Here is a 264,398-nt window from a genome sequence, read left to right on the forward strand (position 1 = left end):
AACCCACGGGCTTTTTCGGTTGATCTTTTTTTCGCTTTTTAGGAACGTATTTTTTGATGCATTCGTGCACGGTGCTCTTAAAGTGCAGCCACAGCTTATTGACGCCTAGGAAAGCTTGTCTTTGTTTTGATATCGTAAAGTTGCATTTGAAGAGAATTATCTTGTGCTCGGATATTCCCGGTAAAACATCCACAGAAGGGCCCTTTTCATGAATGGCTTGAGAAACAAAAGCAAGGTCAGGTGTGGTGCTGGAACTGGAAGTGACACGTGTTGGTATCTGCGCAAGCTGTGTGAGATTAAAGCAGTACGCAATTTCAAGCAACATTTCAGACTGCGCGCAAGGCGGTAGTGAGCACAGTTGTTCCCAGTTTATTGTAGGTAGATTGAAGTCGCCGCACACGATAATCTTGTTGTAGCGTTTGGTGTTAATTTGAAGAAATTCATGCAGTGACTGAAGCATCGAAACGTCAGCTATGGGAAGCCTTTAGACTACACCGACTAGTAGGCTGCATTCACACAAATTAACAAGAATCCCTACCATTTCAACACTCATCTCATGAGGAATATTAGTGAAGTCAATTCCCGTCTTTAAGATAGCTGCTACGCCACCCCCTCTTGAGCCACGATCCCTCCTGACCATTATATGAGAGCTTGGTAGTATGTCTGCATCCGCGATGTTTTCTCTTAGCCACGTTTCAGTTAGGAGTGTTACATCCGGACGAAAGGCCAAGAGTAAACTTTCTAGTTCTACTGTTTTGTTCGTTATACTCCGAGCATTAACACATAGCATAGTGAGCTCTCATAGAGGCAGGAGCATACCCAATGATTTCTTGTTCTCTTTTCGCTTTGATATGTTGCTAGTTGTGTTTACGGTGCCTGGTCACTTGCCATTCAAGGGGACTGCCTTGTTGAGTCTGTCATCCCACCTGAGTAGCTTGTCGTTAATTTTTACCTTATCATAAGTTAACACCACTTTGTCGTGATTGTTCCTGTTTTGCTTTGTGTATTCCTACAACTTTTTTCTCAAGAACTGGACACGAGGCCAAAAATCCTCAGAAATACTGAAAGGGGTCCCTTTCAGACTGCCACAGTTATTGAGAATCTTTATCTTGTCCCTCCCTTCAACTAATTTAAATGTGACTGGGCGGCACTTGCTTTCGCATGGCTTCCCAAGCCTATGTATACGCTCTATAATAACATTTGGAACTTTTAGTACATCCTCAAGGATTTTCTTAGAAACTTCCTGTTCTAGAGCCTGGTGTTGTTCACCCTTCTTTTCTTGTAGCCCATAAAGAATGAAATTGTTCCGTCTGCTGTTTTCTAACTCGTCCGCTTTAAGACTCAGATGATCGACGGTTGTTTGTAGTTTATCAACTTTACACGTGTATTCGGCGACAGTGACTGCGATATCGCCCACTTTCTTACGAATAGAATTCAATTTATCTTCGAGTCAATGACTTGAGCTCATGGTTACCTTGATCTCGCGTATTTCATGCATTATGTTCTTAAGCATTTCATCCTGTGGCGGCCCCGGATTAGATTCAATATCCACGCCACTTGAGATAAGATCTACAAAACATAAATACACATTTGTCATGGGTTGTTACTACGGTAGCCGTGAATCAGGCGATAGTCGCTCACCTGGGTGAAAAAATAGAACGGATTGTTCAGATGCTTGGTGTCCATTCTGTAACCCCAATGGTCCACCGGTTATCTATCCTACACATTACATGGCCTGCCCAGCTGCATTCCTTTCGCTTAATGTCAACTAGAATATCGGCTATCCCCGTTTTTTCTTTGGTCCACACCGCTATCTTCCTGTCTTTTAACGCGACTCCTAAGATTTTTCGTTCCATCGCTTTTTGTACGGTCCTTAACTTGTTCTCGAGCTTCTTTGTTAGCCTCCACGTTTCTGCCCCATAGGTTAGCACCGGTGGAATGCAATTATTGTAAACTTTTCTTTTCAGCGACAGTGGTAAGCTCCCAGTCAGGATTTGGCAATGCCTGCCGTATGCACTCCAACCCAATTTTATTCTTCTGTAAATTTCTTTCTCGTGATCAGAGTCCCCTGTGAGTAATTGACCTAGGTAAACGTACTCCTTTACAGACTCTAGAGGCTGACTGGCGATCCTGAATTCTTGTTCCCTTGCCAGGCTATTGAACATTATCTTTGTCCTCTGCATATTAATCTTCAGCCCCACTCTTACATTTTCTCGGTTAATGTCCTCAATCATTTGTTTTAATTCCTCTCCATTGTTGCTGAATAGGACAATGTCATCTGCAAACCACAGGTTGCTGAGATATTCGCCGGTGATCCTCACTCCTAAGCCTTCCAGTCTAAGCGCTTGAATACTTCTTCTAAGCATGTAGTGAATAGCATTGGAGAGATTGTATCTCCTTGCCAGACACCTTTCTTGATAGGTATCTTTCTACTTTTCTTGTGGACAACCAAGGTTGCTGTGCAATTCTTATAGATATTTGCCAATATTTTCACGTATGCCTCCTCTACTCCTTGACTACGCTATGACTCTATGACAACTGGTATCTCTACTGAATCAAATGTTTTCTCATAAACTATGAAAGTCATATAGAGAGGTTGATTGTATTATGCAGATTTCTCTATTACCTGATTGATGACATGGAAATGATCCATTGTAGAAGATCCCTTCCTGAAGCCAGCCTGGTCTCTTGGTTGGCTGAAGTCAAGTGTTGCGCTGATTCTATTGGAAATTGGTGAATATTTTATACAATGCTGAAAGCAAGCTAATGGGTCTATAGCTCTTCGATTCTTGAACGTCTCCCTGCTTATGGATGTGTATAAAGTTGGCATTCTTCCAGCTCTCTGATACACTTGAAGTTGTGAGGCATTCCTTATAAAGGAACGCTAGCTTTTCAAGCATATCTCCTCCATCATTGTTTAAATCGACTATTATATGAACTATTATTTTATATGATATGAACATCCAATGTTGAGCTTCTCACCAAATTGTGAGGTGCCATCGAGGTGAAGCGCAGAGGAAAGCTCTCGGCAGGCGTCTGTCTGTTTATGGCAATACACCGGCTCACTCAGCACAGGTGACAGTGACACATTGAGCGTTCTTAGGCCACGAAATGATGCCTCAACCAACATTTTCACCTGACTTTCAACCAAGCGACTTCTTCCTCTTCTCTCGCACGAAGAGCACACTGAGCGGGAAATATTTACCGGAGGACGAGGAAACCATCGCTCGAGTTGAGCTCTTCCTGAACTCTCAAAATGATGAGTTCTACTGGTATAGCCTGCGGCAGCTCATCCCACGTTGGCAGAAGTGCGCGACGTTCGGAAGATATTATGCAGGGAAAGAGTGCACTTCAACTCATATTTCATTTCTTTCCTCTGTTCCTTCATGTCTATAATACGAGCTTTACGAACGCCCCTCTCAAATCCACTGCGCTTTTCTTGCATCTCTGGAGACCTTCTTTTCCTTCACGTTCGAGTGCGCATGCCCCGAGCATTGCGACACGTTGGGACCCTCTGAACGTTCCGAGGGTCCAAGCGTTCTCAAACACCTTTCGGAGATGTTTCGAGTCAACCGTTCTCAAAAAGCGTTGTCGGAGATCCCTTCTCTTTGAGCCAACGAGCATATTTTGCCACGTGTCACCAAATACATGACAAATTGCGCTCGTCGCAAAGCGAACAGGGAAGTATGGAATCACTACTGGTGAGGAATGTTATTAAGGCGAATGCCTTATGTGTCTCATTGTTCATTCGACCTTGAATGTCCTTGAGCGAAAACTGTGTTGTCCAAGCGAAATCGTACACGATGCCGAGTTGGTGTAGTAACTTACTACACCAGAACGGCATCGTGTCTCACCCATAGGCAAACGCTCACACAGCAATTTTGATGGTGTGTAGGTCACCGTCAAGACCACCTTCTATTCTTAAGCAAGCAACGCTCACACAACAAAGAGGATGGTGCGCTGGTCCACGTCGTCATCGTCTTTTATAAGCAGATTGCAACGCGGCGTTCTACTGAGTAGTGCGTCATGTCTGATGCTACGCCAGAGCCTAATAGTATCTCTAGTCGACCAAAGAAGTACGCAAGGGCGGATGAAGCTCGAGAAGCAAGGTATACAGCTCGGCGGGCCAAATCGCGACAACAAAGCGTGCATCCTTGGATTCCAACGTTGCCGACACGAAGGGAGCAGAAAGCCCAATCCAAGCCGAGAACGTGAGTGTCATGCTTATTTTCGCGCTATACAACGTGAAAGAAAGCATGTCATGTGTCTTTCTTTAATGCATGTGTACTTGCGCTTTCGCCTTCAAGTAGTTTTAGGGTAACATAAGAGACCCTGTGACATTTAGGTTGTTGGGTGGCTGTTATATCACTTGGCCAAAAGGAAGCTTTGCCATGCTTCTCCAACATATCGGCGGTGATAGCTACTACGCTTGCAGCTTGATATTTTTATTAAATATTATTAAAGGAAGCTTGCTGCAAGGCCTAATGAATCGCCTTAAGTTGGGCAAAGGCAGTAAATGTACGAATTTCATTAGCGGCAATAGTGCTTAAACGCATTTAGTTCGTCCTTACTGGAATCTATGGATGACTGAATATTGCGAATACTCATTCTGATGTGATGTCACCCTGCGGTCACTGTAAAGTCATTGCGATAGCAACTACTTGATGGATAATAGACTGAAATAGACTGAGTTAGGTGAGCATTTCATTCCCCGGACAAGAAGCAAATTAATTTTTTTCTTCACAAGAAATGCTTTATATGGCGTTTAAATTTCTCGCTTCAGTGTGAGCACTACTTAAAGCGTGAAATATTTATGGGAACCAACTGACCCCTAGTGTTTGACAAACTATTTATGGCGTTGGCATTTCGACCCTCGAAGCGTGTCCCCACTGCCACCTTGAATACTTATCAGGGTAGCAAACCGGACGTGCGTCTTGTTAACCTCCCTGCCTTTCCTCTCTTCTATTTCTCTCTCTCTCTCTCTCTCTACTCGAACTGTATTATTAGATGGTCCCCAGAGATGCAAAAGACGCATGGTGCATTTGCCTCTGCAAATGGCGATGCCTTGCAGACGCGCACTAGCGCTACACTCAATCAGCTATGCAGCTGAGCGAGGGCAGTGTTCTGTCTTGTTATGTTGCTATAAGAATGATAGCTTGACCAACAAGTTTACGTTTCTCTTTCACTACGATCATCCCTTCTTATCAGCAATATGGCTGAAATGGCAAGAGGAGGGTCGATAGAGTAGGAGCATTTAAATTCCCATATCACGCAGAATATTGAATTAAAATCACCCATTTCGGAGGGTCGCTTTGTGAAAAGCGACAACATAGGCACCGCTCGTGCGACTCTAATAATTGCCATAGTGAATCATGAGCCTGGATATCTTTTCCTGTTTGTGGCTTGCGAAATTCTCTCTCTGTTAAGATTTGATATTTCTTGCTCATTTCGATAAGGTCAGTTCTGTGACGCTCGGCTTGCATTTTCGCCGTAGTTGGCTGAATTGCAGATGTCACATTATAGATATTTCACACCACGTTATCATGAGTCACATATGTTTGCCTTGGGACTACAATTAGCTGTCCTATTAGGGTGTATTCGATAGCCTTGTGTTCACGCTTTTGACTTTTCCAATAAAAGTATTGCTAAGTTGTTTGTATTTCTAATTTAAGAAAGAAGATCCTTCGCATTTCGTCGCTCTTCGCTTTTGTTCTCCTTGCTCTAGAACCCAAGAAAAGTACGATGCCAAATTATGATTGCAACTAATACGCGGCTCCACACCGAGAAATTTTCTAAAGTGAATGTGTTTTCTTTGGAAAAGAATGCATGAAAATTGAATATGCGATATATGATAACCACGAATATGCCACACTAAGCCGAGGAATAGCTTTCTTCTTGAAATCTCGCAGAATGTTCGGGCGTTATTGATATTAAAATAATGTACCTATGTTGACACCTTATTTAATTTCTACCGGGTCGTATCAAGTCTGCTTTACAGAATTCATATATTTCATGTCTTGAAACACAAGTGTCTTAAGCTAATAAATAACCTTACCCCATCGTTTGGGAAGGCGCACATTTCGTAATATCAACTTTCGTATTGCGCGTTGTAAAATGCACCGCACCGTAGTGGCTACGCACGCAAAATTTGGATAAGTGATTTATGCGCGTGATTCTCCATTTCAGTGCTGAGATAAGAAAATATTTGCAGAAAGTATTTGTTTAACTGAATGGGCTTCATTCTGCAACTGTGCTTGAGCTGCATGTCTCTAAGATGCTAGCTTACCTATGTGGCAGACCATCTATCAAATTATTTGACATTCAATGAGCACTCGGGTCTTCTGTATCCTGGTGTTATGCATGGAGCAGTTTACAGCAGTAGTTCATATTGCTCTGTTTTTTTGTAAATTTTCCCTCAGAAGCTCAGATATAAGGTGCCAGGAAGAAGTATATTTCATTTAAAATTCTACGAAATACTTTTTGCAGAAAAGCTCTTGTGGGCCAGACGTTCTTTAGTTTTCGCGAAAAAAATATTCAACCATTCAAATGCATATTCTCCGTAATAATGTACGTCAGAGCAAGCAGTCGATGTGGCGTGAATAGTTCACTTTAACCTTTGACGTTCTTGGGGTTGGCTTTGCTGATTTGTTTATTCAGCAACCGTGCTCGCGTGCTTCGCACTTTCGCAATGCTAGGTACCCATTTTTGTACGAAGGTCTCTACCCCCGTACATCCAATCATTCGCCGTTTTCGTTGCACTCTCTGTGAAGATTTGCTGTGTATAGGCTTGAAAAACGAAAAGATCATGTTGTCACAGTCTTCAAGCCAGCTTTTAAATAAAGTATTTAATATGCGCATTAAAAAAGCGTTGCTTAGAAATGCCTTTTACGTATCTTTCCCAGGCGGGTTATCGCGTTAGGCTGAGAAATCGTAAATTTTCTGCAACATCTGTAAGGCAAAGGAGAATGACTGCTCTCTAAACTTCATACCTCGACGCTACTTGTGAAGACATTGTGAGCATATATCAGACTGTTTATCTTTTCGGCACAAGCTATTGAATAGCTGAATCACCAAAGACTATGTATCCCTATTTGCTTGATAGGTGACACGTAGTATTTTTTTATCTTCTAACCGAACATTCAACATTAAAATTGAAATTAGCTCAGTCACAACCATGCACCTTTATGTAACGAATGACAGCTTCTTTATCTGACAGCTAGTATTCTATGTGTAGCTTTTGGAAGGGTAATATTTTGTGTAAAAAGTGTAACTTTTTGGAGGGCAAAAATGCCTAGCTATTAGGAACAACCGAAAGCCTCAACTACGAACAGATAATGCATATACGAACATTATACAACTTTTCATTTTCAACTAGCAATCACAGCAGTGATTCTCTTTCATAGTATTTGTTATGGAAATTTAGCCAAATTCTATTGTTTACTCCACCACATTACGCATTGCTAAATTACGATATTGTTACAGCCAGAGGGTGAAAAAATGGCATCTATTAAAAGACGCGATTCGACATTTTCCTTGCTAAGAAATCACCGAAAAACAATTGCTCAGTTCATGGCGTTTTTAACGGTATCAACTCGCGAAGATACCAAAGCATAGCTGAAAAATTCAATGCATGCAGAATAATAATTTTTCAGTGTAATGCCATCGACAGGAAAATGCATTTATATTCAACAACTATCTAATTCTTTCGTACATTGCGGATATGGGCGAATGTACTTTGTAATTACATTTAGAGAAAGTTCTTTATGAATCGTATTAACCTGCCCATCGAGTGTTTTAACCTCTGAAGTGCCCATTCAAAATAGAGCCTTTCTCTGCCTCAACTAATCTGTTTTGACATTCATCTCTTGTCTTTGCTATTATTCGTGGCAATGATCTACCAAGAAACATTAGTTTTCACCCACCATGAGAAGTGTACTCACAAATGAGAGTCATCCTGGGTTTGGAACGCTTATGTGTACATGTCTAATTTTATGCGCACTTACTTTAATTACTATATGAAAAGTCGTTTATCCCTTGCATTGCTTATGGTGTTCACTCTGTATTCTTTTATTTACATGAATGTTCTGCCCACGTATCTGATTGAGCATTTCTCTTTTACATATTGTGAGTGTTTTTTTGACGGAATATATTATTTCGTGCTTGAAATTTTTCTTTCCGTTGTCCGTGCATTATGTATTGATTGCATATGTGGAAACTACTTTACCCCACTGTATTGTTCTCTGTTCTCGGGTAGCTAGGGCACATGAAAAATAAAAATAATTATTTCATAAATTCCAGAGCATCCAGCCTGATGGAAAATATTGCATGCTCCTCGAGATGACTGCGATTAAATCAAATGATCGGCGCCATGAACATCACAAGTAGACAGCGCCGACCACATCCCATACCATACCATACGATACAGCAATTATGCCATTGAAACCAAAACTTCAAGAACAGGGTAATTGTGTCCTCGTTGCCTGAGATTCAAAACCAAGCACACATCGTAGCTCAAGATAATCAGTTAATCGTGAAAGTCATCGCTGATTTAATTATGTGGCGAGTGTACAGCTACTAAACTAGCAGCATAGGGGAACTAAAAACACTCTCAATACTCCGGCAGAGCGTAAATTCTGCTGGGGGCGTGAGGATCCAGGCATTTTAGAGCACGACGCTTCCACGAGCTCCATGCTTGCATGTAGAAAAAGGGACCATGATACTCAGCGCCTGTCCTGTGTATTTCTTTGTTTTGTGTTGCCGTTATTTTCGCACTCCTGTTAACATGATGATACTCAACTAATAAAATAGGTATAGTTAAATCCTCCGTCATATTCAACTCTGTGAAGGCGTACTCGTCCACCATTCTATTGTCCATGCATAGAATTAGAAATGCATCGCGTTGTGCACGTTACCTCTGATTATCACATGCGTTCCTCTGAACCTGCCCTCATGCATTGCTATGAGAGTGCTGCTCAAACTAAGAAAGTTCCTAACGTAAGAAGATCCTGGCTCTCCCTTAATCCAGACTAGAAGTAACCATGAATTGACAGTCGGCAAAGCTGACTGGTGCCGCTACGCAGGCGTGGAAGCTTGCTGAACCTAAATGAACCAGTTTTGAACTGAACCTCAGTTGCAAGTCTTGTCTCGGCCAAACAGCCATCCGCGGCGCACCGGACGCTGCCGGCATGGTCACGCAGCGTGGCGCCATCTTTCCATGAAGGCGGTGCAAAACACCTGCCGCGGAGCGCATGGACTGCTGGCGCTGAAAAGAGCATCGGCAACCATGTCTCAGTCCCAAAATATGACAATCAAGTGAATGGATCCCTCTATCGGCCTTTTGAACGTCGCTATTAGAAATGACAAATTAGACTTTAGCGTACTAGAAGTTGCAGCTTGAGAGATACTGTGAACCAGCATTAGGAAGAGCTCGGAAGCAATATTTCTTCTGTAGTTTGTTTCGGGCAGTAACTAGCGTATGTAATGTAGTCAGTGCACAAGGGGCTGGGGACCAGAGACCGCATTTCTTAAGTTTTGACTGGTTGCCCGGATGATCTGGTTTTGCTCTCGCAACAATACCCGAATTCTCTCGTGTCGTTCTCGCCCCACTCTATTCTTGAGTGCCCAGATAATGGCTCTGGATATTGGCTAAGGTTTCTTGAAGGTCGTGGACAGCGGGAGCTATAAACATTTCATGCTTAAAAACGTATTGCAGCTAGGAAAAGAGTACAAAGATGACAGCGCTTGCTTCGATGAACTTGAATCACGTAGGACCAGAAGTTCTATTCAGAAGTTCTGAGATATGCATTGCACCTGTTCACCCTTACTTTTACAAAAATATATGCGGTAGCGGTTCACCGAAGCAAGCTCCACACTTTTCTTTTATTTCGTCCTAGCACTTAAGGAAAGATTCCATTCATTGCGTCAAGATTATGGCGGCACAAACGGCAGAGCACTGCCCTGGCTCAGCTTCATAGGTCGAACCCAAGGCCGTTCCTACTTGGCGCTTTTGTTTTTACAGATGAATGCATTGAGCGTCTCTTGCATCTCTGGGGATCTTATAATCCTCCAGTTCGAGTGCGCATCCACCGTGCATAAGGAGACTGCACGGCGACGACGGGGAACGTTTCGAAGATTCCTGCGTTCCCAAACGCATTTCTGACGCTGTTCGAGTCAAGCGTTCTCAAAAAACATAGTTGGGTATGATTTCTTTTTGGAGCCAACGAGCGTATTCGGCCACGTGTCGCTAAATTCATAAGGAATTACACGCGTCGCAAAGCGAAGTAAAATGGAAGGAACTTATCACTGTTTATGAAGGTTTTTACTAGGTCGTTGGGCGACTGTTATCTCACTTGTTCAGAAGGAAAATCAAAAAAAAGGGATGGCTGACTAATGGAGTAGCACACGAGGAATAAGGATTATAAACAGGGATAAGGTGCCTCAGAAAGGCTGGCCAACGTTTCGATAGGAGGACCTATCTTCGTCAAAGGCGGCCTCGTCATCCTCGGCGGGTTAGTTTTAAAGGGTTAGTGGAGTGACGTCACGTCGATGTCCGCTGTGGCTGTCTGTAAAGGGAGAGACTGAAAAGAAAATGAGCGCCGGCGCTTGACTGGCTAGGCGCGGTTTCTAAGACGAGGGGACAAGAGCGGGAGAGCGAGAAAGTGGCAAAAAAATTATATATAAAAAAAAAAACCATCAGAGGGGGTTGGGGGAGCGAGAGGCGAGTGAGCGTTCGGAGGAGTCGTGGTCGGCGTGCGTTTGGGGTCCCTGAAGAGCCGGTCAGTGTGCAGGTCACAATACGAGTTGAAAGCATGACTTGAGTAGCGTAGCACCAAGGCATCGGGTAATTTTGTGGTTGACAGGGAGCAGCTTGGCCCGTCAAGGGACGTTAGCTTCACTAGTTCGCCCTAGGCGTCGTCGCGGCGGTATACAGAATTGGCGAGACCTAGTGTGGTCAAGGCGCCGAAAAAGGTATCCTGGCGTCTGGGATTTTGGACTGTCTCGGTGTGGATCTCGTGTGGAGAAAAAAAAAAAGAAAAAAAAAGAAAACGCGCGTTTGAGGGAAAAAAAAAACCCCAGCGCAGGAGGGTGACAGTGTAGAAAAAATATAATTAGAAATTTAAACCTGGGGGGGAGACAGGTGTACCTGGAAAACGCTCGTATGGTTGATCAATGCGTAAAAGCATGGAGAACGATAATCAATTGAGTGGTAGGGGAGATGCAGGGAAGAACTGGAAATGGAAGAATAGGTGAGGTTGAGGGGAAAAAAAAACCGGCACAGGTGAGTGACTGCGGAAGAAATATAACTTGAAACATGAACACTGAGGGGACAGGTGTACCTGGAAAAGCGTTCGTATGGTTTATCAATGAGTAAAAGCATGGAGGAGGATAATAAATTGAGTGGTAGGGGAGATACAGTGAAGAACTGGAAATGGAAGAATAGGTGAGGTTGAGCATCGAGATTAGCTGGAGGTTTAACTTGTTTTGCGCCTTTGTTAATGGTATAACAATTTAAGGTTTATGTTACTGCTTTTAGCGATTCTAAGTTGCCACGCGATAAATTCATCCCCGTGGGGTGCAGGCATTTAAACTTGTGTATGAGGTATGATTCTGTATATTTTCTCTCGCGAGGTGAACGAAAATTTGTTTGTAGTATATAGAGTCTTGCTTCATCAAATATATGGCCGTGCTCATTGAAGTGGCTGGCTACTGCTTTAGGTCAAATTGTGATTTGTATCTGCGCGATGGCCGTTGAGTCTCGTGTGCATTTCTTGTCCAGTCTCACCTATGTATTGCTTGTTACAAGTGGCACATTCTAGACAGTAGACTACGTTGCTTGACGTGCAGGTGAAATTCGCAGTTACCTTGTGAATGTAATCTGACGCTGTACTTTTTACTGTAGTAGTAGATTGAATATGTTTGCATGTGGAACACCTGGAGCGGCCACAGGGACCGGATTTTGGCTTCGTCTTTGTCCTTAGTTTGGCGTGTACAAGAATGTCCTTGAAATTACTGTTCCGTCTGTAGGCTACTCTGGGCGGGTCGGGAAAGATCTTATTAAGTTTCTGGTTGCTGGTGAGAATTGGGTGGTATTTCCTGAGGATATTGTTCACGTTGGGGAGTGCGTTTGAGAATTTAGTAGTAAGAAGAGGCGTTGTTGTCCTTGTGATCTTAGGGCGGGGTTTGAGGACCTTGGCTCGATCAAGCTTGGCTGCAGCGGTGTAGGCTTTCTGAAGGGCAGTGTTCGGGTAGTTCCTGCTTGATAGGGTTTCCTTAAGGTGATCGAGTCTGTCTATGTAGTCATGGTTTTCAACGCAAATGCGACGAAGTCGTGTGGCTTGGCCTTTAAAGATACCTTGTTTGCAATGTCTGGGATGGTGGCTTGTATAGTCTAGGTACTGTTGTTTATCAAAAGGTTTTCTATACAGCGTTGTCTTTAGTGTCCCATTATCAATATATATTGTAGTGTCCAGAAAGTTTATGCGCTCATTTGAAGATTCCGATGTGAATTTTATTGTTGTGTGAAAAGAATTTAGGAAAGTTACAAATTTATCTAAACTTTCCTGACCATGTTCCCATATTATGAATATATCGTCTATGTATCGTAGGTATGTGTGGGGCTTGTGCGTGCAACGAGATAGGAAATCCGTTTCTAGAGTACCCATAAATATGTTGGCGTAGGTTGGTGCAAAAGGTGTGCCCATACTTGTCCCATGTATTTGTAGATAGTAATTTTCCTCAAATTCGAAGTAATTATATGTCAGAACTAGTTCAAGAAGAGACAAGTATACTTCAATAGAGTGTTGTGCATTGTGTTTGGACAGCGTTTCTTTTATCGAGTTTAAACCATCAGGGATTGGAATGTTGGTGTACAGGGCCGTGACGTCTAGTGTTGCGAGAATTATGTTTTGCGGTAGTGTGCCTTTTGTATTAATGTCCTCTATAATTCTGAGTAGATGGGGGGTATCTTGTACAAATGACGCAAGTGTTTTCGGAAAGTCACCAAGGAAGTGGTTAAGAAATGTGGAGAGGCTTTCTGTCGGGGTGTTGTTGTTCGATACTATCGGACGCCCTGGGATATTAGCGGTGTGAAGTTCAGTGGGTGGAATTTTATGAATTTTCGGAAGGAGGTAGAAGCGTCCTGCAGCTTTGTTGCTTGGTTTAAGAAATTGGAATTCTGACGGTGTTATCAATTCATCATCCAAAAGTGATTTCAGCCTGTTGGTAATTTTCAGTGTGTATGGTAACGTCGGATCATTGTCTAGCTTACGGTAATGTTCAGGGTTGTTTAGCTGTCTGTAAGCCTCGTGCTTGTACTTATCTATCGGCCAAATAACTATACTTCCACCCTTATCTGCTTCCTTAATGACAATGTCGTTCCGGCAACTAAGATTTGAAATGATACGATTCTCTGATGAAGTTATGTTTTTAGGTCGCTTAGCTGTCTTGGATTGGCCTATAATTTCTTTAGTAACAGTTTTGAGGTATAGGTCGAGTTCTATGGCTTGTTCTGGTTCAGGAGTCCAAGTAGATTGGGCTCTAAGTGGGGTCGTCCCGGTGTCTGGTGCGTTGTTGTCGGCGAAAAAATGTCTTATCCGCATTCGTCGGGAAAATTCCGAAAGATCCTTGTGAAGCTCAAATTCATTTATTGTGTTGTTCGTGGGACAAAAGTTTAGGCCCTTGCTAAGTACGTCTATTTCTTCCCTACTTAATGTTTTTGAAATATCTACAACATTAGACTGATTTAATTTTGGGGAGCCTTCAGCCACGTCTGCTATTTGTAGATTCGAGCTCCCTTTTGTTGGCGTGAGGTAGCCGTTTGCCTGGAAGGAAGAGTCGCTATGCTTCTCCACTCAACGGCGGTGATAGCTACTACGCTTTCTGCTTAATATTGAATAATTTTGGGGGGAACATGCCGAAAGGCAAAACGAATGACCTTAATTTTGGGATAGGCAATGAATTTACAAATTTTATTAGCGGCAATAGTGCTTAAACTTATTTAGTTTTACTGGAAACTATGAATAACCGAATCCCGTGAATACCCCTTCTGAATTGATGTCACCCTGTAGCCCCTGTAAAATCACTGGGGTAGCAAGTACCTCATGAACAATAGACTGTGCCAGGCGAGAATTTCATTTCTTGGAGAAGCAGTAAATGCATTTTTTTTCTCAAAGGAACGCCTTTATATGGACGCTCCAATTTCTCAGTTCAGTGTAAGCAGTTCTTCACGGATGAAATAATCTTTGGAATCAACTGACTGCTTTTGTTTGTCAAAGTATTTATGGCGTCGGCATTTATATGTGCCCTCGAATCGTGTCCCCGCAGTCACCATGTAGTCTCGGTATACATGGTACATGGGTACTCAAAGTGGATGAGTAGAAGGTCTCCGGAGATGCAAGAAAAGCGCAGTGCATTTGCCTGTAAAAAACGATGCCAAGCAGACATGCCTTTGCGCTTTACATAGTCACCTATGCAGCTCCGCAAGGGCAGCAGTTTCGCTTCTTATACAGCTATAAGCTTGATTGCTTGCCAAACATCTTTATTTTCTCATTTTCTTGTTGGAGGCAATCATCCATGCGTATTGCCCACATAGGTGAAGTGAGTCGTAAAGAATACGAGTCTTTAGATTGCCATATCATGCAGCATTTTCAAATAAAAACAGTTATTTAAAGACTGGCGCTTTGAAAAAAAAAAAACAAGCGGGAACGCCGCACCGACCGCACCACTCGGGCAACTGTAATAATTACCATAGTGATTCATGACTATATTTTGTTGTCTGGGGCTGTGACGCTGTGCTGACCTTTTCTCCGACGTTTGCTGCCTTGCAGGTGTCAACTTACAGATATTTCAACATCACAGCATCATGAGTCAGATATATCTGTATTAGTCGCAGAATTAGCTGTCCCATTAGGCTGTGTCCGAGGTCCTTGTGTAGTCACCCTTGACTTTTCCGGCAAAAAATATTTCTAAGCTGCTTTTAACAGCGGAGCTGTTTAGGCTTGGCAAAATTGAGGTGTGCAACTCTAAAACTGGCTGAGCGGCGTGCACTCCTCCTTTCTTGTGGGCGTGGCGTGCGCATGGCGAGCATAGTGCACGCCATGCGTTGTGCTCGCGAGAATGGAACCTGGACATTGACGTCATAGCTGCGCCGAGCACGTGTTCAGCTGAGTCATGGGACTGCGCTAATGAAAGCGTGTACGCGACGGCGCCCGGGCATTGCTCCGCTCTACCGATATATGGCTCTACCCATAGAGTTTCTCACTATAACACCTACAGGGTAAACTGGCGCCACCGTCTATGCGAGTTTCTTAAAGGGCTGCCGTGCCCTCATGGGAATGACGGGATGTGTGTCTGCGAGGCTTGTGTTGGCTGGTGTTGTACGAGGCTTCGTCTAAAAGTTTGATATGGCGACACAAATAGCGCGTTCTTAAAATAAAATCTACATAAAAGGCTTTCATTCATCCATATTACATCTCTCAATAAATTTCACTCACCTACAATGCAGCATCAAGCGAAGAAAAGCAAGAACAGAAGACAAGTTGTCCCAAGCGAGCGAGAATCTTGTCGCCTGCCCTCTAATTTTAGCGGCCAGCTGATACTTTTTACGTTTCATAGAATTGTGCATCGAATAGTATGTCCTTAAAATTAAACAAAACATGTTTTTGTGCCATAATAAAACTAAAGCAGTTTTTTACGTCCTGTTTTAGCAGGAAATGAATCATTGTGAGAGACGGACCGGTGCTAGCCAGGCGCGTCTTCAAGGCGTTCTGGCTCTCCAAGACTGATGCCAATCCGACTCCACAATATACCGGCATTCCCTTGCATACCACAGCGCAGCAGCGCCATATTTCCCTCTAGGTTTTATAGCGTGAAACTCTATGGCTCTACCTAAGCGCACCTTGATGCCGGAAGAAGACGCTGTCAGAAGAGAAGGGAAATGAACGGCGCGTCACTCGCACCTCTGGAGGCCTTATAATACACCAAGTGCGAGTACGCATGCGCCGTGCATACCGAGACTGCACGGTGAGGACACGGGTACGTCTCGATAGCCTCAGCAGTCTCAGACACATATCGGATGCGTTTCGAGTCAAGCGTTCTAAAAAAATGTGTTAGTTTCACCCGATAGGCGAAGCATCGAGTGCGATAGCAAATTAGTGGGCAGCTATACAAAGTAAGGATAGTAGTTTTATCGGCCCTATAATCTTTTAAACATTCGTTTACCTGGTGTCACGCGCGCTCAAGCAAACATGAACACATCTCACTCGACGACCACGGAAACTCGCTGTCAAAACGCTAGACTGACGAAGTGCGGCAGCAGCAGCGAGCGAATAGACCATCGTGCTGCGTCTCGCATCAACGCGAACTAAGCCGCGAAAGCACAGTGCACGGCGGACTATGTCCCCGTCGCAGATGGCTTTCAAGATATAGCGGCCCGGGCGGCCGCGCGTACCCGCTCTGGCCGTACGGAGTAGAACGAAGTAAGTAACATGGAAGAAACTTATCACTGCTTGGGAGGGCTTTTATTAGATCGCTGATCGGTTGTTCTGTGATTTGGTCTGAAGGACGCTATGTCATGCTTCTCTACTACAACGGCGGTGATGTCGACTGTGTTTTCAGCCTAATATATAATATTAGTGGCACTGCGCAAGGCATAATGAATCGCCCTAAGTTCGGGAAAGACTGTGAATTTGCAAATTTGATTAGCGGCACTATTGTTCAAACTCGTTTAGTTCTTACTGGAGACAATGAATGACCGAATCTTGGAATACTTATTCTGATGTGACGTGACCCGGGGCCCCTGTAAAGTCATTCAGGTAGCAACTACTTCATGAACAATAGGCAAAGCTTGGGGAGAATTGCGTTTGTCGGACAAGAAGTGAATACTTTTTTTTTTACAAGGAAGGCTTTATATAGGCGTTTAAAACTGGCCGCTTTTTTTCGTCAAGCTATTTATGGCATCGGCATTTATATGGAACCTCGAATCGTGTATGCGCCGTCGTAGTGTTGTATCGCTATACACGGTGCATGCTTACTCCCACGTTCGTCTCTCCCTCCAACGTGAAAGAGGCGCAGTGAATTTGCTTGCAATAATAACGATGCCAAGCGGACGCGCACTAGCGCTCCGCTAAATCATATACTGCAGCTGAGCCAGAGCCTCGGTCTGCATTCTTATAGGCCGCTATATGCTTGATTGCTTGCCTGACATATTTAATGGTTTCTCTTTGGAGACGATCCCCCTTGGTATTGGTCATCTGGATGAAACGGCAATATGGTTGTTCCAAAAGAATTGGAGTTTTTAGATTCCTAATGTCACGCAGATATTGAAATAAAAACAGCTATTTAATAGTGGTGCTTTGTACAAAGCGACTACGCAGCACCTAGCGCACCACTTCTGCGACTGTAATAATTGCTATAGTGATTCACGAACATGGCTATTCTCTGCTGTCTTTGGCTTGCTAAATTTCACCTCTGTTACCATTTGATATTTCCTGCTCATTTCCATAAGAGCAGTTCAGTGACGCTCTGCTGACGTTTTCATTAAGTTTGCTGCATTGAAGACGTCAACTTATAGAAATTTTCACACATCATCATGAGTCAGACATGTTTGTATTCGGCGTTCATGAGGCTGCCCTATGTGGCTCGGTTTGACGCACTTCTGTTGTCATTCTCGAGCTGTTCTGAGCAAAAAAAACTTATTTCGAAGTTGCTTTTTATTTATATGTTATGAATGAAAGCTTTTCGCATTTAGTCACTTTCCGATGCTGTTGTCCAAGCTATCGAATCCAAGAAACCTACGATACCATATGGATGGTCACAAGTAGTACGTGGCACCACACCGCGGTATGTTCTGCCATGGAGGTGTTTATTTAAAACAATATTAGTTATATGAAAGATATATATTATAAGTATCATATACAAGATATGATAACCAGAACTACGCCACACTAACCCGAGGAATAGATTTTGCGCGAAAGCTTGATCAATATACCGCCAATTTGATATTTAGGTAATGTAGATACGTTAACAGCTCATTCACTTTCGAACACGTGGTATCCAATCTGCTCATCAAGATTCTTATTTTTTATATCTTCGAGCGCATGTCCTTTAATCTAATAAATATTCTAACCACAACGTTTGGCAAAGCGCGCTTTTTTACTGTCGAATTTCCTTGTACGCGTTGTAAAATGCACGTCACCATGGTGAGTAATCATGCAAACTTCGGATAAGTGATTTATACGCATGATTCTCCATTTCAGTGCTGATAGAAAATTTGCAGAAATCATTTGTATAACGCAATGGGCTCGTTCTGCAATTGTGCTTGTGCTGTCTTTCTCTGGGATACTAGCATTCTTAACTGGCGTTTATGATATTATTTGGGGCTCAATGAGCCCTCGGGTCTTTTGTATCCTGCTGTTACTCCCGAAACATTTAACAGCAGTAGTTCACATTAGTCTCACCTCCTGTAAAACTTGCGTCTGAAGTTAAGGCCTACAGTGCTAGGGAACTGTCTGTGTTATTTAAAATTCTACGAAATCCTTTTTGCAGAAAAGCTTATTTGTGTGTCAGACGTCCTTTAGTTCTCGCGAAAAAAAATATTCGACCATTCAAATGCATATTATCCCTAATAATTTGCGTCAGAGAAAGCAGTCGATGTGGCGTGAATTGTTCACTTTAACCTTTGACGTTGTTGGGGTTGCCTTTGCCGATTTGTTTATTCAGCAACCATGCTCGTGTGCTCCGCACTTTCGCAATGCTAGGTACCCACTTTTGGGCGAAGATCTCTACCACCGTACATCATATCATTCGCCGTTTGTCGTTGCTCACTCATTGAAATTGTGCTCTGTGTAGCATCCAAAAACGAAAAGTTCATGTTACAATTTGCATGCCAGGTTAAAAAAATGCATTTATTTAGCTTATCTAAAGAACAATTGTTCAGGACCACTTGACGTATCTTTACTATGCGGGTTGCGGTCTTAGGTTCAGAAATCTCCCATTTTCTGGAAGGTCTCTGAACCATGGAAGAAGTGATTGCCCTCTAAACCTCAGACCTCGGAGCTGCTTGTGAAGATATGACGAATACTTCAGAGAATTTTCCTCATTTCGGCACAAACTGCAGAATACGTGAATCACTAAAAATTATCCATTCATATTTGCTTCATTCGCGACACGCAGTAATATTGATATGGTATGCCAAGCAATCAATAATAAAATTTAAATTAGCTGAATCACAATCACGCAACTTGATGTAACTAATGAGAGTGTCTTGCTCTGCAAGCCAGTTCTCACTGTTGTGTTATGTAACTTCTGGAGGGCAAGCATGCTGAACTACCACGCAAACCCGAAAGCCTGAACTACGAACAGATAATGCGCATACGCGCACTATACAATTCTGCCAGCTATGCCTTGGTTGATTTTTCAATTTCATCACGCAATTCCAGCAGGGGATCTCTTTCATAGCCTCTGTAGCAGAAATTTAGGCATTTATATGGATTACTCGACCACACGATGCGTTCATTAACCACGATATTGATACGGAACGGCCGACACAGTGTAGCTGTACTGAAGAGGACGAAGACGACGTGTTCCCGCTTGATATAGCGTCGCCATCTTAGCCTCCGTTGGCTTCCCTGCAAATAAATTTTAAAGAGCGTTGGACGTCAGCTACACCTAACATTATTTGGTGGAGGTGGTCGTTCCCCGTACACGCCATGGAGCTTCGCCGCGGTCGCAAGGCCGACAATGCAACTTCGGCGCCTGCTGGCGGCACTTTATCTGCGCAAGCAGCTACGCCTGCAGCCCCGACCTACATCACCATTTCCCCCACTCGGGATTCTGGTGTTTGTACTGGAGTCGGAAGCCTTAATTTTGACGACTGCCTCCGCTCTTACGAACCTGTCAGTACCAGTCACAGGTGGGATCCGACTATAATGCTTACAAACGTTCTTTTCTACCTCGATGGCGCTCCACGGGCGTGGTTCCAGACTCACGAAGAGGAGTTTTCGAGCTGGTATATCTTGAAAGGGCAGCCCCGCGACCTGTTTGGCAACCCGTTTGGTCGCCAACTCAATGTCACGAAGGCCCTTGCCACACGCGTACAGACGTCGACCGAGTCCTACGTGTCGTACATTCTCGATGTCTTGTCCCTTTGTACTAAGGCCGACCCGAACACGTCAAAGGGCGCTAAGATTAATGACATCTTCAAGGGCAGTGCTGACGACGTCTTCAATTTGCTGGTGTTTACCGACGGCACCACCATCGCTACGATCCTCAATAAGTGCCGCCATCTCAAGCATGCTAAATACCGCCAGGTAAACAAACCATCACGCGACTTCCCACCACAGCTGCTACGTCAACTTGTGACGACGTCTTCCACCAGCCTTCGCGATGTGACAACTTAACCCGCATCATTCGTAGTGAGGTCGAAGCAGCACAAGCCGCAAACCCTTCCTTCCTGTCATCTGATCAATCTTCGGCGACGATCTCCTTGATACAGGTCCTCCTCCATCACGAGTTTTCAAACGTCGGCCTGTACTCCCTTCGCCTCGTGTGCTCGGAATCTTTTTGTCCACGCACGTTCCCACTTCACTCCTCTTCCTCCTCTTATGGATAGCGCGACCAGTCCGAATGGCGCACCTTGGACGACAAGCCGATCTATTTTAATTGACGATGCACTGCGCATATCGCTCGCCACTGCCGCAGCCGCTGGACTTCTCCGACACGCTATTCTTCTGACTACCACCTTCGTCCCTATCTTTCGCTCTTTTCATTCGCAGGTGTCGCAGGGGCAGATGATAGGTCATTCCGACCATCATCTACCCCTGCGATACCTCTGACACGAACCCGGTACTCGCGCTCACTTTCTCCCTCCCGCCGTCAATCTCGTTCGCCCCCGTCACACCGTGCTCCTTCTCCGACGTATTCGCAGCACCCCCGACCGGAAAGCTAGACAGTGCAGCTTCTGGAGGTGGAGCTGCATTGACGACATTGGCACAAAATCCTCGCTTGACCTTACCCATGAAACAGAATGTTTTGGGCGTTCTTGTTTCCAGATTTATACCCTGAGGCCAAATGTAAGTTATGTAATGATTGAGTAGCCACCCTAGAACACATACTCTGGGATTGTGAAATAGTTCAGAGGAGAATTGCAGTCCCCCCGGATGAACTAAGGGCACGTTCGAGAACCGCACTGACTAGCTCTGATCTTCAGGACCAACATTGGGCCATCCAGCAAGCCCGGGAAGCTACCGAGAGACAGGGTCTCTCTGCTGCCCCCGGCGAGGCCTAGACCCAGGCCATCAATTTGCCGGATATTTATTAAAGTTGACTCACTCACTCACTCACTCTTGTTGACAATGTTCCGGTGTGCGCGTTGATTGACACCGGGGCGCATGTGTCCATTTTGATTGCAACTCTATGCCATCGGCTCAAGAAAGTTCTAAAGGCTGCCACGAACCGAACTGTACGAGTCGCCGACGGATGGACTGTCGCTATTGTTGGCATGTGCTCTGAGCTACTCACCATCGCTGAGAGACACACCGTCATTCTCTTCACCGTCATCGACCATTGCCCTCACGAACGAATTCTCCGTCTGATTTTTTCGCCATTCATTCTGCCCTCATTGACTGTCGGCTGGCTCCGCCTTGATTTGCCTCTTCTTGCCGACCATGTGGACCTGCCTCCAAGCCATTTGAGCTGCATGGATTTTATTCGCCTACTATCTAACTCTGTAACACATGTCGACTTGTTTTCCTCACCAGCTGTACCTCAAGGCACTTACGGGGTCGCACAAATTCCGGCCATTACACTTACACATGGTGTTACCGTGCCGCACACTGTGCTGAAAATTACTGGCAACCGCACCTGCCTTCCCCTTGTCACTTTCGCGCTAACCACGCAAGTCCTGCCTCAGGGGATTTGATTGGCTATAATTAGCGCTCTGCAGGATGATGAGGTCAAGCCATTCACAGTTAAAGATAGCTTCAGCTCAGCCCATACAGAGCCGTCATCTCACGGCAGTAACGTCGACATTGAGAAGATGGTTTCCTCTGACCTTACCCCTGCTCAACCTGATGCCATCTGCGGCGTTCTTGAAGGCAATCGCGGCATTTTTTTTTTACTTTGACAATCGACCCTTAGGTCAAACGCCCGTCGTGGCCCATTGCGTAAATACTGGCGATGCGAACCCTATTCACCGACGTCCATATGGCGTTTCTGCGTCGGAACGAGAAGTTATTCAACAGAAGGTAAAGCAAGGTGCTTGAAATGAACATCGAGCCTTCTTGTAGTCCCTCGGCTTCTCCTGTCGTACTTGTCAAAAAGATGAGTGGAACGTGGCACTTTTGTGTAGATTATCGCCACCTGAACTAAATAACAAAAAAGGAAGTTTACCCTTTGCCACGTATTGATGACACTATAGACTGCCTCTACGGTGCACCTTTTTCCTTCTATCAAATGACAGTTCAGGCTACTGGCAGATATCCCTCGACGACATCGACGGAGATAAGACTGCATTTGTTACCTCTGACGGTCTTTATCAGCTCAAGGTGATGCCTTTCGGTCTCTGTAACGCGCCGGCCTCCAGGGGTTCAAGTAGTCCACCTGTTTGTGCTGTCTGGGTGATGTCATCATTTTATCGCCCACATTTGACCCACATCTCGGTCGTCTTTCAGCAATTCTTGACGTGTTTCGCCGGGCCGGTCTCCAGTTGAACTCTTCAAAATGTCATTTTTTTTGTGGCACAGCAGCTAACACTGTATTGAAACCTTTTGTGTTCTAGCAATGCGTTTTGTTCATATTAATAACTACGTTTTGTTTGCTTCCGATGTACGACATTTGCTTTTGTACCGCTCCCCTCTGTAATGCCTTTGGCCCTGAGGGTACTATAAATGATTAAAGATGAAAAAATTCGCTTGCTGCCAAATTCCGTCCTCGGACACCTACTGGATGCCAGAGGCGTGCGAGCTGATCCGGACAAAATTCGCACCGCTACAAACTTTCTTGTCCCGAAGCCTACAAAGGACGTTCGTACTTTCGTAGGGGTGTGCTCCCTATTTGCGGTGCTTTGTGCAGGATTTTGCGGCCATTGCACATCCCCTTACCGACATCTTGAAGAAAGACAGCCCGTTTTCCTGGAGTCCTGATCATGCCGCAGCATTTTCTTATTTAAATTAATCTCCAACTCAGAAACTTCCTCACGCAAAAAACATTTGCAGTTATGAACGATTACAACGATGACAACACTTGCTTCCATGAACTTCAAGCATGTAGGACCAGGTGTCCGATTCGCATGCTCTGAGAATGCAGTGCACCTCGTTCACCTTTATCTTTGGAAAAGTATATGCCGGTGGCGCTTCACCGAAGCAAGCTCTACACTTCTTGTTTTTTCGTCCTAGCACTTCAGAATATTTTTGTTTCGTGCAATCAAGGTTATGGTGGCATAAAAGGCAGACGATTGACCTAGCTCTTCATAGGGGGAGCGCAAGGGCGCTTTTACTTGAGGCTTCTACTTGGCATTGTCGTTTTTATAGGGAAATGAAGGGTGCGTCACTCGCACCTCTGGAGACCTTCTTATCCTCCATGTGCGATTACGCATGCGCCGTGCATACCGAGACTGCATGGCGACGACACGGACACGTCTGGATGGTCCCAGCGTTCTCAGACAAGTTTCAGACACGTTTCGAGTCAATCGTTGTACAAAAAAAAGCAAGACCAGTCTTAGTTTCGCCCGAGAGGCGAAGCATGATGTGCGATAGCAAATTAGTGGACAGCAATACGAAGTAAGGACAGTAGTTTTATCGGACGTATAACCTTGCAAACGCAGGCATACGAACTAAATTAACAAGTATGGTGTGACGCGCGCACAAGCAAACTATGAACACATCTGACTCGATGACCGCGAAAACTCACTGTCAAAACGCTGGAGTGAGGAAGCGTGCCAGCAGCAGCGAGCGAATTGACCTTCGTGCTGAGTCTCGCTATCAACTAAGCCGCGAAAATACAGCGCACGGCGGACTGCGTCCCCATCGCAGATGGCTTTAAAGATACAGTGGCCGTGGCAGGAGCGCGCGGCCGCCCAGGCCAACTGGAGTAGTACGCTCCCGCTATTTATGAGTACCTATTTATGACGTCATTGGAATCATCTTATGGCGAAATTGGAATCAGCTAGCGCAAGACAGGGGTCACTGGAGATCGCAGGCAGAGGTCTTCGTCCTGCAGTGGACATAAAAATAGGCTGCTGCTGATGATGATGATTTATGGCGTGGGCATTTATATGGGCCCTCGAAGCGTTGGCGCGCCGTTGCCGTGCTCTTTCGGCATCAACGGTACATGCGCACTCATACGTGGAGGATTATAACGTATCTCGAGATGCAAGAGACGCATAATGCATTTGTCTGTAATAATAACCATGCCAAGATGACGCGCCTTTGCGTTCCACTCAATCAGCTATGCAGGTGAGCCAGGGCAGCGGTCTGTTTTGTTATGCAGATATAGGCTTGATTGCTTGTATAAATGTTTATTTTTTGCGTTGGATACAATCATCCACTTGTATTCGCCATAAGAATGAAACGGCGAGGCGGTGGGTGATCAACGATAGATTTCAGACATCGTGAACTAAGCCGCTCATGTCGTCATAAGTATCGTGCGCAAGAACACTAGCGTTCCTGCTTAACAGTTGTGTGCAGACCACACCTTGCTTGCTACAGCGATCGGAGTGCAACAGACGTGACACTTCGTGCTACAAACGTGGACCGTTTTCCTGCTTTCTCTTCCCGTAGTCCATTAGGTGCGACGCCTGCAGCACCTGAGGTGGCGCTCCTCATCACGCTAGTGCTGTGAGTCGCCTAATAGCTGCCATGGTGCTGTTTCTGTTGCGCAGCGGAAGTTTCCTCACGGACTCTTGTGTGTTAACATCAACGCGTGTTCACAAACCACCGTGAGGAGATTGCTGCGCAACACTATCACTTTTGATGCATTGCCTTTCAGTCTAAACTACCATTATTTTAATGCGAATAGCATTCTTTGTCTACTTAAGCCGTTTAGCGTCTATCTATCTATCCTCTTACGCCGACCCAGTATCCAAATTTGTCTAACTGCTTGGGCTCCAAGGTGTGTGCTCCGGGAGCCGTATTCTGCAACGAATCAGTTTGCGAAGAATTCAGTTTGGCGGTGGCGTAACATTTGGGCGCTCTGGTGACGTAAGAAGAACGAGGGGAAGGACAGAGGCCAATCGGTACACAGTTTTTTTTTTGCGTGTGTTTGGAAGTGAAGGTCAAAAACCGAGGGAGAATATAGCAATATATGAACGCGTTTTTGTAAATAAAAAATAATTACCACCTGAATTCTCCGTCTGCTATCTCAAACGCGTCTTTTCGATGTCGAGGTCGTCGTTGCCACTCACGGATATTCGCTAACAGCACTAACGCAGGCACCACAGGAATCACCGTGGCCGTTATTTCGCTAGGAACTCCGATCTCGCCCGTTAACACGGAACGCAAGGGCTCGGCACACAGCACACGGCGCCTTCGAATCACACCGAAGCATCTCGGGCCAATTCGCTTCGTTGCAGACGACAATTCGGTGTCCGCTTGATTGACATTGTGCGTGACGTCTTCATAATATGCGAGTGCGCGCCGAGGCGTTGACGTCACCCAGGTGGTGACCAATCGCTGCTGGCAAAGCGAATTCTTCGAAAACCGAAGCGTTACACAATACGGCTTCTGGTAATGATTCCGTCGTTGTCAATCCATTGCCGTCATTCCAGCCTTGTACGCGTACTCTCGCAATGCTGTCATCACCCCTTCAACCCGGACTCAGTCGCCCGAGTTGTCAAACAGCTTGGGCCCGTAGGTATGGGCTCGTGGTCGTGATGGCGTCATGGTCGGCGTCGCCGTCATTTCAACTTTGTCATCCGGCACTCGTCATGCCGCTGTCGCCTCCCCATATTTATCATGCAGTCATCACGCATTCGTTGTCACACCATCATGTGATGTCGTCGTAGCAGGTCAATCGTCGTCACTACAGCTTCGTGATCTGACTCATCATGCTGTCGTCTTCACTCCATCGTCGTCACAGTGTCGTCGTCGTCGTCATCGTCACGCTATAGATTTATCGAGGCCACACAACCCTTCGTGATCTGACTCATCATGCTGTCGTCTTCACTCCATCGTCGTCACAGTGTCGTCGTCGTCGTCACGCTATAGATTTATCGAGGCCACACAACCCGAACCTACAGTGAAAAGCAAAAAAAATTATCTCTAATGCAGCGAAATAACTGTCGCCATGAAGGCACACAATATTCTTAACGCACAGCAATGATGTCATTATCCAATACACCAAGGCAGGACAGCATAATTTTTGATACCACCAACGAAAAACTATATGGCATGGCAGCATGTTTACATGAACTCTTTGCACAAAAATAGCGTAATGCCTTAGGAACGCCCCCAGCACTCCTTTAGATAAAAATGCTAATGTGTTAAAGCAAACAGCGTTATTGCATTTCACCAGGTTCATTACTCTAAATCTAGTCGACTATTTTCAGCTTAACTTTTGTCCTTTAGTTAAAACCATTTTCTTGATTCAGAAGATGTTTAGAAAGACTTTGTTCACTGCATTAGGTGGCACCCAAGAAAGACCACTAAGCAACACCCACCAAAACGGTATTGAACAGAAACACTTTTCTTGTTCTTCCTTCTGGGGTTTCACATGCTAAAGCAAATTCTGATTATGAGGCACGCCGTAGTGGAGCCCTCCGGATTAATTTTGAACACCTGGGATTCTTTAACGTGCACTACAATGCAAGCACACGGGCGCTTTTGCATTTCGCATCCATCCAAATGCGGCCGCCGCGGCTGGGATTCGATCCCGCGATCTCGCGCTCAGCAGCGCAATGCCTTAGCTGACTGAGCCAGCGCGGCGAGTACCGAAATACTTAAGCGACTCCTTAAGTGATCCTCATTTAGGTGCACAGAAATGTAAATGATTGACTTTTCTATGTGATGCGCAGTCTTCACGTTTCGGTTTATTTCAGAAAATGGCATGCTGGATTTTTATTCAAGCAAGCCACTTATTTAACGCCTATATAGTTTTTTTTACTCTGTTCTAGTATTTTTATATCTAATGTGTGTCCTACACGCTCTGCTCTCTCTGTAAAGACTAATCTTTGTGGACTCGAAGCACCTTCGCTATCATCATCAGTAGGGACGCTGCTAGCAACGAACGACATAAATGCTAGCTTTTTATATCACACGCCTCTTCTCAATTATCAAGAAAAGAGGGCTGAATTCGAAAATTCTGACGCTTTCAGCTGATTTTGAGTCAACGCGAGCACAATAAAAAACACGACTAGAAGGTTACTTAGTGCCACATTGTTATTCCTCTTTAAAAGCCAACCGAAACGAAATTTTAGTTTGGCCAAATTGGTTTTGTATAGCCAATGCTTTTGAACAATCTTGGCAATGCTCCATGGAGGGCTGATATTTGTAAAATTTTGTTATATGCAATCTTAATTCAGCATCTAACCCCAAAAATTGTGTGCACATTACTTTTTACGGACATCACGTAAGTCATCCCCGAAATTTCTTATCGCGCCGCAAGCAGCCACAGGTGATGCATAATTTCTAACGTGATGCTGAGAAGCAGCGCGCTCTTGCTCGTGCATCGAATCTGGTGAGCCTGATTGGGGGCGTTTTTTTTTCTATTTCGATGTGTAAAACGACTATTTTTGAGAGATCTTCCTTACGCACTGTCACAAATTTCAGCGCTCCAGAAATGGACAGAGACAGAAAGCAAATACGTAGAACATTTAATCTAAAAAAATGATATTGAAGAAAAGCAAACAGCAAACTACCCTGACACACTATAAACACTATACATACACAAACACTCCAAAAAGTAGCTATACATATAAAAACAAACAAGCCCTCAAATACATATTGTTCCTCCGCTCGACTAAACAACGCAAAGTCACGAACAAACGAACGTTCTGACCGTCGCCAGTCGTGCTGTCGGACTCCGGCCCAGCGTGGCAAAGGACGTTGGCCTGCGTGGTTCCGACGCAGCGTGGGCGTCGGCCTCCGTCGAGAGCGATGAGGTTGTGGTCTTCCACAGGGACCCCCGTGACAGAGGACGCGGTCTGGGCCAGTCGGCCGTTGTGCCGCTGACGTGGCGTTGGCGATTGCCTTCGTGGCAAAGGACAGCAACTGGTTACGGCAGCGTGGGGCTGGACCGGGGCCGCGGAACACAGCCACGGCGACGCAGTCGGGGCTCAGGAGCTGGAGTTGTTGCTGGCCAACCCGCGAACGTCCCCTCTTCGGTCCATGGTCCCTGAAGCTGCTGCCTCCCGTCTCCAGAGCACAGCTGGAGATGCAACTGCTTGGCGACCACGTCAGGAATGCCCACTCATCATCCTCTGCGTCCACTTTTGCTTCATTTATTGTTTTTTTTCTCGCGCTTCACGCGCTTCACATGCTTCTCGCCTGTGGGTACCTTGGCTGTTTCTTCGGCCAGCGTCTTCGTATTTTTTCGCGTTATCATACGTCTTGCCGGTGACTCATGACACGCACTCAATCGTAGTTCACACATAAAAGATTGCTCAAAGGATTGTTTATCTGCAATATTCGAAACTAGGCTGTCTGCATGGTCTAAAATTACATTGCAGTTGACCTTTAAGTCTTTCTTTGCTTTTCCGGTTAGTATTCTAGCAGCAGAAATTAACCCTGCAGCATGAGCGTAACACACAGCGTGAGGCGTGCACCCTCATTTGCGCGAGTGCAATGTTGAGGCCATACGTCAGCCGACCTTTAGTTCAGAGCAAACGAAGCGGAACGCTTCGACAGCGTCGTCATGCCACAAGCATTTCCTCGACAGGGTAAAGGTTCTGAATTTTTTTCACACAATCACTTGCTTCTCACCGCAATGACATTGTTTACTTCGCACCACCATTTGCTTCTCATCGCATCACTGCTTATTTTTTTCTTTATGTGGATTGATCCGACTTTTATCACTCTTAAAGTTTTTTCGTGCTCCAATACATCATTGTCTTCAACCCTACTTTATACAATTCTTTGTTGTACATATTGCTCTGTTTGACTTTCTACGACAATTTATGGACGACACAATGTCTCTAGAGACTGCAAAGTCTCTTGTACGCTTACGCAGACCCACTTTGAGCACTCATTTCTAAAGCATCCATCACAGGCGTCTCATGAGCGAACGCGCGCTCCGGCTGTACCTACCGCTCACGTCTTCGCTCCGCACTGCCCACTAGCGGCCTCCGCGAGCAACGAAAGCAATGGAATCGTCTTTCAACGACGCATGCCGATGCATTGGTACAGCTGCGCTGCCTTTGGCAAAAAAGCGATGGCCACGCGGCGGGCTCCGCTTTGCTCAAGGGCGAATGATGAAGACAACGATCACGGTGCCCCTTCGTGGCCTCTGCGAGAAGCGGAAACATTCCACTCCTCCAGCTGCAATAGACCTAATAGCAGCAAGTGTCGGCCTGTTAGACGGCCTCTCCATGGCTTTGTACTTTTGAAACGCTTGTCTACGGAAGGTGATGACGCTCTCAAAAACACCACATGTGCAAGTATCGAACATAATACGTGAATCGCAAACCACATAGTAAAGTCAAAGTATTATCTGACAAACCGACAGGGCTAATCGAGCATTTAGGATGATACTTTAATGTTTCCCTAGAAATACAGCCCACATTTCAACGTGCATTTAATCATGCATTATCGATCACAAACGACCAACCGCTATTGATCACCAATCACTAATCACCTCTTGGATCATCATCATCAGCAGCCTTGAATATCAATCACGAATTATTGCTACAGTCGTCGTTGTGAGAGGATAATGCATACTGAATAATGGGAGGCGCTTTTGTATATGCACAATCACATCAATTAAAATTAAATGATGCATCGAAACACACACACATAACTGTAATGAACTAATTAATTACCATACGCCCTCATTAACGATACTAAATACTCAGACCACAACCTCCTCATCGATACATCACACATGCACATGCATCCAGTCGTTTAGGTTCAATGAACCACCAAACTCAATTCCTTCAGTTAAATTATCTCCTTCATAATTAGCATACTCGCAGTTACCATCAACGCGTCAGTACGTTTCTCTAAGACACTTTACCAAGGACAGAACCTGCTTATCCATATATCACACATACAGACACATTAATTTGTTTAGGTACAATGACTTACCCCAACATTTGCATTGACTTCAGTCTAATTAGCACAACCTTAAGTACTGCAAACATAATCACTTTGCATGCAACAGTACATTTCTCAAAGACGCCTCACCACAAAGCCTTCATTACGACCCCCTCTAACGCGCTTGAACGTCAGTGCGTGCCTCTACATTTCACATGCTGCCTTTATGGCAGTTTCTCATACCGAATGTCCTGGGTTCGATTTTCCCCTAAACTACAATTTTCTTTTCATATCAATTGCTTTCTTCTGGTTACAGGAACCTCCCTGACAAATTCAGCGTCAATTGGAACATTCTTTTGCCTCTTAACGAATTTTAGAAATTATTTGCTTCCATCGGGAGTTCTCGCTCATGTCTAATGCACAGCTGGGTTTCCTGCGTAACGGGACACTTAAATCCTTTACTTTAAAACTTGCTACCATAATTTCTTGTTTAGTCTTATGCGTTATCTTCTTTGATTTGTTTTTCAAAAGCTTGAAAGAGTGAGGATAGGGATTATAAAAAAGCAAGTCTTCATCTTGGCATATTTTACCGATCCGTAATATATTCATATTCTTGCGAATCACTAAAGCCACTCAAAAACTGACATTATTTTTCTATCTCGTACCAGCCGTGGTGACGCAGTGGGTATAACGCTCTGGTACCGAACCTGATATAGTGGTTCTATTCCTGGTAGCAGCAAACGCAACTTGATGTCATCAAAATGCCCAAGCGTTTGTGAATTCAGACTAACTGCACGTTACAAAAACACAAGGTGGTCAAAATTGTTCCAAACGCACCCACCACGGCACGCCTCAAAACCCACATTCTTGTTTGAGATGGTGAACCTCACAATTTATTTTAATCTTCTTTCTAGAGCCAAGCAAGCGGTGGATCTTGACATATAGAAATTCTACTTTTCTTGCGAAGAACGGTACTTATAACTTCTCCACAGCATTTGAGAGGCGACGTCATCGGAGCTGAAGGTGATTCATTCCCTTCCGCACGACCCATGTCGCAACTTTATCTCTGCTTTGATGGACCTAGATACTTGCCCCTCCTCCCCCTACCTCCCTCAAACCATAATCTGTACTTTTCCAACCATACAAGCGCGATGCTGCCGCACGCTTCGGCATGCCGAGCTTGGCTAGAATGTGATGTTCATAACTGATCGCTAAAAACGTGAAAAGAGGTCCTGAAATACTAATTGTATTCTTCACAACACAGGCGTGAGAGCACCGTAATCATGCGTTATGCCTCCCACTTACTGCCAATCGAAAAAATAGAGCAATTTGAACTGCATCACAAGTTTGTTTATAATACTAGCACAAGGCCGGGGAATAAATTAGGAGCAGAAAACGTTTTGTAGTGTATTAGCATACATCGTTTAAAACATTAAAACGGTCGCAATTATAAAATAATAATAAATTATTAGTGGAAGAAATGCAGATGCCGTAAGAAGCATGGCCGATCATTAGGCTGACACTTGTAGTGTGAGGTTCGTTGTTTGAACTTTGCAGATGAAAAATAAGGCTAAAATGACAACGCCATCTTTAGATGTCAGTCTTAACTTATATGAATGACGTTCACGCGTTTTCGCGAGTATATTTCGACGTTGTGAGCTGAGCTAGCCAGAAACGGCTTTTGTCGAGTTTCTCTCTCTGAACCCGCGTGTTGCCTTCTCTGGTAAGCAGAAAAAAATTGTGCGTGTCTTCGTGGTGTTAAAATGCTAATATCAGTTCGGTTCTACCAGGTTTATTTGTAGCATGAGTGTTGTAATCAACTGAGTGTAGGTAATGTCATTTTTCGAATAATTTGTATTCGAACAATGCTAATCTTGTATCGGCAATCGTACCTAAGTGGCTACGGCACTTCGCAGCTAAGCACAAGGTCGCGGGTTCAGTTTTGGCTGTGGCGGCCACCGGCCACATTCTAATGGAGGTATGCCCGCAAAGATTCTCTTGTAGCCGGCAATGGATGTATGTTAAATAACCACTGGAGGTCAAAATAGTCGGGAGGTGGAGGAGAACAACTTTATTGACCCATAGATCAGAGTGGTGCATATGGGTGGGGCCCCTATTCGAGATCCCCGCTGGCTTCTGCGGCTCGCCGGGCCTGATCGAAGGTCGACTATTCGCTTCCCAAGTCTAGTTCGGTGGGTCACGCTCCCCATGACCCCTTAGCGAGTGAGTCCGTGATTAGCGACGAGACGGCGCCTGCCGGGTGCCTCGGGCATACGTATGTGATGTGCTGGAGTGTCGGTGTGTCTTCACACCAAGGACATTAGCCTTTGTGTCTGTCGGGGTACATCTTGTGTAGCCTGTGCAGTTGGAGAAAGGTGTTCGTCTGGCGATAGTCCCTTGCCTTCTCCCTGTTGAGCTTGGGTTAGGGAGGAGCCTTTGTTCGCTGGCCGAGTTTGCATCTCCAGTACGTATTTCTCGTGGCGTGCCCATTGTAGGGGAGTCTGTTGGTGCGAAGTGATACGCGGCTCGGCCTGCCATATGTACAGAATAGCGGTCTACCCGTTCGTTGCCGTCCACTTAGGCGTGTGCCGTGCACCAGTTAATCCCATGGTCTTGTGTGAGTCTTGGCCCCCGGGAAGCGCAGGACGCTCGCCGGTAAAACTCCCCGCAGATATAGTCGACATGTGTCCTGAGAGCCGTTAGTACTTGTGCCGATTGTCCCTCTGCTTCAGCGGCTCGTACCGCTAGGGTGATGGCCGTGGCCTCCACTGTTGCGCTATACAAGGTGTGCAAGGACACAGCCACGACCGCGCGTGCCCTATATGTCGCGACCGCCACGAAAAGGGGGTACGTGTTGTTGGACGAGGGTAGAGAATTGCGTTCACGAAATACGTGACCGGGTGGTACTGGCTCTGCAGCAAGGCTGTCGCCCTGGTTCGCCTTCGCCTTGCGTAGTATGTCGGGTGCATGTTGCGTAGAATGGAATCCATGTGTAGCCGTGTTCGAAGTGCAAGTGGTATTGATTGACCCTCGTTTCCGATAAATTGCGGCGCAGGTAGGTTGTGCAGGCGTTTTAATAGACAACTGCCCTGGGACATTGCGTTAAGGCGCTCTCGCTCGGCCATGAGCATGGCGGAGGCCAGCTGTTCATATGCGTTGCTCAGCCCTAGCTCCCGGAGAAGCCAGAAAGTGATTTTGTCATGTAAGAAACCGGAATTTAAATTTAAAGAGCTAGAAATAATTTGCCAACTTTGTTGCAATACCTCGTAAATTTCGGGCGACTTGCTTGTATATTTGCTGCAGGATAACGACAAGGGTTCCTACCCTGAGACAGACTAGCACCTACCACTTTGCCGCTCGCTTATCAGCCAAAGCTGCACTCCCACGGCAAGTGGGGTTTGAATTTGGGCATACAAAATAAATCTGTAAACATCTTCTTATGCCTAAATCTTGTTTTTTCTGCAAATTAGTAGTGAACCGGACGCTGGTTTCAAAGCCCCAAAGACTAGTCGATGCAATGGATTGGCAGTGCATATCCTCTCATGTATTTCCTAATCATCCCCGTCCGAAGTTTTTTGTTCAATGTGAAAGTCGTGCCACATTTCTTTACATTGTTGCGTCGTTTTAGAACTAAACGCGCCATGCGGCAACCGGGCTCCTGTCTAGCGCTTATTTGTAGACACGCTGCGCCCTCTAGTGGCACCGCCAAGAAGTCCTTGCGTGGCCTCCAAAGCGAGGAACATGGCCCACCGGCGCCTACAAACGTTCAGAATTGTTCCCTCGCTTGCCGCACACCCAGTGTCACATACACAGGGATCGAAGTGTGTTGGCGTAAAAGCGTTGGCGTCACATTCATGGCGCAGTTAGCTAAAGCGCTGGCGTCAAGGAAGGAAGGAAGGAAAATAAGAGGCGAAAGGCAGAGAGGTTAACAACGTTAAGTGTCCGGTTGGCTACTCTGCACGGGGGGATGGGGTAAGGGCAGAAAAGATTAGAAAACAAGAGAAGATTAAAAAGAAGAAAAAAATAAAGAAAGAACAAAAAAACACATCTGTCCGCACAATTCTATAGTTTTTCATGAAGTCCTGTTTCTTTTAAATAGCGTACTAGCGCTTTTAAAGCAGTTCGTTCCGACGTTGGCTGGGACCAGGGACCAAGAATTCTGGCTTCCGTAAGGGCACGGCTGTCTATCTTGCCGAGCGTGGTTCTAAGGACTTTCCTTTGTGCACTAAAACGACGACAATCACACAGAAGATGTGCTATAGTCTCTTTGCACCCGCAAGTTTCACAATCTCGACTTGTGGCCATTACCATCAGGTAGGAGTACGCGTTGGTGAAAGCTACTCCAAGTCTTAGGCGACAAATGAGAGTTACTTCCCGTCGTGGTAAGCCATGTCGAAGGCGGAGCTTCAGATTAGGATCCAGGGAACAGAGGCGCTGGTTTTTAAAGTCCGTTGAATTCCAGTGGGCTGGCGTCAAAGATGGTCATACAAAAGTGGCACGTACCCAGGGCACTTTTGGCGTAGACTGCTAAAGCGTCGGGTTGCTGTTTTTGAGGAACCCGTGTGACGTGGGTTCGATACCGCTCAGCATCGCAAACACGTAAAGAATCTTCGCCTGTCATTCTAGAGCGGCACACATCTACTAGCATATACCCAGCCACACAAACTGTCATCAAGGAGGTTCATTGAAGAGAGAGAGAGAATAAACATCTTTAATGTCTAAATGCAGCTTTAGAGAGGCGTCCTCATTCCAGAATGCCTTGAGCTCGGGCCGCGTCCTGAGCCCTCGCAATCAGCCGTTGCTGATCTTCGAGGTCGGAGCTGGCCAAGGCTCTCTCCCAAAGCTCGTTGGTGTGGTAAGGGTTCGGAGGATTGAGTGGTGCCTCTCTGCAGCCCCCTACTATGTGCCTGAGGGACCCGGGCTCTGCGCAGAAGCGGCATTGCGGAGAGAATTGTGTAGGGGCTATGAGGTGGTTTCTGGTTGGGTGGGGGAATGTGTTAACCTGTAGAGCTCGCAGGAATCGCTCCTGCACTCTAGGTAGCGACTTGTGTGGCGGTGCATATGTTCTGCGGGTTAGCTTGTAGTGTTGTGTGATGTCTTGGTATGAGACTAGAGGGTGCATGCGCTCCGGTTCAGATTCCTCGGCGTCGGCTCGGTGGGTCAAATCTCGAGTCACGTGGTTGGCGACTTCGTTGCCAGGAATGCCGTAATGAGCTGGCGCCCAGATGATTATGACTGATCTGGTTGGCGGCTTTTGATTTATTATCTTGAGCGTAGTGGCATGAATTCTGCCGCTAGCGAAGTTGCGGCACGCCTGTTGGGAGTCGGTAACTATGACTTCAACCTGTGTTTGGGAGAGCGCGAGGGCTATGGCCGCTCCCTCGGCTTGGAGGGGATTGTATCGGGTGAGCGAAATGCTGCTCCGATGTTTTTTGTTGACGATTACGGTGGCGCGTCTGGGGTAAGACCCCGCATCCGTGTAGGCTGTAGAGGGCAAAGTCCCTTATCGCTTGTGTATGGCCCGAGCCCGGGCCTCCCTTCGCTGTGCGTGGTGCACTGGGTGCATGTTGCGAGGTAGAGGAGGTACGGTGATGTTGCTCCGGATGGCATGGGGTAAGCTAAGAGTCTGAGGTGGCGGATGGCTGAGAGGAGCAGATAGCCCCAGGCGTAAGAGAATGGACCTCCCCGCTTCCGTAACCGCCAACCTTGTTCGCTGGCTGGATAAATGTGCCTCGATCAGCTCCTCGGCCGTGTTGTGCACGCCTAGTCGTAGTAGGCGTTCTGTGGACGTACTGACCGGCAGGCCCATCGCCTGCTTATATGCCTTTCTGATCATTGTGTTGATTTTTGTGAATTCCGTTACGTTCAGTAGTGCGTATGGAATAGCGTAAGTTATTCGAGAAACGACGAAGGCTTGGACAAGCCGAAGCGTGTCCGCCTCCCCCATGCCTCTTGTCTTGGTTGTTATTCGCCGGATCATGTGGGTAACTTGGGCGGTAGTATTCTTAAGCTTGTTAATTACTATTGTGTTGGTGCGATCCGACTGGAAAACCATTCCCAATATCTTTACGCTCTGAGACGGAACGATGGTGTGTCCCTCCACTTGTATGTTGATAGTGGGCGAGTCGGATGCATGCTTCTTTAGCGGTGAGACCAGGAGTAGCTCTGACTTTTGGGGGGCGCAGCTGAGGCCGCAAGACTTAGCATAGTCGCTCGCCACGTCTGCCGCTTCCTGCAAGCGGCTCTCCATTGCCCCGATGGACCCCGTGAACGACCAGATGGTAATGTCGTCGGCATAGGTTCATTGAAGATAAACAGAAACCGAGTGGCACATACTCAGTGCCCCAAGTTGGGTGAGTGAGTGACATAACTTTATTCGAAATCCGGCGATCGGGAGGCCCGGGCCTGGGGCCGCCTAGATGGCCACTGGGAGCTGTTGCTCCCGCACGGCATCCATGGCTCGCTGGACGGCCCAAAGTTGGTCTAGGAGTTCTGAGCTGAGTAGCGTGGCCGACCACCGCGCCCGTAGATTTTCCGGGGAGACTGCCATTTTTACTTTACATCCCCACAACATGTGTTGAAGGGTGGCTCTAGCAGACTTGCATAGCTTGCATATATCGCTGGCGTATATCTCGGGGTAGAAAGTCTTTAACTGCATGGGATTCACATAGGTTTCTGTTTGTAATCGCCTCCAAGCAACGGACTCAGTTCTGTTCAGTTTAGTGTGAGGCGGTGGTAATATTCGCCTCTGATTTTGATAGAATTTTGTAATATCGCTAAATCTTGTTAATCTGTCTTTTTCTCTCCAGATATCCTCCTCCGCGTTCCCCTGACCGATAGAAGTCACTTCTTGCTCAGCTCGGCGAGTAAGACCTCGAGCTTCGCGGTGTGCTACCTCGTTGGGGTTGATCGCGTGAATGCCTGGAGTCGTATGTGCTGGGAACCAGAGCAATTGCCTGCCCTTCTTGTCTGCGTTAGAGAATTTTGCTTTGTTGACTATGATGATGCGCCACGCCTCAAGTTGGCATCAAAGATTTTCATTGAAAATCAGTACCTACACAGTCCCACATCTACATTGCCCCATGTGGCGTGAAAGAGTCTCGTTGAATAGCGGCCCATGTGTAATTGCCAGATACTCAGTGCCGAGGTTAGGTTCGACTAGAGTGTATTAGATTGGGAAAGTGGGTGCAACGAGGGCTCTGTGCTGAGGCATTTGATATTGAAAATCCAGGTGGTGCCACCGTCGCTTTCTCCCGAAAGAGTGACCCCGCTTGCCGGCCGGATGCTTGTCGCGTCGGATACTCGGGGGCGGTAACTCTGAGATTATTCCCCACCAATTTATTGCAAATAAAATGGAAAAATAGCGGCGGAAAAACGCAAACGACGCAACAAAGACGGTGCGTCGAGCAGACGACACCTACCCAGCCCGCGAGCTCGCCTCAGCCAATGAGCGCTGCCGAAACAGCCAGAGCCAAGGTTTATTTTCCAGAGAATAAGAATAAGGCGACGGCAGCGCCGCCACATTATCCGCGTTTTTTGCTTCACAATCGGCGCTTGCTAAGGCGTCCGCTGGACCCACTCCCCCATTCTAGTACACTCTAGTAAGACGGTTGGTTTTTAACCCTGTTCCTTCAGCACAGCAGTCTGATGCCCTACCCATTCAACCATACACTACCCGGTAGGCGGCGGAATGCGTTAGAGGCATTCGTATAGAGATAGACAGTTAGCCCTCGGAAATTGCGTGAAGTACCCTAAGAATACGAGGGCAATAAAATCAAGGAATATATATAGCCACAAAGCCGAATCTAAACACAAATGAAAACACGTACACCCCAATTCAAATAGTGCGGCTTACTGTTGGGTTTATGCAGTCCACAAGTGAAATTTCATTTTCGCTTGCGCAGTAGGGGAAGTGCTGACGCACCAGCCGAATGCACCGGACAACATGCTGTAAGCGTCGACTACCTTACTTGTTAGGTTCACTAGCGAGCACTGTTGTCTGGTCAAACATTGACGGGCAACCGCATCTATGGCAATATCTTCTAAGGTTCCGGAGTTACCGCAATTGATTACACAGATATTTGTGCCCCCATAAGCGCTCATTGACAGCCATTTTATCTGTTGTACTAAGCCTCGCACAGAAAGAAAATATAGCAGAGAACGCATTCTTCACAGTCCACTAATTTACGTACGTGTTTAAAGTGCAAAACGTTTTCTTCCACTTGTGAATAAGGCCTACCGCGAGTGCCCTTTTTCATATACAGAAAAAAAATTATGGAGCTGGAAACGCCACCCGAACAAAGCGACTACTTCCACTATTTAATCTTTGTGAAAGGCTACGTATGTAAGGAACCACCAATATTGATGTGTCGCTGATTTCTTTCATTACTTCTTCCCGTTTATCTGGCACTATCTTCACAGAGACACCGTAGTTTTCAAACCGCAAGCAACCATGATTGGCGTCAACATACCGGAAACAATACGTTTCCGGTATGTTGACGCCAACCATAATTGCTTCCGGTTTGAAAATGACAGTGTCTCTGCGAAGAGTATTGATATTCCAAAAGAAGGCAGTCGCGTTGCGAACATGCGGTTGCAGAAACCTCACAAAGCATGTGGGACCACTGAACCTATGCACATAGCTTTCTTTTGACCATATATACATAATTCATGCTGCGTCAGAATAAAATCAAGTGATTTTGCAGAAGTTCGAGAAAATCCTTAACGGGGCTTGGTCTTGGTTCCGAAACATAACAGCACCAAACTTACTCATGCACCACTCTACTTCCTTAGGCATCTCATGCTATGAGGCTGGCAACGTGCACAACACTCAGAAAAATCTGCATTATTGCGGCTATCTAATGTATTGTTGCACATTATACAGGGTGTTTCAGCGAACACTTTCAAAATTTATTTAAGGTTGCCTGTTGCAGATAGCGCAATGCGAGTTAATGAGCTGGTCTACTCGAAGAGGCGGACATTACTTGCACAAGAAATTGCAATGCACAATCGAATAATTAAAAACATGCACTGATTCAGTTTTCAACTAATTACGTCATGGCCCATATTGCAATTTACAAATTGTAGCCGTAGAGTTCGCAAGGCGGATCCACTTGGAAATATTTCTCTGGATGACACCAGTTTCGAGATATTAATTCCCGAACTTTGCGGAGAAATGCATTGGCATTCCAGTTAATTTTGTGCTTGAATGCAAAAAGCGACGTTTTATTAAGAACCTAACTGGAACGCGAATGCATTTCTCCGCAAAGTTCGGGAGTAATTATCTCGAAACTGGTGTCATCCCGAGAATTCGTTCCAAGTGGATCCGCCTTGCGAACTGCACGGCTACAATTTGTAAATTGCAATATGGGCCATCGGGTAATTAGTTAAAAGCTTAATTAGTGAGTTTCTGTTAATTATTAAATTATGCATTTTAATTTCTTGTGTAATGTCCGCATCTTCGAGTACCAGCTCATGAACAAGAATTGTGCTATCTGCCACAGGCAACCTTTAAAATTTTTGAAAGTGTTCGCTGAAACACCCTGTATATAAAGCATATTCTATGATTATATTTGGGATGGTAAGTAAGCGAATTATATAGCAGTACAAAAGCTAACACAACCATTGCCTCCTTGACACATAAAGTACTGTCTATGTAAAGCATAGAGTTAGTATACTCACTCTACAGAAAAAGCTGGGCGAAGAAAGTGCTAACAACAATGGTGTTGCAGCCTTTCTTTTATGTAACGCTAAAAAGACTGAAAATACGATGCAAAATCAAGCATTTACACGAATCACGTACTTATGAAAAATCTGTAGAGTTTATCCCGTATAATTTTCATTACTACTCGATAGTTATTTCTGAAATTTCATGTACAATTTCCGATGCTTAAAATGGTGCGTTTGCAGGCATCCGAAACAAATGGCGTCATCATAGTGAGGAACAGTCCATATCGCACTTCAGTGCGCGTCTCGTCTGAAACGTGTCGGTGTCTGCGCTTGTTCGCCTGCACAACGTGGCAACATGGCGTCGTCCTTGCAGTTACTGGCTTCAGTGAATGGGGTCAATGGGGAGCTTTTGCTCTAGAGTTGGCTTTATTTTAGCTGTATGATGTTATGACGTGGAAACCGTTATTATCATTCAAATATATTAAGATATATAAATGCATGTATCTGACTAGTGACATTCGTAATAACTGGGCTTGCTTGCGCAACAAAGGCAACTATTTATGCCTTCTCTGAAAATGAGCTTTCCTCAAAGGCCCCAAAGGCCATGATTTAAACACAATGATTCACCTTCACAAGTAATTAGCAATTATATTTCCCTCATCTTGATCTAATTTAAGCTCAATTAACCACTTTTGTAAAGGAATGTTTTAATGTTTTGAAGTGAATAAAAAATGGGGAGACGCTTAAGCTTCGCCTTTAAGCATAGAACGCGACCGCATTAAAGGATCCCTGACGGCTTCTCATGTTCTCGGTTGTCACCCTGACGTGCGTCTCACGCTCTAGACGCAGACAACAACTTGCTTCGCATCCCACATAAATTTCTTTATTTCCCGCAATCACTTGCTTCTCACCGCAATAACATAGTTTACTTCATATCATCGTTTGCTTCTGATCGCATAGCTGTTTACTTCATATTCTTCGATCGGACGTTTTGCTCTCACAATGTTTTGCTTCGATACTTGTCTTTGACATCCTACGCTACTTTATACGATTTTTCATTGTATGCATTGCTGCGTTTTACTTTCTACGTACGACACTTTATGGACGACACAATGTATCTGCACACAACAAAGTATCTTGTTCGCTTACAAAAACACACTTTGAGTCGTCATCTAGATGCTTGGCTTGCACACGTACACAAACACACACACTTTGAGCACACATTTCTGAGGCATGCAACATGCGCGTCTCAAGAGTGGGCGCGCGCTCCGGCTGTACCTATCTCTGACCTCATCAATACGAACTGCCCACTATCGGCCCTGCGAGCAACGAAAGCAATGAACTCATCTTTCAAGGACGCATGCATATGATGATGATTTAATGCGCGTAAATCCCTTGCAACCGGCAGGCCTGTCAATTGCATGCCCTATAGCCATGAAGAAAAAATACATAAACACGAAAGCAAGCATACACAACCCACAAGTAAGGGAGGGGGCGGGGGGAGGGGAACAAAGGCCCACAGTGGTGCACGCAACTATCAACATTTCATCGTTGCTCTTCTCTAACACTCAAGGTACCGCTTGGTCAGCGTTGCAGCATTGCTGTCGACTGGGGCTGCCTATTTGATTGTAGTTTAAAACCACGTGTTCAGTCGTTTCGTCTGCCCTTTTGCATGCGTGGCACAACACACTGGTCACAACACTGTCGTACGTTTTCATGCGCAAAAGTTTCCGAAGGGCTCGCGCGCCCTCGCCTCGAACAGTAGCGGGCTACCCAAGCTATTGTCACACTGCGCACGGCGGCAATGTTGCCTTTGTGTTGACGGTATAGGGCGAGTGTTGACTTGTCTCCTTGTCGTTGTCGCCATAGTAGCTTCCGTTGCCACTAGTGCTGCAGCTGCTGCTGTAACCGCTGCCGTATGCATTGGCTGCTTCCTCTTCTCGTCTTTTTCGCTCAAGTTGGCGGCGCTTGACTATGTATGGGGTCTTATATCTCGCTTTGCACCTGCGGTCACCCGTGAGGTGACCCTCGCCGCACAGTTGACACCGCTGCTCGCACCAATCATCAGACAACGGATTGTTGCGTCCGCATCCACGGCAAATCTGGTCGTTGGGGTTGGGGCGCACATCGGCGCGGTGTCCCAGCCTCCCGCACTCTAACACACGTCGATCTGCTTCCTGTAGAGGGAGCATTCGACGAGCATAGGTACGTGTATACGTATCTCGGTACGTGGAATCTGTCGAAAAAAAAGTTGCAGTGGCTTAGCTCGGCTATGCCAGGATATACGTAGCGTTAGCAAAAGTTCAGCTGATTATTCTTAGCTTTCCTGGTTGTCTCCTACGCTCAACCGCTAATTGCCAGGCAACTACTTCGGGATACGATGAGTCAAGCTTCTCCGTTCTTCTGCGCTGTTGAGCAGCATTTGCGCTCTCCTTCTCCATGGCTATACCACACTGGCAAACGCCAGTCAGAAGCGCAGCGGCTCCAGCGCAGTGTCAGACGGCAACTGCACAGCGAGCACGCGCCGGCGCCAGTGCGTCTACCACGGCTACGACGTCACTCCTCCGGAATGCGCAGACCGGCGGCGGTGAGTCGCGCGCGGCGGCGGCGGAGTGCGCGAGAGGTGCCGGCTCCGGTGCGCAAGCCGCGTGACATCACTGATCCTTGCACATGCGCAGCACGGCTCTTGATGTGCCGCGCGAAACGGGCTTGGCTAGGCCAGTGTAGCTAACGCTACAAAAACGGTTATGTTGTCCGTGGAGCCCATGAACTTGGGGTGCAACACGCCGGTGTTGCGCTGCGTCACAAGGTTACTGACGATGTCCGCCGGGCTCTTGTTCTTGTAAATGTTCCTAATCAGGCCCTTGGAAGTGTTGTCCTGTGCGGCTCGATAGGCGTTCGCCTCGAAATCTCGGTCTCCGATGCGAAGCGTGCTATATTGAATATTTACTCTTCTTCGAAGAGCTAGAGAAAAAGAAGAGGCCAACTGCATGGCACGCGGGAGCACGGAGGCACAAAGACGACAAAGTGGAAAAAAAGACAGCGTCCGCCATGGACTGCATTCGATCCAATTACTCTAAATAATGTAAATACAGTTGTGTTTCAGCATATGCTATGATCATTTGTTCTATATTCTGGTGCCGAAACCCGGGAGTGCTCGCTGGGAGTCTACACGCCTGGAGTGCTCATCGGGAACTTTGAAAGCGAAGACAGCATGTCGTAATGACAGCGGAAAGCTCCTCCGAAAGGCAGTCGGTACGATTTGACCGGACCATCCGCCGTTACCCTTCGCCGTGATAAGACACCTACTCAGCATTCATCTGAGAAGGTGAGCGAGGTCACACATTGTTGAAACACAAGATGAACCGCCTTAAGGTCCTCAAAGAAAAGCGAACGGCGCCACGACAGATGAATACGCAGCTCATCAATGAAGCGAAAGCCGTGATTGAAAGCGCTCACAGTGCAAATATGTCGTCTTTGATCGAACGACTACATGCAAATAATGAGGACTTGGACAAGCTTAACGCCGATCTAGAAGAACCTATACCTGAGGACGAGTTCGCGATAGAATTTGAAACTGTGTTGACTTATCAAGATGCTGCGTGAGGAATGTTGGGGGAGCTGAAGGCTCGGGAGTGGCTACTCCGTAAAAATCAGTGTTCTACGACTGCCCCTTCCACAGCTGCAGGTTCATCACACGCACTCGATGATCGCGCCCATCGCAAATCAATCAAGCTTCCAATTCTACATTTGCAGACGGACAGCTTTGTCACTGGCCTGCTTTTTTGGGAGCAATTCAAGGCGTCTGTGCATGAAAACGAAAAGCTGACGAAAGAACGATTTCAATACCTGAATAGTCTTCTTAGCGGTGCAGCAGCAGCTTCAATTTCTGGTCTACAAGCGACAGGCGAGTGCTTCGACGACGCCATAGAAATTTTAAAGAGTCGTTTTGACGATAAGTGTCGCATTGTGCAGGCACATCTACGCCGTCTGCGCACACTACCAGCAGTTGCTTCCTCAGAAGATGTATACAGTCTTCGAAGGCTATTGGATTAAGTGCAATGCCATATCAGATGCCTGAAAGGTCGAAACGTCAGTTCTGCCATGTATGCAACTATGATGGACAGTCTGTTGAAGGCATTGCCAGCAGACATCGCCGTTGGCTATTACCGAAAAGAAGCCAGTTCAAGGTCATCACCGTCTGCTATCGACAGTTCAGGCTCCGTACAGCAGCAAGACTCAACGACCGCGACAGCCGATGATCAGTTGCAAGAACTCTTCACCTATCTTCGCGTGGAAGTTTAAAGCCGAGAAAGAAGCGGAATTTATGACTTTAAAGGAAAGAAATGCGCTAAACCACCTAAGGAGAAAACTTGCACTCTATCTTACCAACAGCAGCTGTCCTGCAATCTGCCTCGAAAGTTAAAGACAAGGACTGTCTCTTCTGTAAGTCTTCAAGCAACATCGCCTTGTCGAACTATATCTTCGCAGTCAGTATGAGACTCGGGAAAACCTGGTACATGCCATTTAAGTGCCGTTCGCCTGCAAGGATGTTGTTGAAGTGCCACTCGAGCATGACTTTATTAGAACCATTGAAAGCGACGGACACCTCCTTGCATATAAGCTGTTGTTAACAGGCATGGCTGCTGTTCCTGGTATTAGCCTTTTAATTGGTGCTGACCAGCTATGGCAATTCATGTCCGGAGAAATGAAACGATGCCATGGCCAGGCCGACTTGGTGGCGCTGGGTTATGCATTTGGCTGGATGTTACAAGCACCACTTTCGCTTAACACCTCTTTGGAAGCAGCACTCAACACATGCGTATTTCGAATAAGTGCATCTACCGACTCTATCGACGATTTACTTCGGAAGTTCTGGGAATTAGAGAGCATCGGGATTATGCCAGTCTACAACACTCCAAATAATGAATCTAATATGGTGCTAGAAAAATTCGAGCACGATATCGCCTTCCTCAACAGTGGCTCCCAATTAGGCCTTCCGTTGAAAGAAAGCTGTGGACAACTAGGAGATAACCGATTGCAAGCACGGAAGCGACTGATGTGTCTCGGGAAAAAAATGAAGAACATTCAAGAGTTTGCCGTGGAATATGATAGCACCATCAGGAAGTATATAAAGATGGGTCACCCCGAGAGAGTACCTAGCCAAATTGAGGCGCAACCCTCTAAGCTCTACTACATGCCACATCACGCCGTTGTGCGAAGCGAGTCTGCAACAACTCGAGTACGAGTAGTTTTTGACGCATCCTCTCATCATCCTGATTCATGGTCCCTCAATGACCATCTCGAGAGAGGACCAAAACTACTAGCCGACTTGGTTGCTCTTCTGATACGTTTTCGTATGAACCGTATTGCTCTGACGGCTGACATAGAAAAAGCCTTTCTCCAGATTAGCGTAAAAATGAAAGACAGAGATGCGTTGAGATTCCTATCGTTCAAGGATATAGCCTCTAAGAGAAAACCCGATCCTAAAACAGAGGAATGGCGCATGACAAGGGTGCATTTGGAACAGTACAAGCCCATTCCGACTCAACGCCACACTCCAACACCACCTGAAGGAAGTAAATAATCAAACAGAAGAAACGGCCAAGTTGCTTGCTGCTTCTTTCTACGTTGATGACCTTCTTATAGGAGCAGATAGTGAGGATTCAGCTCAAAAAGTATACAGAGACGCAAATTCTAATATGGAAGACGTTGTAATGCGACTAAGAAAATGGTCATCAAATTCTAAACTGCTGAGAGATCTTATTGTCATGGCTGAAGGAGATAGCGCACTCTCGGAAGCTGTCAAGATATTGGGACTATTGTGGGATCCTCTAACAGACAAGATGACAGTAGCCGCAAAATCTGCGTTATGTTTCTTGGGAAAATATCAAAAGCCGTGCAAGAGATATGTTCTGCAAGCGGTGTCAAGGATATTTGATCCGCTTGGAATGGTTGCACCCTTCAGCATTCAAGCCAAGATATTGTTTCAGGAGTTGTGGCGGATACAGACAGATGGGGACGCAGATTTGCCTTCGGACCTTGCTTTACAGTGGCAAAATTGGTGCTCAAATCTGCAGCACCGTATTTCGATGACTATCCCACGTTGGGTCAAGACTGGGCTTGAAAGTCACTGCATGCAGCTTCATATATTTTGTGATGCAAGTCAGAGGGCATATGGAATTTGTGCATATTTAAAATTTCTTGACCAAGAGAACTGTGCTCATAGCCACCTTCTTCTTATTCTTCTTCTTGCTGGGGTTTTACGTGCCAAAACCAGTTCTGATTATGAGGCACGCCGTGGCGGAGGGCTCCGGATTAATTTTGACCACCTGGGGTTCTTTAACGTGCACTAGAACGCAAGCACACGGGCGTTTTTGCATTTCTCCTCTATCAACTCGTAATGGCGAAGTCACGAGTGGCGCCTATGCAGAAAGTGACTTTGCCAAGACTGGAGCTTCTTGGTGCTTTGTTTGGAGCAACGCTGGCGAAATTTATGAAGACTGCCCTTGAAACATTTGTTAGAAACATTCCTTTGGACGGATTCCAAGGTCGCACTGCATTGGATAAAAGGGTCTTCGGAGAAATGGAAGCCATTCGTCGAGAATAGGGTGGCTGAAATTCAAGGCTGTTCCGACAAGAGCAAATGGCGACATTGTCCTGGGACTGATAATCCTGCGAATTACCTTACACGTGGAGTTCTGATGCAGTTTTTCAAGACAAACACAGTGTGGTGGAAAGGACCACCATGGCTGACAGAACTGGAAGATGCATAGCCCATGCACGCCCTGGAGGCAGATTTACATAGTAATGATATAGACTTAACTGAAGCAAAAGTCGTCGTTCAAGTTTTACATGTGAGAACGTTGTTACCTATTTTGGACCTTGAACGCTACTCAAGCCTCACAAGAGTATTACGAATAACAGCGTGGGTATTTCGTTTCATCAAAAGCTGCAAAAATAAATGCATCGGGGGCCAACCACAGCTCACAGCCGAAGACATTAGCTGCGCTGAAAATTACTGGATCAAGGTGGCTCAAGAGGATATTTATGCAAAAGAAATCAATCAGCGTGAAAAGGAACTACAGCTGAATCGCAATTGAGACCTGAGAATGCTTCATCCTTTTCTGTACATGGCAGGAAGGTTGCGTGTAAGGTGACGACTGCAATTCTCACAGGAAGCAGAAGAAGTTAAACATCCTATTTTGTGGCCTCCGCTTCACCAACTGACAAAACTTGTCATAAGAGACTGCTATACGCGTACACTCCACGGCGGTCTGCTTGCCGAGCTACCTTTGCCGAGCTTAGAGAGAAATTTTGGGTACCCCGCAGAAAACAAATTGTAAAGGAAGTCATCAGAGGATGCAGCGCTTGCATCACGACACGCTTAAAGCCCAGTAGCGCACCTGTTTCACCATTACCAAGTGAACTAGTACGCCGATCTGATCCCTTTCAAGCGGTTGGAATTGATTTTGCTGGACCTCTATATATGAAAGACACTACGTCGAAGGTCTATATAGTGTTATTTACTTGTGCCGTCACAAGAGCAGTCCACCTTGAATTAACCACCGGACTGTCAGAAGAAAGTTTCCTGCTCAAGTTTCGGCGATTTTTATCGCGTCGCGGATTGCCTGACGTAATATACACAGATAACGCGCAGGCTTTCAAAAAAGCGTCAAAGAAAATCGCCACCCTGGCAAGAGTATTGTTCAGTGGAGAGCTACAAGGCTATTGCTCTCAAAGTAGAATATAAGGGAAGTTCATCGCAGAAAGAGCTGCATGGTGGGGCGGCTTCTGGGAGAGATTGATGAGAACTGTAAAAACCAGCCTCCGGAAGTCCTTGACAAGGCAAAGCTTACGCCATAAGAATTAACGACCGTATTGATGGAAATACTTACTCCGGCTCATTTCTTAACCGGTAAACGACTAACAAGCCTTCCTTAGCACAACGAAGATATCGATACTTCAGGGCCAAGATCTACGGTCACAAGAAAGTGGCTTCTTCGCAAGCAGTTACTGGAGCACTTTTGGAGAAGATGCAGGAGAGAATATCTTCTTAGCCTGCGCTATGCCAATGTTCAATCTTCGAACAATCTGAAAGCTGGTTATCTTGTGCTTCTTTACGAAGAAATGCACCACGGCAACTATGGAAGAGGGGACGAATCAAAGAAGTACATCGAGAACATGATGAAAATATCAGAACTTGTTCGGTGAAGCTTCCAAATGGCTCTCTTATACGCCGACCCGTCTAACTTCTGTACCCAATTGAACTTTCTTCGCTGTAACAGACTCGAACTGCGCGCCTTTCCGAGGTGTGGAGGATATTGAATATTTACCCTTCTTCGAAGAGCTAGAGAAAAAGAAGAAAGCAACTGCACGGCACGCGGGAGCACGGACGCACAAAGACGACAAAGTGGAAAAAAAGACAGCGTCCGCCATGGACTGCATTCGATCCAATTGCTGTAAATAATGTAAATACAGTTGTGTTTCAGCATATGCTAGGACTATTAATTGTATACGCTAATGGCTTCGTAACATGTGGCTCTGTCTTCGGACGGGGTGCTGATGACCACGACGTTTTGTTTAACGTTGAGGCAGATACCTATACCCTCCGCGTTACGAAGGCAGCAGTAAGCGCGATTCGTTTCGTAACCGGTCATTTTGAAATCGCCTCGGGGGCGTACAACGGTTTTGTAATCGTTAGACGGTAACTCTGGCATTCGGCTCGCCATGGCTAGCTGCTGCACTTGATAGGCATACTTCCTTTTGTACTGCGCAGTCCCCGTAGTCGACGTGGCTGCCGTCTGGCGTAGTCGACGAGGCTGCCGTCGACGACTCGGTCGCGCCATCGGCATTTCTCATCCTCTTGACATTGCACCATCCCGCTCCCTCGCTGAAATCTTCCAGCCGAATCGCCTCTCCTACTACCTGTATCACGTCTATTTAACGGTCGGAAAAGCCTGCCACGTTGGCGTCGGTTATCGGGAGCTCCGAGGAGGTCCGCCGACAAGTTAGGTTTGGCGCGCCTCGCCGCCACAGTGGCCGGGCAATGGTGGCATACGTCGAGGCGCTAGGCTTAGCTTTTCCCATCTGCGTGGTGGAACAAGGCGCACTGACAACAACAATTTCAACAATACTTCAACAAAAAACTGAGTTCTCTTGGCAGTATATTTAATGTAACCCCCTTTTCTATGAACTGTGACCTCCATGACCCAGTTATCCTACGACAATGCAAACATTCTAGAAGATGATCCTTCCCGTCCTGGAGGACGCGGTTAAGAATGTTCTTAGAAACGCTGTAATTTATCAACATATTTTAAAGCGCAGCTCTTAGGCGACAGTTCCTGCGTTGAGCGTCGGTGTCCTCGTCCCTCGTCGTAACCGAGCAAAGGAGCACAGCGAAGGATGAAAGAGCGAACGCGGAGCTCAGTGCGGGGTGATAGACGGCGATAGCGAAAAGAACGTGAGGAGGAAAGCGGAGGAGCAGAGTGCAGCGGAACCATCAGGTGGAAAGTGGAGTAGGAGGTTACGGCGAAGGCGTGAGAAGAAAAGCATAGTGCCACGCAAGACGTGCTCTGTGGTGACGATCGCTACAAGATGGCGCCACAGTAGCGTGCGTAGTCTGTTCACCGATGACGCCATCGATAAATCATGCGGCGAGCGCGACCACTGATAGCATATGGGCTCTTTCCGCAGTGATGCCGTAGATGCTGCCATGTTGGATCATGGGGTGACTCGTCCATGGCTTGTCTTAAAGGGATACGGACACAAAAGTTGGCGGGTGGTTTTTTGCGTCGGAACAAAAGTTGAACTGTTGAAAATGACGAATATAAGAATCTGCTTTGAAAAAAAGAACGAGAAACATCTTTTCTGCACTTTTCTGTTGCACCTTGCCTCCAGGCGGCCGCCGGCAGAAGCTGAAATTTGAAGTCATAACACCCACCTGCGCGCGCGCGCGTGCGGCGAAGGTCGGCCACAGCCGTCGCAGTGTTTCCGGGGGTGTCGGTCCCTTGCAGCGTTTGTTGAACGCCTTTCGGGGATACTCGCACGTGGTCAGTCATAAACATTATCCCCATCGGCGCTCCACGCTGGTGCTGCGTCTTACATGCGCCTTCCCGCGGTCGTCGCTCCGTATTGACGCCTTCGTCGCGGCGGAAGGAAATGCCCAGATATCGCTGCTATAACAGCATCTTCGGTCGTGACACGCCGTCGCACACGTTTCCCAGAGGCGAGATAGTGCGTAAACTTTGGATACCGGCCAGTGAGCCATCACGCACAGCCTGTAGACCTCTAAAAATGACTTCATTTGTGCGGACCACTTCGTCGACGATGATTATGTGACCAGCCCGGCTGAAAAGCATCGGCATGCCGCTCAAGAAGCAATGCTTAAAGCCTGACGCTGTGAAATCGGTCAACTCACGAAAACGCAAGGCAGAAATGATCAGTGGCGCGTTTGAAAAGAGGAGGTGAAAAGATGGTCGTTACTGTTTTCGTTCACTTGGAGCCTTCTTGAGCAGTGTGGGGGCGAGGCTTGGGCGAGATGCCCGAGGCTGCGCAGGAAGGCAGTAATGTCTTTAAAAATGTTGGCAAAGCATAGTAAAACAATACAAGGCTAGCTAGCGCGACTCACGAGATCAGACACACACGCAGCTCTACTTCTCCACATGCTAAAAGCAGAAAAAACTGGGCAGAACGCCAGACAGGTGCTGCCATCTGTCGGTCGGCTGGAGAAGTGGACGTGAGAGTCTCGTAGGTACTGGTACCTCCCAGCAGTTGCTCACGCCGACGGCATAAACTACTATTCAGACATCCACGCAGTGCTGAAGTACCCCGCAGCTGCCTTGCCTGCGTGTGCTCTTGAAAAAGCAAGTTTACAGACGAAATATGACAAATAATTCTTGCAGAAGTGTCTGGTGCAGAGCAGAATCTTCGTGCTACGGTTCTCGAAAACCTGACCGGTACTTCCACGGCCGCGTGCTCTTCTTCGTCGCTTGACGCGGAAGGCTCGTAACCGTAAGCGGCAATATTTCTTGCCAAGAAGGAATGGTCCTTGTCTTCATACGTGTTCTCATCGCTCGTAGAGGCACCTGAACTCGATCCATGCTCGCGATGGCGGCGTCGGCGCGATTCGAATGACCGCGGATGTGCGGCTGGCTATCCGACGAGGGTGTCGTGACGTCACGCCTTCCAACTCCCGCGGGTCGGGCGGCGAGACGCGCGCTCACAAAATCGCCAAAAATAAAGTCATCGGCTCAAAAATGAGCTAAGTGACTACTTCTTGTCGGTGTAATCACATACTGAGGATTCATTTTCAGCATATTCGTAAAATTTTAAGATTTTGTGTCCGTATCTCTTTAACTGCCTCCGTTGCCTCCGTGTTTACAACGTATGTGTATGACGCCGGTCTGTCTTAGCAAACATCTTTTTCAGGAGGTTTGCAAAAGCTTGGTGTTCTTCGGTGGAACTCACATGCTAAGTTGTGAAGCACTGTCGAATATTTCCTTTGCTATTTCTCTTGGGAACCAAATAACGCTAAATATCGCCCTGTTGCAGAAAGCTAATTAAGCTAATTTAGGTGCTAATTTCGTGTGATTTTTCTTTACAATAGTGAATAGGGTGGTCAATAAGGATTGTGTTAATGTCAAGATGGAGCGCTGCTCACAATAAAGGGACTTCAGTCGCACAATCATTTGCATGACATACAATTGGTGATGCGAGGCTTCCAGTCGGTCTACATCGTATGCTTTGTCTTTTGCAGGTGTATTATAAATAGTGTTCATCATCATCGTCATTTATTTGCCCTTAAGGGCCCCGATGGGGCATTGACAAATGATAATCACGGGTCTAAAAGATCATGCACGTGAATACAGATTGCATAAAGAGGTAAACAGGGTAAACACATGAAAAATAATCTGTCCATATTCCATAAATGTGTTCTATAGTCTATATATCTAAATTTTGTTCTATTAATAGTGTTATATTGCAATTTCCTTGCAGAGAAGATGCATCCTGCAGCAATCGGTTTAGTGATTATAATCTCCACCTATAGCTGTCTATGCACGTTGGTGCAAGCATCAGCTGATGGTTCAGGTAAGACGCATCCTACTCCGTAAAAAATAAATTTATCAGATTGGCGAATTTGTTCTTGTCGGTTTCTTGTTGTAACAACGTCTTTCTGAGCTGTGTTTCTGTTCTGATCGCTTGATCTTGCCGGACGGGTGCAATACTTGTTAGGGTACACCATCTGCATTTGACAACATTTGCCATGTTTTCTGAGAACCAAACATTTAGACGTTCTCATTTCGTTAATGCTGAAGAGCACCGGATATTCAAATGAGCCCTGATGTTATTTTTTTATATCTTTGTACACTGACTATCGACTTTCCTCGTGACAGTGTTCCAATGACCTAACTAGTTGACGAAATTAGTGCATATTTTTCGGGCAAATTACGCTGAATACTAGCAATACGATGAGGAGACAGGACGCGCTGCACTGACTTTTAGCTGAAATGTTTGTTATATAGATGTATGTAAATATTGTGAAGTTGTGAAGACGACAAAGAAAAAAAATGTGGACAGCTTGCACAAGTTGTGCAAGGCTGGAGTAAACAGTGGAGCTTGTGATCGACCTAGCTTCTTCCAGGTTTTACTAGGCTTGGCTAAGTTTTGGTAGGAAATGCTAGGTGCTGCTAGGCATCGTATTCCGAATCAGCTCGGCGCCAACACATAGATTCTCGCTTGGCCGCGCGACGCGCTTCAAGATGAGCAGCTTCTTTTATTGCGATAGCAATTATATGGACACTTCAACCGGATTTCTGCCGTCGGCGTCGCCGTCGTCGTCGTCGCCGTGAGGTTCCCTATAGATAAAATCTTCGCCGCGCGCCGTATGCCCGAGCGGAAGCGTGCGGGGACGCGCGCTATCACGGAGAGCGAACGCACTCAATCTACCACGCGCAAGCAAGGAAGCAGGAAGCCAGCGCCGGAGGGGGCGGGGGGGGGGGGCGCACTTCTACTCTGCCAACAACCGCGCTCGTCGCTCGTCCGCACCGTCTCTTATCTCCACACGGCTCTGACCTTTATGCGCCGTGAATTCGCCGCTCAGTTTCCGTTGAAGCGATAGAGCGCACGTACCTTCGCCTGCTGCGGCGTAAGCTTGCTGCCAGCGTTTTATTGCGATAGCAATTATATGGACACTTCAACCGGATTTCTGCCGTTGGCGTCGCCGTCGCCGTGAGGTTCCCTATAGATAAAATCTTCGCCGCACCATATGCCCGAGCGGAAGCGTGCGGGGACGCGCGCTATCACGGAGAGCGAACGCACTCATCTCCCACGCGCAAGCAACGAAGCAGGAAGCCAGCGCCCAAGGGAGCGGGGGGGGGGGGGGGGCGCACTTCTATTCTACCAACAACCGCGCTCGTCCGCACCGTCTCTAATCTCCACACGGCTCTGACCTTTATGCGCCGTGCATTCGCCGCTCAGTTTCCGTTGAAGCGATAGACCGCACGTACCTTCGCCCGCTGCGGCGTATGCTTGCTGCCAGCGTTTTGACAGTCGTTGTCTGCAGTCATTCAGTGTGATCTATTCGTGTGTGTTTGTGCGCGCTCACACCACGCTTGTTCATTCAGTTGGTAATAGCCGGGCCACATTTTCCAACGCACGCTACACATGCAATGCTGCCCGGATCGGCAGTGCAGCGCTACAGGTGTGTCCCTTCGCACGCGCTGCCCACGGGAAGCGCTTCTCATCAACACCACCGTTTCACACGTGCCTTCTCGTGGTCATCGAGTCTCTCTTCATGTCGGTCTACTTACGCCGCAGCACACCTGCTTACTTAATCAGCTCATGTTTACTACAATTCATATTGCTACCAAAGCCGCTCACCTTACTTCGTATGACATTGCTGTGTTGCTATCGCATTCATTGCTTCGCCCTTCAGGCGAAACTGTGACATTTTTTTCCCGGTGTCCGGTTTTTTTAAATGCAGAGAATTTCTTTAACTCACATGTAGCGTGCGCCGTCCGTCCGCAACAGCTCAAGCACAGGTGCGCCCTCTCCCCACTCCTCCTCTCCCGCATCACGCTTGCAGCACATGTGCAGCGCGCGAAGCGTCGTAGTTGAGTCGCGCTCCGCGCTGCAAGCGCCGTAGCAACAGCAGGTGCAGGCGTGATAGCGCGCCCCCTCTCCACCCCCTCTCCCTCTAACGCGCGCGCTAGGAATACAAAGCGGGTTGGCGCGGGCTCCACTCGTCAACTCCTGCGCTCTCTTCTCTTGCGTTCGTCGGCGGTCGCAGTTGATAAGCAATGGAAGCAAGACCTTCAACTAGTTACCTCGACGCAATCCAACATCAGCGCCGAACCACTAGTTCAAGACATCGTACCATCGTCTTCGTCGATGGCGGCAGAAGACAAGGCGGCGAGGCAGCGCGCCGCCGACGCCGAACGCAAGCGTCGTAAGTGTGCTGCCGACGCCGAACTTCGTGAAGGAGAAACCGCGGCCAGGCGTCAACGTCGACAAGCGGATCCCGAGCAGCGTGCACGAGAAGTCGCGGGCGTCAGCGTCGGGCCGCGGACCCTTCGAGTCGAGAACGACATGCGGCTGCGACACGTCAGCGTCGAGCCGCGGACCCCGGCGTGCGGGAACGAGAGGCTGCGGCGAGCAAGCGTCGTCGTCTGGAGGCCGCCGCCGCCGCCGCGGAGCCCGTCGCCCCGGAGGGCGCTGGCGCGGAAGCCGTCGGGCAACGTCAACGGGACTTTGGGGGTGCCGACGCGCGCTTCAAACGCGATTTCCTGGACCGGAGCTTCGGGCACAGCTGCGACGTGTACGACCGGCTGTGGTTCGACAACAACTTAATATAATATAATATAATCATAAGAATCGCAGTGATGCCAATAAAATAATAACAACTTTACGTTACCTACTTACGATTCTCTCTTCTCTCACAACCCAGACCACCACCACCACACCATCACCACCACTACCACACCAATAACACTAACACCACGGAACCCCACTATGCTCTGCATTTACACGTGTCCCTCGCGCGGGGGCATGCGACGGAGCTTTTTTGGTCGTCCCATGTCAAGGCTACATGTACTCGCCACAGAGTCAACGAGAGTTCTGCCGCCGTCGCGGCGGCTCTGAGTCTTATCTCCCCGGTGACGTCACGGCCAAGCTGCACCTCCACACTTGCCGGTGCGTGGCTGGTCGAAACCTGCCGAGCCGCCACCAGAGGCGCCTGCTGCAGTCACGGACATCGCGCGCGTTCGGCGCGAACGCAGGGAAACAGGGAAACGCGGACGGCGTCGGCAGCAGCTCTGCGCGTTGCCTCGTTGGTGCTGCTACAATTTCTTTCTCTCTCTCTCTCTCTCTCGATCTCATTTTCTCTTTCTCTCTCCCGAGCAAAGCGCGCGCCACGCGCATGCTCTCCTTCCCTCTCCTTAACGTCCCATGTCAAGGCAACATGTCCACAGCCAACGCTTCCTCTAGAAAGATGCCTGCGGCGTCGCTCGATCACCCATTGTAGGCATCGCGCCTTGAGTTGCGGTCAGTTGTCGAGAGATGGCGCCAGCATCTACCCTATCTCCGCAGGGTGTTGGGGTGGTGCGGTGTCATGGCGGTAGCGGCGTCGGCGGCCATGCGGTGGTGTGCGCATGCGCGCATGTGTGTTGCAAGCCATCACCGCTACGATCGCTAGCTTCTACCTCAAGTGGAAAGCAGGAAAAGGGGAAAGGTAAGGGCAGCAGGTTTTTGGCGCACGCGGCAGGCATCTTCCTAGAGGAGGCGCACGGAGAGGAGGCGAAGCACACGCCGCTCCGCGACGTGGTTGCTAGGCAACGCAGGTGACCTCATCGCTCAGCGAGGTTTTGTTCGCGACACATGGACTGACTGTAGGCTTCAACAGCTCCGCCGTTAAAAGATACAGAATGTGAGGCACAAACACTACGCTAGTTGCCCCCAACGTATGGGACTTCTTTAAAACTTACATCCCACATAGAATACACACATACGATGATTCCCTAAAAAGTGTGGGTAGAGCGAAATGGTAGAGCGCATATATCAGTCTAATAATGGCGCCTTGGGGAGACACGCACGGCCACTAGCGGAAACCATTTCCTAAGCACAAGCGAATTGAACGCTTGAGCAATCTGGTGATGTCTCACCTGTTTATGCAGACACACAGATTTTTTTTAAAAAGTGGGATTTAACGGCCAGTAAAAGTACAGCGGGTTACGTAGGACGCTGGAATAGAGCGCTCCCGACTAATTTTTATCGGCTTAGATAAAATATTATGCCTCCAATTAAGCTGTGTACAAGTGCTGTTTTGCTCCGCTACGATGACTCCCGACTACTGCTTCCGGAAATCAAATCCACGATACTATACCCAGAGTGCCCAGTAGCGCAATACCATAGCTACTGAATCGCAGGGACGGGTAGAACATACATAAATACAGGCATCGAAAACGGTACGATGAGAATATTAACAGCGGGGCTGTTTAAGCCGCCTTAAGTCACGTAAACAGAAAATGTAGCCCGATCCTAGCGGTAGTGCACAAAGGGTCGAAGCGCAATGGCACATACTTCTGTGACCTGGCGAAGCTGAGTCTGCTAAGTCTAGATAAGCATGGTTGGGACTACTTAAGCTTAGTCAGTCATCAATAGCCAATCGATAGCCAGTCAATAGCTAATCGATAATCGATGAATAATTATTAAATTCCGGAAAATGCTGGGGATGACTTGCTAGTGCTTAGCCTAGCCCAAATTCGTGGCCAATACCTTGCGATTGCCAATCAATAGCTAATCGATAATCGATCAATTATCAATAACTTCAGGAAAATGCTGGGGATGATTTGGTAGTGCTTAGCCTAGCCCAAATACGTGGCCATTACCTTGCGATAGCCAATCGATAGCAAATCAATAGCTAATCGATTATCGACAAATAACCAACATATTCCGGAAAATTCTGGGGATGATTGGCAGTGCTTAGCCCAGCCCAAACGCCAGGACTAGCTAAGTGCCCATCACCTCCGCTGTTTCTTCAGCATTGCGCCTCCAGTGCAAGCTACGTAGGCAGGTCGCTAAAAACTTTTGTCCGGCAAGTTATTAGGGTGTGCTTCACCCTGCCTAGGCGTCTGTCACGAGCCCTTGGGCTCTGGCGGCGTCGTCGGCCCGCTGAACTGCCCACACTTGATCTTCTGGGGCTGAGCTGAGCAGCACAGCACACCAACGCGCGCGGAGGCTTTCGCTGAGGCTGTCTCCCCGTTGCTACTCGTTAAGCCTTAGTATTCCCACAGCATATGCTCAAGAGTTGCTCTTGAGTCACATGGCTTGCATTCGTTTGTCGTCTGCATATCTGGATATAGTATATGCCACATTACTGGATTACATATCCTCGTTTGTAGCTGCCGCCACTGGACAGACTGTGATTTATTTAGTTTTTGATGAGGTGGTGGATAAATACACCTCGGCATTTTATAATGTGTTGTTATATCTTTGTATTTGGCCAATATGCCTCCCCGCTGCTAATCTCCGTCCTCAACTTCTTCGGCCGCCCCCGAGTTGACGGCACCATTGTTTGTGGCAACTCGGTCGGTTAGTCCTCGAGCTGCGTTGCGTGCGCCTCGTTGTTTCCGCTGTCCCCCGGTGAGGCCAGAGTATAGGCAGGTGTCCACAGTAATTGAACATGTTTGTCTTCTCTTTCTTTCGCTCCTTTCAATATTATGTGCAGTGCCTCTGGGGAGATTCGGCCATTTGCATAGTTGCGAATTGCTGCCTGTGAGTCACTGATTATGCATGCTTCCGTTTCTATTATGGCAAGTGCTATCGCCGTTTGTTCTGCTCTTTCTGTATATTCTGTCTTTATTGTGACGCTTGTTACACATTCTTTTTTGTGACTTACTATGACTGCAGCGAACCCTTTTCTGCGTTTGAGTCTAGCGGCATCTAGAAAAACTGCGGCTTTATCTTGTCCAAATCTTTTCTGTATCTCCTTGGCTCGGCTTTGTCTTCGTGCTTCATGTTGTGTGGGATGCATGTTCTTCGACAGGGGGGGGAACCATTATCATATTTCTGATCTCTCTTGTCATTTCCGTCTCTCCGTGTTTTGTGTGGTAGTTAATACCCAATCTTTCTAATATACTTATTCCTGTCTTCGTCTTAGAGAGTCCTTCATACTGTGATATGCGCTGAGCTTCTATGAGTTCATCCAATGTGTTGTGTAGTCCTAATGCTAGTAGTCTTTCTGTACTAGTGCTTATTGGTAGTCCTAATGCCTGCTTGTATACTTTTCTTATTAGACATTCTAGTTTGTTCTTTTCAGCCACATACCATCTGAGGTATGGTGCTACGTCTTCTATTCTGGTTAGGACAAATGCCTGCTACCATTCTTATTGTGTCGCTTTCTCTCATTCCATTGTGTTTGTTAGTTCTCCTTTTGATTAGTCTTATTATTTGAGAAACCGTTCCCTCTAACTTCCTGATTGTTTCCCCGTTGTTGCCTTTGGCCTCTTTTATTAGTCCTAGTATTCTGATTTTATCCACTTTAGGTATGAGTGTTCCATCCGCAGTTCTTAGTTGCATTTCTGCTTCTTCTGGCTCATTCCGTTCTTTGCTGTTATTTGGCTTGCGTCCTCTTCTTGTGGGCCTGTATAGGCTCCCTTCAATGGTCAGGGGGCGCAGCGATCAGCTCAGCCATCAGCGCCGCCGTGTCAGTTCCGCGAAACACCGAGGCGGCCACTTCGACGAAGGCATGCTTCTGCGGCGCTTGTTTGAAACAAGTCGGGCGTTCAATACTGTGGTTTTTAAGGCAATTGAAAACATTGAGACCCATTTTCGACCACCGACACTCGAGAAAGGACGTCAACTTTACGACAACCATATATATCGTGTCAAAAAAGTAAACAGGACGGACATCGCAGCAAAGTTCTTGTCACAGCAAATAAAGCACGTTTACGACGTCGAACTCAAAGTAAGTTAAAAAATAAATAATTTATTCCGTTTAAGTGGGCAAATACGGCCGTAAACGTTTTTCAACTATCATTTGTAGCTTCAGTATACTTCGAGTGTGCCTTGTTCATCACATTTGTCGAGGTTTTGGCGAGTTGGAAGGTCACTTGAATGATTATGGAGCTTTTTTCTCCGTTGACAAAGTACCTCGAACATAATCTGGTGTTGTCATTCGCGCTCCAGTGTGAGAGGTTATCACTGCTGAAACATAACAGAGAACAATAAGGTGACACTCAACACCAAGACTGCACAAATGTGTGCTATCGTGCGCGAGAGAAGTGCTAATTTGCGAATACTCGATGTGTGCTGCGGTGCACTCCAGCCTTAGTTCTGTTCTAAACGAGAGAGAGCATCGGCATGAATGAGCCCGGTTTCAGCAGTCGCGTCTTGATCCAGGCGCAGAAAGAGCTGCACGTTGGCTTATTAATGCACAACAAGAACTACAGTGCGTACAAAGGTCCAACGCGGAGTGCTTACGAAGCTAGATTTGGCACATAACAAGCACTGCGCATTTGTTTGGGAGCCAGACTAGCGAAACAACTAGCCAAACGAATTTACAACAGCGGGAATCAGATCACGCGTGTTTGTGCAGTTGTCACTTTATTGTGCGTTTTTACGGATGCTGCCTTGTGTTTCTTTTTCTTTCTTTAAAGTTTGCGTTTGCGTCTTAGTTCATCAGAAATTCGCAAGAGCGACTCTTTACGGGCCGAACCGCGACGATCCACGTTCAGCCGCCGGGTCTCTCCCCACAGTCATGAAGGGAAGCGGCACAATTTTATGCCGACATCCCCTTCGCGGTTGTGAAAATACCTAAAACCGCAGTATATGCGCATGTTCTTTTTGTTCACACTTCTCACGGAGGAGCTGCCGAGTGGTCGCGGTGAATCCATTGAAAAATTGGAAAAGGAAGCTTTTAGGCGCGCCTGAGCGCAGTACGGACCAAGGTGAAATGGCAGTGAGGGCCTACTCGCGGGTGCTCACCGCTGCTGCTAGGTGGCGCGACATGTACAGCCAAACTGCATTGCAGGGTGCCTATAGCAATAATGCCGACTTTTCTGCCGAGCAGTCCAGCCCGGTCCCTTCTAAGTATCGTTATACTGTCTCTATTGCGTTCAGAAATGTTTGTTCTATTTGCCCATCACTGCCACTATTCGCCCATATGGCGATGCCATCGGCGTATAAGATGCGATTTAGGCCGCCTATTTCGTTTAGTTTGGGTGGCAAGCCGATTAGTACTAAATGAAAGAGCATGGGCGATATGACTGATCCTTGTGGCATACCTGCGCTGCCTATATTTCTTCCGATTCCAAATCTCCTATATTGATTTTTGCTTTTCTGCCAGTTAAGTCTTGAACATAGTTGTATGTTATCTCTCCTAAGCTTAGCTCTTTCAATCTGTTGAGTATTGTTGCGTGCGACACGTTGTCAAATGCCTTTTTTAAATCAAGGCCAAGAATGGCTCTGGTTGATCTACATGGGTCATCTATGATTTGGTGCTTAAGCTGGAGCATTTCTTCTTGAGTTGAGAGGTTCCTTCTGAATCCCCGCATTGTGGTGGGCTTTACATCTCTGTCTTCCATGTAATTTGTAATTATCGTTAACATTGCATGTTCCATTAGCTTTCCTACACAAGATTTGAGGGATATAGGTCTTAGATGCTCCAATTGTAATTGTTTTCTTGGCTTAGGTATTAATATGACATGCTCTGTCCTCCATTGTTTTGTAATTTTGCCCGCTTTGCATCATTCAATAATATAATCTGTTAGTGTTGTTATAGACTCATCGTCTAGGTTTGTTAACGTTTTGTTCATTATCCCGTCTGGTCCAGGTGCCGATTTGGTATTTAGTTTATGCAGTGCTGCTCTTATTTCTGATTCACTAAACTCTTCGTGTAGATCTTCGTTGGTTGTTCGAGTGTAATTTGGATCTGCAACCGGATTGGCTTGCAGATACAAATTTTCGGACCTTTCGGATCTGTTATTAGGATTAGGCCTTCCTGCTGCGCTTCTAGCGAGAAGTTTCGACCTTTGAGATTCTCAACTTTGTATCCCCATGCCGCGCGTTGGGCATTGAAATCTCCTTATAATAACAACGCCCATTTTCCCGCTAATGCAAGAGTTTTTTCAAATTAATGTTAGGAATTTGTGCTTTTCGCACTTTGGGTTGCTGTACACATTAAGAATAAAGACGCTGTCTGCTGTTTTTCTAGTGGGTATTATTTTTATTAGTACATCGTCTATGTCGTTCATTTCTGTATGATGTTGTACAACTGTGAGGTTTCCTTTCACTAATGTGGTTAAGGCCTTTGTTTCCACTTCAGCACTGCCAATCGGCATGTATCCTGATAATTTGGCTAGCCCGTGCGTCTCTTGCAGTATGATAATATATGGATTCTCTTCTTTAATCAGATGTTGTTGTAGAAATAATCTTTTCCCATTGTACCCTCTCCAATTCCATTGCCAAATTGTATAATTATCGTGCCTGTCCATGACGGCGTTACAACTTTAGTGCCCCCGGTTCTGAAATCGGGGGTCTGTTATAGGGCTTGCCTGTCAATTTAATGGGTCCGCCTCCCTGGATGAAGGTCCCCATTTTGTTTCAAGTTCTGCTACCCTTGATACTATTCCCTCAAGTTCCTGCTGTATTATGATGCTCAACTGTTGCAGTATTTCAAAAACCATTCCGTTTATCTTTGCTCCCATTGTTTCTTCTATTGTTTCCTTTATTTTGTCTATTTTCGTTCCCATTTCTTTGATTTTCTGTACAATTTTCTGCTCAAATTGGTCCTGACGTTCTTGAGTCGTTTGGTTGTTTTAGTTTTCTTTGCATTGCTAGTATTTTCTCCCATGCCTTCTGTCGCTTTGCGTTTAGTTAGAGTGATACGTTTTTTCTCATCTATAATCATTACATAGTCTTCGACTACTATTGTCTCTTCTTATTTTCTTTCCCCTTTCTAGTATTTATTTTTTGTTCCTTCTTTTCCTGTTTTCTTCTGTTAATTCAGTTATACTGTGATTATTCTGCGCTAGCATTTTTTTAAGCTGTGCTAATTATTCCTCTATTTCGTTGCTTTTCTTGTTAAGAGTAGCAGCTTCGGCCTCCGCGTGTGATCCGGTGACTGCGCCTGCCCAGCTCACCTTTAGTACGGTGGCTACCTTTACTGATCCAGCCTGGCCGCCTCCGCTTTCTTCTCTTCTTTCGTTGTATCCTTGAGTCCCGGTCTCCTGGTAGGCCCGTGCCGAGCTTCCGTTGCCATCGTGTCGAGACTTCGATCTCGATCTAGATCTGCCCTTGGATCTCGATCGGTTTCTTCCTCTGGGTATTCTTTCTTTGTCTGTATTCTGTAAGCTGGGAAAGGATTCCGGGCGATCCCTTGTCTGATTGTTTGCTCTGTCTTCTTGCTTTTGTCTCTTTGTTGTATCCATTGTAGTCTGTTGTCTCGCTCTCCTGATTCCATCTTCTTGTGTTACTGTAACATTCCTCTTCTGCTTCCTCTTCCTCCTGTTCTCTTCTTCTTTCACATCTTCGTCTCTTGACTAGGTATGGAATTCTATATCTTCCCTTACACCTGTAGTCCCCTGTTGGAGGTTCTGTCCACACAACTGGCACATTACGCACTCATGGTCTTATTGTGGGTTGTTCTTTCCACATCCACGGCAGATTTTGTCACTGGGATTAGGGCACACGTCCGCTCTAAGTCCAAGTCTTCCACATTCGTAACATATGTCAAACTGTTTTTTTATAGCGCACAACGAACACGCGAGGCGCCATAGTTCACAAAGTTTGGCACGTATAACCCGTCGAATATGATTATCATATTGGTCGTGTTTCCCATTCTTTTGGCGTAGAGCAGACTGGGATTTCTAATAGTGACCAATTTTCTTACTATTTCTTCTGGACTCTCTTCCGTGGAGATCCCTCTTATGATTCCCTTGGATGTATTTTCTGGCGCTGTTCTTTATGCACTCGTTTCGTATTCCTTGTTCCCCATTTGCAGTTTGGTTAGGGCGACGTAGTTTTTGGCCCGATCCACTAAAGGTGTGCTGAGCACAATAATGTTTTGTCTCTTGTTTAGGCAGATGTTGTATTCTTCGTCCGCTCTTGCCTCATTCCTGTTGCCCGGCATATGCTTTGTTGTATCGGGACTACTCCGTATTCAGTCAAGTTGAAACCTCCTCTTGGTCTTAATATTGTTCTGCAGTCTTCAGTTAGTGAAGTGGGCATGCGGTTTGCCATGTTGGCATGCTGTTGTTGCTGCGCGCCCTTTCTATCGTATCTGTGTCTTGCATCCTCGCCGTCCTGTCGTGTATTTCTTCTCTTAACCTCGCACCATCCCGAATCACCGTTCACTTCCACTGGGTTGATATCTTTTCCTTCCACCCTCACGACCTCCATATTTGCCATCCTAGACGTCTGTTGTTGCGTCGGGCGTAAGGCCTGGCTCTCATGGCCGCCGCAGCGGCTTTGGTAAGGCGTGGCATTTTCCGTGCCTTGATTCACTCTGCTTTGATAAAGTTGTTCTCCCAACTGTTTTTGGTGACCAGGTGGTCCTTGCACCTTCTTGATTCCACTCGTAGAGATTTTGTCGATAACATCTTCGATGTAATACCGAAAATCTGTCGAAAACTGCAGAGCGAACACGACGGGCGTCCGCACTCCCTGCTGCTTCTTCTTCTTTCTCTAGTGCAAGCTACGCTAATTTTTGAAGCTTGCCGCAGTGCAATGTGCTAGGTGGCTTTTCGGGCTCGTTGGTGATCTATTACGCGCCGTGGACATAGAACGTTGTGGACGAGGACAGAAGAAGTGACCAGCACCAACTGTATCCTGTCATTTATTTTTCCCCGCTTTGCAATGCGCTACGTCTTTTGTCATTCTATGCTACATTGTTGACACCACGAGGATAATCTTGATGAGTTACAGCTGCAGAGGTGAGGTGGACGTTATCATGACTTTAGAGCTTTAAGCAAACAAACACGCAGAGTCCCAACTAGAAGGGATTCGCACGACATCGACGCCCACATAGGCAGACTGTCAATCGTCTATATCCCCTCTTCGGCAGACCGGTTGAATTGGTACGAAGACGCACGCAGTTATACTGAAGTAGGGGAAACCTCTACAACAGAAGAGTCAGATAAGAATAAGTTTACATTAGGCCTCGAAGAAGGAAGGCGAGGCAACATGCTGTGGCAAGGGGTGGTCAGTGAGAATTTAGCGGAATTCCAATCCTTACAGTCTTCAAAGCACTGAATGATTTGAGGCGCAAAATGACACTAGCTTTGTGCTCTGTTATAGTAATAATCAGGTATTCCAGTGACACGTTTCACGAGACTAAGGCAAACACTTTTTTCGTTCACGTGCCAGGAAAGAAGTGAGCGATTTAGAGAAATGTGACAAAATAATTAAGAAAGAGAACAAACAGCTAGCACATAGGGCTGAAGAAATTCAGCGATATAGCTGCTTAAATATTTATTAGATCAAAGGCTTCAAATAATTAAGAATGCTATTGACGTCATCAGAAACATTGGCGAACTCACAAAGCAGCCATTGTCTACACATGACATTTATGCATGCTACAAAATACCGACGTGCATGCCTGGTAAGGTCAACATCATTTTTCGCTATCTCAGACGTGTTAACTTGCAAACATTCCTTTGCAGGGCTAAGTAGCGTAATATTGCGAATAATGTACTCAGGCTCAATAGAACTGGTGCAGTGCACGTGAAAGTGCATCTCAATAATCGAACACAATTTTTCGGTGTTATAATCTCCCCCAAGAAAGATGTTCAAGAAATGTATGTGAACGAGTGAAATACATTTTGATCATTCGGTTGAGAATAGTGAAGTAAGCATAACTTGCGCAAATTATCGCAAAACATGCAACCAGAGCAGGTCTGACTCATATGACCATGGATGCGTATGCGACGTGTAGTTTTTTTTTTCTACTACCTTAGATATTATTCATAAACTTGTTTGTTCAGAATCTTGATTCCTGCAATACATTTCTATATTCTCATTGCGAAAATCAAACAGCCTACACATAGATATATTTTATCTCCGTTGTCTACTTAGGTCATTGCCTTACGTTTTACTTGCATGCTTGGTCATCAAGAACTACAAGATGTGCTCACCGTCGAACTGCTGGCTGTCCGTAACGCACTACACGAAGCATTCGAGAGAAAGATAAAACTTTATTGTGTCCATGATGGAGTCTGGGGGCGGACGGGGTTAGGAGACTAACCCGCAGGCCTCCCCTTCCTCAGACGGCGGCCAGTCCTTGCTTTCTGGCGGCGTCTTCGGCCATCCGGACGGCCCAGAGCTGCTCTTCAGGGTCCAAGCTGAGCAGCATAGTCTCCGACTGCTCGGCCATAGGTATGATGCGTGTAGTGTTAGTGCGGTGGGTGTTGGTGGGTGTAGCTTTCGGGCATGCCCAGATGATGTGATCGAGGTCCGCGTGGGCCTCTCAGGCTTTGCAGAGTGGGGAGTATGCATCGGGATTTATGCGGTGGTATAGCATGGTGTTTGGGAAAGTTCGCCTCCGATGTAATCGCCAAGTGGTGGATTAAGATTTATTCAGTGTTTTTTGTGCTGGGGGGTAGCGTAACCGCTATCTGCGGTAGTGGAGGAGGATTTCTCTGAATATGACCATTCGGTCGCGCGCGTGACTGCGATGCAGAACAGAGGACTCGTCAGGATCGGAAGACGTAGGAAAATGATGATGCGCCTGGTGTGCGAGAGCTCGGGCGGCATCGTGGGTGGCTTTCTTTCCAGCCAGACCCGAGTGATCAGGGGCCCAGATGATCTGTACGCGGCGTTGCCGTGAGGGGAGAGTGCAGGAGAGTATTTTCTGTGATTGGGGTGCTATGAGGACTCTTGTGTAGTTGCGAATGGCCGTTTTTGAATCGCTGATGATGCAGTGTGCATTGGTAGAGGCGTATGCCATAACGATGGCCGTTTCCTCGCCTTCTTCGGGTTGAGTGGTGAGTACTGATTCGGCCGCGAAGGTGCGGTACTGCGATCCCTCGACTACGGCGACCACCGTGGCATTCTGGTGGGGGTATTCGCAGTGTCCACGTAGGCTACGTCTGCGGCTTGGTCGTAGTGCTTTTGTAGTTGTTTATCTCTCTGCACGTCGCTCCTGATTGTGTTCTAGGTGCATATTACGAGGTATGGGCGGGATAACTAACTGAGCGCGAATGTTCGGAGGGACGGGCACTTTTTGTCCGAATTGGGTGGTGTAGGTTATCCCTAGGGCGCGCAGAATGTGCCTTTCCGTGGCGGAGTTGGCGAGTCGTTCGTATTGTATAACACGCTGAGCTTCAATATGGTGTTGTGAATGCCGAGGGCGTCTATTTTCTCGTTAGATGTGGAAATTGGGCTTGTTTATAGGCCCGCTTGATCATGGTGTTGAGTTTGAGCTTGTCAGTCGCACAGAGGCGAAGGTACGAGGCGACATAGGTGAACTGCTCAGGGCGTAAGTGGTTACCAGACGAATCAGGTTGTTTTCATTAGATACGTTACAAATCAAGACACATACTGACATTCAGGTGGCTGTGGGTTTATTACGCCCCCCCCCCCTCTCCACCCACACTGACCACTCCACTGATCCACACTGACCACATGCCACTGCACGCATGATATCAACTTTTAAACGCCTCAGAGAGGTATTCGCTTTTATGCCTTCACAACGTTGCGGAAAGGAAACCACATTCTTCTGAGAAAAGCGACAGACACGGCGACAGCTCGTCAACGCCTACGACACTGAAGGAAGATTTACTGCCTGCAGACGTGTCGCGTGAATGCCAAGTACCCGTCAAAAAAGCCCACACCATTACTGTACTTCAGGCGGTTATAATGGCGTACTAGCGTTGATATAAAGAAAAAAAATTCTCAAGATGAAGATAGTGGTTAATCCGATCAGCTGTGAAGCAATGTAGGGACACATGCTATCTATGAGTCTATGAGCCACTCCTTTAACAAAGCTTCATATTGCATCTTTCTCCACGATGAAAAAAAAAACGTAAACACGTAAACAGAATTGGTTAGCCTGCGTTTTACGTTTAATTTTATTTTGCCATTCATTATATCACGTGGTATAATTATAATGTATCTTTTACAAACACGTTGCAGTTCATGTGTCGAATCTGGATTGTCAATTTCTGGTATTTTTGTATTTAGATAACGCAGTTCCTAGTTTGAGAAGCGCGTTCCGCCCTTTATGTACGCCTGTAGAATGAGCTACCTACACACAGGATATGTTTAATGTACTTGTATTTACAATGACTCATCATGATTGTGGGGTTATGCAATTCTGCTCTTCACCCGATGAAGTGGGAGCCGGGGCTCGGTAAAGCTCGACATTCTTTTGCCGCAGCCTTCTGTTTTTACTGTTCAGCACACTCTTTTCTATGGTTTGTATTATACAGTCATAACGCAATGAACTCATTCACATAGAAAGTGAGTGATAAGCGCGCAAAACATCTTCGAAGGCACAGGCAATGTCTATAATACCGCGCTTGAAACGGCAACTTCCATCACCACTTTCTTCCAAGTATTCATATATAGCCCCAGCGAAAGCGCTACATTCACAACGAATATTACGGTCTGATCTAGGGTGCACATCCCGAAAGAGGTAGGCCCGCAGCTGTCCAGTTTCCGGTTGCAGCCGTGACGACCTTCCCGCCACCTTCAACGACTGACTACCACGAGTGCCGCAGGACGGAGGTCAAGGCTGACGTTTTTCATCTGCTTCGTTCATGTGATTCCAACGGACAAGCATCAGTTCAACCCACTTCAGCCATCTAAATCTACAAACAAGAACTAGTACACATACTCAACTGGTACCTATCCACCAAAGAGGTGCAGCGCAGCTTCCTTCTTTTTGAACATGCAAACAGGTGCTATCCAATTGAGTTTAGGCCTGGACAGTAAGAACTTCTGTCAAACGTCATACTTTTCAAATTTTCTCTTTTGGAAGGATTAGACAAAAAAGGGTACACTGCATCGGTAAATGTCTGCTCATTCATTCATTCACTCACTCAGTCATTCATGCAAAGTATTTCCTTATATTCGTAGGAGTGCTACCTTCATGACGATCAGTATAACTGTTTGTTTTATTTATGACAGGAAGTTCAATGGATGATACAGCATTATGTTCCAGTTTCTGCAGCGCAGAAGGTAAGATATTATATGAATTTGTTGTCAAGTATCTCAAAAAGCCACAAATATATCCCGTACTTATGGAAATCTACTTAGATTTGTATATATTTTGAATGTACGGTATGTTGTGAGCATGTAAGAAAAAAAGAATATTCTGCAAATAAAACATGAAAAAGAAAACATCAGAAGCCCTTCTAGGTGAACTACAGGTAGCGGGTGGATAAACGCAAGCCGGCAATTTCTGAAGGCAGAGGCTAACTTGTAAGGTTGGCAGTCCCCGTACTTAGTTCGCCACCTTTGAAACCTCGGATAGTGCCGCATGGCATGCTCCTGCAGTTAGAGTGACGAGTGTCTTAAAGCTGTTAACGCGCATGTTAGAGTGAATTCTTACGCACTGCATATGGAATAGTTACGTTGTGAAAAGCAATATCCTCTGTTTCTCATTTCTAAACTGCTTTGAAACAGCGCCGCTGGTTCGCAAGGAACGCGCCTTGCATTAATTTATTAGGCTTTAAATGGAGCAGCTAGAAATTCAATAACTGCCATGCTTGCATATTGGGGTCTACCATCAGATGTCGCCAGCTGTTATTTCACCACGCACTATCATGTTCCAGCCTGTACACTATCATGTTTTGTCCCCGCCTGTACGCGTACAAATCTCCAATTTCGGTAATCTCATATAAAATTCAACCATTGTCACGGCCTGCACCATGTAATGACGTACATCTGCAAAAATTGCAGCCATTGCTTTGCCCTGCACTGCCGCCGGGATCGGCCCACTATTGCTTTATGTCGACGTTACGCCACGACGAAATTGGGGAATGCTAGCTTTAGACAGCAGCACGGTAAAAAGAAATGGAGCTGGGCAGGCCATGTAATGCGTAGGACAGATAACCAGTGAACCATTAGAGCTATAGAATGAATGCCAAGGGAAGGGGAATATACAGTCGAGGATGGCAGAAACTTCGGTGAGTTGATGACATGAGGAAATTTGCAGGCTCAAGTTTGGGATCAGCTAGCGCAAGGCTATCGCATTCCACCTTTAAAGGGGAAGCTTAAGCGTCCTCCAAGTATTTCAATTGAAAGGGGAACAGCGCGAAAAGACCAAATACAGGATAGGCTCACACACCAGCGCTGATTGACGACTGGATTCTTTATTAAGAAAGGAACACAAATATATACCTAAAGAAAGAAAGGTACGTCACTGCACATGACACAGAATTATTGCGGTTGTTAAAGGGCCCCTAAACCACCTCAGATATTTTTTGAACATTTCAAGTAAGCACGCGCATCGAGTTCAGAATGCAATCACGATCAACGATGCCAAACGCTGCAGCGCTACGCGCCGCGGGCGCGCCACAAAACAAAACAAAAAAACAATGCCGTCCTCCTCCCCTTGCCTTTCCGGAACCCCAGCGGTCGTCACGACGTCAGCAGAGGGAATCTGGTGATGTCAACGGTGGAAACGATGTCCATTGGTCGAACAAGAACCTACGACTTTCGGTTTGTCTACTAGCAGGTACGCGCGCTCCCTGCTCATCCTCGCCGTGTTGCTCGCTTGTGCGCGCTTGCGCATCGGTAATAGGTGACCCGTAAAGCGACAAATCGCAGGGAATTGTGGGGCGCGCCGTCTGCTAGCAGCTTCCGGTTCGACGGACGACGCGGCGGCATCGGCGGCATGCCCGGCGCGCGTGGTTTTTCTACGCTGTTTCCACTGTCAGTCGTGCGAAGCTTTCCGTCCGCTTTGTCGACCAGCAATGTCGTACCATTCATGCAGCTGATTTCTAGGTTTCAGTTCACTCTGGGCGCGTAGATTACGAGCCAAGAAAGGCAAGGGTGCGCTTTTATTCTTAAACGAACTGCGGTTTTCGTTTCGGCAGCCTTTTTTGTTTCTGCCAGTTTCAGCTCGACATTTGCCGCTGCTTGGACGCACCGTCACTGACTGCTCTGCCTGCAGGTCAGTCAGACAGCTGAAAAAGCTATCTTTATCCGATAATTTATCAAGCGTATAAAGCATTACTTAGAAAATCGGATGCTGAGGCGATGGCTATAGCAGCCTAGTAAATATTGCCCCGTGATCGTCGCTACAACCGATATCGTCAGTAACGGCACAGCTAGCGTAATTACAAAATAAGGTGCTCAAAATATTTGTGAAAACTGCGCGTTGTCAACGGCATTTCTTGGTCGAAACTCGAGGTTCATTTGAAGTGGTGTAGTTAGAAGTTTTCGCTTTTTTGTCAACAAGATGGGGAATGGCCGTATCGCCGACATATTACGGCAGCGCATTATCTCTATCTGTGTTCAAGGAACTAATGTGGGCTACTTGGTTACGAGTATTATGTATATATCTCGCTGTGTCCCGTTTAAATTTCCGCCGTAAACCCATGTTTCATAATACCTCTATATATGCGAGTACTGAAATATTTATTGTTGCTTGAGTCAATGTTAGAGAAAGAAATATCTTGGGGAATCATTCCGTGTCGGCCCTTACACAGATCATCGCCACCTGATGTGCCACTGTACGTTCAATTTCTTTTTATTCACTGATGGTTCAATTTTGGAAGTGGCAGCCATGCCTCTGATGCTTGTGCACAGCTGAATCAGCAAGGGACACAGCAAGGCGGTAGTTACATAAGTTTACATTTATCGCTTGAATTTGAGCAGCCAACGGCTGAACAGCGGACCATGGTTTTGCTAGGCGCCTGCAACCGGGTAATCTTCGAGTGTGACAAAGCGCATCAATAAGCTTCAACGGCGAAGCGGTGGCAGCGGCTGCGCTTCCTCGAACCGGAAACAGTGAGCAGACGGCGCATCCCACAATCCCTCGCTCTTTTACGGGTCACCTATTACAGCCCGCAACGCAAGTGCCAAATCGCTCGTGTTCCAACACAGTCATGCTTAGCGGTCTGATTAGCTGCGCGAATAGAGTGCGACAGTGTTGGCCTTTCCAGACGTGCGCGCAACACTGGGTCTATAGCGGTACGCTTCGCATAACACGCGCCGGCACCGCAGCAACATCGGGTAGCCGAGAAGCGCCGAGTACACGTCCACGTTACCGGCACGCTAACTCGCCGCACGCCGTTTGCCATTCGCGGGCCGCCGTTCGACAGCGGTTTTGCTCGCGAGCGGCGTGATTTCCTTGCCGTACGTAGAGAGGATGAGACCGGGACTCATTTGTGCGGCCGCCTCAACGCCGCTGATCGCTCGACGGCGCCGATATCGTAGCTAGGCCTTTTCCCGTTCCCTTCAAAGCTAAAGCGGACGGCGCTTAGAAATGAATTACCGACGCTCACAAGCCGCAATATTTTCTTATCGTTGTTATCGCTCTTCGCAATAATTGTACACAAAGAAGAAAATTACGCTGATATTAGCGGCGCCGTCGGCTGCGATGCGAGCACAGCCGAGCCGGTCGTCTCCCGTCGGTAGCCGTGCACTCGGCAGCAGCCGATGTTTTCGTTGTCGGTGGCGGAGGCGCGCAGCTCCGCGGTCGTCGATTGGGCCGGCCCGTTGATGGTGCAGCAGGCGGGGCGCCGGCCGAACTGCCGTCTACTTTGGACACCTCTCGCGCGGCAGACAGGAGGCCGGTTCGTCGTCCGTATATGTGCCGCTAGCATGGCTAGCGTGGACATGCCTTAACCGGAAGTAGGCAGTGCTTTGAGAAGTGCGTTGGCGATGACGTATGTCACGTGACATTTCGAGCAGCACTCGGCGAGGAGGGGAGACCAGCCGACGAGGAGAGAAGCGAAGGAAAGAGCGAAACGAGCGAGGGCCGTTTTTCGATCATCAAACGCGTGTAACTCCGCTATTACGGCACCATTTCGAAAAATTCTCGCGGCTACGTGTTCATTGTAGACTCGTGCATAACTGCAACACCACAACTAAATTTCGTCCACTGGGTGGTTTATGGGCCCTTTAAGATATGTTAATTCTGCCTCAGTCAAGGCCAAAGACGGTCCGGAGCGCTGACGCAAGACGCACCATTTCTTGCATTCCAGTCTTGCGTCAGCACATGTTTGTTTATTATTTTATTTTTCTAAACAAATTATCTGTAGCCTCACACAACCTTTGTTGTCTGTCAATTCATAGTTTATCATAGTTGCCAGCGTTTATTGCTACCGGCCTTCTTTTTTTGCACTTTGCATGGTGGTTATTCAGCAATTTATATGGCTATTTTTGCATTTGTAAGCCACCTCTGTAGTGGCATGATTTTCGTGTAGTAATTATAGTTTCTTCCCAAGCGTACTTCTTTCTGTTATAAGTATTTATAAGAATTCCATTTTTTTGTAGTACTGATGCTGCTTGCTATTGGGCTGTACGAATATTGTTTTCGCTTGCTGCGTACATAACGCTTGTTTTATGTTAATGTAACCGAAGCTTCCCCTGTCTTTTTGAATGCATGTGAAGTAATAATAAATGAATATTATAAAAAATAAATAATATACACGTGGCGTAAGCAGACATCCAGAAAAGCGACTAGCACATTTCTGCACGGTGGAATTAACATTTTAATCATTACTGTTTACACGTATGGTAATGCCTGTTTCGGTAGCATACAGATCTACGAATAAACGAGTGAGTAATAGTACTATTATTTCGCTATTAACCCATAATTTCTGACTATGCCGAGCCTCAAAACTGCCGCGCCCAGCAGTCAGTGTTATGCAAACTCACGCATCAGAACACCCACATTTTCTGTAAAGCGCAAGAAAACCGTTCTTTAAGCTTGGTGTGACTCAGCTTAAACATTCTTTGTGTGTTTGGCTATTTCCGTGACACTTAATACTGAGTATTTGCATTTAGATTGGCGTTCTTATTCCTGCGAGTTAGGTCTCTCCGTTTGCAAAAAAAAAGCCAACATTATACTAAAATAATGTGTTTTCGTTTCCTTTCTGCACTCGCCTATGCTAATATTGTATGCTTTCGCTTGTGAGCTGATACACGTCAATGCGCGCAACGCTGGTTCCTGTAAGTAAAGTGTTATACTGTTCCGAATCATATGGCAAGGTGACCCCCATACAGTCGTTGACTTGACATATAACTCGAAAAATCTGAAAGATAGTGAGTTTCCGGCAGAAGAGGAAACTTCGACAAACTCACCTGAATGTAGTGGGTATATGTGTGTAGAAAAAAGTAACGCCTTCAGCCGTCATTTCCAAATCATATTTAAAATCGCAAAATAATTGTTTATACAAAAGCATCAAATGACTCGTTCGTTAAAAAAGCTGGCATTGTCTGTAGCAGCGAAAGGTCACCTAAATTTCCATTCGCCGTGACGCCTCGTCACGAGCGTGCCTCGACCGAGCAGAGAGGGTGAATCAGAACACCTGCTGTAGCGCTAGCGCGCCAAGTGTTGCGTGAGGGGAGAGCACATGGCCGCAACGCGCCTCCTCACCAGCGCACCTCGACGGAGCAGATACAGCGACACGACGCAGAACTTCGTCGATAAGAAGCTAATTGTGGCTCACAGCGTGAGCGTTTGTTGTCTCGAAAGCGTGAAGCGGAGCGGCGTCGAGTGGCAGCGATGAGCTCCGAGGAACATAGCGAACATTTAGCACCGAAACGCGAAGTACAGATGCGTCGATTCGATGCAGTGAGACTGCAGCGGAACTGCAAAACTCGATAACATACCTCACGTCAAAACTCAAAAACTTTACTCGCAACGCAAAACTCGAAGGACCGCTCAGCGGCATTCAACTGGATATTAATGATTTCACATTCAGAACTCACAAGTACATAGGTGTCCTCGGATTTTTTTCTTCGCTAATCCAAGCCGCAGTAACAGAACCTGAACGCCCAAACCCTTCTCGTCGCAGGAAAGTGTTGAGGATGATGATGTTTTGTTGACCTCCATTTTGGAATGGGCGGTGAAAAATAGTCACCAGGCTGACAAAAGTCAATCAAAAGCCCTCGGTCGCAAGCGCCAAGGTGTGGAGGAGCTCGCCACGCCCACAACTCAACTTACGCTCTCTCCGTGCGAATTGGATGGCTGGACCAAAACCTGCCAGCTCATGCAATCTCGGAGGAAATGAAGCCATGTGAGGACATCTTGGCAGCGATGGTAGATGGCGCAAAGTGCCCAGAAAGAATAGCGAGATAAATCCGGCTGCGGCATGGTGCGTTTCTCTGCGTAAGTGCACCGGTGCGTCACGCATTTCGGAGGCCACGCGCAGACTTCGTGTCGGCGCCGCTAGGTGGCGCACAGTGTTCACGTGGAAGCCCGAGAGCCGAGTCCCGCTGCTGTACGTGCATGATTCATACATAACCCGCTTTGACGGTTACGATACGGTATGTGGCAACATTGCTTCAATGCTCCATGCATTACCGTAGACACTCATCGTGAGATGGTTTTTCCCTAATTTCAATGCGTCAATAATTTGACTCGCCCGCAAAGTTCTTTGAGTGCGTACTGGTAGATCGTATTTTTTTAAGTTAATAGAGCAGCGTGTCTTGCAAGACAACAATTCAGGCATCACAGCGTGTTTGTCATCTTCTAGTGAAACCTCTAAACACTTCATGCCTCAACCACTACAATGCGCCACGTCTTCATATTCTTTTGATAAGCTGAAAACTTGTAGAAATCGCAACAATATTTGCTCATCTTTCGCAGTCACAAGGCTATTATTTTTTTTCTGCGTAAAGCTGACAGCAGGACCTTCTTTTAAGCCTGAAATGCTTTCAGCTCCCGGTGTCTGCGATCGTCAAGTGACCTTGAGCCAAAAGTAAGAGCCATTATCCGGGCACTCAAACGACAATATTCGGGCATTTTTGCAAGGACAAAGCAAGGTCACCCGGGTAACCAGTCAAAAGTGAAGAAAATGCAGTCTCTGGCCCCCAACCCTGTGTACAGGACCGCATTACATACGCTAGTTACTACCCAAACAAGTTACAAAAATTATTACTTCAGACTTCTTCCTAATGTTTCTTCCCAATATCACTCAAGCTGTCTCTTCTAGAATGCTGAAGTTTTATTCATCATTTCCAATAGCGACGTTCCAAAGGCAGATACAGGGCAATATACACTTGATTGTCATCTTTTGGCGCTGAGGCCGGGTTTCCTGTGCACTTTTGAACGCCAGTGGTCCGTGAGTTCCGCGGCGCGGCATTTGCGGTGCCTCGAGAGATGACGCCATGCTGCGTGGCGCCTCCTTCTGGCGCTTTTCTTCCAGCTGGGCAGTGCACTCAGTAGCCTGTTATATTTATGGAGCAGGCAGAGGTAATTATTTTGTGTTCTTTTTCCTAACCCCACAATGACAACATGTCTCCCTGGCGTCTTTCGCTGCCTGTCGGGCCGCCTCCAGCCAGTTTTCTTCTATCTGGGCATCGTCCATATGAACCAGTGCAGAGTATGGCGTGCTGTGGTGTGGTGCGGAGTGGTGGGCTAGCGTATGCCGTTGCGAACATACACTACACCTATTTTAAGATTGTGGCTAGTATCATCTCCAACCAATCGGCTTTGTCGGTAACCATTTCATGCTGACATGCACTCTTGATTTTTTTACACTCTTACCAAAGAGCAACAGCCTCATTCGTTGCTTCAACTGTAATTTCCTATTGCAAGTTTTTCTATGAAATAATAATGTTTAGTGAATTAGAAATTTTTAATGATTTCGTGCAATGAAATTTCTTTTATTAAGCGCCCAAACAGGACAACAGCGATGCTCAGCAAAAACCGTGCGAGAATTTCTATAAGTATGTTTGTGGCAACGAACAGTCTTTGCCGACCGAAGTCTCACATGACTACGATGAAGAGCAAATTCAAGAAACTTATTTAGAAAAACAGTTAGTACAGAAAATTAAAGGTAAGCAGGTAAACTTTTTTAAAACATACCTTAAGGTGAACGTGCACTTGCAGATATTTCCTCCAAGACATAGTGATCTCATTCCACTTAGACAAGTCAGTGAGGGCATACTGTTGTGCGGCTTTCTTAAATGCTCCCCTTCAAGTATTATTGATCTATGAAGTGGTTTGGATGTTTCTAGCAACCACGGGATACCAAAATCAAATTCGGGTAGGCTGTATCGAGGATACAGCCGATGTGTTCTACATTAAATATCTTATGTGTGTTGCTTAGAGTGCATGCATGGGCAGTAAGATACAGAAACGATTCAACGAAATGCACAAGTGACTTTCATTTACACATTATGTGGTATACTGGAATGGGGCAGTGTGCTGCTCGCACAGCAAAACAGTTTGAGATTTATGACCACTTTTACGATGACGTCACCAGAAGGACGTGGCGAGTGTGTTACTCAACGCGCAATATTTAAATATATATTGAGAAACGTTCTACATTAATAAACTAAAGCGTTGTTTAAACGCAATTTCAAATAATAAATTTCGCAAAAAAAACACAAGACAGTCGCTTAGGTTATATTATTTCAATACATCAGGCTACTTCTATGCCATCAAAGCGGGCGCGTTTCAAGTCACACGTTAGTGCCACCGGTATATGCTTAATGCTTGTCTGCTCCTTTCTTTCCAATTCATGCATGTTTTATTGCGATAGCAATTATATGGACACTCCAAAGCACATTTCTGCCGTCGGCGTCGCCGTCGCCGTGAGGTTCCGTATGACGTCAATGGAGATGAAATCGTCGCCGCGCGCCGCCGAACGCTGTATGTGCGAGCGAAAGGGCGCGAGGGACGCGCGCTTTCACGGGGAATGAACGCACGGCGGAGAACTAACGCGCGTTCTGTGCCGTGCTCCCTTAAGGGCTGCAGAAGTAGGCGTCTCTTTCCTCCTTTACAATCACCATATATGTAGAGCAAACGCGCCTTCTTCTGATGCACGAAAGGCCGTGCGGGGGGAGGGGGAGGGAAAGGAGGCGACATTTAGCTGCGGCACCAAGTGCCTATTTATATCACAGGCTCCGGCAACAGTCACCAACGCCGCACAAATTTTGTGCGAACGCGGGCAAAACGCCGACGGCGTCGACAACAGTTCTGTATGTTGCCGGTGCTGCTGCATGTCCAAGTTTATACAGCTGATAAAGCTACTATCATTACTCCGTTTAGCTCTCTACAAATTTGCTATCGCAATTGATGCTTCGCCTTTCAGGTGAAACTGCGACAACTTTTTTTTATCAAGGTATTTTGAAGTTATACCATGAAACACACAAGAAGACAGCCGTTAAGGAACACCTGCATTGAGCCAAGAGGGTTGCACGAGCATCTATTCACCTCCACCACCACAAGAAGTGGCCCGGCGTTATTGTTCTGTAGCAACCACGATGTACAGAAAAGTAACTTTTGAAAACATTGTCTCTGCCATTGACATAAAGAAATGCGCGAACGTGGCAGGAAAAACAGCCTCAAGCAATATGTGAGCTCTGCTGAGACATGCACGACCTCCTCGACAATGTCAGCTTAGGGGCTTGCATTATAAAACTGTATGTAGTGACACATGTTTGTAACAAAATGTAATGAAAACATTGTTTTTTTTCCTGTTCAAAGAAGTTCCGCAGCGCAAGCAAGCATTATTGCGGGGCATAAAGCAGCCTCAGACAAGTCAGCAATGTTTCGGCTCACAACTTCCACTGGTGACAAACTCCATTAGACTGTGATCCTCGCAAATTAATAAAATAAAATAAAATTATCTCCTGGGAGGACACTCTTGAACCTAAAGACAATCCGCTTCACTAAGAGGAATTATAAGCGCCTGCAAAAACAAGTGAAGGATTGTGCAGATAAATCTTATATATCGCCATTACTTGTGTCCGCCTGCCCTTTGTAGAAGTGGTCTCGCTCTGTGCGAATAAAAGCGCTGGAACGCATGCGTTCCAGTGCCACAAGGGTTGCCCTGAAGAGGTGCATCTGGTTTGTTAGTGCAACAAACAAAGTTAAATAAACAACTTTTCTCCAGTGCACACGACAGCAGGTTTGCTTGGCGCGCGGCGTCATGTTGGTGAACGGCGTCCTCCTGACGAGTCGCTTCGGCGAAGGTACGAACACTTGGTCCGGCTCCTTAGTGTCTTGGGCAGCCAGTTGAGTTGCGACGTGCTCAACTTCAAGAATGCGGGTGGCAAAAGTTCGCAGCGTGGCCGCGAATGCACGAAGGCGTCCTGCTTCACGCTGACGTGTCTCTCGCCGGACCAAAGCGAAATTCGCCCATCGACGTCGTTGCCATTTTGCGTCGCTTCGTGCAGCAGTTTCCTAAGTAATTATCATCGTAATCGAAGCAGTAGGCGGCGTGTAAGCGATGCTGATGCATGTTGAAGCTGCGCGACGTAGACGACGAGCCGTCACAGGCTAATCGGACGCGAAAGACAAACCACGTGCAGAAACTGCGTCGTTACCTCAGCAGAAATCCTGCACCGCCTACGCAAGGCTACACCGGGTTGGTGCCGAAGCGTTCACTGTCGGCACTCATTGGTGTCATGATGCAGTACTTCACCGCTCCTAGATGGCGACGCCATCCATGTCAAGAGAGCATAATTTACGCGTTAGCGCCGACGTCACATTCATTGCAGGATGTTGATGGTGGACTATGGTATAAAACACTTTCTTGTTAAAAAAAGTGCCAGGCCTGCCCGGCACGCGCAGCACAGTCACAGCGTAAGCTGGTGGAGCGGCTCAAGAGTAGCCTTCATTTCGGCGCCACGCACAACATGGTCTTCGCGGCAAAGTCTCTTCGCCTTGTTTTGAAGAGAACGATCTGAACTGTCGGCCCAGCATCAACGGCGAGCTGCGGCTTGTAGTGCTCTCTGCACAGCAGTCTGCTGAGCCCGATGATGCCTGGTTGTAGCCGCGCACGTAGCTCTACGATTCTCTTCTTCAGCAGCGGCCTTGCTAGGAGACACCATAACGTGTACCGAAGAGGTACCGGGAATTGTGGCGCACATCTCAGATCGGGATCGCGTTGATTGCGCGCCTCAGCTGAATCGCATCTCGTCGTCTGCGCCTGCGCACGCTGCGTTTGCAGGCTTCTTAACTAGATGGCGCCACCATACTGGTGGAGGCTGGAATCGCGTTGATTGCGCGCTCGCCTGAATCGCATCTCGTCGTCTGCGCCTGCGCACGCGGCGCTTGCAGGCGCCTTAAATAGGTGGCACCACCATACTGGCGGAGGCACGGGTGGTCTGCGCCTGGGCGCCTGCCTAGGGCGCATTTATATGGCATTTTTCCGCTGCCTGATAGCAAGCGCTTGCGAGGCTCAGTGGTAAAGTATCCGAATCCCGCGCAACGGGTTCGATCCGGCGGAGACCGGATACTTCGCATTTCGCATTTCCGGCGATAGAGGCTACGGTTCGGCGGCGACGGCGGACTCCACGCGAACCGCAACGGCTGTAGGAATGAGCCCATAACAGCTTACGCTGTAAAACGATGGCAGGCCCAGCATCCATGCTTGGAAAACATTCCCGCACAATTGCGAAACACGCACTTTCGTTAAAAGGCCACTTACTTCATGTGGCTTTAGTTGTTGGCAGTTGACGCACCATCCAGACCCTAATATTGGAGAACACTAGCTGAGGCAGGAACCATCTCTTTGTAGGGAATACCACAATTGTAGATGCAGAGACTGCATGCGCAGACGCTCTTACTCGAGTCTGGTTCTTTAGGGCTTGGCTTTTAGGCAGCACGAGCAATGCTTCTACGATAATGTTAGCGATTCCTAGGTCATCAGGGCGATTGTGTATGCACTGGAATAGGCGCTATGCGACCGCGGCAGTGATGCATTTTTGTCATTAATATCTGTTTGTCAAATCACTGTAGAGGTAGAGTTCGAGCACCTTTCCAAAGGAGAGGGGGGGGAGAGGGGGTGTACAAAACACTGCCAATTCATTTATCTCGTTTTCAACTTCCAGTTATGGAATCCGAAATGCTCACTTGAGGCACGGTGTTAATTAGAATAGCGCGTCCGTTATGCCTAACTTAACTATGCTGCTATAGAATTACGGTGAAAATACCAAGACCGTATTTGCCATGCACGATCGTACTATCACGGCGTTTATGAGCTTACGTCTCATTTGCAGCCAATTACTCTTAGAGGCGATCGTGCTTTGTTTTCGGTGTTGTGTACATGCTGCGGAAAAAGCGTCCTGTGCGTCAAATTATCTATATCCAGACGCATTGCACACTGAAATTAACAGGTGATTGTTGGCTTGGCGTGTTTTGCACGCAGATGTGCAGGATGCAGCAGGTTTGTACACAAGGTGGAGTTTCAGAACTATATCAATGTAAGCGTGTTATGATTCGTTTACACTATCGAAGTGTTATGAATATTGCTGAGGTATTCTCATTTTATTACCCAGCACTACATGCCCTCCTGAATGGCCGTATTTTACATTTCACAGGTGCGTGTATATCAAAATTGCACGTTCTCGCTTTCTTTGCGTATTAGCTCTGCAACCAATATTTATGGGAAATAATTTAGACTGCTAGCTGCATTGGCAATTGTAATTATTGTGACCTTGTTAACTTGTAAAATTAAATAAGCTTTTTTGCAGGTATACTGGAACATCAACACAGTGATGAAGAAAATAGAGAATCATCAACAGGTGAAGTTGACAATAGTGTTGATATTAAAAAAATCGCCAAGAGTGTTTACGGTGCCTGCAAACAAGGTACGTTAGAATTCGCGATTCTTTTTTCCTCTTACAATAAAGGCACCACACTAGTAAATGTTCTGTGTGATTTATTACGAGAAGAAATATCTCGGTCTGCAAATAACTTCGAACACGCAGATCAAAATGTAGCATATGTGCACCTATAGAGATACAATGTAACCGAGCGTAGTTCTTTGTTCCTTTATAATAGTGCATTTATCTTTTATAACCATTGTGAGCCGTTAAAAATTATGTTTATGTATGTTATGGTGGTTCAATGTCCTATACCAATATACGAAAAGAACATACGCTATAGTAACGGAATCAGAATTAATTTGATTTAGCAGTAGCTCATGACCATGCAACTTAAGCACGGTACCCAAAATTTCTCGCATTCTGTCTCCATCGTCACACGACCGGCGCTACCAGAAATCCAACAACACACTTCGTGCTTAGGAACCCAATGCTGTAGCCGCAGCGTCATCGCTACGCTTTCATACAATATCAAATGATATGCTTATAATATGTTATGCCGAAGCTAATCTATTGTCTAATTCCTGTCGAGATGGCCAGTAACTGGTTTTGATTCGTTAACCTTTTACAACTGGTAGAATTTTTGTAACTGGTTGGTCTGAAATAGAGATAGAGGGCAATGTAAAAGAAAGACGAAATTAAAGTAATGGGCTGATATTATTAAGGCAAAAATTAGCGCTTCTAAACTAATGCTGTTCCCTATTCTTCGGAAGGTAAAACATTGAGTATTGTACATGTTAACTTGAGCATATAATGTTTGTGAAGTGCTGACTCTGTGAAGAATTTAGGACTAATATTAAATAAACGTTTACTTTGGAAAAATAGAGAATATATTAAATCTAAAACGTTTTCTTCGAAAGACCTTTTGACGCGTATGAAACATATACGCTTCGTACGCGCATATGAAGCATGTACACAGTATACGTATAAGCCATATGGCACATGAATCGTGTATGGCTGTATAAACGTACACTCACCAACTGAAGAACACAAAAACAACAGATTGACGTTTCGGCGCCCAGTACGGGTGCCTTGTTCACAATGAACGAATGCATGGTGATCTTTATTATATATGCGCCGCATATATAATAAAGATCACCATGCATTCGTTCATTGTGAACAAGGCACTCGTACTGGGCGCCGAAACGTCAATCTGTTGTTTTTGTGTTCTTCAGTTGGTGAGTGTACGTTAATACAGTCATGATCTTTCCCCGCCAGACGAGTTTTCATCAAACCCTAGACTTCATGAATCGTGTATGAAGCACATACGCTTCAAGCTTCGTTTTCAAGATGAACTGCTGTTTTGTAACTCTTTAGTCTTATTTTTTGGAATGCAATATTGTATCATTACAAAGTGCACAGCCGGAATTCCTACCCTAAAGAAGTTGCACTTACTGGAAAAAAGAAAAGACCTGTTCGTTGCATGGCGAATGTCAGGTCCATTTGCTACACTAGTGATCATTTCCGGAAATATTGTCACCCAGCTAGAATAGATGATCAGCAATAGATAGGCAAGAACACGCCAGCCTTTAGTAATGACTGGACCCCGGAGAGCGCGCGCGCAACCACGAACTTCGTCGTTCTGTTCTACCCTCAAGGGGCCAGTGTCACTACGTGCCAACTTATTTCGCGTCATTGCTCCCCTCTCGAAAGCGACCGACCCGTTCGCTTTAAGGGCAGCGGGCGAGCACTATGGGCGCGAGTGCCAACATGAAAAGAAACAAAACATACAGGAATGTACACAATGCTGAAGCGGTTTGTGAGTTATCCGCGTGCGTAGTACGGCTTCATCTGTACTACGTGGACAACTTCAGCATGGGGACGGCGTCGGTTCGAACCAGGATCAGAACTTTGAGGCACCACTTCGTAGTTCACATCACTGACGCGGCGTACAACTTCGTAGGGGCCGAAATAGCGGCGCAACAATTTCTCCGAGAGCCCACGGTGTCGGAAAGGTGTCCACACCCACACGCGGTCGCCTGGTGAGTACTGTACGTTGTGTCGGGTCCGGTTGTAACGGCAGGCGTCGGTATTCTAATGGGTGCGGATGCGATTCCGAGCAAGCTAGCGAGCTTCCTCTGCTTTCTCGACGAACTCTTCAGTGGTGTCATTCCTTGTGGTTCCGTGGTCTACCGGGACCATGGCGTCTAAGGTGGTTGTAACGCGACGTCCGTAAACGAGCTCGAATGGTGTAAACTCGGTGGTCTCCTGCACAGCGGTATTGAAAGCAAACGTCACGTATGGCAAAATTTCATCCCATGTTTTGGGTTCCACATCAATGTACATGAATAGCATGTCGGCCAATGATCTGTTCAGGCGCTCTGTTAAGCCGTTAGTCTGGGGATGATAGCCTGTGGTCCTTCGGTGGTCGGTATGCGTCAGCGTGACAACTTGTTGCAACAACTCCGCTGTAAACACTGCACCGCGGTGAGTAATGAGCACAGCGGGTGCTCCGTGACGAAGCACGATGTTGTGGACGAAGAAGCTGGCGACTTCAGCAGTAGTTCCCCTCGGCACAGCTTTTGTCTCCGCATAGCGAGTTAAATAATCAGTTGCCACGATTATCCACTTGTTTTGCAAGGAAGACGTGGGCAACGGACCAAGAAGGTCCATTACGACTTGTTGGAACGGCGCCGGAGGCGGATCGAAAGGCTGAAGGAGGCCGGCAGGCTTGACGAGTGGGACTTTATGCCTATGACAGTCACGGAACGTTCGCACATAGCGCTGAACCGACGAAAATAAGTGTGGCTAATAGTATTTCTGCCGTATGCGCGCTAATGTCATCGCGAAGCCTAAGTGGCCAGCACAGGGATGGTCGTGACACGCTTGTAAAACTTCCTCGCGCAGTGCCGTCGGAACGACGAGAAGGAACGTTTCTTGGCTGTTCTCGAAATTTTTCTTGTACAGGACATCGTTCCGCAGGCAGTAAGATGTAAATCCTCGTGAAAGTGGGCGTGGGACAAAAACGTCAGCTAGCTCGAGATATCGGATGACTGGAAGCCGTTCAGAGTCTGCACGTTGATAGTCAGCCATGCGCACCTCGTCGACGACACCAAAAAACGGCAAATCTAGCTCCAAGTCAGAGGATGTGAAGGGAATAGGGGAACGTGACAAGCAGTCAGCGTCGCTATGCTTATGGCCCGATCTGTAGACAACAGTTATGTCGTATACCTGGCGGCGGAGACTCCAACGAGCGAGGAGACCTGACGGGTCTCGTAGATTGGCAAGCCAGCAGAGCGAATGGTGGTCACTGATCGCTCGAAATGGCCGGCCGTATAAGTAAGGGCGGAACTTGCTGATGGCCCACATGACGGCTAAACATTCTTTTTCAGTGGTTGAATAATTAGCTTCTCCTTTTGTAATACTACGGCTCGCGTACGCAATTACACGTTCTGCGCCGTCTTGCCATTGAACCAGAATGGCCCCGAGTCCTACGTTGCTTGCGTCTGTGTGAATTTTAGTTGCCGCAGTTATGTCGATCGATGCAGGCCAATGTTAAGACCTCCGGAGCGTACCGCAGACCTAAGCCCGGCGAGTAGTTCGCCGAGCTTACCCCTGTGCACGTACGTACTAGCCAACGTCTCCAGGGACTCCAGTCACAGCACGCTCTGCTAACCGAACGAAGTAGAATGACGAACCAACCACCTCCTGCTGCTACTGCAGCATCGCACGTGGTCGTCAATCACACCCGGACGCCGAATCCGTTCCACCGGAGTGCTTCAGAGGACGCCGACGACTGGCTTGACCATTTTGACCGGGTCGCCAACCTCAACGACTGGACCCACGAGCGTAAGCTACGCTACGTGTACTTCGCTCTTGAAGATTCCGCGAAAACATAGTTTGAGAACCACGACGCGACACTGACGTCATGGGAAGAATTTCGTCAACCGTTCCTCAATGCCTTCGCCAGGGCGGACAGGAAGGAGAGGGCGGGGTTAGCAATGGAGGCGAGAATTCAAGGCCCGAATGAGTGAGTGACGGCGTACGTAGACGACATGAATCGGCTCTTCAGACGTGCGGACTCCTCAATGACTGAAGCAAAGGAGGTGCGCCACCTAATGTGTGGTGTCAAAGAGGAAATCTGTGCTGGCCTCATTCGAAATCCGCCGATGACACTTGCAGAGTTCCACGACGAAGCCACTACCATGGAAAAGGCCCTTCAGCAGCGGGCCAGGCAATACAACCGCGACGCCGTGATTTCAAGGGAGCTCTTTGCCGTTACCCTCGGCAACGACATCAGTGCCTTGCGAGAACTCATCAGGGCTGTCATCAAGGAGGAACTGCAGAAGATGCAGGCGACCGTTGCCTCTGTAGGACAACTTTCCATTGCGGAAATGCTACGCACCGAGGTCCGAAGGGCCGTCCATGTTCCTGGACAGTAGGAGGCACCACAGCAAGGACCGCGTGCTGAAATGAGTTACGCTGAAGCGGTACGTCGTCCACCACCCTCAAGTTCGTATAACATGGTATACTCCGAACCTTCACCAGGAATGTCACCCAGCTAGTACAGCTAGAACAGATGATCAGCAACAGATAGGCAAAAACACGTCAGCCTTTAGTAATGGCTGGACCTCGGAGAGCGCGCACGCAACCACGAACTTCGTCGTTCTACCCTCAAGGGGCCAGTGTCACCACGTGCGAACTTATTTCGCGTCAATATTATGTCCTGTCGGCGTTAATTAATAATCGGTTACTTATTTAACGCAGAACAATAGTGTAATATTATCATTATCTTAGCCTCTTGAAACACCGACATCCGAGTAACGAGACGCAAAGTGGGTTATACCAACACCTACAACACACTATGACAGATAGTCCTTACTTTACACCATGCCGCAACTCCTAAATAATTCTTTTTCTGAAATTTCGAAATGTACGGCAACTCAATCTCTCAGATTAGGCTGTATTGCCAACAGGAACTGATGTATGTATGGGTATGCTTATAAATGTGAACATGTAAGCTAAGAACTACTTGCGCAACAGCGCTATTAGCCCTCCAAACATTGACAACATATTGTGCTGCAGTTGAAACAGTTATCCCGAATATATCATCATGGTGTAAAATCAACCGCCGTTACATACCTGCATGCGATGGTCCACTCAATTGTCATAACTATTCAGGGTTGCAAGCAGCTGTGATGCAGACATAGATAATAGATGAGTTTTCGTAGTGTTTCTGTAGCCGAGTGGGCCCTTCGGCCATCTTATATGTAGGGTACTAATTACTGGGTGTAAAGAATATTTTGTCCTTACGCAAGCATATTTTTCTAATTCATTTTGACATTTCTTACCACTCCGCTTGTTTTTCGGCCATTATGTGCTGAAATGCACTGCCGTATTACTCACTATCAGTTATCTGATCTGCGACATTATTTTCAGACCAAACAAAGCAAACAGGACCGGCAAAAGAAACAAGCCGTCACTGAAATAGTTTTCATACAACGTATAGTTGGGGAAAAACTCTTAGCGCAGTCTATCTTAGCAAGTCATATTGCGATCGTGAATGAGTCCTTCAGCTGCAACTATTCGTCAGTCTATGCACCGACCAACTACCGAACATTTCTTTAATTGTATTGTTTATTTTCCAGATGAGAAATCAAGGACATCAAAGTCGCTCCGGGATGGTGTGATCGAAATATTGAAAAGCTTTCATTTAAATAACTGGCCGGTGGCTACTGGGGAACAAGGGATATCAAAAATAGAAATTCTGAAACAAACGGGTCTTAGGCCTGTGGCAACGGTAGCTGTAGTTGGTAACGAACAACACAAAAAGTACATGCTGTCGGTAAGTGCGACTATCGTAGTGATGATAAACAAAATCAAAGAATTTCGTCACGAACGCTTAGATTCTGCTTTCGTCTTCTGAACGTTTAAGGCGTTCATACATGGTGTCTATGCATTGTGCTGTGCCTCGAGAATAAAGCTTCTAACTGTGACAAACGCAAAAGTTTACCTTTCAGTTAATATATTGAAATTTCTACTGAAAATTCTGGTTATTAGAAGGCTCAGGCGGTTTCTGCATGGTGCCAACCTTTTTGCATTACAATGCATCATGAGTCGCAACCCATAGTTTGAATAACGATAGCGTTCAATTCTATCGATACGAAATTGCAGATATCTCCCAGATATATGTGCATTTTTTCTGTAAAGCTTATGCATTTGTTAACTCAATAAAATTGAAAACATTGCCGCTACATTTGCAGCTACATTGCCGCTAGTTTGTATACATAAAAATACAAGTTCTAAAGGGTCGAGTTTATTGTGAGAGAGGCCAATTTGGACATATTGTCGAACGAGGTAACTTCGATTTGCCATGTCGGGTATTTTGATTTTCTCCTCTTTTCTTAGCCGAAAGCAAAGATAGGTGGGGTGATGAAGTTAGGAAATTTGCAGGCGAAAGTTGGAATTAGCGCAAGACAGGGGTAATTGGAGATTACAGGGAGAGGCCTTCGTCCTGCAGTGGGCATACATATTCTGATGATGATGGTGAACGAAAATAGGGCAGCCTAAACGTCGCGGCCCATTCCGAAGGCCCTGCAGCCTAAAAATGTGCACCGTTCCTCTGGTTATGTGCAGTGTAAAAATTCGGACCAATCCCGAAGATAGTGCGGCAGAAAAAAATTTCATCCGACGCTCCTCCGAACTCCTTACGCCAGAGGCGATGTGACAGAAAATTATGCTTAGTCACTTCACCCCATTCTCACCCCGAAACACTCTCAGATAGATATTGGCTTTGTCTTCAACTAGAGATTAAATTCCCGTTCAAGTTTTTGATTCGAAACGGTCAAATGGTTCACTGAGTGAAAAAGCCGGCGTCTGTAGTCAGTACCAGGGAAACTTCACGCAAAGCCCCTTGGCTGCGACGCCAACTCACGAGCGTGCCTAGACGGAGGACAGAGGGCAAAAGAGAACACCGACTGAAGCATGGAGAAAGGAAAAAAACTGAGGAGGAGCCCAGACATCACTCTTTGTGAAGCCAAGTGACGCGGGAAGTTGGCGTTACTCCGCCATCTTGTCGTGGCAGATTCTCCTCTCTTGTTTACATTTCTCGTGAAACCACACCGCATTGTGCGCAACCGGGCTGCTCGGGCGCACGTGCTCTGCTGCGATGATGCGAAAGATGTAATCGCGACGTGTCATCGCATTACCGCTGTCGACGTCATGTTGAGAGAAGTTTGTAATGAACTTCGCAAATTCGACTCTGTGGTCAAATTCGCTGCTTTTACCGGTTTTTCTCAAAGCGCTCTACTGAAACGCGCTCGTGTTGTCGCGAGTACTGCGAGAAACAAGTAACAGTTGAGCAACACGTGTTTGAACACGTACAAAAGAAAGTTGTTACTGAACACAAAGTTCTAAAGCCAGGATTACGCATTCTTGCGTAATGTTCTACGGTATCATCGTTACTTATATACCCCGCTGTCAAAAGCAGGAATGCTGCACGACTGTCACTGACTTGCAAGGCGAACGCTTTGCAACAATTCTAAAACACAATGTTTTCGGTCTACAATGTCACGTTAATATGATTCCATGGAACAGGGCAAAATGTCCCGCAGATTCGTGGCCATTGCCGTCGCGCAGTACATTGCGTACCGCGTTGCATGCGCATTCATCTCACGCATTTGAGTTCCTTCAGTCCCACCTGGCCAAAGCAACATCCGGGAGAGCACGGTCCAGGTAAAACAGTGGAACAAAACACAGATACTAAAGCAAACCTGCCCACACGACGCCTTTGCCGCGTTACGAAACCTACGGCCCAACACGTGTGATCGCATATACCATAACAAAGCCGCCATCGTGCCAGGACAACATGGCCGCTACAGCGCAAAAATCGTAAAAAAATTAGAAAAATACCATGACTACATCACTTCCTCCACAATTTTCTCCTAGTGCGCGGAGGGGGTAGGGCCTCTCCTCAGTTTTTAGGTGCGAATCACCTTTAAGCTCGGGCTTTCGGCGTCCCCTGTCGTAATCACGGTGCACGCGGCTCGTGCTCGCGCTCGTCACGCGCTCGTGCCACCGCTCCAGCGTTCGTCGTCCTCTTCCACACCTGGCTGCTTTGCAGCAAGCGGCTCGTGCTCGCGCTCGGCACGCGCTCGTGCCACTGCTCCCTGGTTCGTCGTCGTCTTATACAGCTGGCTGGGTTGTCGCGTATCATTCTGGCACAAATTTTCACTTCTCTTCTGTCGTCGTAATGGGAAGGCCACGTTTACGGGATTGTGAGCCATTGCTTAAGGCACTATGAGCACATTAGCGGTGCATCGCTGCGTGCTTCGTACCTCCCCAGGTTTCACGTCAGTGGAGCTGCATTTCTCTCAATGGGTCATTTGACACTTACGCATAAAATTTAATGCACCACTCAAACCAAGCCTACCACTTAACTCGTGCTAACTGTAATAACTAATAAAAACTAAAACAGTAACAAAGGCGTTCATAATGGCCAAATTGCTGAGGAAGTTAAAGAAAAAAAATTGATGGTTTCACTAAAAATGCATGGTAAAAGACATCATCAAGCTTGCCCTAAAATAATAGAGACAGCTTGGCCGCACGGCGAGTTTTTCCTTCCTCCATAAGGAGGAAGGAAAAACCGCCGCGCGGCACTTGTTGCGTGAAGGAAGAGGGCATCGCCGCGACGTCACGGCACCCTTGCTCTCACTCTTGGAAGCCGGTGCGCGGTTCCTGAGCCAGCACCGCAGGCTGCTGCTACTTGATGGCTCGGGCAGCGCGTGCTGGTATGAGGTCTGGAGCATCTACATCGTCTGCGGCCGGTACGTCGGCAGTACTGAAACATGGCCGTCCATGCCAGCACAGCGCAGACGAAGCAACGAAGCGGACGAATGCATGAAAGCAGGCGGAGAAGGAGACAGCGAAATCTACCATCATCGTCAAGCCTCTCAATACACGGCTGTGGAACATAACTCCATAGAAATTAGCGAAAGCATTGCGTGAACATAAATACACTTCATTTCTCAGCAATATATTCCACATGATTCCAGTCTACAGCCAACATGTACTAGCGGATCAAATGTAAAAGAAGTACCCGTCACCAATTTACACGTAAAACTTCATAACATACACCTAGCGAAACTAGAAAATATACTGACCGCGCCAAACTCCAAGGACCACTCAGCGGTGTCCAACTGGTCATTAGTGCTTTCGCTTTTACGAGTAATAAGGAGTTCTTTGATGTCACCAAATGTTTCTTTCAAAACCTGCGTTCTTGTAAATAAAATACAGCAACAAGGGACACCGCCAGAGGAGGAGAAGGCTAGTAAGTCTCCTATGCCATCATATTGATGGCATACCCATTACAGATTCTTGTTGTATACATTCAATGAGTTGTATACAATGGGTTTGTTGGGACGAGAGTACGCGCGGAGGAGAGAGAGAGACGTCTCGACGGCGTGAATCCCAACTGTCAACTGGTTTTATTTTTCTTTTCCTTCAGCCGCCTTTGGGGCTGCTCACCCTTTCCACTTGTCACCATTGGTGGAGAGTGGAGAACACGGAGGCGCGGGGTGCAACCGGTATGGTGCTTAGAGAGGTTTCGGAGCTGCGCTCACTGCTCGCCCTTGCCTGCACGTTGTGGCCGTCTCGCGGCCACTAAAGCACTCCCCCCTTAGTGAGTTGCCGAACAGAGTGATCAAAGGTACAGGCGAGTAGGGGCTCTTGAGCACCGTCCGCTTTGCGTACGTCGCGTGAGCACCTCTGGAGCTTGCGCTGCAGCTGGGGGCCCTGGCGAAGGCTCTCTTGTCGGAGACACCATGGCGGCGTCACTGTCCATGTGTGCTGGCTTGACACGGTCAAGCGACAGAACCTCTTGGCGGCCGCATTTATCGATGGTGACATGCTTGTCGCCACGGCGGAGGACCTTAAACGGTCCATCATATGGAGGTTGAAGAGGCTGCCGAACAGCGTCATGTCGCACAAACACGTATGGGCACGATGTGAGCCGCGGGTCGACATGTACAGCCCGCGTCCCTGGATACCGCGGGGGCACAGCACGAAGTTTGCTCATCATACCGCGTAGACGAAGTGCGTAACCACTGGAAGCCGTAGGTGTCTCGTCTGAGCCGTGCACAAATAACTCCCCTGGCAGCCTGAGTGTTGTGCCATAGACCAGCTCGGTGGGGCTGCAGCCAATGTCTGCTTTTAGAGTGGACCGTTTGCCCAAAAGGACGAGCGGGAGCGCCTCTACCCAGCTGTGTTCTTCGGTTGCTGTGAGCGGTGCCTTAAGCTGACGGTGAAAGCGTTCCACCATGCCATTACTCATGGGATGGTACGCCGTTGTACGTATGCGAGTGGCACCGTTGAGCTGAGTGATGCTAGTGAAGAGTGCGGATTCGAACTGCCGGCCACGGTCCGTTGTGATCGTGGAAGGCACACCGAAGCGCGCAACCTAATGGTACAGGAAGGCACTGGCAACCGTTTCAGCGGTGATGTCCACAAAAGGGAAGGCCTTCGGCCAACGGGTGAATCTATCCACGCATGTCAGCAGATAAGTCTGTCCATGGCAGGGTGGTAGTGGGCCAACCATGTCCAGGTGAACATGGTCAAATCGGGAGTCCGGGGTTGGGAGTGCTCCCAGTGCTGTCAAGGTGTGTCGTATCTTGGAACCCTGGCAGGCTACACATTCACGTGCCCAGCGCCGGACGTCACAATTAATGCATGGCCAGACAAACTTTGCCGTCACCAGTATCTGTGTTGCTCTAATACCTGGATGAGTGAGTCTGTGCAGCGATTGAAACACGGGGCGACGGAGCTTGGAAGGCACAAACGGGCGAGCACTGTCGATACTTATGTCACAGCAAATTCTGTCTTTGGATCCGGGAATTGGAAGCCACTGGCAACTGCATCTTCAAAGCAGTGGTTGCGGTCAACAGGCTCTTTAGCTCGTCGTCTTCACGTTGAGCTGCTGGCAAAGTTGACAGATCAACCTGCTGTGTGGATACAATGGCATTTATAGGGTTCCGGGAAAGGGCATCTGCCACCTCGTTGTCGCCTCCCTTAACGTGGCGGATGTCTGTCGCGAATTCAGATATATATGACATGTGGCGCAATTCCTGCGCTGTGTGCGCGCCACCGTCGGAGCTTAGCGAACGCAGGGCGTAAGTAAGCGGTTTGTGGTCAGTAAGGATGAAGAATTCCACGCGTTCCAGGAAGTGAAGAAAATGTCGGATGGCCGCGTACATGGCCAGCAGTTCTCTCCCGAAAGTACTGTAGCGGCGCTCAGGCGGGGTTAGATTTTTCGAGAAAAACGATGTCGGGCGCCAGATTCCATCGACGAGCTGCTGTAAGACAGCACCGACGGCTGTGTCGGAGGCATCGACCATCACGCGCTGTGGAATGCCGGGCCTAGGGTATGCAAGGAGTGCGGCGTTTGCCAGGGCGTCCTTGATCTTGCGGAAGGATTCGCTTGGCTCGTCATATCGGGAAAGGGTGTCTGAGCAGTTTCGTGAAGTGGCCAGCAGGCTGTTAAGAAGTTGGTGGATTTGGGCGCAGTGCGGGATGAAACGGCGGTAGAAATTCACTAAACCCAGAAATTCTCGCAGCTGGCGCTTTGTATTTGGTTGCGGGAATCCTTGCACCGCTTCAACCTTGCTGGGATGAGGCCGCACTCCTGAGATAGAACTTACGTGTCCCAGGAAAGACAGCTCAGGTACACCAAGCTCGCATTTGGCCATGTTCACGACTACATCGTGCTCGATTAAGCACTGGAAAACGATGCGCAGGTGCTTTATATGCTCTTCTGGTATGCCACTTGCAACTAACAGGTAATAAAGGTAAGCGTGGCAGACGTTGAGGCCGCGTAAGGCGCGTCCATGAATCTCCGGAAGGTCTGACCCGCGTTTCGGAGGCAGAACGGCATCCGAAGGAACTTGAATAGTCCGAAGGGCGTCGCGATGGCTGTCTTCTGGACATCCTCCGGAGCAACGGGAATTTGATGGTATGACCGCACTAGGTCTATCTTTGAGAAGATGGTAGCACCGTGCAGGCTCGTCGTGATGTCATGGATATGCGGTACCGGGTATCTGTCTGGTGTCGTAATCCGGTTTAGCGCCCGGTAGTCTCCACATGGGCGCCAGCCTCCCGGTGTCGACTTAGGGACCATGTGAAGTGGAGATGCCCAGGGGCTCGACGAGGGCCTGATGATCCCCAGTTCCAGCATGTAGTCAAATTCTGCCGGGCGACTGTCAACTTCTCCGGGCACAGACGGCGAGGCCGCGCGTGCACGGACGGGCCACTGGTGGAGATGTAGTGGCATACCGCGTGCTTCGCCGCAGAGCCGGCTGGCGGCTGCCTCGTCAGTTCAGGAAATTCGTGCAGGACGTGAGCAAAATGTTCAGCGCCGACCGGCCCGAGCAGCGTAGGACTCAACGGAGGGTGATTTTCAGTGGTTGCAATGCACAGTCGCTTGCGACACGGGATCGTGGAGTCGTCTGTTGCGCATATCGACGAGAAGACCAAAGTGCCGAAGGAAGTCTGCACCCCGGATAGCGAATTTCACCTCTGCCACAATGAAAATCAATCGGAATGTTTTCTTCAAACCTAAATCCAGTGGCAGCGAGCGATATCCGTAAGTGGCAATGGTGGTATCGTTGACCGCCTGAAGGGGAGACGCACTGGGGACACGGTGCTCTGTTGACAAAGCCGGCACCACGCTCACCTTATCCCCGGTGTCCACCAGGAATCGCAGGCCACTGTCACGGTCGGTGAGAAAGAACACTGAAGGACGACGCTCTGAGGTATCCAGAACACTGGTCACCCTCAGTGCCGGATGCGGTCGTTTCCCGCGTAATTGCAAGGTGGAATACATTTGCGGGCCGCGTTGCCGTGCTTCCTCTGGTACCAACAGGTTCTCTGTCGCAGTTGCTGGGGTTGCGCTGTGGCACACTAGTGCTCCTCGCGCGCGCTGCCGCCCCGTATGGCTGCTACGGTGTCGGCGAGGTGAGAGATCTGTTCCCTTATGTCCTGCAGCTCGTTGGTAGGTGTGCGGATTCCCATGTCTGTTTGCACCGCAGCGATGGATGGCGAAGCCACGGCCGTTACTAAGTCGGCGAGTTCGGCGAGCTGAGAAAGCTGTTTGTCGGCAGCCGAGGCGAGGACCATCCGCACGTTTGTGGGGAGCTGTTGCAGGAAGAGCTCCCGAAGCAGCCTGCTGTCCCGGTCGGTAGTCGTCGTGCCGAGCAGCTGTTGCATGTGGCGCAGCAATTGGCTAGGGGTCCGGTCGCCGAGCTCAGCGCCGTGTAGCAGCTGTTTCAATCGCTGAGGCTTGAAGGCGTAAGGCGGCTGATGAGCAGTTGCTTGAGCGTTGTGTACGCGTTCACTGCAGGTGGAACGACCAGTACATTTCGTACTTCGCTCGCTGTGTTAGGTGGAAGGCTGCCGACCACGTGGTGGTACTTTGTCTGGTCGGTAGTAATGCGTCGGGCGGCGAAATGCGATTCCACTTGCAGGAACCAGAGTTCTGGGTTGGCTGTCCGAAATGGCGGTAGCTTAACATCGACGGCGGAGATGGCTGGTGCGTCGGCTGTAGTCTCCATGGCGTCGATATGTGGTTGTCGTTAAGCCTCGTCCGGGTCACCACTGTTGGGACGCGAGTACGTGCGGAGGAGAGAGAGAGACGTCTCGACGGCGTGAATTCTAACTGTCAACTGGTTTCATTTTTCTTTTGCTTCAGCCGCCCTTGGGGCTGCTCGCCCTTTCCACTCGTCACCATTGGTGGAGAGTGTAGGACACGGGGGCGCGGGTTGCGGTGGTTAGAGAGGTTTCGGAGCTGCGCTCGCTGCTCGCCCTTGCCTGCACGTTGTGGCCCTCTCGCGGCCAATACAGGTTGTATACCCATTCTTCTTGTAACATTACCCATGTATACCATTACCATAGTATAGCCACCTTACCCATTCTTGTTGGGGCATCAAGCGACGTGCCCTACGCTAAAGGCATTCTGTTTCGTCACCATCCACTAGAGGTTAAATCGCTTTCCCACTTTTTATAGAAGCGTATTCGCACTACGACAAGGAACCATTACATGATGAAAACATGCCGATACTACTGTGATGTAAATGCACTGTTGAACATACAGGGTGCTTCTAGTTGCAACAAATTTTTATAATATACCCGTGGAAGGTGGAATAATTCTAACCTTCGATCTAAATACTCGACATGGCCACCATTACTTCTACGAGAAATCAAAATGTCTAATTGAATAATTAACATAATTACACTAATTCACGTTTTATTTATTATTATACGGCACATATGTTAATATACGAAGTGTAGCTAATGAGTTCACAAGGCGTATCCACTTGGAATCAATTCTCTTGGCTGTACCAGTTTCGAGATGAAGATCACTTCAAATTTCAAGATCATTTTCAAGGTATACGACCAAATGCATTGGTGTTCCAGTTACTTTGGTCCTTCAATGCATCATTCTAAAAAAGTCGCAGTTTCGCCCGAAAGGCGAAGCATCGATTGCGATAGCAAACTAGTGGACAGGTATGCGAAGTAAGGATAACAGTTTTATCGGTCGTATAAACTTGTTAACAAAGACACTAACTAGATTAGTAAATATAGTGTCACGCGGGCACAAGCAAACACGAACGCATCTCACTCAATGACTGTGCAAGATCGCTGTACAAACACTTCGTGTGTAAGCGCGGCAACAGCAGCGCGTGAATTGACCTTCGTCCCGCCGCTCGCATCATTGCGAACTAAGCCGTGAGACCACAGCGCAGGGCGGAAGGACTCTGCCCCCGCTGCAGATGGCTTTCAATATACAGACGCCCGGGCGAGAGCGCGCCGCGTAGCACGCGGCCTACTCCGCCCTACCCTTCCCGGGAGCCTTGCAGCCCGCGGAGCGCGCGCGCTCGCTGGGGCGGCGCGGGGTAAAACGTGCCCCCTCCCCTCCCTACCCTCCCTCCGGAGCGTAGCACGCGACTGTAAGAGGGGCGCTTCCTTCCCGCTTCCTTCGCGCTTCGTTCGCTTGCGTGCCGGAGACTGAGCCGCGATCGCCGGCTCACCCTCGCCCGCTTTCAATTGCACATAGAGCATACGGCGAGCGGCAACGAATTTATCGCTCGTGAACTTTATTGAAACCTCACGGCAAAGGCGACGGCAGAAATGCGCCTGGAGTGTTCATATAATTGATATGGCAATAAATGTAACTGAAAGTCTCCCCATGTGCCTCAACTAGCACCCTATAAGCGATCTGCCGTCCATGGTTCCCCGTATTGGAGCCGATGAAACACGTAAGCTTCACACGACAAGGCCCACGTACTTTTTTTCGGCTCCTTTCTTGGTGTGTGGCACGCTTTCAGAGGCGGCATTGCGCGTTCCATAATGAAAGATTTATTGAAGTGAGGTGTCATCGTCAGTGACGTTGTAGGTAATGCTTCCCATCCTTCATACGTGTGACATTGACACTCTGACTGTAAGCGCGACTCCCTCGAAAGAAGGGGAAAGCAGGGTTTTATTTGAAATTTCAGCTATTTTCACGCTATGCTTTCTTTTGATACTTTGCAGAAATAATCATCAGCGCGCTATCTGCGCACCGAGCATGTATTTGCAATGTCCAAACTTGGTGATGCTCTTCTTACAATGTAATGAAATATTTAACAATCCGATTTCACGCGTCCAGGCGTTGATGCATTAGTGAGAGGAGTATATGCAGAGTTTTTTTTTATGGTATACACGACCTGGCTATCTTTAGCCATAATTTGCCCTTGCACCAAAAAAAATGAAAAATTCATTTTTAATTGAGTATACTGAATATTTTCAATGTCGTCTATGGTAGATAGTATAATGCTAGTTCTTAAGCTTGATCCCTCGAAAAGGCGGACATTACTAGCACGAAAAATCTAAACACATAATTGTCTAATTTACAAAACATTTATTTTACGGCCCATGTTGCAGTTTACGAATAGATAGCTGTCAGGTGACGTCACGGACACAGCTTTTCATTGTGCTAGTATACAAACATGGCGGCCACGATGGCGTCTCTGCACCATATAAGTTCCCCGTAGATTGTTTTTCTTTCTGACCTTGACGGCTTTTCATTTGATTATCGCTGTTGTCAAACTGTAACTGGGTGCAATACCCACCTGTTATGTTGTCATGCTGTTAAATTGTCTGTTTACGCAGCTTGCTAATACGTCAATGGCAGCCACCAATTTTCCGAATTACACCAGTTTTAATATAACATTTCCTAAAACGTGCCGAGAAATGCATGGGCGCTCCCTTTATTTGTGAGCTTGAATCTATAAAACGCCGTTCTGCAAAAATAGAGCAAGAGTGAATTTTGACAGCAAGTTTAATGGCGCATACCTCGTAACCTGTGTCATTTTTTAAATTTGTTCCACGTGGGCACGCTTTACACACTCACCAGCTACAATTCATAACTTCCAATACGTTAATTCCGTAGCGTTTAAAACTTGATTGGTGAGTTTCTGTTGCATATGTGATTATGCATCTCGATTTTGCCCGTGTGCTTGCGTTGTAGTGCACCTTAAAGAACCCCAGGTGGTCGAAATTCATCCGGAGCCCTCCACTACGGCGTGCCTCATAATCAGAACTGGTTTGGGCACGTAAAACACCACAAAGAAGAAGAATATCGATTTATCTTTCAAGTAATGTCCGCCTCTTCGTGTATTTCAGCTCCAGGACTAGAAATGTGCTCTATGAAACAAGCGATTTAAAAAAAATGTGTAGCCTAGAAGCTGCCATCATAAACAGATTCAATATTGCTTTCAAACACTATTTCTATTTCGAAAAGCCATGACTTTTTTCCCTAATGACTGTATCTCAATTAAGTACGGATTAACTTATAATACACCACTAACATTCTGCCACCAGGTGAACGTACCTTGGGTCCGATTTGCACCGTATCCACAAATACTGGTCGAAAGTGAAAAAGATCGAACAAAGCTGGCACTGTACAGAATTTTTTTGAGGGCCGTAATAAGGTTTATGTTTGCCCGCGGAAAAAGTTCTGGTCTGGACCCAAGAGATGAAAACAGCTGCAATGAAGACTCAGAGCAAAACACTGACACCAACGATGTAGATGATGGTATCCGTAAAGTAGTCGGTGATATCATCGAAGTTGAACAGGCTCTAGCTAAGGTAAGTGTCAACTCGACACAATTCAATTTATTGTGTAGGCCCACGTTACTTTGGCCTGAACGCATTAATGCTCCTCATGCGTAATACCATTTAATCGAAAAATCCCGCCTAAATAATTTGTCATATACGGTGTGTTTTTTTAAGATACATATTGCTTATAAAAATGCAATAAGCACAGCGAATGTGGTGTTTCAGCACAGGAGCTCTTAGATGAGGCGAATATAGTCTGCCGCTAATACAGTGATCTTCAGAAAATTAATTAACAAAAATTAAACATGGAACTTTGTTCTTAGTTCCTGGTAATTCCTTAAATGACAAATTTGTATGCAGCCACATTTTAATGCACTCAATTTTCCTGAAGTATTGAAAACTGCTCTTCAGTCGAAATATTCATATTCGAATAGCTCAATCGAAGCAGTATTGAAATCGAGCTCATCCCACCGCTATGTGAGACGGCAACGCCTCGCAATGAACTGTGCGAAGAAGTTTAAAGGATTGTATGCCATGACAAATTCAGACACGACACACAGATGCACCTGATATCTAGACAAAGCGTGCCTTATCAATAACTGCACTTCCTGGCCGCTAGGTTGAGTTTGAAGCTTCACCACGCTTTTTGTCACGGGACGTTTTGTCTGACGTGACAGTTCGGCCGCCTTTTCTACACTTTCGGTAAGCTCAGTTCCGGTGTCGCCTACATTTCCTGTTCAAATTCAAATAAGACAACTTCAAATGAAGTGTAGTTTTCGAGATTAAAAAAATGAAGGTGCACTACAATGTAACTGGCTCCAATCTTGCCGTTAACATAAGCGCTACCAGTGCAGTAATAAAAACGTAATTATTCATTTCGTGCCAATTAGTTTTCTGCGTCCCTAGTTTTCAGCGGCAAATTACGTCCTTCTTGCTAGGAACTCCTCTGTGAAAGCGCCATGTTAATCGGCTTATAGCTATGCTACAGGTATGTAAGGTGTTAAAAAATCACCCTGTCTTGAAGTGTCACTGCCATCAGTTAAAACCGAACAAATTTGTGAAAAAGCCCAAGCTGATCGGTGCCATCACCGCACAATATTTATTCTGTATTATTGGAGTATGCATTCAACAAGTGTAATGGTTAACCGGTATTTGTACGTAGACTGGGCTTGATGCTGCCACCTTGAGATATTAAAAAAAAAACAGACTGAACTGCAGTTGACATCTAGGCAAAGTGAAGCATTCTTGGTGTGGGTGGATCATGAACCATTTGTGCGTGTATATCAAGTGTGGTTTTTGAGGTTTAAGTATTATTCAAAACTCGTATGTTATGCGAAGAAATAATTTTAGCTGAAGTGAGTAATAGCCAGGCCGGACATTCTGTATACATATTTACATGCAATACATCAATTATATATTATTTGTTAAAATTTTTGTGGTGATACATAGTGTCGGGTTGCACTTCTGGTGTTTATGATGTGTCAGTGTCTTATAGTGCAAGTGCGAATCGAAACGCGCAAAGCATTGTAACGAGCTGGTTTGCCCGCGTGAAAGGCTGTTCTATGCCGCTTGTCGATGCATGTGTCCGTGGAGTAATAGTTTCAATATCATGTTCTTGTGAGAGAGGCCCTGCGTTCGAATTTTGCCATTGAACAATTTTAATATTATTTATTTAATTCTTTTAACGGCGTACTATGTTGAAAATGATTAGTTTGTAAAGTCACAAAGCCATTTGAAGTGAAAAGGACTAAGTGTACGCCAAATCCATGTACTAACCATGATTCCCATGCTAGCTGAATTGGCCTGCTTCCAGCGCCCGTAGACACTCGCACCTCAATTCTCTCGTGTAATCATTGTATAAAACTCATCCCTGAAACGATAAACTAGTAATCCCCTTCTTCGCTGCGAAGGTGGCGCCACCATCCCGTTAAGGGAGTTCGACGTAAGAGGCTAGATGCGTGTGAAAAATGGCCTCGAACTCGGCGTCAAAGCACCGCTCTAAACAATAAAGTTTGGGGTTTTAGAGGCAAAACCCGTGATATGATTATGGGGTGCGCCATAGTAAGGGCCTCTGAATAATTTTGAATATTTGTGGATCCTTACCGTGCAGCCATCGCACGGCTGTTTTTGCACTTCGCCTCATCGAAATGCGGCCGCCGTGGCCGGGATTTCATCCCGCGCCCTTCTATAGCTATATTGTATTTTGATATTATTAGCATGCTTTACCATGATTCTAAATTTATTGAAACTTTAGATGGGCCTGCACCTGCTACAGTGTGCTTAAGTCATGTTGACACGCATACTTGTTTATCTTTATCCCGTGACCGTATTTCATTAGCTAACAAATGTCAAAGGTTATCGCTCCGCGCAACGCGCGCCTTTTTGAACGGAAGTTTCGCCAACGTTATCGATGGTCCTACCTGTTGTCTATGTTATCGCGGAGCCTTGTGTGATCAAATTCAGTGCACAGCCTTCCATATTTTAGCTATATCGCGCAAGCGTTCATCACGCGTCATTTTAGCGCCTTAAATCGGCGATAATCAGCGAGAGCAGTACGACTACTCTCAGGCCCACTAAGCATTCTCCTGTGCAAGACGCGTCTAATGCGATGTTCCCTTGAAGAGGACGCACGACCACATTATAGTGTTCTTGCGCGACATAACTAAAAATGCGGAAGGCTGTACATTCTGGAACACTGGTGTACACTGGAGAACTGTACGCCAGTACCAGTCATTACGCTGGAAGGTTCTTCGAGCCACGTATAATTTGCCGAAGCGGCCGTTTCATGTCTGTCATCCACGTCTGACATGTCCGAAGAAAATAAGGTTCATTTCTTATGTGAGGTATAAAGCAAGATCGTCTCGCCACACTAATACGCAAACCGCCGATTACCTTAGGTGAAGTTCTAACATAGGCGTCGTCGCCTGAAAAGACACAGGAAACGCAGACAAGAAAATTCAACCGCTACTCGATGCCAGACTGCACCGAAGAACCCGCACTCTGCACCAATTCTCTGCGGGAAACTAACTGTAAGGTTGGTCATACGCGAAAAGCTACGGAAGATATTCCCATCGTCGTAACCTGATGTGCCATGAATTGCTGACATCGTCGGTGAAAAAATTCCGCAGTCGCAAGAATTTCCTGACCCACAGCAGCCACAGCCGGACGCCTACACCGCTGCCGCTGCTTCCTCAACGCCCACGTCAAAGCTTCATGACACTGCATTTTCGTCACCCGACACCGCCGCCGATACCAGCCCGCCCGCCCATCACCCCGCACAACGCCCTGAGGAAGACCGACATTAGGCGCGTCTCCGACCACCACTCACTGTGCTACCACTGCGGAGGAGCGAGCCACATCAACCGCCGATTCCTATACCGTCAGATGGGACTACGAGGATTCAGCGTGAACGTGCAGTGCCCGCGACATAGGAATTGACCATGGGACATCGCCGACTACCAGGCAGCAACTGAATGGAGACTGTGACGATCTTCCCATTCGACGTTGCCTTGTCGCTACGACGTCGATTGGCGCACCCATGCCCAGTCATTTAGCCCATAGACAGAAAAGAAAAAAGCTGCAACCGATAGAGGCACGGTTGTTGTTCCTTGAAAAGCCGAAGATCCACCGCCACCGATGAAGGCACCGGGAAAGACACGACGCCACCCGAACGAAGCATCGAAGCCAAGAAAACGCTCCCTAAATAAGACCTGACGGCCCAACGTAACATCACTGAAACAACGCGATGCAGCCGTGACCCTACACCGCGCTCTACGTGCAACGCACGACAAAGAACCACCGACCTGGACGTTCTTTACGATGACCACTCACCACCGCTTCAGTGGACCCAGGCGCCGACTACTCCGTCATGAGAGGACCCTACACTGCGCAGTTGCAGAAAGTTAGAACTGCGTGAGACGGCCCCCAAATCAGGACAGCTGGAGGTCAACTGATAACACCCACTAAAATCTACACGGCGAGAATGGACATCAATGCCCAGACCTACCCTGGGACCTTCGCTTTCCTCCAACAGTGCTCACGAGACCTAATTGTCGGCATGGACTTCCTGAACCATGCCATCGACCTGAAGTCCATGTAGATAACGCTATCTGAAGACCAAGTGATACAACCGGAGAGCTCTGCGACTCACCATGTCTTGAGTGTGCTCGAAGATCAAGTCAGCTTCCCTCCCTCCAGCATCACTACTTTCATCGGCACCCAAATACCTGCAGACGTAGAACGCGTCATCGAAGATGACCAACGTCTATTGATTGACCGCGAGATTGCCTTCGCAAGAGGGATCGCTCGATTGCACAAAGGCAAGTCGAAAGTAATGTAGACGAAATTCGGTAAGGAGGTCAAACAAAACAACAAGGGCACGACCATCGCATACATCGAGGAACATGTGGAACCCAGCAGGACGTTTGCCCCCTCGGATCCCACGACATCTACTTCGACAACCCTAGTTCCTGAACCAGCTTTCCACAAAAAATCCAGGTCTTCTTATACTTGAACAGGAAACACTTTGACGTCTTCTATACTGTGACAAAGACTGCTTTTCGGCGTCATCAATTTTTCATTAAACGCCAATTAGTAAAGATCGCATAATAAATAAAGATTGCGCTCAACCATTCCTTCTTAGCCCCTACCGAGTTTCGTCATGAGAACGAGAAACTATAAAGCAACAACTTGACGAAATGCTGCGTGAAGAAACCATCCTGCTATCGAAAAACCCGTGGGCGTCGTCTTCTGTTGCCTAGGTGGAGAAGGATTGAAATCTGCATTTTTGCGTCGATTATCGTCTCCTCAATCAGGCCACGAAGAAGAACGTATGCACCCTCCCATGGATAGACAACGCACTAGACTGACTTTGTATCGAAAATTTTTTTTTCTTCAATGGATCATAAGATTGGCTACTGACAAATGGAGATTCGGTGAGAGGGACATGAAAAAACTGCATTTGATTCCGACATGGGAGCAGCCAGCGGCGAGCCGGGGACCCCAACGCGTCTCCGCCGGCTAGTACCTCAGGACCTCAATAAAAGTTCATTGTCTGTCTGTCTGTCTGTTACGCGCGGACAACCTCTTCGAATTCAAGGTCATACCGTTTGACCTTTGCTAGTCACAACATTACAGCGCGTGTTGGACAAAGTCCTGGCAGGCATAAACTGGCAGACGCTATTCTACGACAAAGAATGCCTTGCCATCATTGGGGTTACCGCAAAGTTTCGGCCTTACCTATAGGGTAGGCCCTTTAAAATTGTGTGCGGCCATCACGCATATCTTTGGGTGGCAAATTTAAAAGATCCTTCAGGAAACCTAGCACGGTGGGCACTTACACTGCGAGAATGTGACACCACCGTGGTCTACAAGTCCGAAAGGAATCCCTCTGATGCCGGCGGCCTGTCTCGCGCACCCTGCGACCCGCCGCCACAAGACGGTTTAGACGAGGACACCTTCCTGGGAGTAATAAACGCCGACTACTTCGCCGAAGACCAGCGAGCAGACCCAGAGCAAAAACGCTTGCTGAGTACTTGGAAATGTTACGATTGGCTTTCGTGGTGAGCAATTTATGTCGGGCCGCCAAAGCCATGGCGAACGCCCGGGCGTTTAAAATATGCCGTGTCGCTCGCAAGAGAGAGAGAGAGACAGAAGAAAATGGGAAAGGCAGGGAGGTTAACCACAAGGGAAGGTGCGGTTTGCTGCCCTACGCTGCGGATAGAGGGAAGAAAGAGGTAAAGTGACAGAAAACTATGACATAGAGAAAGAAATGAAGCACAGATGCTCAATCACAGTCTGTCACTGTCACCGCAATCAATCACTGCACAGCACAGTAGCACTTGTAGCATTGTACACATCAGTTGAGGCTACAGCCGCTTGTCCAATTCTGTAGTCTTTGAACACTACAACAGAGCTTTCGTCGCCCCACGTTGCGATGTCTTGTTATGGCAGCCTTCTAAAACGGTTTCATCTGTTAAAGGTCTGTGATCCATTAGCGCTATCGCGATTGCGAGCGATCGTGTCTTTAAATCGTAGCGAGGACAGTCACAGAGAGGGGTTGAAGAGTATCTTCGCTACCACAGTCATCACAAGAGGCGGCGTCGGCCCATCCGATTCATAAAGCAAAAGACTTCGTAAAGGCTACTCCTAGCCATATTCGATAAAATAGGGTAGCTTCGCGATGGCAGAGACCAGCTGGGATGTGAAGGCGTAGAGAAGGGTCTAGGTGGTGCAGTCGGTTGCATTGAAAACTTGGTGTGTTCCACCGGGGAACGTTATATCACGAGTGAGCATTCCAACTTTTTTAACGGCATCTGTCCTTGATAACGGTATCGACTCTTCTTTGCCGCCTTGAAGAGCCGACCGAGCAGCGTTATCGGCGTGCTCGTTGCCTATGACGCCGCAGTTACTTGGAGGCCACTGTAATGTTACGCGGTGTCCTTGCTCAGCCAAGGTGTGGATTGGCTCTTTCATCTCGAATACCAGTTGTTCGTGTGGTCCGCGCCGCACGGCTGATAGTAAAGACTGCAGTGCTGCCTTCGAGTCACTGAATATGGATCTTTCAGGTTGTTCCTCGCTGACGAGACGAAGTGCAGCAAGTTCCGCAGCAGTCGATGTCGTTGGGTGACACGTCTTGAAACTGATGGTGGTGGCTCTCGCAGGGATAACCACGGCTCCAGAGGAACACTGGAGAGTTGCCGATCCATCTGTATCAATATGTATGTGGTCAGCGTACCTCTCGTACAAAAGGAGCAGCGTTAGTGGTTTAAGAGCAGGTGATGACAGCTCAGACTTTTTTCTGATTCCTGGTAGCGTGAGGTGCACTGCAGATCGAGCCAAGCACCATGGAGGAATCGATGGCTTAGTAGCAGGGGTGAAGCCGGATGGGAGGCGGGTGTAACAATCCGAAATCGTAGTACAAAATGACGCCTGCGGCCTTTGTGACGGTAGTGCTGCAAGATGATGAGAACGAGCACGCCAAAGTGCCTAATGTGCACTCTCAACACTTCCACCGCAGTGTGTGTTTGTATGGGTTGGTCTTGGGCAATTGTTACACTCGCCATTGTTGACACGCATTTAGGCAAACCAAGGCAAACTCTAAGAGCTCAAGCTTGAATAGCCTGTAGAACACTCTTTTTACCAAGGAACCCATGGTGGCGGAACGAGTGTTAATTGCTCTAGCCATCAGGAGTAATAAGTGGGCCTTCATTTACAGTGATTCAAAAGCAGCTATAAAAAGTTTTGATAAAGGCTACGTAGCTGGAGTTGTAGCTAAACTATTTGAAAACATTAAGATTAGGAGAACAGAAATCCGATGGTTTCCTGCACATATGGGGAAAGTGAACGAGACTCGGGTAAACCTCAACGAGGTTGCGCCTGTCTTGGCACGAGGACTTGCTAACCGTGACAGTCATAACCGAGCCGTTCATCACCAGGCCGGGGAATATAGAGATCATTTAATAACTTATAACGAGATAACCAAACACTACTATCAAGGACGCAGGAAACCCCTTTCCACACTCAAAGCTAAACAGGCCTCAGGCAGTCTCGCTGCGCTTATTGCACATACCCCACGTCGTACCACATTAACAAAATATATCCAGAGAGGGAGATTAGGATGGAATGTAATGTTTGTAATGGCATAATTTAAATCAAACCTATGCTCGCGGGGTGCCCCGCAACTCTTCCCAGCCTCCTGGACGAACGGACTCGATGGGAAAAAAGAATACAAAGCCCATTGCTTCAAGACCAACTAAGGGCTGTCCAGAGGGCCCATAATGTCGCTGAAGGGCTTGGCCTAACAGTGCCAACATGGGAGCGGCCCGCCTCGGCTTAAGTTGAGCCTCCGGACTTCTTTAAATAAAGTTTACACACACACACACGAAGATTAGTCCAGCAAGTGTTGGTCAGTGCGGGCAAACTGTATCTCAGAAAGCCCAGAAAAAGAGCCCCGTACAATTACAACATTGCATACACTGACATTTCCCAAGTCTTCCCGCCCCGAAATTTGAAAAGCTGGGATATTGCTGTCAGTTGCTGTTTGAAGTAGGTTAGGTGCGGGCTCCATGAGAGATTTCTCTCAATGACTTTTATTTTATTTATTTTTACTCTAACTACCCACGGGGTTTTAGCAAGGTGGAATAGAATACATGAACTAAGATACAACATAATGGAAAACAAAATATATGTACACGCATAGGTCCCAGTCAAGAAAGAACACTAGAAAAACAAGAAATTAAGCAAAGCATTTATGAAGTGTGCAAATGAAACAGGGGAATAATTAGCGCAGATATTATATAGACAGTCACTATAAAAATAACCATTTATGTTTCAGCCATCAACAAGGAATGCGAAAGCTGGCAGAGTCAGCATGAACGATGCAGCTGCTGAGGTTATTCCAGTCTCTGGCTGCTCGTGGAAAAAATGAATACTTCAAAGAGTCACTATGAGAGCGAAAAGGTGTTATTTTTAGTTCATGTCTTTGGCGGGCTAAATAACCGGAAGAAAATGCAGTCTATTTGTTAACGTCCACGTTATAGTACCCCTTTCCTAATTGATATAAAATTTTAGACGTGATCAGCGGTTTCTACCGGATAACGGTGTTAGGTTAGCGCGAGCTTGTAGTTAAGTCACGGAGCTGCGACGAAAATTGTTATAACTGAACTGTACGGCTCTTTTTTAACAAGAAAGTGTTTTATGCCGGGGTCCACCAAGACTTCATTGACGTATTTCCGTCACGGAAATACGTCATAGAACATAATACAAAGAAAGAAACCAGAAGAAAAAGCTCCACAAACATGCAAAATTTGGAAATCGAACCCACAACCTCTCGGTCCGCGACGATAGATCGCCGAGCGTTTAACCCATTGCGCCACAAACGCATTTGCAGAGAGCTACACAGACGCGCCTTATATATCTAACACTCCTCCGTGTACCCGCGCTCTTGCTCGGGGCGGTGCCGCCGCCTACGAGCAGAAAAGAGAAGTACTGCATTATGACACTAACGCGCACCGACAGTGAACGCTTCGGTGGTCTCAGCACTACGACGCCTCGATGCCAGCATTCGAAGGGACGCTGGCATCAAGAAGCACTACCAACGCCACCTAGGTGGCGTTCACCGTACTCAGCACAGCGGAGCGTGGCCTCCGCAATTAGCTCTGAAAATGTTTCTGAAGTTGATCGCGGAGGCTGCAATTACGACGCGCTGTACGCGCTGATTTGACTCGGTGACGATTCAGTTACGTGCTTTGTCTTGCGCGTTGTATTAGTGTGTCAGTTACGTGCTTCGTCTTTCGCGTTGTGCTAGCGTGTGCAGCGTAGTGCAGCTTCCATATGCACGACGGTTGCTCATGGTCATCGACGTTGGTAGTCGTGATGGAGGAGACGTGCCACCAGGCGTCAGCGTGGGTGCATCAACGCCTAAGACGCTTTAGCCACAAAACACCAACAGACATTATATATCAATGTGCAATAAACATTACACTACTTCTGTGAAGACACGTTTCACTTTCGTGTTCTATACCGATTCCTATATAAGAGGGATCAACCACATTTTTTGACATTCTCCAGTTTCAGAATATTATCTTTTGTATAGGGGTCGCATATTATAGCAGCATAGTCTAAGACTGCGAATCCTGCCCAGAAATCTCGCAAGCGTTCAAAAATGCTTAGGATGCCACAACGACGAGAATACGTTAGGCCCGCAGCCTTTGTGCTCGAATTCTCATCTCCTTTCCCACGGCCCGCACCACGCCCTCATGTCTGCGTAGGCTAGCCAGGGCAGTCTACTTTCAGCAAGCGGGACGATTAAGCTTAGCGTGTGCATTCGCTCCTTCTCCCTCCGCAATAAAGACGCCGGCGGTATCCGTGTGGCCGTGTGTGCGTGCCAGTGCCTTTCCCTCTGCTGTGACAGTGTTGGTTAGAGACACCGTTGTACTGGCTTCCGTGTACATAGCGGCAACCGCAAGCTTGCACAGCATTCGCTCTCTCCTCCTGAACGACGGCGTTCCAGACTCTATTAAGGACGCCCCCGCCAACGGACTTCAGCCTTCAGCATTCATGAGCACAAGTTAGAGAGTGTGTCACTCTCCGTCCGGAAGCTTTTAGAGCTGACTTAATTGACGCAAGGGGGCGACCTTTCCAAGCGAAATTTGTTTAATAAACAGTTGGCTTGCACGATAAAGTTATTGGTAATATTGTCACGTAGTAGTGATAGTCAAAAAGCATAGTGGCACGACGCAAGCCACGTAGCTTATTGTTTATTGAGCGAACCTGCGCGCAGCAAACCAAGAAGCACTCACCAAAATGATAGCGGTAATCACACTGGTCGATCGTCCCGAATATAATCTGCCGATCCGACGTGTCGGTTATATACACCGGGTGTCCCACTTAACTTGGGCCGAACTTTGAAAATATGCAAAGGGCTTCATAACTTCACAGAATCAAGGTAATTTTTTTGCCCGTCGTTTGGAGATACTCAGATTATTTTAACACGAAAGTGTTTTATGCCGGGGTCCACCAAGACTTCACTGACGTATTTCCGTCACGGAAATACGTCAGCTTACAATGTACACGAACATAATACAAAGAAAGAAACCAGAAGAAAAAGTTCCACAAACACGCAAAATTTGGAAATCGAACCCACGACCTCTCGGTCCGCGACGATAGATCGCCGAGCGTTTAATCCATTGCGCCACAAACGCATTTGCAGAGAGCTACACAGACGCGCCTTATATATCTAACACTCCTCCGTGTACCCGCGCTCTTGCTCGGGGCGGTGCCGCCGCCTACGAGCAGAAAAGAGAAGTACTGCATTATGACACTAACGCGCACCGACAGTGAACGCTTCGGTGGTCTCAGCACTACGACGCCTCGATGCCAGCATTCGAAGGGACGCTGGCATCAAGAAGCACTACCAACGCCACCTAGGTGGCGTTCACCGTACTCAGCACAGCGGAGCGTGGCCTCCGCAATTAGCTCTGAAAATGTTTCTGAAGTTGATCGCGGAGGCTGCAATTACGACGCGCTGTACGCGCTGATTTGACTCGGTGACGATTCAGTTACGTGCTTTGTCTTGCGCGTTGTATTAGTGTGTCAGTTACGTGCTTCGTCTTGCGCATTGTGCTAGCGTGTGCAGCGTAGTGCAGCTTCCATATGCACGACAGTTGCTCATGGTCATCGACGTTGGTAGTCGTGATGGAGGAGACGTGCCACCAGGCGTCAGCGTGGGTGCATCAACGCCTAAGGGCGCTTTAGCCACAAAACACCAATAGACATTATATATCAATGTGCAATAAACATTACACTACTTCTGTGAAGACACGTTTCACTTTCGTGTTCTATACCGATTCCTATATAAGAGGGATCAACCACATTTTTTTTACATTCCGCCCAATAACATAATTACTATCAATAAATTAATTAACTTCACAAATATTATATTTAGTTGAAAAGTGTAAATGAGAAAATTGTACAGCAACATTAAAAACTTCGGATATAACTTCGAAGAGGCGACAAACAGCCGTCATCATTTCCTCGTCCTCACACAGTCGTAGTCATGCCATTCTCGTATTACACTCGTCGTCATCTTATTGCCGTCATGCGTCATCGTCATGCTTTCGTCGTCATATTATCTTCAGCACTTCAGAATAGTTATCCGATTGTTCCCATGGCCCCATCATCATGCCACCTTAGTGGTTTACTGGACTCCTTTTCTTTTTTCGTCATTCGCTTGTAGTAGTGATTCCGTTCTTTATTCATAATTATGCCGCCAGGGTCATGCATCGGCATCGTTGCGTGGTTGCCTTAATTGACGTAATAGTTCCGCGGAAACCCGCGTTTGTGTTCCAAGTTCAAGTCCCGGACAATGACGAATTTTTCTTCAACTGCGAGGCTTTTCTTTCGAGGAACCCGTGTGGGTTTCCTTTGTAGCCATTGCTTCGATTGGGTTGATGTTTTATTTTCAATTTCAGGGCCTTTATTATTGCGCTGATAAGCTCAACATCGCGCCATTAAATTCGGGCCGCGGAGGCGGCACTTCGAAGCACGCGAAATACAAAAACGTCATTGTACAGTGCATTGGGATGACGGTAAATATCCCCAGGTAGTCAAAATTAGGCCGTAGTCTCCCACTTCGACGTGACTGATAATCATATCGTGGTATTGGCGTGAACCAATCCAGAATTTCGAGTTTTTTATCATTTCCTCGTCATCACACAGTTGCCGTCAAGCATTGATTGTCGCAATGGCGCCGTGGTCATTTCATTGTCATCGTTGCATCTTCGTCATCCGGTTCATGCTATCATCTTCATAAAGTCTTCATGATACGATTGTGGTGAAACCGTCGTAATCATGCGCCATTCTTTATCGCATTATCTTCATTATTTCTTTCTTATTCCACATTTGTCCCGTTCACATTATTCCACATTGTCCCTTGCGAGTGAGCGTCATAACAATGTGGGCCGATTGCAAAGACAGTTTGTTTCACATACGTATAGCCAAATCAATCGAAATATAAGAATAAATGCTGCAATTTATAAATAAAGTTGTCATGCGCAGTACGGTGTGTTGCTACGCTGCTAGAATGATAATCGAAATAAGTCAGCAGTCATCGCGAGTTTGTTCCTGCCGGAATTTTTTGTTTAGTTTCATTGTGGGTCGCATTCTTGCTTCCGCAAAATAAAACGCCAAATAAGGGTGTAAAATTTTTTAATTTTACAGGTACTAACATATACGATCGAAAATTGTAAGTTAAGAAAGATGGTTCCGAACAAGTTAGGGACGGCGAGACGAGCAATGGATCGAAATATGTTAAATATAGCTTAAAGAGACGGGGAGCGAACGGTGTGGATCAGAGAGCAAGGTAACCATCACTCTAGTTGACAATAAAAGAAAAAAATGAAGCTGGGAAGGTTATTTTATGCGTGGTACTGAAAACCGGTGGTTCATTAGATTTACAAAATAGGTGGCAAAGAAAGAGAAGCGCAATCAAGGAAGGCGGAAAATTAAGAAGTGTAATGAAATTAGGAAATTTGTACGCACAACGTGGAATCAGATAGCGCAAGGCAGTGGTAAATGGATATCGATGGGAGAGGCCTTCGTCCTGCAGTGCGCAAGAAAATAGGCTGTTGGAGATGAGAAAAATTAGACCCAGACGCGCTGCCCCGTGTTTTCCCTTGGCATTTCATAGTATGTGCAGCCGGCTCAGCGAACCGCAGTCAATTCACTCTGTTTGTTTTTATCTCCCTTTGGGTTCTTGTGGTACCGTTAACTTGGTCAACAAGCAATCTCCCATTAAGAGTTAAGTCTTTCTAGTGTCCTTGGTTTTAGGTACCTACCTTGTTGATTTATTGTCTCTCGTATAAAGTGAATCCGCTAGCAGTGGTTCTCAGTACGGGCTTTTACAAACACATGCCTTTTGATGTGAATGCCATTCTTTGCTTCCTTCAAGTATTCTGAGTCCATCTCTCCGTCTAGCCTCTGGAGCCCGACCAAGAGACCGAAGTAACCAAATAGCTTTGGCCTCTAGGTATGTCCTGGTAACGATGCGATCGTAGTCGTTTTATGGTTGTCATTTTAGATTCGTCAGCCTCGTCTCATCATGGCATTGGCATCATGCCATCATCGTTGCACAGTCTTCGTCAACACACTGTATTCATGCAGACACCATTACGTTGTACCACCGTCAATACTTCAAAAACGTCATTTCATTGTAGTCAAGCCGTCATTACTCCAATGGACGTCATTCCTTCCTCGTAATTTCACCGTAATCATGCCGTTGTCAATCAATCATGATACTGCCAGCGTTGCCATGCCATCATCGTTATTTTAATCGTCGTCGTGCATTTTTGTCATAGAGTTGTGGTGATGCCGTAGTAGTTGTGCCGTCAGTGTCAGTGCAGATTCCTCATTTCATTTTCGTCAAACCATCGCTGTCCTGCCGTCGTCCTCATTTCATTGTCGTTCATCATAAAGCTTTCGTCGTGCCATCGTCATCACTTTATGAAGGCCCTACCATTGTTATTCATGGTCATCTGATCGCATTTATCATTCCTTCGACACTCCTTCTTCATCGTATCGTCATCTTCGTCATCCTATCGCAATTATACTGTCGTTATTTAATCGTGTGTCTGCCGCTGTTGCCATGACATCGCAGTCATTGCTTCGCTGTCATACGCTAGTAGTGATGCTTTCGGGGTCGCCGCATTGTCGGCATCTTAGCTTTGTCATCCGATTCTCGTCCTACCGTCCTCATGGCGCATGGTCGTCCTACAGTCATCGCACCATAGTCGGCGTACACTCGTCATTTCATTGTCCTCATGCTGTCATCGTCACGCTTCCATTGTTATGCAATCGTCATTTCAGAATCGACAAGTAATTGTTACCACACCTTCGTTGCCGTTCCATAGAACGACAACGATGTGTCACAGAAAAGTAGGCTGATCACAGACACAATGTAGATAACCTCTTGCTGAACAATTTTAATTTCAGCCTAACCACTTCAAGTTCTAAATAAATGTGCCCTCAGCAATACGGTGTGTAGCTACACTGCTTGAAAGCTAATCGCATCAACCTCGACATTCGTCCTGACATGGGTTTAGCCGGTATTTTTATTTGACTATTATGACACTTCAGAAACTTTGATTGTAGTTTCAATAACCAATTGGCATCAGGTAATAATATCACAGGCCCTAGCGACAGAATACCATATAGCATTGGCCTTGAGATATAGGACAAAGTGACACTTATATAGTGCTTCGTAAAGTATCTTTAGACCTGTAACTACGCACATGTCTTCTCAGTTGCCGCTCTTTCGAGAGAGGAGTAAGGCTAGGTTGTGTATTGTCCATGCCTTTTGGTCTCTAGATGATGAAAGGGACGCTTCGTTTTAGGAGACGCTTGCCTGCAGATACAAATTTTGATATTTTATTGGAGGCGAACATACTTTAAGTGGCCCATACGTAAAATATCAGTATTATCAATACTGACACCTGCTCAAGAAAAACTAAAATACTAAATATGGACACTCAGTTGGAATTAGATACACATAGTGCACACCCCCAACTCCTTTCGTGCCCATCCACCTTTCTTATTTTATTTAACAATATACAGAGAAACGTGTTATCTAAATTGTGCCCCTGGAAAAATCCCATAACAGAAATTCTGCTACTATGGAAGGTTCACTGATATTTTCAGATTATTCCGCAACAATTATAAACATATAAACATATATTCATTTCTAGATGGCACTGGATGCTCAGAAGCATGTCACACACACTGTTATTACCATTAAAAATTGGCAAGATGAGCTTGATGATGAGGTAAGCAGGACTGCTAATTTCTATTGCTATGTGTTGTGGCTTTCTACAAGAAGCAAACTACTATATAAAAAAGTGTTCTTGACAACGCTTTATACTACCATGTAACACTGTTCGCTGAAACGGCTGCAAAGAGTCCCAATTTCGTACGAAGTCGAAGCATTGAAAACGATAGCATTGTTTGGCATCGCGCTGGAGCTCCAGACCATTATGTTATAACAACACGCTTAGGCGACATGGCGCAACGCACTACGCCTCATGCTACGCAGCAGGTACAGCACCCTGGAATTTAGCCGGCCGCAAAGAGATCTGGACCAGTGAGGAATGCCAGCCTCTGCGTTGCAATGCTGTCGCAACTCTATAGTGCACAATTTGAGACCGACGGAAAACCGGCAGTGCTTGTCAGCGCCTAATGAATAATGGACACAATTAGCTTTGCATATACTGTTCGTTCAGCTCAGACCAGCGTCTGCATTATGATATGGCATGCATAGAACTGCTCAGCAGGAACAAAATGTGCGCGCGCACAACGGTTCTTCTGCTAGCAGAAGCCAGAACGCTACAGTGACTTCTTCAGAGCCCATTAAGAGTAGTGTAACGGTATGTCGACTTGGTTACGTAGCTTGTGGAGCCACATGAACAGCGCGTATAGGAGACCTAACCGTCCACCCTCAGCCGCGCATGCACGTCGAAACGATGACCACAACGGTGGTGGCGCTGACAATTTGAATGAGGCTTGGTTGTCTGCAGAAGTTATGTCTCAATCAAAACAACATCGCTTTTATTATGAATATTTAGAAATAAGGTACCTAAAATTGCGGCATCTTAACTGCTAGGCACACAATAACACACAAATGGGGCATAAAGAAATTTGGGATTTTTGTAACGCTCTGCCGCTTTAGGACGCTACCTATAAACCTTCCTAAGTCCTTGGAAGAAATCGACCCAAGTAATCAAAGTGACATTGCTACTTTAAAGTCTGCCTTTCAACTGCAGAACGTTTTGTATTTCTCTCGCCCACTATGGTCAGGCTATTGGTTTTTACACGCCGCCCATTTGCAGTCTCTAAGGTAGCTCAATATACATTTGTTTATTGTGGGTTAGGCGCGAGGTCTATTATTGCAGTGCAAACCGTTAGCACTTGGTATAGTAAAACAAGAACAAAACTATCATATATCATTGTAGTGCAGGCACATGTTCACAATATCCTATCCTCAGAAAGATATATGCTGCTTGACATCTATGCGCGGATGTTGTTAATAACTCTGATATTTTATAATGGAAGCGCATGCGGCAAAATCAACCATAAGGAACACATACGAATCATTCCCCTCATGTGGTGCAAGATGGCAGTTGCCATGTCTGTTGAAGTCTCCATAATTGGCAACATTATATTACGTGGAGAAAATCACACTTTTCGCAGTTTACCGAAATTTCAGAAAGCTATATCTCCTTCTTTTTCTACTTTGTTCTTGTAAAACGCAGACAATAATTACTCATTAACGAAAACGAAGTACCTTTTCACAAATTGTTGTTCAGGCCACTCTTCTCTATATCTGTTAATAATTGAAGGACCAGAATTTTATAGGTAGTGCTTAAAAGACATTATTTAGGTGCAACAACGAAGAGAGAGTGGAGGTTTTCCACTTCATGGCCTTTACACTTCAGCCTTTACAGAGCTAGGAGGCAAAATTATAAGCAGGCTGCACATAACCATTCGTGTCACAATTTTACAGCAACAGACGAAGAACGCGAATCCCGTCCAGCCACAACGCAACAAGAAAATCGTGAAATACTTATCACCCCACTTCGCCCTCTCCTAGTTGCCCGACCCTGGCTAATTTTCTGAGCCTCTCCACTTACTTCCCATACGGTCACCACATACCAACAGGGGAGGTCGAATTCGTTTTTTAGAACATATTTCAACAAAAACGTAAGATACAGACAAAATGCTTGACTTTAAAAATCACGTTGTGAAGATGCCCTTCAGAAGCGACAGATTATTTTTGGTCCCTTCTATTTGTCTGCATCTCCTGCACTAGTTCAGGGAGTGCAGCAGTTTTGTCCTCCATTTCACAGCGCGGCGCGCGCCACCTGCACCGGGCTCTTTGATTTGATTTCGTGCAGCCAACTCCTGCCTGAGTTCGCGGTTCTCCTGCGCTCGCGACTTCGTAGTGCAGTCGTCGTGCAAGCTCTCGGTAGCAGACGAGATGGCGCAGCACTAGTTGAATATGGCGTATATACATAGCTATCTTCCTTTTAACAGCGGAGCTGTTCTTAGTCGACACTTCACCGTCCGCCGTCCGTGTTACGCAGGTCACGTGACAGTAGATGATGAGCGGCGCGCCGGAGTGGGCAGGGCACGTGGCCAGCAGAGGAGGAGAGGCGCGCTGGGGGAGGAGGCGACCAATGAGGGGGAGCGTTGGGCGCGAGGAGAAGAGGCGATGGGTACAAGAGAAGATGTTTCTGTGCAGCGCGCCCTTTCCGATATCGAACGCGCATCACACATGGGCTGTGGTGCAACTATGGAAAGACCACGAGCAGTGCGTACTCCTCAAGATGGGGCTGCCTACCACGAGCATCAGCGAGAGTTGGCTCGTGAATCCGCTCGTCGCTTGCTCTCATTAGTGGCGCACAAAAGAGGTGTAGCGCAACTTGCACGCGAATAAACATCATGCCAAAACAGAGAAACCTCACGCGAAGAAGATAATACTCACTCACAAAACCACAAATATGTAGCAGCACCAACGATGTAACCCGCAGAGCTGCTTCCGATGCCTTCGGTGTTTCCCCGCGGTCGTGCCGAATGCGCGCGGTGTCCCTGACGGCAGCCGATGCCTCTGGCAGGTTTTGACCAGAGAACTGGGGCAGTATTCTGTAAGAGTCTACCTAGTGGACTATCCATTTCGGCGGCCGTTGATTCGCTGCTGCTTGACGTGCAGTAAGGAGACTGGCTGGCACCTTCCTGCACATCAAGGAGCAGAGAATCAACGACCGCCGAAATGGACAGTCCACTACGTAGACTCTTACTAAATACCGCCCCTGGACACTCACTAACATGTAACTAACACAGTTTCGCTGTTCGACCATCTTCCCAGACTGGAAGGGGCGGTGATTTTTGATAACGAAAGCTCCTGTAGATGGCAAGAAAGGAGGGTAAAAGCTCAGTGCCTGAGTGTTTGCGAGGGCAGGTGAGTAAGGTAGTGTGACGCACTAAACTGCTTTTGATTGTTTCTCTTGGGATGCTTTCTATTACAAAAAATGATTATCTAGGCCTACCATTGTGATAACGAATAGAAAATACGCTCCTTTTGCTACGCGCATACTTGTCGGAAAGCTTAACGACAGCCCAGCAGTCAGTTGATGGGAGATGTGGCATCACTGCCGAAGCATGTCTGCACAGCCGCCAAATTTTGAGCAAAGCATAATTGAAAGCAAAATCTTAGTGGGGCCGCAACATTCATATGGGGAAGGATTACCAGCAAAGGTGTTTAGGCTACATACATTGACTGCATACATTATGAAATCATAAATTTCTTTCCCACGGCACCACACTACGCCGACACAAGCGCCGTCGCAGTGACCGCACCTGCCATGCATCTGTCGCAACCACTCCTGCAGCCGCGTCGGCACCTCCAAGGCGCAAGACTCCATAACTACAGAAGCGCAGGCCTCGTGCCGAGGTGCCGTCGCTACACTCTTTCCTCCTCTCCCCTACCCGTCTCCATTCCTGTCCACGCGCCGTGACAAGGACGTAAGGACAATTTTCGTTGTCTCTTGGTGTGCCATATTTTATGCGAATGTGCCCTATGGTAAGATTGTGTCCCAGTTCTTGTGCTCCACATCGACATACATGCAAAGCATGTCTGCGATAGTATTGTTGAGGCGCTCGGTAAGCCCATTTGTTTGCGGATGATAGGCCGTCGTCTTCCTATGGGCTGTGCCACTTAGCGTGAGCACAATGCGCAGAAGCTCAGCTGTGAATGCGGCTCCTTTGTCGGTTATGATGATCGCTGGAGCACCGTGTCTGAGGACAATGTTATCGATAAAGAATCGTGCTGCTTCAGTTGCCGTGCCCCTCGGAATTGCCTTGGTTTCCGCATATCGGGTTAGATAGTCCGTCGCGACTATGACGCATCTGTTGCCGCTGTCAGATAGTGGAAAGGGGCCCAGGAGGTCTATGCCAATTTGAGCAAACGGCGTTTCCGGTGGCAGAACGGGGTGCACTAGCCCAGTGGGTGTAGTCGGTGGTGTTTTGCGTCGCTGACACTCAAGGCATGTCCTCACGTAGTGCTGCACCTCTTCTGCGAGCCTAGGCCAGTAATTGTTTTGTTTAATTCGTGCTAGTGTTCGCGTGTAACCAGGGTGGCCCGAGGTGACTTTGTCGTGTTAGGCTTGCAAGATTTCGCGGCGGAGAACTTCGGGAACGACTAGCAGATGGATATTCCCTGTTGGAGAGAACTTCTTTCTATAGAGAACGCCATCGCACAAAGAGAATGAAGGTAGACTCCGTGAAAATAATCTCGATACCTTCGTAGCTCACCCTTCCAAAAACTCGATCAAGGTGTTGAGCTCTCGGTCGGCTTGCTGTTTCCGAGAGATGGCGGCCGCATCAACAATCCCTAAAAAGCCTGGCATTTATCCGCATCTGCGCTAGATGATTCAATATGTGATCTGGAGAGGCAGTCGGCATCGAGGTGCTGTCTTCCCGATTTGTACACCATTGTCATATCGTACTCTTGAAGCCGTAAGCTCCAGCGTGCCAAACGTCCGTACGGGTCTGTCATACTGGTCAGCCAGCAAAGCGAATGATGGTCGCTTACCACTTGAAAGGCGCGACCGTATAAATACGGGCGACACTTCGTGACTGCCCATACGACGGCCAGACATTCCTTCTCCGTGGTTGAGTAGTTGGACTCGGCACGTGACAATGTTCGACTTGCATAAGCAACTACTCTCTCGCCACCGTCCTGCCACTGAACAAGGACAGCTCCAAGGCCCACGTTGCTGCCATCGGTGTGGATCGCTGTTGACGCATCCTCCTCAAAGTGAGCGAGTACTGGCGGAGTTTGTAGACGCTCCCGCAACTCGTTGAACGCCGCTTCTTGCTCCTCTCCCCATACAAACGCAACGTCGTCTCTTGTGAGGCGGGTGAGTGGAGAGGCGAGATGCGCAAAATTGGCAATAAATCGTCGGTAATAAGCGCAGAGACCCATGAAGCGTCTGACCGCCTTCTTATCCGTAGGCCGAGGGAACTTTGCGACTGCAGCAGTTTTATCGGGGTCAGGCTTAACTCCTTGTTGACTAACTACATAACCTAGAAACTGAAGCTCTTCAAACCCGAAGTGACATTTTTCATGTTTCAATGTGACTTCCATGGACCGTATGGCTTGAAGAACTGACAGCAGCCGCTTTAGATGTTCTTCGAAAGTGGCGGAAAAAACAATCGCATCGTCGAGGTACACCAGGCATCTCTTCCACTTCAGATCGGATAAGACAGTATCCATGAGCCTTTAAAACGTGGCTGGGGCCGAGCATAAGCCGAAAGGCAGAACCTTGAATTCATAAAGCCCATCAGGCGTCACGAATGCAGTCTTCTCTCGATAACGCTCATCTACCTCTATTTGCCAGTATCCACTCTTAAGGTACATAGAGGAGAAGTAGCGCGCATGCCGTAGCCTGTCTAAAGAGTCATCAATCCGCGGAAGCGGATACACATCTTTTTTTTGTAACATGATTCAGCTTGCGATAATCAATGCAGAACCGCAAGCTACCATATTTTTTTTGACAAGCACCACAGGTGGTGCCCATGGGCTGTTCGACGGCTGGATGACATCATCCTGTAGTATCTTTTCAACCTGCTGCTGTATTGCCTCGGGTTCTTTCTGAGCTACACGATACGGGATCTGTAGGATGGGTCTCCTCCGTTTGACCAACTCGCGACGTAGACGAGAAGCAGTCCTTAAACTGCTCAAGCAGTTCCATAAGCCGGTGTCGATCTGCAGGTGTTAAGCTCGGTCCAATATCGACGGCGGGTGTGCATGGCGTTGTACGAGCCTTGGCTTCTCCTTGCGTAGCAAAACAGTCTTCAGTGTGTTCGATTTCATCGACATACGCAACAGCGGCGCCTTTACCGATATAACCGACGTTCGTTTGTGAAATTTGTCAATAGAACCTCTGTACGCCCGTCGACTAAGGAGACGATGCCACGGGCGATGGCGACTCCTTGGCTGAAGAGAAGGGCGGCTGCATGTTCCGCGACCGCTTCTTCGGTGAGCTGTGTCCCACAACTGACGGAAACAAGGCTGCAAGACAGTGGTTGTATGCAGACGTCCTCTTCGATAATACGTAAGGTGCGGCATTGTCGCTCTGTTCCATTGGTCGTGTCTATAGCAGGGGAAAACGTTACTACGCCGTCGCATATGTTGACAACGGCGCCATACTCCCTTAGTAAGTCCATGCCTCAATTGAGTGATTTGCAGCACTGCGGCAGAATTACGAATGTGGCGACAAAAGTTGGGTTCCCGATCGTGAGCCTTGCAGTACATTTGCCTGTAAGAGTCATAATCTGGCCGCCAGCATTGCGAATATAAGGGCAAGTCCATTTTGTCCTGACTTTCTTGAGTTTGTCTGCCAGCGCATCGCTCATAATTGAAAAGTCTGCGCCAGTGTCTACGGAGGCCGTCACTTCGTGCCCGTCAATCGTAACAGCGAGCTCGGCAGTCACTGTTTTGTCGGCATTATTTACGTTTTGATCGGCGTCTTCCTTTCTCGGCAACAAGGGGGGATTTTCGGCAATTTGAGGACTTCCAACCTTCCCCCTTGAGGTTGCTGCTTTCAATTTCCCCGCCGTGGGCTGGCAGAACGAGCTCTAACGACGTCAGCAAAAGTGCGGTTGTTCGGCGAGGCGAAACGTGCTGGAGACGGTGAGCGCGACCGGAGATTCGAAGAGCTCACTTGCTGGCCAGTGCGGCTGTCGTCCAAAGGGACACGGTTTTCGTCAGCAAGGCGACGCGTAGTGCAATATGGGCCGCCCTGGTAGCCAGCTGGGCTATGAGGGCAGAAACGATAGATGTGTCCTGGCTATCCACAATACGTAGCACAATGGTCGCCGATCTTCAGTGCGCCATATATCGGTCCTACGGAGCTGGGGCCGTCTGACAGGTTCCCGTTGGGCCCAGGCTGCAAAAGGAGGCCGTTGACGGTATTGTGCCGCCGGCAGGGAAGACAAGGGACGGTAAACAGCGTCTGTATGGCTGTATGAGTTCGGCTGGTACGGCGGCTCAGACGGCGACGGAGGGCGGACCGCGTCTGCGTAGTTGTGTGCATTCGGCTGGTATGATAGATCGGTACGAGGCTCGGAAGGGGAAAGCACCTGTCAGAGTTCCTGTCGTACCACTTCAGCGACGGAGGCAACCGGGAACTCATGCGGCGGTGCGAGCCTAGCGTTCTCCTTCGCAATTTCCTCGCGCACAATCTGGCGTATGAACTGGCGCAAGCAGGTTTTATTGTCCGTCACCAGTGCTGCAGCGCCTGTCAGTGCCCCGGAAATCAGACGATCGTACTGTTGGTACCGCTGCTGCAGCGCCCGCTCGATTGCTGTGGCCTCTTTAATGAACTCGTCCACTGTTGTCGGCGGATTGCGCACAAGGCCACGAACAGCTGCTCCTTGACACCACGCATGAGATGGCTGCGCTTTTTAGCCTCCGTCATGTTGGGATCTGCGCGGCGAAATAAACACGCCATGTCTTCGGCAAACATGGCGACACCTTCATTTGGCTTATGATGCGCGTATCGAGAAGGCGCAGTGAGTTTTCACGTCGATTTGTGTCCCCGAATGTGTCAAGAAACCGACGCGAAAAGTCGTCCCACGTTGTCGCGGTTTTCAAACCACGTCTTCGCACTTTTTTCGAGGGCGAAATAGACGTTGAAAAGCTTTTCATCGGGGCGTCAGTGATTCGATCTCGCTACCCGTTCATACTTCTCCAGTCAGTCCACCGCATCTTCATGCGCGTCACCGTGATATGGTTCAGGAATCCGAACGTTTTGAACTGTTACCTGAGTTGGGCTGCTTGGAAGTTCCATTGCTGGAGCTGGGGTGGCGGCCGTTGATGAAGACGATGTGTGCAAGACACCCAATTCGGGGCTCAAACCTTGCAGGCGGTGGCTCGTGCGGTGAACAGGCGTCTCGACGCGTGGGTGTCTTGTGGGGCTAGATGCAGGGCTGCTCGTAGGAGTGCCGATCATGAGGCGACGGTACCCAGCAACTCCACCAGTGTCGCGATACACAAAGCTCAGGAGCTTTATTATAGAAGCACCGCGCCGTACTCGGGAGATGAAACCATAGAGTTTTGTTTGGTTTGGTGCCTATAGAAATAGCACAACCCACTACGGGGGATTGATTGGCCATGAATCGGGCGGAAGTGGGAAGAAAATTGAAGGATACCTAAATGGGATTTTCTTACTTAAGAATGAGATAATAAATGAATTATAATCGTTAGTATTAATTTTCATGCTATAGCATCTTAAAATTTGAAGCAAATATTTTTGTTGTCTTGTGAAAAAAAATTTGCATGGCAGTCTCCTTGTTTCCATTACAAAATTAAATATGGCATCACATACGTTCCTATTACAGTGTCCCAGTGCCGACGCCCCCAGAGTTAGAATGATAGGTAGCGTAATGGTCAATCCAAGTTGGCGGAAGGGACCTTCTAGACGTCGTTTTCTATGCATGGTGAACCTACGACACTCTATAAAGAAATGATCCATAGTTTCGGGTTCATTGCAATAAAAGCATTGAGGGGAAGGCGCCAAACCAGACCTATGGGTATAGAAATTAGGCCTTGGTATTCAGCAACGCATTCTAGTAAACGACACTTCAAATTTTCTTGTTGAACACCATCTGCTGTGCCAAGGAAACCTAATGTGCTGAAAAGCGGTGTTATTGAGTACACATGATTTGGCACGTTCTTCTTGGACAGAATTTTTTTTTTATCTCGCAGAAGTGACGTATGCCGAAGGTCTTAGGATCCTCAGTACCGGGCCGTTAAGAAATGCCGCTGCTAGTGCGTCTGCAGATTCGTTTAAAGGGAGCACCACGTGCCCTGGCACCCATACCAGAAGGATAAGGCGTAAATGTCGGGGGATGGATGAATGAAATTCTCGGAGAATGATAGATCAATTGGGCACTGATAAAGCGGAGCAAACAGAAAAGGAGTCGGTTAAAATTACGGCTTAAGTAATAGATGTGGGAAGTTTTCGTAGAGCTAGGATAATCGCTAATAACTCCGCCTGAAATATTGGCGTAAAGTCGGGTAGTCGAAGGGAGAAAGACCAATTTAATGATGCCGAAAAAATACCCACTCCTGCCATCTCTTCACTGACAGAAGCATCTGTGGCTATTACTGCATTTATTTGGAGGTTCTCGAGATGGTCATCTAGCAAACATTTTAGGTATTGAGTAGGCAGGAGCTTAGCGTTATTAGGAAATATATCATCGAAATCAACGCTTACGGTCGCAGTAGGGAAATTTTGAAAATCCACATCACGGATTGATATTTCTAATGGCTCTAATAGTTTCTGCACAAAAACTACCTGGGGACAATGCATTCTGGACCATTGATTCTCAAAGAATGCAGTCGGTTCTCTAATAAACATATAGAAGGAGCATCTCTGGGGAGAAGCATATATGTTCAGTAACGTTTGGACTGTCAGTATACGAAAACGAGTTTGAAGAGAAGGCAGGTGAGTTTCATGATAAAGAATATTATTCGCTACATATTTTGGAAGGCCGCGACATAGACGTAGTTCTTCGCGTTCTAAAAGAACCAGAGGGCGTAATTTATAAGTAGGACCTCCAGAAAATAACACACATCCAAACTCTAGAGTGGGGCGGACATACATACAATAAATCATCAGCAAGGTCTCCCTGCGCATTCCAAAACGATTGCTGCTGACTCTTCGTAATAAACCAACTGCGCGTGCTCCTTAGATGCGATGTATTCTATGTGTGTCTTCCAATTAAGCTTTTATGCGTAAATCATTACCAGATATTTTAAAGATTGCACCTGCTGAATAATCTCCTGGCCAGACGACAGTGTTATTCGGATAGGAAAAGTTAAGGGAAAAACAATGATTGCACTTTTGCTGACATTTAGCGACATTTGTATTCCTTTTAGCGAAATTACAATCTTATTCAAATACAATTGCAAAGTTTTATATAAGCTATGAATATCATTTGATACTGAGAAAAATGCGATATCATCAGCGTATACGTATACCTGCACGTCATGATGTGTCGGGGTGTGATTTAGTAAAATATTAAATAATACGGGGGAAAGTACTGCACCTTGAAGAACGCCCCTTGTCTGTTTGTAAATGTGAGAAGACACACCGTTTTTATAGCAATAAAATGTGCGTCCGCTTAGAAAATTTTGAATCCATGCAATTATATACTGTGGGAGACTCACTTTTCGAGACTGTTGATTAAGGTACAGTGATCGACACTGTCATACGCCTTTGCAATGTCTAATGTGACTAAGGCAGCGTACTGGCTGTTGCGGCGAGCGAGTTGAATTCGACTCTCCAAGTCAACATGAGCACACCAAATTGAGCAGCCGGGCCTGAATCCTATTTGAGAATCACTTAATATTTGGTTCTCGCCTATCCACCTATCGATGTACCATATAGAACTCTCTTGAATAATTTTACGAGATTTGAGGTCAGAGAAATAGGTCTAATGTTATCTATTGTATATCCATCACCCGGCTTTTTGAGTAGCGGAATTATTTTGGAAACCTTCCAATCTGGTTGAATCCATGCATTTTTAATCGAGGAATTTATAAGAGTAAGCAAACCCTGGGGAGATAATTCGAATAATAGTTTTATCATTGCTGTAGTTATGCCATCAGGACCTGGTGCTGAAGCTGGCAGCATCTTTACCACTCTCATTAATTCTTCTAATGTGACTGCTATGTAATCATTAGCTGTTTCAGGCGCCGGAATATGATAGGGGCGAAGTGATGTGAATCGACGCTCTAAGCCTTTTGCAATCTCAACCAGAGAGGCGCCAAGAACAAGAATCTCTTCTTCTCTAGATGCCTTCCGGAATCTCGAGCAGCCCGGTCGTCGTCTTTGTCGGCGCCAGGGTGCACTTGTGCACGAATACCGACGGGGCAATATAAGGTAGCATAGTTAGGTCACAACCACAGCCAATGCATTGATGAAAAGCTGCAGAGAAAATGGCTCACCAGAGCAAAACGTCGTTGTTTGTTTGGTTCGATTTCGCTGTGACTGAAAAAAACTATCTTGACGTTCCTGTTCAGTTCAGGTTCGCGCAAAAATAATTTTTTCATTCCTTTTTTGTTGAGCTCAGGTTCAGCTCAGGCTCAGGTTCAGCTCAGCTGAAAGTCAAGCTGGACCGCAGCTGTCTAAGAAGGGGCCTACCCACTATCTGGAGCACACCAGTTTTTTTCTCACGTTCTGCATCACGTTATGTCACCTCTACGTTTAGCGCAGCGCTAAACATTGCTGACACTTTCAATGCTTACCTTTAGCCCGGACTTTTTTTTATTTTCTGAATAACACCAACTTTTCCCAAGCCAGCTGAGCTAAGCCTTTGTGTTACCTATTGCAATACTTCATATATTGCTAGTCAGAAAGTTATGCTGCACGTATCATTCACAACAGCCAATTATCTTTTACTCCCCTGTATGAATGAGGCTATTAATGGTTCTTTACAGCTTCCCGTTTTCGAAGCACTTCAAGCTGATTTTAGGAGAGCTAACATCAGTCTGGAGGAGACAGACAAAATTATTGTTCACGTTCCTGAATACTTCAAGTCATTGGTTAAATACCTCAAGGATTTAAGAGTGTAAGTTTACACTACCTAAACATTCTTTCCCAACATCTCGTCTAATATGTGCTGCGCAGTGCACATAACAATTAATTTGACGGAATCGTTCCTGTTAGAATTTTTACTTCACGTCGTCAATGTAGTGTTCGCTCTGACATAAATCAGTTTCCCCCGTATCGCAAGGTACTCACATAAAACTGGCGAAATATAATACAGAGTAAGCCTTGGTTTCTTGTGTTGTTTTTCGAATAAACATTTGCTGGTCCGAGCGAGCCATCTCCTTTCCAGAAGTAAAAAACGTGTGAGTCACCTTCGTCTATGGAAGTTGGGCCTCCAGGTAGTGAATCGGAAATGCGCAGCATTCCTTGAATGCGATAGCTTTGTTTTGGCTCTTCCCCCCACTTGCTGGTTTTTCAGTTTATGGAATACATAGAAATTATTTCAATAAAAATGTATGCAGATCCAACACGTGCATCGTAATCTATTCAACTCGGAGTTTAATAAAGCAGTAAAGTAAATCGTTTACAGCTAAGGGTGATGCACCGATTTTGGTGATGGCTGGTGTACGCACACAACAGCATGACACGTGTCAACCAACACTTACGCATTCGGTATGGCTTGCGCCACAGTGGGACATACTCTTTTTGGAGATTGACCCGAAAGAAGACGCAGTGTCGCCCGAAAGGGGCAACATGAATTGCGATAGCAAATTTACTAGTATAGTAGACGGAGTAAGGATAGTAGTTTTATCGGCTGCATAAACTTGGACACATTGGCTTACTAACTCAATTACCAAGCATGGTGTCAGCTCGCACAAGCAAACATGAATACATCACACTCGATGACCGCAGACAAGCACTGTCAAAACGCTGGCGTGAGCAAGCGCGTGGGAGCAGTGACCGAAGGTTCGTGCAGTCTATCGCTTCAACGCAAACTGTGCGGCGAAAGTATATCGCATACAATGGTCAGAGCAGTGGGGAGATCGCTTTCAAGATACGGTGCGTGCGACAGCCTTCAGCCGCGCAAAGTAGAAGTACGCAGTTACTGGCAGAGTAGAAGCCACGCCCCCTCCTTTCCGCACTGCCTGCCCGCTTTTTTCCTTTCGCGTGGGAGATTGAGACGCCAGTTCCCCTTGCTCCTGGTCGCAAGATATGCATTTAGTGCCACAGCAAAACGTCGCCTCCCCTCCCTTCCTCCCATCTTCCCACGGCCTTTTGCACAACAGGAGACGTGGCGTTTGCTGTCCGTGATGCGTTCGCTCTCCGTGAAAGCACGCGTCCCTCGCGCGCTTTACCTCGCATCATATGGCGCGCGGCGACGATTTTATCGCTGTTTCACTTCATACGGAACCTCACGGCGACGACGACGGCGATGGCAGGAATGCGCTTGGAGTGCCCATATAATTGCTGTCGCAATAAAACGGACACACCCCAGTGACAGGTAAGAAATGGCTAAATAAAGAAGGGTAATGAAATCAAACAACTCATCAAATATACTAACCATTCTAGTAACAGATGGTTCAGCTTTAGATATTTCAGAGAGCCGATGGGTCACAAAAGAGCGCATAATCTAAACGCACGCCGCGCGTCATCCAAGCTTGCATGGAACAAGCCAGCCCGCGGCAGCTTGGACTGAGGATGAGAACACATACGCCCCAGACAGCCGACGCGATCGACCGAGTCTAGAGGCTAGCACAAGATACGCGAAGGCGATGGTAACGAGAGAGGGAGAGAGAGCGCACGCGCACCTGAACACTCTCTCACCCGGCGAGTCGAGTGAGAGAGGGGGAGTACTACAGCGTGAGCGTGCGCCTATGGATGAGTCACCACCCTCCTCGACGACACTCCGACGACCGCGGTCGAAGACGCCTGAAATGCCTAGAAGCTTCCCAGGCTTTGTTCATGCTATTAGATCACAGCTCCAACCGACGGTTCCAGAACCACCGGCGAAGGCAATAAAAGCGCCGTGCCGCAATAAGAAGAGGGATCAGGCCGCGCCGGTGAAGAGATGTGACGTGAAGACTGTCCGTCTACGGAAGAAGGGGATTCCCCGGCAAGCTAACCAACGGGTTCATCGAGCGACTGCATTTCCAGAAGTCCCTTCTTCGGGATTTGCCTCGAGCTACGCCGAGATCGTGCGGCTCAAGACCAGCGCTGGTGAATATGATTGGCACTGTGTGTTCCTATTCGCTCTGCACTTTACGTGTTGGATTCTTAGTGCTTGTCGTTAATTCATTTCTAATGTTGTATTCCCATCTGAATTGTATTGGGATGTGTCTAGTCTAAGTTTACACGTGCGTATGTAAATGCCTCGTTTGAAGAATATATTTTGTTGTGTTTTGACAACTCTGGGCTCTTACTCGGTCTTTGGACCACAACCAGCGTTCGCTGGCACACCAGAGGGCCCCTTTTTAAGTGCCCTTGCTTTGATGGGGTTATTTTCGGAATCTGATAAGTCGGCTTTGGAATTTGGTCCGGCGTTGGCGACTCGTTCAAGGGGTGCGTGACAGGATGGTATACCTTTATGTTTTGTGTAGGAATCATGCATATGGGCATTCCCATTCTGAGGGATTCATTAAGAATCCAGTGGACCATACTGAGTGGGTAAATCAAAAAATGTAATGAAAAAAAAGTATCGCTTAGGTATACCTCAAAATTTCATTGGTGTAATTCTGAGATAGATGACAGCCGACATTATATGCGCAGGATTTATGTAGGAAGACATATTTCTTTACGCAGAACAGAGCTGGACATAGGCGATCAGCACGCAAGGTTTATATGAGCCACTTTGCGGGTAGCTTCATATATCATTTAAATGCATACGCAAATATACTTGGTGAATCCAATAATTTACAAGGCTACAAAATTTGGTCTGCTTCATAACCGATGTACATAGTCCACAAAAAGACGAAGACAGCGAGATTCTACTAACATCCCTGCGTATTACACGTCTGAGATGCCTACCTCTCAGCGCCGTAGCAGCTGCAGTGTCGTGGACTCCCTCGGTTGCCCGACTGTTTGATGTTCTTGATCCTGCGGGCAATAGTCCCAAGACCGTTGCTGATGCGATGGTCCGAATAGCTGGCCTTATTGAAGTCTACTGTATTCAGCACACTGGACATCTCAACTTCCAAGTTACCGTCAAGAGCATGGCTTTCATGACTCTAATTGTCGATTCTTGTCGCCTTGCCATCTGTGGCGAGCGTGGTCCAGTCATTCCCGTTAGCCAGCAGTTAACCAACGTGGCCTGCCTTTCCTTGCCGTCGTTCGTTTCGGATGAAGTCTTCGGCCAGGCCCTGTCATCGCACGGCAAGGTTCTGTTTGTTAACGCTGGTCTTATGAGCGGACGACGAGGCGAGCTCACACTCACCTGCTTCATTCGGATGGAAATGAGCACGGCAAACCCTATCCACAATTACCTACGCGCACCAGGTCACCGAGTGGCATTTGACTACCGTAGTTAACGTGTGTTTTGTCGGTACGGCTCCAGTGACCACTACCGTGCACAGTGAACCGCGCCGTTCTGTGGCCGTTGGTCACGGTTTCCATGGTCACGAAAACGAAGGATGTGTCTACCCTTGTCCGCGTTGCGGGTATGGGCACCTTGCTGTCGTGTGCCCTGTGTGGCTCTCATAATCAGGCGCTGCTGCTCGAGTCTAAACCACATCCCCTCTACCGCCGGCGTGAGCTGCGGTCGCGACTGCGCATGACGCCGTGGTCGAAGAAATTGTCTTGGCTTCACATCAGGCAGCGTCGACAAATGACTAAGAACAGGCAATCAGCTCAGGCAAACACAACACGCCATGTCCGGTCACCTCCTCAATCAAAAAAAGGAGCGCATGCTATTGATGACGCGGCCTCGTCCTCCACCAATCTCGACACGCGATGTTCACCGCCCTCCCAAGCAGCAAATGACACGCATGCTGTGGGCGATGGAGCCTGAACACCATCAGCGTTGCTGATCGCACCGAGGCTTTCAATATCGCGAAAGCATCTGACCCTACGCCTACGCTTAATACACCAGCGAAACCTGCTGTAGCTTGACCTGCCTCAATTGCGTTGCTTCCAACGCGGCGATCGATTTGGAGCTCTTCTTCAAAAGCCGTTGGGCCTCTGCGTCTGCCTTCAAAGTTTTCGGCGTGGATGAACTTGACGTGGAACTGGTGGTCCCAAGACAAGTAAACCGTGGCCACAGCTCTGCCTCTGGCGCGTACGGTGCCTCGGATCGCTGTACCGAGTTACAAAGAACAATGAAACGTCGGCCCTCTTTTCAAGGGTCGATGCGGGCCTTTTTACGTGTGCCGTGCATGTCCCCTAGGCTTCTTCCCGGGGCGCCGGCTTGAACAACAGGACCAGGTCAGTTTGGTACATGCTTATTACTTATTATGGCTGGCACCCTGATTATTATTTTCATTAAACGCACATGCTTTGCAACGTCCTATAAGACAAGCCGAAATTATCACTGTGGCTGCGCTAAAAGTTGCGACGTTATGCCTTTGCAAGAAACGAATGTTTTCACTGGTGCACATTTTCTCGCTTTTAAACGCCCAGCCAACCTAAACAGTGTTTTCTACTTGGCGACATCATGCTCCAGTAGGGCAAGTGTAATTATAATTATTAGAGCTGTCTTGCCAGGCAATCGTATCTTAATGCGAAAGGATTACATGCCTCATTACGCGTAAGTCCGTCGTAGTCGGCGTGACCGAAAGAGGGTACCAAAAATGGCCCACGGCGCAAGGAGCAAAAACACGTCAAAAATCATGAGGCATTCCACTCTCTGAAAGTGTATCACCAGTGAAGTTGCTTAGCGCACTACACAGAGGTGACACAGAATTTTGACCAAACGTACGAACATATCTATTGTCATTATTGGTGTTTATCGTGACGATAGCTATGCACACACATTCGCGAATCACTTCGGTTAGTAAATAGGCAGGTCGCGTAATACAATGAATGGCTCACACCCGCTTAAGCAATGGCTCATACCCACGTAAACGATGCCTCCTCATTACGGGGACAGAAGAGACGTGAAATTATACGCTGGTATGATAAGCGGCAACGGAGCCACCTGTGCAATAAGACGACGACGAACGCGGGAGCAGTGCACGAGCACGTTCGCGTGGTTGCGCCGAGCAGAGCCAGCAGTGGAAGACGACGCTCGAGTCATTGCTGATTCTGATAGTTTTCGGCATACAGGCGACAGACAGACGAATCGGCCAGCCATGTACAGCTTCGCTGTAATAATGTATCCGCAGAATAGCTGCTGCGTGCGTCAGACACAACAAAATGCGCCACGCTGATGGCGATGGCGCTGTAATGGACGAGGCCAAAAGCAGGAATGGCGTCGCGATAGGTGGGCTTCTCTGCAGCAATTCTGAGTTCCAAGTGACTGCGCTTGGCGAGTGACAACGGGGCGGCACGTAGAAAACAGAAGTCCAACTCTGGCTCCATGCAGGAGCCATGCACAATAACTCTATGCCTGACTAAAGGTGTGCCTAGACCATGCGTCCTTGCACACGTCACGTCGCAGCCAACTGGCTTAATAAAGGTGTAGCGTAGTGCGTGCTTGCGTCATTGGGCACCTGCCGGTGCAGTCAATGAGGAGGAGCTGGTGCCACATCATGAGTATATAAAATGAGCGCGTTCATGACGTTCCAAAGTCTACAAGCCGTATAATGCTTTCGCTTTCCCGTACGTTAGCAGGCTTAAGTGTCTCTCCCGAATGTTTTTATGATGGGACTGGGTGGATGTGGACCTTTGACTGTGTGCTGTGTTCATTACAGTAAAGCGTTTTGTGCATCTGCGAACGGCGCAACCCACTAAGTCTAATTTTTTCGTGACCTAAACTGTGTTTCCTTGGCGGTCGTCACGCGGCGATTGTTGGGTATTTTGATTGTACTTAGACAAGCGAGCTGATGTTCAAGACCCGGGCAGGCGTCGATCTGATCGTAACGCGTGTAGTTGCGTCGTCTAGTGCAGCACTTTTCGTTGCTAGCTGGATCTTTGGTTGTCTGGATGCGACGATTCAGTTCGTGGTCTAGCAGGTTGGATCACCCCTATGTGGCAATCACTTTAGCTCCATATGCATCACAATCATATGTGATAACTTTACCTTCATCTCCTGTTTATATTTCCAATCATGTACATTTCAAACCAGTTATGCTTGAAGTTCGCCTTCCTCCTTCCTCGAGAGTGGTGAACTACGGATTAATTTTGACTCCCTCAGGCTCTTTGACATGCATCTAATTCTAGGTACACGAGCGCTTTCGTACTTCTCCGCAATCGGCATCGAACCCCCGAGTTCCAGGAACGCCATAGCCGCAAAGCTACCGCGGTGGGCAAAGAAATGTCAATTTGACGTGTGGCCGCTTCTGTAGTGTCGCCCGGACGCTACGGTGCTTTAATGCGGCTTTTCGTCTGCCCGCCTTGCGTCAGTTGGCCATTTGACAAGTCTGAATGGTGTTTATCTTTCATAAATAGCAGAAACGTACCGTACCGTACATTAAACATAAATTGATGCAGTTTGTCCTGCAGCCGGCTGTCATGCCTAGTGGCCTCACCCGCCTACGGCACATGTAAGTGAGCTGCGAGGTGTAGAGTGGCAAAGCTGTTATTCACTTGTTTCATGACTGTGTTAATTCCATCACTTCTCTGTCTCGTCTGCCTACCTTCTCTAAACCAACCTATCCACCTCCCCTCCGGATTGTTGCACGTTAGCACAAAGGTAAGCGCTGTATTTTCCACAACGCGTTTACGGAGGATCACGGATAATTACAGCTGTCATGAGGATTTTGTGGTGACGCCCAGGGAGCTCCAAAGCGCGTTGTGGTGGCACGACAGAAATATACAAACCAGTTTATCTCTCTGCCTTTACACCCTGCCACGCTTCTGCCATGTATATACACGCTCTCAACCACCTCCCGACGCGCCCTGCAAGAAAGCAGCAACAGCAGCAACAATGGAAAAGTGGAAAAGAGGCAAAACAAGCTTCGTTTAAAAAAAAAAAACTGACGATTACCGATTCCGCACTCCGCATCGGCCGTTATGAGCCTTTGTGGATGGAAGTTTAAACGGCGGTTAAACCTACCAAAGCGCGTCGTCCTCCGTAGTACCCGCAAAGGGCCAATTCGAAAGCAGATTCCGCAGCGGAAAGCTCTCAGATCTCACAAAATTATGCAGTAAAGGTCCTCAGATCTCTCTCTGGAGACTTCCTGGCTCCAGCAGATGCGAAAAAGAAGCTGTCGTGGCAACCTACGAGATTGTTGACCATAGCGCCGCCCCTCGCAAGAAGTGGTCACTGCGCTTCACTGACAGCCTACGGCCATTATTGAGAAGCGTACGCGCCACTTGGAGTAACGTCGTTTATATATCAGTGGCAATGGAAGCCATCCAGTTAGAGGTGTCGAATTTGGTAGAGAACTACACCTGCACCCACACCCACACCAATACTCGTAGAACAACAGCATGGGTTCAGACAAGGCAGCCACTTACAGGATAATGTCGTTATAATAACTCAGTACATACCGTAATAATTAGCTCTGAATTACATTGATGGATAGCATTTCTACCTATTAGGGAGCTTACCATAACGCAGAAAAGGAATTGCTATGGGATATTCTCAAGCACGAGATCACAGACGACAATTTCGTAGAGTTGTTGATGGAGATACATAGAAACGATGGACTACCAATTGTATTGGAATGTCCGAAATGCAATGAAATTGTGGAAGTTCACTGAATACTGAAGCAAGGGTCCTCTTTGCCTCCGTTTTTGTCCACGCTTTATGCAAACGGCATAGAAAGATGATTGGAAAGCAGTGAATCACGTTTTGATCTATCTTGCCCTGGTGATGGGCGAAAGGTGGTACAGAAAGTCTCTGTGTTGATGGATGCGAACGACATAGTGCTAGTAGCGGACAATGCAAGATATTCCCAAAGACTTATAAATATGTGTGGCAATGCAGTGACCCATTTAGGCCGTAGATTTCGGCGCAGAGAAATTGAGACTTATGATCGATAATAAAGAGACGATTATTGACGTGGAATCAATTAAACAGGAAGTCATACCAACATTCAAGGGTTATAAATGGTAGACGGAAGGGAATACTTATTCAAGTCTCCACCAAGATTCGAACGGAAGTGGAATCCAAGAATTATGAAACATAAACCACTTTGAGGCTGCGAGGTCGTGCGAGAAAATTGGGAAAATGTAGAAGTGCCAGCATTAACGATCGCAAATATAATTTCGTGGGTCACATCGGACATCTTGTTGCGGTTGGAACTTAATGACAGGCAGGTAGGCCGGTAGGCTTTGGGGGCCCACGGTAAAGCCACAAATGTGGCAGTGCCGGACGACATGTGTTGAGCCCTTCTGAGATAAGAGAAGCGCAGAGCAAAATTAGTTTCCAAGAAAGTGTCAGAACCATGGATGAAATTAAATAGGCGCGTAAAGTGCACAAATATCTGTACCACTAAAATGTGGACACAGATTAGAGGAAAAGGTAAAAAAACATCCCCGACGATTACGATACTCCCTAATGCAAGTGCAGCTCAATGCGTGTTTTCATTTCGCGTGTAGGTATTAAATATTATGGTTATAGAGGTACACGGTTCCCATTGGGAAGATAACGCTGAGAGTAGCATAGCTAGCGCGGACAATCTGTCTCATGCGGCACATTGCAAACAGAGCGAAGTGTAACGCGACTGCCTCGCTAATCGCAAGATCTGGAAAGGAAGCGCGTGGGTGTGGGCGCGATTCACAACAACTGCCATGCAGAGCATGCAACGTTTTGTTTCCATGCAGACGACGCGTGCTTCTCTGGTGCCATATCGTAGTAATCGTCGCCGCCCAGTTCGTCTTGCACGGCACCACGTTTTCATCGCACGCTTTAGTTCCACCTGGTTCCACCAACACTGAGAGCGGCCCTTCGTCTCGGGAAAATCGTGCTACCAGTGTCAGCGGCGACAACACCTAAGGGAGCGTCACATCGAGGCTTACTCGTCGCCGCTCGCCATCTCCATTTGCAGGTGCAGTGATCCCCGTCACACACGCTGGTACTGTGGACTGGCCTCAGTAACTGACGCCGCGAACGAGCGTAGTCCTCCCAACCTCACGCCACCCTGGCCACCCCTCGGAAGCGCAGATGAGATCGCCCACGGGACTGAGGACGCCAGCGGCAACTCAGCGCACGCGCAGGCCGTCTCCCCTCCGCGCCTCCTCCACTATCCGCCTCATCCTTCCACTGTAGCCTCCTCCTCCATTTTCCTCCTCGCCCGCTCTTCTTTCATTTGCCGCTGCACTTCGCCTTCGCTTTCATCTTTCGCTGAGCTCGTTCGCGCGGTAACGAGGTATAACGCTGAGGCACGCCGACGCCCACCGCAGGAACGGACGCGTTGGAGCTGCGCTCTAAACAGTCCGCGTCCAAGTACAGGGTAATTGAAAGTGTAAATAGACAAACAGCCTCATCAAAGAGAAAGTTACAGAAATAGAGATAGTAAATTGTTTGAAAATGATGCGAGCACAAGAAACCGTGGAAACTTTAAAGAACGGTAAGAAAGAAATTAGAAGGGAATATCTGTTATTTGAGGCTCGAGGTCGTTGCGTAAGGGCAGTACCTTAAAGAAGCAAATATTCGCAGCAAAATTGGGCACGTGTCTGCTGCAGCAAATATCCGCAGATAACTCATTACATTCTAATTACGAAGGTATTCCCCCAGCGAGACCCGTATGTAGCGTACACCTTCCAGAAGTACTTAGATTTGAGTGGATGGAAGCCTTAACCGCTGAGCAGTCGACAAGAGAAAGAGACGTTTATACCATTGGTGGAAAAATGTACGGAAGAGATGGACAGGACCGGATGGCGTGAAAGGCATAGGTAACGGGGCAAGGTTGGTGTGGAAGCTTTAAGCAAGACAAAAATTACTAAGGAGATGCTGATGAATTTGATATCGCCCCAGTCCTACCACCATGTAGACGAAATGCTAGACCGAAAAGCATGTATAGCATAACTGTTCAGCTGAAGAAGACTAGGTGACTACTTGTACCCACGCCGCTTCAAAGGGCCAGCCTATAAACGATAATCATCCTCACCTGCTCAGTGAAGTGGAGAAAGTGTTTCGAAATTAAAATCGTTTGAGACTTATGAGGTTAGCCTGAATGAGTTTAGGTGTGCTCAAGTGGGGTAAATTTGCGCCTGACTGAGTATAGGTCATTTCGGTGGCTCTTAAGTCTTATTGTCGCTTTCAACCAAACGTTGTGTTTGTCTTGGTACGTTTAATTGCTTGAGAATCATATGAGATTCCACATTAAAGAAGCCTAAATTATAGCGGAGCAAAGCATAAGGTGCATTACTTGCCCTTTGTAATGAAAAGTAGTCATGCTTTTCTAAAAAAAAATGTCACAGGCCTGCGCAGCACACGCAGCGTATATAGTCACAGCGTAGGCTGGAGAAGCGGCTCCATAAGAGTTTAATTTTGTGTACAAGCACTACAGCGTCTTCGCGGCGAAGTCTCTTCGCGTCGTCTTCACGAGAAGAATTTGAATTGTCCGCCCGGTGTGCGAAAGACTCGTGTAAAGAGTTACGAATAGGTAATGTTCGTTCTAAATAGTGCGCTTGATATGGCATATTCAAAATGCACTCGTATACTGTATAGTTGTGGTAAACATGGGCGCCTGCGAACAATACAAGAATTATTTGAAATGTTTTGGTTTCTGTGACGGTACTCGTGCAGCATATTTCTAGTGAACCACAACCGCTAAATTTTAAATAGAAGCACAAATGACGCTTGCCATTACTTATGACAGCCAGCGAAATCCTGTGACGCTTCATTTCCAGAGCAATATTTACAGGGAAAGGATCAATACATCATTCGCTCATTGATTAAAAAGCATTTTGCGACCTTTTACTTATAAGATAATATGAAATGGTAACAGTAGTTTCGCTCAGACAAAACACGGTGAAAATTGGTGGACAATCCAAGTTAAACTTGTTGATTTACTTTCAGGCGAAAATTTCACCACTACGTTGGTTGGTATATTGTTCGTGAAATAGCTGACGGGCTAACTTGTGATGTTCGCCAGAAACTTAACAAGTTTCTCGAGAGTACACCCAAGCCTGGAATACCGGTGAAGCTTGATGCAGACACCTGTGTAAAAAAACTAATTGGTCATGACGGCCTTATGGACAAAGGCATCGCTTTTATGTACCTAAAAAGTTATTTTAAAGAGGCCTCCATAGCAAAGGTAAGTAAACTATTGTTTCGCTTTCCTATCAGTCTATATGTAAGCATGATTTACATTAGTGGCACCTACATTTTGTCACGAGCTTTTTCAACCCACACATTTTTGAACACCGGCAAACTGCGTTACCGCGTGTTGTGAATAAATAGCATATTTATTTATATTTAGTGCATTGTCCTATAAACACTTGGCCTAGTTTACGTTTGTGATGGATGCTTAGCATGAAGCAATGCTATCAATTTTCGCTTCCTAATTATTTATTGCAATAGCATTCAAATTCTCAAAATTGTATTTTCTTAATTGGTCTCGTGTGTCCGTTCTTTACATTAAGCTGGCGACGCGGGTTGTCGTCATCAAGGCACCCACCACTTTTTGTTTCGTCAGGCCACCTCGTCATCTCTACCTTCAACATTTCCACAAGACGAAGGAAGGAGGAAATAAGAGTCCCAAAATGACTGGGATGAGAGCCGATGTTGCCGGAGCAGTGTGGCATTCAAGATTCATGTGCGCAAACCACTGCCCAATTGTGCTAGCTGTTCACGTATTATTTGCACAGAAAAAGCCATGCACATTTAATTATTCACATCAACAGCTCATAATCACGTACAAACACAAATAAAGACGCAATACCAGTTTAGCACGCGGCTAGAACGTTTGTCTGTCCCGCACGTCTGAATGACGTTTTCCGGAAGATGCAACAGCGCTAGGCAATTGCTGCATACTGTTGCAATCCACACAGTGTGAGCAGGGTGGCGCCTGTGCATGCATTTTGTAGGCCCAAGAGGCAAAATTGGTAGTTGACAACGATGTGATTATGTGCTTGATCCAGGGGTGGGACTGCCCAAAGTCATTTTGGAGTTAGGAAAACGGCTTTTTGGAGCAGCTTGGAACAGGCTAAGTTTCATTTTGGAGCAATTTAGAGCAGAGAAATTTTCTCTTTGAAGCAGTTTGGAAAAGACCAATTTGAATTTCGGTGGAATATGGAATATGGCAGCGCACTTCGAAACAACGACGGAGCACAGAATAAACAAACAGTAGCGCTGTTCTGAAACTGCCTTAAGCGAAGCCCTAAACTGAATTTTGAAGCAGATTACCCTGATACTGCAGCCGTCTAATACATGCAGATTTTGGCATTAGTGCCTATAGATTTTTAATGAGAGGTATAAATAAAAAATATGCATTCTGCAATAGTGCGTATGAAATTTCCAAAGTTAAGTTAGCACAAGAGATTTTTATAAATACATTTTTCTTTAATGTATTGACAGTGCGGGTGAACTGTCCGGGAAGGTGCTTCACCAACAGGCCTCACGGAGAAGCCAGAGTTATAAACTACTGAGGTTTATCGAAAGCCATTTCTACATAACAGAAATAGTTTCGCCTTGCCGCAAGTCAATCAGAACGCGGTGCCGTAGAAGCGCGCTTTGTAGCTCTAGCCTACAAGGATATGGACGAGTGGGTCGACCGGTAGCATGGCACATGCTTTTCTCTAAAGCCGAAAAGATCGGTGGCACTACAGTCAAACTATATATTCCCTCGCCGACGCTCATGATGACAGCAGAAAATGTTCTCAAAATATGTGGCCCCATCGACGCTGTAACATAATTTCTGGATCGCCATTTGTCACGACAGACCCAGAGAGTCGCCATCGACCCTGCGCTAGTATAACGCAAAAGTCTTCCAAGCTGTTCTTATTACAACTAAGCCATGAGCCCTTCGAGATAGGTCCAAGTGGTTAAGGCCTCATCCACATGCATGGACGCATAAACAGATTACAAAAAGTCGGAGTTTCGCGCGAAAGGCGAAGCATCGATTGCGATAGCAAATTAGTAGACCGCTATATGAAGTAAAGATAGTAGTTTTAGTGGCCGTATAAACTTGCAAACATTTGCTTACTAATTAAATTAACAAGCATGGTGTCGCGCGCGTACAAGGAAACATGAGCATATCTCACTTGATGATAACGCACACGGCTGTCAGAACGCTGGAGGGAGAAGGGAAGGCAGGAGCTACGAGCAACGTGACCATCGTACTTCCTCTCCCTTCAACGCGAACTATGCGGCAAGAACACAGCGCACACGAAGCTATCAGCACTCGGCGCGCTCTGTCCGCATCGCCGATTGCTTTTAAGATAGGGCCCGCGCGGCCGCTCCTTATACACAGCCGCCACCGGAGTATAACCCCTTCCCCCTCTCTCCCCGGTGCCTTGCTAGCAACGGAAGACAGCATGCTTCCTCCCCTTGTGCGCGCGAGATTCAGCCACCATTGTTTCACATACTGTGAAACGCTGCCGTGCCGGCGCTAGCCGCGATGCACGGATGCGAGCGCTATCTGGTGGTGCTGCAAGAAACACAGCGGCGCCCGGAAATTCGGCAGAAGAGGCAAAGCAAGCTTCGCTTTAAAAAAATGTCTCAGCGGCAAGCCCACGCTGCACCCACTCCCACTATCTAGTACACTCTAGTCACACTCCATATCCCCTCCGAGATATTGATCTGGGTCCCAACCCATTCCTCCAACCCGGGGAATGAGGCAGCCCAAACCAGCGGCTGAGGATTCATCGGCCAAGCCGTGGTCATTCCCGACTTGAGGTATGCGAGGGACAGACTGGTTTCATATCATGATTTAACAGCCACACTATCACCTCAAGAGGCAACTCTACCCATCTCGTCACAGGACCTTAACCAAGGCCCAGCAAATCACCTGGCGCTGGTTGCTGACCCACTCCTTCCCAAGCCGTGCAGTATACTCTCACATATGCTCTCCCTCCTGCGCTCGTTGTGGACAAAAAGCCACATTAGTTCACATACTTTGGAATTGTCCGCGGGACCCACATCTTCCTCAACATGGTCAGCGTCTTACTTCGGAGCAGTGGGACGAGGCTGCGCTGCTCAACTCCGAGTAGGCAGTACAACTCGGGGCCGTCGAGCAGATCAAGGAAGTCGCCGAGAGCCAAGCCAACTAGTGCGTCCAACAACCCACAATTTCTCAACCTTCAGCACATCATCAACAACAATAAAACTCAGCAATTATGGGCGTACCATATCATCGGTCTTGTCCTTGCCTTCAACTTTTGTTTCCTATGTCAGAATTGAATATGATTCTTGTTCAGTCTCAATACGATACAACTGATTCTGCCTACATTTAGGGCTATAACGCCAGCAATAGTTGTTCCCACCCAAAGATACACATTACCAACTGCACAATGTTACTGCAGGACAGGACCGGCAGAAAGACGCCGTCATTTTACATCTCGACAGTTTTTATTGACCCTTTTCGCGGCGCTCCCGTGGGCGCTGCCATGTTTGATCACGTGGTGACGCGTCCATTGCTTGCCTCAGCCACCTCCGTTACCTCCGCGTTTACAATGCAAGCGCGTGACACCAGCGCGGCGCAGCAAACTGCTGTTTCGATGCGTATCGTAGACGGTGACTGCGTGCACGACACGGATCTTTCAGAGCTCATTACGCCTTGTCCAAACGGCGCGAGCAGCGTATACGGCACTTGTACTAAAAGCGGGGCTAGAAATGTTTTCCAAGCTGTCCAAACTTTCCGCTTCTGAATTAAATCGGGATCAGTGTGCTCTGCGTTCTTTATTTGGCAAACATTTTGAACCAGCAGCTTGTAATATTTCTGACTCAGTAAAGTTCCTCGGTGCGGCCACTGTCTGATTGTTTATTTTCAGCGTAATCACTCGATCGCGGGTGTGCTCTGTTGCGATAAATTTGTTCTTGCTGTGCACAAAGCTTGGAATTAAGATGTTCTGTACTTTGCGGCAGCTCGTAGCAAAGAAGTGTTGTCGCTAGTCCCTCGCTTAATCTGTGGACCGTCACGAAACGTTCAGCTTCCAACATTCGCGTCTTGTCGGGGTAGTCGCAGTCACTCATGTTTCGGCACATTGATTTAAGTGTGCGCCCATTCACTTATTATTGATACGTTGGCGATAGGGTGGGCATAAGTTTGAGTGCGAGTTGGGGTGGGTGAGTGTAGATAACGTGCGAGGAACTTACTATTCTAGTAAGTGGGGCTACTTCCTTTTCTAACGAGTGGTAGTCCCTCTTAAGTACCGACGTTCCGGAGTTAATTGGAAGTCCTTTCTTTGGAGGTTAGCTATACAGCGCAGGCGGATGAATTATATTTTTTTATCCTTGAGGAAATCCGTGCATCGCGAAGGGCGGCAACACAGGCAGTCCTTATGTAGCAGCGGCGACACAGGATTCCGTTCATTAATATGTGAATCACTATTTTTGCAGCAAAGTACCGCACACGTCTTCCCTTTATCGTTACATATTTTGCAGTACGAATTGGGCACAGTGCATTAGCGCACACCCAGTTGCATTTTCGACAGCTGATCGCACAGTAGCAGGGTAGAAGCAGTAATGGTTTCGTATTCGTGCGCATTCACTGAGGCAACGTATGGCGCGCGGCCGAAAGCGCCATCTCGTTCCTGTAGAGCAAACTGCTCCGCAAAAAGGGTCAATACTCAGCACGAGGTCGCGGCATCGAATCCCGGTCGCGGCGGCCGCATTTCGATTGAGGCGAAATGCGAAGACGCCTGCGTGCTTGCGTTGTAGGGCTAGTTAACGAACCGCAGGTGGTCAAAATTAATCCAGACCCGTCCACTACGGCGTGCCTCATAATCAGAACTGGTTTTGGCACCTAAAACCCCCCAAATAAAGAAGCAACAACCATTTTGTCTACTAAAACTTAGTCTTCTTTGCCTCCCTCTATAAGCGACGATGCGTTTATCCGAACGGCCCTGAGAGCATTCTTCTTCACCCCATTCACTCCAATCGATTTAAAAAAACCTGCCTCAGAAGCTTCTTCTGTGACAGGCCAGCACCTAATTTTGCGACACTTTGCACACCTTGTCTCCACGTCCATAATCCCATGACCACCGGTGTTGCGCCTGCAGCTGCCGCACAGCTGAGATGCTGGTAGTGTCCCTGGTCTCTCTCGTGGGTTAAATACTCGTAGGGTCCTCATCCTGGTGCTCCGTATCAGTGTCCGCATTGTTGCCGACGCGTTTGTTTTCGCGGGCAGTTGGTGCTTACCGACGCTAGACGCGCTCAGACCGACGCTTGGAGCACGCAAAGGCTCTCTTCGTTGGGTCCCCCTAATCGTTTCCTCCCTATGAGCTGCCGCTGGTGCTGCCGCCTGCTTTTTACCTTACTTGTACATTGGCATTTATCGTACATTGGAATATTCGTCATTGATAACATCTCCCTTCGATCTGCCACCGTAGATCAACTGACGGCTTTGGCGTAGCTTTGAATTGACGTCACCTGTACGTGGCCAAACCCATGACAGAAGGGAGAATTTGGGGACCTACCATCGCATCGCCTTGACCCGCGTCCTTTCAGTGAAGCCACATAGGAGCTGAAAATGGTGTAAGAATGAGCACTGTAATGCTGCCGTGACGTATCTGATGGGGTATGTAGTTTAGTGTCACACCGTCCTTCAAAAAAAGGTACTGGAACTTTATAATAGAGTGAGCGCATTCGGAGCCCTCTGCTTTCAAGTGGTTTCTAGTCAACGCATTCACCTCATCGTATCCATAGACGGCCCTGCGAATGTGATTGTCTGTGACGCATCTTAAGCGCTAGGGTTGATCATGATGCCAAGTTTGTCCTCCACAACCAAAGCTCCTACTTCTATAAAGATGTTTGCCCACACTGTGGCAGCAGTGCGTTAATTATCCCATAAAACACCGGTCCTGCATTTTTTACGGTCAAGCTAGCCCACAAAAAGAAGTATTTTGTCGTATGGTGCACTCTCGACACATGCTCTTGATGTGCTAAGGAACGTTCCCTTTGCGCTGAGCTCATGCATGCAGTTTTCTTGTTGTCATTATATAGCAGTAAATTTCACCTTTCAAGCATTTTATCTCTACAGAAAAACTGGTGCCATTTGGATAGTTAAATTTATAGGTTATTGAAACTTGTGCTGTTCCAGAGTACTTAACCGAAAGTCTTTTGAGAACTCTTCTTGTAAGCATAAGAAGCTTGTGCCGTGTTTAAAGCAAAGCCTTCTTTGCCTTTCAACCCGCGTTCCAGGGTGCGCCGTCGGCCTGTCTCGCACCAACAACTCATGCCCACAGCATCATTCGTGAGAACGCCAGCTTTCGGAATGTCGAAAGAAGGATTTTCGAATGTCTTCGTTGCGGTGCGACCTTCCGAAGATGGCGCAATGCAACACGATAGCACGCATCGTAGCTTCACGTCATTAAACGTTAGGCAGAATATTCATGTAATGCTTGGTCACGGAAAAAGACCGGCTACCACGGCTTTTGAAGTCTGCTACCATAGCTCGCTCTGAGCCAACCACCCTGCATCGGCACGCGTCAGGAAACAGAACTAGAATGCCATAGATGCATACGCCAAGAGGGAAAAGGAAATACCGTTAACAATTTCCCGCGTGCAAGCCAGCGCGTTGAGCCACCTGGCTCCTTTCAATTTGACCGCGGAATCATGCCTTGACAGGAGCAATAGAACACCCCTAATAACTTTCGGCGTGAAAGCCACCAGTCTGAGACGCTTGTAATGTTTTGCATTGTGTAAATGTGAAGAACAGTTGTGTCTACCAGATATTTCTTCATATACCAAGACACGTATTTGCCCTTCATAGACAGTTGAAGTACAAGAAAATAAGCTGAGTGTTTATTAGTAGCCTAAATACACGAAAAGAAATGTAAAACACTAGTGAGAGGAAGCGCACTACCCTTCTCTCAAGGCAGCTCTATCTGCTTCCCACGGCCAGTGCACGCGCAACTCCTACATCGAAGCTATGGCCTCAACTAATTTTATTTTTTACTGCACCCCCGCTTCCTTCTTTTCTTCCGCTGTCTATTTTGTTGCTGCCAAGCAATATTTCAGAGCAACTTCCGTTCGCTCTGCGTTTTGCAAGAATCTCCCCGTTCCCGCTGCAACTGGCTATTGGTGCAATGTAGGGGCGTGTGTTTTAGGAGTAAGTACCTTGCCTGTGACGTCGTTCTCGCTCACTTTTGGAGCCGCTCGTTCCAGAAAGAAAATGGTCGGTCTTTCGGGTGACGTTTCATACGATCTAGCGGTATATAGTGGTATACTATTTTGCAGACACGTTAATTATAGTCCGTTCTACGCACCACTATTGTCACTTTCAATACCCGAATCCAGTCAGTGACGCTCTCCAAGGAAACATTTTTTTATGAGATTGTGTCTAAACACAAGGTGACGGAGATCTTTATGATATTTACTGCATCAAGTTCGACGAGGTCTGGCGCATTCTAAATAGACACTTAAGTTTTACCCAGTTTTACGGAAGATATTTGTTACTCAGGATATCAAGTACTCTCCAAAAGTTATTAAACATTCTAAAATTACAAAAACAAATCAAATATTCCGCTTTTCAGCTATCTAAGAAACGCTAAAAAATGTCACAAATGACATTTTGTACATCTGTACTTATTGCGACATATACACATTGATTATTTAGGTACCTCTGTGAAGAGTCTGTTGCTGGGTCTGTTGGTACATACTTGTAGAAACGATGAAACCCAGCCTTTAAGACGCAAACACCAGGACAGAAGAATAAGGACACACGCGTGTTCCCGTCTACTTCTCTCCTGGTTTTTGCGTCTTAAAGGCTGGGTTCCATCGTTTCTACCTCTGTGAAGTATACGACTAATATATATATATATATATATATATATATATATATATATAGAAGTTGTGCTTCTGATTTCCCTAAATATGCTTGGCCCATTGAAAAATCCAGTTACTACTTACTACTATATATATATATATATATATATATATATATATATATTGTAAGGCAGCAGCACAGTTGTTGTCTCGTCGCCCTTATTCAGCTGAGCCACGCGCTGAACGAAGACGACGCGCACCGTGATCTTGTACAGGTGAAGAAGATGAAGGATGAATATTTTGCTCACACTAATTACCCCCTCGCGCGGAAGCGGCCAACCTCGCCGCTGGTTATAGGGGTGCGGTACGTCGTTGGAATGGCTTTAGGCGCCAAACGTGGACAATTTCTGTGCCACGATAGCGGCCATCAGAAGGCGTGACAGCGGGAGTGACGCGGTAGTTCACTGGGGAAGTTCGCTCTACAACAGTGTAGGGCCCTATAAAACGCGACTGAAACTTTTCGCACAGGCCAGGAACTCGAGTGGGTGTCCACAATAACACTTCATCGCCGGGGCTGAACAGAACGACGCGGTGAAATGCATCGTAGCGAGTCTTTGTGATGTTTTTGTTACTGATCTCGGGGGCGTGCGGGTGTTATGAGAGATGGAGAGGGAAGACGCATGGCAACACAGCAAGCAGATTTTAATCTCACACAATACCCCAAAACCTCAAACTAAAAACTCAAACTACACTAAACAAATATGTACTGGAAAATGTACAACCTAATAAATTCATAACCATAAACTCAAGCACACTAAAACACGCTGCAGGAAAAATACTAACACATGTACAACCTAACCCTTAATAATCACTAAACGTGTCCTTAATTCAGACCACACTGATTCTGGGCTTTTCCTACACAAACGTCTGGCAACTCTGGCCTACTACAAGAATGGATCGTCCTTACTCAGTTCGTCCTCGTTGCTCGTATTCTCCCGGCGGGGATTTCGTTGGACCTTTCTTAAAGTCGTTGCCTTCGCCGACTGTCACATAGTCGTTGCTGCCTTGCAGTCGGTCCTTCAACTTGTTCGCCTCCGAAGCCTGTATAACCCGGTCGCTGTTGCTGACGTGGCAGGAAGGCTTGACAGATTAGGCCTAGCGACGTGCTCGGCCACTGCTTCCGTCCAGCTACTTTCCCGAGTGTCGACATGGCGTTCTGGGGATCATCGAACGTGCCGGTCTGCCGTGCAAGAGGGATCCTCTCTGGGGTCCCCGGTCCTGCCGTGAGAGGCTGCAGCCAGTCCAGGAGCCTCACTCGAACTTGCCGAGGTCGACGGCCACACCTTGGACGGCCAACGACACGGACTCGGCCAGACCCCCAAGTCTCCCGTTGCCAGAGCGTAGCTGGCGATGCGACCTTCCTGGCCCGAAGCCACGTCGATAATGCCCGAACTGTGCTGTTTCTCCCTCGATCACAGCTCGGTTCACGCGCCTGGCGCGCTCGAGCCGTTCGGAACGCTCCGTTCATATCGTCCTCTTCTTTTTCGCGCCACAGGCTGCCTCTTACATATGACAGTCTTCCTATCCTGTTGACTTGCCTCGGTGTTGAGGCGGGCGGGATGGCGACACGCGGCAAGGCGAGATATGAATTGCTCACTCACTGACGCCAACGAGTTCACGGGGGCATCCAAAAATGAGACGTCGAGGAGAAAGGTCGGTTGACGCCCGTCAACTAGAAAGAATGGTGAGTAGCCAGTAGTGCGCAGTGCAGCGGTGTTGTAGGCAAAAGTCACGAATGGCAGGATGGTATCCCAGTTGGTGTGGTCAGCGTTGATGTACATGGAGATCATGTCAGAGAGTGTTCGATGGAACCGCTCTGTGAGGCCATTAGTCTGAGGATGGTAGCTGGTAGTCGTCTTATGGATGGTGTTGCATGTGCGGAGGACGCCCTCGAGTAGCTTCGACAGAAACGCCTTGCCACGGTCACTCAAAAGGACGCGTGGCGCTCCATGTCGTAGAAAGGTGGCTTCCAAGAAGAAAGTCGCAATCTCCTCCGCGGATCCTGAAAGTAGCGCAGCTGTTTCGGCGTACCTGGTCAAGTGGTCAACTGCAGTGACGACCCATCTCTTGCCGCTAGCTGATAATGGCAGCGGTCCGTAGAGGTCAATCCCGATGACTGCGAATGGAGCGTCAGGACAGGGAAGAGGTTGCAGCAGTCCAGCCGGAGGTGAAGTGGGCCGTTTGCGGTGCTGGCAGAGCGAGCAAGAAGCGACGTATTTCGCTACGCAGGTGGCAAGTCCAGGCCTAGAAAAACGACTGCGGATGCGTTCATAGGTCTTGTGAAAGCCGAGATGTCCAGCCGTGGGATTATTGTGAAATGTCTTCAATATCGGTTCCCTGAGTGAACGAGGAGCGACAGGAACCCAACGCTGTCCTTCGGGGTGGAAGACATACCGGTAGAGGATTGAGTTTGCACACTTGAAGTTCTGTAACTGGCGACGGGCTCGCCCGTTAGGAGTACGAGATGAGCCGTGAAGGCGTTTCATAATTGAGTGGCAGTAAGCGTCGTCGCGTTGGTGGGACACGAACGTCTCAGGGCGGAAAGAAGGAAGACCGTTAGGAGCGGCGAGTGAAAGAACTGCAGAGGACGTGTTTACAGGCTCGGTGACGGATGGAGGCAGGCTGGGAACGTCGGACTGCGGTGGTAACGGACAGCGGCTGATAGCATCTGCATCATTGTGTTTCTTGCCGGATTTGTACGTGACGTCGAAGTCATATTCTTGCAGACGAAGTATCCAGCGACCTAAACGGCCAGATAAATTCTTTAACGGCGACAACCAGCATAAGGCGTGGTGGTCGGTGACGACCGTAAAGTGGCGGCCGTGTAAATACGGTCGGAATTTTTTTGATGGCCCAAACAACGGCGAGACACTCCTGCTCAGTGATTGTATATTTTTTCTCGACCGATGTTAGCGTCCGACTTGCGTATGCGACCACGCGTTCCTCAAAGCGTTGTCGTTGCCAAAGAACAGCGCCGATTCCATGGCCGCTGGTGTCAGGATGGAGTAGAGTGGGTGCGGACTCATCGAAATGACAAAGCACTGGCTCAGAGGTGAGGGCACGCTTTAAAGTGTCAAAAGCCGCTCGGCACTCGTCTGACCATACGTATGGAGTTCCTGAAGGAAGGAGTCAGTGAAGCGGAGCCGCGATGGTAGCGAAGTCACGTATGAAGCGCCGGAAGTCAGGCCAAGAAAGCTGCGAAGTTTTTTGGAGCGTTGGGGCCTCGGAAAGCGGAGGACAGCGGTAATCTTTTCGGGGTCAGGCCGAATGCCGTCTTTGCTTACGAGGTGGCCCAGTACTTTAATAGTCTTGCTGGCAAAGTGGCACTTTTTGGTATTCAGCTGAAGACCAGCCGCAGAGAGACACGTCAGAACTTCATCTAGGCGCTGCAAGTGGAGTTGGAAGGTTCAAGAAAATATGACTATGTCGTCAAGGTAGCACAAACAAGACTTCCACTTAAGGCCCCGCAGAACAGTGTCCATCATTCGTTCGAAGGTTGTTGGTGCATTGCAGAGGCCAAAAGGTATGACGTTAAATTCGTACAGTCCATCAGGTGTTGCAAAGGCAGTTTTTTCCTTGTCGGCCTCATGCATCGGAATTTGCCAATAACCCGAGCGTAAGTCAAAACTGGAAAAGTATTCCGCGCCTTGCAATGAATCTAAGGCGTCGTCAATGCGAGGCAAAGGATATGCGTCTTTTAGGATTATTTTGTTCAAGGCACGGTAATCAACACAAAATCGCACTGAGCCATCTTTCTTGAGCACCAAAACGACGGGTGACGACCGAGGGCTGGCGGAGGGGCGGATGATATTTCGCTCGAGCATGTCGGCAACGTGCTCGTCGATTATCTCGCGTTCGGCGGAAGAAACGCGATGTGGTCGACGGCGGACAATAGAACTTCCATCAACGTGTATGCGATGAGTTGCCGCTGAAGTAAGAGAGGTGAGTGTACGTCGAAGGAAGATTTATGTTTCGACAACAAGACCAGTAGTTGATGTGCTTGTTACGGAGTCAGATCCGTACTGATTGCGTTGGCGAGAGCAGTAGCAGGAGCAGCCGCTGCAGGTGGGCGTGGTTCTGCAGTACCAGTACTCGAAGCCATCACCAAGACAGGCTGTGTGTCCACACCGCAAACCACGATGGCACCTTTGGGGAGCAAAATCAGCTCATTTGGGACGTTGAGTACTGTGAGAAGGGCCGTGCCGTTGATGAATCGAACGAGACTCGACGCTAGTGCAATTCCTTTGGAGAGGCAACGGGCTGATGGGGCTACTAGAACATCGTCATTGTCAATAACGTCGGAAGCAATCACAGGAAGTTGCTCGTGGCCAGGTGGCACCACACAATCGGCTACGGTTCGCAGACGGTGGTAGTACTGAATCCCCTTGTCGGTGTCATCGGTTTCGCGCATGTGGACAAGACATTGTCGGCAAGAGACGAAAGCGGCAGCGGTAGAACAAAAGTCCCAACCAAGAATGAGCATAGAAGCGCAGGAAGTCAGCACTGCGAACGGAATATGGTGGTGAATCCCATCAATAAAAACTCGAACGGTACACTGTGCCGATGGCCGTATCGTAAGGTTATTCGCGCTACGTAAAGGATTGCCATGGTAAGGTGTAGTGACCTTGCGTAGACGATAGCACAAATGAGCATGAATAATAGAAATAGCGGCTCCCGTATCAACTAATGCTCGAACAGGCACACCTTCAGCATACACTAATAACCAATTGGCCGGGCTCTCAGGAGGGATTGTTTGTCCGAGCGATGCAGCTTTCCCTCCAAAAACTGCACCATCTAGTTTTCCGAGTGGTAGTCGGTATGGGTGACTGGCTGGAGTGGCGATGTTGAGCGACGGAGAGGGGAAGGAGAGCGGCGGCGTCCTGGGCGGTAGTTTAGAGGAGCGTTGGGTGGAGCGGGTGGGGAGAAAGAACGTTTTGAAGGGCGGCGCTGGTATAGGCTTGGAAAGGACACCAGATCCCTCTCGTAAGCATCGTAGCCGCGGCGTTCGTCCTGCTGGCGCCTTCGACAAAACCGCGAGATGTGGACTCGAATGCCACAATAATAACAGATTGGGTGGGAGGAGCGCCAGGGGGCGTAAAATGCAGGTACAGGTGCACGGGGTGTTGAGTCTGCGACGTCGTTCTGAGGAATCGGAAGGGCACGCTGAGCGACGGAAGGTTGCATGGCAACAACTTGGGCGTACGTGAGTGGCGGATTTGGCGGCGTCGGAGGGTCAGGGCGTACAGCGGAAACCAAGGAAGACAGCTCGTCTTTGATGAGGTCTCGTAGCCCAGTGGACGTAGAGGGAGCTGGAGGACAGCAGATCATGGCAGGCCTTGTTCTTGAAGCTCTTCGCGGATCAGAGCCCGAATCAACGTGCGCAAATCGGCATCCGAAGAAGGTCGCGTGTCACAGACGTCTGGCTGTAACCGGATGGCTTGTAATGTATCCAGATGCTGGCAGGTCGCGATGACATCGTCTACGGTGGTGGGGTTTTTAACTGCCAGTGTGTTAAACGCAACGTGTCCACTGCCTTTTAAAATGTATCGAACGCGATCGGTCTCACTCATTGCCGCGTCGACGCGGCGGCAAAGGGAAAGGACGTCTTCAATGTACGAAGTGTACGTCTCCCCTGGTTGTTGCATGCGCGCATCGAGCTGCCGCTTTGAAACTTCAGAACGTATGGATGGCGTTCCGAAAATCTTCCGGACTTGGTGTTGGAAGGTGGTCCAATGGGGCAAGGCGCTCTCATGGTTAAATAACCACGTCTTCGCGACATGGGACAGGTAGAAGGCGACGTGGCGAAGTTTTTGAGTGTCGTCCCAGTGGCTGTACTCACTCACTCGGTCACAGTTCTCCAGCCACTCCTCGACGGCGTCGCGCGGGAGACCAGCGAATATGGTGGGGTGACGCTGCAGGGTGGTAACGGTCCATACGGAGGCGGTTGGTTGGGGGGCAGCGGGGGTGATGCCGGAGGCTTCGGGTTGCGGTACTTGGGTCATGGCAGTGGACAGGTTGAGCAAACGGCGACCCGAACAAATCTCCAGTGGAACTGAACGTCGTAGAGGTCTAGGGGATCGAAAGCAATCTCCACCACTTTGTAAGGCAGCAGCACAGCTGTTGTCTCGTCGCCTTTATTCGGCTGAGCCACGCGCTGAACGAAGACGACGTGCACCGTGATGATGATTATGTACAGGTGAAGAAGATGAAAGATGAATATTTTGTTCACAATATATATTCGTAACTGGATTTTTCATTGGACCAGACGTATTTAGAAAAATCAGAAGCACAACTTCTCGGTTATCTTAGGTTTATTTACCCAAGAGTTTCGGTCCGTGGACCGATCTTTTTTAAAGGATACAGGAAATTCTCGAAACAGTCTTTTTATATCTTCAGGTAGAGCAAAAAGACGCCAAAAAAAAGAGAAAAGGAGAGATAGAGATAGCAAACAGAAAAAAAAACCATGAAAATAAACATGAGGGAGAGAGCTCTCTCCCTCATGTTTTTTTTTCTGTTTGCTCTCTCTATCTCTCCTTTCTCTCTTTTTTTGGCGTCTTCTTGCTGTACCTGAAGATATAAAAAGACTGTTGCGAGAATTTCCTGTATCCCTTGGAAAAGGTCTGTACACCTACTGAAACTGTTGGGTAAATAAGCCTAAGATAACCGCGAAGTTGTGCTTCTGATAATTCTATATATATATATATATATATATATATATATATATATATATATATATATATATATATATATAGGATGCAATGGAAGAAACATTGATAAACACTAACACGCATATACATTTACGTGCTAGAATCGTGCTAACTCTACGAAAACCCCAAAACACCTTATCGGGCACACTTGAGGTAACCGTCATAATTATGATGTCCTGTTGACTTATATTTCCAAGTAGATATCATGAAATAAGAAACGAAATGTTCCTAACAATCCATCCTAATCTCCACCCATGTTCTAGGCAGAGAAGGTGACAAAATACATAGGAAAAACTTTTTCGCAATTCATCAAAACCAATGCATGGATGGATTCAGGAACAAAAGGGGAAATGACTACGTGGGTACGTATTCAGAATTTCCGCTGCAGGAACTCAGTGTGGCCTAAGTAGGACAGCATTGAGATGTTCTAATCTTCTTGCCAAACTTACGTTTCAACAAAACTGTGACTGGGCTGATGTAGTGATATTTCATTTTAGATACAAAACTGCAGACATCTTCTGACCAAAGGTAGAGAAGTAGAAGGCTGGTGAGGCACCAAGGAAGCGAGCACTAGCTGGAGAAAGAACACATGCGTGGTCGTAATCATACTTCGAAAATAGAGTGTAATTGCTCTGTTAGTAAAAATGAAAAAAAAATGGAATCCGCTTTGAGAATTATTGTAAGGTGTTGCTGTAACACAAATCTGTAAATATCGAATTTTTTTGCTTGTTCGGTTGCCACGCGGCATAACATCAGTATGGGACTAAACAAAAGCTTACAAGCCCATTTTATTGATGTACTTCAATAGTGACTTATAAAATGGGTTGTACATAATCTTTCGTAGTCTTCAGCTTGATCACTGTTTAATTTCGCACCTTTAGGTAGGCTTTCGCGAATTGTCTTTGTCCCAGGACACGTCCAAAGTTGATGGCGGGCATCCGCTGCAGCTGCAGGAGCGGAGCACTTCGGATACTGGGGCATGCTTGAACGCTTTACAAATAGCCGCAGTAGGTCCTTCGGGACCGAGTGATTTTCCAGGGTTTAAGTCATCAATGGCAATCTGCGCTTAACGGCGTTTGAAAACGGCACTTCAAAATGCCATTTCAAGTATGTCTTGCACAGGGTCTTCAAGTCTAGGCACTAACATCAAGAATTTTTCCCAGAAATATTGAATTGTTCGTGAGAATATTGAATTGTGTCGAATTGTTGCCTCGGTGTTGTTACTGTGGTCTTTGTACACGGTGGTTTATTGCATTCCGGACTAGACAGAAGCTTACAGAAATCTGGTGATTTCAATTGATAAACAGTGGCCTAGCAACAGGAATTCTTGAGTGTGTGTGTGGGGAGGGGGTGACTTGCTTTCTTCGGTGGCTGTTTTTTACTGGCTAACAAATGTTAATATATCCAAACATTCTCGATTCTGGCAGCCGATTCATTCTGTATGCCTGTGTTCCAGTACCGAAAATTTATAATCAGATTGCATGCGTGACTCGGATAGTGTTGTATATTCTAGCACTTCTGCGAGCACGAGAGATTACGCAGGAAGGCTCTAGGAGTCAAGCCCCCACGTCGGGCCCGCAGATGAGATTTCGATGGTCAACGCACGTGATCGTCACTATCGCTCTAGCAAAGCGTAACTTGTTTATCTGGGCACTGTTTCGCCCAAAGAATAGTTAATTTTAGGTGCTAGTCGAAAGGAAAGAGGACTTGAAACGGGCGTACCTAACGCTAGCCGATCACTATCTGAAGCCGAGGCCAGTTATTCTACGAAAGAAAAAGAATGCCTTAGCGTCATTTAGGCTACTACGAAATTCCGACCTTAGATATTAGGTGGGACCTTCAACGTCCTGATCGACCATCATGCGTTTTGTTGGCTGGTAAACTTAAAGGGCACTTCTGGACGCTTTGCACGGTGGGGCCTCAGACTGCAAGAATTTCATGTTACCATGGTCTACAAGAGTGGACGAAAAGTCCCTGATGCCGACTGCGTGCCTTGCGCCCGCATCGATCCACCTCCATGAGACGACCAAGACGAGGGAACCTTTTTGGAAACAATAAGCGCTAACGCCTTTGCCGAACCGCAGCGGGCCGACCTAGAATTGAGAAGCCTTGCTGAGTGCTTGGTAGAATTGAATGACGTTGTCCAAAGGGTGTTTAGATCCGGATTGATTACGTTTTAGTTGCAAAACGGTGTCCTTGTAAAGAATAACTTCTCCCCAGTCCGTACCAATTACTTTCTCTTCTGCCATCAGCATTGCGGCCAGACGCTCTAACCCCTTACATAGCGACCCAACCGCGGGACACCTCATATTGTCAGGGATGCTCTCGAGTATACAGAAGAAGTATTCCTGGCCACTCATCGACACCAACGTTGCTCACTACTTCAGGATATGCCTAGACTGTCAATGAGGCAAGATACCCCCAGCAAGGCCAGTGGGATTCCTTCAGCTAATCAAATCTCGTCGCCACACGTTCCCGCAGGTTGGGATAGACTTACTGGGACCCTTTCCGAGTTCAACATCAGGAAATAATTATATCATCGTCGCCACCGATTATCTTATCTGCTACGCCGGAACAAAAGCGCTGCCAAAAGGTGGGCCTGATCGCCGACAGAGGTACTGTTTTTACGGCGGAGATTGGCCAAGCAATTCTGCAATAAAGACAGACAGGTCACATGAGGAAAACCGCCTACCACCCGCACTCGAGTTACCTTAGGGAACTGCTAAACAAGACCCTTACCGACACGTTAGCATGTCCACGTCCATCACGAGATATTGGATGACGTCATTCCATATCTAACATTTCCTTAAAACACGGTAGCGCAAAAATAATTGCGCGTTGGACGCGCATATCAGGTTTCGACGACAGACGCATGTACAGGGTCGACCCCATCTAAGGTGAACACCTCATTAGTATTCAAGACATAATTGCAGCTGCTGTTCCGAACATAATTAGAAAAATCATTATTGTGTTTATCGACATAATTACACATCGTACAACGAACATTTCACTCGTGAAGTAGAATAAATGCTGTAGTTTTACCGGCTTGAATATTAATGAGCTGTTCACCTTAGATGTGGTCGACCCTGTACGTGTCACTATTGTTCTGTCTAAGCATAACTCTTGTGTTTGTGGGCACAGGTTCACCCATTCAAGTTGTCTCAAAGTCTAACTATTCACCGGCATGCCAACGTGACAATACGTCGTCTAGATTCAATGTTGGCTGCAAACGCTGGCGGATATCTTTCAATCTCATCGCATACACTGTCTTTCTGTTGGAGTGCATAAGACACGCCTGCGACTCCGGTGATGGCCCTGTCCCCCCCGCCAGCTTTTTGAGACGCGTAATGGTTGACAGGCCACTCTTTCTGCTCTGCAGTAGAAGTAGCTTTGCGTCCTGAGTCACATAACCTGGTCCTCCCCCCCCTCCCCCACCCTCTTCCTACACACACTGTGTTCTTAAATATCCCTCTGACGATCTTCAATGCAACGCTAAACCTTGCTCTGACTTTCAGTGCTTTTAATTTGGGGCAAACCTGCACAATTACTTTCATTTGCCATTTCACCGGATTTGTCGTGAAAGCCTCCTCGTGATAGATATGTTTTGAGCCTGCTGATCCTGATTTATTTACCGCTCTATATATTATGCAAATGACCTGCCATTGAACAATCCCCCAGGTGACCGCCCTCGAATATCACATTGGCGCATCCGACGCAAGCCTTAACGAGTCTCTCGTCCAGAATAACTACGGCCTTGTAAGTAGCGGCTTTAAATTATTACAAAAGGAGCATCGCGTAAGTACTGACTTACTCCTCTTGAAATCCACAATACTGCTGCTAGACTTAGCCTCAACTTCCGAAAATGGCGAGATCTGAACAAATTTAACAATTACAAATTAGAAAATACAAGTTCGCAATAAAGTAAGGTTTCTAGGGCCTTTAAGATAAAATACTTATTTGCGTGTCCATTTTAATGAATTCTTTACATGGCGTCATTCTACACATGGCGTCCAAGAAGGCTAGTGTAAAACTATATAATTACCAGCATCATTTGAAGCTGCAAATCAGGAGCACATGAATACCGGTGGTTCATTTCGTAATGCGCCATTTTAATTGGATGATTCGAAATTTTAGACATTTCGAGCAAACGTTTTACATATTTAGTAACATTATACTTATAACTTAATGTGTATGAAATACCCTGCTGTGGAATACCTTGTGAACAATTGTATGTTTAATTATAGGCATCTACAGACCTTGCGATAATCTAAAAGTATGCATTAGTTCGTTATGAACAATGCACACATTAGAGTTGCCAGCGCCACAACCACATAATCTTTAGTAATTAAAATGGGTTGTTTTAAAACATTTACATCAATGAACTCACAGTTTAGCGTAACACAGACATGGTAGAGGACATGCATGCTTACATGCTCTCCAAGTTCTGCATACATTTTATATTAAAATCATTAAGAAAGGCTACGCTTTCTGTGCGTGCAGGTGGTGCTCTCTGGTGTCTCTTCCCTACCACAGTATTTCTGGACTCTAAGGCAGAACAATTACCTGCAAAAACTGACGCTAATGAAGACTGCGTACGAGAAAAGTAATATGTGAGTAATATGTGGTTTATATATTTTAATACGATGCTGGTACCTGCTTATATTCATCTTGAAAATGTGTAATGGCCCTTATGACGACAATGCTAACGTGTTGTCAATCCGTCTATTCCGTTACTCGGACGGGTTCCACGGTTTTCATGTTTATCACCAAGTGTCGTGAGGGCAACACGGCATCCACAGCAAACGTTTTTTGGCCGCCATCACCACCAATCCGTTTCTCATGACGTTGACGTGCTGTATGCTAGCAAAATGCTATAGAGCACATGTTCATTAAAAACATTAGTGTCAGCTAGCGCACCATAGTTCTGAACATTCAAACAATACATCGCAACAGAGCATGCCTATAAACCAGATGTTTCACAAAATGTGTTACAGATTCCTTGAAACAGGGAAGATTAGATAAATAAATGATTTTTCAATAAATTGCTTTACCACAGAGCCATACCTGTAAAATGACTCGAGTTAGCGAGCGAGCATTAGGTGGCCTAATGAGTACGCTCGCTTCTTGGACGCCAGACGATCAACCGTAAGCAGGCACGCCATTAATGGGTGTCTACAAATGGCATGACAGTTGCGCTCTTTAGCGGTACTCTTTCATTGTCTGTGTGAAATTACTTAGAAATAATTGTACTGTAAAAATAAACAGTCTCAGCTTATTTCATTTCTGGAAACCTTTTTGAGCTCCTAGGTTGCTAAGCTTCAAGTCTTCAATTGCGTCATTCATCTGTCTCCTATGGTTAAAAAGTGCATTTGACTAATTTGCAGATTTACTTGTCTAATTATTATCTCTACCTATTTTCAAATGTATCCATCTATGGTAAGAGCAATCTAGAGGAAATCATTGAATTGCCTCATTTGACGTATACTTAAAGAATTATGAATGCATATTTGGAAATACGTGGTGTATAGTCCTAACCTCATCAAGCATACATGCGCTAAAGCAGGAAAACCAATTTACCCTTTGGTTTCTTTGCCTTCATTATCTGTTCATCTCCCGCTTTTATAACCCACAAAAATTGAAGGCCCTCAAATGTCCTTGTTCTTCTCGTTTACTTTTTCACTTTATACATATAGTAGGTTGAAAAGCACTTCTAATATACGCAAACCACGTAACAGAATAACGCCTGATAATGCACGGTTGGATTACTTCAATACATAATAAATACAAACATCGTCAACCACACACATTACAGAATACAGCACACGACTGCTAGTGGGACACGACGTGGAGGCAACTTGAAAGTTTGACAGTTTATTTAACATAGGTAAACCATAGAATTAGAAAGTACACACTTTTGGGACCCAACAAATTTGTTAAAGGGTCCCGACCGATTGTTATAAAGGAAAAAGCACTTCTATGGCAGCTGTTATTTTATACTCAGAAATCACATAAAACAAAAGCAGCTGAAGTAACTAAAAATAAAGAAAAGCAAAAAGCAAAACAAAAAGAGAAAATACCGTAGTACAGAAATATTTGACACATAAGTAATCAATTTTTCTAACAATTTTCTTCCTCACATCATCAAAAAATATCATCATAGGAAAAGAAAAAGGGAGGATGTGTGCAAGCATGCGCAGTGCTCTGCATTGTCAAGAAGTGAGTGTTTAATTGTTTAAGAAATGTGCGCAATGTTCTTAGATTGGCTAGGTTACTATCAAGCCTATTCCAAACTGAGGTGCCTGTAAACTTCAGTCTGAAGTGACCGTAATTAGTATTTACCTTAGGTAATAAAAAACGAAAGCGCGATACGTTCCCAACAGTGCGAAGTGAGGGGCGAAGCGAGACTGTTGTCAAGGCTAGTTTTTTCATTGACTATTTGATACATGACGGAGGCGATGTTGTATGTTGCCAAATCGTAAATGTTGAGGATGTTCAGGGTTTTAAATAAATCATGACTCTTAATATGCGTATTGTGGAGTGCTATAATGCTAAGAGCTATTTTTTGAAGTGTGAAGACCGGTGACAAATGAGTTCTGTATGTGCAACCCCAGACTGCTATGCAGTAATTAAGGTGAGAGTGAACAAACGCGCAGTAAAGGTTAAGTATCTAGGGAGGGAAATAGTTTCGACATTTAGACAGCACATGCAAGCCACATGAAAAGCCTTATGAACTACAGAGCGTACATGAAGACGGAATTTTAAATAGTTATCGATAACAACACCATTAAATTTTGTCTCACTACATTGTTTTATAGGATGGTTATTGTAAATGACATCTGAATGAATAGTCGTTTTCTTTTGTTCAGAGTGAAATAAGATAAAAGCTGTCTTCGTTGGGTTGAGATGAAGAGCATTCAATGTGCACCCGTGGTGCAAAATTTCTAATTCGGAGTTAAGCTTATTAATTAGGTTGCGTTCCTTCCGATCAGCTATTATATGGTTAGTATCGTCTGCATAGAGTACAGGGGTAGCACACACAAGCTGCAAAGGTAAGTCATTTATATAGAGTAAAAAAAAATAAAGGTCCGAGTATGGACCCCTGGGGATCGCCGAGGTGAATAAGGGTGCTATTAGACTGAAAATCTCCTAGTTGAACAATTTGTTGCCAATTTGCTAGGTAACTGCGAATTAACGTCAAAGGTAGTTCATTAATTCCGTAACAAACTAACTTATTGCTTCATATGAAATGATTTAGAGAATCGAAAGCTTTCGCAACATCTATGAACAATCCCGCCACTCGGTAACCACTGTCTATTGATTTTCTAATTATGTCTGTAAACTTAAAAAAGCACTTTGAAGCGAGCACGACAAAGTCACTCTTCTTTTCACTAAATTCGAATGCTTCGAGATATATAAATCTGTAAGCATTTATATGTCTACCAACGAGAAAACCTATCCATCAGTGCGTCACGTAAGACGATCGCTTTTAAGATTGGGCCCACATCAGCGAGCGAATTCATCTTCGCGCTGCCTCTCGTTTCTGCGCGATCTAAGCGGCGAGAACACAGCGCTCACCAAGCTATCAGCTTTCGGTGCACTCAGTCCGCATCGCAGATTGTTTTCAAGAGAGGGCCGCCACGGCCGCGCCAAAGGCAGCCGCCGCCGCAGTCCGGTTGATCACCGTTGATCAACCCGGTTCGCCCCAAGAGGAGGCAGCGTCATCAACCACCTCTATACGTACGAGGTCTACCAAGCGTGACACTGTTCAATTACGTCACGTACTACAGCACGCATCATCCAGTGCTCATCTTACACGAAGCAGAGGCAGCATCCCAAGGCACCATCATGTATGATGAGGGAACACTGCTACTACTGCCCTCTTCTTCGTCGTGTCAATTAAGATTTCGGTGCTGCAACTGTGCTTCTCTGTTTCATGCTTCTTTCGCGGTGTTCCTCCTAATTATAGTAAACACAGTAGGAAACGACGGCGAAGTAGCGGTGATAAGTAGCAAATTCTGACACAAGAATAACGTAAATCCCACGGGAGATTCTGTGTGTAAATTTTTTTATGTGGCTAACACATCTAGCTTTTTGTACCTTTATCCAATGCTTACACATCATTTAGATAACTCCTACAGGAGATTCTGCGTGTAATTTTTTTTATGTAGCTGACATGTATAGATTTTTATCCCTTTGTCAGGTACATAAAGTGAGTATTTTCCGAGTTAAATGTTAATTTGTGTCTACGAACTTCAGCCATGTACTGTTAGGCAGTTTAAATTGTAAATCTATGCCAGAAAATGCTTTCCTCAAAACGTGTAAAATGTTTTACGTCACTGCGTTGATGTTGATTTCGACGAAGAAACATTGCAAAAAATAATCGACGTTGCGGAAACATGAACTGACGCTCACTTAGCTCAGCATATTGTTTAATGTGAAGTTTCCTTTTGTCATGATAATGTTGCACTGGGCAGGTGTTATGAATATCCCAATGCAAATCCTATACAAATGTTTACTTCGTGTTCAACAAATAGTTTTTCTGGGCACAGCCTCAGCTGTTCGAGGAAACCTAGGTACATCCTAAGCAGTTCGAAACATCTTATTTGGTTGTACTATGTATCTAAAGAACTAGCCCCAGTCACAACACTTCTAACTACACTGATGCCGCTGAGAAGAGCGACAAAGTAGGCATCGCCTGTTACCACCGCAAAATGATTACTGGCTTCTCTGCACTGCCATGTCACCTCGCGTAAAGCTGAACTCCTCGCCCTTAACTCAGGTATGACTGCAGCTGCGGAAAATGCAGACCGCGTGAGCAAGTTTATCAATCTATTTGGAGTCAAGCAATGCTCTCCATGAGTGTGGCTCATAGCACTCTCGCATTCACATCAAAACCCGAGAGTTAAAGAAACACAGAACCAAAATAACTAAACACTGGATACCCAGTGACATCGACATCCAGGAGAGCGAGCGGGCTTACGCAGCTGTGCGACATATACAGGGTGATTGCCTTAACTTGGATGATGTAATGCAAGGTAATGTTGTTAGCCGTCGGTTGGAGACCGTGAGATTATTATTTGCATTCCACGTAATAAGATAATTGGTTTAAATAATAATTCAACTTCTCAAATAATATAATTAGTTCAAGAGTGTCAATGAGACAAATCTAATGCAATATTAGAAGCTCCAGATATAGCTTTCTGTTGCTCTATTAATACTTGCTACATAAAAGTGTTTTTTCGAACGTGAAAGATGCCCACTAATACATGCAAAGTGCCTCGAGCGACCAGTCGCGCGGCAATTTCCAGCCCAAGTCCGTCATATTTATTCACGCATACGCAACAAGCAAACTTTCCAGCGGCGCCGCTACATTGTGCAGGTTGTTAAAAGTGAACCCCGAAAACAGAGCCCCTGTGCACTACACGTTTCGGACATGACGCATTTCGGCGTTGGCAATACGCTGTCTCGCTACACTGCTTCAGTGCTAATCTCATTAGCGTCGACAGTTGTCCTGAAATGTTGCCTGCTATAATATTCTGCTTGAGACTGCTTGAGAATGCAGCATCTGTAAAAGGTGGCGATGTTCGTTAAAGCACTCGTGGTGTAGTACTGGGGCGCATATTCTCTAAACATGGACATATAATGTAGTTTGCAGGTTCGGTCTATTCTTGAGATCATATCGCACAATGAATTTTTCAATCTTCATTTCCCCCTGTTCATATTAATTTAGGCTTGTTGCAAATCAATACAGTTCATACTCTAGAAAAACATCGGAGCGCGGCAACGATAAGGAAAGACTCTTCCCCATCAACTGTCGTTTTGCACTTTCCTGAAATGAATAAGTTTTTGTACACCATCCTTACGAACAGTTCTGTATATCCGCAGACAGAAGTATCCACTTTATTCCGCGCAGATGGCCTATATCTCCACTTCACACAAGTAGCACATACGATGAGTTCTTCACTTCATTAGGTAAGTAATGTAAATCAATGTCAAAATAATACTACAGTGCCAATATATGTGAAAATTATAAAATGTGTTATTCCACAGTATTGCGGAACAGCACATTTCCAGTGGCACACATCTAGTTACCCAAGTTGGCGTCAAGGAGGTTCATTGAAAACCACCACAGATCATGTCGCTCATACCCAGTGCTCCAAGTCGGCGTCAAAGAATTTCTTCGAGCAGAGCTACCGACATGGTTTCGCAACTTACAGTGATCTATGTCGGCATGAAGGAGGTTCGTTGAAGAGCGGCTCGCATGTGCACATTGCCGCCTATATACTCAGTTACCCAAGTTGACCTGATAGTTGGTTTCGAACCATGCTGCCTGAGTACAGCTGCCGGATTCACTAACCCTTCGACCACCGACTACCCATTGAGCCAGGTACGCTCGAAACGGTTGGATACATACATACATAGTACATACAAACTGAGACAGCTAACCGTCCAACATGAAGTACCCTGAAAATGTTAAAGCATTCATCATCATCATCAGATTATATTTATGTCCACTGCAGGACGAAGGCCTCACCCTGCGATCTCCAATTACCCCTGTCTTGCGCTAGCTGATTTCAACTTGCGCCTGCGAATTTCCTAACTTCAACACTCCACTTAGTTTTCTGCCGTCCTCGACTGCGATTCCCTGCTCTTGGTATCCATTCAGTAACCTTAATGATTCACCGGTTATCCATCCTACACATTACATGGACTGCCCAGCTCTACTTTTTCCGCTTAATGTCAACTACAATATCAAATATACCTCTGTCTTCTCTGATCCACACCATTTTCTTCCTGTCTCTTAACGTTGGGCCTAACATGTTTCATTACATCGCTCTTTGTGGGGTCCTTAAGTTGTTCTCGAGCTTCTTTGTTAGACTCCAAGTTTCTGTCAGATATGTTAGCACCGGTAGAGGGCAATGATTGCACACTTTTCCTTTCAACGACAGTGGTAAGCTCCCAGTCAGGATTTGGCAATGCCTGCCGTATGCACTCCCACCCAATTTTAGACTTCTGTAAATTTCTTTCTTATGATGAGGGTCCCCTGTGAGTACTTGACCTAGATAAATGAACTCCTTTACAGACTCTAGAGGCTGACTGGCGATCCTGAATTCTTGTTCCCTTGCCAGGCTATTGAAAGTTATCTTTGTCTTCTGCATATTATTCTTCAATCCCACTCTTACACTTCCTCGGTTAAGGTCTTCAATCATTTGCTGTAAATCGTCCCCATTGTTGCTGAATATGACAACGTCATCTGCAAACCGAAGGTTGCTGAGATGTTCGTCGTTCATTCTCACTCCTAAGCCTTCCCAGTGTAAGAGCTTGAATACTTCTTCTAATCATGCAGTGAATAGCATTGGAGAGATAGGCAACTTTATACTTTTCTTGTGGAGAACCAAGGTTGCTGTGCAATCCTTGTAGATATTTGTCAGTATATTAACGCATGTATCCTGTACTCCTTAGTTACGTAATTGCCTTATGACTGCTGATATTTCTACTGAATCAAATGCTTTTTCATAATTTATGAAAGACATATAGAGAGGTTGACTGTACTCCACAGATTTCTCTATTACCTAGTTGATGACATGGGTATGATCTATCGTTGAATATCCCTTCCTGAATCCAGCCTGTTCTCTTCGTTGGCTGAAGTCAAGTGTATCAAGTATATTAGTCAAGTTAAAGCATTAAACTGGCCTAATAACCCATTACGTGTACGTAGTTTTTTGACGGCAAAATGTATTGTTCGCGCTCCACGACGTTGGACCGTGTACCGATTCGAAGCTTGTTTCTGCTTGACCTGCTTGCGCAGTAGTTTCGTCACTTGTGCACAGTTTTCGAAAAAAAACAATCATTCTGTAGGTCAGCGACGTTTAGTCGCGGGCGTGCCATTAGTCCCTATGGCAAGACGGTGGGTGCAACTACCGTCGTGGCGTGAGGAGTGCAGCAGTAGACGCACAAATAGTCTGTGGCGATGGTGCGAATGTCATGGCGTTCATGTACTACCATCTGCACGTAAGACTTCAGGACTCTGATAAACCATTCCACGAGACCCTTTGCCAATGACTGATAGGAAACAATGGCGTACACCACGCTCATGAAGAAACACTTTGAGTTGTGCCAAGGCTATAGCTGTGGTCCATGGTCGGAAACTGTCTCACTGGGGTAGCCCTCAAGAGAATACACTTGTACCAGAAAGCTTTCATCGGTAGAGTTGAACCTACTCTTGCAAAATTGACACGTGGACACCACTCCTCATTATATATATATATATATATATATATATATATATATTGCCACGAGACAGTGAAGGGGCTGCTACTGTCGGTCGGACGAAGACGACGGCGACGAAGTGGCCAGAGGCGCGCGACAGCCTTGCATCCGTCGCTGCTGCTTGTCCAAACCTTGTATGTAGCCATACTCACTCCCTAAATAAACGTTATCCCCGTAACATCTTTGGTGGAAGTGCTGGGTAAACCTGTCAACGTGCCGGCTCCGTCAACCAAGCACGGAACTTCGAAGCGGTCGCCGTCTTGGTTGCTCCGCGATGACCAGTGAAGTGTCGACGGTGCAGCAGCCACCGGCTCCTGTGATTCTTTTGCACCCACAAGACCCGGGAACACTTTCTGGCACAGATGACTTGGATGTCGAAGACTGGATCGACATGTACGAACGCGTCAGCAACCGCAACAGGTGGGACCCCACGGTTATGTTAGCCAACGCGATATTCCATCTGAAAGGAACGGAACGCGTGTGGTACCGGACGCATGAAGATCTTACAAGTTGGGACGCTTGCAAGGCGAAGCTGCGTGAGTTGTTCGGCAGATCATTTGACCGACAGCAGGCCGCTAAAAAGGAGTTGGGATCTCGTATCCAGACGACCACTGAATCGTACATTTCGTACATACAGGAGGTCCTGGGCCTTTGTCGAAAAGTTGACGCACAAATGGTCGAAGATGACAAGATATCGCATATTTTGTAAGGAATAGCCGACGACGCGTTTAATCTACTGGTCTGTAAGGACTGTACGACGGTCGACGCCATAGTTAAGGAATGCCAACGCTTTGAACAAGCGAAGAGTCGCCGCATCACCCGCCAGTTCCTTCGGCTACCTAACACTGCCGCCACATCATCATGCGAAGACCCACCGACGCCTGTACCGGCTACAGCGTATTGTCCGCCGCGAACTTGAAGCTGTAGGTCCTACGGCCGTTCTTCCAGACGTTCAGTCAGCCAACCTGCCCACCGTGTCACTCATAAAAGCAGTCGTCCGCCAGGAGTTTGCGAACATGGGATTATCATCGGCCGTCTGTTCGATTCATACATACGAACGTACACCCGCAAATGTCACCCAGAACCAGGTCTACCTTTCGCGCTACAGAAACCCGGCTGACTGGAGGACGGCAGACGACCGACCCATATGTTTCAACTGCTCTCGCGTTGGACACATTGCCCGTCACTGCCGCAGTAGCTGGTCCTCTTCTTCAAACTGGAACACTGGATCTTGGCGTCGTCCTGGAGGCAACATTCGACGGTTTTCCCCTCGCTCTGATCCACATGCTTCCGATGCCGCCGCTCCACACTCCAGGTTTAGCCGCTCACCGTCCCCACAAGGCCGTCGATCTCGATCGGCGCGACCATACGCGCGGCGATCGAGATCCGGAAAACTAAGCCGTGCAGCTTCCGGAGGTGACGCTGCATAAGTGACCCGATATACAAATCCTCTGTTGACTGTACCTACGCGCCGAAACCTTCTGGACATTCAAGTGGACGACGTCACCGTTACGGCCTTCATAGACACTGGAGCGCAGATTTCAATAATGAGCGCTGCTCTCCGTACTCAGCTCCGCAAAGTGATTACGCCCGCAATTTAGAGCACAGTACGGGTCGCTGATGGCAGCTCGTCTGCCGTTCTTGGTATGTGCACCGCCCGAGTGTGCATTGCTGGCCATCAGACCATTGGTTTGTTTGCCGTGCTTGCGCAGTGTCCCCACGACGTGATCCTCGGCCTAGACTTTCTCTCGACGCACTCAGCCCTTATCGACTGCTCCACAGGTGTCCTTCAACTGGAGCTCGCTTTTGACGCCCACGTACTATCGGACACTCCCAGCCGCTTATGTTCTGTCGAGGTCCTCCACCTGCCACCACAAGCCTCCACGTACGTCCCATTAAGTCCCTTTCCTTCTGTGTGCGATGGTGAATACGTTGTTTCTCCGATTCTCGACGTGGTCCTGATGCACTCTGTCGTTCTCCCGCACACTGTGGTTACCGTACGCGACAACAAAAGCTGCCTGCTGCTTTTGAACTTTGGTCTTTCTACCCACGTGCTACCTGCTGGCATCGCGCTTGCCACCATGTCGTCGTTGCAAGAATGCGCGATTTCTGTGTTAGCCGTCGACGGCCCTCGAACTGTTTCCGGCTCTCGCCCACCACCTCGTCGCTATGTGCCAATTTCGAGAAAATGATATCAGCCGACCTCCCACATACGCAAGCAGATCTTCGCCTGGTCTTGCTGTCGTATTCCGATATCTTTGATCTCGAAAATCGCCCTTTAGGCCAGACAACAGTTGTTCAGCACTCCATCCACAACGGTGATGCTCAACCGGTTCACCGCGCCCTTATCGCGTTTCCGCTGCGGAACGCGCCATAATCCAAACGGAAGCCGATAAAATGCTGGCCAAGGACATCATCGAACCGTCCTCGAGTCCTTGGGCCGCTCCTGTTGTGCTGGTCAAGAAAAAGGACAACACCTGGCGATTTTGTGTTGATTATGGACACCTCAACAACATCACGAAAAAGGACGTCTATCCCTTGCGCCGTATCGACCACGCACTCGACTGTCTTCACGGCGCTCAATATTTCTCATCTATTGACCTTCGCTCAGGTTATTGGCAGATTGCTGTTGACCCACTGAACCGCGAAAAAACCGCATTCTAACTCCCGATGACCTCTATCACTTTAAAGTGATGCCTTTCGGCCTTTGCAATGCGCCGGCCACATTCGAGCGCATGATAAATTGGCTTCTTCGTGGCTTGAAATGGTCAACCTGCTTGTGCTACCTTGACAATGTCATTGTTTTTTCGCCAACATTTGACAGCCATCTTCAGCGCCTCTCCACCATTCTCGAGGTATTCCGCAATGCCGGTCTCCAACTCAACGCCTCAAAATGCCGTTTCCGACACCGTGAAATAACCGTACTTGGCCATCTCGTCAACGCGACAGGTGTCCAGCCCGATCGTGAAAAAGTTCGCGCCGTTAAGCATTTTCCTGTACCTTGTTCGGCCAAAGACGTACGCAGTTTCATACAATTGTGCTCCTATTTCCGACGTTTTATTCGTAATTTCTCCGACATTGCGCGTCCCCTTACTGCGCTCCTCAAAAAAGGCGTTGCTTTTACATGGGGCTCACCCCAAGCTGCTGCCTTTTCGGCCCTTATAGATGCCCTCACGACTTCCCCTATTTTAGCGCATTTTTATCCGACTGCACCGACGGAACTTCGCACAGATGCCAGCGGCCATGGAATCGGTGCCGTCCTCGCTGAGCGTCAGAGTGGCCACGATTGTGTTATCGCGTACGCTAGCCGCCTCCTGTCCGCACTGGAGAAGAATTAATCCATCATGGAACGAGAGTGTCTTGCTCTTGTCTGGGCTTTCGCCAAATTTCGTTCCTACCTGTTTGACCGCACCTTTACCGTCGAAACTGATCATCACGCCCTCTGTTGGCTTTCTTCGCTCAAAGACCCTACAGGACGCCTTGGTCGTTGGGCTCTGCGCCTCCAAGAATACTCATTTTCAGTGGTGCACAAGTCCGGTCAGCCTCATCAAGATGCCGACTGTCTCTCACGGCATCCCGTGGACTCCCCTGACGTCACCGAGCAAGACACCGACGCCTGCATCTTGTCTATCTCGGACCTCGTTATATACGGAACGAACAACGCCGCCATTCGGCTTTATGGTCTATCATCGACAGTCTCAACTCCGCCACACCCGACCCTTCCCTTCACTTGTTCTTCCTTCAGGACGGCACCTTATACCGCCATAATATGCATCCTGAGGGCCCTGAACGCCTCCTTGTCGTGCCTGCCCATCTGCAGTCAGATGTCCTTCGCCAGCTTCACGATGAGCCCACTGCTGGTCACCTTGGTGTCACCCGCACTTATGATCGCGTCAGGCGCCGTTTCTACTGGCCTGGTCTGTATCGCTCCGTCCAACGATATGTCGCTAGCTGCGACAAATGCCAGCGCCGCAAGAGGTCAGCTATGTTACCTGCCGGTCTGCTTCATCCTATAGACATTCCCGCCGAACCTTTCTTTCGTGTTGGGCTCGACCTTCTTGGTCCCTTTCCAACCTCGACATCAGGCAACAAGTGCGTCGCCGTCGCGACTGACTACGCGACTCGATACGCCATTACCCCTGCCCTCCCAACCAGTTGCGCTACGGATATCGCCGACTTTCTCCTTCATGACATCATCCTGCATCATGGTGCTCCTCGACAGCTTCTGACCGATCAAGGCCGATACTTTTTGTCTCGCGTCATCGATGACATCCTTCTTTCCTGCTCTACCCACCACAAGCTCACAACTGCTTATCACCCGCAAACGAATGGACTCACAGAACACCTGAACCGAACTCTGACCGATATGCATTGAATGTACGTCTCCGCCGATCACCGCGATTGGGACGTTACTTTGCCGTACGTTACTTTCGCCTACAACTCGTCCCGACATGACACTACTGGCTACTCCCCGTTTTATCTCCTGTATGGACGCGAACCTTCTCTGCATCTCGATACTTTACTTCCTGTCAGCTCAACCACCACGTACGTTCGCGACGCCATAGCGCGCGCCGACACAGCTCGCCAGATCGCACGTGAACGGCTCACAGTGTCTCAGGCTTCCCAGAAAGCCCTGTATGATAGTCGCCACAGAGATGTTTCTTACTCCCCAGGCGCGCTCGTGCTACTGTGGTCTCCGTCCCGCCGCATCGGTCTCTCCGAAAAGCTATTGTCCCGCTACGATGGTCCTTAAAGGGTGCTACGTCAAGTCACCGACGTTACGTATGAGATCGAGCCTGTCAGCGCACCAGCGCCGCCTACGCCCCCACCCTCTGCTATCGTGCACGTTGCGAGACTTAAGCCGTACGTAACTGGACCCTCTGGTCCGTCGTAGCAAGCACCGGGTCGGCGGTCTCGCCCCTAGGGGGTAGTGCCACGTGACAGTGAAGGGGCTGCTACTGTCGGTCGGACGAAGACGACGGCGACGAAGTGGCCAGAGGCGCACGACAGCCTTGCATCCGTCGCTGCTGCTTGTTCAAACCTTATATATAGCCATACTCCCTCCCTAAATAAACGTTATCCCCGTAACAATATATATATATATATATATATATATACCGCAAGCACGTATTTAGGTGTAGTCGTCACTTATCATAGGGGTCAAGAAGACAATTAACAAAGTGGTCCGATCAACAGGCATGCACGGCCAGCGCGAGCACTAAAAGCAGTCTTCTTTTGTGTCTTTTGCTGGCGTCCGTATTTGTCACTACAGTGTGTGTGTGTATGTATGTATGTATATATATGTATATATATATATATAATTTGAGGTTATTTGCTCTTTATAACCGCACCCCTCCCCACAACTAACCGCCCTCTAACTGCTTCATTCTTGTGCAGTTCCTCGTAGTGGGACAGTGCAATTGGTATTGCAATCGGCATTTTTGGGATCTTTTGTGCCAGTGGAGCCCTGCAATAAGGGCCCCAACCAGCGTGCGTTCTTGTCTTTATTTATTTTCAATAATGTGTTTACTTACTCATTTACGCTGGAAACGAATTTTCGGACGATCACTTTGAGCAATGGCCCTTTCAGTGCATTCTGATTGGTTTGTTCAACTAAACCGCTCGAATCGTTAAATGCGCCGTTTACTACGTCACGCAATAGTAATCGTATTGCTGACAGTGAACCTCCGAGAATATCGCTCCTGTTTTTCTAATGTTTCTCCGTCTGTGACCCAGACCAGTGCCCGTCACTGCATTGTCCACGGTCTAATAAATAGACCGTGACGCTGTTGTGTTGAGGGAACCCGGCTGGAAACGAACCAACGGACCAACTAGGATAACTTTTTATTTGACAGTCTTGTCTTGGCTCCCAAACTTTGGCTCATGCCCTCTACGTGGGATTGGCCAAGAAGCAGGCGGTTTCAACTATGTTTATTAGAAATTAAACAAAAACTAAATTTGCATTCCAGCCATTACAAAAATACTATTAAAAATTTTGGGAGAAAATCATTTTGACATACAGGAGTGATATAATAGGAATAATTCATAATTCTATAAATTAAGCAATTTTGTATCTCTCATGAAATTATAACTGCAACAAAAGCATCCCCGTGGCTTCCCAGTGAAGTCGCCCCAAAGGAGAGAATGGTTGGCGAGGTTGGGTAACAGGCTAAGTTTTCAAACTGAAATTTCTAGGAATCTTTTTTCTCTTGAATATCGGCAGTACGAGAGGAAGAAACGCTTAATAGATTCGGGTGCATCGCAAAAGTAATATACAGCGGACACAGCGAGACCAGAACTGTGTAAGTAAAAATTTAGAGCCGGTATATGGCATTCAATTTTGTAAAGGAAACATACAATTGCCTTGAAGGACACAAATTATTATGCCACTAGAAACAAAGATGGTTGAATTTAGAAGACGAGTTTAAAATGGAGTTTGTACAATTTTGCGATATAGAGAAAGTTCTGTACCCGGCCGTGGTTACATAAGCGGATATCGGCAAAACAGCTATTACAGTGCTATTAAGGGATGCTCGGGCAAGTGAATGAGCCATTTCATTTAAATGCAAACCACGATGTCCCGGTACCCAAAGCAAGTATACTTGCCGTAAATACGATGGAACCATTGACCGAAATGTACGCAGAACTCTTGAATTTGAAGAGGCTGTACGTAAGTGCTTTCCATACAGAAAGTGAGTCGGTCACAATAAGAGCTAATGAGCCATTTTGGGGAATCTTTTGCGATACTAGAATAATCGCTATTATTTCTGCCTGAAAAAATGGGTGAGAAGTCGGGAAAGCGGAGAGAGTACGACCATTGATGAGATTCAAAGATCCCCACTCCTGCCTTCTCGTTGCACAGGGAAGCGTCGGTAGCTACGTATTGTGTTGTCAGTAGCTAGCTGGCTTAGGTTTTCTTTTAATATGTTATTTAAATGTTTGCTAGGCAATAGTTTAGCATGATTGGGAAATATGTGCTCGAATTAAATTTCGAAGTCTGATTCGAACAGCAAACTTGACGTATGGGCACATTCAATTGTTGTTACTGTCCGTGCACAAATATTATCGGAGGACTGTGTAATCACAAGCACGATACCTCAAAAAACTCAGGCACTTCAGTGAGAAATATGTATTGTGCACGGCTCCTGAAAACTTCCTAGATTTTTGAAAAGTCTGACGCGTAACCATGCGGAATCTACAAACTACAGTGGGTATATTAGGTTCCTGATATAACACATGCATTGTTGGCAACGAATCTAGGTAGCTCAAGGCATATACGTAGGGTTTTTTTTTTCTAAAAGTATCAGAGGTTCAATTTAACACGCAAAATACCACGCAACCAAATGCTAAAATGAGCCGAATATACATCTTATATATCGTCATTAAAGTATCCCTGCGTAGTCCAGAGCTACGGTGACTGAGCCGGTGGAGTACAGCTACGGCACGTTCTGCCTTTGTTGCGATATGTTCAATGTGATTGCGCCAGACGTGCTTGCCATCGTATATGACACCAAGTATTTCACCGAGTCAGCTTGTGGAATGGTTTCCTGTTGATATTGGAGGGATATAGGCACTGGTGCAGTTAACGGGAAAACTAGTACAGCACTTTTACTAACATAAATGACATGCATAGCTCATCCAGCCACGTCTCAAGCATTCCTATGTAATTCTGCAATGACTGATGTAGTGAGTGTACATTATTTGCTGATGTAAAAAATGCGATATCATCCGCATAAACATAAATGTTTACTTCCCTAGACAAAGGAATTGTTCTTAGCAACATGTTAAACGAAATGTGAAAAAGAACGGGATCCTGTGCTACACCTCTTGTTTGCTTGTATTTAGACGTTGAAATGCAGCGTTGATAACAATAAAATTATCTATCTCTCATAAATTCATATATCCAAGCCGTTATATACTCCGGTAACTTAGTAGACTTAAGTTTATTGAATAGAATAAGATATTCTACAGTGTCGCATGCTTTTTGCTACAGCCAGCATCACCACAGCTGCATACTCTCGTTTGCCACGAGCTAGTTTAATTCGGATCTCTATATCTACATGGCGGCACCATATGGAGTGCACAGGACGAAATTCAATCTCACACAGACTGAGAAGTGTACCGTCTTGCATAAAATTTTCTATGCACCCATGGACAACCTTTTCTAATAATTTTACGACATCGGAAGTAAGAGAAATTGGCCTTATGTTGTCCAGATTAAGTCCAGCTGCTTTTTCTTCAACGGTGGAATAACTTTACCTACGCTCCAATCTCTTGGAATCCAGGAATTTTTTATAGAAAAATTTACTGTATTTAGTAGGTCTTGAGGCACATTATCAAACAAAACATTTAGCATGCCTATTGTAATTCCATCTGGAGACACTATATGTTCCACCTTTTTAACTGATCCCTCACACTCCATATGAGTCACAGGACATGTGCCACTAGGTATGTGCTGCACTGCTGCTATTAAGTAAACCTTTTTGACGCCAACTATGGTCACAGGGTATGTTCCACTACGTACGTGCCACGTCTTAATTGAAAAAAAAAGATCCTTTTAAAGTTTTCCATTACTTGGCGGAATCAAACTAGCGTCATATAAATTCGGATACGGTCCATGCGCAAACTTTGCGGTTTTGTCGCAAAGTTTGTCGTGTCCAGAGGGAAGCGTTCGAAAATACCTCAGCTGTATTACATGAGTCATACCGGGTGCGGTCCGGCGGTGGCACTACCCGTATCACGACATTGCTTTAATGCTGATCGCATTTATGTCGTCAGTCATTAAAAGATGCTTTTTAATGTTTTTTTCAAGTATGCATACGAAAAGGATATAGTGTACTTCATAAGGCAGAAATTCTCCTGCCGCAGGATATTATTTCAGAGCCGGAGGAATTACTCGCTTCGTTCGAAATTATTGTTATCGGTTGAATATACGGATATTGTTTTTTTTGTTCTTTATATAGCTGCCGACAGCGATTCGGCACTGCAGGTGCCGACGGGCTTGTCAAGCTCCTGGTGCATCTTTTTCAGCCCGCCCCTCTACCAGTGAAAATGAGAAATAAAGCCAATCAAATCGTTATGAAAAATAATTCAGAGATGTGGAATGGTAACACAAGTGGCAAGTAAAGGAAGGCAATTGTGCGATTGACGACAGTGACGCTTGTTTGCCTGTTATTTGAAGTTAACACTAGTACATAATTGTTCATTCTCACAATCTCTCTAGAAATGCCTGCTGGAGCCCTTCAAAGCCCAATATATACAGAACATTCCTCAGCGTAAGTAAAAAAAAATTGTACTTTTAAAATGTATCCTTACTGATACGATCTCGACCGGGTTAGGTAGGTCGTCACCGCAAGCATCAGCAGATAGCTTCGAAGGCGGGCATAGTGATGATGAAAAATAGCAAAGACTGCATTCACTACATTGGCATATGGTTGTGACTCTATCCGAGTCACGAGTGGTTCTGCCTAACACGGGGGCCAGGATGGCCTTAAATAACCCATCGTGGTCTTGTGGTAGCCGATGTCTCCCTGGGGAGCTTGTGAAAGTGTCAGGGCCTTTGTCAGGTTTACAAGTCGACGACCTCTTTTCCTTCAGTACTTTTCCTTTGGGTGCTCGCCTTTGCGTCTGCTCAGAGCGTAGACGGGTGACGCTTTCTCGGAGATGAAGGCGATTATCTTGACACAGGAAAGCGCGCGGGCATATTTCCCACGCTTGAGGGATCCGAGTTTCCAGGAAGATGATAACAGCCTCTCGTCACGGGAAAAGGCGCGGGCAGTTTTCCTACAGTTGAGCGGTTGAATTCTAAGCCAATCATGACATTACATAAGGCTTCACTTCTTTTCGGCTGATCCTCACTTTTAGTATAATAATTTGGTTGCAATATTAGCACCAATAGGTTTTCCTTACGGCACCCGAACTATGCTCATACTACGCACGCCGTGGGTTTTTACATAGTTGTACAATTATTGGCAATATTGGCACAGCTTGCAGCACACTTTGTCAAAGTTTAGTATTGCCCCTCTTTCGTAGCGTTAGCGTTTTGGTAACCTTCATGTAATGTCAGTGCGCAAAACTAGAAATATTGCTGCAGGTTTAAGCGGCACTAATGCTCAGCGTTAGGATAGATTGGGGCATAAGGGTACGTGCAAGACAGACAGTGGTGGAATTCATTTATACTATATATAGGCCGATGCCAGCAAACTCTACAAATGTTGGTCTGTAGTTGCTGCACGAAGATGTATGATTTATCGATGTCATCTTAAGTCGCAGCTTGATCGTTGCAGCATAGAACTATAAGCATGAGATGATGTGTCAATGCAGAGGCAGTAGACAATAACTTCTTTCGAAAAAGTGGCACATTAGAGGACATTACCATGCGTAATAAGCGTGATCACGTCCGGTGACATGCGTGGGCCGACGCGTCGAGCAAGTTGTCGGCCTACCGTAGAACACCTGCATCGAGAGAACTCGGCAGCTGTTCTCGGCAGAGCATTTGTTCTATATTGACGGAAAAAAAATTATTGATAAAAGTCCTGCGAGGTTGCCGGCACGGGCTCAGGCCACCCGGGCATTATGTGCAGTGAGGCATAGCCTTTCCACCGCTGCTTCGGCGCGCTGTCTTGCCCATAGTTGGTCGTGTAGATCTGAGCTATAGTCAGAGCGCTTAGCCACGGCTCCTCGAGAAAGTCCCGTTCTTCGAGTATGTTGTCCATGTTGTCCTCTCTGTATATTGGTCTGATCTCCGTGCATTTTCTTAAGACGTGTGCCATGTCTGCGTGTTCGTGCTTGCAGAGCTTGCAGCTCGCTTCTGGGTATTGTGTGGAATTTACTCTGTTTCAGTGTACTGGGTTTCTGAAGGTTCTGGTGTGCAACCTTCTCCAATCTGCTTAGTTTTTTTTTTGTGCGGTTGTGGGTTTGCTTCTCTTTGTTTCTTATAGTGTGTCAGTATGTCGTGGTGCGTGACTAGTCTGTCTCTGTCGTCCTGTATCGCTACTTCGTCGTCGTCACCTCCTCCGTCTTCCCCATCACTTCCGCCGCACTCCTAATCGCCTCCGCGGGGAGTGCGGGGTGTCGGGCCGTCACTATCCGAGCCGCGGTGGATTAGTTCTCGCGCGGTTCGGTGGGCCTTCTCGTTGAGGTGGGGAGGGGTGCTTTGGTCTTGTGTGGTTACTTCCCCCATGTGTGCCGGGATCCATTTGAGGTACTTTGGTGTGATTTTACCGTTCTTGAAGTCTACTGCTCTGCGCTTCAGGATTTTGGTCGCCTCCATGGAGACCCAGCCTTTTGTGAAGATCTTAATGGCCATCTCGGAGTCGCTGATTATTATTCTGTTTTGTTTCCGACCGTTTATTACGGCCAATGCGATTGCCTTTTCTTCCACTGCCTCCGACGATGTGGTCCTGACGGAGCCCGCCGTCAGGGTCCTTCCTTTCATGTCTATGACCGCCATTGCGAAGACACCATCGCCGACACCACCATTGTCAATGAGGATAAGGCTGGAACCAAAAAGTTGCTGCTCAGATAAAATGTGGCAGAGACAAAATAGAGTTGTGAACCTCAAGAGTCATAGAAACTGTGACCTAGTTCAATAAAGGATCAGTAAACTGCAATTTCATTTTATTATGCGTGCATGGCATAATGGGGCCAAATCCCTTTGTTTTGCTGTTTCTCGCTTAATGTCTCTGATATTATGTCTGTGTCTTTTATTTTTAGTCCTCATACCTTTGGATCGATGGGGAGTCTGGCAGCTGAAGTGATGGCCCGAGGCTTCACGGTTGAAGGTCAGTTGACGTTACTTCTATTCTTATCGGTTCATTCTGAACTGATACAAATAAGTAATATTCAGGTACTTTAAAATTTGTGTTTCCGTATCCCATTGTCTACCAGGGGAGTATGTAATACATATACCTATGCACATAAATTCCTGACTAGTTATAAATATTCTTTTAACTGATTTGCAACAAGCTAACTTGCTAGAAGCTTCAGTCCATTCTGCAACTCAACCACAGAAGAGCTGTTTTTCTATTGGGCTTGAACCTACATTATTGGCATGAAACTATTCTTGCTTTGCTAGCTACATCTCCATATGTACGGGTAAAAAGTTTGCTCGCCTGAGTACATACTATAGTGTCAAAAAGGACAGTGTCAGTCCGTATGACGCAAAAAAAAACACAGCCGACGTACATGATTGTGCAACTGATTCGGTGAATAAATTATTATTATGTGTCTACGCCGTATCTTTTTCATGTTTCATATTCACTTAATTTCTATCTTAACACAACGTATTTCACTCGCAATTACGATTATACACATCAGGTCTCCTTGGCCATCCCGCAATTTAGGAGGCACTTTTTGTTTTCTTCAGAAGTTCCACAGCCACTCGTCGGACTTTGCGGACTACGTGCCGTGTTGGCGTAGTGATTTTGGCGTGGCGCTGCTATGTTCGCGGGCGCGGAATCAAATACCTGCCGTAGCGGCTACACTTTGATGGGGGCGAAATGCTAAGGTGCCCGTGCACCATGCATTGGGTGCCCGTTAAAGAAACCAAGGTGTTCAAAATTAATTCAGAGTCTCCGCTACGGCATGCCTCATGTACAGTCAATTAAAAAACGTTTGCCGAAGACAGGACCTCAGAAAACGTCCAATTCCCGAGAAGCCTCACAACGCAGCCTACCTGTATATGTGAACAGCATTGTGATGTTCGGTTTTGCTGATTACTATCCCAGGCTGCTCGCAAATTGGACGTTTACTGAGACACCGTGGTCCATAAACTTTCTTGGTGGACGGTACATATCGTGGTTTTAGCATGTAACGCCCTAGAATTATTTTGTCTTGGGCGATTTCTTTCGCCTAGGGCCCCCAAGCGCTACCCGACGTATTGCGGCTCCTGTTGGGCAAGATGTAAATCACGCATTTGGGCAAGATGTCGAGTCGGATACGTCGGAGATGGGCGAATCGGAGCCATCTAATATCACCGAATACTTGCCCTCTGTAAAATTAGGAGCGTTGAAGGTGGGCCGCAGCAGCACGGCGATTAGGCGTTGACGCAGCATGCTCACAATTGTGTGGCAAGAGAGCGCATTTTTCTTTGGCGAAGGTGCAAACTCAACACGCCCTCTTCAATGCACGCGAACTGTACAGGCCAGGATACTACCAGCCAGCCAAACTAGAGCGAATGTACTGTGGTCTAGCGGCTTCAGCGTGAGATAGGGCATGTTCCACTGTGTAGGCCACGTCAAAGCGCACCAAACCCATCTGGTCCCGCTGACTGCGTCAGGCACTAGACTTAATGAGCGTCCACTTTTCGCCGGCGTAGCAGAACTGTTCCGTGCGTCCGTCCTACGATCACACGCACCTAGATACCGCGACGCACTAGGGCTCCGGCCGGGCCGGTCACAGGGTCGCTTGGATCCGTGGGGCCGCCACGCCACTTTCACCTTCACATACATTCAACGATGATAGTGCGCATGCGCATTCAGACGCTCTTTTCCGACCAAGGTCTCCTACCCAGCGAAATTCTAGGGTGCCGCTATGCCCACACCCTCCCTCCCATCGTGCGCTGCAGCGAGTGCGCAGCGAAGCACCCTATCGGATGGATGGATGGACGCGATGAGCGTCCCCTTTGAAACTGAGCAGTGGGTTGCGTCACCAAACTCATGTTATTGTTTTGCCTAATGTCCTACCTAACTTTGAAAAAGGAACCCAAAAATCCCTGCATCAGATTTTCTAAACCACTATTGGGAACTTTGTTTTTGTAGGCCTCCGTTGTTTCTGATCTCCTTTCTTTACGGCCACCATACTTCCAATGGCCTCTTACTAATCTCCTTTGCGGACATGTATACTCTACCCTTGCTACCGCTGAACCCTAGGGCTTCAACGAGGCCAGCGGTGCATAATCCGACTGCTGGGCAGATATCTACGAATTTCTTTTTGTACCTCGCTTAATAAGTGCGCGTTATAAGGCATCTTGATCTCGCTTCCAAACGTAAAGAGCTTCCCTGTGCGGTAACATAATTTTTTCTCATTTAGTTTTTTTCTTCTTAGATAGTTACTCATAGCAGGTTTATTTCCTATTTCCGCCACCCTTAAGATTGTATTAGCCTCTGTGACTTTGCGTCTGATGTTCTTTGTTGCCATGTTACTGACTATAACGGTCGCATATTTCCTGGTAAGCTTCCTAGTTCTTTTCCGCCACTGTGAATCAGTGTTCTGTCTGTACAAATGTATGAACACTCTCGCAACGCATTTACTTTCACACATATTTCTGAGTTGCTCTTTACAACCAGTTTTTTTCTCAGCTTTGCTCACTTCAAAACTGACGAGCCCATATCTCCTTGCACAGCTGCATTTGTAGTCTTCTCGTGAGCTCCCAATGCGAGGTGTACCAAAGACATTTGGTGGCTATCTAGCCCTGATTGTACCGATTGATCTCGGGCATCCCACACATAGTGGAGGGCGGGGCAGTTATGTTTGATGGCACTTCGCAGCAGAATGGAAGAGGGTGACAACGTCCCACAAGCTGTCTACACACATGTTGATTATATTCTTAGTTGGTAACTATTGTATAATATCCTCGGAACGACGAGGTATCGTTGAATGTCATGTTCATACGACTTATACAATTCACCTAACCAGTTCTTTCTTCCTAGAAGTTGTTACGAGATACTCAGACCGTATACATGCCGAATCCATCTGAAGTCAGCTAAGACCTTGTCTTGGATATTTGATGTCATAGTTCACACTATCAAGCAGACTTCTGATGCTTTCCGCGACAAACTTTGAGAAAAAGGTGCACATGCAGCTTTACCTTATCGCTTCCTGCCCATCCTATTTCTGCGTCTTCTTGTAATTTGCCTTAATCACATTATTTTCAAGATAACTTTTCTTGTTTGCGTAAAGTCTACCTGTTTAGCAGCAGACAATTATAGGCTAGCAGTTTCTTTTTCAGTCAATATTACCAAAAGCAATTTTGCAATAACACCCGCGAATATCGAAATACAGCGCGCTGAGTAGTTGGCCCTCGTTCTGTATTTATTACAAACGGCGCATACTAACACTGTGTAGCAGTGCAGCTTTCAATAAACTGTTTTAGAGAGCTTCGCCCAGTTTTTTTCACCAGGCTGCGTACTGGAGCTTCAGTGCAAAATCGAAAGTGATAAGATGCACATCAATCACGCGGAGGATTTATATAAATACATTGTTAAATCGTAATTCTACTGTATACACACGATCAGAGTAAACAGGAATAAAAATGTTTGTGGGATACCACCTGAACTTTATTATCGGCCTAGACTTCACAGGAACCCTTATCATCATGCTTAGTTTCAACGTATTGTCAATCAGAGCCTGCTGAAATGGCGGATCTTAAAAGCAGAGAGAGCATCTCGAAGACCTCTGACAATTCAAACTTCTTTAGCGACAAAAGCATTCAAAAAATTTACCGGCGATTACAATGCTCTCTAATGCGAATTTTGAGCCCAGCTGTTTAATCGTTTTGAATTCGCGAGATATTGTGGCAAAGAATTTGATTCTGAACGACAGCGTCCTCTCGGCGGCGGCGCTGAGCCTCTGGTCGGGCAGCTCATTCACACTAGGCCGAGACGACACCGAATATGGCCTGCGGAATGTTGGCGCCAGCAGTTTACAGGACGGAAAATGCTGTGGACAACAGTTTAAAGGAATGAAAACGCTGTCGCCAACAGTCGGCGGACCAAAATCACCCCTTCCCCCCCCCCCCCCCGGGTCATGTCGGCCTAGCCCTTTCAGCCCTGAATTTTTTTAACGTGCATAAAATTTTTTCTTCGTTTTGTATTGATTTAATACGGCCTAAGAAGCACAAAATATTTATTTTATTCGGAGTACCACATCAGCATAAGATATGGCGTCATGTCCTATATATAGGACACCAGGGCTCAGTGGTTGTAAAGAGCAATATGAAGTATTTCGAAGTTGCATATTATTCTCGGCTGTATCACTCATTTAAATGTATAAAACTTGCATGATGGTCCTTTGACAGTGGTTCTTTTGCATCAGAGGCGTCAAAAATATTCTTCACGCTGGTTATACACGGCTCATCATTGCACTTCAATGGCCTCTATCTTTGATAGTCGCTTTGTCAGATGTGTTTTCGTCATAGACAGTCAATTATTCCACTGTACAGAAATTACTGCTCGCCAAGCCTGCAAAAGCAAACTATATCCCACTTTTCATCGTCATCGTCTGCTACCTCCAACACGCAGACGTCCTTCATCATTGCACTTGAAAGGCCTCCATCTACTTGATAGTCGCTTTATCGGATGTATTTTCGTCATAGATGGCCAAAGCTTCATCTATTGTGCAGAAATTACTGCTCCCCAAGCCTGCAAAAGCAAACTGTGTGTAGCGCCCACGGACGCCGCAACGCGGCGACGCTAAGGTCTGCGCTCTCGGCCGGCGCCTTGGTTCCGGCTGCAAAAGACGACGAAAATAAAGTTAGGCGGCGCGTGCTCGATGCGTAAGGATGGCACGCGCTAGTCTGTTCTAAAAGCATGCTGCGCTGGTCCTCTTGTTCGGGCGCTCCGCTGCGACCCCTCGGTTCCGGACATGTGTATCCTGGTTTTCATCGTCATCTACCTCCAACACGCCCACTTCCTTCATTATTGCACTCGAATGGCCTCCGTTTACTTGGTAGTCACTTTGTCAGATGTATTTTCGCCATATATGGCAAATTCTTCGTCTACTGTGCAGCAATACTGCTCCCCTAGCCTGCAAAATCAAACTGTATATCCTGATTTTCATCGTCATCGTCTTCTACCTCCAACACGCACACTTCCTATAGTGCAGCAAACATATTTGGGTCCTTGATACACATACTTATTACTATAGGAGTCCCCTTTCCACTGAATGCAGAAGTTCAGGCTGACTTACCGCCTTGGGAATAATAACACAAGAAATCGGAAGCTGTTACAAGCAACAGCGTCCTCACTGTAGATTCAGCTTATTCCGGGCCCTTGACAACCATTGAGCCCTGGTGTCCTATATTTAGGACACGCAGATCATGGCGTGCTGCGGGCTATGCGCAAATAATAGGCAAAAGTTCCCGATATAAATACACTCCTAACCATATCAGAAACAACACACAAAAGTATGATTGCTACCCAGACAATAGGTATTGAGCAAAATATTATCAAAAGACGCGGAAACTGCTGCAGTCTTGTTTCTTGCCTTCCGCCATTTTGATTTCACCGCTAGGGCTTTCTGAGAAAGACAAGGATGAAGAAACTGTCGTTATGCTGGCGGAGGTGTATGGAGAATAGCTTAAATTCTTTTTTGAGTTTGCTAACCATTTGCGTAACGATTAAGAACAATTTCTTTTCGTGTCCTTTATATAGGACGCCAGGGCCTAAAGGGCTAGTGTAACGAAGCCTTTAGCAGCAGCGGCAGACGAAGCACTTCCACTGGTTGTGTCACTCATTGTTCAGAAAGAACTGGCTGACGCGACTTTGTATTATGATTATATTATCGCGTTGTAATGACAGTGAAGAACGACACAATGTCTAAACCCAGGTACAAATTTACCTCTTAATTGGGCGAAGTTGTGCCCAGCAAAACAAGTAACACTCAAGAAGAACGAGAGCGGCGAGCAAAGTCCGCGATCGTCGAAAATCTGATCTGCGGGTCAAGCTCGTGGGCTTTTATACGTGCCTCGTCGAAGGTTCGACTGTAATCACCGTTGCCCGTGTGGCTTCCAGAAAGTTCAACACAATTGCCGTCGCGCATACATACAATCATATTCCAAAAACTTTTAGTGACAAACAGCCAACGGATGGAACTATCGATAACATTCGAAAAACTTTTGATTCATGTAGGCGCGTCGTGCGTCGAGGTATAACGTTTAACATTTGTTAGCCGGTTAAAAGCACTTCCTGAAGCAAGATAAAGAAGTGAACAGACGACGTGCGGTACTCTGCCGGCATGTCATAGCGATAGTCGTAGAACATGTCTTGCGCTGCACTACGCTTTTATTCTCACGCTTTCGCCATAGCCTCCTCCTCGCGCTTCTCCTCGACTTTCACTCCCCGCTGCGCTCCGCGTGGCTCTTTCATCTTTCGTTGTTGTGCTCGTCCGCTAGGCTACGACGACGCTCGCCGCTGGAACGGGCGCCTTAGAGCTGCGCTCTAAAAAACGTATCCATCGGACGTTAATGTCATGAATAAAAAAGACAGCGTAATTGAACGACGGAACGTCTGTAAAAAAACGAAAATATTGTAGATTCGAATCAACAGCCGTCCAACGAAACATTGCGATACTATTTCCACTCCGACTGAATTCCGGCATAGGAGCCTCATGTTATCAAAGGGCTGAGCCGCAATAAAGCCACGCTACCATACAAAACTCAGGCAGGACCGGTTCCTACCTCAACGTAGGCTTTCAAGAGCAGGCACACTAATTCTCCATTTCCCTCAAACTACAATGAAGTGGGCGACCAGGAGCAGGACTTCTGACAATGACTTTATTGCACAGGCGAAGCAATTATTTGACCAACTAGTAAAAAGATTTACACAATTAATTTTGTGGGTCAGATAAGAGTCTTCCCGGAAGAGCCGTGCGTATAAAGCCGAAAAGGAGGTTTCGCATCCGCTTTGCCTCTTTTAATTTTTACAGGACTATTACCAAATGAAGAAAGAGTAGCGTGATGTGCGCTTTGAAGGATGACGATCAGACAGCGATATTACCGGCACTGACTTCCAGGCAAGCACAACCTGCAGAAGTAGCAAGAAAACTGCAAGTTGTATAGGTTTATGCTTAGCAAAAAGAGCGCAACAACGACGCGGACAGATAAATTAGGGCAGGTTCACACACGCTCGAGCGAAGTGTATTATGCTAGACTGACAGAAAGTTGACCTAGATCATAGATATTCATGTTATAAAAAGGCGTGCAGGCACGAAGACAATAAGAGGGAAACAGCGGGAATCAGCGCGAATGCTTCCTGGGTCTGTTCGAACGCGTCCGAACGACTGCTGGGTTTGTTTATTTCGTGTTAACCCCACAACACCGCGACAAGTCGCAGTTATCGGTCATGTCGTCACGTTTAATCAAATATAAAACAATTACAGGAACACGTCACGGACACTGACATAAGTGCAGTGAACTTGCACCAAATGTAAACATGCACTGCATGTTTACATTTCAGTGCATATGTAAGCAAATGTAAACAGCAATGAGCCCTCCTGGGTGCCCCCAAATAAATTGATAAAAAAAGAAATATGAACTACAAAAAATGAGGCGTTATCGGCCTGCGCGTATTTTCTTTCAAGAACACTGCTATCCGAATAGACAAACGGGAAATGCAAAAAACAAAAGTGATCTTCAGTGTCATATGCATTCATCAACGGAGCATTTCAAGTACCTTTACTCCCAACTGCAAACGAAACATACCTTAAATTTATGACCTCAAATTAAATCATTCTTTAGAGTAGGCGACTAGTATATTAAAAACAATTGTATCAAGCATTTAATACTCAGCAGCACATGTACTCTTTGCATACTGGAACCAGTGTGGCAGAAACGCAATCAGAGTAGTTTCCTCTACGCGCTAGCGAACTCCTGCGAGAATCAGTGTGTGTACAGCACATACCAGTGCGCTCCAGTGTCGAAGCGGTCAAATAAGCGCCTCGCCTAGTGCAACCAGTTCTTCTTCAGTGTTGTCTCTTCCCATTCCCCCGGTGTAGGGTAGCCAACCAGACGTTATCCTGGTTAACCTCCCTGCCTTCTGACTTTCTCTTATTTCCTCCTCCCTCTTCAGTGATGTCATCCTTCTACTAGTGACTCCCAGCGAGCGCCAGCGTCCTCAAAGCTATCCCGCTTCAAAAAAGGCGCTGATTTCACACTGGAAGGCACTGGAAGAAGCTGGTCCTTGTAATAGGGTTAGGTACCTATCAGGAACGTCATGCAGCAAAGGAGACGACGAGGCTCTTTATTCGTCAATAATTTTTCACCGCCGCGTGTAGAGAAACCTCGTGTCATTTGGAACCAAGAGCGTATGAAGTGGCGGACGCAGACAATGGTTGGCGTCTTAAACTGTGAAATTCATTTTCATGAAATTTTGCGCGGTATTGAACAACAATGATAGTACAACAGGTGTTATGCTGCTGGTCCCGTAGTTCTTGCACGCACAATTTTTATAATTTGCACATAGGAGGTGATTTACTGATCGTTGTGTGCTAATACGATAGTAACAGCTGTTCACCAAAAACGTACTTGACACGACATTCCCAAACAAACGTAGAAGGTACATAGACAGATTAATTATAATCCTTAGCTAAAAATTGTATCACAGTGACCTTCCCTTTTACATCATTATGCTAGGTGTCATCATTAATTGCTCAACCTCTCAATATCGTCAATGTTCAAGCGCTGCTTATGAAAAAATAGCGCAGTGTAACCACACATGCCAAGCATTGATTGCGGTAGCAAATTATAAGACACATATACGAAGTAAGGCTAATCGTTTTAACGGCTGGGTAAACTGCTGTAAACGTTCGCTTTCTCACTAAATTAACAAGCACGTTGTCACGCGTGCAAAGGCAAAAGCGAAAGCATATCACTCAATGAGCGCGGACACGCGGTGTCCGAGCGCTGTCGTGATGAAGAGCAGCAGCTGCGGTGACCAAAGTTCCCTTCATGATGCCCCTCACTTAAGCGCGAACTAGGCGCGCGACAATACAGTGCACACGAAGCCATCAGCTATATCCGGCGAGCTAGACTTCGAATCCTGCGCAAGTGGCCTTCTAGATAGGAAGCGCTTGGCTCAGCGCCGCAACTGTAGTAGAAGAGGAGATGCGCACTAACCTGGCCTCTCCCACCATCCTCATATCACGCGCACATGTCCCCGCTTCCCCTCTTATGCGCGTGAGAAGACGGTGCGCACCCTCCTCGCCTTCTTGCGAGCGCGAAGAGACACCGTCCCATCAACCCGCGATTCTTCTCGGCTCACCCTCGCTAGCTTTCGCTCTCAGCTTCAGCATACGGCGCGCGGCCGTGAAGTTATTGCGCTGAGACTTTATATGGAATATTGTGGCGACGGCGAACATGGGCCTGGAGTCTCCATATAAGGGCTATCACAATAAAAGCAAATCCCAGGATCTCGCCACAGAGTGATACCGTGGATGAATATTTTACCAAAGCGTGTATTTTCTAAGACCTAGAACGTCACTTCCGGAATGTGTAACAGATTTTTTTCGCATAGATATATCAAACAGGGCGATTATATTTCAAAGGCTTTAGATGCAGATTCAACTATGGTGACCTAATCATATTCAGAAAGTTCTGTATTCACAATGCATACTGATATGGCTGCTTAATTTTTTTTCTGTTCGGCAGGTCACGTATGGACGCAACGCCATGGAAAATACGAGTGGAAGTCAGACGATAAACGAAAATTCAAGAAGGAACTGCAGTGTTTAAAAACTTCGAAAAGCCAAGGAAGTCAAGGACGACGCCAGGATAAAGATCGACAGGATGCCTTTGAAGTAAGGTGTACTTATGAACCTTTTTTTTACAGCGTAAACTGCTTATTTCATGTCTGAAGTGATGTCTGAAGTGATGTGGACATTCACCGATTATGAAAGTTCTGAGGGACGTTACAGATGATGTGTGAAATTAAAAGTTTTCTCATTTCAATACAACTCATCAGAGAAAGGTGTGTAGTGCCGGTAATGAATGTGACAGTAGGTTATCCTCGTAGCAAATAAATTAGTCGTTCTTCTAGACACTACACCTGTATTTTAAAAAGAAGCACCACCGTAAAAATAGAGCACTTACTAAAAACGCCCTTGCACTTGCAATGGAAGACGATATTCTGTGTACATCAGGACACTGTTTTTGCGATCAGGAAAATCGCCCAAGAAATTAATTTTCCACCAGATATTTACTAAAACAAGCTCGACCTAAATTCGAAGGCAGATAAATGGCGATGCAAAGCAAGATTGCCCTATAAGGTAAAGTTTTCATAGGAGTGGTGCTGCGAGAGGGCCAAATAGCGCATAATAATGTGAATTAGAGACATACAAAACCTATAATTGCATGCAGTCCATATATGCAGTCCATAATTTAAAAACGTATAAGGTTTTCGTATCGTCGAACACCAAACATAACAGCACCCACATAAAAACCAGCCTGGCACCGCACAAAAACAGTGGCTGTGTCAGAAGAACTGAAACGGATGCTCGCTGAATAATAGAACATTCATAAATTATTTGATACCTCGACGTGCTAGAAACTTGAAGCTGAATGAAAGGCATAGACGTCTTCCATAAATTGGAGGACTAAGATTGTTCAAGCAAGACACTGAGTGAACACCTACCTGCAACATAATCATGTGCACCTCCTCTAAATAAAAACTTTGGCTTCGACGATATCTAAACTGCGCTATAGAACTGTTCAGTCATTGATTTTAGCTAATGGAGACGCAATTATTATAAGTTCTATAAGCATTACACTACCGTCCTTGCTAGAGCTTGCTTCACAGTTGCTACAGAGTAAGCTGAAAACACCTTGCACAGTTATTTCATTTAACAACCCTTTCAAGGCACTACGTGCTCGGGCATCGGTATTTAAATTAACTGAAACCTGTCTTCAAGAGAGGAGGAGGAGGAGGAGGAACGAAAGTTTATTGCTAGAAACAGCGAGAAAGTGTTCTTTCTTCTCCCTAGGTGGGCGGCTCTCTCAGTCCAGAAAGCCGTTGGCTAATGCCGCAGCCCGGGCCCGGTCCACCAGACTTCGCTTATCCTCCAGGCTCTGTGCCGTTAGCATTGCCTCCCACGTTTCTTCGGTGGCTTGTATCGTTTCTGAGGCATCGCCTTGACTGTTTTTCTCGCGGTGTGGGCACACCAACACCATGTGTTGTAGGGTGTCTGGTACATCACAATATCGGCATAGGTATGAGAATTTAGTGGGATGCATCCGGTGCATGATATTTCCATGGACATATGTATTCGTTTGTTGTCTGTGGAGCGCGGTGGCTTCTTCCTTGCTTAATTTTGGATGTGGTAACGGATATTCTCTTCTTTCGAGTCGGTAATGTTGCAGTATTACGGCGTAGTTGATGGGAATGTCCTCCACCCTCGTCGATTTCCGGATCCCGTGGGGCAGGAAATCCTGGCTGGTATGCTCTCGGGAGACGGCATGTGCTGCTTCGGTTCCTGCCAGGTGTTCTTGGCCTGGGGTCCATACAACGTAGGTTTCGGGTAGTTCTTGGCGTCTTGATAGCTCTTTTAGAATTTTCACGGCTGCGGCAGAGATTCGGCCTTTTTGTAAGTTTCTACATGCCGTTTGCGAGTCGCTCAAGATGATTGCGGTGTCCTTGCATGTGGCGATGCCGAGGATGATGGCCACTTCCTCCGCCGTTTCTGGATTTCTGGCCGGTATGGTGGCAGCGACTAGCTCATTCTCTTTGTTGTTAGTCACGGTAATTGCGTAGGCTCTTCTACCTGGGTATTTTGCCGCATCTGTATATCTCGTGTTGGGGTTCCTTGAGTATTTCTTGCTTAGCGCTTGAACGCTTGCTTGTCTTCTGTCTTTGTGGTGTGTTGCATGCATGTTTCGAGGTATTGGAGCGACTGAGATAAAGTCACGGAGAAGTGGCGGCAATCGGGCTTTCACGTCTGAGTCTGCTATAAAGTTTTCGCTGTATAAAGTTTGCGAAGTACTGTAAAGTATTGCGAAGTACTGCTCTTCCTGTTTGAGTCAGCTTAAGGCGTTCCAGCAGGCTGGCCCTGTGCGCTTCACTAATTTCTTCCCAGGTGTTATGGAGGCCAAGTTAGAGTAGTGTCGTGGTTTAGGTCGTACTGGAAAGTCCTAGTGCGCTCTTGATTGCCTTTCTGATGACGATGTTGAGTTTTTCAATTTCAGCCTTCTTGAGGAGTAGATACGGGGTGCCACATGTTATCCGGCTTATAAGGAGTGCTTGGATAATTTGGACGGTTTCTTGCTCTTTAAGTCCTCTTCTTTGAGTGGTTACACGCCTAATGAGATGAGTTACTTGTGTTAGGGTCTTCTGAAGCTTCGGAAGTGTACCTGCGCCAGAACCATCTTTATGTAGTGTGAGGCCAAGGACGCGGAGGAAGTCAACTTGAGGTATATCGACTGCATTGAGTGTGACGTTGGGATCTGGGTCGACGTAGGCTGGTGCTCTTCCCCGGGTCCTTGCCTTGAGTATAAGTAGCTCTGATTTTTCGGGGGCGCACTGGAGACCACATCTTGATAGGTATTGTTCTATCAGATCGATTGCCTCTTGGAGGGTAGTTTGCTGCCGGCCGGTTGTCGACACTTTTGTCCATAACGTTATATCGTCGGCGTATATTGCATGGCTTATACCTTCGATGTCATCGAGTTGTTGCGGAAGCTTCATCATAGCGAGGTTGAATAGCAAAGGTGAAATGACTAACCCTTGTGCGGTGCCTTTGTTGGGCATTTCGAATTTGTCGCTGCGGATGTTGCCGATGCCCACCGTAGCCGTGCGATCCTTGAGAAAGTCCTGTACGTATTGGTAGGTGCGGATTCCGCAGTTTGTGTCTTGGAGATTCTGGAGGATGGCATCATGCTTCACATTATCGAAAGCTCCTTTTACATCTATTGCTAAAATAGAGAACCTTTTGTGGCGTTCTAGGTAGTCCAAGAGGTCTTCCTTGAGCTGTAAGAGTATATCTTGGGCTGAGAGGAGCTGTCGGAAGCCAAACATTGTGTCAGGCATGAGTCCTGAGTCTTCGAGGTATGTGGTGAGGCGATCGTGAACCATGTGTTCGAGAAGCTTTCCAGCGCAGGAAGTCAGGGAGATGGGCCGTAGGTTGCTGATTTGTAGTAAGAGAGAAAAAAAAAACATGCGAAGCGGTGATGAGCGCAAAATCGCAAGTGTCTTTGAATGTCAGAAAATGATATGTCAAAGACGTTTTTAAGTTAGTAGTCTCTGGTAGTACGAAAATGCTAACACAAATAAAAAAATAAAAAAAACACACTTTCTCGATGTGAGCTACCAATGCGAAACGATTTTCGTATCCAAGCACATTTAGCTCTTTATAATGGTGTTGCTGCATGGCGGACTCATGCATCTTCAAGTTCTCTTATATGATACCTTTTTACTCTTTCGAATGTTTCTTTTCTAGATGCGTAATACTTACGAACAAGGAGAACACCTCCATAGACAATTTCTTTTTCAGCTAAACCTCCCGCCCTTAGGTATATAAACAATTACGGATTCAGTTCCATGTTTACTGGAGCTACAGAGATTGGACCTGTCATTTTAGGAAAAAGTAAGCAAATATGTGTTTCGACAGCGTCCCCTAGAAGTTCTCACAAAATGTACCACGGATATGTGAATAAATTTCTTGTCTCTTCAAATGCAGAATCCTGTCATATACACGAAAACCATCGGGTGGTTTCGCTCGACAGGCTAAGCTTTGAAGGCCATAACAAATTTTAGCATGGCGCTGAAGGCCTTGAGATAGTTTACTAAACTCCAGGCTGGCGCGAAACAGCATGTGCAGCAGAAACGCCGGCGTGGCAGCTATTAGGTGCCCTAAAACGCTGTCATAGCGCCGCTGCAGAGCCTATTGAGCGGACGGTGAAGGTGCGTCATTTGGCTTGGTTGTTTCTGCAGCAAACGCACCGCGCATCTATATACTCTGTCTCAGTGGTTACTTGCAGCAGTGTTTCAAAATCGAAAACGGTGGCTGACTAATGGAGTAGCACACGAGGAATAAGGAATTATAAACATGGATAAGGTGCCTCAGAAAGGCTGGCCAACGTTTCGATAGGAGGACCTATCTTCGTCAAAGGCGGCCTCGTCATCCTCGGCGGGTTAGTTCTAAAGGGTTAGTGGAGTGACGTCACGTCGATGTCGGCTGTGGCTGGCTGTAAAGGGCGAGACTGAAAAGAAAACGAGCGCTGGCGCTTGGCTGGCTAGGCGCGGTTTCTAAGACGAGGGGACAAGAGTGGGAGAGCGCGAAGGCGGCAAAAAAAAGAAAGAAAAAAAAAGAAAAAACCTTAGAGGGGGTTTGGGGAGCGAGAGGCGAGTGAGCGTTCCGAGGTGTCGTGGGCAGCGTGTGTTTGGGGTCCCTGAAGAGCCGGTCAGTGTGCAAGTAACAATACGAGTTGAAAGCATGACTTGAGTAGCGTAGCATCAAGGCATCGGGTAAGTTTGTGGTTGACAGGGAGCAGCTTGGTCCGTCACGGTACGTTAGCTTCACTAGATCGCCGTAGGCGTCGTCGTGGCGGTATACAGAATTGGCGAGACCCTGTGTAGTCAAGGCGCCCAAAAAGGTATCCTGGCGTCTGGGATTTTGGACTGTCTCGGTGTGGATCTTGTATGGAGAAAAAAAAAAACGCGGCACAGGCGGGTGACAGTGGATATAAACTAGAATTAGAAATATAAACATGGGGAGGGGGTGAGGGGGGGGAGACAGGTGTACCTGGCAAAGCGCTCGTATGGTTGATCAATGCGTAAATGCATGGAGGAGGATAATAAATTGGTTGGTAGGGGAGATGCAGGGAAGAACTGGAAATGGAAGAATAGGTGAGGTTGAGAGAAAAAAAAAACTACAAAATAAAGAAAACAAACCGGCCCAGGAGAGTGACAGCGGCAGAAATATAATTTGGAACATCAACATGGAGGGGGCAGGTGTACCTGAAAAAGCGTTCGTATGGTTGATCAATGCGTAAAAGCATGGAGGAGGATAATAAATTGATTGGTAGGGGAGATGCAGGGAAGAACTGGAAATGGAAGAATAGGTGAGGTTGAGCATTGAGATTAGCTGGAGGTTCAACTTGTTTTGCGCCTTTGTTAATGGTATAACAATTTAAGGTTTATGTAACTGCTTTTAGCGATTCTAAGTTGCCACGTGATAAATTGATCCCCGTCGGGTGCAGGCATTTAAACTTGTGTATGAGGTATGATTCTCTATATTTTCTCTCGCGAGGTGAACGAAAACTTGTTTGTAGTATATAGTCTTGCTTCATCTAATATATGGCCGTGCTCATTGAAGTGGCTGGCTACTGCTTTAGGTAAATTGTGTTTTGTATCTGCGCGATGGCCGTTAAGTCTCGTGTGCATTTATTGTCCAGTCTCACCTATGTATTGCTTGTTACAAGCGGCACATTCTAGACAGTAGACTACGTTGCTTGACGTGCAGGTGAAATTCGAAGTTACCTTGTGAATGTAATCCGACGCTGTACTTTTTAGTGTAGTAGTAGATTGAATATGTTTGCATGTGGAACCCCTGGAGTGGCCACAGGGACCGGATGTTGGCTTCGTATTTGTCCTTAGTTTGGCGTGTACAAGAATGTCCTTGAAATTACTGTTCCGTCTGTAGGCTGCTCTGGGCGGGTTGGGAAATATCTTAAGTTTCTGGTTGCTGGTGAGAATTGGGTGGTATTTACTGAGGATATTGTTCACGTTGGGGAGTGCGTTTGAGAATTTAGTAGTAAGAAGAGGCGTTGTTGTCCTTGTGATCTTAGGGCGGGGTTTGAGGTTCTCGGCTCGATCAAGCTTGGTTGCAGCGGTGTAGGCTTTCTGAAGGGCCGTGTTCGGGTAGTTGCTGCTTGATAAGGTTTCCTTAAGGTGGTCGAGTCTTTCTATGTAGTCATGGTTTTCAACGCAAATGCGACGAAGTCGTGTGGCTTGGCCTTTGAAGATACCTTGTTTGCAATGTCTGGGATGGTGGCTTGTATATTCTAGGTACTGTTGTTTATCAAAAGGTTTTCTATACAGCGTTGTCTTTAGTGTCCCATTATCAATATATATTGTTGTGTCCAGAAAGTTTATGCGCTCATTTCAAGGTTCCGATGTGAATTTTATTGTTGTGTGGAAATAATTTAGGAAAGTTACAAATTTATCGAAGCTTTCCTGACCATGTTCCCATATTATGAATATGTCGTCTATGTATCGTAGGTATGTGGGGGGCTTGTGGGTGCAACGAGATAGGAAATCCGTTTCTAGAGTACCCATAAATATGTTCGCGTAGGTTGGTGCAAAAGGTGTGCGCTTACTTGTCCCATGTATTTGTAGATAGTAATTTTCCAATGTGTGAAAGCTACACGAATTCTCAACCAATAGGAAGGCCGAATGCCGCTCGAGATGTGCTCATGCGCGCCACTTCGTCTGCTCATCGTCTGCTTGCCATTCTGTGGGAACATGCTTCATGGTAGGTGGATTGACGCAAAAAATGTCTTGACGCCACAACCAAAAGCTTCGTTGGTATGCATGTGGCAGCGGGGCCTCGCTTCGCCTGTACGCTCCCCATGCATTTACCTTGTTGCTTCTTTAGCAAGTAGTAAGGACGAACGCCCTCATAAATGTTCACCTGTGGCACAGCGTCTGCTCGACGTCTACTTGGCGTTTCCTCGGTATACCGTCATCGCGTACCATGATGGAGCGGGGTAGTAAATAATTGATGCGGTGAACAATTAGGTATTCATAGCGTTCCCCATCGTCAACGCATCACGAGTGCTAATGGTGCGGCGCCTATACGCACTATTCTAAAAAATATATATTTGTCGTTTTGGGCACCGCCTAGTTGAGCTCCCAAGAGAACCCAGTAAAAGGCGACGTGAGAAATAAATTATGAATTCCTAGTTAAAACACACACGCACAGACGCTGCTGTCTATCTGATTACTGCACAAGTAAGCTAGCCTTTTTTAGTGTGCAGATCTTAGGCGCCCGCTCCTGAGGTGAGGCTCGGCGTCTCTCGTAACCGAGCGAACAAGCACAGCAAAGGCTGAAAGAGCGAAGGCGGAGCGCCGAGGAGGCCGAAAGATGGCGATAGCGAAGAGAGTGCAAGAAGGAAAGTGAAAGAGGACGGTATGGTGAAAGCGTGATAATAAAAGCGTAGTGCCGCGCAAGACTGGCTCGAAAAAGCATCAGCTACGCCCTTCATCGTTTACAGTTGATGGGCTGTCTCAGTTACGCGTAAATTTGAAAGACGCCATTAAAAAGGCGAAAGACCACTACCAAACCGTTCGCTTAAAACGCTTTCTTGTTTCCTCACCGCACAAGTTCTGGCGTTGTCTATCCCCCAGGAAAAAACCACCCATCAGTCTTATTTTGCAAGGGATCGCTGTGACTGACCAGGCGTTAATCGCTGATGCCTTCAATGATTACTTTTGCTCGGTTTTTACCTGTGACGACAGCAACGTCCCATGCTTCTCTGGTTTCGATGACAAACCACCCATTGACGATGTTCATATAAGCGAAGAGGGCGTCTTTTCGCTCTTGCTTAACTTGGATATCAAAAAGTCGCCTGGTGTTGATGGTATTCCCACTGTCTTTCTCTACCGATACGCTGAATGGTGCTCAAAATACCTATTTCTAATATTTAGAAAATCACTCGCCAGCGCCGAACTACCCCACGATTGGAAACAATCCATCATTACTCCCATTCCAAAGGCAGACGATAAGTCACTTGTGTCGTCGTATAGGCCTATTTCCTTGCTCTTCATTTGTGCTAAAACCCTTGAGCATATCATATCCAAACACCTGTCGACATTCCTCTAACAGAATGACATAATTGACAACCGTCAGCATGGCTTTCGCCGAGGTATGTCTACCATCACTCAGCTACTCGAAACTATTCATGACCTTACGTTGGCTATCGATAAGTCCAGTCAAATTGATATCTTATTTTTAGACTTCGAGAAAGCTTTCGACCGCGTATCTCATTCTAAGCTGCTCTCAAAATTAAGACCAATACTTAAGAACGACTCGTTACTCGCATGGTTTGCAGCCTACTTATCCTACAGGTCCCAGGCAGTCACCACTGGCCACACAACTTCTAAATATGCCCCTGTGCAATCTGGAATCCCTCAGGGCTCTGTACTAGGGCCTTTATTGTTTTTGATTTTTATAAATGATTTGGTTAGGGATCTTCCTGTTGTGGCACGGCTCTTCGCTGATGACTGCATTATTTATAAAGAAATCCGCACTCCGGCAGATCAGGAATTATTAAACAACGCGTTAAATTGCATACACAGATGGTGTTCCACGTGGCAAATGAGTATTAACATCAAGAAAACAGTGGCAATGCAAGTAACACGTAAGGTTCAAACCTTTAAGTTCACGTACGTCCTCAATGGTACCATTCTATCTGAAGTAACGAGTTACAAGTATCTTGGGCTACTAAATACTCATGATCTTCGTTGGAATGATCACGTGACCTATATAGTTAGGACAGCTATGCAACGCTTAGGATACCTACGTAGATCTTTAGGTAATTCAACAACAGAAATTAAACTCTTGGCCTATAAACTTATGTAAGACCGATCCTCGAATATGCCGCAGTAATTTGGGACCCCCATACAAAAACTAACATCCAAAAACTCGAGAAAGTACAGAGAAAATCGGCTAGATTTATTTATAACTCTCATAGTTGGAAAACATCCCCTACAGCCCTTTTGCAGACAGCCAACTTGGAGAGCTTGGAAACAAGGCGGTATCGTGATAGACTAAAACTATTCTATTTATTGTATCATGACAAATTAGGAATAGAAAAGAATTTATACTTTCAACCAGTACAGCGACGGCAAACTCGATCCTTCCACTCCAGGAAAGTCAGTGAATACTTGGCCAAAACGACTGCTTTTAAGAACTCATTCTTCCCGCGTACAATCCGTAACTGGAACGACCTGCCCGCTGAGGTGGTCAAAAGCCCCACTATTTCGTCTTTCATGTGCGCGCTTGAATGTTTGCGATAAGTACTTGCCTTCTATTTATCATGCGTATTTGTCATGCGTTTTCATTCATGTGCGTTCGTTCCTTTTTTGAACAGCTGCGATATCGAATACAGCTTTGTCATGCGCAGTGTCGAGTGCTGTCACACGTCACGCGCAACGTTGGAATGCTGTTGGTACGGAAATTTTGTATCCGTGTATTGAACTTATTCTTGTATTGTTTCTAGTTTTACTTAAATGAGCTGCGACTTTGTATGCTCACTTTGTTATGCGCAGTGCCGAGTGCTGTTACGTGCAACGTTAGCATGCTGTTGATAAGGATTTGCTGTATCCTAGCATTGTTTCACTTATTATTGTATTATTTCATACCCACTTCTGCCCAAGGCCTGACATTCAGGCCAGCAGTATGTACCAAATAAATAAATAATAAATAAATAAATAAATAAATAAATAAATAAATAAAGAGGATGGTATGGTGAAAGCGTGATAATAAATGCGTAGTGCCGCGCAAGACTGGCTCTGTGGCGACGATGGCTACGAAATGGCGTCAGAGTAGCGCGCGTCCTCTGTTCAACGATGATAGCAACGATGCCATATATAGAACCAAAGCACTGTATGAGCGGAGGTCGGTCTGCGGCGGCTGCTCTGAATCAAGCTCACGCACAACCCACGCGCTTCCTCTCGCGGTCTCCCGATTAGCGCGGCAGTCCCGCCACACTTCGTTCCATTTGCAACGTGCCGCATGAGACAGATTGTTCGTGCCGGCTAATATATCGCGAATTGAAAAACGGATAGAGCTAGGCTCTAATTTTGCATTAGGGAGTATCATAATCGTCGATGAATTTTTGCTTCAGCTATTGGTAATTACTTTTCCAAAATATTTCCCCATTGTTGATGGCTTCACCCCTAGGTTAACACGGCTGCAGCGAAGCAGTACTCTCGAGGCACTCAATTCAACCTGTCCTATTAAAATAGTACATCTTGCACCGTACACCTTTCACACGAAAAGGGTCGTGGAATCACTCGTTACAGCTTCTCGGTAAAACTAGAAAGCTAAATGGCCTTCAAATACCGAAAACATTTTTACAAAAATATTGTTTGATAACATTACTAAAGTTCCTAAATAAAAGATGTTCGCGCTTTTCGCAAGAGCTGGAGGTCCCATTTTTGGGGGCTGGCGCTACAAGACTCCGACAACATCAGGTACCGAGAATGGTTTCAGTGTACAGTCAATACATATATTGCGAGGTGGCCCTTTCACTATATCAGTTTCCCGGCATCAAAATGGCGAATGATAGCGTCAATGATTGAGCGACTCCGCATGTACAAGTAGGGATACATTTCTCAAAGAAACTCCGGAAGCCCATTGCGGCCTTACCTCCAGCCACACACTCGGTATTTGTGTCTCCAGCCAGGCACTAGGCGCCTTTGTACTTCCCGCGGATGTAGGGGCTTTGTTAACTTCATTATTGTACATACCTAAGATTATGTCTCTCGTCTTGGTATTTTGGATCCTATTACAGACATGCAACTTGGTGTACCCAACAGCTATATTGCCCTTGTATGCATGCCGACTCCAGTTTAAAGATACGAACGTGTTTTAAATCCTGTTATAGACGTCACCAATTTTGGCTGCAGTGTAATCGGCTCGAAGGTTGAGGGGAGACCGAATTTCGGTACCACATTGTCGAGATTGCTGAAGCGTTTGCAGCCGACATCGTTGCGTCCACTTGTAAAAAAACCCCAAATTTCGGAAAGCAGTTCCCCGGTTAATTGTACCGACACCATCTTGTGATGCCAACCGGGCAAGACGTATGCTCCGAAATGTCCAGAAAATAACAACATTCGTATTTTTGCTATTGTATTATTGTAATGTTTCATTCAAGTATAAAAGTGTCAAAAGTAATCTAATAAGAAACGCAGTAGCGCTAATGTGTTGGTCACCTTGGGGGTGCATTTGCTAAGACTTGCCACTATACTGCACAGAGAAGCGGTTTTACTTGAGCTTTCCCAAAGATTTCCGTCTCACGGAAAGCGCGTCATCGCACGGCATGAATCAATATAGGACTTGCACATGTTCACAGCTTGAACGCAGCTTTCTTTATTTCTTACACAAGTTTTCGTACTCAAAAGAACGCGTTCGTCACCTTACCAACCTTAAGCCAGATATAGACGCACATTCTGTCGTGCGAGAGCGCTGTGGCACCTGAAAGTTCAGACGTTGTTGGCGATGGTGGCATATTGTCGCGCTTCTCCCCCGCTAATTATAGCATTTCTCTCCCGTTAATTATCGTCAATGCGATTATCATTCTTTACATATTTCAAGTATTTTGAGCCTATTTATCTACCACTTTGGGTTGTTTGGTATGTGCTCGTCATCCTGTAGCCGTCGTGTTCGTTCGATCATAGTCATTCCAGCCTCGTTATCTGACTGTCATTATGCCGTCGATGTAAAGCATTCTGCCCTGATACAGTTGCAGAGGCTGTCTAATACCTCGAAAGAAAAGGTATGAGCTCGTGCTGGCGATGCCGTCGTGGTCAATGAATCGTCGTCATTCTAGTTTTTTAATGCGACTCTCGTCATATCATCGTCGTCGTCGTACCGTCGTCGTCATACGTTCATCGTACATTCGTTGTCAAACCGTCATCGTGTGGTCATCCCCGTCATTCTATGATCATCACTTCAGTCCGTCATTCGACTCTCGTTAACTCATCGTCGTCACAGTGATCGTCATAACACTGTCGTCATGCCGTCGTCTTCATGCTATCGTTTTACCATCGTCACTTCAGAAACGCCATGTTATTGTTGTCAAGCCATCGTCGTTATACCGACTTCGCCATTCTATTGACGTCATTTTTCTTCGTAATTTTATTCTATTCAATCTGCAGTGATTCAACGGGGATTATGCCACTATTGCCATGTCATCGTCGGCATTGCATCGTCGGCAGACAGTCGCTGTCTAGCATCAGTTGTCATACCGTCAACGCGTAGCCATCGCCTTTATCCCATTGTCCCTATGCCTTTCTAGTCACGCTGTCAGGGGGGTGAATCTTCCTATACCTCCCATTGGTTGTTTTTAGCAGACGCTCAGTCGACGCTAGCGCCAAGGCGCACTTCAGTTAGGCCCTAGCGGATGGATGACGATACTACGGTGGCGAAAAAAAAGAAAAAAAAAGAAAAGCGGTGCGATTTTTTTACCCTCCCCCTTTCGCTATAGAACGTTTTTTCTTCCTTTTTTATGATAACGTTGTTCCGCTCTTTTCTCCTTTCCCTCTTGACTTTCCTATTCCTCCTCGCAAGCCTCGCCTCACCCTCCCCTCATGCCCCACGTGCAATTCTCTTTTTTTATTTCTTTAGCTGTCCCCGGCGCGCCTTTTTCTTTTTTTTTTTTTTTTTTTGTCGCGGGCGTTATCAGACGCACCACCGGACCGAAGCGCGTGCTCCGCGCTCCTCTCCTGTCTGGCCGTGCCATTCGTGCATTCGTGCTGCGTTCTTGCGCGCAGTGGATTCTTTTTACGTTTTCATGCACGCAATCCCGTTCATTATTACGGTCAAGCAAGCATGTGCCCAAATTATATTAAAAAATAATTGCACTTACAACACAACAGTTCTTTGGACTCACTTTATTGTGTTCGTTTGCGAAAACCAGAATTGGAGCAGACAGTGCAACACACTATAGAATGCAACAAAACGCGGATGGTGTTCCATGTTCGCACATGTAAAAAAACACTTATTGTAATTGATCTAATGGCCAATGCGCAGAATAGCTTCTCACGGCCTGCTTCTCGCTCGGTCCATAAAATCCACCTCCGTGAAGGGCACAGAGCATATTCTGCGGTTGTTGACCTTGTCTCTGGGCAAACCCATTAGGTCCATCCTTCCAACGTAGGTTAAAAACGCTTCCATCCTGAAGAACAGTGAAGACCATAAATTATAACATCGCAGTTGGAACATACAAAACAGAACTCGTTTCGCATCGCGGCAGAGTACTAATTGTACCTTAATTCTCAGAAACGCATTTTGATACGACTGCGACCAATTAGATAGAAATAAGTGGAAAGCGCAAACCTACACACGTGTTCCTTGCGATACGCACAGGTGGTACTATATTTATCAGGAGCTTTTTGTTCGCTGCTTGTTGGCACAACGATTTACAGCATCGTTGTGGTGTTTTCAAATCAGCCAACTGCTGCCTCACCACCGGACAGCCATGTACGACTGCGCACCATTACTATCACAAATAAAAACCGGGAAGTAAATAGCACGGTGCTTACCTGTTGTCTTTAGGGATGCGGTAGAATTTCACGTCGCATGGCTTACTTCGTCTTGATGTGTTCGTACACCACTGAACCACACACGAACAGCGACAGCTGCGAGACATGGCGGGAAAAAAAGGCGAAAAACTGACCGTATGATGCCAGAAAAAAAGTTCTGCCGTTTTGGCCGTTATCAGCACAGCCGACGACGAGCGCTGGCCGCGCCACCGATAGTTGAAGGCGAGAGAGAAACGACAAAGTTGAGAGAGGGTTGACAAGAAAAAAAAAGAAAAGCGATTTTGGTTCCGCATCCATCTCAAGGATGGCGCTGCAATTCGCGTGGACAAAAAACCAGCGGAGTTTCCGGGGCCTGACGCTGTCGTCTTTATTCCACCGTCGTCATTTCAGAATCGCCATCCTATTGTCTTTATGCCGTCGTCGTCATACTACTTTTTCCGTTTCGTTGACGTCATTCCTTCTTCGTTATTCTATTTTCATCAATACGTTGTCGCATAGTCGTCGCCCAGCCTTCATTGTCAGGGATGAACTTTGCACGCAAGAGCGACAGCAAAGTGGACCAATACAGGAGACAGTATTGGTCGCGTTTAGCAGAAAGAAAGGAAATCGCAGATTGACCACTACAGATTTTAAAAACTTTAGCAATACAGTGTGTCGCTGCTTTGCTTGAATGGCAATCGCAGTATCATCGACAGACATCGTCAAATGAGTTCTTTCGTAAGTCTTTTTTAAATGCGAAGCAGCTTATGGTGGGGGCTATGTCAATCCCTCCCTCCCTCCGCCGTGCGGCGTCCACATCCTACATGCACATCCTCCTCCCCCTCCTCTGCTTGTATGAATATGTATAGTATATGTACGCCAAGCTCCGGCTTCCGGAAGCCGGAACCGGAAGCCGGCTTCTGCTTCCGGTTCCTTTTCCGGTTCCTCTACCGGTTCCGCTTCCAATTCCGGTTCCTGCTTCCGGTTCCGAAAGCCAGCTTCCGCTTTCCTGAGAACGCTTCCTACGTTTTGCCCGAATGATCCCCCGGTGCTTCGCCCACTCATCATCATTCACTTCGTCCTCTCATTCTCCTCCCGCAACGCCGCGATGAGTGCCTCGGACAGCGCCAGCGTGAACGCCAGTGTCAGCGCCGTGGACAGCGCCGCGGAGAAGAGGGCTGGAGCCGCTGCCACGAAACGGCAGCCGCGACAGGCCGATCTGAAAACAAATGGGAACTTGAGTCGACCCCATGGCTGCTTCGTATACTACTCAGAGTTCGCCTACGGGAAGGTGATGTAATTTTTTTACCTTCTACACTGTAAAAACAGTTGCACCCTTTGGGGCGTATTTTTGCCACAGAACAATAATCATCGGACTTGCCACAATCGTCACAGCCCTTCAGGGAGCATGGCGCAGAACGCGCGTTTTCTCTCCGACGTGCGTTCTCTCCCCGTCAAAGCGCGCGTCCCTGGCGCCATTTCACTCGCACAAACGGCATCCGGAACGCGGCGACGATTTCATCGCCGTTGACGTCGTATAGAACCTCAAGGCGACGGTGACACCTACGGCAGAAATCCGCTTTGGAGCGTCCATATAATTGCTATCGCAATTAAATTTTGTAACGCAGCAGGCGCGCGCTCTACGTCGTACCTCCCAAGCACACCATGAGCGCGCAAGCAACCGCCTGCACAACGCGTAGTCAGCTGTACCGACACAGCGTTGCCGACAGCGTCACTCCGGCGGTACAATCGCTCGCTAGCGCCAACCCTCGGCGCCCGCTCGCAACGCGCGGCAGCGTACCTCCAATGGCAAGGCAAGCGACGTCCCAGGCGTAGTCTCTTTAGGGGCGAAGCACCTTATAGGGCCGAGCCTTGTCCCTCGTCGTCATCCGTTATCCGTAGCTCTAGTTTGCATGGAGACCGCTAGGGACGCTGCGGTGCACAAGGGCTATATAAGCGCTGTATATATTGTACACATATACAGTATATATATATATATATATATATATATATATATATATATATATATATATATAGTACATATATATATATATATATATATATATATATATATATATATATATATATATATATATGTATATGTATAGTATATGTACGCGAAACTCTGGCTTCCGGCTTCCGGAGAACGCTTCCGGCGTTTTTCCCGAATGATCCCCCGGTGATTCGCCCACTCATCATCATTCACTTCGTGGATATGCGGTGTTCTTTTTTTTGGGGGGGGGGGGGGGAGGCATTGCCCAGGCATAGTCTTTTTTAGGAGGCATTGATCACGTGCAACGCTGTGGAAGCTACACAAGAAGTACGTTCACCAAAATGAATCACTACGCGCGTTCCGTCTATGCTTCGCTGAGCGCCAGCGGTGTTCGCGCGAGCTTGCACGCGAGGCTGCCGCGACAAGCTGCAAAAATAAAAAAACAAGGAAAAGCAAATTGATCTGAAACAACGTGTTAGCAGCCGTATGAGTACATGGTTTATTTTGTTTCCAGGGGTAAATAATTTTTCTGTTCAGAACTGAGCTTATATAAAGAACATTTTCACAAAAATCGGTCAATAACACCGAACTATTTATAAGGGCGAACGCAGCCACTACAAAAAGTATCTATAGCCTCCACAGCGTTGCAGCTGATGTATGAAATAGGCACCCTAGGGCCGCCAACTCATTCTGGGCTCTCGTCCGCCTCTCCCCCAACAGTGTCGACAACGGCGTTTAGCTGTTCCTTAACGTAGCCAGCGTTTTGACAGCGGTCGTGTGCGGTTACACAAACAACGCGCACAACTGTTACCGACGGCGTTTTGCGCGCGTTCGCACCAAACGCGCGCGGCGTTGGTGACGTGTTTATGAAGAACGTGCCAACCTTTGCCGTACACCCTATGGTGCTGTACCGTAGCGACCATAAGGCCGCATGGTCCCTGTGGTCACCATATAAATGAAAACCACCGGATCATATATATTTCTCATTCTTTAATAATAGTACAAATAACTAATTACACCATCACATGTGAGCAGTCATAACTGGAAATACATAATTGCCACCGTGGTACAGCTTTGCCGGTCTCCTATCTCCACCACAGTGGAAGGGCTGACAGTTTTATTCTTCAATACATGTGTAATATTAGCTCGTAAGGCATGAGAACACCTTTGTACATCGCATCGCATCCAAACATTTGCGGTGTACCGTACTGACAGTGTCATGGAAACAGTGATCACGTTTTGTAACTAATAACTGCTTGGCGCAGTATGGCCACGGGAGGAAACATTACGCCTCAAATATACTAGCATTCCATGTAGACTTATATACAGTTACTTTTTAAAATAGGGTCTCTGTGCGTATGACAAGCATAGGAATTTTGTAATTCTTCATGAATGGGGCTATGACCTATGCTTAGCTGGTAAACTATGTTGTCGTCGGAGAAGTGCATTTTGGATTACTATGTTCCCAACCTGTGGAAGTGCGCCACCTTGTTATATCATGAATAATACGTGCTCTTTGGGGTATTTATATTCAATGCATATCAACTGCACCAGTATAAATAATAATTCACTAGGGTTAAGTGACATTCAGAATTTTGTTTCCATGCAGGCAGTAATGTCTCCATTAAACATGAAAACCACTGGTTTAGAGAATGCATGTTCCACGCAATACAAATGCAAGTGAACCTTAGGGAGAGTTTAGGAATGAAAGACTACAAGGAAAAGAATGCTGGAGTCTGTGCCATGCTTTTCTAGACTCGCTGCGTGAAATGATGACATCTCACGAGAAAAACAGAGTCTTTAATCTCGAAATTTTAATAAAGGTTCCAGTAAAAACACCTGCATATACGCCACCTTCTGCATTTCCAAATTTAAGAGTAAAACAAGAAAGCCGGCATATCGCACGCCCTGTGGGAATCAATGTTATGCGAAGCAGTATGCGGGGAGCCTACCAAGTTACCGAAACAAACCATGACACGCATGTCATGACATTGTCATGGCCTATCATTTATGTTTATCATACACTCTTGTCATACTATGCCAATTTTGGTACATACCAAATTAACAAAACGAAACGCCTACCAAGACGTAAGCGGCTAGACAGATAATGTCAAAGTGTTAAATGCTCGCCAAGAAATGGTTCGCATTTAAAAGTAACAAATATTTGGCAGAAATGCTTAACACTGCTTACGTGTATGAGTGAGGAGGCATTATACCGTTTGTACACTTCCCAACGTCATGAACGTGTTCATTTTACACACCCATGACGTGGCTCCACCTCCTGCCTCCCCATTGTCTGCGCCGTCACGTGCCTAATGCGGCACGCACTTGACAACACCTTCAGTCAGCCAGATGGCTTCGACGTGACGTGTGCAATCACGCACGCACTAGGAACATATTTAGTAAGCCATAACCGTATCGCGTAACGGAGGCTCAGGTCCGATTCCATCCATACCGAAATGTACCACATTTTCTTTTCAAAGCCATTAATTTACTCTGTTTTCAGCAACCTCCGTGAAAAACATGACGTCAATCCTAGAATTTTCGCGTAATGGGCCGTATAATGCTTTCGCCTTAACATCTCGTACACTCTTACTGCCCGTTGAAAACCTTTACCATACACGAGACTGGAAAAATAAATAATTTAAAATAGGTTACAAGAATAACACGCGTTAAATAGAATTCAAAAAAAATATTAAATTTCCATGCCTATATGCATTTAGTGCAATCGCTACTTCTACCGCTATCAAGAATGATGCGTGTTTTCGTTTAGTTTTTCGCAAGGCTATAAACCATTTGTGAGTAATTGTTAATCAAAACCGCATTGCATGTTGGTAAAGCAAGGCAAATTTATTGTGAAAATAAAACAGCAGGCCAGTCTCAATTTTGTTACTTAAAAGTGTTCTTGACATAAAATAAAGGCACGTGGTAATATTTTTCTTCCTTTCTTTGCAGAGACGAGGAGATGATACCACCCTTGCTCGGAAGTTGTACGACCATGTTGGCCTGCGCACTTCTTTCGTCGTAAGATTTTTCCTGTACATTTATTGTTGATAAAGAACGTAGTTATTATGTGCAGCATACCACAAATATGTTAACTACACGTCTATGTTGCTCTAGTTAACAACTGAGCCACCACTTTCTTAAATAATATAAGCATTTTTTGATGGATACGACATCCGAGTATACAGAAGTGTTCTAAGGGAATGTATGTCATGAAATAAACATCAAATCTTCTCAATGCAGAGAAATTTTTATTGCCCCTGTTTTTCTACTAATCACAGGGGGCACTTAACTCATGTACCAGCTCTTAACCAAGGCTTACATGATATATCACCAGATTTTATATAACTGCCATAACTGTGATATAACTGATAACTGTGATAACTGTGATATAACTGACAATAAGTTAACTGAGAAGGTCAGTTAAATCATTCCTTCATTATGTAGCAAAATTCAATTTTCCCGCTTACTAATCCAGGTTTCTCAAACCTATGAGTCCCGCTGTCAAGTACAGTGAAGTACAGCACATTTTACAATTTAATAAAAACAAATCTGTGACACAGCTAACGAATTACAGACAGGTGCTTCTATAGAAATCTAACCTTGGAAATCAATACAACTCAGTTATTGGGTACGTGGCATTTACTCAGTGTTCGTTGCCTCGTAAACACTCTACGGATTTTATTTTAGCCACAATTTCACACTGAAATGTCAGGGTTCAAGAAATTGTCTTACATTTCCTTTGCATGGTCACATCCGCATTTATAATTTACAGCAGTGTTGTGCATACACATATATAATGACGATGTGATGGTTAGGATCGTCACATTCCAAGGCGGATGACGCGAGGAAGATGGAGGAGCCGGTGCGTGATTATGAAACACACGACAATTATATTAGATGGCACACAGACACGAAAGAACATCTTAAACTAGACCAGGATTGTTCAAAAACAAGGAAAAAAACTACGCAGTCTCACGAGGTGGCTATTGAAGTCCAGAGGGTGTTGAGACTCATATAGATGGAACACTCTCGGGTAGAGGGATGTCCGACGTGCCCAAGTAGAAGAAGCAGCAAGGGCCAGGAGAAGGTGGGCGGCCCCCATCTCGGTAGACGGCACCAGTCCGATCTGAGGTCTTGTGCAAGGCAACGACCAGAGGCACTCTTCCTCTCGATGACGGACGCCCGGTCTCCTGAACCTCGCGCGTGGATGCGGGTTCGAGGTTGCAGCAGGATGCTCCGAGGTCGCCTGCTGGGCAACGACCCGAGGCGTTCTCTTTCCCGAAGACGGACGCCCGGTCAAGCGAACCTCACGCGTAGATGTGGGTTCCGTAGGCTCTGTGGCCCTAGTCGCCCCGGCTTTGGAACAATTCCTCAGCGCGAGCCTCTTTTCCTGCACTGCACGAACCTCGTTTGTCTTTCTTGTCGCCCTGTGCATAGGCGGAAAGTTTGGATTTTTCCGGGGGGGGGGGGGGGGTGGGGCTGGGGCCTGACTAGCTTTCCGAACTCCACCCATGTATGCATATATATAACTTTTAATAACTGTTAGACTGGACACTTGGGGCGACCTGGCAAGATTGTTCACAGAAGTGACGAGCTTATTTGACCATTTGCAAGACCTCACAGTAGGAGACACTCCAGTTTTACAGCCTGAGTGCCCTCGCACCGCCAAGATACTGGCGTCTCTTGGTTGAGTCATGCGACAAGTGGTTTCAGGTAAACACGTTAGGGAGATATATGTGTTTAGTGCGTATTCTGTTGCTGTTTGTCACGGAGCGGCATAGTTTCGCGTCATCGACACGCCGATTAACGGGCGGCAAAAACATCGTGGTCCCACGGTGCGGCATGTAGTTTCGTAATAGTGACACGCCGATTAAGGGACCCAAGTGTGTGCGTGTGCGTCCGTGTGGTGCAGTGTGGGGCACGACCTTGGACAGCGGGGGGAGAATCACCCGTTCTCTCGCACCTGATTATAAGGGCCGCGGCCAAGACCTCTGGGAGGAGTAATGAAATAATTAGGTGAGCTCTGCATACCTCCGTTCCCCGACCTAAGGAACTAGGGAAAGAAGAGGCTATTTGAGCACAGGTTTTAGGCCCTGGTAATCAGTCTAGAAGCTGAACCTGTAATGTGCTGAGAAGCAGTTGGGGGGCTAGTGCCATCCAGTATCGCCGGGGCCGCCTAGCCACGTCGGAGCTCCGCGTAGATAGTTGACGTACGAGACGACAAACCAACGTCTGCAACGAAGCTCACCGCACTTCGCCTCAAGTAAGCTCAACCTGCTTGAGAGAAGTCGTCAGATCTAGACTCTCAGCAAACCCAGCCTAGCAATCGCATCCACCTCAACAAGATCAGTCCGCCAACATTCTTCGGGAAAGCTCTGAGCGCCGACCTTACGGTTTATGGACTTGCTGCTGCTGCCCGGCGACGCGTATGACATCGTTGGTTTTCTTTAGAACTTTGTTGTTTTTTTAACTTTATTTTAGTGAAGCACTGTTAAGTGTATTCCTGTATATGTTCTCCGCGCCGTGTTTCATTTTTATGTCTACTTTAATTTCTTGTTATATTCTTTGTCGTCATCGAGGTTTACTAAGTTCAGGGGTGTTAGTTTTATTGTGTCATTTTGTTTTAGTATTTTATTTTATCAATTTGTGTATCGTTCTCTGTCGATAAACACCTTGTTTTTTTTGTTTTGTTTACTCCCGACTCTGACTCTTTCACTGTGTTCACTTGAGTACGAAACGCCCAACCGCCTTTTATACCCCGTCGATCGGCTTCGCGCCGACGGCGAACGGGAGACAGCCGTGACATAAACTGGCGTCCGCGAACAGGACGTTCGGTACAACGGCAGCATGGTGAACGGAGAACGATAATCGTGGAGATTGATTGATTAATGCTACTGACACATTCTAGTGCAGTGTCGAACGCACGTGCATGCGAATTGTGAGCACCCGCCGGGGTGGCTCCGTCAGCTAAGGCGTTGCGCTGCTGAGCACGAGGTCGCGGGATCGAATCCCGGCCCCGGCGGCCGCATTTCGATGGAGGCGAAATGCAAAAACGCCTGTGTGCTTGCGTTGTAGTGCACGTTAAAGAACCCCAGGTGGTCAAAATTAATCCGGAGCCCTCCACTACGGCGTGGCTCATAATCAGAACTGGTTTGGGCACGTAAAACACCAGAAAGAAGAAGAAGCGAATTGTGAGCGCATGATTTTTGGTGGTGTAGCGGCATTGTGGAGGGAATGGAGTTCGAAAAGTGGATAGAACAAGGCAAACAGTTATGCCTAGAGTTCGTGTGATTTGAGGACATGGACTTCGGAACAGCAGAGGCAGGCCCGAGAAGAACGGGCGTTGGTCCTAGAGAAAAAAAGGGAGAAAGAGTGAGAACAAAATGAGAAAGAGTGAGAGGAAAATGAGAAAGAGCGAGTGGCGGCGAAGGAAGCTGGAGAGCGCGAAGTCCTGTTGCTACAATTAAGGATTCAGCGTATTCGAAGTGGCAACGAGAGCATGGCTAGCAACGAGCGCCTAGAAGTACAGGAGGAGCAGCAGAAGCAACAGGCGCCCGAACAATTCGCGCACGGAAAGTGCGAAAAAGTCGCACGCATGGTTTCGCCGATGGAAGAAAGAGAGGCAAATCTTTGTGAGCCTAAATGTACGTTCACAGGTGATGCCAGATCCGTAGACCATGGCGTAGTTGTTGAGGAACTCATTGATGGGGACTGGATTGAGCGCGACGACATACTGTGCCAATGGAATACCAGAGAAGCAGCTAGACCAGCTGTGGACGATTCGGCCCAGTTATCTTGGGAGTATGTCGCGAACTTAGCTCTTGCAGAAGTAGTCCGAAGTGACACAAACTCGTTAGGCCAGAGCACCAGTGTAGAGCTCAGTCGATCAGAAAAGTGCTCTGAAGAACAATCCGGGCAGGACAGTGCCGTTGTGGACAGCTCCCAAGTATGCGAACTGCGTTGCGCAGGAGAAAATACCGGCATTGTCCCGAGGTGTTTGGGGCTCTCCGCTACTGAAGGTGGGATTCCCCTAATCATCCTGACCATGCGGTTGAGGTGGGAATCGTGACCGACCATATGCGTGCCGGTCATCACGAGATGCGAACGGAAGGCTCGGAAATTAGCGCCAGCAAATCTAGTAAGAGAAACAAGCGGTGTCGCAGAGTCCGTAATGCGGCAGAGAAGGCAACGCAGCCGAATAAAAGAAAAGGTGCTAAACCCTGCGGCGAACGCAGTGGAGGATTTCGAAAGGCGCGTTTGCCGATTGGAATGTTTCCAGTAAGAGCGCATCCGAGCCGCCGGCTGAGGAAGCAAAGAAAGCGCCGTTCGGCGCGGGGGCGGACAAAAGCAAGGGGGCCATTAAGTTCCCCCTCATTCGGTTCTTTGCAAGGTGTGCGAGGCATGGCACAGGAGGGCGAGCCGGTACGGCGCCGCGCAATAGTCATACGCGTCAGTGATGTCGAAGTGGGATGCCTGAGAGGCATGTTGCCTGTCTGCAAAGTGTCGGGGGTGGGCAGCGACGAGAATGACCTACGTACCTTTTGTATTCCCTCGTTGACCAGACGAGCTGTCAGACCGCGCTCGCCTCGAGTACGGCTTAAGAATATGGCGCCCATAGACTATTCGGAATGAAAAGCGGCAATACAGCCTTTGTAAAAACAGTTTTTTTTTTCAGTGCGCGGTTAAACGTTTGGAGATGTCCGATACTGGAGATTGTTTCAATAAGCAAGTTTAGAGCTTTGTTTAAATTGTTTTAGAAGCTCTCCGATATTCAGAAAGAGCTGGTTTGCGCGCGCATAAATTTTTGAAACTTTGTTTTCTTGGTATATCGTTCTTTCTTTGAAGGGTAGGCTTCTTTTTAAGTGAGAGGTGCTTGCAACGTCACTCCATGTTAATTACTCAGGTATTATTGCGCAACAAAAAGACACGGACGGAAGAGAAGAACACACGTACCAAGCGCAAACTTTCAACTAACTTTATTGTACCACTGAGTCGGTTTATATATGGGAAGCAGTATAGACTGCGCATGCACTTATATGAAGAAAAAAGGATTGCGCATTCGTGTAACATAGTTATGAGTCATGTGATGCCGCCTCCAAGAAACTTAGTTCTTTTTTTGTGACGGCCAGTGAAGGGAAACTAACACACTCTCACCGAATTTTGCAATCATCTGCGCTTCAGTTATTTCACGGATGAGCTGCGTCCTTTCTACACGGATTTATACGGGATGAATCTTCCTTCATGTAATTGTCTTATGGTTCGCTATCACTAACACTGTTTCGCCTTTTCCGTGAAACTGCAGCCTCTTTTTTTATTTTGAGTCCTAGTAAAAGCTCTGCTGCGCATGACTGCTATTGATTCTGATTACGAGTGAATCCGGCTTGTCCTCACTTACCAAGGTTACTAAGTTAATTATATACATTTATGACATCTGCATGCACGTTGCGATGTTTCCATCCCCAATCAATGTAAGCTATTATGGGTTCTTTTTTTTTCATGAGTCGCTAGCATAACCTACTGGAAAGAGAAGCAATGCTGAGACACATCATTCACGTGCATTTCACACACCGTTGATAAATGATTCTGCCGAAGGGGTCTCTGGAAGTGTGCAGGTCTTTTTCAGTGTCAAATAATGCGCAAAGCAATTTGTAGCGAGTTGAACATACAGCAACACATTGATTCTCTAGACATAGGCTATTCATATCATTAGAAATAATTGTTAGTTGGCTACCTCTTTCTGTTTCTAAATATAATGAACGTTGTCCTGTGTACACATTGAAATATAATGTATCTGTGCATGGTGTTCACACTGGAAATTAAAATACCATGTTGAATTGAAAAAATATGGTTCAGGTAGCCGCCGTTGGTGCTTCTAATGCTCTTGTTTTCCTATTGTCCGGATTTTCAGAAAGAAAGGGAAAGTATGAATAAAAGCCGTGCACGTCTGCGTCAACAGTGATGCAGTTAGCTTGTAGCCACAATAAAATGTTACGGGAAAAGGTAGAGGCCACTCAAAAGAAGCCATAAACGATGTCGGTAACAGGACTATGGTCATGAAATTGTACGAGCGGAGGGAAGGAGGGGCAGAGTCCCCCCCCCCCCCCCCCCCCTCCCGGGAAACTCTGGAGGGGGCACGAGCACCGGTATTGACAAGGTATTGGGCGATATTTTAGTGATTTCGATGTTAGTGAAGTTGCTTCGAAAATATCCATCTTCAACGCACTTTATTATTCAAAAGCAACATGTGAGGGGCCTAAATTAACTGCATGAGGCGTAGGCACGGTTACCGTGATGAAACAATACTTGCCTTCACCGCATTCACAGTCTGCTGGCAAAATACAGGTTTCTTTTTTGTATTTCTTATTTCACTATTTACAAAACAGTTTTGAAATAGTCTTAATGCTCCGGCTTCTGCTGTCTCGTTAAATGCATTCTGTTAGTAAGCATTTACTAAGTTTGTGTCAATTTTAGAAACAACGCCGGTGAATAATAAGATACATCGTTTGTAGAGATGTGTATCTATAGGAGCACCGAACACCTGGGCTTGTTCACACGAGCTTGAACACACTGCTTCCTTATCACATGGGATTTATACAAATCAATATTGCGAAGAGCCTTCACATAGTCCACGGGGAGGACGTGTAGCATATAACATGCATAATGTTTACGCATATGTCATCGTAGGGTTAACATACGACCTTGTGGGTCGTGCATAATTCTTCGGTGCTTTCAGTGGCGCCGATATCTGTAGAACATTTTCAGTGACAGTGTGAACCAATTGCCTTTTCATGCTAGTAATTGCAGATTGCTTGCTTTTATTTTAATTGTGCAGTATATGGAACTTCGCAATATGAGGGTAGACACCAAACTTCAGCTGTCATAGTCCATCCTTACGCAAGTGTAATAGCAATGTAAAAGCCTACTACACACTGCCAGTTAATTCTTTGTTTATTTATCACTCATACAGACCCTAGACCAACGTGAGTCGTTTGGGTGAATGCCTACGCTATGCTAGCGTATATTATAGTGTTCCCAGACGCCTACGTTACTTGAATTTACTCAAAAGCTTTCGCGACAATTTTACCAACGTTGCAGCAAAAGTTTTGGGACATTCAGCGGTTTTTGTCTTATTTTAGCGACACGCACAAAAACAATTATGGCAAGGCTGGTCACTCTGTTAACCAATAATATCCTTGCATAATGGTTCTTGTGATTACAAATTTCAATCATTTTTGTTCCACATTTCCCCTGCAATAGCGCTATGTATACGAAGAGGTCACACAAGCTAGGGCTTGACTTTCGTGCATTTCAATAATAAATTGAGTCGCTCCATTATTTATTGCTTGATATAACCTTTTCGACGTTGCCTTAGATTCAGAAGCAAGGATGCACATATTTCTATAGTGCAGAAAGTGATACTGTATAACAATGCCACTTTAAGTGTAAGAATGAAGAAACATTTGACAGTGGGAACGCGGAACCCATTTGAGGAATATTTAAACATTGGTTGCAATTACCCTATGCGTCGTTCTATTCTCATGCTTTGCACCTATATTGTAACTCTTCTGGTAGGCATTTGATTTCGTGTTCGCACTCTTTTTTCCAGTTGTGAGAATGTCGGTGATACCCTAATCAGTAACATGTGCGAGAACCACAATAAACCTAACTAAATTTGTACTAAGCTTCATACTAACTTTACATTCCCTTATTCTTACCTTTCCACACACTACCATTTATATATTGTCAAATGAATGTCTTGAGCACGAGGTCGCGGGATCGAATCCCGGCCGCAGCAAATGCATTTGGATGTAAGCAAAAGGTAAAAACGCCCGTGTGCTTGCGTTGTAGTACACGTTAAAGAACCCCAGGTGGTCAAAATTATTCCGGAGCCACCACTACGGCGTGCCTCCTAATCAAAACTGGTTTCGGCACGTCAAACCCAACAAAGAAATGAATGTCTCAATATATCGTTGTTAGGTTTCTAATTTTCTTTAATTTTGTGTCACTCTTCATTTCCTAGTACCTCGTTTTACTACTATACCATTTATTCATGTTAAGATCCCCTATACAGCCTTGTTTTTTTTTTACCATACCTGAGACAAGGTTGCGCCAACTAGTAGCACATCATGTAAACCATCAATGAATGCGACGTAAGAACATACGTATAGAGACAGTGCGAAGATTTTATTGCCAGATATCTAACGTGTCACGCCTTCTTGACAGATTTTATTGCCAGGACTTGCAGTGCAAAAATATACAGCCACACTTCCTTACAATGTAAACAAAAAAATTAAATTATGGGGTTTTACATGCCAGAACCATGATCTGATTATGAGGCACACCATAGTGGGGTACTCCGGAAATTTGGACCACCTGGGGTTCTTTAACGTGCACCTAAATCCAAGTACACGGGTGTTTTCGCATTTCGTCCCCATCGTTATGCGGCCGCCGTGGCGGACAATGTAACCAATGTAAACATGATAGTCACTTGCAGAATTCACCGCATCTCACGTCCTTCAATTTTCAGGCCTTTCGAGATGTGTCGTCAAATTGTGCGGCAAAGTGTCAAGAGCCTAACAAGGATGAAGACCAAAAGAACCGTTTAAAAGAATTTTTTCAAGCGTATACAAAAGTAAGTTCGCATCACACGTATAACATAAGAAAAACCGTAGCTTTATTCAGATTTTTTTCACGCTGCCATATTTAAAAATTACCAGGAACATTTGTATGTGATAGGTAACCCATCAACATTTTTCCCCTTGACATCCGCTAACCTTGATGATCATTCACCGATCAGTATGTTGCGTGAATAGAAAACAAGTGCTAGAACTAAAGTACAGGCTTCGATAGAACTAAGCAATGGGCGGCTTTGCTGTGGGATTGTTCATTTTTGCAGGCTACCAGAATATTAAACATCAGTTAAGATTTCAGCGATATCCAGAATTCTGAATCAGAGCAATAGAAGGATAAATTTTCGTTGATTGAAGCGTCATGACTGACAGCTGTCAACAAAAAGGGTCTCGTTTTCGTATAGCGAAACCGTATATATCAGGCATAGTCCTGAATGTTCTTTAAAGATATTTGCATTTTCTGGAGATATACTGTCATGGATTTTTCCGGGTGTCCAGGCATGCGTGATGCTTCAAATCTTGGCACTGTGACGTAACTACCACAATTGAAGCTCTCCACGGTGCCTGTTGTTGAGAAATTTGCGATGCGCCCTTTGTATGCGCAGCATTCTGCTATTGGCTCTACGTTTCCACTCACTCTACCGGTTGGCTCCACGTCGAAATAATAAGTGCTTCATTTTGAACGTTCAAAACGGGCTATGGCGTGAGACAACGCCCGAGTATGGAAGAAGAGAACGAAGTAGGATGGAGTAGTTAGCCTTGGTCGGGGAAAGAGCCTTTTGCCAGCTTAAGCCACGGGTCCTCTATATTTGTATGCCATGAAACTCGGGAGTGCCCTTTTACGAACACGATGATTTCGTCGGAGCGTCCCAGAATATTAATCTCCTGGCATAACTTTTGCAGAACAAGGATTCTGATACGCGCTGGGTAACCGATCAGCTCTCAGCTCCTACCGGTTGACAAGGACATCCTCGCGGCAACTGAAGACGATGTTGTAGGCATCGAACGCTGCCAATCACAGCAAGATGCTTTAAGCGACTTTAAATGCCCGGTTCTTCCTGAAACAACGACATCACTATGCTAACATCAGCGTCCCGTCTAGGAGTGGACTTCCCAACAACCAAGCCCCTACCATTAACATTAGAGAGGTTTAGCTTGTCCGGTAAACAGGTAAACGCGGGCGGACGGGGTGGACGGGCGTTTTGACGGAACCGTATACATGAGCGGCCTGCATGGTGCTGCCACCTGTCCACATAGTGGACAGACTAGAAACCTTTACTTTTGGTCCGCAAGCTTACCGTACAACGTATATGGCGTCGTCACCAGTAGAACTACCCTGATCTTGGCGACTACGAAATGATCTGGCTAATGCATCGCAGCGTTAGCAGCGTAACGTGCAACTTTAAAGGACAAGATAAGCTTTACAACCCGCACTTCAGCGCGAGTTGCCTCCATCTCATGGTCATCATAGAAGACGTTTGTTGTTGTTGTTAGAACGTTTCTTAAAATAATCATAAAAACTTTCCGCCCCCAGGAAATGAATCCATCAGGGCGGGGGGAGGGGTAAAGGAGGAGGTTCAAATATTATTCATCATTTTTTACTCTTATAAAAATTGAAGTAATGACTGGAATATGAGGCGCCGTCTCTCGAGGGTACCAGTGGGAAGGCGCCAGGCGTCCAAATCCTGAGGCCTCAGAGTAGGGGGCAGGGTGGCTATCACTCTTTTTCGGCGCTCGGCGAGATCCGAGCAGCCCCCGAGTATATGATTCTGATCCAGCAGCTGATTCCCTGGACAGGAGCGGCAAGTAGCTGATTGCCACTTTTGGAGGCACATCATGGCGCGGCGGGCTGGTGTCACTGCTGTCTCCGTGACGATGCGTCGCAGGCGTGTGGCTTCAGCACGGGTACACTTCCCCGGCAGGGGCGTAGGATTTTCCGGGAGGATGTTACGGAGCGCGGCCCTTCGAGAAGCCTGCGCCTTTGCCAGGACTGTGCCCGGGTCGATGGAGTATGGGTCATGAGGCACTTGTGGACGCGTCTCTCAGGGGTAGGAAAGAAGCTCCCTTGCCAGAGAGTCGGCCATTCGGTTGCCAGTGACCGCAGCGTGACCTGGTACCCATGCGAGGCGGACAGTGTGGCCAGCCTCGTCAGCGATTCGGATCGCCCGGTGTATTCAGTGAACAGCACCATTGCGCGAGTCCAGCTGGGCGCAGGCCTTTATGGAGGTCTGCGAGTCTGTGCAAACAGTGTGATGAGTGAAGGCTGCGAAAGGAGGCATGAGGACGGCGTCGCATACAGCGGATGTCGCAGCCAGTTCGGCCGTTAATGGGTCGTTGCAGGAGACGTTCAAATTGGTCTACCGTTCGGGGAAACCTAGGAGTAAAGAAGAACAGAAGTAGCGAACCTTGGTTGAGTAATAACGCGTTCGCAAGCCTATGTCATGGCTCCTTGTTTACCATACTGCATACTGAATAATGGGTGTAGTGGACGCTTCGAGTAGTTAAATGTGTAAGGGTACCTGCATATTAAGCTGCTTCGGGCTTGATACCAATGTGTCGCTATCGCAATGGTTCACCTGGCGTTGTGGTATAGGTATACAAGCCTGAAGCATATATACTTGATAGCTAGTTGTTGCCCTCTCAAGAGTTCAGGCATATAAGATACAGATAATTTCCGCTTGATACACAATTTGGGACGTACTGTATATGGCTTGGTTCTGACCTAATGTGGCTGCGTCGACAGGGTGTCTATAGAAAAAAAAACGGCGCGTCGACAGAGAAGACAGTGAGACAATCCCGACGATAGTGCAATACCGGGCTGACCTGCAGCGGAGGTACTCTACACACCAATCCACCAATTAAGGTAGATAAAGGAGGATTAAGGTGAATTAGGGTCGATTAGGGTGCATTAAGGAGGATCTGATTTCAATAGGTGGATTAGGGTGCACTAAGGTCGACTAAGCTGGAATTAGGTGGATGAAGGAGTATTAAGAAGGACTAAGGTGGATAAAGGTCGGGTAAGGTGGATTAAAGTGGACTGAGGAGCATTAGGGGTTGATTGAGGTGGATTAGGGTGCATTAAGGTGGAATAAAGTGTATGAAGCAGGATTAGGGTGTTATTGTCGTGATGCTTTAATTAAATATATATATATATATATATATATATATATATAGGAGACACAATCTCTCCAATGCCATTCACTGCATTCTTAGAAGAAGTATGCAAGGTCTTAGAATGGGAAGCATTAGAAGTGAGAATCAACGGGGAATGACTCAGCAACCTTCGGTTTGCAGCTGACATTTTCCTATTAAGCAACAATGGAGACGAATTACAGCAAATGTTGAGGACCTTAATCGAGACAGTGTAAGAATTGGGTTGAGATGAATATGCCGAAGACAAAGATAATGTTCAATAGCCTGGCAAGGGAACAAGAATTCAGGATCGCCAATCAGCCTCTAGAGATTGAAAGGGAGTACGTTTATCTAAGTCAATCACTCACAGGGACCCTGATCATGAGAAAGAAATTTACAGAAGAATAAATTTGGGCTGGAGTGCATAGGGCAGGCATTACCAAATCCTGACTGGTAGATTACCAGTGTCGTTGAAAAGAGAAGTGTGCAATCATTGCATTCTACCGGTGGTAACATATGGGGCAGAAACTTGGAGGTTAACAAAGAAGCTCGAGAACAAGTTAAGGACCGTACAAAGAGCTGTGGAACGAAAAATCTTTGGACTAATGTTAAGAGACAGGAAGAGAGCGGTATAGGTCAGAGAACAAATGGGGATAGCAGATATTCTAGTTGACACTAAGCGGAAGAAATGGAGCTGGGCAGGCCATGTAATGCGTAGGATGGATAACTGGTGGGCCATTAGGGTTACAGAATGGATACCAAGAGAAGGGAAGCACAGTCGAGGTCGGCACAAAATCAAATGGGATGATGAAGATAGGAAATTTGCAGGCGCAAATTTCCACAAGCTGCAAAAATCACGATACGCGACTACACGCCTATCACAATACACTCAAGTACAACGATACACGTCTACCCGAAAATTACGACACATGCGTATCTGTATATTGCCGGCGCATCAGGGAAAGTGCCTGAACGCATAACGGTATGCACATGTCTTCATGTGCCAGTGTTGCCCCATAAAAACATCATTTTTTGCGGGTTTATTAACCATAAATAAAATATATAAAAGTGCACGACTTCCACACGTAGCACCACTAGTGTTAGGCAGAGTAACCTAACAACACGTCTACAAGAGAAAAAAAGGAACATTTTTGTTGGGACAACAGAAATTTACTTATCTACTGTTTGCAGGTGTGGTAGTAGAACGAAATCTCTCTACGTCCTTTGTTCTCCAAGAACAGTTAGCAGGTAGTGCACTTCCTGCCTCCGTTTGCAAGGCTTAGAATACTGAGGCGTATCATAAAATGGCTTTAACTGTATCAATTCGCAGTAGTTGACGAGGAAAAAAATATATTTTTAGGCTGTTGCTCCTGGGCAACAGTGGGCATCAAATGGTTAGGTACGTCGATAAGAGATAATTGGGGGTAGGATTTCTAGTCCATAAGGATATAGCGGGCAACATTAATGAATTCTACAGCAAAAATGACATGGTAGCAGTAGTCGTAATAAAGCTGAATGTAAGGTATAGAATGAAAGTTGTACAAGCCTACGCCTCAACCTCCAGTTACGATGATGAAGAAATAGAACCGTTTTATCAAGATGTTGAATTAGCAATGAGAAAGGTACAAACTCAGTATACTGCAGTCATTGGCGACTTCAATGCAAAAGCGGGGAAAAAGCAGGCTGGCGAGCAAGCAATTGGCAACTACGGCATCGATTCTTCGATTGCAAGAGGAGAGATGTTAGTAGACTTCGCAGAAAGAAATAAGCTTCGAATAATATATACCTGCTTCTGGAAGCGTAGCAACCGGAAGTGGACCTGGAAAAGCCCTAATGGAGAAACAAGGAATGAAATAGATTTCATACTCTCTGCCGATCCGAGCATAGTGCAGAATGTAGAAGTGTTAGGTAAGGTAAAGTGCAGTGACCATAGGTTAGTGAGGTATAGGATGTCTCTCAATTTGAAGAGAAGAAGAGTGATATTAGTCAAGAGGAAACAGGCCAACCTAGAGGCAGTAAGGGTAAAATCACACCAATTCAGGCTGGTGCTCGCACACAAATATGATAAAAAAGGAAGATAAACACAACATACAGCTAATGAATGAAACCGTAACTAGGTTGATCTCAGAAGCAGCAATTGAAGAGGGAGGTAAGGCACCAAGGCAACCAGTAGGTAAGCTCTTCCAAGTAACAAAGGACCAAATAAAGAAACGACGAAATATGAGAATGACAAACTCAAGAAATCAGATAGAATTCACTGAGCTGTCGAAAACTCACTGAGCTGTCGAAAAAAAAGTAAGGTATATCCGAAATTATATTGAGGAAGCTGTAAAATATGGATGCAGCATGAAATCAGCGAGAAGAAAACTAGGCATAGGACAATGCAAAATGTATGCACTGAAAAATAAACAGGGTAATATCAACAGCAATTTCGATGAAATAGTAAAAGCAGCGGAAGAATTCTATACTGACCTGTAATGTTCCCAGAGCCGCCAAGCTACTCTCGTTCGAAGTAGTGATGAACAGGATACTGAGGCCCGTTATTTAAGTAGCGATGAAGTTAGAAGGGCCTTGAAAGACATGACCAGGGGAAAAGCTGCTGGAGAATATGGAATAACAGTCGACTTAATCAAGGATGGAGGATATATAATTGAAATACTTGCGGCCCTTTATACGGAAGGACTCACGACTTCAAGTGTACCAGAAAGCTCAAAGAACGCCAACATTATACTGATCCGTAAAAAGGGAGACGTTATAGAATTGAAGAATTATAAACCCATTAGCTTGCTCTCGGTTTGATATAAAATATTCACCAAGGTACTTTCAAATAGAATCAGGGCAACACTTGACTTCAGCCAACCAAGAGACGAGGCTGGATTCAGGAAGGAATATTTTACGATGGATCATATCCATGTCATCAACCATGTAATAGAGAAATCTGCGGAGTACAATCAACCTCTCTATATGGCTTTCATAGATTATGAAAAAGCATTTGATTCAGTAGAGATACCAGCAGTCATAGATGCACTGGGAAATCAAGGAGTACAGGAGGCAAACGTGAATATCTTCGCAAATATCGACAAAGATTCCGCAGATACCTTGGTTCTTCACAAGAAAAGTAGAGAGTTACCTCTCAAGAGAGGAGTCAGGCAAGGAGACACAATCTCTCCAATGCTATGCACTGCATGCTTGGAAGAACTATTCAAGCTCTTAGACTGGGAAGGCTTAGGAGTGAGAATCAACGGTGAATATCTCAGCAACCTGCGGTTCGCAGATTACATTGCCCTATTCAGCAACAATGGGGACGAATTGCAGCAAATGATTGAGGACCTTAACCGAGAAATTGTAACAGTGGGGTGGAAGATTATATGCAGAAGACAAAGAACATGTTCAAACGCCTGGAAAGAGAACAAGAATTCAGGATGGGGGACCCTGTCATGAGCAAGAAATTTATAGAAGAATAAATTTGGGCTGGAGTGAATACGGCAGGCATTACCAAATCCTGACTGGGAGATTACCACTGTTGTTGAAAAGAAAAGTGGGCAATCATTGCATTCTACCGGTGCTAACATATGGGGCAGAAACTTGGAGGTTAACAAAGAAGCTCGAGAACAAGTTAAGGACCTCACAAAGCGATGGAACGAAAAATGTTAGGCCTAACGTTAAGAGAGAGGAAGAGGGCGGTGTGGATCAGAGAACAAACAGGGATAGCCGATATTCTAGTTGACATAAGCGGAAAATGTGGAACTGGGCAGCCCATGTAATGCATAGGATGGATAACCGGTGGACCATTAGAGTTACAGAGTGAAACCAAGAGAAGGGAAACGCAGTCGATGACGGCAGAAAACTAGGTGCAGTGATGAAGTTAGAAAATTCGCAGGCGCATGTTGAATCAGTTAGAGCAAGACAGGGGTAATTGGAGATCGCAGGGAGAGGCCTTCGTACTGCAGTGGACATTAATATAGGCGGATGATGATGATGATGATGAGGATGGTTTAACTTTTTCCCAACCTTTTATACATATCATCTTCTTTGTGCTTATAGCGTCACTGTGAAGCTAATGGACATAGTGAAGCCGAATACAGGTAAGAACTCATTATATATTACTGCACAGCTAGTAGGCCACATATCTGCATTCAGGTTTCTCCGTTTTATTGTTGAGCTATAAGCTGAATTAAAACCGCTCGAAAGCGGTAGATGCGTGTTTTCACGGTCGCCTGGGAGAAGTAATTGTTCCCCACGTTTGTATTTATACGCCACGAACAATGTATCAACAACTTTTGAAAAGTTGGCCTTAACTACGGCCTAAATGAAATTAGCTCAACACTCGTTTTCTACGTGTCCCTTGACCTTATGTCAACGCTTTGAAGTTTTTTCCAATGCAGTAGGTAAAAGAAAGGTGCGAAACACATAAAATTATTTCGGCCAGCACACCATAGGTTTACAAGTGTATTTGTCGAACTTGCGTATCAAGCCTGCTGTAGGTACTGACTGAGCTCAGCCTGCCACTAAATTACAATATTAAGGCCTTTCTGAAGCGTGCACACTGCATAATTACATTGCTGCTTGTGAGAGCTCGTTCATTTAGGGTGGAAACAGAAACCTTGTACAGGGTGTTGTGTGCAACATTCGATGTTTCTCGCTTACTTGTGATTGCTTAAAATGTTTCAAATATACGCGTTTTATGGCTATCTTTATGGGTTACTCCACCATATAAGTAGGCTTCGGCAGTGTCCTGAGGCAAGTTAACTAGGCACCTTGTTTATATTTCATGACAATAAGGAGCAAGTTAAAGGTAATATGTAACCGAAGACAACTTCGCTTACATATTTCGGATAAATTGGACGCTTAGAGTAATTGTTATATTCAAGAGTTTCAAACCATACGGCCGCGATCTCCTGGGAAAACTATAATTGTTACTGCACTGATATTAATTTACATAAAATGACATGAACATTACAGGAATTTTTGATGAGATGGCAAATTTGTGTGAATAAAGGGCAGTCTCTGCCCGAAAGCGTGATACTGCCATGTTTTCCAGTGACCTCTAAAACTCTATGACAAACAGCGTTCCCATTTAGGTGAATATCGGGGGCAGATTAGGAGGAACGATTGCCGAAATGGTAACGTTTTATTCATAAATATGGACTTTCCAAACATATATATATATATATATATATATATATATATATATACAGGGTGTTTCAGCGAACACTTTCAAAATTTTTTAAGGTTGCCTGTGGCAGATAGCCCAATTCTAGTTCATGAGCTGGTCTACTCGAAGAGGCGGACATCACTTGCACAAAAAATTGAAATGCATAATCGACTAATTAACAAAAATTCACTAAATAAATTTTTAAATAATTACCTGTTGGCCCATATTGCAATTTATAAATTGTAGCCGTGGAGTTCGCAAGGCTGATCCACTTAGAATTCATTCTCAGGATGACACCAGTTTCAAGATATTAATTCCCGAACTTTGCGGAGAAATGCATTGGCGTTCCAGTTAATTTTGAGCTTCAATGCATGAAGTGACGTTTTGTTAAGAACCTAACTGGAACGCCAATGCATTTCTCCGCAAAGTTCTGGAATTAATATCTCGAAACTGATGTCATCCCGAGAATTCGGTCCAAGTGGATCCGCCTTGCGAACTCCACGGCTACAATTTGTAAATTGCAACATGGGCCATCAGGCAATTAGTTAAAAACTTAATTAGTGCATTTCTGTTAATTAGTTGATTATGCATTTCAATTTTTTGAGCAAGTTATGTCCGCCTCTTCGAGTTGACCAGCTCATCAACTAGAATTGTGCTTTCTGCCACAGGCAACTTTTCGGAATTTTTGAGTGTTCGCTGAAACACTCTGCATATATATATATATATATATATATATATATATATATATATACATAGAAACATTATTTGGCTGGAAAATATTTTAAGTATAGCGGTGGTCGGAGCCCTTCAGTCCAGGGCTCCACTGGCCTCTGCCGCCTGCCTGACCTGGCTAATTCAGGACTTTTGTCTTGCCAAGTCGGAACGGCTGAGCTGTGCCTCCCACTGGTCCATTGAGATATTATCAGTTGGCCTATGAGGGTGCTTAGTACACTCCCAGGTTACATGTATTAGTGTAGGTATGCCACCGCACAAAGGGCACGTGGCCCTATAGTGGGGGGATACATGGCATTTAGCAGTTTTAGATGGGGGAATACCCCGGTGTGTATTTTGCGCCAATCTGCGGCCTCTTCCCCCATAAGTTATGGGTGAGGCGGCGGGTATTTTTGAATAAATTTAGCCCTCGTTTCCAGCCCTTTTTGATTGAATTCACGACGCACGTCTTACATTTCCCCAATATCCAGTGGGAACTAAGCCATGCACAGGGTTTACGTATATTTTCGTGCCGTACTAGGAGAGACTAGAAAGGCGGTGGGCAGCACGAATAAAAGAGCTTTATCAGAACAGTCAACGCGACGTCGTCATCGTGTATGTTTGTCTACCCACGGACTACTTCGTCATCGTCTTGATGGCCTGACACATACACGCGGCGGCAATGTGTAATGCGGCATTTGCCCCAACTCATGGAGTGTGCCAGACCAAGAAGATGACACTGAAGTACCGCGGGCGTAGAAAAATATGTTTTGGGGCAACAACAACAACAACAACAATAACAATATCACGGTAAATTTAGGGGAAGGTATGAGTGATGCACAGATATAGTGAGGGCTACGATTTATCTCAATTTGAAGAGCGAAAGAGAAAAATTTGTCAAAAGAAACGGGCCAGCTTAGAAGCAGTAAGGGTAAAACCATACCAATTCAGGCTGGTTCTCGCAAACAAATATACAAATTTTGAACCGAAAGATGAAGATAACATAGAAGAAATTTATGAAACCGTAAGTATGCTGATATCGGCAGCAGTAATTGAAGTGGGAGGTAAGGCACCAAGGCAACCTGTAGGTAAGCTCTCCCAAGTAGGAAAGGACCTAGTAAAAAACTGTCAGCCCTTCCACTAGGGTGGAGATAGAAGACCAGCGAAGCTGTACGATGGTGGGAATTATGTATTTACAATTATGACTATTAGGATGTGATGATGCAATTGGTTATTGAACTATTAAACATTGAGAAATATATATGATCCGGTGGTTTTAATTTATTTCGTGACCACAGGGACCATGACCTTATGGTCGCTATGGTACACCTCTATAGGGTGTACGGCAAAGGTTGGCAAGTTCTTCATAAACACGTCACGAACGCCGCGCGCGTATGGTGTGAATGCGGCAAAACACTGCGGCTGTGGACAAAAGTTGTGCGCGTTGTTTGTGTGACCGCACATAACCGCTGTCAAAACGCTGGCTACGTGACGGAATGGCTAAACGCCGTTGCCGACACTGTTAGGGGAGAGGCGGGCGAGAGCCCAGTGAGAGTCGGTGTGACAGGCGGCCGAGGCCGGCAGGGCTGCGCGCATGCGTCGCGGTGGGAGAGCGGAGGAGGTGTTTATTATACATAAGGAAGAGACGCTTAATTCTGCAGCCCATAAGGGAGCACGGCGCAGCGTCGTAGGGGATAGGGGGAGTAGGAGGTAAAGAAAAAGAGAAGAGAGATAGTTCAGGGGGCTCGTCCGCACATGGGTAGGCAGCAGAGGCGGCAGGGACCGGCAAGGGCAGGTACGCTCAGCGGTATGCTGCTATCCCACTCGCCTCCACGAACTCCACGAGGCTGTGTAGTGCGGGGAGATGGTAGCGGGATGGGAACAGCAGGTTGGTCAGTGAGTCAGCAGGAAGTCCCTGCAGTCTATAGGCTCGGGTGACCTTCGAACGTTCCTGTGCTAGGGCTGGACAGGCGCAGAGGAGGTGTTCGAGTGTCTCGGGGTCACCGCATCGTTGGCACGAGGGGGAGGCGGTGCGACCTTTGGCATGAAGCCTGGCTGCTGTCCATATGCAGCCAGTCCGGAGTCGCAGCAGGGTAGCTCTGTCTCGCCTGGTGAGGCCAGACTCGGGGAGCAGCTTAGGTCCCTTGCCATTTGCCACCCTCGGGTCGGGGTGGATCGCCAGTAGAAGCTGCTTCAGTCGTGGCCTCGAGTAGTCTGAAGCCGCCACTGATCGGTAGAGCGGGCACACACTGTCTAGGGTGCCCCAAAGCCCTTCTCGCCCCGCTCCTCTTCCACTGGAAAGTAGCGTTTGCTCTCCGCCGTACGTTCGCTCCCCGTGAAAGCGCGCGTCCTTCGCCCTCGCGTGCTTTGACTCGCACATACAGCATACAGCCAAAGAGAGTTTTTTTTTTTCTATTGCCGAATGCGACTTTCGAAGAGTGAGCCCTTAACTGGTTCGCTGTAAAAAATGACAAAGCATGAAAGTGTCAAACTCAAAAGAGATCAGATAGAATTCGCTGAACTGTCAGAACAGATCAACAACGAGATAGTAAGGGATATTCGAAATTAAAAGGTGAAAAAGATTGACGAAGCCGTAAAATATGGACGCAGCATTAAACCAATGAGAAGAAAACCTGCCATAGGACAAGGCGAGATGTATGCACTGAAAGATAAGCAGGGTATTATAATCAGCAATTTCGATGACATAGTAAAATCAGCTCGAGAATTCCCTACTGACCTTACAGTGCTCAGAGCAGCCAAGCTACTTTCATTGGAAGTAGGGATGAACAGGATACAGAGACTCGTTCTACAACAAGATGAAGTTTCAAACTTCGCGCGCATGGACGATTTTTGAGCCCTTCTTATTGGAAGATTTTGAACAGCCAGTAATTCATCAATGCACATGGTACTTCGCTACAACAGTTAACAAGGTGTCCTCCCCCCCCCCCCCAATCGATTATGGCTAGATGTGCTATCAGTTGAGTTCACAGTGCTCCCAGGGCCGCAGGAAAAAGTCGTATTTCTCCGTAGAAGACATTCATAAAGCTCCGGATAACTACCTTGCGTAATTTACTGCAAACGTCGTAATTAGTCCCCTTCCTTTGAAGAGTACCTAGATATTGTCCATAACACGCCCCTATAAACACCGTGTATTGTTTAGTTCACCGAGGACATCGCTGAAACCAAGTAGAAATTTCTTATGACGCAGGAAAATAGGGGAGAAAGACGATGGCTTAGTAATTATTTGCACCACTTCTTACTGGAGCAGGAAAGTAAACATTTGGTCGCACATTGCAGTTACCATTACCCCCCTCCGCTTTCCACGAAATATATACGTGTTGTAAACTATAGCTATGTCGGGACGCTGGGAAGCATAGCTTATAGCGGCCATATCACAAGCTCTCACGCTTGAATGGGATTTTTATTACAAAGTATGTGTTTGATCCAAAGGCATTTACCTTGGCACATAGTGTACCACCTATTTTCGCTAAACTTGGTCTTGGCAGGTGTTAGAGTTCTTCCAAGCTAGCGGGCTAAATACTTCCCGGCTCGTTAGACACGCTCATAACACTCTAGAATGCTTGTATTTCTAATTTATTGCACAAGCCCCATCTACCCATCTAATTGGGATTTTATCTACACATCACCCATTACCTTATCCTAACAGCTACCAATCCTAATAGAGCTACCTTCATTAGTTCAGGCCACACACCAGGCGAATCTATTACAACATGCATAAAAAGTACAAATCAAAAGGATGAGTGTTCCATAATTAATCATAACGCTTCTCTATAAGCCAGAAACGTTAAACGTACGCGACACATTGCACTGGAAATGCTGCCTATTCAAAGTACAAAATATCTGAAAGGCAGAGTTCTCCTGGGACTTTCGGTTGCTTAGAATATTTGCTTGGAATTCTTTAAACCTGTATTTGATCAACACGCATGTACCATCGGACATAAACATGGTGTATTGTTCTTCCTATTTTCGCAAAATTTGGCCTCAGTTGTATATGTAATTATGCCAGCGTAGCCGTCTAAATTTTGCACCACTCGTAAAATAGACTAATAATGCTATGGAACATTGCATACGTATTCTACAGCAAAGAGCGTACTTACCCACCCATTTTGAACATTGCCTACACATTACCCATACGATGTCCCTAATTTTCCCCAGATATATAAACAAGATGACTTGTTTAGCTCACCGAGGACACCGGTGGAACGAACTGCGAATCTCATATGATGCACGATAACGCATGGAAAATCTGCAACACTTGTATTTAAATAAGAACATTGACAGTTTTGCATTTGATTGCGTTTATATTCTCCCTATATTCACGGAACTTCAAGTCCGTATCTCGTGCTGTTGTTTTAGGAGTCAAGAAAGCATTTGAATTAGTGACTGAATGACACCCTAGGACGCTTCAATACGTAACTTTCTACATAGGCTGTAATAAACCTACACCGAATAAACATTTATCGCTCGTCACTCAGAACATTACTTCGTACTTATAAAAAATAAACACCATGCCCAGCATATTCTTCCCAAGATACCGAGGTAAATAAACTAAATGCCATTTAGAACGCGTAATAATTGAATAAACGCAAGAATTCAGTTATTGTGTTCCAAACCTATAAACAACCTACACAGTTCAAGTTTTCAGTACATCTCACCAAAGATGTCCCATACTTTCGTAAAATATAAAAGCTCTGCTGTTTTTGCTTCAGCCAGGAAACAAGTAATAGTGCAGCTCTTATCTAGAAATATCCTGAAAATGAAATCGACATAGTCAGAAGTGATACATACCTTTGGGAAAAATACAAGTCGTGGTCAATTGGTGTTGAAATGGCTGTGCACGTTCCACCGAGGTCATTTCACGAACATATCTACGATAAGTCGTGACTACACTGAAATTAGACAGTTATACCTGTAAAAGGTTTGATTACATTTTTTATGGTGATGAGGTGCTGAGGCTGTGATGCTGTGTAGGCCATCTCTTGACAGAAATTAATAGTTCCACCATTTGATCATCTAATGACTTCATTCCGTAAGGCACACTGGTCGTTGAGGTCGGCTGATTATAAATATTTATCCCGACGTCTTCTCGCCCGCAGGTTAAATATAGCAAGCAGGTCGTGTTTTAAAATACGGTTACATCAGTCCTAAAAAACTGCTGGCTCTCCTGCACGCGAGAGTAGATCTCAGCATGAAATGGCTACCGGCAAAGCAGATTGGTTGGAGATGATACTAGCCACAATCTTAAAAGGGGTGTAATGCATGTTCGCAACGGCGCACCACACCGCACGGCACCGCACCACGCCATACTGTGTACTGATCCATCTCCACGCAATTGTTTCCTCTCACAGACAGTGGCAGGGAACAATTGCATCCATATGGCGATTTTTGCTGCCTCTGGTGCCGCCGCCATCAACCGCTTTTCTTCTTCCAGCAGTCCAACGCGCTGAGCGTCTGTCACGTTGGGCTGCTGAGCACGAGGTCGCGGGAAAGGTGGGGAACGGGTTTCCCCACTTTTAATTTATTTTAATTTCACAAACCAGGGGACCAGAGTTAATCAGGGGCGAAATGCGAAAACACAGTGTACTTTGATTTAGGTGCACGTTAAAGAACCCCAGGTGGTTCAAAATTTCCGGAGTCTCCCACTACGGCGTGCCTCCTAATCAGATCATGGTTTTGCCACGTAAAACCCCACAATTCCATTTGCTTTTTAACGTCTGTCACGACTTTTTCTTCTTGTCGCATCGAAGTGGTGGGTTGCAAATGTGCGGCCTTAGGTAGGTGGCCGCGGTTCGTGGCAATGTTGTCATATTCGTGAACGGCCGCATAATCCTGGCGTTTTCGGCACAGTCAGGCAGTCTTTTGCTCTGGCGTATAACTCGCTAAGCGATCGGTTTCCGAAAAACGCTTCCTACCTCTCCTTTCATTGAGCTACATTGCTTGGTTTAAGCATTTGTGACGACAACCTCACTGAAAGCGACGCCCAGGGTGAAGTCCTGGCGACTCAGGTCCGGAACCCGACGGCCGCCTTCAACCCCTGATCCGGTGGCCGACCTTCTCCTGGTGCCGCTTCTGGAACTCCTCCCCTCTTCTGCCAACGCGGCTCGTTTTTCTACCGCTCTGGCCGATTTGCCGTTCGGTCATTGGCCGCTCAAAGCTCCGTGTTTTCTTGCGATTTGATGCTTTTCCTTTTGTTTTCTTCTCTTGCGCCGCGCGTTCACGTGAAGGCCACTCTTCGACGTTGTCGTCTTTAGCCAACACGGAATTCACCTCGGCGCGCGCTCTCCTTGTCGTCTGCTTCTTATTGCCTCAATCCACCAGCACTGTGTCGCGCACTTTCTCACACCACAGATGCATACCAGACAAAAAGAAGGTACACATTACAATGAGCTTTGTATAAAATGGGGCTATGTGGGAGGAATTCCTCAGAAGCGACAATGACCACATCCGGCTCCAGGCAGTTCAGAGGAACCCCGATATTGCATCGAGACTTCGCCTCCCGGTGCCATCGTGGGCGGAGCCACCGACTTGGACCTGAGGGAGCCGTTGGCTCCCCCGGGCCACTGTTTCTCAGGACCAAATAAAGTTCTTTTCACCGTCATGTAGTTGTTTTCAGTGATTGTTATACGTGTAGATTACAAAAGTAGTAATGTTCTACACATACACAAATGACACTGCGTGTAGCATCTGTGCTATCTCGCTATTAAAGCTGCAAACATCACCAAGAGAATAAACTTATTTTGACTAGTACCAAAAAAACTACACGAATCTCTCTTTCTCAATCGCTACCTACATACCGCAAAGAGGATGTCACTGACACATGCCTAATATTTATAATTTTCTTTTGCAGCGTCAATTTTGCACTAAAAACATTTGACCAGTTCGCAAACGCATTTCAGTGCAAACCGGGAGACAAAATGAAAGGACTCGACAATTGTAAGATTTTACCTTGGATGCTGGATTCAGCAGAGTATAACACCGAGGATCAAAAATCTTAGCATGGAAGCTTTGAGAATTTGACCCCAATAATAAACTTGCCACAATTCCGCAATGTTGTTGTTTTCATTTATATTTTATTGCAGTTTTCACGGTGTTCAAAATGCATAAATCGCGAAGTGGATCGTGAGAAACATAGTAGTAGGCAGCTAGAGAATAATTTCAACCATTCGGGGTACCTAAATAGGCACATAAGTGCCAGAACATATATCCACTGAGCAAAGAGGGAGCATTTTGAATGATCTTGTGCCACAGTGCCAGCAGCAGAGATGGTATTTCTTCAAATCGAATTTATTCACAACCTGGAATGGTTGCCTGCACTTGCCGTGTTACGCTTTCATACTGGCACCAACAAAGTTGCGAGCAAACATTGATCCGTGTTCAGTATTGTTATATTTTTCAGTCCAGCAATTTGGAAATTTTGTTTCGTATGGCCGCTTTACATTATTTTTCATCAAAACTTAATATAAATGAAACACTCTACCACGCGTTACATAGTAATTATTAGTTGCCACCCTTTCCCGTATCCTGGTGCTTACCAGCTCCTTCATCAATTAGAAGCGTCGCTTAGCGAACTTGACAAAGGTTGGTCGAATGCACAACGTTTATAAATCACCGGGGGCTCCTGTGATTTTTTTTTTCTTAGTATTCTTAGACTAGGTGGCCGGGGTCCTGTTCTACTTCGTTCCGTTCGTCCCTCCTTTTCGTGTGACGGTGATGATGATGATTTAATGGCATCCCCTTTGAAACGGGGCGGTGACAAATATAATCACCTAGCCTGCTTTATTTAATCAATCACAAAAGCATCTAGCGTCATCTAAGTTCGAATCGGTGAATTTTCCTAAATACACAAACTAATGCACGCTTAACGCCACCTACTTGTCGGCGCACGCATACCCCGACACGATATTTTCTAGGTTCCGACAAATATCCGCCCGTTGCCCAAAGCCCGAACTATTGTTACAATTTTATCGACACGCTACCAAGGTATATGCGTGCATGGTAGATAAACTTCCATAGAAGTCCAAACGTCCTGCAACGTCACCTTGCAGTTAAAGTGCCTAGATAAAAAAGTTTTTCAAGATGACGACACTCATTGTTATTATTGCGATAGCAATTATAACAATGAGTGTTCAACCGGATTTCTGCCGTCGGCGTCGCCGTCGCCGTGAGGTTCCCTATAGATAAAATCTTCGCCGCGCGCCGTATGCCCGAGCGGAAGCGTGCGGGGACGCGCGCTATCGCGGAGAGCGAACGCACTCAATCTCCCACGCGGAAGCAAGGAAGCAGGAAGCCAGCGCCGGAGGGAGCGGGGGGGGGGGGCGCACTTCTACTCTGCCAACAACCGCGCTCGTCGCTAGTCCGCCCCGTCTCTTATCTCCACACGGCTCTGACCTTTATGCGCCGTGCAGTCGCCGCTCAGTTTCCGTTGAAGCGATAGACCGCACGTACCTTCGCCCGCAGCGGCGTATGCTTGCTGCCAGCGTTTTGACAGTCGTTGTCTGCAGTCATTCAGTGTGATCTATTCGTGTTTGTTTGTGCGCGCTCACACCACGCTTGTTCATTCAGTTAGTAATAGTCGGGCCACATTTTCCAACGCACGCTACACATGCAATGCTGCCCGGATCGGCAGTGCAGCGCTACAGGTGTGTCCCTTCGCACGCGCTGCCCACGGGAAGCGCTTCTCATCAACACCACCGTTTCACACTCGCCTTCTCGTGGTCATTGAGGCTCTCTTCATGTCGGTCTACTTACGCCGCAGCACACCTGCTTACTTAATCAGCTCATGTTTACTACAATTCATATTGCTACCAAAGCCGCTCACCTTACTTCGTATGACATTGCTGTGTTGCTATCGCATTCATTGCTTCGCCCTTAGGGCGAAACTGTGACATTTCTTTCACCGCCCCCCCTCTCTCTCGCGTTTACTCTCTCTATTCTCTTCCATTCCTGTATGTGATTGGTGCACTGCTTGCGCGTGACGTACGAAATGCCTACAGACGATATTTATAGTTTGTAGAAGGTTCAAAACTGATTCACATGCGCCAATGATCAGGTCGAATGTTTGCCTGGAGAAAAGGCGTAGTCGTAGCTAAGCCATCGTGATCATCATCAGCGCATATATATGTCCACAGCAAGATCAATGGCCCTGCGATTTCCAGTTACCCCTGTTTTGTGCTAGCTGATTCCCAATTTCTCCCTGCCAATTTCCTAATTCTATCACCACACCTAATTTTCTGCCGTCCTCGACTGCACTTACCGTCTCTTGGCACCAATTCTGTAACTATAATAGTACAGCGGATATCTACCCTACGCATTGCATAACCTGCCCAGCTCCATTTTTAATAGCGGAGCTGTTTAAGCGGGATGTTTTATTTTCGGATATCTTATAGAGTAAATGCAATGTCTAGTAAACGAAAAAGAAATGTGTAATATAACGGTTAATTAAATGTGTTCGTATTTACCACTTTGGTGTTTTGGCACTTGAGTAGGAGCACACCTTGGAGGCGCTGTGAGTACGCATGTATTTTTTTTCACGCTTGAATGTTCCCTATGTGGGTGAGCAATTACATATGGCTAGGTATGGTGTGCTGCAGCAGCTGGATCAAATGTTTTGATGCTAGTTCCGTTTCACATTGATTACCGTCCTGTGTTTATACCTAACAATTTTCTTTTCCTTTCGGTATCTCTAGATCTACAGAAAGCGATCGACACTACATGGCCGCGTCGGGATACTGCAACATTTTCTCGCGATGGGTGTCCGTGGAAATAGGTTAAACACAGTAAAAAGGTACCTCTTTAAAGAAACGTTTCGCGTTAGAGTGAGTAATGCGTTACCTCGATCATTCACCCCGGATACTGGCATGCCGCAACGGGGCATGCCTAATTTCACAGTGTTCGGAAATTAACGCACTATATACGGAAATTCAACGCACTATATTTTATTTTGTATGTGTCTAGAATGCGCAGATACGTTTCAAATCATGCAACATTGCTATCTGCGAATGACAGGTACATTTTGGATTAACCAAATTTTCTAAATTGGCAGATGTAAATCGCTTACAAATAAGCGCCCAGCAAAGTGCATGCATACTCTTCTTAATCAAGACAGGCATGACAGCCGTCCCAGGTGTCGCAATTGATTGAGATGAACTTACTGTAAGCACTACGCAAATATTTCACAGTACCATGCCACAGGAATAATTATAGACACTAAGCTTACCTTTATCCACCATCTTGAATATCCAAGGGCGAAATTTCTGAAGACAATGAACCTTTTAAAACTTATGTGACGCACAACACGGGGTAGTGACCGGAAGCGCCTTTTCAACTTGCACAAGAGTCTTGTCTGCTCAAGCCTCGAGTATGTGGCTATAATCTATAATTCTGCAAGACCAAGAGCATTAAAAATCCTAGACTGTACTCACCATTTAGGCATTGGCATCGCGGCCAAGCCTTCAGGACAAGTGCTGTAGGTAGCATCTAACGAGTGGCCACACCATCTACAAAGGTCATATGCCAGCTTCACATATCTGAAAGTGCACTCGAATCTTAAACATCCTTCTTACAGGACTGTAAACAATGTGTCATGTGCCATAGTATTTAATAATCGGCCCAAAGCGAGGGAGCCCTTCTCAATGCGTGTGAGGAAGCTATGAAAAAATCGGTTACCCACTTCTAGAACATCATCTAATGCATCCAGGAAAGCTGCCATGGCAGTGGCCGTTGGTTGAATGGGACACATCCTTTATACACCTCACAAAGCACGCCCCAGAAGCACACGTTCGAATGCACTTACCTGAGCTTAGAGTCAAATGATCATGCCTGGAATTTTACACCGACCCATCAAAGTCGCATGCTGGCGTACCTTGTGCAGCCATTGGTCCATCACTTTCGATATCAGAGGTTCTGAACCCACTAACAAGCGTCTTCAAGGCTGAGACCTATATGCTATTGTCGGAAGTGTAATGGTTCGGGCTAGTTGGTTTTTGGTTTTGTGAAGAATGTTTTGTGAAGCGTGTGAAGCATGTTATTTAATTAAAATTGGTGAAAGTAATTGCACTTGCAGACTTATAAACCGCAGCGAAGGCTCTTATGCCACTACAAAAAGATAAATATCCTGTAAATATTCAACTGTATTCCCTTCTGTGCACTATTTATGCAGCTGAATAACGTATAAATATATGTTGGGTGCCTGGACACAGAGGCATCGAGAGTAATATGCTTGCTGATGAACTCGCTACACCCATAGCAACGAATGCTCGCAACGCTCCCATAGCAGTCGCAGCCATAGATTTGAAACCTTTCTAGCCTATAAAACTAGGAAGCTATTGGTCACACCTGTAGAACGCTGCAATAGAGCACGGCATGGGCCCGGGTCGACTCGGGTCGACCCGAAAGCCTGAGGCCAGCCCGGCCTGCGGGCCGAGCCGGGCCGAGATGTCCGAAGCATTTTTTGGCGGGCTCGGGCCGGGCCCAGGCTTGAAGCCGTAGGCCCGGGCCAGACTCGGGCCCACTCATTAAAGGGCCTAAATCGGGCCTTCGAGCACACGCGAACGTTATGCATTGCATGGTTCAAGGCATTCTGTACCAAGCTGAAGTGACACTTGCAAAGTACCTTAGCACAGATGAAGTTCTATTTTTTTCTTTTCCACAAAAGCGAACATTGTTTCCGCATCAGGAAAAATAAATTGTACGAAAACCACGCGTCGAACCATTTCCCTGTCACCGCTTTTCCGATTGCAATATGACCACTCTCAACACTATTATATTATTCTAGCGCTAACGCAAGAAATGCCTCTTTCCACTTATGCGTGTAATTGCGCGGTAATACGCGTGTAATTTATGCTGTATCCTCGTGAATTTACCTTTTAATATACATATATGTAAAGTTTCTACGTAGACATAGTGACTCTATCTGTTTATTGTGGCATTCTTAATTAAGCAGGCTTGTCTTCTTCGTCGTCCTCTTCTACCTTCCTGCTCCGTGGCCACTGGCGATGTGGATCGCTACACTCTCCGGCCGGCTGTCGTTTCCCTGACGACGGTAATATGGTAGCACATTTCCCACAGATGCCTCTTCAATTCTACCACTTGGTCCATTGTAATAGATGGCCTTCAACATTCCTTGTTGTTTAGCTGTTTTAACAACGAAGTACGGACCAGTGAATGGAGTCTGAGTCCAATCCTTTTCGCACCAGTACCATGGATCCAGGGTCGATCTCTGGCATCTTTGTTTTGTGGCGACGATCAAAGTGCATCTTCATAGTCATGCGGTATTTCTGTCGCTGCAGCTGGGTCTTTGGCTGTTCCTTTAAATTAATCCGGTCGACTAAGCCCAGCTCTCGGTCAGCCGCAACCAAGGAATAGTGCCGAATGCAGCAAAGTGCGGGCGGCACCCTACGCCTGCGGTGTAGGATCTGTTGTGGTGCAACACTGCTGCCTCCAAGGAATTCTTCCAGCCTCCCTTAAACTCTGGGTATAGCTTAATAAACATTTTGTGGTCCCGGCTCGGCGAGAGAATTAGCTTCAGGATGATATGGTGCTGGGTAGCGAATCGCAATGTTTTTCTCACTAGCCCATTTGCGCAACTTCTCACTTCTGAAAGCTGGTCCATTGTCCACGATAATTACTTTAGTGTTCTTGAAGATGTCCCGCGCGAGAAGAGATATGACGCAGTTTGCATCTTCTCTTCCAGCTTTGGCGGCAACAAAGCGCGTGCTTTCATCCACGGCGACCAGAAAAGCTTGAGTTGTTCTAACGTCTTCACCTTTCTTTTTAAGCTCAGCAAAATCAAGATGAATGACTTCGAATGGGATCGTTGAGTATTCTGGCAGTACCATTCTGTTCCCACGAGACTTGTATTTTGATCTAACCATCTGAGACTCGTGACACGTTTTGACGTAATTGGCAACATCTGCTTTCATGTTTTTCCACGTAAACCTCTTGGTGAGCTTCTGGTAGGTCTTCCAAAATCCGTCATGTCCTCCCGATTGTAGACTGCTAAGATATAACTTCAGCACTGTGGGCACTTTTGTTTCAGGAACAGAGAATTTCCCCTTGCGCAGCTCCATCTCTTGCGTACCCTCCCAGAGTTGCATCAAGTTAACACTTCCTTTCGAAATCTGCTGCGGTACGTGGAGTCGGGATAATGCATCAGCGTCCTGATGCCTCTGGCCTGGCCTATGCGTTATGTCGAAGCTGAATTGTTGACTCTCGCTCACCCAGCGGGCTATTCTGCCCTTTGGCAGTGCGAGCTCCAAGAGATACGTTAATGCCTGATTATCAGTGAAGAGCTTGAAGTGTTTGCCTTCCAGGTAGCTTCTGAAGTATCTTAGGGCCATTACAACCGCTAGTGCATCCTTTTCTGTTGTCGTGTAGTTTTCTTGTGGTTTCGTGAAAGTACAACAATAGTATCCGATGACTTTGAGTTCCCGGGCAGGCTGTTCGTTTTCATATCTTTGTTAAAGAATGGCTCCAGCAGCGTAGTGAGATACGTCCGTGTAAAGCACAAACGGCAAATCAAAGTCTGGGAGTGTCAGCACAGGATCGGAGGATATGGCTTCTACAAGTTTCAGATAGCTATTCTCACATTCTTCGGACTATACGAACGACATGCCTTTTTTGTGTCAGTGCAGTGAGACATTTATATTTTCTCGCATAGTCTTTTATAAACGCGCGGAAGTGACCTGCGAGCTCAAGGAGCACTCTTAAAGAATGAATGTCATAGGGTTTGGCCAGCTTCTTGATGCGCTGAACGCTCTCCTTTTTAGTGCCCTTGGTTCTTCCATCAAATACTCTTGCAAGGAATACCACTTTCTTGCAGAAGAATTCACTTGTTTTAATGTTGATCTTCAGTCTAGCAGTGCTGAGGGCTTGGAGGACCTTACCCAGATGCTCTTCATGATCTTCCCTTGTTTTCGAGTATACAATTATGTCGTCCACATAAACATTGCAGAATTTTCTGATGAAGTTCTTTAGCACATCGTTCATCATCTTTTGAAACTACGATCCGGAGGTTTTCCATCCAAACGGCAGCCTATTGTACTTGTATATGTCGAAAGGGGTAACAAATGCTGTAAATTTCTTGGTATCCTCTCTTAGTGGTACCTGCCAATATCCCTTACATAGGTCAATGCGGGAAAAACCATTGGCATCCTCCAGTCTCGTCAATTAGTTCATCAATTCTCGGCATTGGATATGGGAACAGATCTGTTTGCTTGTTTACTAATCTATAATCTGTGCAGAGGCGAAATGACCCATCTTCTTTTGGAACAATCGTAATAGGCGAGGCAAAACACGAAGTAGAAGGCCTGATTATTCCCGCCTTCTGCATTCCCTGAAGCTCCTGCTTTAACCATACCTTTTTTTCGTGCCTGAGGCTATATGGCTTTCTCTTGACTATAGTGCTGTCGCGTAAGAGGAAAGGCACCTCAAGGGCTGTTGTGGCTTCTGGATATGAGCCAATGCACAAAAGCTCTGGAAACTTCAAAGGCACATCCTCTGGGGAAGACAGTCTACGATCAGTATTTTGGGCGATATGAAGTTGATGACAGCCTGTTCCTATGGTGACCAAATGATTCCAGAGGATATTAATCTTCATGCGTTTCATATCGGGTCTTGATAAGATAAAATCAAAATTGACTCTGGGCACCACCAACGCTTGAACCTTTGATTTTCACCTTCAAACTCCAGATAAGCTGACGTCCATCTATTATATTCTCGACAAGAACCATCGTTGCCGCAGACACGAATTGTCTTCCCACGCACAATGTTGTCAGTATCGACTAGACTCTCGTTGAATAAACTTACAGAAGCACCAGTATCAATTAGGACTGACAAAGTGCGGCCATCCACTAGCATCTGGACACTCAAAATGCCTGTCTTCGTGAGAAATACCGTTTCCTCAACATTGCATTTCTCTTCATCCAAGTCCTGAGCCTGTACATTGGACGTCACGCTGCAGTGTCGGTTACAATCAGTGCTAGTCTTTTCTGCCCCCAATGATGTGGCTGTGTTCTTATCACGGTAATCGCCTCTGCCGACCGACATCTCCTTATCAGGTGCACGGTATTCAGGATATGTAGCATATGTCAGTGCTAGTAGCAATTCGTCCATAGTAGTAAGCGACCTCACTTGAATCTGTCTTTGATAATGTCTAGTCATACCATGTACAAGAGCGATGACAGAAGAATCCGCCAATGTCGGGTCAGGAGTACGAAGCAGCCGCCACTTTTCAAGAACGTACTCTTTGATATTAGTGCCTCTCTGCCTGTATACAATAGCACTATTCCAGAGCTCTACAGGATTCATCTGAAAAGCACTCGAGAAGCTTTTCCTCCATTCCGTCCAAGAAGTGTTTGCATGCGATATTATTTGCAAGTCAAACCACTTCCGTGCGTTCCCACAGAGAAAAGGTATCCTATTACGTATGCGGTCTTCTTCTCTTGTCCATTGGTTTTTGTTACAGGCATATTCGTAGAAATCTAGCCATAAAGCTACGCCTGATGAAGTCCCATCAAACAAGTCCGGTTTCACAAAAAAGGTCTTCGCGCTTCCTTCTCACATTAGCAGCTGAAATAACAAGTGCTAACAGCTGCTGCTGCTGTGCCATATGCATCATCTGCATTTCTTGTAATGCGCGAATGATGCATTCTGTCTTAGAATCAGTGAAATTACCTGGCGTCTGCATTTCACGTGCCGGTGGGGCTCTTCCTAAACAAGCATCCAAATCATCAAGATTCATGCTGACAGTCACACTACTTTGAGTGACGAGGTCATCTACAGAGGCTCCGGTTACATGGGAAATCGTCTCCAGAAGACTCGGAGCGGTGGTGTCCTCCGGCAGCCCGACGTATCTCTCACCATCCGGTTGGAAGCCCACGATGACGGGTCGCCCCTCACGGCGCGTGATGTCGAACTTGATCTTCATTTGCAGGTTCCAGACCTCGACTGCGTCAATGTAAAGTTTCTACGTAGACATAGTGACTCTATCTGTTTATTGTGGCATTCTTAAGCAGGCTTCTCTTCTTCGTCGTCCTCTTCTACCTTTCTTCTCCGTGGCCACTGGCGATGTGGATCGCTGCAATATATATATATATATATATATATATATATATATATATATATATGTTTCTCCTACGTGCTTTGATTTTTGGAACTACATACACACACACACACATATATATATATATATATATATATATATATATATATATATATATATTGGAATGAAGAGTGGTCCCATGGCTCGGAGGCTGGATGGAATAGGTGCAGGGCGAAGAAGTAGAATGAAACAGCTTGCCCAAGAAACGGATGTTGTGTGTGTTCTCTTCTCGGACAATAGATTCAGAGACGAGACATATATATATATATATATATATATATATATATGTGTGTGTGTGTGTGTGTGTGTGTTTGTGTGACGAACCGCACAAGGACAGTGCTGTATAATAGTGGTGAAGGAGGAAGGCGAAGAATAAAGGCAGTGTTCGGGCGGCCATGTTTGTGTCCGTCCGCAACCTCCTGCTCGTGGCACACAAGTCGACAGGATAAAGACCTGGCAGCCACCGCATCGGGCTCACGTTATTATGCAAGTGTTAAACACCACGCCGTGAACCCCAAGCGCAGAGATCCACCACCTACACCGACCAGCATCATGACTGCATCACTGCAAGCCCTGGACATACCCAAGTACACTGGATCAGTGGACGACGGACCCGCGGAAGATTGGTTCCTCTTCTTCGAGCTCTACGCAACTGCTGCACCATGGTCGGAACGGGAGATGGTCGCAAACTTCAATGATTACGTCACCGGTGTGGCATTTCGATTCTACCTCACGCACATCTTCGAAAACAACAAATCGTGGGAGAAAATCAAAGAAGAGATGATCAGTCGCTTTACATTATACGCTGCGGACCCACTCTTTATCCAACAGCTGCAGAAATCGCAACTGCATCGCCGTAGTCGCCTGCAGTCTCCACGTACCTATCATCATCAGGGCCTACCAAAACCATGCATGACGAGATCGTCGACAATTTTCTCATGTAGTGATCCTCCCGAAAAGACAAAACAGAATCGCACGCTTAATATGATTGCACCACGTACCATGGACAAAGTAAAGCTTCCGTTCGCTGAGTGATATCCAAGTTGATTTCCTTCAAGACCAAACCTTCCATCATGTTTCACTTCCGTGCAGGTATCGCCAATATCAGCGCCTTCATCACGCTATCGTACTCCTGCCATCGCTAATGCATTGGATGCGTTCACTGCGTCTTGCTATCGCGACCTGCCGCCTGATCTCAAGTCACGCGACTCTTCTATGAAGCTGATTCCGCAACCCATGCTTCACAGAATCACTTCGTTCGCAAAGGAAACCTCGACTTTTATTGAGACATACCTACCACTGGAAGCACGTGGTGCACCCACATCCACTGCAGCGTTGGCCAATAATCAGCCACCTCGAATTTCAGGCTGCATGGACGCAATCAACAGAACGAGTCAAACTAAGCCATCTTATTTTCCACCAGGACACCACAATCAAACTACCAACTCTGCATGTTCACTTCGCAACATTTTGCCTTCATCAGCTGCGTATAAACAGTTGCACACGGAGTTCAAGCTGCTTTGCATATTTCAAGCCCTTCTATGCACACTGAACCCCAGCAAATTGCTGACATTGCAGAGGCATCGAGGACACCTGATATCACACATTACCAACTTACCGAAGTGTCCGCTCAGCACGACGCCACATGGATGGCAGCCTCAGAAGTGGCTTCCCAAGAACCTCACACATTGACCTCGCCATCAGATAAGCCACACGAAAGCAAGCAGTCTGTCAGTTGCCTGCCGCTGGCGACAAAAATTTGCCAAACAGACACTAGGCTTATTCCTGAATCAGTGCTAAATCATCAGCTATCGCTGTCACGTCAGAAAGGTCTAAATCATTCACTCCAAGATCAACTTCAACTACCTCGAAGACGACTTCTACACAGGCAACGACGGAGAGCGTCGTCGAAAGCACAGTTGCAACCAGGAAAACGTCAGTGCGCAAGCCAACTAAACCAAGGCGAACTCAACGACGATGACGTCTTGCAAGAAAGAAACGTCGCCAAGTATACCTTTAGCACCACCTATCAGGACTGCTTCACCCGAATGATTCGTGCGACCACGCTATGCACAACGACGAAAAGAACACGGGCACTCTGCTGACACGCTGGACCAACAAAGAATTCCCCTCGACTACTCAGTCTACCGAACGTTTGAGCAGGAGACACCGCGTGTCTGCAAGTCGCAACGAGTAAGCCGACACCCACTACATCCGAGTTCCCACTGCCGCAATGTGTCAAAGCCTTCCTTCATTGGGACGTGGATATGTCGTCCGGAGCGCAACAGCCAGCCTCGGACACCTGAGCTCTTCTGGACCTCGCCGGACTGCCAGACTAACATTGTCCATGTAAGGAGATGAAGGCAGTATCATTCGTTCCTGTACCTACGACTCTTTCGGGGATAGGCGGAAGCGTGTGACGAACTGCTCAAGGATGGTGCTATGCAATAGTGGTGAAGGAGGAAGACGAAGAATACAGGCAGGGTTAGGGCGACCATGTTTGTTTCCCTCCGCAACCTCCTGCTATATATATATATATATATATATATATATATATATATATATATATATATAAATTGCGTGCGAAATGACCATGCAGGACCAGATCGTACGATCAAAATAAATGCACGCGCACCAACGGAAAAATAACAGCACTGGCTATGGGCTGTGTGAGAAGTCTGTGTGAGAAACACAGCCTGCGTGGCTCTATTTGTTTATTCTTCTCCGTGGTTCTAATGCCACTGTCGTCTAGGCCGTTTACTCTGTGCGCGCCGACTTTACTCGCCCCTTCTTTTCCTCTTTATATACCTCTATTCCCTTACTCTCAGTGTAGGGCGGCTAACCGGACGCTCGTCTGGTCGACCGGCATACCTACCATTTTTCTCCTTGTTTTCTCTATTCCTCTCCGCATGCATAAAAGTCATTGATGGCGCTGCATGCAACTTTCTAAGGCCATTTAGTGGACTTTTAATATTACCATACAGCTTTTCATTCATTACTTATCTTGAAAACTTGTGCACTGTGCAAACTAATTTTGTTGTCTCATAGCTGAAATAGTAGTCACCGCAATTGATTTACAGGATCAATTACGCCCTAAAGACGTTCGAGGCATTCTATACTGCGTTCGGCTGCCAGGAAGGAGACGAGATGAGGAAACCTGACATTTGTGACATTCTTCCGCGGAAACTCAGCCCTGGCACACAGTGTGCTTAAGAGCAAGGGGGCTGACAGCGATGTACGTATTAAGAAGAAAGAGCAGGCCTTCGGAAGCTGCCTGATATAATTCATACAACAAAGCCACTTTGTTGGTTAGAATTTTTTTTCTAAGTGGTTTCATAATAAAGTTTTAAAAACGTCAGTAAGTGAAAGCAGGAAAAGTGTCTTGGCGAACTTTTTCACGATCTATTAGCTATGGCAGATGCACGCGGCCCGTATTAAAACGCGCATTTTGCATTGATCAACGCATGAAATATTGCACAACGCAATATTCGAGGCGTGTAGGGAATGAACATATATGTTTGCTGTCCACTTTTATTTTTAAGGCATGTAACACACTTCACTGATCTCTGCGACTTTGAATAATTTCACTGCGACAGCAGCAAGTTGTCCGAGCGGACACCACAATTTTGTCAAGGACAACTTCTCCCCATCAGTACTGATTGCTTTGGCCTCCAAAAGGCGTGCTGAGGCGCCAGTAAATTCAGAGTTTGTGTAGTGCAAAAACACATTACAAGTTATAAAGCATTGTCACAGAATCATAGCACAATTGTTGGTGCGCCCAGATTTTCGCTGAACTTTGCCACAGTGGCATGTGTTCAATTTTAGTGGGAGTGATGGGCAATGTTTAGTTTTTCTTCCTCGTAGTGCGAGGGTCGGTATTCGGTAGGCAAGGGGGCTGACGACGACGACACCAGAATTGCGGCGATTGCGTAACAGAAAGAATGGACGGACACGGCCAACACGGTTTCGTGCTCTTTGACTGCTCACGCAGCACAAGATTTTGCACCGAATTCACGAAGCTTTTCGTTCGTAATCGTTGTTTGCCGCTCAACGGCCACCTGGCCTTATAATACGCCGAACGTCGGGTTCAGCTTGGTAAAACATTTTATGAAAACACGGCCTGAGCCAGAATTGAAATAGCGAGGTTAGGAGAACTCGTGAGGCGTATACGATTATAATTGGCACATATTTTGCTTATCTGTCTTCGTGATGAAAAATATAAGTAAGGAGTTTTTCGAATGCATACACAGGCTGGAATATTTATAAATTCTATTGCACTAACGAAATGGTAGAAATCATTGTAATGAGGTATAAATTTAAGTACGCATCTATGGCACTAACATCAAGTCACGATGATATTGTTCGAAAGTTCTACGAAGGCAGCAAAATAGCAATAATGGCATTTGCGAATGTTAGCGCTGGCACCATTACTCCTTTCCAGATTCCAGGCACCACCTCATACTTATTGTGGCCCCACAGTGCTCTGTGTTTCATTATTGCTGCATTCCGCTTCCCCTTTATTTTCAGATTGTCTTGGTGGTTGCTTGAGTAATTCTTTCCTTCGTTTATGTGTACGCCGAGGTACTTATATTGCTTCACTATGGGTATTACTTGCGGTTGAATTGACACCACGAAGTTACTCGTGTGTTCATTAAAGATCATAATCCCTGATTTCTCTGTGCTAAACTTAAGGCCTAGATTTGTCGCTGCGTTCCCACAGATATTCGCAAGTATCTGTAAATCTTTTTTATTGTCCGCTAGTAGCACAATGTCGTCTGCGTACATCAGTCCAGGGACCTTCTGTTGCACCATAGGATAAATCAAAACCTAATTCGCTGTTTTCCAGTCGTCTTTCTATGCCCTTGACGTAAAGCGTGAACAACAATGGTGACAGAGGGCATCCTTGCTTCAATCCTTGATGAATTCCCACCATTTCATTTCCTTTTCGGCCTTCCCATGCCACTTGGTTGTCTCGATATATCTCCCTCAGCAGCTCCATGAAATCGTCATCTATGCCTTCGTATTGAAGAAGATCCCACAACAATTCCCTGTCTACGTTGTCATAAGCTCCTTTAATATCTAGAAATGCTGTCCATAAAGGTCTTTTCTGAGCTACTGAAATCTTTATGCACTGAGTTAGTACAAACATATTGTCTTCTAAGCGTCTGCCTGGCCTGAACCCATTATGTAGTTCCCCCAATACACCGTTTTCCTCCACCCACTTCGACAATTCTAATTTTATGGCTTGCATTGCCATTCTATATATCACCGACGTTACTGTAACTGGCCTGTACGAGCTCGTCTTATCCTTATCTCCTTTGCCTTTGTAGATGAGATTCATCTTGCTTTCACGCCATCCAACGGGAATATTCTTTGTTCTAATCACTTGCTCTATGGCATTAGTCAGCAATGCCTTGCTTTTTGGACCGAGGTTTTTGATTAGCTGTATTGGGATTTCATCGGGTCCTGCAGCCGTGTTGTTAGGGACATTTTCTACTGCATTTTTCCAATAAAAGCTTTCTATGCTAAATTTTGATCTCTCAGACCTCTCTGTTGTTGCTGGGTCTGTTGTCTGAACTACGATTTTTCTCGTGCCGAAGTTATGCCTGGTAACGTCTGTTATGTACTGCAGCACATCATCGCCTTCATACATGTTACCGTCTTCATCCCTTATAGCCGTTTGCGAGTTTCTAGTTGGAGCTCCGAGTGCTTTTATATGGTTCCAGAATCTTTTTGGGGCGCCTTTGTCTCTTTTGTGAATGTTATGCACCCAACCTTCACATTGCGCATTTAATTTTCTCTTGCACTAGCTCACTCGCAACCCTTTTCTTTTCTCGGTATGTATTCCATCTAAGGAGCACCTCTTCTTCTTTTAATCCCAACTTTTTGGCTTCTCGATGAACCCTAGATGCCTCTTTACGCTCTTCTATAGCTTGTTTAATTTCCTTGTTCCACCACTTACGTGGTTTCCTCTTTCCAATCCGACAATTGTTTTGCCGTGTCCGCCTTTTTCATGCTGCATAACCTCCACCAGTTCCTTATATTCCCAGACTGCTGTAGGAAAAGCCTCAATTTTCTTCTCTATGTTGTTTGCGATCTCTGTTATTTGCTCGTCATTCATTTTTAAAAACTCTGAGGCTATTGGTTCATGTTCTGCGCTGGTATCTCGCCCAAACTTTAAGGCGAAACGTCTATGATCGCTTCCCAGGCTATTTTTTCCATTTTCGTCTATTATCATTTGGTCTAGTTTTTCGTAGACCATTTCTGAGACTAAGGCGTAGTCGATACATGACTGCCTGTTTCCGCATTGCCATGTTACCTGTCCATGACACTTATTCTCCCTGTTAACTACTATAAGGTTCTGTTCATCACACAAATCCAGCACTAGAGAGCCGTTGTAATCAGTATATCTATCTGAATCGTCCATGTGGGCGTTCATATCTCCAACTAATATCACCTGGCCCGAGTTACTGAACTCAATAATATCGCTTCTAATGCAATCGGCCAATTCTTATTTTTTTCTCTGCTATCACTACCTGTCCATAGGTAAGCTACTCCCAGCCACGTCTTTTTACCTTGCCATGTACCAATAATCCATAAATGCTCTTTACATGTCTCGTTTACCCTTCGCCACTTCAGACCTCGCCTAATTAGTACGCCTACGCCTCCGCCTTTCCTTGACCCGGTCATTCTGTTGCACCCTTCCCATACAAAGTTGTCAATAACAGGCGGCTGCTCCAAATCTCGTAGATGCGTTTCGGTCAAGGCGTACACGCTAATCGCTTCATCATTCAGTTGCGTTTGAATTTCCAGCCATTTTTCCTGCTTGCGACCACCCTGCATGTTAATGTAGCAAATTTTACCTTCTCTATTCTTAACCTTTCTGCGTATTTTCCTGACTCTTGGTCGCCTAATTCTGCCCTTTACTGGTGTTTCGCTATGTTCAATACTCAATCTTGCTTCCTGATTGCCTGGGGCCCGCCTAAAAAAGCTACAGCTCGTGCCGCGAATCGACGTCCGAGCGGTGTTGCTACACTTTCACTAGAATGTATCCCGTCAACCACAAAAGCACCTTCGCGGCCTGCTCGGTGCACTTCTCGGTTGATGTCAATGACCGTAAAATTCATTGCTTTAGCTAGAGTCCAAATTTTCCTGTTTACTGCAAGAACTGCCCTTTCAATTGTATAACCCTGCCTTTCAACCTCTGGCACCGTGCACACCGCGATTTGTACTTCCTTTGAAACTTTCCGCAGGTCGGTGACCCCTTTGGCTATTTGCTTTGTGATCCCTGCTCCTCGTCCGTGCAGTACGTCAATCACTCCGCCCATTATCACCACTAGGTGTCTCTCCTCCATTGTGTCCCACATGCGTTCCTTGGCCTTCGCTATCACCTATCTAATCGGCTTTCCCGGAAGCGCGCTAACCTGGACTCGTTCGTCTGCCCCTACCCTCTCTGCTATCGCCGGTTCTACTTTACGCATGTTGGAATCCCCAACAAAGACAACTCGACGCTTTCCTTCCCCCTCATCGCCGAAAGCTGCCCCCGAAGTCACAATGCCCTCCCCTCCTTTCTTATCCTTGCCCTTGGCTTTGTTTTCTTCCCCGGCCGCGTCAGTGGTATCCCCTTCGTGACTATCACTGACGTTTCCGCAACTGCTTCCCGGCGTGGCGGGTTCGGCTGTCTCTGCACTCGCATCGGAGCCAGCTCCGTTCGCGGTGCTCGCCTCGATGCGTTCATCATTGCTTTGCAGAATGGTGGCGCTCAGCTGGATTTCTGCGTTAGCTAGCTTTTCTTCTGCCTCCTTCCTCTGCTTCTGCTAGATTTTAAGGTCCTTTTCTAGCTTTCCAACCCGCTTAGCTAACTTTTCCTTGTCTTGCTCTAGGCGGTCTAGCCGCGACCCTAGCACACACATCCTACAGATAAAATCTGCACTATTCGCTTCGCATGCTGACTTAAACCGCGTTTCTTCCAGCGCGTAGGAACGCTCGCACTCAGAACAACGCACGCGTGGGTTCCCCCTAGTACCAACCATCATCTCGTACTAACAAGGCGCAGATGTGGCAAAAAAAAATTCTTTACCTACTTTTATCTAAGCGAGAAGACCAAGAAAGTGAAAAAGCATTAAAATAATTTATAAAGATTGCTTGGCTAAGCTAACCCTCCTAAAAAAAGTGAAATATAAAATAACAAAACTTATCTCTTTGGCACGCTGCTCCTGCTGCGCTGAAATGGCACCTCAACTCGACACGTCCGCACCCGTCGGCTTCACTCCTAGGAGCAGCGATTAAAGCGCGACTGTGTTGGGAGGGAATAAACACTGGGAAATAAAAAAGGGTTTTTTTTATTGGAGCGCAACGCAGTTATTTTAATTCAACGACAATAAAATTGCGAATCAATTTTATGTACGCATGGCGCGAAAGGAAGGGACAACTCCATTGTACGTGATCATTATGAATAAATACTGTTGTTTCAGCACCCACCGTAAGCGTACCCATCGACAGTGGGGGCGGGGGGGGGGGGGGGGGAGTCGTTGACGTCGCCATCACTGGCAGTGCAATGCAGCACTTGGAGTGCGTGGAAAGGCGCGCTCGTAAAACTCACCTGTTACAATACGCCCCCCTCACAGGTTGTCTTGTTTTTGTTGTAGATGTTTGTCTGAATTTGGTGACTGTGTTACTTTTATTGTTTCTTCACCTGTACAGTCAAAAGTAGTGAGTTGCGACCGTCAGATACTTGTTTACTTTAGTTGTTTTCGATCGACAGCGCTGGCCGACGAGCTTGGCGTCTGACAAAAGGACGAGCACTTTACGCCCAAAGCGTTCGTCGGCCTCCAAACAATGTGTGTTCTGCGCAAGGGTGCGGTTTCGACACCCGTATGGCTTTACTTTTCCTGCATCGGTTTCCGCGCTGAAAGCTGGGAACGCCCATAAATTCTAGTGGCGGGGCACTAGAATATATAGCTCTAATAGCAGGCCTTCGAAAACAAATTTCGCGCTTAGGCGAACAAAATGACGTCATATTGTTACGCGAACGAAGGATTGAGTACTGGAGACTATTTACAAAATATATTTACACAGGATAGCTGCAGCGCTGGCCAGTTCAGCCGACAGCTCGAGAGCCAAACGCAATTCGTCTTCTTCGTCTGGGCGCCCGCGCGCATCGTCCATAAGAAACACGCAATATGCATGTATCATTATCCCCGGCGGCAGAAGCACCGTCCCGGTGCATCTAAATGTCAGAGGGTACAGGAGGGTAATATGGTTTTAGGCGTGCGACATGCACAACGTCAGTGGAAGTCGGGGCAGATGGGGCACTGGTACTGACTGGGGCGATTTCATACGTAACTGGAGTCACGGCACGCAGCACTCGATATGGGCCTGTGTACCGAGACAGGAGTTTTTCAGACAGGCCAACGTGACGAGTCGGTGACCACAGGAGTACCAGAGATCCAGGCGAAAAGTGAACGTCTCTGTGATGTCGATCGTACAAACGCCGCTGGTTCGCTTGGGAGGTCAGGAGGCGAGCGCGGGCAATTTCGCGAGCTTGGGCAGCCCTGGTGATGGCGTCAAGTGCATATTCGCTGGTCTCTGCTGCGGCGGTTGGAAGGGATGTGTCCAGTGGCAATGTGGGTTCTCGGCCAAACAACAGAAAGAACGGGGAATAGCCGGCAGTGTCGTGGCGCGAAGAGTTATATGCAAATGTGACATACGGTAGGACGAGGTCCCAATCAGTATGGTCAGACGAGACATACTTTGCAAGCATGTCTGTCAGGGTTCGATTGAGACGCTCCGTGAGACCATTGGTCTGTGGATGGTAAGACGTAGTCAGCTTGTGCCTGGTTGAGCAGGACTGCAGTATGTCGGCGATGACTTTTGAAAGGAATGTCCGACCACGGTCAGTGAGCAGTTGGTGTGGAGCTCCATGCTGCAGAATCACGTCGCGTAAAAGAAAATCGGCGACATCTGTGGCACAGCTTGTTGGAAGCGCTCTGGTGATGGCGTAGCGCGTGGCGTAATCTGTCGCCACAGCGACCCACTTGTTGCCAGACGTTGATAGAGGGAAAGGGCCAAGTAAGTCCAAGCCAACGCGAAAGAACGGCTCCAAAGGAATGTCGAGCGGTTGAAGGCACCCGGCAGGGAGCGTCGATGGTGTGTTCCGCCGCTGGCATTTATCACACGCCGCAACGTATTTCCGTACGGAGCGGGCGAGGCCAGGCCAAAAGAAGCGTCGGCGAATCCGGTCGTAGGTGCGGGAGACGCCGAGGTGACCTGCCGTTGGAAAGTCATGAAGTTCTTGGAGAACAGCTGACCGGAGGTGCCGAGGAATGACGAGGAGTAGGGCAGGACCGTCGGGGCGGACGTTGTGGCGGTATAATACACCATCCCGGAGAACAAACAAATGAAGGGACGAATCAGAAGGCGAAGATTCCAAACGATCAATGATGGCGCGCAAGGAGGCATCACGGCGTTGCTCGTCGGCGACTTGTGGCAGCCGAGAAACCGAGAAAACGCAAGCGTCGGCATCGGTGTCAGGGTCGGCGGGTGGTTCGTCCACTGGATAGCGTGATAAGCAGTCGGCGTCTTGATGTAGGCGGCCCGACTTGTAGACTACCGCATAGGAAAATTCTTGTAGCCGCAGAGCCCAGCGACCAAGCCGGCCGGTAGGATCTTTGAGTGAGGAAAGCCAGCAGAGCGCGTGGTGGTCCGTGATTACAGAGAAATGCGTGCCATACAAGTACGGGCGAAATTTAGAAACCGCCCAGACGAGGGCCAGGCATTCACGCTCTGTAATCGAATAGTTGCGCTCCGCTGCTGTGAGGAGGCGGCTAGCGTAGGCGATAACGCGATCGCGTCCCTGTTGGCGTTGGGCTAAGACGGCTCCGATACCGTGACCACTGGCATCGGTACGGACCTCTGTAGGGCAGGACGGGTCAAAGTGGGCCAGAATAGGCGGCGTGGTGAGAATGTTGGTCAGGTGGGAAAACGCGGCAGTTTGAGCGGGACCCCAGGTAAACGGCACGTCCTTGTTCAGAAGATCCGTAAGTGGTCGGGCAATCGCTGCGAAGTCTTTAATGAACCGTCGGAAGTAGGAGCAGAGTCCTACAAAACTTCGGACGTCTTTGACAGACTGAGGTACAGGAAAAGACGTGACAGCACGAATTTTCTCCGGGTCTGGTTGAATACCGGAAGCGTCGACGAGGTGGCCCAGAACTGTAATCTGCCGACGACCAAAGTGACACTTCGAGGAATTTAGTTGGAGCCCAGCCTCGCGAAAGACTTGAAGAACAGCTGATAAGCGCTTGAGGTGTGTCTCAAACGTAGGGGAAAATACGAGAACGTCGTCGAGGTAGCAAAGGCATGTTGTCCATTTGAACCCTTGAAGCAAAGAGTCCATCATACGCTCGAATGTGGCTGGGGCGTTGCACAGACCGAATGGCATAACTTTGAATTGATAAAGACCATCAGGGGTCACAAATGCGGTCTTCTCTCGGTCCCTTTCATCCACAGAAATTTGCCAATAACCAGACCGAAGGTCTATTGATGAGAAGTAGTTGGCACCGTGGAGACAATCGAGGGCGTCGTCAATGCGAGGCAAGGGATAGACGTCTTTTTTAGTAATTCGGTTTAGATGACGATAATCTACGCAGAAGCGCCACGTGCCATATTTCTTTTTAACAAGCACAACGGGCGACGCCCAAGGGCTCGACGAGGGTTCAACAATGCCTTTGGCAAGCATCTTGTGCACTTCATCTTGAATAACCTTACGCTCTGAAAGAGAAACGCGATATGGCCGGCGATGAATAGGACTGGCATCACCAGTATTTATGTGGTGCTTAACATTTGAAGTCTGGCCCAACTGTCGATTGTTGAGGTCGAAGATGTCGTGGTACGAAACCAAAAGGCGACACAGAGCTGCTGCTTGTTCAGGCAATAGGTCCGCAGCAATCATGGGACTAAAGGTTTCGTCACGGCAAATAGCATCCTGTGGACATGGTGAAGACTCGGAGCAGCCGTCGACGGAAAACGCCGTGACGTGGTCATCTCCTATAGCACGCAGCGTTGCAACCGATATGCCTTGGGGTAGAACTTGCTTTGTTAGTCCAAAATTGACGACGGGAAGGCATGTCCGGTTATCGGCGACGGTTACGACGGAGTGGGGCACAGTGATATCGCGCATCAAAAGGACATCAGGAACAGGAGTAGCGACGTAATCACCATCGGGCAGAGGGAAAGATGATAGCAATTCGACGAAAGTCAAGGTTTTAGGCGGCAGGCGGACGAAGGCGGTCGGACTAAAGTTGTTCGGCAGTTCAGCACGAATATGCGCGAGTAGAGGAAGTTCGAGGCAAAGGGTACCGGTAGAACAGTCGATCAAAGCTGAATGCGCCGTAAGGAAGTCTAGTCCGAAGATTAGGTCATGGGGACAATTGGTCAGCACTGTAAAAAGAACGGGAATGTGGCGGTCGGCGATACTGATCCGGGAAGTACACATTCCAGTGACGGCAACAGCGCTGCCATCGGCGACGCGTACGGCTCGTGTAGTAGCAGGCGTGAGAACCTTTTTCAATCGACGACGGAGGTTATTACTCATGATGGACACCTGGGCTCCAGTATCTATTAACGCCGTCAAAGGGACACCGTCGACGTGGACATCAAGTAAGTTCTGGTTCGTTGGGAGCGTCAATGGGGGATTTTGACACGACGAAGATAATGCAGCGCTACCCCCAGGAGCTGCATGGTCTAGTTTTCCGTCCGGGAAGACCCATAATTGGTCGGCGACGAATAGCGGCGTGGCTGGGGCGACGGGGACCGACGGCGCAGAGGTGACGGTGAGCGAGCGGGACGACTGTCATCGATGGATACGTCAGAGGTAGAAGGCATACGGCGAGGCGAGTAGCGGCGAGGGTCGGCATAAGGGCGCGGAGACGGGGAGAAGTAGCTCGAATACGGCGAGATCCAGGAGGTGCGGCAGTGGCGAGCGACGTGGCCAATGCGGTGACAACGGAAGCAAATGGGCTTGTCATCCGGAGTTCTCCACTCTGTAGGGTTGCGGTATCTGGGAGGGGAATATAGATTGGTGCTAGGCGCAGCTGTCGGCACCAGTCGGGCGTCAGGTCGCGAGACGGAGCAGGCAGCAGGAAAACCGAGGTTGGCAAATTCTTGCCGCACAACTTCCTGAATGAGGGAGATCGCCGGGGCTGGTTGGTCAAAGGTGGGGTCAACTGGGCGTGGATGGAACGGGGCAGGACTTACAGCCTCGAGCTCGCGGCGAACAATACGTGTGACGGTCTCATTGGACGGGGGTGAAGCGGTAATGGCGACGCAGGAGGACGTCGCAGCCGTGTTAGGGAGCCGGGAGAACTGCGGAATGACGCGGCGGCTTTTGGCGAGCTCAAAGCGGCGGCATTCCTTGATAATGACGTCGATGGTGGACACATTGTTGAATATCAACAAGTTGAACGCATCGTCCGCGATCCCTTTGAGAACGTGGCCTACCTTGTCAACTTCGACCATGTTCGCGTCGACTTTTCGGCAAAGAGCGAGCACGTCCTGTATGTACGAGACATACGATTCAGTAGAAGACTGCACTCGAGTAGCAAGCTCTTTCTTTGCAGCCAGCTGCCGACCGGTCGGATTTCCAAAAAGGTCGCGGAGCTTCTCCTTGAAAGCATCCCAGCTAGAGATCTCCTCCTCGTGTGTCCGGAACCAGACACGAGGTGTTCCGTCCAAGTAGAAGAGGACGTTCGCGAGCATTATGGTAGGGTCCCAGTGGTTGTTGCGGCAAACAAGCTCATACATGCCGAGCCAGTCATCAACGTCGACATTATCTTGACCGGAGAATATGCCAGGATCGCGGGGAGTGGCAACCGTGACGTACGTTGTGGTTGGAGTCGGAGGAGTAGGAGCAGACGAGGTCTCGTCAGCGGGAGCCATGGTGGAAAGCTGGACGGTGCGGCCGCTGCGGAGCTCCGTGGCGAGGACGGGGAACGGCACGCTCCACCAAAATGTTACGCGAACGAAGGATTGAGTACTGGAGACTATTTACAAAATATATTTACACAGGATAGCTGCAGCGCTGGCCAGTTCAGCCGACAGCTCGAGAGCCAAACGCAATTCGTCTTCTTCGTCTGGGCGCCCGCGCGCATCGTCCATAAGAAACACGCAATATGCATGTATCAATATTATTTTTCTTCCGCCGGAAGTGTCCCCTCCTCAAACAGATGGCGCTAAGCGCCATGAACCACCGCTGAGCCGTCATGTTTTGAACGTATTCGCTACTATGGAAGCTTCGCTACCAGATATATTTACCTTGGTGATTATGCCCCCGTGGCCACGCCATCGTCGTCATTGCTTTCTCGTCACACAGACGCTATCATGCCTCCGTTGTCATACCGTCGTCGTCATCTAATTGTCCTTAAGTCGTCGTCTTCACATTGTCGTCCTTATACTGTCATCATTAGAGGCCGGATCTTTAGGCATTGAAAAAGCGCGTCTTAGGCGCCAAAAATACGCCGGAAAAAGAACGTGTTAGGCCTCCAACGTCGTAAATATAGGCACAATTAATTTTTTAGATATATGCAAATAATTTCAAACGAAGACGTGCGCGGCCTATATCTACGATAGGAAAACAAGAAATGTTATTGTCTGTGATTGCACAAAGGCGCGAACAGTTGAACATAGCCGTGCAATTGTCCTATAAAACTACTGCACTAAGGACGATCAATTGGCTTCATTCAATACGCACACTGCTCATATTTCAAGGGTCACTGTACTCGACCGTCGCATATAGTGAAACAGGCATGAAAAAGAATACTTGAAAGCTGGGAATACTGATTAAAACACCGATACTTTATGTCTGCCTGACGCAATTAAATTAAGACACAACAAAAACAGACATATAACAAATGCAAGAGAGACTACGATTTATTAAGAAATTAACATGTTCTTACATGAGGACTGTTAGGTACAACTCTTCGCAATTTTCTCATATACAATGATATTATTCGAATTGTACAGGCCAGACGTTCCAACACTGCCAAATACACTTCCGCCCATTTGAAGTGCACTTGTTTGAAGAAATCTGTTTGGAGAGCACGCGGAACGTAGTCTAAGAATCACTGTGAATATTGTGGAAACAATAGGAAACTACCACCATATCCAGATTATTGGTTTCAAAATTGTGCGTCTTGTCACTGAGAATGATCTCGTATCCTGAGAAGGAACGCCCGACGGCGGTGAACACCTTAAATAGTAAATTACAAACAATACAAAAGCCGCGTGCACATCACATTTTTTCTTTCTTCTTTTGCCCTTCACTCTCCTTTCCCCTGACGGCTCTCCGCGATTTCGCATTAGCCAACCACTCGCGCAATGTAAGCGCGGTGGCGTATGCTGGCCAGCGCGTCCCATTTCAATGCTGCTAGCGGTATTTTTCCGGGAGTTGGTTGAACTAAACGACTAGGTTGAACCCCATAGAGTTCCGAACAGTCAATGTTGCCGGGTAACATGAATAACGGTCTCTAACTGCACTCGAAAGCGAAACTTGAGGCTAAATAGTGTTCATATAGGCGCTGATATTGAAAATAGGCATTTATAAGCATTTATAGGCATTTAGGCACAATCGCCAAAATAGGCATTTATAGGCACTATAAAAAGACTATAAAAGCCCTTCTTAACCTCGAATTCATGTGCATATATCAAAGTGGGGCGATAGGAGCGCAAGAAGCAAAAAATGCATTTGCCTAAACTCCGGTCTCTATTCATCATAATTTAAGAATCAACATCTCATTTTTGTCACACCGTTGTCGTTACACGGCTTTGTCGTTCCATCGCTATCATTCCTTCTCATAGTCATTACATCGTTACCGTGTCTACACCATTCAGTCGTCATCATGCCTCCGTGATCATGGGCGACTTTGGCAAGTGAGTGCCATAGCCGAATGGGACAATTTCGGAGTTTGGGGCACGTAACGGAAGTCTCAGAATTTACACTACACGTGTTAACTAAACGTGACTTCAAGAATATGGCATTTCGCTACATTTCTCGATTGATATTCCCATTACCATCGACAGCCATTGTGAGAGGAGTTCTGGCGTAATTTTTTAAAATAATCTTTCGCGTGGATAAGTTATTAATTGGGTAGGTGTCACTTGACCATCTGTGCAAGGTATTGGTTACAATTTCGTTCGGCCCTCCTGCCTGTACATCATTGCAAACTCGTGCGGTTCTTTGCAATCTCAACTGCTAGGCTACCCTGGGCGTTTCCTCCATGGTGTGCTTTACTGATGTGCTTGTCTCTGTTTCTTGTGGACTTTGCTTTGGAGTAAAGCTTAGTTAAAAGTTAGCATCTGGACCGTGCACTATGTTCTTTGTCTACGTCTTTTCTTGTGGCATAATTTTTACTTTTTCGTTATCACCTAACTCGCCCATCCCATAAAAAAAAGGTTCTGATAAACATTACTGAAATCCTATGGGCTGTAGCACGTGTGCGTTGCTGCTGTCATGATGAGTGAAACAATACCAAGGCCCCTAGTAAAAACGAATTTTATTTTGGCTGGAACGCCCTCGCAGACTTCGTGACAATGCCCACAGAAACAGTTCTGTTTCCTGTGCGTGTGTGTTTCTGTGCGATTTTCTTTTCTTTCCTTCCCCCCTCCCTTTTTATACTAATTTTTCTTTCTCTCTCTCTTGTCGAATCCCTTTACCCCTATTTTGGCTGGGCTGTCAGCTCGAGCTCGGCCGACACCTGTCAAAGAATGTGCGCTGCCTCACACGTCCGTGTAAAACGACAATAGGATATATTGGCGGGTTTGGAAGTTAACCAAAGATAAGTAGGCCGGTTGGCTTTGGGAGCCCACGGTAAAACCACAAATGAGGCAGTGCAGGGTGACATGGGTTGGGCCTCTTTTGAAGCCAGAGAAGCACAGAGCAAAATTAGTTTTGAAGAAAGGCTCAGGAACATGGATGAAAATAAATGGGCGGCTAAAGTGCACAAGTATCTCTACATGAAAAGCGTGGACACAGAATGGAGGAAGAGATCAAGGAAGTTGGCAACCAAGTACAGGATAATCGAAACTGCAAATAGACAACCAGGAGTCATCAGAAAGAAAGTAAGAGAAATAGAGACCGTGAATTGGATGCAAAGAATGGAAACAAAAAGGACAATGGAGATTTACAAGAATGAGAAGAAAGAAATTAGAAGGGAAAATCTGTACGATAACACAAAGGGCAGTGCCTTGCTATTTGAGGCTCGAGCCGGTTGCCCAAGGACGAAAACATATCGGAACAAATATTCGGAACTAGATGAGACATGTGCATGCTGTATTAAAGATCCAGAAACCACTCAGCACATCCAGATGGAATGCGACGGGATCCACCCAGCGAGAACCGTAGGTAACGTGCAACTCCCAGAAGTGCTTGGTTTCAAAGTGGAAGAAAACATAAACAGATCAGCCGTAGAGATCAGCAAGAGACGATTGGAGTACTGGTGGAAAAAAAGCAGGGAAAAGATGGATACGACCTTATCTCTTAAAATCATAGGCAGCGGCACAAGGTAAATTTTTGAAAAAGAAAAATAATAATGAGAGGTATACAAAAATGCTAGATAAAGAACATGTATAGTATACCTGATTAAATCGAGCAGGCTAGGTGACTATTTGTCGCTGCCCCGTTTCAAAGGGGATGCCAATAAATCATAATCATCATCATCATCACCATAACCACCCTTGCTGATGTCGGCGACAATTCGTTATGAACCGCTTTTCGCCCGAAGCTTCGCGACCTATGTGTATCGACCTTCTTATCACGACCATGGTGTAAGAAGAACAGGTGCTTCGACGACGCGGGAGCCGCTCATTAGAAACGTGTCTCACTGATGGTGGTGTTTCACGTCTGCAGCGCTGCACGACAGCGCACGTTAGGAGGCTAAAAAAACGGGAAATTTGAACATGTAATTGTAACTGTACGCACTGCGCGTCGAAAAAATGAAAACTAATTTTTTTACTGTCTCTGCCTTCCATTATAATCATTAAAATCCCTCAGGCGCCGAAACAGACGATAATTATTCCGACAGTGCATAACAGCAGACGGCGTGTGTCGATCCTTGGAAGCGACCGCCGACAAGCGGCGCGGGCAACGATAAGCTCATAGTTAAGCAATGTGTACTACAAAATTGAGCAATCTATCACCTTCGTTCTTGGTAAGCGCTTAAAAATTCAAACAGGCTTAATTTCAAGAGAGGGAAGGGAGGCCTGCATCTCGAGCTGCGACGTTGCCTGGTGGAGACGGATTGTAGGCAAGAAGTGATTAAGTGCATAAGCGCGAGAACGACAGAAACTGGTCTTTTCGATCACAGACGTTGTAGCAGACAGCGATATGATTACATTGTTTTGGTTCATTGGGTTGACGCAAACGGCGCAATTGTGATTGTAGGAGCAGCATTAGCGATAGGCGTATTAAAAGCTTTTTATGAGGTGTGCCAAAATATATTGCTGCCCCCCCCCCCCATTTCATTCTATTTTTCCGCGTGTTTACACACTGGGACATTTCGCGAACATTTACCAAAAACCAAAATTGACCATGAACTATACCATTTATTATTAATTAAAAAGTTGTTGATCACGCTTCTGCATTGTGTTGCTCTCATTGTGAATTTCGTTTACAGGTTAAGTGAGCTGCAACCATGAACCAGGCGCTAATTTACAAACTGGTGCGTATGCAACGCCTCGGAATACGATTATGCAACTTTGACACATTTCTCAACAGTCCATCATATTTCGTGGCTGAAAGCGGTACAAGAATTTGGAGACCCAACGCCCAAACATTCAAGTCAATATGAAGAATAGTTTGTAAAGCGGTTATTCAGGTTTCTGTAGCTGCACCAATTTTTTAGAGATTACACTAGGACTGATAACACAATGCTAACCCTTCATCTGAATTACTCAATGAGGCGGACATTATTTGAAGAAATCGATATATTTTTTGAATAAATGCAATAATTACACTAATTACCTTCATAATTAATTTACAACATACACCTAAATCTACGAATTGTAGCTAGCGAACATGCAAGGCATATCCACTTGAAGTGAATTCTCAGGAATACACCGGTTTCGAGATACGAATTTTCAACGTGTCTGAAGAAATACATTGCTGTTCCAGTTATGTTTGTGCTTCAATGCATAAGATCTCCTTTTCTTAAGAAAGTAAGTGGAACAAGAGCGCATTTTACCGCAACTCTGACGGCAGATATCTCTAACCGGTGGCATTGTCAGAATTCGTTTGAAGTCGATATATGCCTTGCATACTCACTAGCTACAAATCTCAGACTCCCAATGTGCCGCAATGAAATAATTATGAAGGTAATTACCGTAATTGTGTAATTAATTCAAATAATTATATTGATTTCTCGTAACTCTATTGGCCGCTTTATAGACTAATTTAGATCAAGGGTTAGAGTTGCGCCCTCTGCCACAGGCAAGTTCGTTTTTTTTTTTATTTTCGACCTTCTAAAAAGAACACCCGTTATAAAGATTCGTGGAGAAATTATCCATATCTTCATTCAAAGAAATCTGTATAGTCTTACAATATATCTTTATGCATTACATCGTTCATAATCTATGTCGCCTTAAAAACAGGAATTCATGCGGGGTCACAATGTTAGACGTACGTCTACGTCAATGCAGGAATGTCAAGATGAAGGCGATTTTGAAAGACTTGTTAAAGGATTTGGCTAGTTAGCACGCAACTTTTTCGTATGTATGTTTTCAGCATGTTTCCGTATGTATGTTCCATATATGCATGTTTCTAGATTCTTTCGTATGCTGATCCCGGCGATAGCGTAGTCTCAAAATGTTATACACCGGTCCAGAAGATAGCCGGGTATGGTACTGGTGGTATTGGTACTGGTAGTACCATCTTACAGTACCGTGGCTTCTAATGGTATTGGTAGTATTGGTACCGGTCGTGTCACAGCGCACGTGGTAACGATGCTCCCGCGGTGGTATCAGAGTAGTCGGTTCCCGCGGTACATCCATGCCGTACCGTACCGCACGCTGGTGGTACCACCGTGCGGTGGTAAGGTGTGCGTTCCTGCAAAGTTCCCTCGCGATCGACAACTAGCGGTTCGAGACGATGGGTTTCAGACACTAGCTGTGCTTCTAGTCTAAGGCGCAAACGCTGTCGTTTGAGACGCTACTGGGCCTCTCCCAGTGAATCACATGGTTCATACAACCCAAAACACCCGCAACTTGTTCAAGTAAACTTTGTCCTTCATCCACGCCAACTGGACCTTGAATCGCCTTTAAACTTTGTTTCTGGAGGGAAAATTGGTGAGGAGAGGTGCATGAATGCAGAGAGAAGTGCGACACTTATTCTACAGCATGTAAGGCTGACACACATATTGTGTCACAGTGACACATACCTAGTGGTTTGAGAATGGGCAGACGAAATATAAAAAAAATTATGATAATCAAAGATGTAATTGAAAAAAATTACAGGGTCTCTTATTTTATCCCTAAGACGGCTTGAAGGCGGAAGCCCGGTTGCCGATGCACTAAAGACGGACACATGGCGTACACATCCACCTTAATTCGCTTAGTCATCCCTCATAGTTCGCTTACTCATCCTCTTAATTCGCTTATTCATCCCCCTTAATTAACTTAAGTCCTCCTCATAATTCGCTGAGTCATCGTCTTAATACACTTACTCCTCTTAATTCTCTTATTCATCATTTATTTCGATTAGTCTAATTAGTCATCTTTTCATTTCGCTTATCATCAATCTAAATTTTACTGCCTTTAACTCGCCTGAGTAATCCACTTAATTCGCTTTACCACCTATCTTAATTCGCTTTATCCTCCATCTTGCTTACTTACGGGCGTATGAGCCATTGATGATGATAGTTTTTGTAGCTTTTGTGTCGCCGACGCGTTTTCACTCAAAGACATTGAAGGTCGACGGAACGATGAGACATACCTGGCTTTCGACTTAATGACCTTAATAATGCACCATTGCATTGGGAGGTCTGTGCACTTAAAATGCAAAATATAGGTGCGCTCACTGGAACTACATTATAGCTCAGAAGTACATGCTGTGCCGAGTTCCCCAGCTAAGGTTAGCCAAGCTGTTCAAAGAAAAAGAAAATTGAAAAATTTTGCCGCAAGTTAGATAAGGCTTAGGGTGTTCGGTCGTCTTGCAAGATGTTTTCTAAATAATTTTTTTTCTAACAACCTGCCTAACGTTAGTTGGCAGAATATGTAGGCACATAAAGTTTTTGAAGAATGGGCTATCTTAAATGATAAAAATCAACAAAGCCCTTCAATACCGTGCTCTGTTTCATAAAGCTATTTTTCCACTATTATTGCTTAAATGAAAGTCCTAGACCTCTATGAGACAAGAAAAAATAATGACGTGCCCTGATCAAAGCGTCATTCATAATTTATTATAACAGTTTTTCTACATCCATTTTCTGTCTCGTTTCCAGGAGTATACTATGTCATGACATCACGACATAGTATGTGGGAGCAAGACATTGGTGACGTTTGGCAGTCGCTCCGGCTCGCTTAGTCACCTCGTATGCCCGTTGAGACGACTGAGCATAGCGAACGGCCGAGCGAGCCGAAGTGAGTGTCAAATCGTCGCAATGTCCTGCTCCCCCAGGACCACATTCTGTGTCGTGACATCATGACACAGTCTCCTCCTGTGAAACAAAATGGAAACTGGCGGTAGAAAAGCTAACATTAAATTATTGACGGCGCTTTAATAATTGTCACCATTTATTTCTAAGGTTTAGACCTCTAGTACCTTCATTTAACGCAAAAATAATGAATAGTCAAAAATATTGTGCGAGTAACACTATATACCTATGAGGCTTATTATATGTACAGCCTTTATGTCACCATATAATTCTTTATAACGCAGAACACAGCTGCGCTAACTACTATTTTGTCGGTCAACATGCCGTAGTTATAAGGGCTAGTGCTAATACATAGCTCCTTAAACATATTATTCGATATATTCACCGACCGACTGGGGAATTGAAACCATGGTGGGTTGGCAAATGAAGTTTAGCATGAAATAAAACGTTCATTTGTATTCATTTCTGCATCCTTACCTATAGTATTCTAGGGCTGTGCAGTCACAAATCTATATTCCGAACAGTGACTTTTCGCACATGCTAGATTATTCAGACTTATTCACAGCGCTGCTATGGGCCCCACAAATACAATGTAAAACGTTGGCCAACATTCTGGAAACCAAACCATGGTTTTATAATGGGCCCTCATGTGGCTGCGGTTGTCATATGAAAAAAAGCCCCTATATCAAAATACTTTAGCTTTAGAGAAAAAAAAAATATTTTTCCTGGGTGGGGTTCTAACTAGGGGTGGGCGAATATTCGAATATGACTTGAATATTAAAAACCAACTATATTCGAAAATGAAATGTTCAGTATTTTCGAATATCGACGATAACAAAATATTTTGATGCACTGTTAAAGGCAGGTTAAGGCTCTGTTATACTCCGACGTTCTCGGTGCGCGGGCGAGCGTTGGTTGCGGTCGGACACGTCACGTCGGCGACGCCGCGCCAGGCGCATGTCCGGTTCTCTACAGTGCAACCACTTCCGACTCGGCGCAGCGGCCGCAGCTGGAGAAGCACATGCGCAGTTCATGCGCAGAACGTCGCGCCACCTATCGTGAACCCGCAAAACAATTCCATTAGCCACTTTGACTCGCCACTCGGACCTGTTAGGGTGCCTCGATGCGCGGCGCTGGCATCGAGGCGCCCTAGGACCTGTGCCTGTTGAGTACACCCCGTTTTCGTGTGAAGCGGCCATTTTGTACTGGTGGTGAGTAGCTACAGCGATGAGAAAGGGCGCTTGGTGCTGACGTGTTCGGCGCGGTCGGCGCGAAATGAAGGCGGCTCTATTCGGAGCCGGACGACGTCCAAGCGCGTCAGCAGCCGCCGGTCACGTCGGCGGTCGGGAGCCGTCGGACTGTAGAGGGTGGCGCTTCAGCCGACGTAATGTCGCCGTGCCGCGCGCGCACGCGCCCGCAGGCTACGTCGGAGTATATATGTCCACTGTGGCAGAGAACGAAGTACAGCAAGCTATCAAAAGCGAAACAAAGACAAAGGTTTTCGATGCCATGCAGACACAAAATGGGTAATGAAAGCTTTGTTTTCGATTTTGATCAGCAAGTACACATGACCTGTGATTATTGTTTGAAGTCTGTATTTTGTTGTTTCTTCCAGTCTAGTCATGGTGTAATTTTATCTTGCAGTCTAGTGTAATTTTATTTGTAACGCTACAAGTAATGTTTCAGCAGAACTGTTAGCTGGTCGAGTTGGTACGTATTCATAGTGAAATATTTAGCGCGCACAATAGACAACGACACAAGAGCTCGTGTGTTCCCTTTCACTGTGTCCTTGTCTATTGGGTGCGCTAAATATTTCACAGTGATGTTTTCCTTGCAACGAGCCTTTTTATATGTTTACATGGCACACAGGTCCTTAGCAGCTTTTTCTTTCCTTTTTCCACAATTGCCGACCTTTTTTCAACAACCATTTATATAAATTTTTTTGAAAGCAAGTCATTCAGCAGCCATTCATTCTTGGGCAGCTTCTATTCAAATAAGCTCTGAATATATTGAGCCTATTTGTGCATTTCTTCTAATGACAATTAGTGAGAATTTGTTTAAATTTAATAATAATTGTCCGTGATAGTTGGCTCTTTTTATCACTGTCAGTATAACCGTGGCACCTAATTATGCCAAAATAAATATTTCTACTGTAATGCATGCGTCTGCATTTGGGTATTTGATATTCAAATCAGTATTCGATACCTTACTCATTACTTTTATCTCGCAAGCCAGGTGTTTTACCCTGAGCGTCAGGCAGTTTCACTGCAATACAAGAACTAGTCGGAGCATGTAGCGCAGCTTGATGCACATGTGACTAGGTAAGAGCTGTGCAACTTTTTGTCTGCTTCCCAAACGAACACAGCCGAACACAGCTGCAAGCACTGGCACAAAATGAGCAAAATTGAAAGGGCCGATGTCATTGAGCCCGCAGCAATATTCATTGTGTTATGCATATAATAAATGTCAAATGCTTGTGTAAAGTGCTTCTCAGTGGGAATGTTAGTAAATAAACAGTCTCTGAACCTTGTGATTACAGTGTCAACGCACTGTAAATGGCGTAAGCAGATTGTGAAGTGCTTGTGTAAATGCATTTATCAGAGAACGTTTACGTGCGCCTTGGCTTTCATCAGTACATCTTTGTTCACTGTCAAAAGAACATGCTCATAATTTTTTATGGTTTTACTCTTTATTGAAAACTGCGGCCTGCATCCAGGCAAGGTTTAACAAGCAAGGATCGGTGTCCCCTTAGGCAACAGAATATTCAGACAGCAACAGCGTACAGGATTAACAAACAGAACTGTTTGGCAAGAAGAGCAGCAAACAATGAACATCATCTTCAAGTAATCTTGAAGAGTTTAACATACAACTGCGAGGACAAACATATATTTGCTAAGGCAAAAATTGTGTAAGAAAGATGACTACACTGAAATATTACTTGCACAGGCTCAAATGGGAAAACTCAAAACCATACACCAAAATTGCAGTTAAGCTATTCACATAGTCTCTTTCAGCATGCAAGTCATAACAAAGGCATCGACTTTCACTCTGTCACATCATACAAGAGCTGCAGCAACAAGCTCTCTGTGCAAGAGAAAAATAAATCAAAGGGAAAGTCCCTCTCCGTATTTACACTTCACTTTCCCTTTGCATGTATGGCTCTGGTAAGACTCAGTTAAGGTCCATTAGTTAAAGAACATATGCAGCTATTGCTGGGGAAAGAGTAATATACCTGGGACACTGCGTAGCATGCAGAAACAAAAAATGCGAAAGTAGTACCGCTCCTTAACATCTTCGTTAGCTTTATCTAATGCAAGCATTCAATGGATCCTCTATGTACCTTTATTAGGCTCTCTTCTATACAGGTAAAGAGCAAGAGATTATACAGAGTCATGGAGACTTTGGAGTATTTCCTTGCCACATATTAAACAAAGGTTTATGCGAAAGACAGGTTTATGTGTATTAAGTTTCACACAACACCATGATATCCTTTGTCCATGTCAACACATCCAGTCTCTCCTTCCATTGCTTTCCTACAATGTCGTCGAGGTAATGGAGGCAACGTAGAAAACAGCATCAAAAGAAGAAAGCTATGTCATCATGTAGAATGAAAAGGCATGAGGCTCTATGACGACGACATCTAAGCACACAACCGAGCTTGGAACATGTAAGTATGCACTTGCTGATCAACTAGGCACTGTTCAACAAAGGTAAAAGCAGTTGAGAAGCTGAGTACTGCTGTTTGTAAACAGGCCAGTGAAGCTTGTATATCTAAAAGAGACATGCGCAACTACTGGAAAAGCTACTTAAAGACACTGTCCTCACACATACCTTTACACCATCTGTATCGAGCATGACACATCTAGAACCACCTACAACACAACATGCCATTCCTATTGCATTGTGATTGCTACTGCGCGGTCGATGGAGCTCTCCGCGCAAAATCTACCACTTCTCGTGAAGAGCATGGCTGTCAGATCACATGGAAGACACAACCTTATTTCTGACACACTAGATCGGCACAATGATTGGCATTTTTTGTTGATGTGATATCTCGTATAACGATGTACGCGCCCAGACTTGCACTGAAATTCTTTCAGCATTTTTACATGTAACATACGCAGTGGGTTTCGCCTATGCAAACTGCCAACAGCTCAGATATGCAGTACCCAAAGATTCAACAGCACTGTCAGTGTGTTTAGTATCACTTCTCAACAGAGATCTCTGGTTAGCACCCATGCCACAAAACTGAAGCACTACGTATTTGACTTAACCTCCGTAAAGTGACATTTGCCATGTAACCTTTGAATAATAAACGTCTGTGGCAAATTAGAGGGTCAAAAGCTCACAAACATTGCAGTTGTAATAGACTGTCAGATTTTGCAAATAACTTAACTTGTAGAAAGCAAACTTCCAGGTACATTTCATTCTTGGAAATGAGCTGATTAAAGCAAAAAAAAAAAATTTGAAGTATGTGCAAGTATCCACCCAACAAATGCACTACAATACAAGGCGACAAATTAAGGAAAATAATCTTTAAATGCAATAGATGCATGTCATTATTTGCAGGCACAAGTCAACTAAGAAACTTTTCAAGATGCGTGAATTTTGGCACCTCAAAACATCGTTTTTAATCTGTGCCTTGAAATCAAGCAAAATATTCTGCGACATACAATTTTGAACAATCGACTTTGAAAGAACTTCATATTATCTGCACTGACTAATGCCTGCAAGTTGAAGATTACTTTCCAATATTACAGTTCCTGCTAAACATTTTGAAGAATCACTACTTCCTGCATCTCTGATCACGAATACAGGAAGAACTGTCATGAACAACTGTTTTCAAAGCTTTTTCGCTATATGTGCTGCTTGGTGATGGATGAATGAACTTAAAGCGGCGATGGTTATCCCGCGCCCATTAGCTCGTCTTCATACTGTTTCCGGAAGCAGTCACCAACCGGGAAGAAGTCCCAGCAGCGTTTCTGATATAGCTCCCACACGAATGTTTCCTGTGCAGAGATGGAAGACACGTCACAATTATACCCACCACAGTTGCCAAGTGGCCCATGATCTTACTCATAAACACAAGGTCGGGAGTTAAATTATCAGCTCTTACATGCATTTTTGATGGGGGTGGAAGCGAAATTGGTCAGGTACTGAGCTCAGAGTGAATACTATGAACTCCAGGTGGAGAACAATAAAATATAGTTCACTTCAATGTCGGCTGTCACAACCAGGTTGTTGCATAACATGTCCTATTTAATTTTGCATCACAATCATGCCGCTCACCAGGCACATAATCAAATGTGCTTACATTTAATGCAACAGACACTTCCAATAGCCTCCATTTCATGCTAAAGTACCACGTTAACATTGGACCAGCTGTGCAAGGTTGCTGTAACGTTTACAGTAGCTGAAAAAAAATATAACAATGACCCATGTTGTATTGAAGGGACACTAACCAATATTAACTTAATCTGTATTGCTAGGTAACGCTCTTAAACAGTAAAATTGCCACTCTCACAGTGAGAGGACGTTTTGCAAGAAAAAAAAGGTGCAAAAACAGAAGACAAGTGGCAACACTGCCCTGAATTTCCCACATCAACTAACCGCGGCTTCTAGGGTCTAGTTATTTTTATTGATAAAGAATGAGTACATTGCATTCTGAAGGAACCAAATACTTTATCTAGCAAGTTTTAATAACTTTTCTTGCAGCAAATTTGCTTAAGTACAAGAAAATACTTTGAAATCTTTGATTTTATAATGGGACCCGTTGATAACGCATGCAGAGCGTCGCCTTGACCACTGACGAAGATCGAAAAACGTGAAAAGGAATAGATTGAGCGGTATTGCTAGAAAATCATGGCTACAGAATGCCCAAGCCAAAGAAAAGCGCGTGCAGGGTGCTCATGCAACAGCCTTTGACAAAGTTGGCCCGTATTCATGAACGATCACTTGCGAAAGATACTTTTCTCGACATTTCACGTGACTCGCACCGGAAGCATCAACAGGAGGCAGCGTTTCCGCCCAGTGATAAGATAGCGTAGTGCACTGTGCCAAGAATGACATCAATCGTAGCCCTCTGTTGTCTTTGGTGTTATTGTTTATTGGCTTCTTATGATATGCTTATTAAAAAAAATCGGGCCCCTCGGCTCCCTTTCTTCTCGTTCACTACATAACGAGGGCTCGAATACGGCAACAATGATGCCTGTAGGTAGCATATGTGGGTTTATTGACCAGTTGCCATCACCCAAAAAAGATCACGTGCTCGTGACGCCTGCGGCAGAAAGGATGTTCCACAACCGCCCTATGGTTTGTGAGTGGTGGC

The 264,398-nt window shown here is 46.5% G+C and overlaps 2 protein-coding genes across 2 annotated transcripts in view; one reads left to right on the plus strand and one right to left on the minus strand.

Moving 5' to 3' along the window:
- Window positions 1–31,847: 31,847 nt before the first annotated feature.
- Window positions 31,848–227,373, plus strand: LOC125940127 (neprilysin-like). The gene is made up of 21 exons (XM_049655840.1): window positions 31,848–31,902; window positions 51,846–51,938; window positions 67,974–68,024; window positions 75,641–75,805; window positions 80,454–80,570; window positions 86,174–86,370; window positions 97,434–97,700; window positions 112,913–112,990; window positions 124,729–124,859; window positions 135,843–136,080; window positions 150,724–150,822; window positions 154,139–154,216; window positions 154,961–155,070; window positions 160,374–160,432; window positions 171,954–172,005; window positions 174,446–174,513; window positions 184,095–184,243; window positions 202,634–202,702; window positions 211,212–211,316; window positions 218,491–218,531; window positions 227,181–227,373. Exons 2-21 carry the CDS (start codon window positions 51,851–51,853, stop codon window positions 227,326–227,328), a joined length of 2,310 nt encoding a protein of 769 aa, XP_049511797.1. The 5' UTR covers window positions 31,848–31,902; window positions 51,846–51,850; the 3' UTR covers window positions 227,329–227,373.
- A 33,367-nt stretch (window positions 227,374–260,740) lies between these two features.
- LOC119465326 (ryanodine receptor-like) overlaps window positions 260,741–264,398 on the minus strand; it is a 116,581-nt gene continuing 112,923 nt past the window's right edge. Inside the window, exon 14 of the mRNA XM_049655833.1 lies at window positions 260,741–263,079. Within this exon, the coding sequence (XP_049511790.1) occupies window positions 262,975–263,079 (105 nt within the window). The 3' untranslated portion in view covers window positions 260,741–262,974. The remainder of the gene's footprint in view (window positions 263,080–264,398) is intronic.

This window comes from Dermacentor silvarum, chromosome 9, assembly GCF_013339745.2.
Source record: "Dermacentor silvarum isolate Dsil-2018 chromosome 9, BIME_Dsil_1.4, whole genome shotgun sequence".
NCBI classification, from domain to species: domain Eukaryota; kingdom Metazoa; phylum Arthropoda; class Arachnida; order Ixodida; family Ixodidae; genus Dermacentor; species Dermacentor silvarum.

Bases quoted from the DNA above. Each gene is read 5' to 3' on its own strand.
- LOC125940127 (XM_049655840.1), top strand. From the start codon at position 51,851: ATGCATCCTGCAGCAATCGGTTTAGTGATTATAATCTCCACCTATAGC. The intron at 124,860-135,842 runs GTAAGTTTACAC...ATTTACTTTCAG, and splicing joins TACCTCAAGGATTTAAGAGT to GCGAAAATTTCACCACTACG. The intron at 136,081-150,723 runs GTAAGTAAACTA...CCCATGTTCTAG, and splicing joins AAGAGGCCTCCATAGCAAAG to GCAGAGAAGGTGACAAAATA.